The sequence below is a fragment of the Coregonus clupeaformis genome, chromosome 24 (genome assembly GCF_020615455.1).
Source record: "Coregonus clupeaformis isolate EN_2021a chromosome 24, ASM2061545v1, whole genome shotgun sequence".
Taxonomy (NCBI): domain Eukaryota; kingdom Metazoa; phylum Chordata; class Actinopteri; order Salmoniformes; family Salmonidae; genus Coregonus; species Coregonus clupeaformis.
The window spans coordinates 61,555,959-61,844,316 of NC_059215.1; the positions used below are offsets into that span (position 1 = coordinate 61,555,959).

Consider the following 288,358-nt stretch of genomic DNA (forward strand, 5'->3'; position numbering starts at 1 on the left):
CCCCTCTTCAAAGGGGGTGACACTCTAGATCCAAACTGTTACAGACCCATATCCATCCTGCCCTGCCTTTCAAAAGTTTTTGAAAGCCAAGTCAACAAACAGATCACCAACCATTTCGAATCCCACTGTACCTTCTCTGCTATGCAATCCGGTTTCGAGCTGGTCATGGGTGCACTTCAGCCACGCTCAAGGTCCTAAATGATATTATAACCGCGATCGATAATAGACAGTACTGTGCAGCCGTTTTCATTGACCTGGCCAAGGCTTTCGACTCTGTCAACCACCGCATTCTTATTGGCAGACTAAATAGCCTTGGTTTCTCTAATGACTGCCTCGCCTGGTTCACCAACTACTTCTCAGATAGAGTTCAATGTGTCAAATCGGAGGGCCTGTTGTCTGGACCTATGGCAGTCTCTATGGGGGTGCCACAGGGTTCAATTCTTGGGCCAACTCTTTTCTCTGTGTATATCAATGACGTCGCTCTTGCTGCTGGTGACTCTCAGATCCACCTCTACGCAGACGACACCATTTTGTATACATCTGGCCCTTCATTGGACACTGTGTTAACAAACCTCCCAAACGAGCTTCAATTCCATACAACACTCCTTCAGTAGCCTCCAACTGCTCTTAAACACTAGTAAAACAAAATGCATGCTCTTCAACCGAACGCTGCTTGCACCCGCCCACCCGACTAGAATCACTACTCTAGACGGGTCTGACCTAGAGTACGTGGACAACTACAAATATCTAGGTGTCTGGTTAGACTGTAAACTCTCCTTCCAGACTCACATTAAGAATCTCCAATCCAAAGTTAAATCTAGAATCGGTTTCCTATTTCGCAACAAAGCCTCCTTCACTCATGCTGCCAAACATGCCCTTGTAAAACTGACTATCCTACCGATCCTTGACTTCGGCGATGTCATTTACAAAATAGCCTCCAACACTCTACTCAGCAAATTGGATGTTGTCTATCACAGTGCCATCCGTTTTGTCTCCAAAGCCCCATATAATACCCACCACTGTGACCTGTACGCTCTTGTTGGCTGGTCCTCACTACATATTCGTCGCCAAACCCACTGGCTCCAGGCCATCTATAAATCACTGCTAGGCAAATCCCCGCCTTATCTTAGCTCATTGGTCACCATAGCAACACCCACCCGTGAGTCTGCGCTCCAGCGGGTATATCTCACTGGTCATCCCCAAAGCCAACACCTCCTTTGGCCGCAATTCCTTCCAGTTCTCTGCTGCCAATGACTGGAACAAACTGCAAAAATCTCTGAAGCTGGAGACGCTTATCTCCCTCACTAACTTTAGGCATCAGTTGTCAGAGCACCTTACCGATCACTGCACCTGTACACAGCCCATCTGAAATTAGCCCGCCCAACTACCTCATCCCTATATTGTTATTTATTTTGCTCATCTGTACCCCAGTATCTCTATTTGCACATCATCTCTTGCACATCATTCCAGTGTTAATACTAAATTGTAATTATTTTGCACTATAGCCTATTTTATTGCCTTACCTCCATAACTTGCTAAATTTGCACACTGTATATTAATTGTATTTCTGTTGTATTTTTTTTTGATTTTTGTTTTTGTTTTACCCCATATGTAACTCTGTGTTGTTGTTTTTATCGCACTGCTATGCTTTATCTTGGCCAGGTCGCAGTTGTAAATGAGAACTTGTTCTCAACTGGTTTACCTGGTTAAATAAAGGTGAAATAAAAAAAAAAAAAAAAAAGTATCAAATACTTGTTCTCCCCACTGTATATATATATGGAAAAATACACGTTTTAAAATTTCTACCAATCGATTGGTCGACGACTCTCGGTCGACCAAGATTTTGTTTAATCGGGGACAGCCCTAGATTGGATGATGGTTGTCATCTGTCTACTGTACCAGGAAGTGTTTCTGGATCAATATGATTGTTTCCCTTGTGGTTTTATAGCTCAAGTACTTTGCAAGTTATTTCAATACATCCTGTTATTTCTGTGCAAAGACAATATTCTGTATGTATCTGCAGTCACACAGCTTGCTTTAAGGACTGTGGTGAAAGCCTATTGGGCAGAAACTGGTTGAAACAACATTGTTTCCACGTAATTTCAACAAAAAAATGTAATGTGATGACATTGAATCAAAGTGGAAAACGGATTGGATTTGAAAACAGTCATCAACCTAAGGAAATGTCTTATTTTTTCCCACCCAACTTTTAACCTTAATCCAATGATATGGTGACATTTTTTTGTTGATTTCACGTTGAATTCATGTTAGTTGACAACTCAACCAAATGTAAATCAAAACTAGATGTTGAACTGAAGTCTGTGCCCACTGGGAGAGGTGTGTGTGTGTGTGTTTGGCGGGTTGTGTCGTTCTGAGTGTGTTTTCCCATGTCTCTGAAGGTTTGTTGCGGTCCAGTCTGGTTATGTATATAGCATGTGTAAGCCTACTGTTTGTGTGGATATTTAGGAAGTATTTCATTGGATGGATTTTGTGTATTCTCTTCATCAGGGGTGAAGCTGTAAAAGAGTAGCTGAAGAGAGAGAAGATGCCTCCTCCCCCGCCACCACCCCCCGCCCCTCCCCCACCCCCAACCTTCGCTGTGGTAAGCGCGCCAAAGATGTCGTAGTTAATAGTGAAACTACTAATATGAGTTAACGTGACAGTGGAAAGTTCTGACTAATAATAGTAATGCTATAGTATTATCTAACAGGATGCTTTGTTTGTGTTTTATGTTGTGAACATCCGCAGGCAAACACAAAGAAGCCGTCGCTCAATAAGAATGAAGTACAAGGAAGAAATGCCTTACTGTCTGATATCGGCAAAGGTGCACGTCTGAAGAAGGCTGTCACCAATGACAGGAGTCAACCCATCATTGACAGTGAGTAAACATGTATTTGTTGTTGGTGTGTATTCTAAAGGCTTTACTCAGAATGTACTCGTCCTCAGTTTAACAATTAGGAAATGTGGAAGCTACTGGAAACCTACAAAGGCCTTCTGCAGATAATTAGATTTCAAATGCTTATGCCTGAGGAAAAAGAGATTCAATACCTTACTTCACAGAACCCAAAGGAGGAGGAGGTGGAGGAGGAGGAGGAGGAGGAGGAGGAGGAGGAGGAGGAGGAGGTGGAGGAGGAGGAGGAGGAGGAGGAGGAGGAGGAGGTCCAGCACTAGGAGGTCTCTTCACAGGAGGCATGCCCAAGCTTCGGTCCGCAGGAGGGACCAGCAACGGTAATAATCCATCATGTGTATAATAACAACCTACAATTTACTGAAGCAGCCTCTTGAGGTTGTGTTCATATGGTTTGTAGCCGTGTTTGAGATAAGCCATGATAACTATCTTGAACAGGTGTAATATGTGTTGCTATATGTAAACTGTACTGCGCCACCTTTTTATACACGAGGGGCGGTCCTCAGGCCAAGTCAATTACAGGTCTGTCAAATGAATGACACACACAGAGTTAACCAAAGTGCCAAGGTTATTACATAAATTCATGACCCCCCCAGAAAAGGGAACTCAGTCCGGCTTTAAACTTACTCTTGAAAGTTGTAATAGTAGAATGCACAAGGTGCAATTTCAAAATTGGGTAGTGCATCATCAGTTTTCCTCTTGTCATGCCAGTCATTGCAGACCTTAGAGAGCTATTTATAACTTGTCAGAAATGTCCAGATCAACTAGCCCATGTCAGCTAACGTTTTGTTATTGAGGTTTTTTAGCCAATAGATATTGTTGTAATTTTGTAGTCATCCAAATATCACATGAATACACATTAGACATGGCAAAATGTATACAATTGCAAAAAAATAATTAAACACTCTTTGTAAGATAGCACATTGGTGATTAAACACTCTTTGTAGTATAACACACTGGAGATTAAACACTCTTTGTAGTATAACACACTGGAAATTAAACACTCTTTGTAGTATAACACACTGGAAATTAAACACTCTTTGTAAGATAACACATTGGTGATTAAACACTCTTTGTAGTATAACACTCTTTTTGTAAGATGATGACACACTGGTGATAATTAGCATGCGAAAGCACGCACGTAAATTCATACAACTTGCCTCTGCTCTCTAACCAAATAGTTCCCTCTTAAAACCAGCCCTGGAGGACTGACAAAACATACAAACAAACATATAACAAAGAAAATTCAACTAGTCCGCCCGCCAGGGCAATCCCAAATATTTTGCCCGAATACCAGCTCATTTGCCCGGGCGGACTAGACAAACCAAAAAAACCTACCTAATGTAAGGGGCACAAACAATAACAGCAGCGATAAGGCTTTACCAATTCTCTGAAAAATATAAACAATAATTATAACCCTGGCTCCTTTATAAAATAGCAATATTAAAACTTCAATACTTTATTAAATACACAACATTATGAAAAAGACACAATTCACATTACAATACCTTTCAAAGTTCCTGGGCTATACCCTGTTCCCAGCCCAAGCACTCACAACCGGCTTCCAAGCCGCTTTTCCCCCAACAGCGTTGAAGATGTTACTGCAATACAAACCATTGTTTTACATAGCTGACGTTTACTTGCGTAAACGGTAAAACATTTACAGAAAAATAAACAAAAGTTGCTTACCAAATGTACAGCCCATGGATGTCATCCATGGCAGAACACCGGCTCGCTAATCGAGAGTTCCGGCTCGCTAACTTATCCCCAATTCTCACCTGGTCTCACACCAGGCTACATATATTTCTGTAATGCATAGAGGACACTAGTTGGTTGATTGTTTTTAACCGTAGCCCCATGTAGGACAAAATGATGATAGGCAAGGTGTGTGATGTTTGAAACCCTTATTACCCAGCAGGCCCTAGGCCCCCCATGCTACCTCCAGGAGGTCGTTCCTCAGGCCCCAGACCATTTGGTGGTGGGGGCCCCTCCGCTGGCCCTCCGCGGTTCCAAGGGGCCCCAGCCTTTCCCCGGAGCAGCGCCCCCGACCTCCCCAGGGGACGGGCAGGCCCCCCGCGACCAGAGACCCCCGGCGGACCCCCTCCCCCCGTCCCCAACACCCCACGGCCCAACCAGAGCCGAGGGACCCCGCCTGTTCCAGGAGGAGCCCGGCCCCCCAGCTCAACCCCGGCCCCTCCACCACCCAACCTCGCAGGCAGACACCCAGGCCTGCCCCCTCCCCCTGGCCCTATAGGGGCCCCGCCTGGGCCCAAATCCTCCTTTGGGGCCCCTCCGGTTCCCAGTAGTGGACGTCCCCCTCTACCCCCAGTCCCCCACCCTGGCAGACCCTCGGAGGACCCCCGGCCCCCACCCCCACCCCTGGGGGGCCGCCGGCCCTCCACACTCAGAGACGGACCCTCACCATCTTTCAACTCCAAGCCCCCCAGCTCATCTTCCCCTCAGCCCCCCATCGGCGGCGGTGGAGCTCCCCCTCTCCCTCCTGGCAGACCGGGCCTTCCCATGCTGCCCCCTACGCCTGCGGGAGGAGACGAACACACCCCCAGACTACCACAGAGGAACCTGTCACTCAACTCACTGGCACCGGCGCCCCCACCTGGCCGGTCAGGGCCACTGCCACCCCCTCCAAGTGAGAGGCCGCCCCCTCTGGGTAAAAACCCCTCAGGACGGACGGGTAAGGATGCTGCGCCCTTCAGTCTCCCCTCAGGTCACATAATGATAGGTTCACTGTCTCTTTTTGGGTTAGCTTAGCAGCTACAAACATAGCTAACCTTTCTGTGGTCAGTTTGTTCAGACATCAGTACACAGTGTATGTGTTTTGAGACTGGATGGAATGCAGTTATCTTATGTAGCTATGATGTGACCTATAGAGATGATATACATGATGCTATTATATAGAACTAGTGTTGTATTGAACTCTGTGGTGTAACCTCTTCCCCCCCAGGCCCGCTCCCTCCCCCTCCCCCCTCAGGTCCACGTGGAGGCAGTATAAGGTCATCTCCAGTCCCCTCACCTCCTAACCGACCGGGAGCAGAGCCCTCCCGTGGGGGACTCCGGCCCCCGCTACCCCCAGACCGACCGGGCATAGGAGGCCCTCCTCCCCCACCTCCCCCCATGGGCAACGGCTTCCAGAACTCCCATCACCAACACGTAGGTGAGTGTAACGGAAGGAACTCGTGATGAGTAACCGTGCTTGGGCCTTATTCCCTAATGCACCCTTAGCTCCCATCGTTAATGACTTGGCTTTAGCTCAGTGGGCTAACAGTTTTGTGGTGCCCAGGAGACCCGGGTTTGAACCCAGTTGGTCACATATAGCTCTTTAACTGACCCAACTGAGAGTTGTGTTTCTCTCTCTGTCAGATGAGTGGGAGGCCCGGTTCCAGTTCCACCCTGTCTCAGACCTCCCTGTCCCAGAGCCTTACGTGTCCTGTCAGAAGACATACCCGAGCAAGTTGAACAAGACCGATGGCAGAGGTAGGAACCAAGGGCTTTCCTCCCAGACCAGGGTCAAATGTCAAATACTTGCGCTGCGCTTCAACAAACTCCAAGCTAAATCAAGTGTTTGATACATGTATTCATTTGACCCAAGTCTGTTTCCTCCTGAAAGTATTAAAAATGTGCCTTCAGAGTATCTTCCTGTCCTTTACAGCCTGCTTGACATGTCAGTGTGCCTTCAGAGTACCTTCATGTCCTTGACAGCCTGCTTGACATGTCAGACTTCCTTTTCCCTCTTTCCTGTCCAGGTTCAGATAAAAAGTCGAGGGGTGCGCCCCCGCTACCCCCTATCCCCAGGTGAAGGAGGGGGTCATGTTTGGGATATCTCCTCTCCATCCATCTCTCCATCCATCCCTCCATCTGTCCCTCCCTCAGAGTACATGGATATAAGTCTGTAACTCCCACTGCCTCTGTGTATGAGGCTTATAGCACCTCATGGATGGACCATATTTGCAGTGGGACTCACACAACCACGTATTTCTGCCTGGAGTTTACAAAATATTGTCATTAACGAACAGCACCCAAACAAACAAAGTGGCAACAGAGGCTCGTTTTATAGGCTATGCATTTGGTTTTGCTCCACTATGTAGTGTTGAAACTGTTTACTTTTCTTATCATTTTTCACTGTGCCTTTTTTAAAATACAGTTTTGTTATGAAGGATCTTCATGAGATTTAAGGGAAACAATGATGTTGAATGCTGTGCCTGTCTTTGCCAAAGGGCAACCAAACTATAGCATATAAGTTACATTTTTCTAACCATCAAAGGGTACTTCCCATACGATTATCACAGTCATGTGCAGTTCACGGCATGTCTTGAACTTTGTTTTTTACAAGGTAGAGACAAAATGGACGCTTGTGTGTTACAGTATGTGTTGATTGAACTTTAGGTGAAAATTGAATGTTTTATTTTTGCCTTGAAAGAAAACAACTGTCACTCATGAAGGAGGTTAGTTTAACTTTGTAGGATTTAAGTTGTTGGGAAGGATTATTTGTTTTTATTTTCGAAGTTATGTATTTGACTATTTCTTTGACTATACAGTTACAGTATTATCTTCTGCTTCTGTACTGCTGCTCTGGGTAGCCTCCTCTACTTGATATTAACATCAAGCTTGTCTCAGAACCACTTGCAGAGTGACAATCCAATATTTGACCTATGAAAGTAAATCATTAAAATGTATTAAAATGTTATACATGATGCTGAAGTTATGATACGAATGCGCTTGCTCATAGAATTTGCGAGTGTTTTAATGTATGCTAGGAGGATATGAAAATGGATCAAAATATGCTGGATGTATGCTGAGTAAGGGCTATGTTTGGCCTCAGTGTTTTCTTTGTTCTGTAAAGATGATAATATGTATTTCTGAAGAGAGAATGTGGAAATGGCATGAACATGTTGCGTGTTTGACCAAAGACAATCAGCTGCACTAGGACATGGTCTCTTTCCACAGACTACCAAGGACCAAACAGCCAGAAACATCCAGCAGAAATGGAACGTTTTAAAAAGAGGACCATTCAAGTTAGTTCCTCCTCAGGTGACAGGAATAATGAATGACGTTCCTCATGGGGAAATGTTTTCTTTCAGTCTTCTTTCATTATTAATTCTGTTGTCTCTGTTAACCCAGAAGTAAAATATTGCGTAGTTTGGTCAGCTACACAAACTGCCCACGGGAGATTAGTTCCCTATGACATTTACAATGGTACTACCGAGTGCTTTATGCACTTTGGATTCAAAGGAATTTGTCTTATTTTTTAGATGCATTCAACTGCTTTTGTTTCAGCCTTTCAGTGTATTTTCTTCCTGAAGCTTTTCATTGTAAAACAAAACAAACTATTTCCAAATGGATTTTCTAAATAAAGCGAATAAAGTTGAAATTGAGACTTCTTGTGGCTCATACACTATAGAGGAAGTTAGTTGCTTTGCTAACACTCTCTAATTACAATATTTAGAATCTAATAAAAATTTTAGGGGGATATGTAGCTAGTGGAGTATTCTAGATTTGTATCTATTATAAAGGTGTCCAGTCTTAGCTAATTAATTGATTAATTTACCTAAATGTATTGATTTATTGACATGTCTTAACTCACATTATAACGCACCTCGAGAGACCCTTACCAACGTCAGTGTCCGGTCGCTTTCCCACCCAATCAAACCCGAGTATAGCTCCTCAAAACAACATACTTGAGCGATAATTGGATGCCTGGCTTGTCACTCATAATTTAGGGCGTTGTTGAACAGTTGCACGAAACAGGCCACAAAGGAGAATGGTTAGCGCTAAACGGAATCATTGGGACGTCATAACCTAAACCCTAACCTTAACCCCTACCCTTACTCTAACCTTAACCCTTACCATTTTAAATTTCAACTTCAATGGGGTGACGTCAGAGTTGTGACGTCCCAGGGATACCATACACCAAATGAGAATAGCATGTGTTTGTATTACCGTTAGCTAGCTGTCAACAGCAATAGATAGGACGAATTTGACTATATAACTACATTTTAATAAAAAAAAACGACAATCGCGTGTTAAATATGCAATATCTCGTCGCAAGATGTCTAAGGTATGACGCTTTTATCTTGTATTTTCGCAATATGTTTTTGGCAAGCGAGCGAGCTAGCTAGATGTAACTGTTAGCAAAGAACAGCATGCTAGCTAGCTACAGTACCTAGCTCCAAATCCAATAATTGACATCGTTCAAGACTTCACGAGCTACACGTATAAAACGTTAATCTCTCTCCTCACATGATGAAATCCCCCATGACTATTTTTGAAAGCAGTTTCAAGGCACAGTTGGGAGTAGGCTATAACGCTATATTATCTGTGGTATGTATGTCATCAGCACTGCACTCCTTGTAAATAGTTTTGTATTGGTTCTTTTTGACAACAGATTCTCCCTCTCCTGGATAGGGTATTGGTAGGGCCAGGAGTTTTTCCTAGACTTGTCACTTGGTCAGGAAACGCGATTGGTCCTAGGTATTGCTTATGTTTTTCTGACAACCAAGAAAGTGTATGACCTATCCCACTATTCACCATATATTCTCTTTTCAACAAGGGCATTACGGATGTGTTAGCCTGAACTGGTGCCCAGCACGACTGTTCTGTACTCAGATATCGAAAGGTATTCCTATCTGTGAAGTAATTTAGTGCTCATTCAACCACAAAACAAGCATGGATACCTACGTAGCCATCCATGGCAAGAACATATCCCACAACCCCCTCTCCTCCACCCAAGCCATGTCTATCGACAAGCTCTTCCCGGCTCTCCTGGAGTGTTTTGGGATCATCCTGTGTGGATACATCGCCGGTAGGACCGACATAATCACCTCCTGTCAAGCTAAAGGACTGGGGAACTTTGTGTCTAAGTTCGCCCTTCCGGCGCTGCTCTTCAAGAACATGGTTCTGTTGGACTTTAATAATGTGATCTGGTCGTTCCTGTGGAGTATCCTGATAGCCAAGGTGTCGGTGTTCGTCCTGGTGTGTGTTCTGACGCTATCCGTGGCCAGTCCAGAGAGCAGGTACAGCAAGGCAGGACTCTACTCCATCTTCGCTACGCAGAGCAACGACTTCGCCCTGGGGTATCCTATTGGTGAGGATAGTTGTCTTTTGGAATGTGATAGTAGTACAACAGGGCTATTTTATTTTGCTTTGGAAAGTTCATCCTCTTTCTCAAAACAGTCCCAGCCGTTCCACATACAGTGCATTTGGAAAGTATTCAGATCCCTTCACTTTTTCCACATTTTGTTACATTACAGCCTTATTCAAAAATTTAATATTGTTTATTCCCATCAATCTACACAATACTCCATAATGACAAAGAGAAAACAGGTTTAGACATTTTTGCAAATTTATTACAAATAAAAAAACGGAAATATCACATTTTCATAAGTAATAATAATAATATGCCATTTAGCAGACGCTTTTATCCAAAGCGACTTACAGTCATGCGTGCATACATTTTTGTGTATGGGTGGTCCCGGGGATCGAACCCACTACCTTGGCGTTACAAGTGCCGTGCTCTACCAGCTGAGTTACATAGGACCAAGGGTATTCAGACCCTTTACTCAGTACTTTGTTGAAGCACCTTTGGCAGCGATTACAGCCTTGAGTCTTCTTGGGTATGATGCTACAAGCTTTGGCACACCTGTATTTGGGGAGTTTCTCCCATTCTTCTCTGCAGATCCTCTCAAGCTCTGTCAGGTTGGATGGGGAGCGTCGCAGCACAGCTATTTTCAGGTCTCTCCAGAGATGTTCGATCGGGTCCGGCTCTGGCTGGGCAACTCAAGGACATTCAGAAACTTGTCCCGAAGCCACTCCTGCATTGTCTTGGCTCTGTGCTTAGGGTCGTTGTGCTGTTGGAAGGGGAACCTTCGCCCTAGTCTGATAACCTGCTCCAGAGTGCTCAGGACTTCATCAAGGATCTCTCTGTACTTTGCTACGTTCATCTTTCCCTCAATCCTGACTAGTCTCCCAGTCCCTGCCGCTGAAAAACATCCCCACGGCATGATGCTGCCACCCCCATGCTTCACCGTAGGGATGGTATTGGCCAGGTATTGAGCAGTGCCTGGTTTCCTCCAGACGTGACGCTTGGCATTCAGGCCAAAGAGTTCAATCTTGGTTTCATCAGACCAGAGAATCTTGTTTCTCATGGTCTGAGAGTCCTTTAGGTGCCTTTTGGCAAACTCCAAGCGGGCTGTCATGTGCCTTTTACTGAGGAGTGGTTTCAGTCTGGCTACTCTACCATGAAGGCCTGATTGGTGGAGTGCTGCAGAGATGGTTGTCCTTCTGGAAGGTTCTCCCATCTTCACAGAGGAACTCTGGAGCTCTGTCAGAGTGACTATCGGGTTCTTGGTCACCTCCCTGACCAAGGCCCTTCTCCCCCGATTGCTCAGTTTGGCCGGGCGGCCAGCTCTAGAAAAAGTATTGGTGGTTCCAAACTTCTTTTTTAAAGAATGATGGAGGCCACCGTGTTCTTGGGGACCTTCAATGCTGCAGACATTTTTTTGTACCCTTCCCCAGATCTGTGCCTCGACACAATCCTGTCTCAGAGCTCTATGGACTATTCCTTTGACCTCATGGCTTTTGCTCTGACATGCACTGTCAACTGTGGGACCTTATATAGACAAGTCTGCCTTTCCAAATCATGTCCAATCAATTGAATTTACCACAGGTGGACTCCAATCAAGTTGTAGAAACTTCTCAAGGATGATAAATGGAAACAGGACGCACCAGAGCTCAATTTCGAGTCTCATAGCAAAGGGTCTGAATACTTATGTAAATAAGGTATTTCAGTTTTTTATTTTTAATACATTTGCAAACATTTCAAAAAATGTAATTATGGGGTATTGTGTGTAGATTGATGAGGATTATTATTATTTTTAATCCATTTTAGAATAAGGCTGTAACGTAACAAAATGTGGAAAAAGTGAAGGAGTTTAAATACTTTCCGAATACACTGTATTTGTTGGAACATCTGGGAAACATCTTGGAAACCATACACTAACATCTGCCCCGCCCCCTGCTCCCTACAGTGGAGGCCCTGTACAGGAACACTTATCCGGAGTACCTGCAGTACATCTACCTGGTGGCTCCTGTCTCCCTGATGTTGCTCAATCCCATAGGGTTTGCCTTCTGTGAGCTCCAGAAGTGGAAGGACCACCCAGAGAGACAGCAGGGGAAGTTGCAGATCATCGGAGTGGTGCTGCTGCAGGTGATTGCTTTTTTTTCTGTGATCAATAGTTTTTTGTTTGCAAATTACATTAAATGGTGCTTTATTCTTTATTGGTCAAGGAACATATTTAACATTCAATAAAAGTACAAAATATGTAGGAAATTAGAGTGAAAGGATCTGTTAGCTAGCTGTGATAAGAATGAAAAACATCCTAATATCACAGTGAGTAATGAAGGTTAAAAAACATGGTGTCAGGATGTGTGTCTTAGTGGGTTAAAACATGGTGTCCGGGTATGTCTTAGTGGGTTGGGTTAAAACATGGTGTCAGGGTGTGTCTTAGGGGGTTAAAACATGGTGTCAGGGTGTCTTAGTGGGTTAAAACATGGTGTCAGGGTGTGTCTTAGTGGGTTAAAACATGGTGTCAGGGTGTGTCTTAGGGGGTTAAAACATGGTGTCAGGGTGTGTCTTAGTGGGTTAAAACATGGTGTCAGGGTGTGTCTTAGTGGGTTAAAACATGGTGTCAGGGTGTGTCTTAGGGGGTTAAAACATGGTGTCAGGGTGTGTCTTAGTGGGTTAAAACATGGTGTCAGGGTGTGTCTTAGTGGGTTAAAACATGGTGTCAGGGTGTGTTTTAGTGGGTTAAAACGTGGTGTCAGGGTGTGTCTTAGTGGGTTAAACATGGTGTCAGGGTGTGTCTTAGGGGGTTGGGTTAAAAGCAATAAAACACATTTGTGTGGACTGTAAGGAAAATGGACAGTAAAGTATTATTCTATACGGTGGTGGCTGGTGGGCATCGTGTCTCACTTTTATTCTAATCTATTTTCTAGGTACTGAAGAACCCGATAGTGTTCATGGTGGTGGTAGGGATGGTTTCCCACTTTGCCCTGGGCCAGAGGATCCCTGCTGTGATGGAGGAGTTTGTGGACGGCCTGGCCAACTCCTTTGGAGGAGCAGCTCTCTTCTACCTGGGACTATCTATGGTGGGACAGGTGGGGAAGCTCACCAGGTCTACTGGAGTAACCCTTATCCTCCTCATCACTGCCAAACTGTGAGTTGTAGAAATGACAAGAACTGACATTCCCATTCAAGTCATTATCAACCTAGTGTTACTGTACTGTCCCTGTCCTAGTGTTACTGTCCCTGTCCTAGTGTTACTGTACTGTCCCTGTCCTAGTGTTACTGTCCCTGTCCTAGTGGTACTGTACTGTCCCTGTCCTAGTGGTACTGTATTGTCCCTGTCCTAGTGGTACTGTACTGTCCCTGTCCTAGTGGTACTGTACTGTCCCTGTCCTAGTGGTACTGTACTGTCCCTGTCCTAGTGTTACTGTACTGTCCCTGTCCTAGTGGTACTGTACTGTCCCTGTCCTAGTGTTACTGTCCCTGTCCTAGTGGTACTGTCCCTGTCCTAGTGGTACTGTATTGTCCCTGTCCTAGTGGTACTGTCCCTGTCCTAGTGGTACTGTCCCTGTCCTAGTGGTACTGTCCCTGTCCTAGTGTTACTGTACTGTCCTAGTGTTACTCTCCCTGTCCTAGTGTTACTGTCCTGTCCTAGTGGTACTGTCCCTTTCCTAGTGGTACTGTCCTGTCCTAGTGGTACTGTCCCTCTCCTAGTGTTACTGTCCCTGTCCTAGTGGTACTGTCCTGTCCTAGTGGTACTGTCCTGTCCTAGTGGTACTGTCCTGTCCTAGTGTTACTGTCCCTGTCCTAGTGGTACTGTCCTGTCCTAGTGGTACTGTCCCTGTCCTAGTGGTACTGTCCTGTCCTAGTGGTACTGTCCTGTCCTAGTGGTACTGTCCTGTCCTAGTGTTACTGTACTGTCCTAGTGGTACTGTCCTGTCCTAGTGGTACTGTCCTAGTGGTACTGTACTGTCCTAGTGTTACTGTACTGTCCTAGTGGTACTGTACTGTCCTAGTGTTACTGTACTGTCCTAGTGTTACTCTCCCTGTCCTAGTGGTACTGTCCCTGTCCTAGTGGTACTGTACTGTCCCTGTCCTAGTGTTACTGTCCCTGTCCTAGTGGTACTGTACTGTCCTAGTGTTACTGTCCCTGTCCTAGTGTTACTGTACTGTCCTAGTGGTACTGTCCCTGTCCTAGTGGTACTGTCCCTGTCCTAGTGGTACTGTCCCTGTCCTAGTGGTACTGTCCCTGTCCTAGTGGTACTGTACTGTCCTAGTGGTACTGTACTGTCCTAGTGGTACTGTCCTAGTGGTACTGTCCTGTCCTAGTGGTACTGTCCTGTCCTAGTGGTACTGTCCTGTCCTAGTGGTACTGTCCTGTCCTAGTGGTACTGTCCCTGTCCTAGTGGTACTGTCCCTGTCCTAGTGTTACTGTCCTAGTGGTACTGTACTGTCCTAGTGGTACTGTCCTCTCCTAGTGGTACTGTCCTGTCCTAGTGGTACTGTCCTGTCCTAGTGGTACTGTCCTGTCCTAGTGTTACTGCACTGTCCTAGTGGTACTGTACTGTCCTAGTGGTACTGTCCTGTCCTAGTGGTACTGTCCTAGTGGTACTGTACTGTCCTAGTGGTACTGTCCTAGTGGTACTGTCCTGTCCTAGTGGTACTGTACTGTCCTAGTGGTACTGTCCTAGTTGTACTGTCCTGTCCTAGTGTTACTGTACTGTCCTAGTGTTACTGTACTGTCCTAGTGGTACTGTCCTGTCCTAGTGGTACTGTCCTAGTGGTACTGTACTGTCCTAGTGGTACTGTACTGTCCTAGTGTTACTCTCCCTGTCCTAGTGTTACTGTCCCTGTCCTAGTGGTACTGTCCCTGTCCTAGTGTTACTGTCCCTGTCCTAGTGTTACTGTCCCTGTCCTAGTGTTACTGTCCCTGTCCTAGTGGTACTGTACTGTCCTAGTGGTACTGTCCCTGTCCTAGTGTTACTGTACTGTCCTAGTGGTACTGTACTGTCCTAGTGGTACTGTCCTAGTGGTACTGTCCTGTCCTAGTGGTACTGTCCTGTCCTAGTGGTACTGTACTGTCCTAGTGGTACTGTCCTGTCCTAGTGGTACTGTCCTGTCCTAGTGGTACTGTCCTGTCCTAGTGTTACTGTCCTAGTGTTACTGTCCTGTCCTAGTGGTACTGTCCTGTCCTAGTGTTACTGTCCTGTCCTAGTGTTACTGTCCTGTCCTAGTGGTACTGTCCTGTCCTAGTGGTACTGCACTGTCCTAGTGTTACTGTCCTAGTGGTACTGTCCTAGTGGTACTGTCCTGTCCTAGTGGTACTGTCCTGTCCTAGTATTACTGTACTGTCCTGTCCTAGTGGTACTGTCCTGTCCTAGTGTTACTGTCCTGTCCTAGTGTTACTGTCCTGTCCTAGTGGTACTGTCCTGTCCTAGTGTCCTAACACAGTGTTATCTGTTTGTGTCTCCATGTAGGCTGGTGATGCCTCTTCTCTGTAAGGACATGCTGGACCTGCTAGACTCTACAGGTTACAACAGCAGCTGTCTGAACCACTCCAGCCTGTCTAACTATGCCTTTCTCTACGGAGTGTTCCCTACTGCTCCCAGCGTAGCCATCTACGCATCACACTACAACATGGAGCTGGAAGTGGTGTGTTGATACAGTACACACACACACACACACACACACACACACACACACACACACACACACACACACACACACACACACACACACACACACACACACACACACACACACACACACACATCACACTACAACATGGAGCTGGAAGTGGTGTGTTGATACAGTGTACACACACACACACACACACACACACACACACATCACACTACAACATGGAGCTGGAAGTGGTGCGTTGATACAGTACACACACACACACACACACACACATCACACTACAACATGGAGCTGGAAGTGGTGCGTTGATACAGTATACACACACACACACACACACACACACACACACACACCACACTACAACATGGAGCTGGAAGTGGTGTGTTGATACAGTAACACACACACACACACACACACACACACACACCACACTACAACATGGAGCTGGAAGTGGTGTGTTGATACAGTACACACACACACACACACACACACACACACACACACACACACACACACACACACACACATCACACTACAACATGGAGCTGGAAGTGGTGTGTTGATACAGTACACACACACACACACACACACATCACACTACAACATGGAGCTGGAAGTGGTGCGTTGATACAGTACACACACACACACACACACACACACACACATCACACTACAACATGGAGCTGGAAGTGGTGTGTTGATACAGTGTACACACACACACACACACACACACATCACAGTATAACATGGAGCTGGAAGTGGTGCGTATAACATCATAAATTCATCATTTATTTCTTAGCTAATAGCCACCTTTTTAGACACCCAAGGTTTATAAACACACATCCACTGGCTACTGACTCTCTCTCTACCTCTGTCTGTCCTACTGTAGGTGACGTCAGGGATGGTGATCAGCACGTTCCTGTCTGCCCCCATCATGTACGTGTCAGCCTGGCTCCTGACCATCCCCCTGATGGACCCCAAGCCCCTGGTCACTGAGCTGCAGAACGTTAGCTTCAACATCAGCATCGTCAGCCTGGTCGCCCTGGTGACAGTTCTTTCTCTCACTTTTCTTATCTGGATTAATCTCTCTCTCTCTCTCTCTTTCTCTCTCTGTCTCTAGCATGCTATTTCTCCCCCTATCTCTCCCTCTCTTTCTCTCTCTCACATTACTTTCTTTCTCTCTGTCTATCTTTCCCTCTCTCTCTCTCTTTTTCTACTTTCATATAGCTACATGAAGGCCTAATGAAGAAGACTGAGACTTTGAGACTGTTTTCCATAGGCTTTTCACTTTGTGTAAAAGATCTCACTTCACAGTAGATTTTATTATCTGTGGCCTTTTGTGGTTTTCCTCCATGTGTGGTCCGGTCTGACTCCGCTGATTGAAGCAAGGGGTTGAGCAGGGCTAACTGACTCCATGGTGTTGATCAGGACTAACTGACTCCATGGTGTTGAGCAGGGCTAACTGACTCCATGGTGTTGAGCAGGGCTAACTGACTCCATGGTGTTGAGCAGGGCTAACTGACTCCATGGTGTTGATCAGGGCTAACTGACTCCATGGTGTTGATCAGGGCTTACTGACTCCATGGTGTTGATCAGGGCTTACTGACTCCATGGTGTTGATCAGGGCTAACTGACTCCATGGTGTTGAGCAGGGCTAACTGACTCCATGGTGTTGATCAGGGCTAACTGACTCCATGGTGTTGATCAGGGCTAACTGACTCCATGGTGTTGATCAGGGCTAACTGACTCCATGGTGTTGATCAGGGCTAACTGACTCCATGGGGTTGAGCAGGGCTAACTGACTCCATGGTGTTGATCAGGGCTAACTGACTCCATGGTGTTGATCAGGGCTAACTGACTCCATGGTGTTGATCAGGGCTAACTGACTCCATGGTGTTGATCAGGGCTAACTGACTCCATGGTGTTGATCAGGGCTAACTGACTCCATGGGGTTGAGCAGGGCTAACTGACTCCATGGTGTTGATCAGGGCTAACTGACTCCATGGTGTTGATCAGGGCTAACTGACTCCATGGTGTTGATCAGGGCTAACTGACTCCATGGTGTTGATCAGGGCTAACTGACTCCATGGTGTTGATCAGGGCTAACTGACTCCATGGTGTTGATCAGGGCTAACTGACTCCATGGGGTTGATCAGGGCTAACTGACTCCATGGGGTTGAGCAGGGCTAACTGACTCCATGGTGTTGATCAGGGCTAACTGACTCCATGGTGTTGATCAGGGCTAACTGACTCCATGGTGTTGATCAGGGCTAACTGACTCCATGGTGTTGATCAGGGCTAACTGACTCCATGGGGTTGAGCAGGGCTAACTGACTCCATGGTGTTGATCAGGGCTAACTGACTCCATGGTGTTGATCAGGGCTAACTGACTCCATGGTGTTGATCAGGGCTAACTGACTCCATGGTGTTGATCAGGGCTAACTGACTCCATGGTGTTGATCAGGGCTAACTGACTCCATGGTGTTGATCAGGGCTAACTGACTCCATGGTGTTGATCAGGGCTAACTGACTCCATGGGGTTGAGCAGGGCTAACTGACTCCATGGTGTTGATCAGGACTAACTGACTCCATGGTGTTGATCAGGGCTAACTGACTCCATGGTGTTGAGCAGGGCTTACTGACTCCATGGTGTTGATCAGGGCTAACTGACTCCATGGTGTTGATCAGGGCTAACTGACTCCATGGGGTTGAGCAGGGCTAACTGACTCCATGGTGTTGATCAGGACTAACTGACTCCATGGTGTTGATCAGGGCTAACTGACTCCATGGTGTTGATCAGGGCTAACTGACTCCATGGTGTTGATCAGGGCTAACTGACTCCATGGTGTTGAGCAGGGCTAACTGACTCCATGGTGTTGATCAGGGCTAACTGACTCCATGGGGTTGAGCAGGGCTAACTGACTCCATGGTGTTGAGCAGGGCTAACTGACTCCATGGTGTTGATCAGGGCTAACTGACTCCATGGTGTTGAGCAGGGCTTACTGACTCCATGGTGTTGATCAGGGCTAACTGACTCCATGGTGTTGATCAGGACTAACTGACTCCATGGTGTTGATCAGGGCTAACTGACTCCATGGTGTTGATCAGGACTAACTGACTCCATGGTGTTGATCAGGGCTTACTGACTCCATGGTGTTGATCAGGGCTAACTGACTCCATGGTGTTGAGCAGGGCTTACTGACTCCATGGTGTTGAGCAGGGCTAACTGACTCCATGGTGTTGATCAGGACTAACTGACTCCATGGTGTTGATCAGGACTAACTGACTCCATGGTGTTGATCAGGGCTTACTGACTCCATGGTGTTGATCAGGGCTAACTGACTCCATGGTGTTGATCAGGACTAACTGACTCCATGGTGTTGAGCAGGGCTAACTGACTCCATGGTGTTGATCAGGGCTAACTGACTCCATGGTGTTGATCAGGGCTAACTGACTCCATGGTGTTGATCAGGGCTAACTGACTCCATGGTGTTGATCAGGGCTAACTGACTCCATGGTGTTGATCAGGGCTTACTGACTCCATGGTGTTGATCAGGGCTAACTGACTCCATGGTGTTGATCAGGGCTAACTGACTCCATGGTGTTGATCAGGGCTAACTGACTCCATGGTGTTGATCAGGGCTAACTGACTCCATGGTGTTGATCAGGGCTTACTGACTCCATGGTGTTGATCAGGGCTAACTGACTCCATGGTGTTGATCAGGGCTTACTGACTCCATGGTGTTGATCAGGGCTTACTGACTCCATGGTGTTGATCAGGGCTTACTGACTCCATGGTGTTGATCAGGGCTAACTGACTCCATGGTGTTGATCAGGGCTTACTGACTCCATGGTGTTGATCAGGGCTAACTGACTCCATGGTGTTGATCAGGGCTTACTGACTCCATGGTGTTGATCAGGGCTTACTGACTCCATGGTGTTGATCAGGGCTTACTGACTCCATGGTGTTGATCAGGGCTAACTGACTCCATGGTGTTGATCAGGGCTAACTGACTCCATGGTGTTGATCAGGGCTAACTGACTCCATGGTGTTGATCAGGGCTTACTGACTCCATGGTGTTGATCAGGGCTAACTGACTCCATGGTGTTGATCAGGGCTTACTGACTCCATGGTGTTGATCAGGGCTTACTGACTCCATGGTGTTGATCAGGGCTAACTGACTCCATGGTGTTGATCAGGGCTAACTGACTCCATGGTGTTGATCAGGGCTTACTGACTCCATGGTGTTGAGCAGGGCTAACTGACTCCATGGTGTTGATCAGGGCTAACTGACTCCATGGTGTTGATCAGGGCTAACTGACTCCATGGTGTTGATCAGGGCTAACTGACTCCATGGTGTTGATCAGGGCTTACTGACTCCATGGTGAACAATGCAGCTTTAATTAAAGACGATTTATGTATTTTTATGGCTTTCATATTATAATCTACTCTGCAGAGACTTTTGGCATCTTTAGTGGGTTCAAGCTGTGTTTAAACACTGAATACACTGTTTGTGTTGTAGGTGTGGACCATCGCTGTTATTCTGCTCAGTAAGAAGTTCAAGAGGCTCCCACACATGTTCGCTATGAACCTCTTCCTCGCACAGGTTATTACATATATCCTTAATATACATCCTGTGTTCTATATCATATATGGAAGTGATCTATACTAATGTGCCTGTCCATGTAGTTCCTAGTTTGTGTCAGTATGATCCTGTGGAACTTCGTAGTGAAGCAGGAGGACATCTTGGGACAGGTGTTGACATTCACACTGCTCTATGGATCACTCTACAGTACATATGTCTGGACAGGTATGTACCGTGTGTCTGGACAGGTATGTACCGTGTGTCTGGACTGGTATGTACCGTGTGTGTGGACTGGTATGTACCGTGTGTGTGGACTGGTATGTACCGTGTGTCTGGACATGTATGTACCATGTGTCTGGACTGGTATGTACCGTGTGTCTGGACAGGTATGTACTGTGTGTGGACTGGTATGTACTGTGTGTGTGGACTGGTATGTACCGTGTGTGTGTGTGTGTGTGTGTGTGTGTGGACTGGTATGTACCGTGTGTGTGTGTGGACTGGTATGTACCGTGTGTGTGTGTGGACTGGTATGTACCGTGTGTGTGTGTGGACTGGTATGTACCGTGTGTGTGTGTGGACTGGTATGTACCGTGTGTGTGTGTGGACTGGTATGTACCGTGTGTGTGTGTGGACTGGTATGTACCGTGTGTGTGTGTGGACTGGTATGTACCGTGTGTGTGTGTGTGGACTGGTATGTACCGTGTGTGTGTGTGTGTGGACTGGTATGTACCGTGTGTGTGTGTGGACTGGTATGTACCGTGTGTGTGTGTGGACTGGTATGTACCGTGTGTGTGTGTGGACTGGTATGTACCGTGTGTGTGTGTGGACTGGTATGTACCGTGTGTGTGTGTGGACTGGTATGTGTGTGTCACACCTGGATACGGTGTACAGTATCTGTGGAATAACCCTGAGTTGGTTCTGTCTGTCTGTCTTACTATAGGTCTCATTCCTCTCTGTTTGGTTCTGACCAAGAAGGACGATCTGCTGAGGCTTCCACCTGGGGTCTTCATGGTCTTCGGCTGGGGGTACGTCGTGTGTGAAACAGTGTGTTGTATGTTTGTGTTCGTCAAACTTAACCTTACAGTGTTGTTCTCTTCCACAGCATCCCATTCCTCATCCTAGGAGGTCTGCTCCTGGCAGGAGAGAGGATGCCTGATACAATAGACTCTGCATTCTTCTATGGCAGGGCTCAGGTGAGAGGCCACCTGTGGTTTTAGTTTACTGGAATACAGATCCACTGTATAGTTCTCTCTGAGTTGGCGCCACTTTACAGATCACATAGATCTGGAGCCAGTCCTAATGTTTTTACACTTATATATATATATATCTCCCTCTCTCTCCCCCCTCTCTCTCTCTCTCCCCCCCCCTCTCTCAGATCATCAGTACTGCAGTTGTAGTCTCCTGCAGCATCTTGGTGGGTGGTTTCTCTCTGATGGGTCTCAGCCAGAGCACCAAGGAGAACCAGAACTACCAAGCCCTGGAGAGAGCCTCCATCACGGGTACTATAGAGGACCTGAGGTCCCCTGGACACCAGGATGACCAGACCCCCCCACTGGAGCCCTCACCACCTGAGACCAGCAACAACAGAGGTAGCTAGCTAGACACGTTGTTGTTCCTTCTAGTTCTGTAAACTTGGCTGCATTGGTTTATTGGGGATTTTGTTTACGAACTTCGTATGTAAAAACCTAAACTTGCCAACCTAACATATTGTTAAACAGTGTGAGTAGTTTGCTGTAACTCAGAGCTCTTGTCTGTGTGCTGTTGTCGTGTGTCCCCTCCCAGACTGTTGTAGTTGTACCCAGCCCATGGCAGACAGGATGGTCAGCGCCACCAGGAACCACACTCCCACCTCTCCAACAGGTACAGGAAGACACAGTGAATGACTACAGCTCTGGTTGGAGTTGTGTTCAAGGTTTATGGGCTGATACTTCGGCCCGTGCTGATCTGTTGTTGACTGTGTCCCTGTTGTGTCCACTGTGGGTTGTGTTGACTGTGTCCCTGTTGTGTCCACTGTGGGTTGTGTTGACTGTGTCCCTGTTGTGTCCACTGTGGGTTGTGTTGACTGTGTCCCTGTTGTGTCCACTGTGGGTTGTGTTGACTGTGTCCCTGTTGTGTCCACTGTGGGTTGTGTTGACTGTGTCCACTGTGGGTTGTGTTGACTGTGTCCCTGTTGTGTCCACTGTGGGTTGTGTTGACTGTGTCCCTGTTGTGTCCACTGTGGGTTGTGTTGACTGTGTCCCTGTTGTGTCCACTGTGGGTTGTGATGCTGTTGCAAAACGTTTTGTTACGGCGTGCACTAATGGAATACCACCCTGTTGACTGTTGTATGGTACCCTCCAGGCCAGGGTGGGGTGCTGTGTGAAACCCAGCAGCAGCAGTCTAGTCCACCGGTCCAGGATGACAGACAGCTGGTCAGACACGTACTGTTGTCTCTACTCCTCATAGTCTCCCTGCTGGCTGTGAGTGGTATATCTTCTGCTCTGCTCTGTTCTGTTGTTGCTTGGCCGTGTCCCCTTTCTCTACCTACCCTCTTCCCTGAAGTGTGCACTAGTTCACTCCATTCTCTACCCTCTTCCCTGAATCGGCACTCGTTTACTCTGAAGTGTGCACTTTTCCCTCCCCCCTCTCATGTCTCTCAGAACCTGTCCAGTTGTCTATGGTGGTTGTTCAACCAGGACCCTGGTAGACTGTACCTGGAGCTGCAGTTCTTCTGTGCTGTGGCCAACTATGGACAGGTACGCTCACGTGGGTATTAGATCATGAGTATAGAAAGGGACTTTCTGTTGCTTACTTTACCTCGTGTTTCTCAGGGCTTCATTTCGTTCGGTATCTTTGGCCTGGACAGGCATCTGATCATTCTGCCGTTCAAGAAGAGGTGAGCTAAGAACTACGTACTTACCTCAGGGAGAATAGGGCGTCAATGACTCCTTTCCATCACACTCTGTTCAAAGCACCACCTCCTGTATGTTGTATTGTCCCGACATTAGCATTACCTCCTGTATGTTGTATTGTCCCAACATTAGCACCACCTCCTGTATGTTGTATTGTCCCAACATTAGCACCACCTCCTGTATGTTGTATTGTCCCAACATTAGCATCATCTCCTGTATGTTGTATTGTCCCAACATTAGCATCACCTCCTGTATGTTGTATTGTCCCAACATTAGCATCATCTCCTGTATGTTGTATTGTCCCAACATTAGCATCACCTCCTGTATGTTGTATTGTCCCAACATTAGCATCATCTCCTGTATGTTGTATTGTCCCAACATTAGCACCACCTCCTGTATGTTGTATTGTCCCAACATTAGCATCATCTCCTGTATGTTGTATTGTCCCAACATTAGCATCACCTCCTGTATGTTGTATTGTCCCAACATTAGCACCACCTCCTGTATGTTGTATTGTCCCAACATTAGCATCATCTCCTGTATGTTGTATTGTCCCAACATTAGCATCATCTCCTGTATGTTGTATTGTCCCAACATTAGCATCATCTCCTGTATGTTGTATTGTCCCAACATTAGCATCATCTCCTGTATGTTGTATTGTCCCAACATTAGCATCACCTCCTGTATGTTGTATTGTCCCAACATTAGCATCATCTCCTGTATGTTGTATTGTCCCAACATTAGCATCATCTCCTGTATGTTGTATTGTCCCAACATTAGCATCACCTCCTGTATGTTGTATTGTCCCAACATTAGCACCACCTCCTGTATGTTGTATTGTCCCAACATTAGCATCACCTCCTGTATGTTGTATTGTCCCAACATTAGCACAAGGCCTGATCTAAGTCAGACTTGCCTGAGCCAGGTACGTGTGGCTGTAGAGGATCTGGTTCTTCTGTCCTCTAAGGGGCCTGTGTGTGTCCTGTCCCCAGGTTAGTGAGCCTGTGGCGGGGCAGGGAGAGTGAGGAGCCCCCCTCGGTGGTTCCAGAGGAGATCAGGCTGGCCTGCACTCAGTTTGTCCGCTATCATAAAGACCAGTGTGTTCAGGACATAGTGCCCATCAGAAGGTAGGCCACAACAGAAACATCAATTAGGATTTTTTTTGTAGCGTGATTGCACTCATAGGACATGTGTCTGATTGGTGCAGAATCAAAGCTCTAGAATCAATATGAAAACAGTTGACTCGTAAATGCTACTGATTTGAGTGTGCAGATATAATATTCCATAACTTGCATGTTACCTACTAGTTCAAAACTTTCTCTCTTAACATTTTCTCTATGCATGGCGTATGATTTTACCCCAGCTAATATCTTGCATGTTTCTACCACTAATCCTGTCTTTAGAAAATGCATTGTACACTCTGTAAATGGACTGAACTTACCACAGTCTTATTCACTAATAATGCATTCTGGTTTTGGAGTGGTACACAATCCTTGTAGCTACTTTCACCTTTTTCATTTCCTTACTGAACTCTCATCCTCACTCCCACTATCTCTTCTCTTTCTCTCTCCTCTTCCTCCATCTCTCCACCCTAGTGCTTCTGGGGAAAGCCTGAACAATGGGCCAGTAGGTGAATCCTTCCTTTAATACGCAGGTGTGAGGGAGAGAGGGTTCAGGTTCAGGAGAGCTCCAGGGAGAGACCTGGTCAGGGGACTTATCCTCCATCCCAGGCCCAGACTAAGGCCACTTTCCTGGGCAGTGATCTGGTGGACTGGCTGGTGAGGGTGGGTCTGGCCCGGGACAGAGGGGAAGCCCAGCTTTATGGGGCTCAGCTCCAGCAAGGAGGGATACTGCAACACCTCACACACCAGTTTGGCTTCAGGGACGACACCCTCCTACACTACTGCTTCACTGAGAGGAGCTGGACGCCACCGATGGAGAGGAACAGCAGTATGTCCCCCGTGGCCATGTAACGTTCCCGGGGAGGGGGAGAACGGGGGAGAACGGGGGAGGAAGGGTGTATCACTATTCAGCAGTGTTGTTGTCAAGTCACTAAACCTTGACTCCTAAGTCCTGGATTTGAATATTACAACACTGCTATTCAGTAAGATGAAACGTTCAGAAAGTTGCAGCTGGAAATGTAACGAGATAGAGCTGACACGATTTAGCGTTCCCATTTCCAAATATCATTCAGACAATCATATCTGTTCTATGTGATACATTTCTATCTGAACATTTCTGTAACGTTTGCGCCCTCCTGAATGGACCCCAGAAGAGAGAAAGATGGTGTTTCCAGGCTCTGGTCAATAGTAGTGCACTATGTAGGGAATAGGATACCATTTGGGAAGCATGAAGTGACAGCGGCCACTTGAGTCAGCCACTATCCCAGCTGAACCAATCAGATCCACACCCTTAACCAGCTCCGGGATTTCATACAGACTTCTTTGCATGACATTAAGAAGTCTGCGCTGGCTAAAATGAGACTATTCAACTATTTAATATGCAACTGAACTGCCGTGTTGTTTTGTAAGACTACTGTTGTAATGTACTTGAAAGTCATGAAGGTTTAAATGTTTTTTCCCCCACTATGTTATGTTACCAGTACTATCACTCTATCTGGCTCAACTTGAGGTACAGCAGATCTATGACACGTCATTTCAAAGCGAGAGGTGAGGCCTTGAAAACCACCTTGTAGATCATCGCTGATTCAGTTTTTAAAGGCTATGCATTGACATTGTTTCCTGGAACACATGCCCTGCCTGGTTAAGTATGTATGCCCAAATAGACAGCGTGTCCACGTTCTGTGTGGAACACAAGTGTAGAAGTGTATGTTTCTGGTGCTCATGTTATGCCAATAATGATCATTCATATGCATTGCTATTTATTGTTCCGAATATCATGTCACCATACTCTGGTATGTTGTCCTCCTGATGAGGTTTTATCAATGTGATACAAATGTCTTTGTGTATTAACAAGCAGGCTTAGTGAGTTTTTGCACTTAACACTGAATGATCTTGTTTAAATTACTCCTCACATATGAATTATGTTGTTGTTGATGTCTTACTTTAAGCAGGAAGTGACCCCGCTGTGTATGATGATGTCCCTTTGCAGAGTCTACCTTTTAACACTTTGTTTTGTCAGATAATTGATGTCAAATGACTGAGGTGCTGTGGGTTTAGCCGGACTGCCTCAGCCTTGTAGGTAATTGCTGTGGGTTTAGCCTGATTGCCTCAGCCTTGTAGGTAATTGCTGTGGGTTTAGCCGGACTGCCTCAGCCTTGTAGGTCATTGCTGTGGGTTTAGCCTGACTGCCTCAGCCTTGTAGGTCATTGCTGTGGGTTTAGCCGGACTGCCTCAGCCTTGTAGGTCATTGCTGTGGGTTTAGCCTGACTGCCTCAGCCTTGTAGGTCATTGCTGTGGGTTTAGCCTGACTGCCTCAGCCTTGTAGGTCATTGCTGTGGGTTTAGCCTGACTGCCTCAGCCTTGTAGGTCATTGCTGTGGGTTTAGCCTGACTGCCTCAGCCTTGTAGGTCATTGCTGTGGGTTTAGCCTGACTGCCTCAGCCTTGTAGGTCATTGCTGTGGGTTTAGCCTGACTGCCTCAGCCTTGTAGGTCATTGCTGTGGGTTTAGCCTGACTGCCTCAGCCTTGTAGGTCATTGCTGTGGGTTTAGCCTGACTGCCTCAGCCTTGTAGGTCATTGCTGTGGGTTTAGCCTGACTGCCTCAGCCTTGTAGGTCATTGCTGTGGGTTTAGCCTGACTGCCTCAGCCTTGTAGGTCATTGCTGTGGGTTTAGCCTGACTGCCTCAGCCTTGTAGGTCATTGCTGTGGGTTTAGCCTGACTGCCTCAGCCTTGTAGGTCATTGCTGTGGGTTTAGCCTGACTGCCTCAGCCTTGTAGGTCATTGTATGTATGAGTGGCTGTGTGTATTATTATTATTATTGGTTGAATGTCGTATTTTCACTGAAAATCACTGATGTTATGGGCTGTCTATCTACCTCAATGCTGCTGCATGACTAGCATGTGAGAAGAACACACATCTGCTTCCATGGTATGTTACTGGGTGACTGTCTGGCTTACTGGGTGACTGGCTGGCTTACTTGGTGACTGTCTGGCTTACTGGGTGACTGTCTGGCTTACTGGGTGACTGGCTGGCTTACTGGGTGACTGTCTTGTACAAGTCAAGCAGGGTTGCATAATGGCTATATCATACCATAACTACTGCCACAATAAACTGTGAATAAGAAACCCATGATGTCTGTCTGTATGTCAAAGAAACAAATCAAAAGCTTCTAATTGTTGATTTGATAAAACAAGACTAGTATTCAGCTCTAAGACACAGCTTTGTGGAAGCATAGAAAGGCCTGTGGTTTCCACGACAGTCCTGAGGTAGCAGATGTACTGTTGCCCTGTATGACCCCAGATGGTGTTCCTTTACCCTGTATCACAGGTGACATCACAAGCCCCCATGATGGTCTGCTATTATTGGTAGTGACACGTTCCACAGCTAGCAGGAAGTAAGACAACACAGTATAAAAATACTACCAGTTGGGTAAACAATAACTTCCCTCACAACACCACGCATTATGTCCTCTCCATTAAAACAAAGCGTTGGAAACCTAAATCTAGCTGCATTCCACTGTATATACACACTAGGCTACTTGTGTAAAATCTATAGTGCATTTACAAAAACATCATTAACCTTAACTTCGCACATTTTCTGGACAGGTGCGCATGGACATCAAGTGCAAAATCACCAACACAAGTCACAGACAGTTCAAGGGTACATCCATCTCTTAACGGTCCCAAACACTCATACTGATTCCCATGTAAAACAGCCTTTTGACTGACTAAAATATCACCCATAATATATTTTGGGGATTGAAATGCTCCACATTTGAAGAAAAATGACTTTTTCCTCACGGCTAACTACCAGGAAGTTTGAAAAGACAGGCGGAGTGGGCAGGGAGCTTATATTCATGAGCTCGCCTTGACTGCTCTTTGAAACCCCTATGTCAAACTTGGCTGCAGTGTTGCAGTAAAATCATCTCTAGCAAATTTGGTGATACACAAAGCAACTCAAACAACATTGAAATTGGATCACAGCAGCACTGACGGATGCGTTGAATGACCCCCCCAGCTAGCCAGTAACTAGCTAACACCAGACGCAGATGAAAGGGTTGACATAAGTGTCTTTACCATAGATGAATAGTGTGAACTTTTAATTATATTTGCTGACACCCTACAGTCAAATCTTGGCACCAGTAGTAGCTATATAAGCCACGCCCCTCCAAACACACCTTCTCCAATGTTGGTAACAAGGCGGTACTTATTTAAATTAGGTAAGAAAATATAACGTTAACATTGGTGTACTGAAATGAAAGTTAGAGTGATGTCACCCTATTCCCTTAACAATCCTGCCTCCTGATCAAACTTTATCAATGTAGGAGCAACAGTCATTTTTCATACTTTGATCTGGTTTCATCCAAATATCATCAAATTTCATGAAAAACATGCTTTTGACTGTTCATGACCTTTAAGTATCCTCGGCATAGTGGCAGTTAAGACGTTTCTCTCCTCCCCTAAAAAAATCTGAACTCCTCTGAGTAAAGCTGTAGTGATAGTGGCCAGTCCAATCAGACCCAGGTCAGGTGTGTGTTTGACTGCATGTCTGTTTTTCAGGAGGGTCATCTCCTCTTTTTGTCATCAGCTGCTTGTCCCTGGTTCGGTCTGTGTCCTCCATTCTGCTGCTTCTGCTTCAGCCCGTCCAGTTGGAGATGGTTCTGGCTGTAGCGCTTGATAAGGGCTCCGGGAAGCAGGGCCACACAGGCGATGGCCAACAGTTGTAGCAGCGTCCCCCAGGAGAAGATATCGTCCAGGGAAGAGATCTCTGACAGGATGGAGCCCGTCCGCACGCAGATGAAGTTATACGGGATCAAACCTGGGGAAGGAGAGGAGAGACTGGGTTAGACCCCTGAGATAAACCTTAGACCTGGGGAAGGAGAGGAGAGACTGGGTTAGATCCCTGAGATAAACCTTAGACCTGGGGAAGGAGAGGAGAGACTGGGTTAGACCCCTGAGATAAACCTTAGACCTGGGGAAGGAGAGGAGAGACTGGGTTAGATCCCTGAGATAAACCTTAGACCTGGGGAAGGAGAGGAGAGACTGGGTTAGATCCCTGAGATAAACCTTAGACCTGGGGAAGGAGAGGAGAGACTGGGTTAGATCCCTGAGATAAACCTTAGACCTGGGGAAGGAGAGACTGGGTTAGACCCCTGAGATAAACCTTAGACCTGGGGAAGGAGAGGAGAGACTGGGTTAGACCCCTGAGATAAACCTTAGACCTGGGGAAGGAGAGACTGGGTTAGATCCCCTGAGATAAACCTTAGACCTGGGGAAGGAGAGACTGGGTTAGACCCCTGAGATAAACCTTAGACCTGGGGAAGGAGAGGAGAGACTGGGTTAGACCTCTGAGCTGAAGCCGATATCAGAGGAGGGAGAGTCAGGAACAGTAAAGGTGGAGATGATGGGGCTTTGGTAATTAATGACATCTGTTGTTGTAGTAGTACTGTAATATGACAAGGGAGAGACTGTTAGCCTTCTGAGCTAAAGCCAAGACATTAACTCAGTGAGCAAATGAAAGTCTTAAGCAAAATGACATATCATGTGAGTGTCATTCTTAGTAGTATTATACAGTGAGGGAATTAAGTATTTGATCCCCTGCTGATTTTGTACGTGTGCCCACTGACAAAGACATGATCAGTCTATAATTTTAATGGTAGGTTTATTTGAACAGTGAGAGACAGAATAACAACAAAAAAATCCAGAAAAACGCATGTCAAAAATGTTATAAATTGATTTGCAATTTAATGAGGGAAATAAGTATTTGACCCCTCTGCAAAACATGAGTTAGTACTTGGTGGCAAAACCCTTGTTGGCAATCACAGAGGTCAGACGTTTCATGTAGTTGGCCACCAGGTTTGCACACATCTCAGGAGGGATTTTGTCCCACTCCTCTTTGCAGATCTTCTCCAAGTCATTAAGGTTTCGAAGCTGACGTTTGGCAACTCGAACCTTCAGCTCCCTCCACAGATTTTCTATGGGATTAAGGTCTGGAGACTGGCTAGGCCACTCCAGGACCTTAATGTGCTTCTTCTTGAGCCACTCCTTTGTTGCCTTGGCCGTGTGTTTTGGGTCATTGTCATGCTGGAATATCCATCCACGACCCATTTTCAATGCCCTGGCGGAGGGAAGGAGGTTCTCACCCAAGATTTGACGGGACATGGCCCTGTCCATCATCCCTTTGATGCAGTGAAGTTGTCCTGTCCCCTTAGCAGAAAAACACCCCCAAATTATAATGTTTCCACCTCCATGTTTGACGGTGGGGATGGTGTTCTTGGGGTCATAGGCAGCATTCCTCCTCCTCCAAACACAGCGAGTTGAGTTGATGCCAAAGAGCTCGATTTTGGTCTCATCTGACCACAACACTTTCACCCAGATCTCTCTGAATCGTTCAGATGTTCATTGGCAAACTTCAGACGGGCCTGTGTATGTGCTTTCTTGAGCAGGGGGACCTTGCGGGCGCTGCAGGATTTCAGTCCTTCACTGCGTAGTGTGTTACCAATTGTTTTCTTGGTGACTATGGTCCCAGCTGCCTTGAGATCATTGACAAGATCCTCCCGTGTAGTTCTGGGCTGATTCCTCACCGTTCTCATGATCATTGCAACTCCACGAGGTGAGATCTTGCATGGAGCCCCAGGCAGAGGGAGATTGACAGTTCTTTTGTTCTTCCATTTGCGAATAATCGCACCAACTGTTGTCACCTTCTCACCAAGCTGTTTGGCGATGGTCTTGTAGCCCATTCCAGCCTTGTGTAGGTCTACAATCTTGTCCCTGACATCCTTGGAGAGCTCTTTGGTCTTGGCCATGGTGGAGAGTTTTGGAATCTGATTGATTGATTGCTTCTGTGGACAGGTGTCTTTTATACAGGTAACAAACTGAGATTAGGAGCACTCCCTTTAAGAGTGTGCTCATAATCTCAGCTCGTTACCTGTATAAAAGACACCTGGGAGACAGAAATCTTTCTGATTGAGAGGGGGTCAAATACTTATTTCCCTCATTAAAATGCAAATCAATTTATAACATTTTAGACATGCGTTTTTCTGGATTTTTTTGTTGTTATTCTGTCTCTCACTGTTCAAATAAACCTACCATTAAAATTATAGACTGATCATGTCTTTGTCAGTGGGCAGACGTACAAAATCAGCAGGGGATCAAATACTTAATTCCTTCACTGTATAATAGTCCTGTGTATTGTGTTGTAATGTATTGTGTGGCAGTGCTGCTTCTGTTTCTCACCGATGAGTACGGAGAAAAAGAACATGGAGACAGGGATGTTGAGGATGGGGGACGTGACGTTCAGGAACCAGTTAGGAGTCATGGGGAACAACCGCAGGAACAGGAGGAAGAAGAACAGACTGCTACGGTTCTCCTCCACCTGACGGAGAGAGGGAAGGAGAGGGGGTGGGAGAGAGGAGGAGGTAGAGAGGGGGTGGGAGAGAGGAGGAGGTAGAGAGGGGGTGGGAGTGGGGAGGAGGTAGAGAGGGGGTGGGAGAGAGGTGGAGAGGGAAGGAGAGGGGGTGGGAGAGGGGAGGAGGTAGAGGGGATGGGAGAGAGGAGGTGGAGAGGGAAGGAGAGGGGAGGAGGTAGAGAGGGAAGGAGAGGAGGTAGAGATGGAAGGAGAGGGGGTAGAGAGGGAGAGGAGGAGGTAGAGGGAAGGAGAGGAGGAGGTGGAGAGGGGATTGGGGGAGAGGAGGAGGTGGAGAGGGGATTGGGAGAGAGGAGGAGGTGGAGAGGGGGTGGGAGAGAGGAGGAGGTGGAGAGGGGGTGGGAGAGGAGGGGTAGAGGGAAGGAGAGGAGGAGGTGGAGAGGGGATTGGGAGAGAGGAGGAGGTGGGAGAGAGGAGGAGGTGGAGAGGGGGTGGGAGAGAGGAGGTGGTGGAGAGGGGAGGAGGTAGAGAGGGTAGGAGAGAGGAGGTGGAGGAGGTAGAGAGGGTAGGAGAGAGGAGGAGGTGGTGGGAGGGAGGAGGTGGTGGGAGGGAGGAGGAGGTGGTGGGGAGGGAGGTGGGTGGGAGAGAGGAGGAGGTGGAGTGGGAGAGAGGAGGAGGGGGGTGGGAGAGAGGAGGAGAGGGGGGTGGGAGAGAGGAGGAGAGGGGGTGGGAGAGAGGAGGAGAGGGGGTGGGAGAGAGGAGGAGAGGGGGTGGGAGAGAGAGGAGAGAGGGAAGGGAGGAGAGGGGGTGGGAGAGGAGGAGGTAGAGAGGGAAGGAAAGGGGGTGGGAGAGGAGGAGGTAGAGAGGGAAGGAGAGGGGGGTGGGAGAGGAGGAGGTAGAGAGGGAAGGAAAGGGGGTGGGAGAGGAGGAGGTAGAGAGGGAAGGAGAGGGGGTGGGAGAGGAGGAGGTAGAGAGGGAAGGAAAGGGGGTGGGGGAGAGAACTGTCAGTTTAAATGTACTTACTTATAATGAATGATTGGAGGGATAGTACTAGAGTCCCACACATGGCATTCTGCATTCTTACCCTGTGTAACACGGTTAGTTATGTTTCCACTTGCCACTGTTTATGTATTCCTATTGGTTGGTTGAATTGACATATCAATAAGTTGTTATGCCATTGGTCATGCTTGCAGATAGGGGGAGGGCACATTTTGAAATGTGTGTTCTATACATTCTATACTTCTACGGCCTTTTATTGTCCCCAGCACAAGGTGCACCTGTGTAATGATCATGCAGTTTAATCAGCTTCTTGCTATGCCACAACTGTCAGGTGGATGGATTATCTTGGCAAAGGAGAAATACTTACTAAAAGCAATGTAAACAAATTTGTTCACATAATTTGAAAGAAATAAGCTTTTTGTGCGTATGGACATTTCTGGGATCTTTTATTTCAGCTCATGAAACATGGGACCAACACTTTACATGTTGCGTTTATATTTTTGTTCAGTGTATATATATATATATATATGTGTGTACGGTACCTGGTAGATATTGGGGGGTTCCTGGGATGCGCTTTTCTATGTTATTGCTGTAAGAGCGAGTTAGCCAGCATGCTCTAATTGTAATGGTCGCATTAGCTCCCTGCCAATTCACATTTATTTCCATGCCAACAGACCATTCACAAATCTACAGCCATCAACATACTGCTGTCCTGCATATCTAATGTGCTTCCTGGTGTCTATCGTCAGAATAAACACCAATCAACTGGGCTCGCTGGCTGGACAGTCCTTTCTTTAAAAACACAACGCAAGAGAGTTACGAAGTACGATTACATCTGTTACACTGTAAGAGGAGACTAACCCACACACACCTCTAGTCTATCATTAGAGAGTTGTAATCAAAGGACGTGGTAAAGGAACGTCCCTGCATACTCCCAGTCCTACACCCTCCTCAAACAACCCCATGGGACTGTGGTCTGGAACAACATACTCTCTCTCTCACACCTTGTTCTGCAGCCTGTCCACCTTGTCAGGGAAGAGGTGTATGATGTAGCTCTTCCCGAAGGCAGCAGAGAGCAGGTAACAGAAGGTAGAGCCAGTGGTGGTCAGAAGACAGGCCAGGACCAGACCCTGCCATGGACCAAACAGCGCCCCCGCCAGCATGTTCTGGGAAGAACAGGGGAGTAGCATGGTGAGGGTCAGGAGGCAAGTTGCTCTGACCATGGATCATAGGTTCATGGGACACTTGGAAACAAAGTTAGTGTGTGTGATGGGTGAGTGTCCCATGGATGGGTGTAATGTTAGTCCCTCTCACCAGGAAGGAGGAGCCTGGGATGGCGAAGGACTGTTTGTAGAGGTAGGCGCTACAGAACAGGAGCACCACATAGGCTGTGTGTTCCGTCTTATAGAACTGCAGCATCTCAGCCAGCTCCCTCAGCTCATACAGGTCCGATGGGAACTTCAGTCTGGAGGGAAACACACACCAGCAACATCGTATAAGATGGTTCCTAGTACTAGGGTCAGATTTAGACCTAAATATTGGTACTTATTTACTGTTTGCACCAGGTGGAAAGTTTTGTTGTTTTTCAAAAGGGAATTGAGGACACTGAGTTAGAAGTTATAGGAAGGGGTTATACGTTATAGGAAGGGGTTATAGGAATGGGTTATAGGTTATAGGAAGGAAGGGGTTATAGGAAGGGGTTATAGGTTATAGGAAGGGGCTATAGGTTATAGGAAGGAAGGGGTTATAGGAAGGGGTTATAGGTTATAGGAAGGGGCTATAGGTTATAGGAAGGGGTTATAGTTGATATTAGTGAGTCAGTGAAATATAATCCTCACAGAGAGAAGACAAACAGTAAAGAAGACAGAGAGCCTGGGATGCCCGACTGAGGGGAATTCAACTCTTATCTGCTCTGAGGAGAATTCAACTTATCTGCTCTGAGGGGAATTCAACTCTTATCTGCTCTGAGGGGAATTCAACTCTTATCTGCTCTGAGGGGAATTCAACTCTTATCTGCTCTGAGGGGAATTCAACTCTTATCTGCTCTGAGGGGAATTCAACTCTTATCTGCTCTGAGGGGAATTCAACTCTTATCTGCTCTGAGGGGAATTCAACTCTTATCTGCTCTGAGGGGAATTAAACTATTATCTGCTCTGAGGGGAATTCAACTCTTATCTGCTCTGAGGGGAATTAAACTATTATCTGCTCTGAGGGGAATTCAACTCTTATCTGCTCTGAGGGGAATTCAACTCTTATCTGCTCTGAGGGGAATTCAACTCTTATCTGCTCTGAGGGGAATTCAACTCTTATCTGCTCTGAGGGGAATTAAACTATTATCTGCTCTGAGGGGAATTCAACTCTTATCTGCTCTGAGGGGAATTAAACTCTTATCTGCTCTGAGGGGAATTAAACTTATCTGCTCTGAGGGGAATTCAACTCTTATCTGCTCTGAGGGGAATTAAACTATTATCTGCTCTGAGGGGAATACAACACCCTTATCTGCTCTGAGGGGAAAGCAACTCTCTTATCTGCTCTGAGGGGAATACAAGTCTCTTATCTGCTCTGAGGGGAATACAAGTCTTATCTGCTCTGAGGGGAATACAAGTCCTTATCTGCTCTGTTGGGAATACAACTCTCTTATCTGCTCTGAGGGGAATACAAGTCCTTATCTGCTCTGAGGGGAATACAACACCCTTATCTGCTCTGAGGGGAAAGCAACTCTCTTATCTGCTCTGAAGGGAATACAAGTCTCTTATCTGCTCTGAGGGGAATACAAGTCTTATCTGCTCTGAGGGGAATACAAGTCCTTATCTGCTCTGCTGGGAATACAACTCTCTTATCTGCTCTGAGGGGAATACAACTCTCTTATCTGCTCTGAGGAGAATACAAGTCTCTTATCTGCTCTGAGGGGAATACAAGTCCTTATCTGCTCTGAGGGGAATACAAGTCCTTATCTGCTCTGAGGGGAATACAACTCTCTTATCTGCTCTGAGGGGAATGCAAGTCCTTATCTGCTCTGAGGGGAATACAAGTCCTTATCTGCTCTGAGGGGAATACAACTCTCTTATCTGCTCTGAGGAGAATACAAGTCTCTTATCTGCTCTGAGGGGAATACAACGCTCTTATGTGCTCTGAGGGGAATACAAGTCCTTATCTGCTCTGAGGGGAATACAACTCTCTTATCCTGTCCATATCAATATAAAGACTGTCCATCTCACAGGCCAGGGGTCTCTGAAGGGTTAAAAGTCTAAATTCCCACAGATTCAAAGTAAACAACAGGTGGGCATTTAAAACATAGTACACACAGACATAATTGTACTCGTATAGGAAATACATAATGCTCAGTCTAGCCCCCAGTCTGCTGGTGTCTGACTAGTCTAAACTGGACTCTCAAGAGTATTGGGAATCTGGGGATACCCCAATCTGACATCACAGACGGGTCAAACACAGGCTAAAGTGGGCACTGGCTGGTGCCCGTGTGCAGGCGTGACAGAGAGAAAGAGGGAGAGGTTTCCAGATGGCGGAGAGAGAGGGACGTGTGTGTGAGAGAGTATGAAACAGGATATAGGACAGAAATAGCGGCGTTTGCTCTGGGCTTTCTGCCTCTGCTGGAAGTATCAGGCTCCTCAGCCGTGACACAGACGCACGTAAACACAATGAACCATAACATTTAAGCTGCTGGTATCACATCTAATGTTGAGCTATTTGGGATGAATGGAAGGCAAAGCCACTGTGGTTAGAATCTCATATATATCTATCCCTCAGCACATCGTGGGAACCACCCGTAACCAAGTTTCCAGTCAGTGTCCAGTGTTATGTCCTGGGCAGCACCTCATCAGAAACGTCAGGTGGTGGTTGGTGGACCTGGCTGGAGACCATAGAGACCCAGTGGTCCCCTCCTGTCCATCCACCTCCGTATGTCTGTTCTGTAATAGGAGTGTACAGGGATGATGAAAACATTACACCAGGGTCGTGAAACTCCTTTACGATTAGGTATGATGAAATATGATGGGACGATGGAATAACGCCAACCAAGACAAGTGTGTCCTGTCCAGGAGAGGGTTGGGTCAGAGCTGTATGTTCTCATACTCATCGGACTGAGGAGGCCAGTCTTTCAGGCCAAGTGAACCCAGGCCAGCCAAGAGAGGCCATGGCCAGGTCTCCACTGGGGCAGAAACCATAGACATAGGAGAGAAGGTAGGGCTGGATGAGCCATACCAGGGTTTAGAGGAGGCCTATAGGAACAGCATCTGAAAACAGGAACTACTTAAGCAATAAGCCCCGAGGAGGTGTGGTATATGGCCAATATACCACGGCTAAGGACTGTTCTAATGCACGAAGCAACGCGGAGCGCCTTAGCTGTGGTATATTGGCCATGTATCACAAACACCCGAGGTACCTTATTTCTATTATAAACTGGTTACCAACGTAATTAGAGCAGTAAAAATAAATGTTTTGTCATACATGTGGTATACAGTCTGATATACCACGGCTTTCAGCCAATCAGCATTCAGGGCGCAAACCACCCAGTTTATAATGTGATATAATCACCTAATGCTGTCAAACAACACCATCATCAGGAGAGGACAAATACTAAGGAGAGAACAGCAACCAGCTGTGACATTTCCTCTGAATTAACCTACACTGACAGTCAGGTGTTTGATGACGCCATTTTGATAACTTGTCATGCAATCATCTGAGAGAAATTAGATGCTGCCAAATGCAGTGATTATTACAGCACTTCCATGGACTATGCACTGTCTGTCAATACACTTATCAACATCATAATCGCACAACAGATAACAGCATGGGGAGTACTCTGAGAGTTTACTGTTATATTAGGCTTGTTACATAAATGGTGATGGCACTATCCTATTATTAACCTACTAGAACACTGTGAAAGTGGCTATAGTATTTGTAAAGTTCTATACATATACATTTCCTATTAAAGTGTCATTGCACAAAGCAGGCAGCTGCTGTAGAATATAATGATTATGCAAAAAGTGAGTTGAACTAACTGTATTTGCTGGATTCGATACAAGTCTTGCGACATCTACCAAATTGTAGCTATAGATATGTTGAGGCTGGCTACCTGTACTCTGCAACTTCCACGTCCCCGTCCCCCTCTGCGCTCTCGTTGGATAACTCCACCTCATGTCGCCGGTGAAGATGTTGCGGTCCGGGCGGCAGGAAAGAGGACAGGAGATAGAGGTAGAAAGTTGCCGCTCCTACCACCGATAATAAACCCGAAATGGAGCCCATTGCTCCGCGCTACACCGACCTCCTATCAGAAAGGCTTGTTCGGTGACCGACTGCCGGTGCTGGTGTTGAGAAGTGAACGTCACAGAAGAATTTCTGACAGTTGCCCTGGGGTCCTGGAATGCTTTCAACTATATCTTCACTAGAGGGCAGCCTCGTCTTCTCTCTGGTGGTGCACGGGTCAACTGCCAGAATGGAGTATTGAGGATCATTGTCTGGAACTTGATGTTATAAACTACAGTTGGCCATCTTTACACCAAATGATGTTTTTGGGGAACAAGCTTGTTTCTCTGCACTACAATATACATTGCTGGTGTATGATGAAGGTATTATTACGTTGTAAGTTATTACAACACTACTACAACACAAAGTAGTGAAACTGAGTGAAGTTACACCCAGCCACCAGTAGGTGGCATGCTCACTTCATCACTGTCAAAGACCAGGTTACACGTGGTAAAAACAGGTGCTAGAAGACCAAGCCAATACTGAGGTATAGAGAGCGTGTGTGTTTGTGTGCGTGCGGGTACGCGCATGTGTGACCAAGATCCCCACTACACCTAATCATCTCTGTTGTAAAAGCGAGAGAGGGAGAGTGAGTTGATAGAGTTGAGCAGCCTGAGGCCAGATGCAACCTCACTTGGTGCCTCATAGTGCTTCTCTGTGCTGGCCATGCCTTAGCTTACAGTGCCTTGCAAAAGTATTCACCCCCTTGGCGTTTTTCCTATTTTGTTGCATTACAACCTGCGGATTTTTATTTGGATTTCATGTAATGGACATACACAAAATAGTCCAAATTGGTGAAGTGAAATATATTTTTTTAAACCTGTTAAAAAAAAATCTAAAAAATAAATAACAGAAAAGTGGTGTGTGCATATGTATTCACCCCCTTTGCTATGAAGCCCCTAAATAAGATCTGGTGCAACCAATACCTTCAGAAGTCACATAATTAGTTAAATAAAGTCCACCTGTGTGCAATCTAAGTGTCACATGATCTGTCACATGATCTCAGTATATATACACCTGTTCTGAAAGGCCCCAGAGTCTGCAATACCACTAAGCAAGGGGCACCATGAAGACCAAAGAGCTCTCCAAACAGGGACAAAGTTGTGGAGAAGTACAGATCAGGGTTGGGTTATAAAAAAATTATCCGACACTTTGAACATCCCACGGAGCACCATTAAATCCATTATTAAAAAATGGAAAGAATATGGCACCACAACAAACCTGCCAAGAGAGGGCCGCCCACCAAAACTCACGGACCAGGCAAGGAGGGCATTAATCAGAGGCAACAAAGAGACCAAAGATAACCCTGAAGAAGCTGCAAAGCTCCACAGTGGAGATTGGAGTATCTGTCCATAGGACCACTTTAAGCCGTACACTCCACAGAGCTGGGCTTTATGGAAGAGTGGCCAGAAAAAGCCATTGCTTAAAGAAAAAAATAAGCAAACACGTTTGGTGTTCGCCAAAAGGCATGTGGGAGACCCCAAACATGTGGAAGAAGATACTCTGGTCAGATGAGACTAAAATTGAGCTTTTTGGCCATCAAGGAAAACGCTATGTCTGGCGCAAACCCAACACCTCTCATCACCCCGAGAACACCATCCCCACAGTGAAGCATGGTGGTGGCAGCATCATGCTGTGGGGATGTTTTTCATCGGCAGGGACTGGGAAACTGGTCAGAATTGAAGGATGGCGCTAAATACAGGGAAATTCTTGAGGGAAACCTGTTTCAGTCTTCCAGAGATTTGAGACTGGGACGGAGGTTCACCGTCCAGCAGGACAATGACCCTAAGCATACTGCTAAAGCAACACTTGAGTGTTTTATGGGGAAACATTTAAATGTCTTGGAATGGCCTAGTCAAAGCCCAGACCTCAATCCAATTGAGAATCTGTGGTATCACTTAAAGATTGCTGTACACCAGCGGAACCCATCCAACTTGAAGGAGCTGGAGCAGTTTTGCCTTTAAGAATGGGCAAAAATCCCAGTGGTTAGATGTGCCAAGCTTATAGAGACATACCCCAAGAGACTTGCTGCTGTAATTGCTGCAAAAGGTGGCTCTACAAAGTACTGACTTTGGGGGGGTGAATAGTTATGCACGCTCAAGTTCTGTTTTTTGGCAGCTATTTCCAGTCTCTAGCTGCAGCGAACTGAAAAGAGGAGCGACCCAGGGATGTGTGTGCTTTGGGGACCTTTAACAGAATGTGACTGGCAGAACGGGTGTTGTATATGGAGGATGAGGGCTGCAGTAAGCATCTCAGAAATGGGGGGAGTGAGGCCTAAGAGGGTTTTATAAATAAGCGTCAACCTGTAGGTGTTTTGACGGGTATACAGAGATGACCAGTTTACAGAGGAGTAGAGAGTGCAGAATAGACAAAGCGGGTAAATATATTTCTGGAAAATTAATTCTGAAATTCTAAATGAATAGCAGCCTTTACATGGTGGTTTCTTCCCTGTATTCTCTCTCTCTCTCTGGCGGTGGCGCGATTGATGAATAACTGTAGGCGTGTCCAGAGGCCCGTCGGTCAGAGGATTGACCACTTTGAGCGGGCCAAATCCGACGTTACAAGAACAGCCACAGACAGAAAACTGTACTGGGTGTTGCTAAAATGGCGGTCCTAAAAACAGTTGGTTATGGACTTGGTGCTCATGTAGAGTACAACGCACTTGAACTCACCCTACTGTCCAAGTGCTTATAGCTTACAGAAACATACCACCTCTATTGAGTATGCAGACAAACTGATCCACCACATGAACCTTATCACACCAAGATCAAGGATCTAAATTCCCCTTGTCTGCCTTGATGTTCATAAAACTCCACGGAATCCAGAATAATGTGACCACTCATCACCACGATTCGAAGGGTGCTCAAATCGCTTAAAATAACCCTCATCAAGATCTGTTGCCTATGCCTAATAGTCCAACATCACTTAATTATTACTACAAATAGATTATTCACTTCTCACAATGGTGCTTATCTAGTAAAGTTTGAACAACGCTGATTCAATGTCTCGCAAGATCATATAATGATTCATTAGTATTTTACATAACAAAACTGAATAGAATAGCATATACTGTAACATAGGCCTATAAATATTACACCAGAAACACCTCGGTCATTTCCTATCAAATTAAAATACAACCTTAGTGCCACTAGCCAGGATATATGCTTTGATTGAAACAAAACAGGCCTACAAGAAAGGCTAATAAGTTTGTTAATTCAAGTTAATGTCACGTTCACAAGTACAGTGAAATGCCTTTCTTTCAAGCTCTAAACCCAACAACGCAGTAATCAATATCAACGTAGTACTCAAAAAAGAACATTAGATAGAACAAAAACACTGAAAAATAAAAAACACAAGAAAGTACGTAAGCTATATACAGGGTCAGTTCCAATACCATATCTCCAATGTGCAGGGATCCTGGAGTAATGGTGGTAGATATGTATAGGGGCAAGGTGACTAGGCATCAGGATATATGATAAACAGAGTAGCAGCAGCGTATATGATTATTGTATGTGCGTGTGTGTGTGTGCGTAGAGTGTCAGTGTGCGTGAGTGTGTAGAGTCCTGCAAGTCTGCATAGACACTGTGCAAAAATGTAAATGTTATACAAAAGGGTAAACTCAGATAGTCCGTGTAGCCATTTTGTTTGCCATTTAGCAGTCTTATGGCTTCGGGATAGAAGCTGTTCAGGAGCCAGTTGGTGTCAGACTTGATGCACCGGTACCACTTGTTGTGCGGAAACAGAGAGAACAGTCTATGGCTTGGGTGGCTGGAGTCCAACGATTTTCCGGGCGTTCCTTATACACTGCATGATATAGAGGTCCTGGATGGCAGGGAGCTCGGCCCCAGTGATGTACTGGGCTGTCCGCACCACCCTCTGTAGCGCCATGCGATCGAGGGTGGTGCTGTTGCCATACCAAGCGGTGATGCAGCCAGTCAAGATGCTCTCAACGGTGCAGCTGTAGAACTTTGAGGATTTGAGGGCCCATTCCAAACCTTTTCAACCTCCTGAGGGGGAAGAGGTGCTCATGAAATAGTAATTCAAGAAGATCTAAATGCATATTCCCATGAAACTGATTGATATCAAATGATTGGCATGCAGTTTGGACATGTGAAGAATTATCATTCACGATTGACAACAATGGCCTGTTTTGAAAGGAGGTATGACTAACATGGTGTTTATACATTTGTCTGGAGACAATATGTGGGCATAGGCAGACGATACAATTGGAGGATGTATTTTATGCCTCTTCTACAATGATATCCAATAGGCTACTTCTGTCGGTACAAATGTTGAGAAACTACGTCATAAAAAATTTAATAAAAACATTTAGCTCCTTCCCCTAAAAATAAAAATAGCACTATGCCACTGATATGATTAATCATAGCAAAACATGCTCAAAATGAATGTCCAACAAGATATTGTAGCCTATAGCTTTTGGAACTCCAGAAGAGGACTAGCGGAAAGGTTTGCGTATATTGTCAGATGCGCTGTGTGTGTTCCCCCAGGCTAAAGCATTTCTGTGACAATAGACAAGAGCAGCTCAAGGACAGAACTACATACATTTAAATGCATTCAAAGCATTTCTGTGAAGCTTTGTGATCTCGTCCCAAAGCCTGGAAATGTTTTCACGGCTTGGTTTATTTACACAAAGGCGTACGGCGGGATCTTTGAAGAAAATACCGAAATCATCATTACCTCTGTTGGTGGGATTAAATGTACCGGCTTTGTTACCGGCTTCAGCGTTCAGATAAGGCGTTAAAAATAAGAGACTGCATGGTAAAGTTGTTGGGGTTTTGTCTTGGCATGATGGAGATATTAACGACAAGATCTCACCTCATCATGACTGAGAAGACTCCTCCTCAAGTGTTGCTCTCCTGGAACAAGCCACTGCTCCTGACATAGAGAACATCCCTCTCCACCACTAGATATGGAATTAGAGCATTTCTCAGAGTGTCTACTAAGAACTTAAACATTCAGAGGCAAGCAAGTTTTTAGAGACAATTCTGTGCATGCAGTTATTCTTCCTAGTCAGTCCGTGTTGCTAGAGGTCTACAGTGAACATGAAATATACAGCCACAATCCGCACCAGCGGATGACACCTCGCCATCATGAATGAGAAGTCGCTCTCCTGGAACACGCCACTGCTCCTGACGTACTGTAGATGGTGTCCTACTCCACCACTAGATGTGGAGTGAAAGCATTTACTGCCAATGTAAATCAAAGTGACATCCTCAGATAAGATATTTTTGTTGTTGTTGACATGTCCATTTTGTTTAAAATGTATTTTCCTGTTGTCTTGCATGTTAAAAAGGGAGTTAAGAAATCAGTCTGTCAACGTGTGTAGCGTACCTTTTCATCTAGAGGCACGCACAGGTGCCAGAGGAACACCTAAGAATGTCAGTGGAAGTGTCCTTGAAAAACAAAAATAACATTATTATTATTATTATAGTTGACGGTAGAATAACTCCATGTTCAAAATATGAAAGTATGGGTTACTGTACAGCAAGTCTTGATGCAGTGCCTTTCTTAATCTCGCCAGAAAAAAATAACAAAACAGCCCACATAATACAGACCCTACAAAAATGGCCGAAAAATATATTTGATCCATAATAGTAGGTTATTTCACCAATGGATACTCTTAATTAAAATATATAATATCCTTGTCGGCCTTCTTATTTCTAACAAAAAAAGATCAGAGGTTCTTCTATAGATTCTTCCAAAGGTAGCTGAATGCGTTGAATACAATGAATAGGTTGTATACAATGGGGGGGGAATAAGTCCAGCAATATTCATGCTGTATTCAGTCTCTACAGCAAGACCAGGAATCAAGAGTGAACCAATAGGAGGCCAAGGGAATCTGCAACAAAATAAAGACTAAACCCATTATACAAATGAGTGTAAATATATTATTGCCACCGTATTTCACTTCATCCTAAAAAGACTAGGCTACTCATTCTTATGGAACAATTTCTGAACTTGTCCAACAAACTGTAGCGTAACTCTACCTACCATTGAACGCTTTACTACAGTAGGCCTATGTCTAACGAACACGAGTTGAATCTTCGGTAGGCTTGTTGCCTCTTCTCTAATTGAGAAGGTTTTTGGGAAGAACTCACTACAATGTTTCCCAAGCAGCAAGATTATAATAAAAACAGGAAATACAACCACAACACACTTCAACATGTTTAGGCTAACTTCCCTATTTAGGAACAAGACCCAGGAATAATGATGTTAACTTGTGGTAACCCCAACAGCACACGCCTAACTATTGATTTAAGACCATGGACAGTTAGACTTCCGCGAGCTCAACGCGAAGAAAACCGTAGCGCTGCCTCCACTATTTCAGCACCAAGGATATTATCTTTCATATTTTGAACATGGAGTTATGCATGCCTGACAGAAAGGAGTCCGACACCGCATCAAATCATGTTGAGGAACAGCCTCAGCAGCCCATTGACTCTGACATAAGGCAGGAGGACCCAATCAAAATACAAACAACCATTTAGCAATTCCAACAGGAAATTAACAAAGCAGCTATTACTTGCCATTGCAAACATTTTAAATCACAATCAGCACACAAAGTAGCCTAACAGGTGGTCTAAAGTTTCAATGCAAAATGTTTCACATTCATTATTTTTTCAAAAAAGAGATAGCTAACACCAAGTGAGCTGCAAGAAATCATTAAATGATCATTTGAAAATAAAGTCCACCAACTGATCCTTCTTTATGAAATGGGCAATGGCAGAGTCATAGAGTTTGTCCATTGATTTTAAATCCAAGAGAAGTACTTTCTCGATTGAGATCAAAGCCAAGGCTGACAGTCTGGCCTGTCCAGTGGTGTTCCTGCAGTAAGTCTTGATCCGTTTCAGGGCGGAGCATGTCCTTTCATCTGAGGCAGTGGACATGGGAATGGTCAAGACCAGACAGGTAAGCAGATACAGTTGGTACATAGTCTCATTCAGCCTCTTCTGCCGGAGAAAGTGAAGGAGGTCGGCCGGACTCCTACCCTCGAAATCAGACATGGAGTACATCACCGTGAGTTCAGTTTTGAGCCGCGGCAGATCGAAGTGGGGCCCATAGCTTTCCTTGAGACTTGAGAACTCAGTGTTGGGGAAGGTTTCCCTATATCTGGGGAACTGCTGTGGGTCAAGAAGGGCAAGGAACATAAGCCTTTCGTGGTCTTTGAACCTGTTCCTTAGCTGAGTGAGAAGGTTGTCGATGATTCCACTGTGGAGCTGTTGGTACTGGGCGCGAATGTCTCCATGCGTCTGTGCCCTCCGCCCGCTCGGATCCCCGGTTTCACGCACAGTGTCCTCGTAGATAGAATCACATTTCCCCTTCTCCCTCTCCGTGGCGCTGCAGAAGTCGTCGATCCTGGACAAGCAGAACTGCATGTCAAACTCCCTGTTCTGCAAAATCCCAAACACCACGTCGGAGTACGCAAAGATGGAGTTGAACGTGGATAGCAGGAAGCAGAACTGGAAGCTTGTCAGACGCGTAATGTGTCCATCTGCACTGTGAACTGTCTCTTCATCAAAGTCATCATGATGGTCCACAATGTATTCAAAGAGCTCTAGGAGTTCTTCCCTCTTATCATGCACAGTGCAAACCAAGCGTGAGGAGAAGTTCCAACGTGTCGGAGCCGCTCCGGGTACTCTTCGCTGGCATATTTCATCCAGTAGTTTTGTGCGTTTGACTGATCTTGAGAAAAAGGCTGCTATTCCACTGAGATGAGAGAAAAAAATCTTGCACTTTTTAAATTTTGCAGCACCTTGCGACATCACCCGATTAAGAGTGTGTGCATAGCAGTGAATGAACAGAGCCTGCGGGATGGTTTCTTTGACCTTGGCTTGCACTCCGTTTAGACCAGAGGCCATGACTGCAGCCCCATCGTAACACTGTGCCACTACTTTGGCAGTGCATCCATACTCCTCCAAAAACCTGAGAACCCGGGCTGCAACCGCCTCTGCCCGCTTGTCCTCAGTGACGTCATCATACTTGAAAAACCTCTCCTTCACACCACTGTCTGTAGTGTAACGCAGCACGTATGACATCTGAGCTACATGACTAATGTCTGTTGTGTCATCAACCATAACGGTTACAAAAGGTGTTTTCCTCACCTCCTCCTTCATGGCATCTGTCATTACATCCGCGACCGCGTGGATCAGGTCATTCTGGATTTTACTGCTAGTGCCAATGAACACGGTTGCTGTAGCAAGATGACAGTTTAGGGGGCTGTCATACTCTGCCAAAAAATCAAGCATCTCCAAGTAGTTCCCTTTATTAGCAGCCTCTTTTCCCTCATGTCCTCTGAATGTCAATTCTTGCTTGCCCAACAACACAACAGTGTGAATGAGGCGCTTCAGAATCTCCCTGTTCTTCCTGACTTTCTCGTTATGAGCCAGAGTCACTCTGCGCTGCTGCTCCTTTAGCTGAAGGTCGACTCCTGTGTCCCCAAATGTTTTGGAACTCACCGTAGCTCGCAGGTGTGAAGTGGAGTTTTGGTGGCGCAGAGCTGACTTCGTTAAACTGGCTAGGTCGGTGAAACCAGCGCTGGCCCAGGTGGACGACTTGTCAGTGCTGAAGAGCAGACAATCCCAGCAGTATAGCTTCTTGGTTTGCTCGCACCCAGTCATCCACGGATAGCGCTCATAATTGTTCGCTTGAAAATGCCTTTCGAAGCCCTTTCCTCGTTGCACCAATCCTGTCAGTGCTGGTGTTGGCCTCCCCCTCTGCACAACATTTAACTTCTCGTTGAAATCTAGTCTTGAAAAGGGCAATACTAACAAATTAGCCACCACATCCTCCTCGATAACACCTGCAGCCGTCTCTGAAGACTGTTCCCCACTCAGTAATGAACAACTTGTGTTCCCATGTGTTGTGGCATATGAGTAATCTGAAGTATCAACCATATCAGAACAGATTATTCCTTGGGATATCTCCTTTTCACTCTCCTCTAGTTTTACATCCACATTCATTTTGTCTGACCAAATGATTCCTTGGGATATCTCCTTTTCATTGCCCTCTAGTTTTACATCCCCATTAAATTTTTCAGACCAAATGATTCCTTGGGATATCTCTTTTTCATTCTCCTCTAGTTTTACATCCACATTCATTTTGTCTGACCAAATGATTCCTTGGGATATCTCCTTTTCATTGCCCTCTAGTTTTACATCCACATTAAATTTTTCAGACCAAATGATTCTTTGGGATATCTCTTTTTCATTCTCCTCTAGTTTTACATCCACATTCATTTTTGCATCAATGTACTAGCTAACTGCTAAGAAGATAATCAAAATGAAATCATCTCTACACTTAGGAGATGGGGAAACATCAATCTACGTGTGTACATACCAGGTCAAGCAATACATTGTTATTGAGTATCGCTAGATAGCTTTTTTAGCTAGAAAAACGGATATTTAAAAAAATGTAACGCCACTGAAACACGACTATTCTTCACCAACAGTACTTGATCAGTGAAATGATATCAAATGTAACACTAGCTAGGACAACAGTCAGATGAATACTAGCAGAGATACTGTATATAATGACGAGATGGTCTTGTCTCCGCCCTACAATGGTGGTCGTTGTCTCAAAGGCGGAAAGGCAGGCTGTCTGCTTAAAGGCGGTATTCCGCGGACAGATTTTACCGCGAGTGGACCCTCTCGGTTCGCCTCTTCCTCTCAAGTCAATTAACGTTAGCTAATAACGACATTTCATCATTATTCTGAAATGATAGCCAACTAAAAGAAGAAAAAAACTAACCAACGTTAGCTAGCCAGAATCACACAGAGAGGAATGGAGCTATAGCCTGAGTCTATGGCTGGCTATAGACCAAAACAGTGCATCGTCACACACATCACCAGGACGCATTCTAGGTAAATAGCTAACGTTAGCTAACTGGCCAATTTATGTAATTCATCAATCGTTAACGTTAAATAACTTGTTCTGCAGGCTTGGGAATACTATGCAAGATTATACTATTTTACCAGCCACTTGTCCCTAAACACGTTAGCGAACCCTTTTTTGTTTGATAACGTTAGCTAAATTAACGTTCTGGGTTTCGTGTGCTTTCTACAGCTTCTTCTAACAGTTATTAGCTAGCACGTTAGTCGTTACCTTGACTGGTAGATAAATACAAGTCCCTTGGCCTCCATTAATATGTTTTAAATTAATTCGAGACAAAAAGGAAAGTTCTGGATGCCTAACAGATAATTACGAAGAACAGGTGCGAGAGTGGAATGTTACCGCCAAAATGTTTATATCTGTGGTACTACCGCTGTGAAGCAGGCAAGAATAAGTATTTCCGGGTCACATATTTTTGGAATCCTTCAGAATAAGAATCCCGTTCTGTATACTTTGTAAATAAATAATTAGGGTGAGAATTATGGAAAATGTGCACAATTATCGATATATTTTATACTAGTTATCATACAAATAATAATTTAAAGTATTTCCATGAGATATGTGTTCTATTTATTATTTTTACTCCTTTCATCTATTGCACCATATACATATTTTCTGTACATTGTGTTGCAGTAAAAGGGGGGGTCCATTCTACTCAGGAGCACTTCTAGTTTCCAAATCCACAGAGTTTACACCCAGAGGAGCATCACTGACCTTAATCCAGGCTCTGTCGTAGCCGGCCGCGATCGGGAGACCCATGGGGCGGCGCACAATTGGCCCAGCGTCGTCCAGGGTAGGGGAGGGAATGGCCGGCAGGGATGTAGCTCAGTTGGTAGAGCATGGTTTGCAACACCAGGGTTGTGGGTTCGATTCCCACGGGGGGCCAGTATGAAAAAGAAAAAAAAAAGAATGTATGCACTCATGTACTCAATGTAAGTCGCTCTGGATAAGAGCGTCTGCTAAATGACTAAAATGTAAATGTAAAATGTAATTAAAGAGTGGCCTATCAGCTTAAATACAATAGTTTTTTCATATTGGACATACATATTGCACAGCATACAATTTTCTGTGTGTTGTGTCGCAGTAAAAGAGGGTTCATTCTGCTCAGGAGCAACTGTAGTTTCCAAATCCACAGAGTTTACACCCCAAGGAGCGTTGCAGCTCATTCTGTGGCCCTTAAAGAGTAGGATATCATCTTAAATCCAATCTGTTTTTCATATTGGACATACATATTGCACTGTACATAATTCCCTGTGTGTTGTGTCGCAGTGAAATTGGGTCCATTCTACTCAGGAGCACTTCTAGTTTCCAAATCCACATAGTTTACATGCACAGAGTTTACTCTCATCACCAAGCTCTGAACCCCTCCCTCTGCAACTGGACTGACGAGCCGGCCCCAGGTGGTGAGGGTAGGCAACAACACCTCCACCACGCTGACCCTCAACATGGGGGCCCCTCAAGGGTGTGTGCTTAGTCTCCTCCTGTACTTCTTGTTCCCCCACGACTGCGTTGCCATGCATGACTCCAACAGCACCATCAAGTTTGCTGACGACACGACGTGGTAGGCCTGATCACCGACGGCGATGAGTCAGCCTACAGGGAGGAAGTCAGAGAATTAGCAGCGTGGTGCCAGGACAACAACCTCTCCCTCAACGTCAGTAAGACCAAGGAGCTGATCGTGGACTATATGAGAAAGAGGGGAGAGCATGCCTCCATCCACATCAACTGGGCTGTAGTGGAGCGGGTCGAGATTTTGAAGATCCTTGTCGTCCACATCCCTAAGGACTTAACATGGTCCACATACACCCACACAGTTGTGAAGAGGGAATGGCAGTGCCTCTTCCCCCTCAGGAGGCTGAAAATATTTGGCATGGGCCCTCAGATCCTTCAAAGGTTCTACAGCTGCACCGTCGAGAGCATCTTGACTGGCTGCATCACCGCTTGGTATGCAAATGCATCGCCCTTGACCGCAAAGCGCTATTTTGAAGGGAAATCGCCGAGGTCACGGAGAATGGTGCAACTGCGGCCCGCAATTTTGGGCGTTCCTGCATGTGGGCATTCCAGCATCTGCCTCTTTATACTTCTATTGGAGATGGCGGTAATGGCAGTAATGCACCATAACGTTAGATACCAACCACGATAAACCCCACAGAAAAAGAAGAGTGTGTGCTGTGTACTATAGCTAGTACACACCGGTAGTGTCCTTCGCCCCCGCATGTCAGGCACTGTTTTCCCACAGTTCTATTAACGACGGCCAGAGTAGGTGTTCGGCAGGCGCGAGTGAAGGACACTGTGTGCTACCTTAGTCAGCTAGTCCTAAGGAGGACTCTGGTACACAGCAGGCGAGAGGCGGGGGTGACACACGGTATCGCACACGATATCGCCCCTGCTTCCCACCTGCTGTGTACCGGAGGAGCTAGCGGTAGACAGTGTCCTTCGCCCCCGCCTGTCGGGCACGGTTTTCTCGGGTACACAGTAGGTGGGAGGCGAGGGCGACACCGTTTGTTAGCTAACTAGCAAGCTAGCACACGGTGCCGCTAACTAGAAAGCAAGCTAGCTAGTTAGCACATGTTGTCGCTCCAGCCTCCCGCCTGCTGTACTAGTGGGAGGCGGGGGCGACTGGTAAACAGTGTCCTTCGCCCCCCGCCTGTCGGGCACTGTTTTCCCTTAGTTCTGTTAATGACGGTGAGGGCAGGTGTTTGGCAGGCAGGAGCGAAGGACACTGTCTACCGGTGTTACTCCGATATTACTGTTATTTCCCTTTTGACCTACATTCAACAGAGTCACACAAGCATGAAGATGTAGTGTTCATGCAGGAACCAATGGGGTGTTCGAGGGGGGGTGTTCATGAAGGAACCAATGGGATGCTCGAGGGGGGGCGTTCCTGGAGATGCTGTGGCTGTGACTAGCCTGGCTACAGATATACACTACTGTGGTCTTCAAACAGAGATCAATGGATGTGAGTAGCCTGACTACAGATATACACTACTGTGGTCTTCAAACAGAGGCTACAGATATAAACTACTGTGGTCTTCAAACAGAGATCAATGGCTGTGACTAGCCTGGCTACAGATATACACTACTGTGGTCTTCAAACAGAGATCAATGGATGTGAGTAGCCTGGCTACAGATATACACTACTGTGGTCTTCAAACAGAGACCAATGGATGTGACTAGCCTGACTACAGATATACACTACTGTGGTCTTCAAACAGAGACCAATGGATATGACTATACTGGCTACAGATATACACTACTGTGGTCTTCAAACAAAGACCAATGGAGGAGAGAGAGAGAGAGAGAGAGAGAGCTACTTTGTGTTTGATCTATTATTCAGGAGGAAAGGAGATGAACATTGTTAGAATATTAATCATCTCCAAACCCTCACCACTCACACCATCTGCATCTACTTAGATAGCTACTGTACTGGGGAACCCATCTATATATACTTAGACCGAGTGGCACAGCGGTCTAATGCACTGCATCTCAGTGCTTGAGGTGTCACTACAGACCCCCTGGTTCGATTCCAGGCTGTATCACAACCGGCCGTGATTGGGAGTCCCATAAGGCGGCGCACAATTGGCCCAGCGTCGTCCGGGTTTAACTGACTTGCCTAGTTAAATAAAATATAGCTACTGTACTGGGGAACCCATCTATATATAGCTACTGTACTGGGGAACCCATCTATATACAGTACCAGTCAAAGGTTTGGACACACCTACTCATTCAAGGATTTTTCTTTATTTGTACTATTTTCTACATTGTACAATAATAGTGAAGACATCAAAACTATGAAATAACACATATGGAATCATGCAGTAACCAAAAAAGTGTTAAACAAATCAAAATATATTTTATATTTGAGATTCTTCAAAGTAGCCACCCTTTGCCTTGATGACAGCTTTGCACACGCTTGGCATTCTCTCAACCAGCTTTATGAGGTAGTCACCTGGAATGCATTTCAATTAACAGGTGTGCCTTCTTATAAGTTAATTTGTGGAATTTCTTTCCTTCTTAATGCGTTTGAGCCAATCAGTTGTGTTGTGACAAGGTAGTGGTGGTATACAGATGATAGCTCTATTTGGTAAAAGACCAAGTCCATATTATGGCAAGAACAGCTCAAATAAGCAAAGAGAAACGACAGTCCATCATTCCTTTAAGACATAAAGGTCAGTCAATACGTAAAATTCCAAGAACTTTGAAAGTTTCTTCAAGTGCAGTCGAAAAAAACATCAAGAACTATGATGAAACTGGCTCTAATGAAGACCACCACAGAAATGGAAGACCCAGAGTTACCTCTGCTGCAGAGGATAAGTTCATTAGAGTTACCAGCCTCAGAAAATGCAGCCCAAATAAATGATTCACAGAGTTCAAGTAACAGACACATCTCAACATCAACTGTTCAGAGGAGACTGTGTGAATCAGGCCTTCATGGTCGAATTGCTGCAAAGAAACCACTACTAAAGGATACCGATAAGAAGAAGAGACTTGCTTGGGCCAAGAAACACGAGGAATGGACATTAGACCGGTGGAAATCTGTCCTTTGGTCTGATGAGTCCAAATGTGAGATTTTTGGTTCCAACCGCTGTGTCTTTGTGAGACGCAGAGTAGGTGAACGGATGATCTCCGCATGTGTGGTTCCCACCGTGAAGCATGGAGGAAGAGGTGTGATGGTGACACTGTCAGTGATTTATTTAACCAGCATGGCTACCACAGCATTCCGCAGCGATACGCCATCCCATCTGGTTTGCGCTCTGGGGGACTATCATTCGTTTTTCAACAGGACAATGACCCAAAACACACCTCCAGGCTGTGTAAGGGCTATTTTACCAAGAAGGAGAGTGATGGAGTGCTGCATCAGATGACCTGGCCTCCACAATCACCCGACCTCAACCCAATTGAGATGGTTTGGGATGAGTTGGACTGCAGAGTGAAGGAAAAGCAGCCAACAAGTGCTCAGCATATGTGGGAACTCCTTCAAGACTGTTGGAAAAGCATTCCAGGTGAAGCTGGTTGAGAGAAAGCCAAGAGTGTGCAAAGCTGTCATCAAGGCAAAGAGTGGCTACTTTGAAGAATATCAAATATAAAATATATTTGGATTTGTTTAACACTTTTTTGGTTACTGCATGATTCCATATGTGTTATTTCATAGTTTTGATGTCTTCACTATTATTGTACAATGTAGAAAATAGTAAAAATAAAGAAAAACCCTTGAATGAGTAGGTGTGTCCAAACTTTTGACTGGTAATGTATATCTACTGTATGTTGGAACCCCCTAATAGCTTAATGCAGAGTACTCAAAATGCATCACCTTGATGGCTCCAATTTGACAGGGGCCTGAAGGCTTCATTTAAATTCTCTCCCCCAAATGTGCACTTTCCCTCCCTTTCATTCCCCATCAAAAAAATATGATGGAAACTCCCTCTAGCCTATCAGTGCTTACACCACCCCATGCTTTTAAATCCATGAGTGGAAGTGAACAAGTACACACTTCAAGGAGAAGGGAAGGGAATTGGAACGCAGCCATGTGATGGGAGGAGTGGGATAATAAGGTGAGGCAGGAAATTAGGGCCCATGAGTTAATAGAAAGAGAAAGCAGAATGGTGCCCTATTTCCTTGAGTGCACTACTTTTGACTATGGCCCATAGGGAGTGCACTAAAGAGCTAAGTTTGCCATGGCGACTGAGTGACAAGCCTGAGGGGGAGATAGAGGAGGGTTAGAGGGGATTAATGTCTACAGAGTCTCCTCTCCCCTCCTCTCCTCTCCTTTTCTGAGCTGCAGTCAGACATACAGAGCTGGGGCTTTATGTTGGAGGAGATATCATGGGCTATTTTAGTCCAAGGTTAAGGCTCACTTGATATAGTTGCAACTTGCAGCAGTAACAGATTTTCAAAGCTATTGCCTTTAGAAAACATTTTGCTGCAACTATATCAAATCAGTGCTGTCCGGGATGGTGCAGGAATAACATTTGTCAGAAAACAAATTCCCTTCAGGGAAATAAAGGTTTTCAATAAAATATTTTAAATCAAATCACATTTCACCTCCATCTAGTCTAAGGTTAGGGAGAGGACACCAGCTGGATCAGCCAGGGAATGTTTCCTTTTTATTGCCTTTTAATTGGGCCCTTCCCTGGCCTCCCTGGGCCCTCTCACACCTGGCCTCCCTGGGCCCTTCCCAAGCCCTCGCCTGGCCCTAACACCCATCTGGATCCCTGCTGCTGGATGACTGATTGTCTGGTTGTTATTTGACTGGTTGACTGGTTGTCATTTGACTGGTTAACTGGTTGACTGGTTGTCATTTGTCTGGTTGACTGGTTGTCTGGTTGACTGGTTAACTGGTTGTCCAGGTTGACTGGTTGTCGTTTGACTGGTAGACTGATTGTCCTGGTTGAATGGTTGACCTGGTTGTCCTGGTTCTTCTTGGAGGATCTAAGAATAGAGAGCAGCTGGACTTGTTCTTCTTTTCTCCCCAGAGAACAGAGCCTCCCTGTGGGTCTCTGTCGCCCAGTTATGTCCCTATGTGGAGACATGCCACACACACACACACACACACACACACACACACACACACACACACACACACTGGATCATGCAGTGTCTGTCTGAGTGATTTATTGTCTCACCCAGTGACTGTAACATCTGGTGTAGGCATCTGTCAGAGAGACAACCCTCCTCCCTCCCTCCCTCCCTCCCTCCCTCCCTCCCTCCCTCCCTCCCTCCCTCCCTCCCTCCCTCCCTCCCACCTCCCTCACTCCATCTTCCCTCCCTCCCTCCCTCCCTCCCTCCCTCCCTCCCTCCCTCCCTCATTCATTCACTCCCTCACTCCCTCACTGCCTCACTCCCTCACTCACTCACTCACTCACTCACTCACTTACTCCCTCCCTCCCTCCCTCCCTCCCTCCCTCCCTCCCTCCCTCCCTCCCTCCCTCCCCTCCATCCCTCCATCCCCCAGCTTTGTAAAACTATCTATAGTATGTACGCTGGCAGCATAAACACTGATGTCTGCAGGGGAAGGCTACGCATGTACACATACACACACACACACCAGACCGTACAGTCCACCTTTAGGAAGTGTGTGTAGGCCCCCTTCTCCCTCTGGCACCGTGGAGCAGATCTTTAAGGTTTTATATCGACCCCCAGATCGACCCCCAGTTATCCTATAGGACCTATACTGTTACAGTTTAGTACTGGATGTTGTTTGTCCATGAGACTTAACCCTGGGGTCAGATCCTGCCCCAGCCTGCTGCTGTCTCTAGAGTTGAATTAACATAGTGGTTGAGGAGGGAAAGGAACGCTGTCTATAAGCAGTGAAACTGTGAAATACTTCTTAGAGAACACCTGATCCTAAAAGGCGCTGTGTGGTCAATCCGCTACCCCATCGGCCGTGCAGCATTTACGGTGATACGGACTCTGCAGAAGTCAGGGCATTCATACTTCATGCGCTTCGCAGAGCAGCGCAGAGCTGTTGTGAAGGAAGTTGTCAAGGAAGTGAGTTTGTGTTTATACAGGACCTCCCGCCCACACCTACCATCAACCAATCATGTCAATGCGGAGCTATACGGCGCCCTACCGCATTGTTACAAAACTTAGGTGGTGCATGGCGATGCGGTACGGAGCTTGATTTGGCCTCCGCAAGCCTCCAGAGGCTCCGCAATTGCGTCACACCCTCTGTACGAAGCCTCCAGATCACATTGCCAGAGCAAGCATAAATTGGCTTTAACACCCTCAAGAAGCTGTGAATGTTGGAGAAAAATGAAAGCTAGAGAAACAAAGACAGGAGAGGAATGAGATAGAGAGGGAGAGAGAGAGAGGAATCAGAGAGAGAGAGAGAGAGAGAGAGAGAGAGAGAGAGAGAGAGAGAGAGAAAGAAAGAAAGAAAGAAAGAAAGAAAGAAAGAAAGAAAGAAAGAAAGAAAGAAAGAAAGAGAGGGGAATGAGTCAGCACAAACACAAACAGACACACAGCAGGTTCTTGCTGTCAGTCAGTACAGCGAAAGGGAGAGAGCGAGAGAGAGAGAGAGAGAGAGAGAGAGAGGAGGCTGAACAGACCAAAAGCTCAATTTTGTGAGTTATCTCTGCAGATTGACTTTGTCAGACACCATATGTAGGCTGGAGAGCAAACCAGCATGAGGTCATCTCCTCTCCTCAATCTCCTCTCCTCTCCTCTCCTCTCCTCTCCTCTCCTCTCCTCTCCTCTCCTCTCCTCTCCTCTCCTCTCCTCTCCTCTCCTCTCCTCTCCTCTCCTCTCCTCTCCTCTCCTCAATCTCCTCTCCGCTCCTCAATCTCCTCGCCTCTCCTCTCCTCAAATAAATATAAATGGTGTTTGTTCTTCTCTGGTTGCCCTTTTCTTGTGGCAACAGGTCACAAATCTTGCTGCTGTGATTGCACACTGTGGTATTTCACCCAAATATGGGAGTTTATCAAAATTGGATTTGTTTTCTAATTCTTTGTTGGTCTGTGTAACCTGAGGGAAATATGTGTCTCTAATATGGTCATACATTTGGCAGGAAGTTAGGAAGTGCAACTCAGTTTCCACCTCATTTTGTGGGCAGTGTGTACATAGCCTGTCTTCTCTTGACAGCCAGGTCTGCCTACGGCGGCCTCTCTCAATAGCAAGGCTATGCTCACTGAGTCTGTACATAGTCAAGCTTTCCTTAATTTTGGGTCAGTCACAGGTATTCTGCCACTGTGTACTCTCTGTTTAGGGTCAAATAGCATTCTAGTTTGCTCTGTTTTTTTGTTAAGTCTTTCCAATATGTCAAGTAATTATCTTTTTGTTTTCTTATGATTTGTTAGTCTTCGGGAACAGAGCCCCAGGACCAGCTTGTTTAGGGGAATCTTCTCCAGGTGATGGCTTTGTTATTACATTTACATTTTTGTCATTTAGCAGACACTCTTATCCAGAGCGACTTACAGGAGCAATTAGGGTTAAGTGCCTTGCTCAAGGGCACATCGACAGATTTTTCACCTAGTCGGCTCAGGGATTAGAACCAGCGACCTTTCGGTTACTGGCACAACGCTCTTAACCGCTAAGCTACCTGCCGCCCACCGCTAAGCTACCTGGAAGGTTTGGGAATCACTTCCTTTTAGGTGGTTGCAGAATTTAACGCTCTTTCTTGGATTTTGATAATTAGCGGGTATTGGCCTAATTCTGCTCTGCATGCATTATTTGGTGTTTTACGTTGTACACAGAGGATATTTTTTGCAGAATTCTGCATGCAGTCTCAATTTGGTGTTTGTCCCATTTTTTGAATTCTTGACTGGTGAACGGACCCCAGTCTCTCTCTCGCTCTCTCTCTCAAATTCAAATTATCTCTCTCTTTCTCTCTCTGTCTCTCTCTCAAATTCAAATTCTCTCTGAAATTCTCTCTCTCTCTCTCTCTCTCTAGAGACTAAAGGCCAAAGCTCTCTCTTTTCTTTTCCTCACATCTTAAGAAGGCAGAAGCTTACCCATTGCCCCTCTCCTCCCCCCTCTCCCTCTCCTCTATCTAGTCTGATCTCTCGTAAGGACATAAAGCTTGAAACAGGGACAGCTGTCAGAGTGCAACATCACTAAAGGAAATACTAAGAGAAAAAGAGACATTATCTAGTTATGTTGTAACCTTGATTTCACCACTTCCCCTGCCTGCCTGCCTGCCTGCCTGCCTGCCTGCCTGCCTGCCTGGCCTGCCTGGCCTGCCTGGCCTGCCTGCCTGCCTGCCTGCCTGCCTGGCCTGCCTGCCTGCCTGCCTGACTGACTGACTGACTGACTGACTGTATGTTCTACGACAACCTCACCCTGACGTATGAAAGTGGTTAATGTCCTTTCTCTGTAATGGTGGAGCTCATGCACACACACACACACACACACACACACACACACACACACACACACACACACACACACACACACACACACACACACACACACACACACACACACACACACAGGGCTTTCGTCACACCTTGGTAACATGCTCTGAAGGCGCACTGTCAGACTGCATTATATGATGCATCTCTGACTTTCTCCTCAGGCAAGGAGAGAGGTTATTTGGGAACACACACGCATGCGAGAGGAGAGAGAGAGAGAGAGAGAGAGAGAGAGACAGAGAGAGAGAGAGAGAGAGAGAGAGAGAGAGAGAGAGAGAGAGCGAGAGAGAGAGAGGAAAACCTAAAGCACAAAGTCATTCTACCAAACATCCCCTTATCAAAAAGCACTCTGATAGTCACATGACTGGAACACAGCCCTGTCAACTAAAGTTCCTCTTCCTGATGGACTACAGACTGTTATATGAATATGGTCAACCAAATTATTCCATCCTTTTTAGCAGAATTCTATTAATAAGCCAAAGTTCACATTTCCCTTTTGCGTGATGTCATTCTCTGCCATAAGATGAAACATCATTGTAATGCTGTAACAGACAGTGCCAGGCTATAGCCCCCCATTAGCCCCCCTCTTTTACATTAAAACCATGATGAGAAGCTTCCATGGCCATCTGTGTATCACCAGATTAACCCTTCTGTTGTACTATCAGGATACTTTAACACAATGGAGAGGGAGGGGGGGGAGCTTTGTAAATCCCTCCTATTCACATACACACCTCTCTCACACACATACACACACCAGATGTCAAAGCGCCAATGCCTGCAGTGTCTGTCCCTCCAACCCTGGATTCTGTCACTGTCATGTGTCTCAGTGCTAGACAGCTTCTCCCTGGTTCTCCTGCCCCCCCAGGGAGAAAGCAGAGTGATATGGCTGACTGACCCCTCTCATCCCTGGGGTTCCTACATCAATCTGCTCCTCTCTCCTGGATGGATCATTAACCTGTCCGCTGATCTGACACTGACATGTGTGGATCAGCAGTGTGTGTGTGTGTGTGTGTGTGTGAGGACGTGTTTAACTATTCTTTTGGGGACTAAAAGTCCCCACAAGTATAGTGAACAAACGAAGATTTGCCAAGTGTGTGCAAAGCTGTCATCAAGGCAAAGGGTGGCTATTTGAAGAATCTCAAATATGAAATATATTTTGATTTGTTTAACACTTATTTGGATACTACATGATTCCATATGTGTTATGTCATAGTTATTCTACAATGTAGAAAATAGTAAAAATAAAGAAAAACCCTTGAATGAGTAGGTGTGTCCAAACCTTTGACTGGTACTGTATGTAATATGTCTCTATATATGTAATATGTCTCTATATATGTAATGTCTATATGTAATATGTCTCTATATATGTAATGTCTATATGTAATATGTCTCTATATATGTAATGTCTATATGTAATATGTCTCTATATATGTAATGTCTATATGTAATATGTCTCTATATATGTAATGTCTATATGTAATATGTCTCTATATATGTAATATGTCTCTATGTAATATGTCTCTATATATGTAATGTCTATATGTAATATGTCTCTATATATGTAATATGTCTCTATGTAATATGTCTCTATATATGTAATATGTCTCTATATATGTAATGTCTCTATGTAATATGTCTCTATATATGTAATATGTCTCTATATATGTAATGTCTATATGTAATATGTCTCTATATATGTAATATGTCTCTATGTAATATGTCTCTATATACAGTTGAAGTCGGAAGTTTACATACACTTAGGTTGGAGTCATTAAAACTTGTTTTTCAACCACTCCACAAATTTCTTGTTAACAAACTATAGTTTTGGCAAGTCGGTTAGGACATCTACTTTGTGCATGACACAAGTAATTTTTCCAACAATTGTTTACAGTTTGGTGTCGTCACCGACTTCAGTGGGTAAATGCTCACCTTCGATGGCCACTGGCACGCTGGAGAAGTGTGCTCTTCACGGATGAATCCCGGTTTCAACTGTACCGGGCAGATGGCTGACGTGAGAGTGAGAGTATGGCGTCGTGAGAGCGAGCAGTTTGCTGATGTTGTAAACAGAGTGCACCATGGTGGCGGTGGGGTTATTGTATGGGCAGGCATAAGCTACGGACAACGAACACAATTGCATTTTATCGATGGCAATTTGAATGGACAGAGATATCATGACGAGATCCTAAGGCCCATTGTCGTACCATTCATCCGCCGCCATCACCTCATGTTTCAGCATGATAATGCACGGATGTTGCAAGGATCCGTACACAATTCCTGGAAGCTGAAAATGTCCCAGTTCTTCCATGGCCTGCATGGAACAACTGGGAACGCAGAGTTGTCACGCAGAGTTGTCATAATGCTTCAGCAAATGTACATTACACCTGGGGCGTTGGTAGACACAATGTAAGTAACCTAACTGCCCTGAATGCCTTTGCTGATCCTACAGCTATTGTATGCAGTAATCATGTGTCTATGAACCACATTTATACTGTTAGCACTGAGGCGGTGTGCCTTAGGAGGAAGTCCACTGTGTGCAGCTCACCCTGCACTAACATAAATAACATGAGCATATCTACTTCTGCTAAGCTTCCCAGTAAAGCAATGAAAACAAGTAAGCATCCCAGAAGAAAAGTGCTCAGAATAGCCCACGTTAACATATGTAGCTTGAGAAACAAGGTTCATGAAACAAATCATTTGCTAGTAACAGATGACATTCATATCTCTGAAACTCACTTAGACGATACCTTTGATGATACAGTGTTAGCAATACTAGGTTATAACATTGCCAATGGTGGAGGTGTTGCTGTTTAGATTAGAGAGGATCTTATGCTAAATACTGTTGAAGTAATATGGCTACAGGTTCATCTGCCTCACCTAAAGCCCATTCTGGTGGGAAGCTGCTATAGACCACCAAGTGCTAACAGTCAGTATCTGGATAACATGAGTGAAATGCTTGATAATGTATGTGATATTAACAGAGAGGTACATTTTCTGGGTGATTAAAATATTGACTGGCTTTCGTCAAGCTGCCCACTCAAGAAAAAGCTTCCAACTATAACCAGTACCTGCAACCTGGTTCAGGTTATCAGTCAACCTACCAGGATAGTTGCAAACAGCACATGTATTGATCACATCTTTACTAATGCTGCAGAATTTTGCTTGAAAGCAGTATCCAGATCCATCGGATGTAGTAATCACAATATAGTAGCCGTATCTAAGAAAACCAAAGTTCGAAAGGCTGGGCCTAATATAGTGTATAAGAGGTCATACAATAACTTTTGCAGTGATTCCTATGTTATTGATTTAAAGCATTTTTGTTGGTCCGTGGTGTGTAATGAGGAGCAAACATACGCTGCACTTGACACATTTATGAAATTGATTATTCCAGTTACTAATAAGCATGCACCCATTAAGAAAATGACTGTAAAACTGTTACATCCCCGTGGATTGATGAGGAATTGAAAAATTGTATGGTTGAGAGGGATGATGTCACACCCTGGCTCTGGGACTCATTATGTTGAGCCAGGGTGTGTTCATTCTATGTGGTTTATTTCTATGTTGGGGGTTCTAGGTTGTTGTTTTCTATGTTTTGCCTGAGTGACTCCCAATCAGAGGCAACGAGTGTCAGCTGTTGGCTGGTTGTCTCTGATTGGGAGCCATATTTAAACTGTATGTTTTCCCTTTGTGGTTGTGGGTTTTTGTTCCGTGTTCGGTCATTGATACCGTGGACGTCACGAGTCGTTTCTTGTTTTGTATTGAGTTTAAACTTTAACTAATTAAAGTATGTTTGTTCATCACGCTGCGCCTTGGTCTGTTCCTTACCTCGATCGTGACAGAAAAACCCACCATGCAACGACCAAGCAGCGTGTCCAGGGGCAGCTCTTGGGCTGGACATGGGAGGAAGCGCCGGGAGAAGAGACGGTGGAGGCGCGCCGTAGAGAGGAGCAACGGCGTGATCAGGGTCGTCGTCGGGCGGTCGAGAGGCAACACCAGAAAATTTTTAGGGGGGGGCACACGGCATGGACGACGGGGCTGACGGAGGCAAAAGAGGGGCGGATCCAGAAGGCCACCAGGCCAGGGGTACACCGCCCTGTACGTCCTGTGCGGATGCCTCACACAGAGTGTGTGAGGGTAGGCATTCAGCCAGGATGGGTTGTGGCCGCTCTTCACTCCAGGCCTCCTATCCGTCTCCACAGCCCGGTTCGGCCTGTCCCTGCTCCACGCACCAAGCCTACGGTGTGCGTCGCCAGCCCAGTCCGGCCTGTCCCTGCTCCACGCACCAAGTCTACGGTGCGCGTCGCCAGCCCGGCCCGGCTTGTTCCTGCCACTCGCACCAAGTATACGGTACGCGTCGCCAGCCCGGCCCGGCCTGTCCCTGCTCCACGCACCAAGCCTACGGTGTGCGTCGCCAGCCCAGTCCGGCCTGTCCCTGCTCCACGCACCAAGCCTACGGTGTGCGTCGCCAGCCCAGCCCGACCTGTCCCTGCTCCACGCACCAAGCCTACGGTGCGCGTCGCCAGCCCGGCCCAGCTTGTTCCTGCCACTCGCACCAAGTATACGGTGCGCGTCGCCAGCCCGGCCCGGCCTGTTCCTGCCACTCGCACCAAGTATACGGTGCGCGTCGCCAGCCCGGCCCGGCCTGTTCCTGCCACTCGCACTAAGCCAGGGGTGCGAGAAGTCAGCCTGGTAAGGCCCGTTCCTCCTCCACGCACCAAGCCAGGGGTGCGAGTCGTCAGCCTGGTAAGGCCCGTCCCTCCTCCACGCACCAAGCCAGGGGTGCGAGTCGTCAGCCTGGTAAGGCCCGTTCCTCCTCCACGCACCAAGCAAGGGGTGCGCGTCGTCAGCCTGGTAAGGCCCGTTCCGCCTCCACGCACCAAGCCAGGGGTGCGCGTCGTCAGTCCAGCACAACCCGTGCCTGGGTCACCGGTGCCTGGTAAGGTACCGGTCAACTGCTCCACGGTGGAGCTGAAGCTAACCGCTCCTGCTAAGTCCAGTTCGGCTCCAGCCGGCGGGGCCAGACTGGACCAGGGGCGCTATGGGGGGTGTATTGGAGGGTGGTGGTCAAGGCCGGAGCCAGAACCGCCGCCGAGGAGGTATGCCCGCCCAGCCCTCCCCTGTTTTGTTTAGTTGAGGCGCGGTCGCAGTCCGCGCCTTTAGGGGGGGGTACTGTCACACCCTGGCTCTGGGACTCATTATGTTGAGCCAGGGTGTGTTCATTCTATGTGGTTTATTTCTATGTTGGGGGTTCTAGGTTGTTGTTTTCTATGTTTTGCCTGAGTGACTCCCAATCAGAGGCAACGAGTGTCAGCTGTTGGCTGGTTGTCTCTGATTGGGAGCCATATTTAAACTGTATGTTTTCCCTTTGTGGTTGTGGGTTTTTGTTCCGTGTTCGGTCATTGATACCGTGGACGTCACGAGTCGTTTCTTGTTTTGTATTGAGTTTAAACTTTAACTAATTAAAGTATGTTTGTTCATCATGCTGCGCCTTGGTCTGTTCCTTACCTCGATCGTGACAGATGAGACAAAAGGAATTGGCTGCACAACCGATTGGCAAATGTATTGAAAATTGAGAAATCATGTGACTAAACTGAATAAAAAGAAGAATAAACTACACTATGAAACAAAGATAAATGACATAAAGAATGGTAGTAAAACGCTTTGGAGCACCTCAAATGACATTTTGGGGAAAAAGGCAAACTCAGCTCCATCATTCATTGAATCAGATGGCTCATTCATCACAAAACCAACTGATATTGCCAACTACTTTAATTATTTTTTCATTGGAAAGGTTAGCAGACTTAGGCATGACATGCCAGCAACACTACACATCCAGTATAGTTTATCTGACCAAATTATGAAAGACAAGCATTGGAATTTTGAATTCCGTGAAGTGAGTGTGGAAGAGGTGAAAAATGTGTTGTTGTCTATCAACAATGACAAGCCAGTCTGACAACTTGGATGGAAAATTACTGAGGATAATAGCGGACAATATTGCCACTCCTATTTGCCATATTTTCAATTTAAGCCTACTAGAAAGTGTGTTCCCCCAGGCTTGGAGGGAAGCAAAAGTCATTCCACTACCTAAGAATAGTAAAGCCCCCTTTACTGGCTCAAATAGCCGACCAATCAGCCTGTTACCAACCCTTAGTAAACATTTGACCAGATACAATGCTATATTACAGTAAACAAATTGACAACAAACTTTCAGAATGCTTATAGGGAAGGACATTCAACAAGCACAGCATTTACACAAATGACTGATGATTGGCTGAGATAAATTGATGATAAAAAGATTGTGGGGGCTGTTTTGTTAGACTTCAGTGTGGCTTTTGACATTATCAATCATAGTCTGCTGCTGGGAAAAAAAGTATGTGTTAAGGCTTTACACTCCCTGCTATATTGTGGATAAAGAGTTACCTGTCTAACAGAACACAGAGGGTGTTCTTTAATAGAAGCCTCTCCATCATAATCCAGGTAGAACCAGGAATTCCCCAGGGGAGCTGTCTAGGCCCCTTACTTTTTTCAATCTTTACTAATGACATGCCATTGGCTTTGAGTAAAGCCAGTGTGTCTATGTATGCAGATGACTCAACACTATACACGTCAGCTACTACAGTGGGTGGCAAGGAATAAGTTAGTCCTAAATATTTGTACAACTAAAAGCATTGTATTTGGGACAAATCATTCACTAAACCCTAAACCTCAACTAAATCTTGTAATAAATAATGTGGGAATTGAGCAAGTTGAGGTGACTAAACTGCTTGGAGTAACCCTGGATTGTAAAACTGTCATGGTCAAAACATATTAATACAACAGTAGCTAGGATGGGGAGAAGTCTGTCCATAATAAAGCGCTGCTCTACCTTCTTAACAGCACTATTGACAAGGCAGGTCCTACAGGCCCTAGCTTTGTCACACCTGGACTACTGTTCATTTACATTTTACATTTTAGTCATTTAGCAGACGCTCTTATCCAGAGCGACTTACAGTTAGTGAGTGCATAAATCATTTTCTTATTTTTCATACCGCCCGTGGGAATCGAACCCACAACCCTGGCGTTGCAAACGCCATGCTCTACCAACTGAGCTACATCCCTGCCGGCCATTCCCTCCCCTACCCTGGACGACGCTGGGCAAATTGTGTGCCCCCACATGGGTCTCCCGGTCACGGCCGGCTACGACAGAGCCTGGATGTAGCATGTTGTTCAGTCGTGTGGTCAGGTGCCACAAAAAGGGACTTAGGAAAATTGCAATTGGCTCAGAACAGGGCAGCATGGCTGGCCCTTGGACGTACACAGAGAGCTAATTTAAATAATATGCATGTCAATCTCTCCTGGCTCAAAGTGGAGGAGAGATTGACTTCATCACTACTTGTATTTATGAGAGGTATTGAAATGTTGAATGTACCGAGCTGTCTGTTTAAACTACTGGCACACAGCTCGGACACGCATGCATACCCCACAAGACATGCCACCAGAGGTCTCTTCACAATCCCCAAGTCCAGAACAGACTATGGGAGGCATACAGTACTACATAGAACCATGACTACATGGAACTCTATTCCGCATCAAGTAACTGATGCAAGCAGTAAAATTAGATTTAAAAAACAGATAAAAATACACCTAATGGAACAGCGGGGACTGTGAAGCAACACAAACATAGGCACAGACACATGCATACACACATGATAACATACGCACTATACACACACATACACATGGATTTTGTACTGTAGCTATGTGGTAGTGGTGGAGTAGGGGCCTGAGGGCACACAGTGTGTTGTGAAATCTGTGAATATATTGTAATGTTTTTACAATTGTATAAACTGCCTTAATTTTGCTGGACCCCAGGAAGAGTAGCTGCTGCCTTGGCAGGACCTGATGGGGATCCATAAAAAATACAAAATACAAATACTCACCAGTCATGTCACCCAATGAGCAGCAATATCCAGCAACTTCACGCATACATTGAAGAGCGGGACAACATTCCACAGGCCACAATCAACAGCCTGATCAACTCTATGCGAAGGAGATGTGTCACTCTGCATGAGGCAAATGGTGGTCACTAGATACTGACTGTTTTTTTTTTTTAAGGTATCTGCGACCAACAGATGCATATCTGTATTCCCAGTCATGTGAAATCCATAGATTAGGGCCTAATTTATTTATTTCAATTGACTGATTTCCTTTATATGAACTGTAACTCAGTAAAATCTTAGAAATTGTGGCATGTTGTGTTTATATTTTTGTTCAGTGTATATAATATTGATATGTTGAAGAAGTTCAGGACATAGAATGAATCAAACTGGAAAGGTGTGTGTGAGTGGACATTTGACCAACTGGGGACATTTTGTTAGTCCCCACAAGGTTAAATGCTATTTCTAAGGGGTTTGGGGTTAAGGTTAGAATTAGTGTTATGGTTAGAATTACATTTAGGGTTAAGGTTAGGTTTTGGGGTCTTGTGTGGCTCAGTTGGTAGAGCATGGCGCTTGCAACGCCAGAGTTGTGGGTTTCGATTCCCACGGGGGACCAGTTTGCTCTGAATAAGAGCGTCTGCTAAATTACGTAAATTAAAATAAGTTTGGGAATGGAACTGAATTGTGTGTCCCCACAAGGTTAGTTATGTGTGTGTGGGAGGGGGGGGGAACACTAAGCTGTGACTCTGGTTGGCTGAGGTCATAACCACAACACCTCAGACACTGCAACAACTTACTTTACTAACACTGGTAAAGTTGTGGTGAATCTCCTCTCTTCTGCAAGTTGATACAAATCTGTAACTGTTGCAACAAGGCTTCGGAAAGTTTTCAGACCCCTTGACTTTTTCCACATTTTGTTACGTTACAGCCTTATTCTAAAATGTATTAAATATATTTTTTTACTCAGCAATCTACACACAATACCCCATAATGACAAAGCAAAAACAGGTTTTTAGAAATGTTGGCAAATTTATTACAAATAAAAACAGAAATACCTTATTTACGTAAGTATTCTGAACCTTTGATATTCAGAACCTTTGAAATGAGACTCAAAATTGAGCTCAGGTGCATCCTGTTTCCATTGATCATCCTTGAGATGTTTCTACAACTTGATTGGAGTCCACCTGTGGTAAATTCAATTGACTGGACATGATTTGGAAAGGCGCACACCTGTCTATATAAGGTCCCACAGATGACAGTGCATGTCAGAACAAAAACCAAGCCATGAGGTCGAAGGAATTGTCCGTTGAGCTCCAAGACAGGATTGTGTCGAGGCACAGATCTGGGGAAGTGTACCAAAAAATGTCTGCAGCTTTGAAGGTCCCAAAGAACACAGTGGTCTCCATCATTCTTAAATGGAAGAAGTATGGAACCACCAAGACTCTTCCTAGAGCTGGCCGCCTGGCCAAACTGAGCAATCGGGGAGAAGGGCCTTGGTCAGGGGGGTGACCAAGAACCTGATGGCCACTCTGACAGAGCTCCAGAGTTCCTCTGTGGAGATGGGAGAACCTTCCAGAAGGACAACCATCTCTGCAGCACTCCACCAATCAGGCCTTTATGGTAGAGTGGCCAGACAGAAGCCACTCCTCAGTAAAAGGCACATGACAGCCCGCTTGGAGTTTGCCAAAAAGCACCTAAAGACTCTCAGACCATGAGAAACAAGATTCTCTGGTCTGATGAAACCAAGATTGAACTCTTTGGCCTGAATGCCAAGCATCACGTCTGGAGGAAACCTAGCACCATCCCTACGGTGAAGCATGGTGCTGGCAGCATCATGCTGTGGCAAAGATGAACGGAACAAAGTACAGAGAGATCCTTGATGAAAACATGCTCCAGAGCGCTCAGGACTTCAGACTGGGGCGAAGGTTCACCTTCCAACAGGACAACGACCCTAAGCACACAGCCAAGACAATGCAGGAGTAGCTTCGGGACAAGTCTCTGAATGTCCTTGAGTGGCCCAGCCAGAGCCAGGCCTTGAACCCGATCAAACATCTCTAGAGAGATCTGAAAATAGCTGTGCAGTAACACTCCCCATCCAACCTGACAGAACTGGAGAGGATCTGCAGAGAGGAATGGGAGAAATTCCCCAAATACAGGTGTGCCAAGCTTGTAGCGTCATACCCAAGAAGACTCGAGGCTGTAATCGCTGCCAAAGGTGCTTCAACAAAGTACTGAGTAAAGGGTCTGAATACTTATGTAAATGTTATTTTTCAGATAATTTTTTTTTAACACATTTGCAAAAATTTATAAAACCTGTTTTTGTTTTGTCATTATGGGGTATTGTGGTTAGATTGATGAAGGGAAAAAACAATTGAATCCATTTTAGAAAAACGCTGTAACGTAACAAAATGTGGAAAAAGTCAAAGGGTCTGAATACTTTCCGAATGCACTTTATTAGATAAAATACAATAACCTCTCTGGGAGTCTGATGTTAGTAATCATTAATCCTTTCCCACCACCTCTTCTCTTCTATCTGAATGGAAGACTAAACACTAAAGGGAGATCATTTGTTTCTGGAACAAGAAGAGAGATACAAGAGCTGAAAAAGGTTGGCCAACCAAACACTACTTTCCACTTTCAGAGACAAAATCCCAAATGGCACCCTATTCCCTATTGCACTGGATAAAATGGCACCCTATTCCCTATGGGCCCTGGACAAAATGGCACCCTATTCCCTATGGGCCCTGGACAAAATGGCACCCTATTCCCTATTGCACTGGACAAAATGGCACCCTATTCCCTATGGGCACTGGACAAAATGGCACCCTATTCCCTATGGGCACTGGGCAAAATGGCACCCTATTCCCTATGGGCACTGGACAAAATGGCACCCTATTCCCTATTGCACTGGACAAAATGGCACCCTATTCCCTATTGCACTGGACAAAATGGCACCCTATTCCCTATGGGTCCTGGACAAAATGGCACCCTATTCCCTATGGGCACTGGACAAAGTAGTGCACTACATAGTGCCCTTTGGGATGCGGATGCAACCAATATTCAAATCAGCCCTCATCACAAGTGACATGGGTCTCCATGGCTACAACCCCCCCGGGCTTTCAAAGGGAGCTAATGGTAGATGATAAGCTATCATTACTGGGTTGCAGGCAGCAATATCCCATCAAAGATGAACTTAGGCCACTCCAGGCCTCTCACAGCCCTCTCTCACACTCACACACACACACACTGTCCCTTTCCCTGACACACGCACACACACACACACACACACACACACACAGGAGCACAGAAATGCACGCACACACACAACACACCATCCTCTTCCCTGACCCTCACACCAAATTACACAGCCACTCCAACTCCAACACAATTACCTGGGAGAAGAGGAGCATCGTCACCTTGGCTACTTGCGCCATAGCTACCTACCTGGATGGCTGAGCACTTCCTCCCTCCCCCTCAGTAGTCACTGTTACTACCCATGTTACTGATGAGGTTTGATAACTACTCTCTACCTCCCCCTCAGTGACTACTGTTACTGATGAGGTTTGGTAACTACTCTCTACCTCCCCCTCAGTGACTACTGTTACTGATGAGGTTTGGTAACTACTCTCTACCTCCCCCTCAGTGACTACTGTTACTGATGAGGTTTGGTAACTACTCTCTACCTCCCCCTCAGTGACTACTGTTACTGATGAGGTTTGGTAACTACTCTCTACCGCCCCCTCAGTGACTACTGTTACTGATGAGGTTTGGTAACTACTCTCTACCTCCCCCTCAGTGACTACTGTTACTGATGAGGTTTGGTAACTACTCTCTACCTCCCCCTCAGTGACTACTGTTACTGATGAGGTTTGGTAACTACTCTCTACCGCCCCCCTCAGTGACTACTGTTACTGATGAGGTTTGGTAACTACTCTCTACCTCCCCTCAGTGACTACTGTTACTGATGAGGTTTGGTAACTACTCTCTACCGCCCCCTCAGTGACTACTGTTACTGATGAGGTTTGGTAACTACTCTCTACCGCCCCCTCAGTGACTACTGTTACTGATGAGGTTTGATAACTACTCTCTACCTTCCCCTCAGTGACTACTGTTACTGATGAGGTTTGGTAACTACTCTCTACCTCCCCCTCAGTGACTACTGTTACTGATGAGGTTTGGTAACTACTCTCTACCGCCCCCTCAGTGACTACTGTTACTGATGAGGTTTGGTAACTACTCTCTACCGCCCCCTCAGTGACTACTGTTACTGATGAGGTTTGGTAACTACTCTCTACCGCCCCCTCAGTGACTACTGTTACTGATGAGGTTTGGTAACTACTCTCTACCTCCCCCTCAGTGACTACTGTTACTGATGAGGTTTGGTAACTACTCTCTACCTCCCCCTCAGTGACTACTGTTACTGATGAGGTTTGGTAACTACTCTCTACCGCCCCCTCAGTGACTACTGTTACTGATGAGGTTTGGTAACTACTCTCTACCGCCCCCTCAGTGACTACTGTTACCGATGAGGTTTGGTAGCTACTCTCTACCGCCCCCTCAGTGACTACTGTTACTGATGAGGTTTGGTAACTACTCTCTACCGCCCCCTCAGTGACTACTGTTACTGATGAGGTTTGGTAACTACTCTCTACCGCCCCCTCAGTGACTACTGTTACTGATGAGGTTTGGTAACTACTCTCTACCGCCCCCTCAGTGACTACTGTTACTGATGAGGTTTGGTAACTACTCTCTACCGCCCCCTCAGTGACTACTGTTACTGATGAGGTTTGGTAACTACTCTCTACCGCCCCCTCAGTGACTACTGTTACTGATGAGGTTTGATAACTACTCTCTACCTTCCCCTCAGTGACTACTGTTACTGATGAGGTTTGGTAACTACTCTCTACCTCCCCCTCAGTGACTACTGTTACTGATGAGGTTTGGTAACTACCTCCCCCTCAGTGACTACTGTTACTGATGAGGTTTGGTAACTACTCTCTACCGCCCCCTCAGTGACTACTGTTACTGATGAGGTTTGGTAACTACTCTCTACCGCCCCCTCAGTGACTACTGTTACTGATGAGGTTTGGTAACTACTCTCTACCTCCCCCTCAGTGACTACTGTTACCGATGAGGTTTGGTAACTACTCTCTACCGCCCCCTCAGTGACTACTGTTACTGATGAGGTTTGGTAACTACTCTCTACCGCCCCCTCAGTGACTACTGTTACTGATGAGGTTTGGTAGCTACTCTCTACCGCCCCCTCAGTGACTACTGTTACTGATGAGGTTTGGTAACTACTCTCTACCGCCACCTCAGTGACTACTGTTACTGATGAGGTTTGGTAACTACTCTCTACCTCCCCCTCAGTGACTACTGTTACTGATGAGGTTTGGTAACTACTCTCTACCTCCCCCTCAGTGACTACTGTTACTGATGAGGTTTGGTAACTACTCTCTACCGCCCCCTCAGTGACTACTGTTACTGATGAGGTTTGGTAACTACTCTCTACCGCCCCCTCAGTGACTACTGTTACTGATGAGGTTTGTAGCTACTCTCTACCGCCCCCTCAGTGACTACTGTTACTGATGAGGTTTGGTAACTACTCTCTACCGCCCCCTCAGTGACTACTGTTACTGATGAGGTTTGGTAACTACTCTCTACCGCCCCCCTCAGTGACTACTGTTACTGATGAGGTTTGTAACTACTCTCTACCGCCCCCTCAGTGACTACTGTTACTGATGAGGTTTGGTAACTACTCTCTACCGCCCCCTCAGTGACTACTGTTACCGATGAGGTTTGGTAACTACTCTCTACCGCCCCCTCAGTGACTACTGTTACCGATGAGGTTTGGTAACTACTCTCTACCTCCCCCTCAGTGACTACTGTTACCGATGAGGTTTGGTAACTACTCTCTACCGCCCCCTCAGTGACTACTGTTACTGATGAGGTTTGGTAGCTACTCTCTACCGCCCCCTCAGTGACTACTGTTACTGATGAGGTTTGGTAACTACTCTCTACCGCCCCCTCAGTGACTACTGTTACTGATGAGGTTTGGTAACTACTCTCTACCTCCCCCTCAGTGACTACTGTTACTGATGAGGTTTGGTAACTACTCTCTACCTCCCCCTCAGTGACTACTGTTACTGATGAGGTTTGGTAACTACTCTCTACCGCCCCCTCAGTGACTACTGTTACTGATGAGGTTTGGTAACTACTCTCTACCGCCCCCTCAGTGACTACTGTTACTGATGAGGTTTGGTAGCTACTCTCTACCGCCCCCTCAGTGACTACTGTTACTGATGAGGTTTGGTAACTACTCTCTACCGCCCCCTCAGTGACTACTGTTACTGATGAGGTTTGGTAACTACTCTCTACCGCCCCCTCAGTGACTACTGTTACCGATGAGGTTTGGTAACTACTCTCTACCGCCCCCTCAGTGACTACTGTTACTGATGAGGTTTGGTAACTACTCTCTACCTCCCCCTCAGTGACTACTGTTACCGATGAGGTTTGGTAACTACTCTCTACCGCCCCCTCAGTGACTACTGTTACTGATGAGGTTTGGTAACTACTCTCTACCGCCCCCTCAGTGACTACTGTTACTGATGAGGTTTGGTAGCTACTCTCTACCGCCCCCTCAGTGACTACTGTTACTGATGAGGTTTGGTAACTACTCTCTACCGCCCCCTCAGTGACTACTGTTACTGATGAGGTTTGGTAACTACTCTCTACCTCCCCCTCAGTGACTACTGTTACTGATGAGGTTTGGTAACTACTCTCTACCTCCCCCTCAGTGACTACTGTTACTGATGAGGTTTGGTAACTACTCTCTACCGCCCCCTCAGTGACTACTGTTACTGATGAGGTTTGGTAACTACTCTCTACCGCCCCCTCAGTGACTACTGTTACTGATGAGGTTTGGTAGCTACTCTCTACCGCCCCCTCAGTGACTACTGTTACTGATGAGGTTTGGTAACTACTCTCTACCGCCCCCTCAGTGACTACTGTTACTGATGAGGTTTGGTAACTACTCTCTATCGCCCCCTCAGTGACTACTGTTACTGATGAGGTTTGGTAACTACTCTCTACCGCCCCCTCAGTGACTACTGTTACTGATGAGGTTTGGTAACTACTCTCTACCGCCCCCTCAGTGACTACTGTTACTGATGAGGTTTGGTAACTACTCTCTACCGCCCCCTCAGTGACTACTGTTACTGATGAGGTTTGGTAACTACTCTCTACCGCCCCCTCAGTAGCCACTGTTACTACCCATGTTACTGATGAGGTTTGGTAGCTACATGTTCATGTGCAGAAGCAGAAAGTGAAAACATAAACTGTGTTTTGCGCTACACTGGAAACCTATGATGTACATTTCTGCATTAACAGAGTAGCCTAGTCCAACCTCAGTCCACCTCCCTGTGACTCCTTAGATCAACACCAAACTAGATAATGTAGCCTAGTCCTCACTCACTCCACCTCCCTGTGCCTCAGATCAACACCAAACTAGATAATGTAGCCTAGTCCTCACTCAGTCCATCTCCCTGTGTCTCCTTAGATCAACACCAAACTAGATAATGTAGCCTAGTCCTCACTCAGTCCATCTCCCTGTGTCTCCTTAGATCAACACCAAACTAGATAATGTAGCCTAGTCCTCACTCAGTCCATCTCCCTGTGTCTCCTTAGATCAACACCAAACTAGGTAATGTAGCCTAGTCCTCACTCAGTCCACCTTCCTGTGACTCCTTAGATCAACACCAAACTAGATAATGTAGCCTAGTCCTCACTCAGTCCATCTCCCTGTGACTCCTTAGATCAACACCAAACTAGATTCAACACAATCCCAAACTATAGGATTCAAATAAAAACATTTGTATCAAATCAAACTGTCTCAGAGGGGACTTGACAGGAGGGCTCCACCAATGGCACGTGGGGCCTTAGGGCAGGAGGCGGAGCCTTAGTGGGTTGAATCCAGAGGTCATGACAACTGGCTAGGGGTGACAGAGATCATCAGATGTGTTGTGGGAAGGTGTGTGTGTGGGGGGGGGTGCACACGTCAGATGGGCCACAGCTGTATTGACTCTACAGGGTTGTTTGTGTGCAACCCTTCCCAGTGGTGTGTGTTGGAGGAGGGGGTTGGATGAGAGGACACCATCTCACCCTCTCTCCCAAGCCCCCAAAGCATGACACACACACACACAGGGAAATCATGTGATCTGAATATAATACAGTGTGGTACCAGAACCCTTTAGAAGTGCAGAGCAGAATCAGAACATTGGACAGCTTTTCTTTCTATTCTTCAGAGGATGTCTTCCATGTCACTGGTCTCTTTCATGTTTCCTACACAGCCTGTCTATTTCTACTTAGTCTTTTTGTTATTACAAATGGCCCTTTAATCAAATAATGGCTCACTCTACGCTATGTGTTTGTGTTTGTGCATGTGTGTAGTAGTAGTATTTTTCATTATTACTGGAAGTCAAGGCTTTCAGCATTCAAGCATTCAACTGCTCTCTATGAAATGGCATGGTAAAATATATATATATATATATATATCATTTTTTATAGGAGTTCTTATTACCTGGAATTTCAGGTTAAAATAATTACCTATATTTACCTTGAAAAAGGTTGCTTTCTGATTCAAATGATAGGCTTTGTTTACATGATTACTTTAATCTGAATCAGTTATGATTTCGGAGGACAGGCTATTACAATCCAAAATGAGTACAATAGACTAAATATCTGACTTCCTTTATGTTTGAACAGAACTGGTAGAGAGAGAGAGAGAGGAGGAGGAGGAGGAGGAGGAGGATGGGGTAGCCTACGAAGGAGGAAACGGCGAGGGCTTCATCAACAGACAGAGAAGTCTCTCGTCAGGCTGAGAGAAGGCAGGCTATAGGAAAGGAAAGCCTGACACGGTATACGCCACGGAAAGCTCTCTGGCTGTGATAACCTAGTAGACGTTTACATAAAATAATTCCAGCAGCTGGAGATCGAGATGTTTACGTAAAACGGGCTTTCAATCGTATTCTTGGAACTGGAACTTTCATCGCATTTTGACTCTCTGTGCTGCTTGGGGGTTTTCGCTACAACGGTGCCACATTTAACTCGTTTGCGTCACGCTTTGGAGTTCCCTCCCTGGTTAGACAGTTGGCGTTTTGGGAGGTTTTGGAACCAAAACCGAAATTCCAGACCATTTTTGGCTGGTGGGCTAAACCCACGTTCTCTAATGGGTTACATGGCGTGCGTTTGATCCTGGTGTTCGGGCTGCGCGATGGCCGCGTCGGGCGGGCGGAAGAGCGAGAAGTTGGACGAGGCACAGGCGTTGGCCCGGAGCTGCGCGGGGAGACCGGACTTTCTCCCTTGCGACGGACTGTCCATCTGCGCAACACACAGCCATGGGAAGTGCTTCAAGCTCCACTGGTGCTGCCACTTGGGATGGTGTCACTGTAAGTATCCTTACCTAAAGCCTTCCGATGCCTAACCATTCTCTGGAATCTCCTTGTGCTGAGCTGTGCTCTCCTCTCACTCCATGGTTGGAAGGAGAAATTCAATGTATGTCTATAAATAGCCTGTTATATGTGACTGTTTACAAGAATAGCAGCCTAGCAGCCTATTGTTTGACTTCAGACAATTATAACCCTCGTCCGTTTTTGATGGCTTGTTGGAAACCTGATATCCATCCCCTTTGCTAGATGGGAGAAGTCAACACAGACATTCTGATTTTATAGACTACATATTTAAATGCACAGACTAAATTCAGCTGATAAAACCGTTAGTAGGCTAGAATATTGTTCCTGGTTATTCAATGTGGGCGCAGTGTTTCAGTGGTTCAGACAGACAGGCAGACAGGCGGACAGACAGACAGACACACACACACAGACAGGCAGACACAGACAGACACACACACACACACACACACACACACACACACACACACACACAGAGATGCACCCGCACATACACACACAGTATGATGAACCTCCACCAGTGTGCCATTCATGGACTGTCACCCTCACAGCTGGAAGCTGATGATAGAGAGAGAATTAATGATGTTAAAGAAACTGAATTCATTCAACCTCCTATTCGTCAACAGACCATATCTGTCTTACAGCTCAGCCTCAGCTGTGGGTTGCTGAGATGACTTAATAGACTACACTGTCTTACAATTTATAAGAATCTCATGACCAAGTCTCCAAAAATTCAGACAGGACTGCCAGACTAGAGTATTGAGGGTCATTGTCTGGAACTTGATGTTATAAACTACAGTTGGCCATCTTTACACCAAATGATGTTTTTTGGGAACAAGCTTGTTTCTCTGCACTACAATAGACATTGCTGGTGTATGATGAAGGTATTATTACGTTGTTAATAATTTATTACAACACAAAGTAGTGAAACCGAGTGAAGTTACACCAAGCCACCAGTAGAGGGCAAGCTCACTTCCTCACTGTCTGAAAGAATAATATAATAATAATATGCCATTTAGCAGACGCTTTTATCCAAAGCGACTTACAGTCATGTGTGCATACATTTTTACGTATGGGTGGTCCCGGGGATCGAACCCACTACTCTGGCGTTACAAGCGCCGTGCTCTACCAATTGAGCTACAGAAAGACAAGGTTACACGTGGTAAAAACAGCTGACAGAAGACCAAGCCAACACAGAGTCACAGGTGGTGTGTGCATGTGTGTGTGTGTGTATGTGTGTGTGTGGTTGTGTGTGTGTGTGTGACCAACATCCCCACTACACCTAATCATCTCTGTTGTAAAAGCGAGAGAGGGAGAGTGAGTTGATAGAGTTGAGCAGCCTGAGGCCAGATGCAACCTCACTTGGTGCCTCATGGTGCTTCTCTGTCCTGCCTGGGCCTGTCCTGCCTGGGCTGTCCTGTCCTCCCTGGGCCTGTCTTGCCTGGGCCTGTCCTCCCTGGGCCTGTCTTGCCTGGGCCTGTCCTCCCTGGGCCTGTCCTGCCTGGGCCTGTCCTGCCTTGTCCTGTCCTGCCTGGGCGTTGTCCTCCCTGGGCCTTCTTGCCTGGGCCTGTCCTCCCTGGGCCTGTCTTGCCTGGGCCTGTCCTCCCTGGGCCTGTCTTGCCTGGGCCTGTCCTCCCTGGGCCTGTCTTGCCTGGGCCTGTCCTCCCTGGGCCTGTCTTGCCTGGGCCTGGCCATGCCTTGGCCTACATAACAGCTTCTGAACTTCAGGAGTCAGTGCAATCTTATACAGCTTAAGTGGGTGCGTTCCAGGGTTTCACTCAAACCCAGCTAAAGCAGTAAAACTCCTGATAAATCCATTGACAGCTGTGCTGCTGCCTGCCAGACACACACACTGCACTTTATCTAGCATCTACTGTACTGTCATCAGCAAAGTGTTTAAAGGAAATATTAAACTTTCAAAGGGAGTGTCTGGAACTGTATCTGTCTAGACTATCACCCATTCGAGTAGCATGGAGACTGAGTCCCAGAGAGAGTTTAGTTTTCCTCAGTCAACTAAACATCAGTGTCAGTGACATGGCCGCCGTTGGGGCCTTGAAGGAGCAAGTTCATTTGACCTCATTCCTAGGATTCCACACAGAGCCCAGAGGCAATAAATATTGACGTCCACATGTTCCCAGAGAGAGATGGAGGGAGAGAGAGGGAGAGAGAAATGGGGGGGACAGGGATAGAGAGAGGGAAGATGGGGGAGGGGAGGGGAGAGAGGGAAAGAGGAGAAATGAGGGCGAGAGAGGAAGAGAGAGTTGAAAAGAGACTGGGGAGTGGTGGATTGGAGAGAGAGGGGAAATGGAAGAGAGAGAGGGAGGGAGGGAGGGGGGGAGGGGGGAGGGGAGGGAAAGGACCACAAAGCACTGTGTTTAACCAAGGACCACAAAGCACTGTGTTTAACCAGGAACCACAAAGCACTGTGTTTAACCAGGGACCAAGGGTTTGACGGTGTGTGTGTGTGTGTGTGTGTGTGTGTGTGTGTGTGTGTGTGTGTGTGTGTGTGCGTATGTCTGCGTCCGTGCGTCCTTGCGCATATGTGTGTACGATTTGGAGTAGTGAGAGCCTAGAAAAGCCTGTGAAATGTGTCGTCAGTCAGTTTCCTTTACTGTATCAGCAACACGGCCATCTGGCCTGGCTCATGGCTTCATGGTTCTGCTCAGTAATTGGCATGGCTGCTGCGTGGCTGTCAGCCTACATCCTCTGGAATACTACTCCATTCTACCTTTTGCTGCATTGTTATTTTGATGGGTACAGTCAAGCAGTCCTATATTGCCGGGCCGGCCGCGAAAACAACATCGAATTTGTGTCAAGCTGAAGTGGGATTGGATGGCATTTAAAAAAGTATCTCACAGTCAAAGTGTATTCTATAGCCTGAACACACTAATCTCATCCGCAGAACACCAACACACAGCTCTCTGTGGGCCGACTGTCTCTGGGCTGAGTGATCACTGAGAGGACAGGCAGAGAGGGGTCAGACTCAGAGGTTATAGGTCAGCTGCCACTTGACCTCTCTGGTCTGTCAAGCCCTATCAAACCATCCGCCCTTTGCCATTTGTGACCTTTCCCCCCCACACCCAACCTCCCGCTCATCCCATCCTGCTGATTCAGACCCTGCTGTCAGCATTAAGAGGTATCCCATGGTAACAATATCCAGTTTTGCAGTGGGAGAAAATGAAGGTATGGCAACAGCTCTGTTTCTCTCTCTCTCCTCCCATCGAAACAGACAGTGCTGAGGTTGTTACAGCCATGCTGTGCATATTATATGAAGAGTGTCTATATTTCTCCCAGCGACGACGCCGTTATTATAAATAATATTATATGAAGAGTATGAAGTGTAAATTAGACAGGGTTATAGTTAATATAGGTCATGAATAATAAATAGTGAATAAACAGTCTGAGAACTATTGTGATAATAAACAGGAAGAGACATGCTGTCCTCTGGGGGAGCAGGAAATGACACGTGTGTAGTTGTGTACTACTTCCTGCTTGTGTCTACAGGCTTAAAGCCACCGTCTGTATGTCTCCATCCCAAATGACACCCTATTGCCTATGTAGTGCACTACTTTTGCCCAGGGCACATAGGGGCTATGGTCAAAAGTAGTGCACTACATAGGGAATAAGGTTCCATTTGGGACGCAGCCTGATAGTCTCTCATGATATGTCTTAATGTTGTGGATGATGTGTGTATTGTTATTGTATTGCTGCTCTGTTGGAGCTAGAAACATGAGCCTTTCACTGCACCTGCAATAACAACTGCTGGTCAACTAGTCTTTCATCACATCATTGTTTGGCAAGGGGGGTGGGAGTGTATGTGTGTGTGTGTATGTGTGTGTGTGGGGGGGGTGTTTGTGTGGCGGGTGTATGTGTCTGGGGGGGTCTGTGGGTGGTGGTGGTAATGAGGTTAGGGTAGAGGCTTTGAGGAGGGAGAGCTGAAGAGAGGGAGGGAGGGAGGGAGGGAGGGAGGGAGGATGAGGGAGGAGGGAGGGAGGAGGAGGATGAGGAGGGAGGGAGGGAGGGAGGATGAGAGGGTGAGGGAGGGAGGGAGGGAGGGAGGGAGGGAGTAGTCTAGTCCTAGTAGATACTGGATGTAGTCTAGTCCTAGTAGATACTGTATATAGTCTAGTCCTAGTAGATACTGGATGTAGTCTAGTCCTAGTAGATACTGGATGTAGTCTAGTCCTAGTAGATACTGGATGTAGTCTAGTCCTAGTAGATACTGTATGTAGTCTAGTCCTAGTAGATACTGGATGTAGTCTAGTCCTAGTAGATACTGGATGTAGTCTAGTCCTAGTAGATACTGGATGTAGTCTAGTCCTAGTAGATACTGGATGTAGTCTAGTCCTAGTAGATACTGGATGTAGTCTAGTCCTAGTAGATACTGTATATAGTCTAGTCCTAGTAGATACTGGATGTAGTCTAGTCCTAGTAGATACTGGATGTAGTCTAGTCCTAGTAGATACTGTATATAGTCTAGTCCTAGTAGATACTGGATGTAGTCTAGTCCTAGTAGATACTGGATGTAGTCTAGTCCTAGTAGATACTGGATGTAGTCTAGTCCTAGTAGATACTGGATGTAGTCTAGTCCTAGTAGATACTGGATGTAGTCTAGTCCTAGTAGATACTGGATGTAGTCTAGTCCTAGTAGATACTGGATGTAGTCTAGTCCTAGTAGATACTGGATGTAGTCTAGTCCTAGTAGATACTGGATGTAGTCTAGTCCTAGTAGATACTGGATGTAGTCTAGTCCTAGTAGATACTGGATGTAGTCTAGTCCTAGTAGATACTGTATTAACATTCATTCTAGATGCTCTGTCTTGAGAGGAGAGGAGCTAGCTACCTGACTGCTAGTGTAGGAAGTATGAATTATTGAACAGACAGAGAGACTGCACTGTCCACACTGACCCAGAACCAAGGGATTACCCAGGGAATTACCCAGAGGAGAACCTAGGACAGGGATGGGCAACTCCAATCCTCGGGGGCCTGAGCCATCACAACTGACTCCAATAATCAACTAATCATGATCTTCAGTTCGGAATGCAATTAGTTTAATCAGCTGTGTTTGCTAGGGATGCGGAAAATGTGTGACACCACTTCAGATGAGGATTTGAACCCAACCTGACAGCTACTACCTGAGAGCTGCTACTGTAGGATCAAATATAAATATATTCATACAGTGTGTGTGTCTGTCTCCTTATCAGTCCCTGGAGGCTGGGTTGGAGTGGTACTCTACATGTCCTCCTCTGTGATTACTCAGAGGGAAGTGAAACTAGGGCTGAAAATAGGAATGGATTTGGCGCTCATAGTTTTTGTGAATATTTTTTTATTTTAAAAACAGTGGCCTCATTTTACATTAGAGTGGCTGAAATGTTTCCTTCTGAAAACGGGTTTTCTACCCCTCTTCAGGACCAGTCACCACACAACTGGAGTTTTATGAACCCTGTAAGACACAAGAATTTTGACAGTATTGTCAGTTTACACTATACACTACGACATACAATATGTGTTGTTTCTACATGCACTCCACAGTGTGACCTCCACAGCTTATACAGTATGTTGTGATATGTCCGTGACTGTTGCTGAGATGGAAAGGGAGCATTAATGAAGAAGAATCAGTCACAGCTAGTGATGTTAGTGATGTCGCCAGATCTGCCTATTACAGGGACTTGTGTTTTTTAATGTCACTACCAGAGACATTAATGTCATCTCTCATTAGAGAGGGAGAGAGTGCGTACGTACGTGTCAAATCAAATCAAATGGCGCGCATGTGTGATTAGCAGAGGTAGATTCCCACCTGTGCTGGAGAGCTCAGCCTAATCATCTGTAAATGTCTCTAAATACCACCAGTCCCCATGATGCATCTCTTAACAGCATCTCTGTGAATACATTATTCATGTCATAACATCCAATCAGGTGGGAGGGTGGTTGACGACCAGGAAACTCCCTGTTTAGTGGAACTCTCTGTATATAGTGTCTATAGTATGACATTAGCATGTTATAGCATATATTGCATCGCTAGCCCTGTACCCCTTTATGTGGGTTGAAACCCCTTTTGAAGGCTGAAGTGTAGCTAAGCTAACAACACTGAAACAGACCAAAGAAGTCTTCAGTAAACCATCTGAAATGCTTCTTTAGTAGGCTATGAGTCTTCATTCAGTGCTGAAACCCAAACTTCATATCCAACCTTTACATCCGATCCGAGCTTATATGAACTGAGAGGCCTGGAATGTAGCCAGCCTACCAGCCAGCCTGCCAGCCAGCCAGCCAGCCAGCCAGCCAGCCAGCCAGCCTGCCATCTCTCCTTCCTTCCTGCCTTCCTTCCGTGTCTCTGTGTGTGTGATTGACTCTGATGATGATCCTGATAAACTAGAGTGTTTTCCCAGTCTGTCATCCATCTTACAGCTCCTCTGTAGCCCTGAATACACACACATACACACACACACACACACATACCACACACACCACACACACACAGACACACACAGACACACAGAGACAGAGTAGCCCTGAACCGTAGCAGCACATTCAGCCCAGAACAGGACATTAGCAAGTGGAGCGAAAGGCCAAAGCTTTCAACCTTCCACACGCATACAAACATCCACAATATACAGTACATTAGTACGCAAACATCTCCATGCATTGGCCTTCAACACAATAAAACAGTGGTGGTCAGGAAACAGTCCTAGACTTGGAACTTCCTCTCAGAGGAAAACAAACCCATTGTGCATCCCAAGTAGCACCCTATTCCCTATATAGAGGCCTATGGGCCCTGGTCAAAAGTAGTGCACTAAATAGGGAATAGAGTGCCATTTGAGACAACCACTCTACTCTGGCTGATTCAGAGCAGGATATCTCTGAGAGGGCCATCCTCACATCGACTGCATGAATGGGGAAAGACATTCTTGTGGGGATTCAGTCCTTGAAATACTTTTTATTTCATATAATTTTAATCTATTTTGGACAATAGATCAGGCTAGAGAAGGGTGGGTGTGATTGTATCACTGTGCTGTCAGCCAGTCAGCCAGTCAGCCAGCCAGGCAGCCAGGCAGCCAGTCAGCCAGCCAGGCAGCCAGTCAGCCAGCCAGCCAGCCAGCCAGCCAGCCAGCTAGCCAGCTAGCCAGCTAGCCAGCTAGCCAGCCAGTCAGCCAGTCAGCCAGTCAGCCAGTCAGCCAGTCAGCCAGTCAGCCAGCCAGTCAGCCAGTCAGCCAGTCAGCCAGGCAGCCAGTCAGCCAGCCAGCCAGTCAGCCAGCCAGCCAGTCAGCCAGTCAGCCAGTCAGCCAGTCAGCCAGCCAGTCAGCCAGTCAGCCAGCCAGTCAGCCAGTCAGCCAGCCAGTCAGCCAGTCAGCCAGTCAGCCAGCCAGCCAGCCAGCCAGTCAGCCAGTCAGTCAACTAGCCAGCCAGTCAGCCAGTCAGCTAGCCAGCCAGTCAGCCAGTCAGCCAGCCAGTCAGCTAGCCAGCCAGTCAGCCAGTCAGCCAGTCAGCCAGTCAGCCAGCCAGCCAGCCAGCTAGCCAGCCAGTCAGCCAGTCAGCCAGTCAGTCAGCCTGAGGAGGTGTGCTGCTCTCACACATAATGTTAACATTTGGGCAGTGAGTGTGACTGTACATGAGAGACTGGTACAGTATGTAACATGGTGGACAGTCGTGCTGACAGACATGAGCTCTCTCTCTCAATTTTATTTTCAATTCAAATTGGTTTATTGGCAACGTAACAATGTACATATTGCCAAAGTGTACTTTGGAAATTAAGTGATTCATTTACAATATTGATATAAATATAAACTATGCACTTTTGATACACAGTGCGTCAATCGACTTTAGGGGGTTTAACATAATTACAATAATAATAATTGAGTGCTCTGCCAACCCACAGCTCTCTGCGTCCTCCCCCAACAGGACGGGTATCCTATTCTCATCAGAGAGGTCTTTGAAACCTTGAATAAGGGTGTCTTGTTTTGTACGCTTTGTACAAAATAATAAAATGCAGGACGACAGGATATTTATAAACGTAGCTCTTTATTAACTAGCTATAACGTGCATGTCCATGTGTCTCTGGCCATGATCATCTTAGAATGACCTCACCACCTGGGTGGTCTCAACCAATCATTGCACAGCATGATGCATCCAATTACAATTCAGCATGGTGACACATATGAATATTACATCCCCCTTCTTTTAAAAAAAAGAAAAAATATGTGGAACAATAAAGCGTTTCTTTTGAATATATGCTCTGTAGTTTGAACTCGAGGTAAGTAACCATTTAAACTGCACCAACTGCATCAACATAACAGACAAACAATGATTCAGCATATTGTTATTTTTAGAACAAATATTTCTCAGCAACTCAGCTTTTCACTGTAGCAATGACATCTCAACATATCAAACAAATACAATACCAAAGCATTTCAAGTTAACTTTCAATAACAAGTTTACAGTCTGGAAACTCTTTTAGGGCAGCGATCCGCCTACACCCTTTGACATTTCACAGGTCTAGGACAGCTCTAGGCTTGACCTCTCTTCCTGACCTTGTGTGATATGAAGCTGAGCATGCTTCTGTGTCAGTCAACAGTTCTTGTGGTGTTGCAGGTAAGTATGGTGTATGTTGTGTTGTGTCTGTGTTTAGTCCATCCCGTTCTCTTTCAGGGGAACAGTTCATCTCGTCAGTGTGTTGTTCTTTTGTGTTCAGTAGGTGACGACGATTGCGGCGGTACACCGCTCCTTCTGCGGTGCGAACGTGATATGAACGTTCAGTGTCAGCTGGTTGGATGACGACTGCTGGCTTCCAGTAGCCATGCTCCTGGATTCTAACTGACTCTCCGTCGTTCAGTGGTGGCAGTGGTCTGGCTGACCTGTCGTAGTATCGCTTTTGCTGTTGCTGTCTCTGTGCACGTTTTGCATGCACTTCCTTGTAGCTGACGACCTCAGGTTGCAGCTGCTGGTTGGTGCTGGGGAGGATTGAGCGAAGTCTGCGGCTCATCAACAGCTGGGCTGGTGATTTGAAGTTGTCAACTGGAGTGTTGCGGTATTCAAGGAGACTGAGGTAGGGGTCTCTCTTGTCTGCTTTTGCTTTGTCCATGAGTGATTTAGCGATCTGCACAGATTTTTCAGCAAGGCCATTACTTTGAGGGTAATGTGGGCTTGTGGTGACGTGTGTGAACTCCCATGCTTTTGTGAAGGATTCAAACTCATTTGATTTGTAACAGGGCCCATTGTCAGATATTAAAGTCTCTACAATGCCATGCCTGGCAAAGGCTGCTTTCAGCTTGTGTATCACAGCTGCAGATGTGGTGCTGTGAAGCTTGTCGAGTTCAAAGTATCTGCTGTAGTAGTCCACTGTTATAATGTAGTCCTCGTTGTTCCACGTGAACAGATCGGTTGCCACGACCTGCCAGGGTCGGTCTGGGATACGGTGAGGTAACATTGGCTCTTTGGTGTTCGAGGGGCGTCGTTCAAGACACGTGGGGCATTTACCAACCATGTCCTCTATTTGTTTGCACATTCCGGGCCAAAACAAAATGTCCCGTGCTCTCTGTTTGCACTTTTCCATGCCCATGTGTCCAGCATGGATCTTTGTCAAAATCTCTTCTCTGAGACTGGTAGGAATGATGATTTTCTCTCCTTTGAAAATGATTCCGTTGATCTGTGATAGTTCGTCACGATGGTTCCAGAACTCTGAGACGCTCTGAGGGCATTTTCTCCTCTCCTCAGGCCATCCTGACTGTATGACTTTCCTCAGCTGTGTGAGTTGTGTGTCTTTTTCTGTTTCTGCTCGGATCTCCTTCAGTTTTGTGTCACTAACTGGTAAGTTGCTGTACACAGTGTGCACCTGCATGTCCATGCCTTCACTGAGGCTGCTGTCCTTGTAGGTAAGAAACTTCCTGGAGAGTGTGTCTGCGACAGGGATGTCTTTGCCTGGACGGTGAGTGATTGTGAAGTCGTATTTTTGTAGTTGAAGGATCATTCTCTGTAGCCTTGGCGGGGCTGCGGCTAACGGTTTCCTCATGATTGACTCGAGGGGCTTGTGGTCTGATTCCACAATGACTTGTCGTCCATAGACATACTGATGGAAACGCTTACATCCGAACAGAATGGCGTACAGCTCCTTTTCGATTTGAGCGTAGTTGATTTCACAGTCTGTGAGAGATTTGGAAGCGTAGCCGATGGGTTTTCCTTCTTGCAGTAGCACTGCCCCTAGTCCATACTTTGACGCGTCCACCTGGAGTCTGAGCTCTTTGTTGGGGTCGTAGTAGGCAAGGATTGGTCCTGGTTCTCTCGTGATCAAGTCTTTCACTTTCTGGAAAGCGATGTCGTGTTGGTTGTCCCAGAGGAACTCACTGGACTGCTTTAGCAGCTGACGCAGGGGTGCATTAGCATTGGAGAGGCTGGGTGCGAACTTGGCTAAGTAGTTGACCATGCCAAGCACTGTTTCCAGCTCTGCGCGGTTCTTTGGTGGCTCCATTTCCTTTATGGCTGAGATCTTCTGCGGATCTGGCTTGATTCCATTCGCTGTGAGAAGATGCCCGAAGTAGCTGACCTCTGTAGCGCCGACTGTGCTCTTCTCGGGGTTGAGCCGGACTCCTCTCTCGCGGGACCTTTGCAGCATCGCGCTGAGGTTTCTGTCGTGTTCCTCTTTGGTTCGACCATAGACAAGGATGTCGTCCACAATTGCCACGACTCCGTCGAGGCCTTCGTACACCTCGTCGATCTTTCGCTGAAACTCGTCTTGGGCTGAGATAATCCCAAAAGGCAGGCGACGGAACCTGTAGCGTCCAAACGGTGTGTTGAACGTTGTGAGCTTAGATGACTCTTCTGTGAGCTTGATAGCCCAGTAGCCTGATCTGGCGTCCATGACACTGAAGTAGCGTGCGCCCGCTAGCTTGTGTGTGATGCCATCTAGCGTCGGTAAGGGGTAATGGGGGCGTTTGATAGCCTTGTTCAAGTCTCTTGGGTCGAGACATACTCTGAGCTTGCCTGTCCGTGGTTTCTCCACCACCACTAACGCGTTGACCCAATCCGTCGGTTCTGTAACCTTGGTGACGATGTCAGATTGCTCCATGCTCTCCAACTCTTTCTTCAGACAGGCGCGGAGAGCAAGTGGAATCTTTCTCGGTGGGTAGATCACAGGGGTTGCGTCTGGGTTAAGGTGAATGGTACATTCTCCTGGGAATAGTCCTATTCCTGTAAAAACATCAGCAAACTCCTCCATGACATTCTCTATCTCTACTGGTGCTGTCACTGATAAAACTAGCTTGATAAGGTCCATGTCTAAACATGCTTTAAGACCTAGCACTGCAGGTGCTCGAGTGTCAACAACGTAAAAGTCCAACATCATGTCCCTTTCCTTGTATTTGCATTTGAGAGTGCATGTGCCTTTTACTGGGAGCTGTTCACCACCATAACCAGTCAGTCTGCGCGTGGTGGGCTGTAGCTCACACTCAGATGTCAAGCTTCTGTACTTACTCAGAGGAATAATGTTTACTTGTGCACCAGTGTCTAGTTTGAATTTTAGCTCTGTGCCTTGTCTTCCTATCTCAATGTCAGCAAAGGCTTGCTCTGTCTCTGATATCTGACTTTTCTGTGTCACTGAATCAATAAACAGTTCATCAGCATTTGACTCTTTGATTGACATTTCATCTTCACTCACTGTATGTACTGTTTTTCCACGGTAAACTCTGCACACTTTTGCAAAGTGATTCCATTTTCCACATTTAGTACACTGTTTGCCTTTAGCTGGGCAATTCCCCTGTTCGCCATGCACTTTGTATCCACAATATCCACATGTTTTGGGGCGTTTGGAGTCTGTGTCGCTCTGTTTTGGAGTTCTGTCTGTCTCCGTTCTGAAACATGCTCTCTGGGCACTGGAGGTGTGCTTTGATGTCTGCCTGACTGCGTGCACTGCTTGTTCACGTGATGCGCTCATGCTGCCGCCTGAAATGGTTTTCATCTGAACCTGTGCTAGCTCGTGAGATCTGGCTATGTCGATAGCTTTGTCCAGCGTTAACTCTGATCCAACATTCAAAAGTTTCTCTCTCACTCGCGGTGATTGTATTCCAAATACAATACGGTCCCTGACCATCTCATCCTTGTTTGCATAATCACAGTCTTTCACAAGCAGACGCAGCTCAGTGACAAACTGTTCAAACGATTCACTAGCGCCTTGTACTTTCTCATGGAATTTGTACCTAGCGAAAATTGTATTGGTCTTTGGCAAAACATATGCTTCAAAACGATCGTAGTATGTTTTCAGTACCTTTGATTCAGCCTCGGTAAGTGTCCATGTGTTGTAAATGTCTCTCCCTTTTTCACCGATCCAGAGGAGCAGGTAGCTGCACTTTTTCTCCTCTTTCCTTCAGAGGACCCGTGAACATCAGCTCCACATGCTGTTTGAACTTACGCCATGCATCGGGTAGATTTGTAGACCCCCAATCCATTCGAGGTGAAGGAACTCCAGCAAAATCCATCTTTTAGTCCTTTTACTCTGACACCATGTCTTGTTTTGTACGCTTTGTACAAAATAATAAAATGCAGGACGACAGGATATTTATAAACGTAGCTCTTTATTAACTAGCTATAACGTGCATGTCCATGTGTCTCTGGCCATGATCATCTTAGAATGACCTCACCACCTGGGTGGTCTCAACCAATCATTGCACAGCATGATGCATCCAATTACAATTCAGCATGGTGACACATATGAATATTACAAAGGGTTTCAGATTTGTGGAAATTACTGTGGTGCAGTGGTTGCACAGCCTTTCCTCTACAGGGAGCCAGGTTTTACCTGTGTCTACCCTTCTCAATGGCAAGGCTGTGCTCACTGAGCCTGTACTTTGTCAAGGTTTTTGTAAGGTATTGATCAGTAACCATGGTCAAATAGTTTGCCATGGTTACTGTCCATGTAGGGCCAGATGGCACTACATGTTGCTCTGTGTCTGTGTTTCCCAATAGGTCATGTTGTTTTGTTTTGACTGTGTTGTAATTTGGTTTATTCTGATTGGATGTTCTGGTCCTGAGGCTTCAGTGTGTTAGTAGAACAGGTTTGTGAACTCAGCCCCAGGACCAGCTGGATGAGGGGACTCTTTTCTTTGCTCAGCTCTTGGCATTGCAGGGCTTGGTAATGATATGAGAGGGGGTCTCTGTATTTTAGATGTTTCTAAAACTTAATTGCTATTTTTTGAGTTTGTAGTATTAGTGGATATTGGCCTAATTCTGCCCTGCATGCATTGTTTGTAGTTTTCTTCTGGACATGTAGGAGAATCTAGCAGAACTCTGCATGCAGTGTTTGGTGTTTGTCCCATTGTGTGAAATCTTGTTTTGCAAGTGGACCCCACACCTCACTGCCATAAAGTGCAATTGGTTCAATGACACATTCAATTAGTTTTAGCCACATTTGTATAGGTATTTTAATTTGTATTTATTTTTTAATGGCGTAGAATACCCTGCATGCTTTCTCTCTCAGTTAATTTACTGACTCATTTAGGTTTCCAGTTTAACTTCTTTTTAAACCTAAGTTATTGTAGTGTGTGCAGTACTCTATATATTTAAACCTAAGTTATTGTAGTGTGTGCAGTACTCTATATATTTAAACCTAAGTTATTGTAGTGTGTGCAGGACTCTATATATTTAAACCTAAGTTATTGTAGTGTGTGCAGTACTCTATATATTTAAACCTAAGTTATTGTAGTGTGTGCAGTACTCTATATATTTAAACCTAAGTTATTGTAGTGTGTGCAGTACTCTATATATTTAAACCTAAGTTATTGTAGTGTGTGCAGTACTCTATATATTTAAACCTAAGTTATTGTAGTGTGTGCAGTACTCTATATATTTAAACCTAAGTTATTGTAGTGTGTGCAGTACTCTATATATTTAAACCTAAGTTATTGTAGTGTGTGCAGTACTCTATATATGTAAACCTAAGTTGTTGTAGTGTGTGCAGTACTCTATATATTTAAACCTAAGTTATTGTAGTGTGTGCAGTACTCTATATATTGTGTACCAATTGAGAACTTTGGTCTAAGATCTGGATCTTCTCTGGAAAATCATTGTTTTAGTATTTTGGGGTTTACTGCCAGGTCCAGGCTCTGCTGTAGGCAATGTGCTGTGGGTGACAGCAGGCACGGGTCATCTGTGAAGAGCAGGCATTTATTCTCTGAATTGCGAAGACTAACACCAGGGGCTGAGGATTTTTCTAGAATAGTGGCCAATTCGTTGATGTAAATATTGAAGAGCGCAGGGCTAAGAATGCAACCTGTTCTTTTCTTGCCAATTTTGATGCTGCACGTATTGTGAGTATTCAGTGCATTCAGTATTCGGTGCATTCAGAAAGTATTCAGACCCCTTGACTTTTTCCACATTTTGCTACGTTACAGCTTTATTCTACAATTGATTAAATAGGTTTTTTCCATCATCAATGACAAAGCAAAACATTTTTTCAATTTGTTGTGCAAATGTATATATATTTATTGTTGAAGCAACTTTGACAGCGATTACAGCATCGAGTCTTCTTGGGTATGACGCTACAAGCTTGGCACACCTGTATTTGGGGAGTTTCTCCTATTCTTCTCTGCAGATCCTCTCAAGCTCCGTCATGTTGGATGGGGAGCGTTGCTGCACAGCTATTTTCAGTTCTCTCCAGAGATGTTCGATCGGGCTGGGCCACTCAAGGACATTCAGAGACGTGTCCCGAATCCACTCCTGTGTTGTCTTGGCTTTGTGGTTAGGGTCGTTGTCCTGTTGGAAGGTGAACCTTCGCCCCAGTCTGATGTCCTGAGCGCTCTGGAGCAGGTTTTCATCAAGGATCTCTCTGTACTTTGCTCCGTTCAGGAGCCACTCCTCAGTAAAAGGCAAATGACAGCCCGCTTGGAGTTTGCCAAAAAGGCACCTAAAGGACTCTCAGACCATGAGAAACAAGATTCTCTGGTCTGATGAAACCAAGATTGAACTCTTTGGCCTGAATGCCAAGTGTCACGTCTGGAGGAAACCTGGCACCGTCCCTACGGTGAAGCATGGTTGTGGCAGCATCATGCTGTGGGGATGTTTTTCAGCATCAGGGACTGGGAGACTAGTCAGGATTGAGGGAAAGATGACCGGAGCAAAGTACAGAGAGATCCTTGATGAAAACATGCTCCAGAGCGCTCAGGACCTCAGACTGGGGCGAAGGTTCATCTTCCAACAGGACAATGACCCTAAGCACACAGCCAAGACAACACAGGAGTGGCTTCAGGGCAAGTCTCTGAACGTCCTTGAGTGGCCCAGCCAGAGCCTGGACTTGAACCCGATCTAACATCTCTGGAGAGACCTGAAAATAGCTGTGCAGCAACGCTCCCCATCCAACCTGACAGAGTTTGGGAGGATCTGCAGAGAAGAATGGGAGAAACTCCCCAAATACAGGTGTGCCAAGCTTGTAGCGTCATACCCAAGAAGACTCGAGGCTGTAATCGCTGCCAAAGGTGCTTCAACAAAGTACTGAGTAAAGGGTCTGAATACTTATGTAAATGTGATATTTGCAAAACATTCTAAAAACCTGTTTTTGCTTTGTCGTTATGGGGTATTGTGTGTAGATTGATGAAAAAAAAAAAATAACTTAATCCATTTTAGAATAAGGCTGTAACGTAACAAAATGTGGAAAAAGTCAAGGGGTCTGAATACATTCCGAATGCACTGTATATAGAGAGAGATAGAGCAAAGGACCTTGTGAAGATGCTGGATTGCATTCTCTCTACTATTATTCTGAAATGTCACATTCTTTAAATAAAGTGGTGATCCTAACTGACCTAAAACAGGGAATTTTTACTAGGATTAAATGTCAGGAATTGTGAAAAACTGAGTTTAAATGTATTTGGCTAAGGTGTATGTAAACTTCCGACATCAACTGTATATATATATATATATATATATATATATATAGAGAGAGAGGGTGATAGAGACATATATATATATATATATATATATATGAGAGAGAGATAGAGATATATATGGGCTCCCGAGTGGCACAGTGGTCTAAGGCACTGCATCTCAGTGCTTGAGGCGTCACTACAGACCCCCTGGTTCGATTCCAGGCTGTATCACAACCGGCCTTGATTGGGAGTCCCATAGGGCAGCGCACAATTGGCCCAGCGTCGTCCGGGTTTGGCCGGTGTAGGCCGTCATTGTAAGTAAGAATTTGTTCTTAACTGACTTGCCTGTTTAAATAAAATAAATATATAGAGAGAGCGATAGAGTCTTTCTGCACTATCAGCTCATGAAACATGGGACCAACACTTCACATGTTGCGTTTATATTTTTTTATGAAAGCTTTCCACTAGAACATTGCTGCGGGGACTTGCTTCCATTCAGCCACAAGAGCATTAGTGAGGTCGGGCACTGATGTTGGGCGATTAGGCCTGGCTCGCAGTCGGCGTTCCAATTCATCCCAAAGGTGTTTGATGGGGTTGAGGTCAGGGCTCTGTGCAGGCCAGTCAAGTTCTTCCACACCAATCTTGATAAACCATTTCTGTATGGACCTCACATGGGCATTGTCATGCTGAAACAGGAAAAGACCTTCCCCAAACTGTTGCAGCAAAGTTGGAAGCACAGAATCGTCTAGAATGTCATTGTATGCTGTAGCGTTAAGATTTCCCTTCACTGGAACTAAGGGGCCTAGCCCGAACCATGAAAAACAGCCCCAGACCTTCACCAAACTTTACAGTTGGCACTATGCATTCGGGCAGGTAGCGTTCTCCTGGCATCCGCCAAACCCAGATTTGTCCGTCGGACTGCCAGATGGTGAAGCGTGATGCATCACTCCAGAGAACGCGTTTCCACTGCTCCAGAGTCCAGTGGCAGTGAGCTTTACACCACTCCAGCCAACGCTTGGCATTGCACATGGTGATCTTAGGCTTGTGTGCGGCTGCTCGCCATGGAAACCCATTTCATGAAGCTCCCGACGAACAGTTATTGTGCTGACGTTGCTTCCAGAGGCAGTTTGGAACTTGATAGTGAGCGTTGCAACTGAGAACAGAAATGTTTTATGCGCTACACGCTTCAGTGGTCCCATTCTGTGAACACACACTGTTCTGTGAGCTTGTGTGGCCTACCACTTCGCGGCTGAGCCGTTGATGCTCCTAGACGTTTCCACTTCACAATAACAGCACTTACAGTTGACCTCTAGCAGGGCAGAAAGTTGACAAAATGACTTGTTGGAAAAGTGGCATCCTATGACGGTGCCACGTTGAAAGTCACTGAGCTCTTCAGTAAGGCCATTCTACTACCAATGTTTGTCTATGGAGATTGCATGGCTGTGTGGTCGATTTTATACACCTGTCAGCAACAGGTGTTGCTGAAATAGCTGAATCCATTAATTTGAAGGGGTGTCCAGATACTGCTGGATATATAGTGTATCTAGCTTGTTATTCTAACTGTTTCTCTTGTAATGCCTTCTATCTTTGTGATTTAAATCAGTAATGTATTTGTTGGGTTAAATAAAGTAACCCTGTCTCTGTACCTGTCTCTCTCCCCTTCTCTCTCTCTCTCCCCCTCTCTAGGTAAATATGTGTACCAGCCGATGACCAACGTGTGCCGCCTCCCCAGCACCCCAGTGCCTGCCACGCCCACAGACCACCCCCACACCATGGACCTGACAGTCTTATTGGCCGAACGCTTCCTCATGACCGCCCCCGCCTTCCAAGCCCCGCCCTACCTGGAGTCGCCCAAGTTCTGCATCATCTCGGACCTCTTCATGGACGACTACATGGTCAAACGCATCAACGGGAAGATGTGCTATGTCCAGAGACCTCAACCTTCGACCATGCCCAGCCCGCCTCAATCACACCCCCCTCACCCTCGTAACCCCCGGTCCAAACCCCATCCCCACCCCCAACGGACCCCCAGACACCACCCACACCCCCAGCCCAGACCACACCCCCACGGCACCAAGCCCAGCGCCCTGGCGGACAAGGTCACCACCCCCAAAATAGACCACTGCTCCTCCCCGTCCAGCTCTGAGGATTCTGGGATAAATGCGCTGGGCGGCCATTACATGGAGTCATGTGACGAGGGTTCCGAGGAAGAGGAGGAAGAGGAGGAGGAAGAGGAGGAGGATGAAGAGTTAAGTAGTGATGGAGAGTCTAGTCCAGGAAGTATGTGGAATCAAGATGAGTGTTCTCTGCTCTCTCCGTCCAAGTCTATGGTGGAGATTATCGAGAAGATTGAGACAACTGTGTGAGACAACTTGCCCTGTCACGATGAGACAGTGATCTTGCCGGTTCAGTTTAGAGCCACACACTCAGACAACACACACTAGCCTGCCAACGTTCCTCTAACCCCAGTACACTAGTCTTACAACCCCAAAATAGTGACCTGTTACCTTTCACCCTGTTATAGCATGGTTACCTATGACCTTTCACCCTTTATAGCATGGTGTACCTACCCCATTCTACTCTACTCTACACTGGAGGGATTTCACTTATCTTTCCAAACCAGTAGTCAGCTGAAAGAACCCACAAATGAACAAGTGCACAAATGTATGAATAACTGAATATAATCTAATCTAATCCAATCCAATCCATGACCCAACACACAGGCAGAAGAGCACGATGTGACCAAACAGATTCTAAGGATTCTAAATCACGGGGCTACTACTTTTTATAGAATGATCCAAATGGCACCCTATTCCCTATATAGTGCACTACTTTTGACTATGTCCCACAGGAAATAGTAGGGAATGTGTAGAAAAAAGGGTGCCATTTGGGACACAATCCACGTGTTACATCACTAGCGCACTAAGAAGTATCTTCACAAGCATACAGCACAAACACAGGAGAGGAGAGGCGAGGCGAGGAGAGGAAATGGGGGTTAAGAGTGGAAGGGGATGTGTGATGATGAATCTGTGACATCACAAGCATCGAAACATCTGAAGTCTTTCGCAACATTGCACATGTTTACAGGCCACACCCACAAACAACACAGACAACATGGATTATCTGTAACAGGATTTATCTGCACAGGTGGATGGAGGGGTTACAATGTACAAACAGACACAGTGTCTTGCCAAGGCTTTCTGACAATCATCTGACTAGAATCATCCACCTGAAATCTGAACAATAGACCCTGTACATGTCACTTCAGAGCTTGAGGAGTCACAGCACAGGACACAGTGATCTCAGTATATTACAGACACAGTGATCTCAGTATATTACAGACACAGTGATCTCAGTATATTACAGACACAGTGATCTCAGTATATTACAGACACAGTGATCTCTGTATATTACAGACACAGTGATCTCAGTATATTACAGACACAGTGATCTCAGTATATTACAGACACAGTGATCTCAGTATATTACAGACACAGTGATCTCAGTATATTACAGACACAGTGATCTCAGTATATTACAGACACAGTGCAAAGCAGTAGCAGTGAGTCTAGGAGATTGTTGTCACGACGACAAAGAAGAAGAAGAATACCTGTTGTGTGTCTGTCTGTCTCTAAATGATCGCTCCAATCACATGTTGAGGGTCTTGAACAAAGCACACCTTTCAGATCTATTAACACAGAAGCTGTAGAGACACACATACGCACACACGCACACGCACACGCACGCATACACACACGCTTTGTGGGTGAATTTCTATTCCTCTCTGATTGAAAGAGAACCGTAACATCAGGGATAAAAAAAGATACGCTTTAAAACAGCACACTGTACATACAGATGTAGGATCTTAATTTGATCACCCTGTTGCAGGACAACTTTCCTGCAATGCAGGAAATGTACAACTTGTAGTGTATTTGAGGTTTAAAAAGGCTTCTGAAGTTTGTAATTTCCATTTTGAAATTTCAGACTTGATTTTCCCTTACAAAAAATCTATCAACCCCTACAAAAATGTCCATTCATTATAATCCACATAATAATTCACATTTCCTGTTGCTGCAGGATTATTTTCCTACTGTAGCAAACTGGCACAAATGAAGATCCTACATCTGTACACATCCAGTCAAATGATCACATATTATAGAGGGTATATAAAGCAAACCGTTGTTTTCCTATGATGTATACAGTATATTGTTGCTATTCTGATTTTTCTTATAAATGATTTCACTACAAAGAGGCTGCCTTGTGTGTTTTGTGTGGTGATTCAGTCCCAAGAAGTGAGTTTGTCATATTAACATTTCTACCAGTATTATAAACAGTATATATCTCTAAAACAGTATTGCAACACATCCATCAGCTACAGTAGAGACATAGGATTAATACAGTACAATATTACCTCATTGTCTACAGTATACAGTCGTATGAAAAAGTTTGGGCACCCCTCTGAGGCTGCATAATAATTTACTCTGTCCGTCACAGAAAATGATCACAGTGGCATGCCATTCATTTTCTAATAAAAGCTGAGTAATGGGGTATTGTCCAGACAAAGATTTTTAGTGTAGCAATATTAAGTTGTATGAAATTAAATCAGATGTGAAAAATAGGCTGTGCAAAAATTTGGGCACCCTTGTCATTCTGTTGATTTGAATACCTGTAACTACTTAGCACTGATTAATTGGAACACACAATTGGTTTGGTGAGCTCATTAAGCCTTGAACTTCATAGACAAGTGCATCCAATCATGAGAAAAGGTATTTAAGGTGGCCAATTGCAAGTTGTTGTTCTCTTTGACTCTCCTCTGAAGAGTGGCAACGTGGGGGCCTCAAAACAACTCTCAAATGACCTGAAAACAAAGATTGTTCAACATTATGGTTTAGGGGAAGGCTACAAAAAGCTATCGCAGAGATGTAAGCTGTCAGTGTCCACTGTGAGGAACATAGTGAGGAAATGGAAGACCACAGGCACAGTTCTTGTTGAGGCCAGAAGTGGCAGGCCAAGTAAAATATCGGAGAGGCAAAGGCGAAGGATGGTGAGAATGGTCAAAAACAGCCCACAGACCACCTCCAAAGACCTACAACATAATCTTGCTGCAGATGGTGTCACTGTGCATCGTTCAACAATTCAGCACACTTTGCACAAGAAGAAGCTGTACGGGAGAGTGATGCGGAAGAAGCCTTTTCTGTACACACGCCACAAACAGAGTCGCTTGAGGTATGCAAACGCACATTTGGACAAGCCAGCTTCATTTTGGAATAAGGTGCTGTGGACTGATGAAACAAATATTGAGTTATTTGGCCATAACAAAGGGTGTTATGCATGGCGGCAAAAGAACACAGCGTTCCAAGAAAAACACTTGCTACCCACAGTAAAATTTGGTGGGGGTTCCATCATGCTGTGGGGCTGTATGGCCAGTGCCGGTACTGGGAATATTGTTAAAGTTGAGGGTCGCATGGATTCCACTCAATATCAGCAGATTCTTGGGAATAATGTTGAAGAATCAGTCACAAAGTTGAAGTTACGCCGGGGCTGAATATTTCATCAAGACAGCGACAGCGATGAAGGAGATAGCAGCCAGAACCACCATGAAGGAGATAGCAGCCAGAATCACCAGGAGATAGCACATAGAGACATCTGCTCTACAAAGACACATCTCTCTCTCTCTCTCCCCATCTCTCTCTCTCTCTCTCTCTCTCTCTCTCTCTCTCTCTCTCTCTCTCTCTCTCTCTCTCTCTCTCTCTCTCTCTCTCTCTCTCTCTCTCTCTCTCTCTCTCTCTCTCTCTCTCTCTCTCTCTCTCTCTCTCTCTCTCTCTCTCTCTCTCTCTCTCTCTCTCTCTCTCTCTCTCTCTCTCTCTCTCTCTCTCTCTCTCTCTCTCTCTCTCTCTCTCTCTCTCTCTCTCTCTCTCTCTCTCTCTCTCTCTCTCTCAAAAGACACCTTTCTCTTTTTATCTTCTGGAAAGAGAGAATGAGAGGGATAAATAGAATGAGAGAGAGAGATAGTGTGAGTGCCTGGGAGACAGGAGAGAGACAGTGTGAGTACCTGGGAGACAGGAGAGAGACAGTGTGAGTGCCTGGGAGACAGGAGAGAGATAGTGTGAGTGCCTGGGAGACAGGAGAGAGATAGTGTGAGTGCCTGGGAGACAGGAGAGAGATAGTGTGAGTGCCTGGGAGACAGGAGAGAGATAGTGTGAGTACCTGGGAGACAGGAGAGAGACAGTGTGAGTGCCTGGGAGACAGGAGAGAGATAGTGTGAGTGCCTGGGAGACAGGAGAGAGATAGTGTGAGTGCCTGGGAGACAGGAGAGAGATAGTGTGAGTGCCTGGGAGACAGGAGAGAGATAGTTTCTCCCTAGAGGGGAGAAAGCCATTCACATCATTTGTCAATCATAATAGGTGTCCAAATCCTCTCAGTACAGAAGGCTTGGCTAGCCACTCAGAAAAACACCCTCTTATCAGACTCCAGTTTCACAACTCAAACCCACAACAATTAATTGAACGAATTTGCATTTAATTCGTCCGCCGACACGCTTCGCACCCAGGAGAATGAAAGACAACACTATTTCCCCGGTTTTCTCAACCTATCAAAATCTACCTCAGGCGGGGGAAAAGAAGTGAGAGAAAAAGAAATAAATACACATTGGCTTGCTAATGTACTCATGAATATTCTCCCTAATGGTTGGGAAATTAAGTGGTTCTCTCTCTCTCTCTCTCTGTGTGTGGTGGATTGGCTGGAGGTTAGAGGGAAAGAGGAAGGAGGGATTTCAAGATGCTGACAACGGAGAGAAGGGTAGATGGAGGGAGGAGGAGAGGGGGAAGGAATATAAAGATGCACAGATACCCACCCATGGCGGCTGCATCCATGTTACAGTAGCAGCCTCCTCTGTAGTCAGCTCTGCATGGAAAGCCTCAAGGAGTGTATCTCTCTATTTATATCTCTCTGTTTTCTCTCTATTTCTCTCTCTCTGTCCCCCTCTCTCTCTGTCCCCCTCTCTCTTTAGTGTATCTCTCTATCTCTCTCCCCCTTCTCGCTCTCTCTCTCTCCCTCCCTCATCCTCTCTCTCCCTTAGGCTAGAATAACACATTTTGAAAAACAAACCAGATGCACTTCTAAAAAACTGTGGCAGCTTTGCCTCTTTACTTTGGACCTTGTTCTTTTCTGGATATAATACACACACACACAGGCACGCACAAGCGTGCGCACACTGCATCCAGGACTTGCGTCAAGTTATGTGTAAATACTTTACAGTAATAAACACCCTTTTGAGATGAGGAAATGTTCTATGATTCAGAGCGAGCCAATAAGACAGAGATCTATCCAGGTCGATACAGCTTAGTGTTTAGTTCCATACACTCAGACAGTAAGGTCCACCAGGCTTCACACCACTCTGCCACCATCAGTCACCTATCAGCACTTCAAGCCTGTTTCTAACCACTGAGCATAACATTCTCTCTCCGGCCTTTAGAGGGATATGGTATTGTTCCATATAATGCATATTATAGCATTATTCCATTGGAAAATGTTTTTTAAGCAATCGATCCACAAACCACTCAGACTACACCAGACAGACAAGTATCATTCACCTGACACCACTCCACTCAACCAGCCACCTCATACCACTTCAAGCCTGTTTCTAACCACTGAGCAGTCTCCTGTTGAGAGATGCATTCTTCCATTGTTTCATGGTAGACATTCACCTGACACCACCACCACTCAACCAGACTCACCTCATACACCTCTTTCGGCCCATTTTCAAACACTTAAAGTCCTACTCCAGCAGTTTATTTACTTTTCTTGTTGAAAAACAATATCTCAAGTATAATTACAGTAATGTACACACACTTAATGGTAAAATAATACGTTATGAGCCAAATATATTGTTTTTAAACGCAACTACAAACTTCAAAAAGCAGGTGTGATGGTAATCTGGGATGTCATCCCCCCTTGTTTGAGGAACAATATAGATGAAAAGGAGACTGGGGTGCCACTCTAACAGAGCTATGAGAGATAAACAGGGATATATAGTGAGATATTAGAGCATTGTTTCATTGTTCAAATAGGAAAATACCCTTTTTGTCAGTTAGATTTAAATCATGATGACTCATTATGACTGAGCTCGTGAAAAGCAGGTTTCCAATAGAGACAATATCCAATTGTGTTATTAACCATTCCAACCATGTTACTTTGAGGCTATTAAAGAGATTATTCAAATGTATGCTGTGAAAGACTGTCATACCAGCCCTACTGGACAGAACAACATGATGTTCAGACTGTCATACCAGCCCTACTGGACAGAACAACATGATGTTCAGACTGTCATACCAGCCCTACTGGACAGAACAACATGATGTTCAGACTGTCATACCAGCCCTAATGGACAGAACAACATGGTGTTCAGACTGTCATACCAGCCCTACTGGACAGAACAACATGATGTTCAGACTGTCATACCAGCCCTAATGGACAGAACAACATGGTGTTCAGACTGTCATACCAGCCCTAATGGACAGAACAACATGATGTTCAGACTGTCATACCAGCCCTACTGGACAGAACAACATGATGTTCAGACTGTCATACCAGCCCTAATAGACAGAACAACATGATGTTCAGACTGTCATACCAGCCCTAATGGACAGAACAACATGATGTTCAGACTGTCATACCAGCCCTACTGGACAGAACAACATGATGTTCAGACTGTCATACCAGCCCTACTGGACAGAACAACATGATGTTCAGACTGTCATACCAGCCCTACTGGACAGAACAACATGATGTTCAGACTGTCATACCAGCCCTAATGGACAGAACAACATGATGTTCAGACTGTCATACCAGCCCTACTGGACAGAACAACATGATGTTCAGACTGTCATACCAGCCCTACTGGACAGAACAACATGATGTTCAGACTGTCATACCAGCCCTACTGGACAGAACAACATGATGTTCAGACTGTCATACCAGCCCTAATAGACAGAACAACATGATGTTCAGACTGTCATACCAGCCCTACTGGACAGAACAACATGATGTTCAGACTGTCATACCAGCCCTACTGGACAGAACATGTCATCTCCATCCCAGAGATCACTATCTCCACAGCCAGAGGAGAGGACATGGAGTGGATAGGGTTATAGAGGGATGGATAGGGTTACAGAGGGTAGAAAGAGGGATGGATAGGGTTACAGAGGGTAGAAAGGGGGATGGATAGGGTTACAGAGGGTAGAAAGGGGGATGGATAGGGTTACAGAGGGTAAAAAGAGGGATGGATAGGGTTACAGAGAGTAGAAAGAGGGATGGATAGGGTTACAGAGGGTAGAAAGCGGGATGGATAGGGTTACAGAGGGTAGAAAGAGGGATGGATAGGGTTACAGAGGGTGGAAAGAGGGATGGATAGGGTTACAGAGGGTGGAAAGAGGGATGGATAGGGTTACAGAGGGTAGAAAGAGGGATGGATAGGGTTACAGAGGGTGGGAAGAGGGATGGATAGGGTTACAGAGGGATGGATGGGTTAAGAGGGTGAAAGAGGGATGGATAGGGTTACAGAGGGTAGAAAGAGGGATGGATAGGGTTACAGAGGGGAAGAGGGATGGATAGGGTTACAGAGGGTAGAAAGAGGGATGGATAGGGTTACAGAGGGTAGAAAGGGGGGATGGATAGGGTTACAGAGGGTAGAAAGAGGGATGGATAGGGTTACAGAGGGTAGAAAGAGGGATGGATAGGGTTAGAGGGATGGATAGGGTTACAGAGGGTAGAAAGAGGGATGGGTAGGGTTACAGAGGGTGGAAGAGGGATGGATAGGGTTACAGAGGGATGGATGGGTCAGAGGGTAGAAAGAGGGATGGATAGGGTTACAGAGGGTAGAAAGGGGGGATGGATAGGGTTACAGAGGGTGGAAAGAGGGATGGATAGGGTTACAGAGGGTAGAAAGAGGGATGGATAGGGTTACAGAGGGTAGAAAGAGGGATGGATAGGGTTACAGAGGGTAGAAAGAGGGATGGATAGGGTTACAGAGGGATGGATAGGGTTACAGAGGGTAGAAAGAGGGATGGATAGGGTTACAGAGGGTGGAAAGAGGGATGGATAGGGTTACAGAGGGTAGAAAGAGGGATGGATAGGGTTACAGAGGGTAGAAAGAGGGATGGATAGGGTTACAGAGGGTGGAAAGAGGGATGGATAGGGTTACAGAGGGATGGATAGGGTTACAGAGGGTAGAAAGCGGGATGGATAGGGTTACAGAGAGTAGAAAGAGGGATGGATAGGGTTACAGAGGGTAGAAAGAGGGATGGATAGGGTTACAGAGGGTGGAAAGAGGGATGGATGGGGTTACAGAGGGTAGAAAGGGGGATGGATAGGGTTACAGAGGGTGGAAAGAGGGATGGATAGGGTTACAGAGGGTAGAAAGGGGGATGGATAGGGTTACAGAGGGTAGAAAGAGGGATGGATAGGGTTACAGAGGGTGGAAAGAGGGATGGATAGGGTTACAGAGGGATGGATAGGGTTACAGAGGGTAGAAAGAGGGATGGATAGGGTTACAGAGGGTGGAAAGAGGGATGGATAGGGTTACAGAGGGTGGAAAGAGGGATGGATAGGGTTACAGAGGGTGGAAAGAGGGATGGATAGGGTTACAGAGGGTAGAAAGAGGGATGGATAGGGTTACAGAGGGTGGAAAGAGGGATGGATAGGGTTACAGAGGGATGGATAGGGTTACAGAGGGTAGAAAGAGGGATGGATAGGGTTACAGAGGGTAGAAAGAGGGATGGATAGGGTTACAGAGGGTAGAAAGAGGGATGGATAGGGTTACAGAGGGATGGATAGGGTTACAGAGGGTGGAAAGAGGGATGGATAGGGTTACAGAGGGATGGATAGGGTTACAGAGGGTAGAAAGAGGGGTGGATAGGGTTACAGAGGGTAGAAAGAGGGATGGATAGGGTTACAGAGGGTAGAAAGAGGGATGGATAGGGTTACAGAGGGTGGAAAGAGGGGTGGATAGGGTTACAGAGGGTAGAAAGAGGGATGGATAGGGTTACAGAGGGTGGAAAGAGGGGTGGATAGGGTTACAGAGGGTAGAAAGAGGGATGGATAGGGTTACAGAGGGTGGAAAGAGGGGTGGATGGGGTAACAGAGGGTAGAAAGAGGGGTGGATAGGGTTACAGAGGGTAGACAGAGGGAGAGAAGATAACATGAAAGTAGTATTAAAGAAAAGGTTGTGTAACTCCAGTATTCCAGATTAGGCCCAGGGTCTGGTAGAAGAGTGCTGTGACATTTCAAGCAATGTGGAGTTAAACCCTTCTACCCTTCTCTCTGCTTTAACGTCCTTTCTGCCAGCAATCAGTGGCCTGCCTCCCTCCCTCTCTCTCTCTCTACCTGCCAGTGCCTCCCTCCCTCCCTACCAATTAAATGTCCCTGCCTCCCTTCTCCCTCTCTCCCCACCTCCATGCCTGCCTCCCTTCTCCCTCTCTCCCCACCTCCATGCCTGCCTCCCTTCTCCCTCTCTCCCCACCTCCATGCCTGCCTCCCTTCTCCCTCTCTCCCCCACCTCCATGCCTGCCTCCCTTCTCCCTCTCTCCCCCACCTCCATGCCTGCCTCCCCTTCTCCCTCTCTCCCCACCTCCATGCCTGCCTCCCTTCTCCCTCTCTCCCCCACCTCCATGCCTGCCTCCCTTCTCTCTCCCCACCTCCCCTCCTCCCTCTCTCCCCACCTCCATGCCTGCCTCCCTTCTCCCTCTCTCCCCACCTCCATGCCTGCCTCCCTTCTCCCTCTCTCCCCACCTCCATGCCTGCCTCCCTTCTCCCTCTCTCCCCACCTCCATGCCTGCCTCCCTTCTCCCTCTCTCCCCACCTCCATGCCTGCCTCCCTTCTCCCTCTCTCCCCACCTCCATGCCTGCCTCCCTTCTCCCTCTCTCCCCACCTCCATGCCTGCCTCCCTTCTCCCTCTCTCCCCCACCTCCATGCCTGCCTCCCTTCTCCCTCTCTCCCCACCTCCATGCCTGCCTCCCTTCTCCCTCTCTCCCCCCACCTCCATGCCTGCCTCCCTTCTCCCTCTCTCCCCCACCTCCATGCCTGCCTCCCTTCTCCCTCTCTCCCCACCTCCATGCCTGCCTCCCTTCTCCCTCTCTCCCCACCTCCATGCCTGCCTCCCTTCTCCCTCTCTCCCCACCTCCATGCCTGCCTCCCTTCTCCCTCTCTCCCCACCTCCATGCCTGCCTCCCTTCTCCCTCTCTCCCCCACCTCCATGCCTGCCTCCCTTCTCCCTCTCTCCCCACCTCCATGCCTGCCTCCCTTCTCCCTCTCTCCCCACCTCCATGCCTGCCTCCCTTCTCCCTCTCTCCCCACCTCCATGCCTGCCTCCCTTCTCCCTCTCTCCCCACCTCCATGCCTGCCTCCCTTCTCCCTCTCTCCCTACCAGTGCCTGGCAACTAGCCATTCATCACTCCTTTTGTCTCTAGAACAAAGGCAGTGGCTGATTAATGGCAGGCGTTCAAGCTGCCTCTGAGGGAAATGACCAGAGTATTTATCATAATTATCACCACATAGAGAAAAGCCTGATGATGTCTACACCCACTTTCTGCCACGCTGCCGCCCACCCGGGGGTAACCATGCTGGCTGGGGGTCATGTTTGACATCTTTGGGGGCGGATTCGCTCTGTCTCTCTCTGCTCATAGATGGGTGAAAGCAAGAGAGTGGGAGAAAGAGTGAGAGAGCGATAGATAGGAAGAGCCAGAGAGAGAGCGAGAGAGGATGGGGGAGAAAGAGTGAGAGAACGATAGATAGGAAGAGCCAGAGAGAGAGTGAGAGAGGATGGGGGAGAAAGAGAGTGAGAGAACGATAGATAGGAAGAGCCAGAGAGAGAGCGAGAGGATGGGGGAGAAAGAGAGTGAGAGAACGATAGATAGGAAGAGCCAGAGAGAGAGAACAGGCCAATTTGGATGGTAGCTGTCAGGCAGGCAGGGACAGTAAAGTGTATCTGTGCGTGACGCGGACGACCGCTCTGACTTCCTTGATGAATAAATAACAGTTTGAGAGAGAACGGAGTGTGCCACCCTATTCCCATATATAGTGCACTACTTTTGACCAGAGCGCTATGGGTTAGAGTAGGGAATAGGGTGCCATTTGGGATGCATCCTGAGAATGACTCATCAGATGAAGTGAACCAAAAGGGGACAAGCTACAACAACCTCTGGAATTTGACTTAAACTAAACCCAAAACACCACAGACTGACCCATTCCTCTGCCGATTTCAAAGAGAAACAATTGATTTGACAGCCCGTGGGTAGGATTCATAGAGAACAAAACAGAGGATAATATAACTGCACACTGTTTACATGTATTAGAATATAGAGGCTTTTCTCTCAGTTCTCAGAACCAGGAATGCTGAGAACTGTCAGGTGTGTGTGTGTCCTCCTCTGACCCGACCCAGCTCTGGTGTGTGAATGGGTCCTCTGAAGACCAGAACAATCCTGTCTCTCAGCTCAGAGGACACGCCCCACACACACATACTCCTCCGGCTTCAACCCATTCAGGGTCTCAGTGAGTCAGTCTTTGTTCACCATGTTACAGACCCACAGAAAGCTGTTTCCTCTGACAACAATGCAACAATAAAGAGTATTCACAGCTTATAAAGGTAATCCATCGGTCTATTTGAAGAATGCCACAAGCCATACACAAATAAAATGTTACAAATTGGTTTATTTATGGACATTTTGCAGACAGAAACATAACATTTGATGGATACCTTTTCAAATATCTGTGGACAACGTAGTTTTGATCAACCAGAGTAGAATACATGGTAGTGTTTAATCAACAACAGAAACAACAGGGGTGTCTTCAGTCAGATGAAACATTCAGATAGAAATATAACAAATAGAGGGAACACCCTATTCTACCTGACCAGGATATCGTGTCTGTTCTACACAAAATATTTATATCTGAACGTTCCACAAGGCTGCAGGCTACCTACTCTTCAACCGATGGCGGTGGGGAGAGTTTGAGCTGGAAGTTCTCGTTGTGGAATATACTTGCTGTTCCTGGTTGGGATGGGTTTAGGAGGCCCGCCTTCTCATTGCCATGGCAGTGGGTGATTTCCGACAGGATGGCCAACTGGAGGACAAGACCAGACACAACGACAATGATCAGAGAGATGATGCATGGAATTAGTGTCAGAGAGATAGGAAAATAAAGAGAGAAAAAGAGAAAGCGAGAGAGAGAGATAGAGAGAGAGGGCTTTAATTTCTGTTCGTCTGCCATCATGACAACTTCCTCTCATCTCCTCTCACACGCTCCCCCTTCCAACACTACAGTGATTCTCCATCTCCATTACTTCCCCATCTCCACCCCCCTCTCCTTCTGTTCTCCATCTAATCTCCACCCCTCTCTCCTTCTGTTCTCCATCTAATCTCCACCCCTCTCTCCTTCTGTTCCCCATCTAATCTCCACCCCTCTCTCCTTCTGTTCCCCATCTAATCTCCACCCCTCTCTCCTTCTGTTCCCCATCTAATCTCCACCCCTCTCTCCTTCTGTTCTCCATCTAATCTCCACCCCTCTCTCCTTCTGTTCCCCATCTAATCTCCACCCCTCTCTCCTTCTGTTCCCCATCTAATCTCCACCCCTCTCTCCTTCTGTTCTCCATCTAATCTCCACCCCCTCTCTCCTTCTGTTCCCCATCTAATCTCCACCCCTCTCTCCTTCTGTTCCCCATCTAATCTCCACCCCTCTCTCCTTCTGTTCCCCATCTAATCTCCAACCCTCTCTCTTTCTGTTCCCCATCTAATCTCCACCCCTCTCTCCTTCTGTTCTCCATCTCATTTCCACCCCTCTCTCCATCACTTCTCCATCTCCATCACTTCTCCATCTCAATCTATAGGAGGGAGAGGAGACTGACTGATATCTATAGGAGGGAGAGGAGACTGACTGATATCTATAGGAGGGAGAGGAGGCTGACTGATATCTATAGGAGCGAGAGGAGACTGACTGATATACAGTGGGGAAAAAAAGTATTTAGTCAGCCACCAATTGTTCAAGTTCTCCCACTTAAAAAGATGAGAGAGGCCTGTAATTTTCATCATAGGTACACGTCAACTATGACAGACAAATTTAGAAAAAAAAATCCAGAAAATCACATTGTAGGATTTTTAATGAATTTATTTGCAAATTATGGTGGAAAATAAGTATTTGGTCACCTACAAACAAGCAAGATTTCTGGCTCTCACAGACCTGTAACTTCTTCTTTAAGAGGCTCCTCTGTCCTCCACTCGTTACCTGTATTAATGGCACCTGTTTGAACTTGTTATCAGTATAAAAGACACCTGTCCACAACCTCAAACAGTCACACTCTGAACTCCACTATGGCCAAGACCAAAGAGCTGTCAAAGGACACCAGAAACAAAATTGTAGACCTGCACCAGGCTGGGAAGACTGAATCTGCAATAGGTAAGCAGCTTGGTTTGAAGAAATCAACTGTGGGAGCAATTATTAGGAAATGGAAGACATACAAGACCACTGATAATCTCCCTCGATCTGGGGCTCCACGCAAGATCTCACCCCGTGGGGTCAAAATGATCACAAGAACGGTGAGCAAAAATCCCAGAAACACACGGGGGGACCTAGTGAATGACCTGCAGAGAGCTGGAACCAAAGAAACAAAGCCTACCATCAGTAACAGACTACGCCGCCAGGGACTCAAATCCTGCAGTGCCAGACGTGTCCCCCTGCTTAAGCCAGTACATGTCCAGGCCCGTCTGAAGTTTGCTAAAGTGCATTTGGATGATCCAGAAGAGGATTGGGAGAATGTCATATGGTCAGATGAAACCAAAATATAACTTTTTGGTAAAAACTCAACTCTTCGTGTTTGGAGGTCAAAGAATGCTGAGTTGCATCCAAAGAACACCATACCTACTGTGAAGCATGGGGGTGGAAACATCATGCTTTGGGGCTGTTTTTCTGCAAAGGGACCAGGACGACTGATCCGTGTAAAGGAAAGAATGAATGGGGCCATGTATCGTGACATTTTGAGTGAAAACCTCCTTCCATCAGCAAGGGCATTGAAGATGAAACATGGCTGGGTCTTTCAGCATGACAATGATCCCAAACACACCGCCCGGGCAACGAAGGAGTGGCTTCGTAAGAAGCATTTCAAGGTCCTGGAGTGGCCTAGCCAGTCTCCAGATCTCAACCCCATAGAAAATCTTTGGAGGGAGTTGAAAGTCCGTGTTGCCCAGCGACAGCCCCAAAACATCACTGCTCTAGAGGATATCTGCATGGAGGAATGGGCCAAAATACCAGCAACAGTGTGTAAAAACCTTGTGAAGACTTACAGAAAACGTTTGACCTGTGTCATTGCCAACAAAGGGTATGTAACAAAGTATTGAGAAACTTTTGTTATTGACCAAATACTTATTTTCCACCATAATTTGCAAATAAATTCATTTAAAATCCTACAATGTGATTTTCTGGATTTTTTTCTTCTCATTTTGTCTGTCATAGTTGACGTGTACCTATGATGAAAATTACAGGCCTCTCTCATCTTTTTAAGTGGGAGAACTTGCACAATTGGTGGCTGACTAAATACTTTTTCCCCCTTCTGTATATAGGAGGGAGAGGAGGCTGATTGATATCTATAGGAGGGAAAGGAGCCTGACTGATATCTATAGGAGGGAGAGGAGACTGACTGATATCTATAGGAGGGAGAGGAGACTGACTGATATCTATAGGAGGGAGAGGAGGCTGACTGATATCTATATGAGGGAGAGGAGACTGACTGATGTCTATAGGAGGGAGAGGAGTATGACTGATGTCTATAGGAGGGAGAGGAGGCTGACTGATATATATAGGAGGGAGAGGAGACTGACTGATATCTATAGGAGGGAGAGGAGACTGACTGATGTCTATAGGAGGGAGAGGAGGCTGATTGATATCTATAGGAGGGAGAGGAGACTGACTGATATCTATAGGAGGGAGAGGAGACTGACTGATATCTATAGGAGGGAGAGGAGACTGACTGATATCTATAGGAGGGAGAGGAGGCTGACTGATATCTATAGGAGGGAGAGAAGACTGACTGATGTCTATAGGAGGGAGAGGAGGCTGATTGATATCTATAGGAGGGAGAGGAGGCTGACTGATATCTATAGGAGCGAGAGGAGACTGACTGATATCTATAGGAGGGAGAGGTGCCTGACTGATATCTATAGGAGGGAAAGGAGACTGACTGATATCTATAGGAGGGAGAGGAGACTGACTGATATCTATAGGAGGGAGAGGAGGCTGACTGATATCTATAGGAGCGAGAGGAGACTGACTGATATCTATAGGAGGGAGAGGTGCCTGACTGATATCTATAGGAGGGAGAGGAGACTGACTGATATCTATAGGAGGGAGAGGAGCCTGCCTGATATCTATAGGAGGGAGAGGAGACTGACTGCTACAGAATGAGAAGAGATTGCATATGAATGGTACAGAATATAGAACATTGTACAGTAGAATATAGGAACCATATGCCGGATGTATATCCTATGTATAGGAGGGAGAGGAAGGGGAGTGGGGAAGAGGGGGGAGAGAGGGAGGAGTGTAGCTAAGTCTCTTTGAATAGGCTGATCAGACAGTGGAGAGGGAACATTGGAGTTGTGCAATCAGCAGAAGCAGCCTACTTGAAAGCCAGGCAGGGGAAATGACAGAAGGAGATGATGCCATGTTTTAATTAAATCTACTGGACACTTACGGAGGTATGAGGTAGAATGGAGTGAGAGAGAGAGATAATTAGAGATGAGAGGGGGAGGGACCACCAGAGAGAGAGGAAAGGAAGGAATGAGAGAGAGAGAACTAGAGAGATATGGTGGAGGGGAAGAGAGAACTAGAGAGATGGTGGAGGGGAGAGAGAATTAGAGAGATAAGGTGGAGGGGAGAGAGAGAATTAGAGAGATATGGTGGAGGGGAGAGAGAATTAGAGATATAAGGTGGAGGGGAGAGAGAATTAGAGAGATAAGGTGGAGGGGAGAGAGAGAATTAGCGAGATAAGGTGGAGGGGAGAGAGAGAATTAGAGAGATAAGGTGGAGGGGAAAGAGGGAATTAGAGAGATGGTGGGGAGAGAGAATTCGAGAGATAAGGTGGAGGGGAGAGAGAGAATTCGAGAGATAAGGTGGAGGGGAGAGAGAGAATTAGAGAGATAAGGTGGAGGGGAGAGAGAGAATTAGAGAGATATGGTGGAGGGGAGAGATATGTGGTCCCTCTGTAGCTCAGCTGGTAGAGCACGGCGCTTGTAACGCCAAGGTAGTGGGTTCGATCCCCGGGACCACCCATACACAAAAAATGTGTGCACGCATGACTGTAAGTCGCTTTGGATAAAAGCGTCTGCTAAATGGCATATTATTATTATTATTAGATATAATTAGAGAGATATGGTGGAGGGGAGAGAGAGAATTAGAGAGATATGGTGGAGGGGAGAGAGATAATTATAGAGATATGGTGGAGGGGAGAGAGAGAATTAGAGAGATATGGTGGAGGGGAGAGAGAGAATTAGAGAGATATGGTGGAGGGGAGAGAGAGAATTAGAGAGATATGGTGGAGGGGAGAGAGAGAATTAGAGAGATAAGGTGGAGGGGAGAGAGAGAATTAGAGAGATAAGGTGGAGGGGAGAGAGATAATTAGAGAGATAAGGTGGAGGGGAAAGAGGGAATTAGAGAGATATGGTGGAGGGGAGAGAGAGAATTAGAGAGATAAGGTGGAGGGGAGAGAGATAATTAGAGAGATATGGTGGAGGGGAGAGAGAGAATTAGAGAGATAAGGTGGAGGGGAGAGAGAGAATTAAAGAGATATGGTGGAGGGGAGAGAGAGAATTAGAGAGATATGGTGGAGGGGAGAGAGAATTAGAGAGATATGGTGGAGGGGAGAGAGAGAATTAGAGAGATATGGTGGAGGGGAGAGAGAATTAGAGATATATGGTGGAGGGGAGAGAGAATTAGAGAGATATGGTGGAGGGGAGAGAGATAATTAGAGAGATAAGGTGGAGGGGAGAGAGATAATTAGAGAGATAAGGTGGAGGGGAGAGAGATAATTAGAGAGATAAGGTGGAGGGGAGAGAGATAATTAGAGAGATATGGTGGAGGGGATAGATAATTAGAGAGATATGGTGGAGGGGAGAGAGAATTAGAGAGATATGGTGGAGGGGAGAGAGAGAATTAGAGAGATAAGGTGGAGGGGAGAGAGATAATTAGAGAGATAAAGTGGAGGGGAGAGAGAATTAGAGAGATATGGTGGAGGGGAGAGAGAGAATTAGAGAGATAAGGTGGAGGGGAGAGAGATAATTAGAGAGATACGGTGGAGGGGAGAGAGATAATTAGAGAGATATGGTGGAGGGGAGAGATAATTGTATGAGTGTAACTTGTGTGAGTGTAATATTTACTGTTCACTTTTTGTTTATTTCACTTTTGTTGATCTATTTAACTTGTTTTGGCAATGTAAACATATGTTTCCCGTGCCAATAAAGCCCCTTGAATTGAATTAGAGTTAAGGTGGAGGGGACAGAGAATTATATAGCGAGAACTAGAGAGATAAGGTGGAAGGGAGAGAGAATGTGAAATGTCAGAATAATAGTAGAGAGAATTATTTATTTCAGCTTTTATTTCTTTCATCACATTCCCAGTGGGTCAGAAGTTTACATACACTCAATTAGTATTTGGTAGCATTGCCTTTAAATTGTTTAACTTGGGTCAAACGTTTCGGGTAGCCTTCCACAAGCTTCCCACAATAAGTTGGGTGAATGTTGGCCCATTCCTCCTGACAGAGCTGGTGTAACTGAGGCAGGTTTGTAGGCCTCCTTGCTCGCACACGCTTTTTCAGTTCTGCCCACACATTTTCTATAGGATTGAGGTCAGGGCTTTGTGATGGCCACTCCAATACCTTGACTTTGTTGTCCTTACGCCATTTTGCCACAACTTTGGAAGTATGCTTGGAGTCATTGTGCATTTGGAAGACCCATTTGCGACCAAGCTTTAACTTCCTGACTGATGTCTTGAGATGTTGCTTCAATATATCCACATAATTTCCCTTCCTCATGATGCCATCTATCTTGTGCACCAGACCCTCCTGCAGCAAAGCACCCCCACAGCATGATGCTGCCACCCCTGTGCTTCACGGTTGGGATGGTGTTCTTCGGCTTGCAAGCGCCCCCCTTTTTCCTCCAAACATAACGATGGTCATTATGGCCAAACAGTTCTATTTTTGTTTCATCAGACCAGAGGACATTTCTCCAAAAAGTACAATCTTTGTCCCCATGTGCAGCTGTAAACCATAGTCTGGCTTTTTTATGGCGGTTTTGGAGAAGTGGCTTCTTCCTTGCTGAGCGGCCTTTCAGGTTATGTCGATATAGGACTCATTTTACTGTGGATATAGATACTTTTGTACCTGTTTCCTCTAGCATCTTCACAAGATCCTTTGCTGTTGTTCTGGGATTGATTTGCACTTTTCGGACCAAAGTACTTTCATCTCTAGGAGACAGAACGCGTCTCCTTCCTGAGCGGTATGACAGTTGCGTGGTCCCATGGTGTTTATACTTGCGTACTATTGTTTGTACAGATGAACGTGGTACCTTCAGGCGTTTGGAAATTGCTCCCAAGGATGAACCAGACTTGTGGAGGTCTACAATTCTTTTTCTGAGGTCTTAGCTGATTTCTTTTGATTTTCCCATGATGTCAAGCAAGGAGGCACTGAGTTTGAAGGTAGGCCTTGAAATACATCCACAGGTACACCTCCAATTGACTCAAATGATGTCAATTAGCCTATCAGAAGCTTCTAAAGCCATGACATAATTTTCTGGAATTTTCCAAGCTGTTTAAAGGCACAGTGTATGTAAACTTCTGACCCACTGGAATTGTGATACAGTGAATTATAAGTGAAATAATCTGTCTGTAAAAAATTGTTGGAAAAATTACTTGTGTCATGCAGAAAGTAGATGTCCTAACCGACTTGCCAAAACTATAGTTTGTTAACAAGAAATGTATGGAGTGGTTGAAAAACGAGTTTAATTGTCTCCAACCTAAGTGTATGTAAACTTCCGACTTCAACTGTATATAGAGAGAATTAGAGAGATAAGGTGGAGGGGAGAGAGAGAGGGAATTAGAGAGCAGACTATTCATAGCAGACTTCGAAAAGGCATTTGATAAAGTACGACTGGGGTTTATATATAAATGCCTGGAGCATTTCAATTTTTGACAATCTCTTTTAAATTGGGTTAAAATCATGTATAGTAACCCTAGGTGTAGAATTGTAAATAATGGCTATTTCTCAGAAAGTTTTAAACTGTCAAGAGGAGTGAAACAAGGTTGTACACTATCGGCATATCTATTTATTATTGCCATCGAGATGTTAGCTATTAAAATCAGATCCAACAATAATATCAAGGGATTAGAAATCCAGGGCTTAAAAACAAAGGTGTCATTGTACGCTGATGATTCATGTTTTCTTTTAAATCCACAACTTGAATCCCTCCACAGCCTCACAGAGGATCTAGATACATTTTCTAACCTCTCTGGATAACAACCAAATTATGCTAAATGTACTATATTACGTATTGGATCACTAAAAAATAAAAAATTTACATTACCATGTAGTTTACCAATAAAATGGTCTGATGGTGATGTGGATATACTCGGAATACATATCCCAAATGAAATAAATGATCTCACTCCAATACATTTTAATAGAAAGTTAGCAAAAATAGATAAGATCTTGCTACCATGGAAAGGTAAATACCTGTCAATTTGTGGAAAAATCACCCTGATTAACTCTTTAGTATTATCCCAGTTTACCTATTTGCTTATGGCCTTGCCTACGCCTAGCGAACAGTTTTTTAAATTATATGAGAAAAAAAAAATCACTTTTATTTGCAACGGCAAGCCAGACAAAATTAAACGGGCCTATTTATATAATGAATATGAATTTGGAGGACAGAAATTATTAAATATTAAAGCATTAGACCTATCACTAAAAGCTTCAGTTCAAGAATGGCCTTTTTCCCTTTATTCAGATTACAACCTCTCACTTTAAATTATTTGAAAAGGAAATAATCTCCCAAATATTACTATTTCTAAAACAAGCCATAGAAAGTTGGTTGCAATTTCAATTTAATCCTCCAGAAACGACAGAACAAATAATGCAACAAATAATGTGGTTAAACTCAAATATACTAATTGATAAAAAACCTTTTTTTTACTAAATGTTTAAAAAAGGTATAATCTTCGTAAATGATATTATCGGTAGGACTGGTGGAGTTGTGTCACACATGCAGCTAACAAAAACATATGGAAATGTCTGCTCTACCCAAAATTACAACCAAATAATTGCAGCATTACCGCAAAAATGGAAAAGGAAAGTGGAAGGGGGAAAAAGTAAGGAACTTGTCTGTCGGCCCTGCATTAAAGAACATAATTGGTTAAAGAAAATTGTGATAAATAAAAAAGTATACCAGTTTCATTTAAGGACCAAAGGATTGACAGCCGTCCCATATAGATTGCAAAATAGTTGGGAAGAGATTGTTGACGTACCGATTCCATAGCATAGTGTTTATGAATTGATACGCAAAATGACGCCGGATTCTAAACTTAGAATTTTTCAGTTTAAATTATTATATAAAATACTTGCTACCAATAGAATGTTATTTACAGTGAGGGAAAAAAGTATTTGATCCCCTGCTGATTTTGTACGTTTGCCCACTGACAAAGACATGATCAGTCTATAATTTTAATGGTAGGTTTATTTGAACAGTGGGGACAGAATGACAACAAAAAAATCCAGAAAAACGCATGTCAAAAATGTTATAAATTGATTTGCATTTTAAATGAGGGAAATAAGTATTTGACCCCCTCTCAATCAGAAAGATTTCCCCTCTCTCACCATCTTTCTCTCCCACCATCCCTCTCTCTCTCCATCCCTCTCTCTCCCTCTCTCTCTCTCTCCCTCCCTCTCTCTCTCCCTCCCTCCCTCTCTCTCTCCCTCCCTCTCTCTCTCTCTCCCTCCCTCTCTCTCTCTCTCCCTCCCTCTCTCTCTCTCCATCCCTCTCTCTCTCCCTCCATCCCTCTCTCTCTCTCCCTCCATCCCTCTCTCGCTCCCTCCATCCCTCTCTCTCTCCCTCCCTCTCTCTCTCCCTCCCTCTCTCTCTCTCTCCCTCCCTCTCTCTCTCTCTCTCCATCCCTCTCTCTCTCCCTCCATCCCTCTCTCTCTCCCTCCATCCCTCTCTCTCTCCCTCCATCCCTCTCTCTCTCCCTCCATCCCTCTTTCTCTCCACCCCTCTCTCTCTCTCTCTCCACCCATCTCTCTTTCTCTCTCTCTCTCCACCCATCTCTCTCTCTCTCTGAGGGTTGATGGACTATCCTCTGTATTGATGTGATATATTCTTACAGTTTGATAGTCTTCATCATGCCATTATCTCTAAGGGAAGCCACATTGCACTCAGCCACCCATCGTGTGTGTGTGTGTGTGCGTGTGCGTGTGTGTGTGTGTGTGTGTGTGCGTGTGTCTATCTTTCTCGTATCATTCACTTGTTTAGACCTCAGACAGATGTTGGTTGGAGTGTTATATTCTCGTGTGTGTGTGTGTGTGTGTGTGTGTGTGTGTGTGTGTGTGTGTGTGTGTGTGTGTGTGTGTGTGTGCAACCTTCAAATCTGGCAGAAGGGCTCTTCTAACTCCGAAAGGATTAGGGTCAAAGATGGGAACATGTCGCCATGGTAACACAATATCTCCACGACGACAGTGTCACAACGCTACCAGTTGTTGCCATTGTCCCAAGAGAATAATATTTTTCAATTCATTAATTGAATTTCAATTCAATTTCCTGAATCGATTGATGAATATAATTGATTTAATTGAAAACTACTGAATTGAACCCAACCCTGGCAAACATGGGTGAGGTTAGGACCATATTGACAACAGTCTCATGGCTCCTTACATATAGAATTCATTCTCCACTCAAAGCCATTAAGCTTTTCACCTTCAAAAGGTCACTCACTCTGTTACTGTTAGTTCAGCTCTCAACACACTTTATATCAGGATGGTAATGAGCAGAGGCTGAGGTACATCAATTCATGAAGAATGAATGAGAGCGTGTGTGTGTGTGGGCGTGAGCGTGTGTGAGCGTGTGTGTGTGAGCGTGTGCGTGTGTGTTTTTACGCCCCGATAAACCAAATTGAATGAATAAGGGGACGGGATAGAGTAGTCTCTCTCTCTCTCTCTCTCTCTGTGTTCATTATATACTACTGTGGGAGGATACGAGACACATAGCTATTAAGACCATGGAGGGAAAATAGGGGGAGGGTAAAGGAGAGGGAGAGAATGGAAGAGAGGAGTGGAGGAGATGAGTGGAGGGTAAAGGAGAGGGAGAGAAGGGATGAGAGGAGTGGAGGGAAAAGGAGATGGAGAGAAGGGAGGAGAGGAGTGGAGGGAAAAGGAGATGGAGAGAAGGGAGGAGAGGAGTGGAGGGAAAAGGAGAAAGAGAGAAGGGAGGAGAGGAGTGGAGGGAAAAGGAGATGGAGAGAAGGGAGGAGAGGAGTGGAGGGAAAAGGAGATGGAGAGAAGGGAGGAGAGGAGTGGAGGGAAAAGGAGATGGAGAGAAGGGAGGAGAGGAGTGGAGGAGAGGAGTGGAGGGAAAAGGAGATGGAGAGAAGGGAAGGGAGGAGAGGAGTGGAGGGAAAAGGAGATGGAGAGAAGGGAGGAGAGAAGGGAGGAGAGGAGTGGAGGGAGGAGAGGAGTGGAGGAGGAGTGGAGGAGAGGAGTGGAGGGTAAAGGAGAGGGAGAGAAGGGAGGAGAGGAGTGGAGGGGAGGAGTCTATCCACTTACTGACAGAGATATCTTACATGTTTCAATGCAGACAGAAAAATAAAATGAGAGAAGAGAGACACAGAGATAGAGCGAGAGTGTGAGACAGACAGACAGACAGACAGAGAGACAGATTGAGAGAGAGAGTGTGAGACAGACAGAGGCAGATTGAGAGAGAGAGCGTGAGACAGACAGAGACAGATTGAGAGAGAGAGAGCGTGAGACAGACAGAGAGAGAGACAGATTGAGAGAGAGAGAGAGAGACAGACAGAGAGAGAGACAGATTGAAAGAGAGAGAGAGAGCGCGTGAGACAGACATATTGAGAGAGAGAGCGTGAGACAGAGAGAGAGACAGAGACAGAGAGAGAGACAGAGAGAGAGAGAGAGAGAGAGAGAGAGAGAGAGAGAGAGAGAGAGAGAGAGAGAGAGAGATTGAGACAGAGACACACAGAAAGAAGTTGCAGACCTACCCTGGAAGGTCCTCTGTAGAGACATCGTAGCTGGTCCCAGGACTGACTCTGCTGGGGGTCCAATGTGGTCTCAGCAAACACCTACATCACAGCAACATGGATCAGCAACAGATCGTGGTTGATTGATTTACTGATTGGTTATATGATTGATTTAAGGGTTGTAAAATTCATAGCAACAGAGTACAGTTCATCTCAGAGAATAACACATGAAGTAACCCTCACAGAACAGTAATCTATTAAAAGTCTTATGGCAACTCTGGTATCTCTCATCTATAGGACACTATCCACATCTCTTATCTATAGGACACTATCCACATCTCTTATCTCCAGGACACTATCCACATCTCTTATCTATAGGACACTATCCACATCTCTCATCTACAGGACACTATCCACATCTCTCATCTATAGGACACTATCCACATCTCTCATCTATAGGACACTATCCACATCTCTCATCTACAGGACACTATCCACATCTCTCATCTACAGGACACTATCCACATCTCTCATCTACAGGATACTATCCACATCTCTTATCTATAGGACACTATCCACATCTCTCATCTACAGGACACTATCCACATCTCTTATCTATAGGACACTATCCACATCTCTTATCTATAGGACACTATCCACATCTCTTATCTATAGGACACTATCCACATCTCTCATCTATAGGACACTATCCACATCTCTCATCTACAGGACACTATCCACATCTCTTATCTATAGGACACTATCCACATCTCTTATCTATAGGACACTATCCACATCTCTTATCTATAGGACACTATCCACATCTCTTATCTCCAGGACACTATCCACATCTCTTATCTATAGGACACTATCCACATCTCTCATCTACAGGACACTATCCACATCTCTCATCTATAGGACACTATCCACATCTCTCATCTATAGGACACTATCCACATCTCTCATCTACAGGACACTATCCACATCTCTCATCTACAGGACACTATCCACATCTCTCATCTACAGGATACTATCCACATCTCTTATCTATAGGACACTATCCACATCTCTCATCTACAGGACACTATCCACATCTCTTATCTATAGGACACTATCCACATCTCTTATCTATAGGACACTATCCACATCTCTTATCTATAGGACACTATCCACATCTCTCATCTATAGGACACTATCCACATCTCTCATCTACAGGACACTATCCACATCTCTTATCTATAGGACACTATCCACATCTCTTATCTATAGGACACTATCCACATCTCTTATCTATAGGACACTATCCACATCTCTTATCTATAGGACACTATCCACATCTCTTATCTACAGGACACTATCCACATCTCTCATCTACAGGACACTATCCACATCTCTCATCTACAGGATACTATCCACATCTCTCATCTACAGGATACTATCCACATCTCTCAACTATAGGACACTATCCACATCTCTTATCTACAGGATACTATCCACATCTCTTATCTACAGGACACTATCCACATCTCTTATCTACAGGACACTATCCACATCTCTCATCTACAGGATACTATCCACATCTCTCAACTATAGGACACTATCCACATCTCTTATCTCCAGGATACTATCCACATCTCTTATCTCCAGGACACTATCCACATCTCTTATCTCCAGGACACTATCCACATCTCTTATCTCCAGGACACTATCCACATCTTATCTATAGGACACTATCCACATCTCTTATCTATAGGACACTATCCACATCTCTTATCTATAGGACACTATCCACATCTCTTATCTCCAGGACACTATCCACATCTCTCATCTCCAGGACACTATCCACATCTCTTATCTCCAGGATACTATCCACATCTCTTATCTATAGGACACTATCCACATCTCTCATCTCCAGGACACTATCCACATCTCTTATCTACAGGACACTATCCACATCTCTCATCTACAGGATACTATCCACATCTCTTATCTATAGGACACTATCCACATCTCTCATCTCCAGGACACTATCCACATCTCTTATCTACAGGACACTATCCACATCTCTCATCTACAGGATACTATCCACATCTTTCAACTATAGGACACTATCCACATCTCTCATCTACAGGATACTATCCACATCTCTCAACTATAGGACACTATCCACATCTCTTATCTACAGGATACTATCCACATCTCTCAACTATAGGACACTATCCACATCTCTTATCTACAGGATACTATCCTCATCTCTCATCTACAGGATACTATCCACATCTCTCAACTATAGGACACTATCCACATCTCTTATCTACAGGATACTATCCACATCTCTCAACTATAGGACACTACCCACATCTCTTATCTCCAGGATACTATCCACATCTCTTATCTCCAGGACACTATCCACATCTCTTATCTATAGGACACTATCCACATCTCTTATCTATAGGACACTATCCACATCTCTTATCTATAGGACACTATCCACATCTCTTATCTCCAGGACACTATCCACATCTCTTATCTCCAGGACACTATCCACATCTCTCATCTACAGGATACTATCCACATCTTTCAACTATAGGACACTATCCACATCTCTCAACTATAGGACACTATCCACATCTCTTATCTACAGGATACTATCCACACCTCTCAACTATAGGACACTATCCACATCTCTTATCTCCAGGATACTATCCACATCTCTTATCTCCAGGACACTATCCACATCTCTTATCTCCAGGACACTATCCACATCTCTTATCTCCAGGACACTATCCACATCTTATCTATAGGACACTATCCACATCTCTTATCTATAGGACACTATCCACATCTCTTATCTATAGGACACTATCCACATCTCTTATCTCCAGGACACTATCCACATCTCTTATCTCCAGGACACTATCCACATCTCTCATCTACAGGATACTATCCACATCTCTTATCTATAGGACACTATCCACATCTCTCATCTCCAGGACACTATCCACATCTCTTATCTACAGGACACTATCCACATCTCTCATCTACAGGATACTATCCACATCTTTCAACTATAGGACACTATCCACATCTCTCAACTATAGGACACTATCCACATCTCTTATCTACAGGATACTATCCACACCTCTCAACTATAGGACACTATCCACATCTCTTATCTCCAGGATACTATCCACATCTCTTATCTCCAGGACACTATCCACATCTCTTATCTACAGGACACTATCCACATCTCTTATCTCCAGGACACTATCCACATCTTATCTATAGGACACTATCCACATCTCTTATCTATAGGACACTATCCACATCTCTTATCTATAGGACACTATCCACATCTCTCATCTCCAGGACACTATCCACATCTCTTATCTCCAGGATACTATCCACATCTCTTATCTATAGGACACTATCCACATCTCTCATCTCCAGGACACTATCCACATCTCTTATCTACAGGACACTATCCACATCTCTCATCTACAGGATACTATCCACATCTCTTATCTATAGGACACTATCCACATCTCTCATCTCCAGGACACTATCCACATCTCTTATCTACAGGACACTATCCACATCTCTCATCTACAGGATACTATCCACATCTTTCAACTATAGGACACTATCCACATCTCTCATCTACAGGATACTATCCACATCTCTCAACTATAGGACACTACCCACATATCTTATCTACAGGATACTATCCACATCTCTCAACTATAGGACACTATCCACATCTCTTATCTACAGGATACTATCCTCATCTCTCATCTACAGGATACTATCCACATCTCTCAACTATAGGACACTATCCACATCTCTTATCTACAGGATACTATCCACATCTCTCAACTATAGGACACTACCCACATCTCTTATCTCCAGGATACTATCCACATCTCTTATCTACAGGACACTATCCACATCTCTTATCTCCAGGACACTATCCACATCTTATCTATAGGACACTATCCACATCTCTTATCTATAGGACACTATCCACATCTCTTATCTATAGGACACTATCCACATCTCTTATCTCCAGGACACTATCCACATCTCTTATCTCCAGGACACTATCCACATCTCTCATCTACAGGATACTATCCACATCTCTTATCTATAGGACACTATCCACATCTCTCATCTCCAGGACACTATCCACATCTCTTATCTACAGGACACTATCCACATCTCTCATCTACAGGATACTATCCACATCTTTCAACTATAGGACACTATCCACATCTCTCAACTATAGGACACTATCCACATCTCTTATCTACAGGATACTATCCACACCTCTCAACTATAGGACACTATCCACATCTCTTATCTCCAGGACACTATCCACATCTCTTATCTCCAGGACACTATCCACATCTCTTATCTACAGGACACTATCCACATCTCTTATCTCCAGGACACTATCCACATCTTATCTATAGGACACTATCCACATCTCTTATCTATAGGACACTATCCACATCTCTTATCTATAGGACACTATCCACATCTCTTATCTCCAGGACACTATCCACATCTCTTATCTCCAGGACACTATCCACATCTTATCTATAGGACACTATCCACATCTCTTATCTATAGGACACTATCCACATCTCTTATCTATAGGACACTATCCACATCTCTTATCTATAGGACACTATCCACATCTCTTATCTCCAGGACACTATCCACATCTCTCATCTACAGGATATTATCCACATCTCTTATCTATAGGACACTATCCACATCTCTTATCTATAGGACACTATCCACATCTCTCATCTCCAGGACACTATCCACATCTCTTATCTACAGGACACTATCCACATCTCTCATCTACAGGATACTATCCACATCTTTCAACTATAGGACACTATCCACATCTCTCATCTACAGGATACTATCCTCATCTCTCATCTACAGGATACTATCCACATCTCTCAACTATAGGACACTATCCACATCTCTTATCTACAGGATACTATCCACATCTCTCAACTATAGGACACTACCCACATCTCTTATCTCCAGGATACTATCCACATCTCTTATCTCCAGGACACTATCCACATCTCTTATCTACAGGACACTATCCACATCTCTTATCTCCAGGACACTATCCACATCTTATCTATAGGACACTATCCACATCTCTTATCTATAGGACACTATCCACATCTCTTATCTATAGGACACTATCCACATCTCTTATCTCCAGGACACTATCCACATCTCTTATCTCCAGGACACTATCCACATCTCTCATCTACAGGACACTATCCACATCTCTTATCTACAGGACACTATCCACATCTCTCATCTACAGGACACTATCCACATCTCTCATCTACAGGATACTATCCACATCTCTCATCTACAGGATACTATCCACATCTCTCAACTATAGGACACTATCCACATCTCTTATCTACAGGATACTATCCACATCTCTTATCTACAGGACACTATCCACATCTCTTATCTACAGGACACTATCCACATCTCTCATCTACAGGATACTATCCACATCTCTCAACTATAGGACACTATCCACATCTCTCATCTACAGGATACTATCCACACCTCTCAACTATAGGACACTATCCACATCTCTTATCTCCAGGATACTATCCACATCTCTTATCTCCAGGACACTATCCACATCTCTTATCTCCAGGACACTATCCACATCTCTTATCTCCAGGACACTATCCACATCTCTTATCTCCAGGACACTATCCACATCTCTCATCTACAGGATACTATCCACATCTCTTATCTATAGGACACTATCCACATCTCTTATCTATAGGACACTATCCACATCTCTCATCTCCAGGACACTATCCACATCTCTTATCTACAGGACACTATCCACATCTCTCATCTACAGGATACTATCCACATCTTTCAACTATAGGACACTATCCACATCTCTCATCTACAGGATACTATCCACATCTCTCAACTATAGGACACTATCCACATCTCTTATCTACAGGATACTATCTACATCTCTCAACTATAGGACACTATCCACATCTCTTATCTACAGGATACTATCCTCATCTCTCATCTACAGGATACTATCCACATCTCTCAACTATAGGACACTATCCACATCTCTTATCTACAGGATACTATCCACATCTCTCAACTATAGGACACTACCCACATCTCTTATCTCCAGGATACTATCCACATCTCTTATCTCCAGGACACTATCCACATCTCTTATCTACAGGACACTATCCACATCTCTTATCTCCAGGACACTATCCACATCTTATCTATAGGACACTATCCACATCTCTTATCTCCAGGACACTATCCACATCTCTTATCTCCAGGACACTATCCACATCTCTCATCTACAGGATACTATCCACATCTCTTATCTATAGGACACTATCCACATCTCTCATTTCCAGGACACTATCCACATCTCTTATCTACAGGACACTATCCACATCTCTCATCTACAGGATACTATCCACATCTTTCAACTATAGGACACTATCCACATCTCTCGGGTATCTGTTATCTATAGGACACTATCCACATCTCTTATCTATAGGACACTATCCACATCTCTCGGGTATCTGTTATCTATAGGACACGCTCCAAATACTTCCACTGTTGACAGACTTCAATTAACTACAGAAAAAGAACAGAATAACACAATAATTATTTCCAGAGCCCTCTGGTTATTTGGATCCTTTTTAATAACTGTAAAATGCCAGCGCCTGAGGAAAAACCCATCAAATGTGACCTGCCTGAAGATTGGCTGAACGGCGACGAGGAACAGAACGGAACAAGAGAAAAGATAATCTGTTTTGAAAAGTCAGTGTTATTTAAGATAAATGCAGGCTAGAAGTGACATTTACAACATTGACTGGAGGCTAAACGTGTAGGTGTGTGTGTGTGTGTGTGTGTGTGTGTGTGTTGTCTGATTGGTGAGATGCCATTTGAAACGCTGACAGAGATAGAGTGATGTGAAGGATTCTGGGACTGTGAACAGCAAAGCACTGATAGTGTGATGGATCAGAACAAGTATAAACCACACTTACAGTGCCTGGAGGAAGTATTTATTCCACTTGACTTATTCTACATTTTGTGTTACAGCCTGAATTCAAAATGGATTAAATTGATTTTTTTTCTCTCTCACCCATCTACACACAATACCCCATAATGACAAAAGTGCAAACATGTTTTTTTTAAGTACAGAAATCTCATTTTTATAAGTATTCACCCGGGTCAATACTTTGTAGAAGCACCTTTGGCGTTGATTACAGCTTTGAGTCGTCTTGGGTATGTCTGTATCAGCTTTGCACATCTGGATTTGGGGATTTTCTCAAGCTCTGTTAAGTTAGATGGAGAGCCTTTCCACAGATGTTCAATGGGATCCAAGTCTGGGCTTTGGCTGGGCCACTCAAGGACTTTCACATTCTAGTGAAAATTTGAGCATTGCTTTGGCTGTATGCTTAGGGTCATTGTCCTGTTGGAAAAGTAAATCTTCACCACAGTCTAAGGTTGTTTGCACTCTGTAGCAGGTTCTCAAGGATTTGCCTGTATTTGGCTCCATTCATTGTTCCCTCTATCCTTACCAGTCTCCCAGTCCCTGCCGCTGAAAAGCATCCCCATAGCATGATGCTGCCACCACCATGCTTCACCGTAGGGATGGTGTTAGACGGGTGATGAGCTGTGCCTGGTTTTCTCCAGACATAGCGCTTTGCATTCAGGCCAAAGAGTTACATTTTTGTCTCATCAGACCACAGGATCTTTTGCCTTATGATCTCAGTCTTTCATTTGCCTTTTTGCAAACTCCAGGTGTGCTGTCATCTGCCTTTTTCTCAGGAGTGGCTTCCGTCTGGACACCTGCTCATCGAACATCTCATTCCAAAATCATGGGCATTAATATGGAGTTGGTCCCCCTTGAGCTGCTATAACAGCCTCCACTCTTCTGGAAAGGCTTTCCACTAGATGTTGGAACATTGCTACGGGGACTTGCTTCCATTCAGCCACAAGAGCATTAGTGAGGTCGGGCACTGATGTTGGGCGATTAGGCCTGACTCGCAATCGGCGTTCCAATTCATCCCAAAGGTGTTCGATGGGGTTGAGGTCAGGGCTCTGTGAAGGCCAGTCAAATTCTTCCACACCGATCTCGACAATCGAACACCTTTGGGATGAATTGGAACGCCGATTGCGAGTCAGGCCTAATCGCCCAACATCAGTGCCCGACCTCACTAATGCTCTTGTGGCTGAGGTCTGTATGGACCTTGCTTTGTGCACAGGGGCATTGTCATGTTGAAACAGGAAAGGGCCTTCCCCAAACTGTTGCCACAAAGTTGGAAGCACAGAATCGTCTAGAATGTCACTGTATGCATCACTCCAGAGAACATGTTTCCACTAATCCAGAGTCCAATGGCGGCAAGCTTTACGCCACTCCAGCTGACGCTTGGCATTGCGCATGGTGATCTTAGGCTTGTGTGCGGCTGCTCGGTCACAGAAATCCATTTAATTAAGCTCCCGACAAACAGTTATTGTGCTGACGTTGCTTCCAGAGGCAGTTTGTAACTCGGTAGTGAGTGTTGCAACAGAGGACACTTCCTTCGCGGCTGAACCGTTGTTGCTCCTAGACGTTTTCACTTCACAATTACAGCACTTACAGTTGACCGGGGCAGCTCTAGCAGGGCAGAAATTTGACGAACTGTCTTGTTGGAAAGGTGGCATCCTATGACGGTGCCACATTGAAAGTCACTGAGCTCTTCAGTAAGGCCATTCTACGGCTAATGTTTGTCTATGGAGATTGCATGGCGGTGGTCGATTTTTTTACACCTGTCAGCAACGGGTGTGGCTGAAACAGCCGAATCCACTAATTTGAAGGGGTGTCCACATACTGCTGTATATATAGTGTATCTACTATATAGGGAATAGTGTGGCATTTGTGACTGGTAGTGTATGCTTCATCACAATTTTATCACAGAGATCTACGGACAGTTCCTTGGACTTCATGGTATAGTTTCTGCTCTGACGTGCCCTGTCAACTGTGGGATCTTATATACAGTTGAAGTCGGAAGTTTACATACACTTAGGTTGGAGTCATTAAAACTCGTTTTTCAACCACTTTCTTGTTACAAATTATAGTTTTGGCAAGTCGGTTAGGACATCTACTTTGTGCATGACACAAGTCATTTTTCCAACAATTGTTTACAGACAGATTATTTCACTTATAATTCACTGTATCACAATTCCAGTGGGTCAGATGTTTACATACACTAAGTTGACTGTGCCTTTAAACAGCCAGAAAATCATGTCATGGCTTTAGAAGCTTCTGATAGGCTAATTGACATAATTTGAGTCAATTGGAGGTGTACCTGTGGATTTATTTCAAGGTCTACCTTCAAACTCAGTGCCTCTTTGCTTGATATCATGGGAAAACGAAAAGAAATCAGCCAAGACCTCAGAAAATTAATTGTAGACCTCCACAAGTTTGGTTCATCCTTGGGAGCAATTTCCAAATGCCTGAAGGTACCACGTTCATCTGTACAAACAATTGTACGCAAGTATAAACACCATGGGACCACGCAGCCGTCATACTGCTCATGAATGAGACGCGTTCTGTCTCCTAGAGATGAACGTACAGTGAGGTAAAAAAGTATTTGATCCCCTGCTGATTTTGTACGTTTGCCCACTGACAAAGACATGATCAGTCTATAATTTTAATGGTAGGTATATTTGAACAGTGAGAGACAGAATAACACAAAAAAAATCCAGAAAAACTACAAGAAACGTCTGACCTCTGTGATTGCCAACAAGGGTTTTGCGACCAAGTACTAAGTCATGTTTTGCAGAGGGGTCAAATACTTATTTCCCTCATTAAAATGCTAATCAATTTATAACATTTTTGACATGCGTTTTTCTGGATTTTTTTGTTGTTATTCTGTCTCTCACTGTTCAAATAAACCTACCATTAAAATTATAGACTGATCATTTCTTTGTCAGTGGGCAAACATACAAAATCAGCAGGGGATCAAATACTTTTTTCCCTCACTGTATACAGTGTTGTAACAATGTGCAAATAGTTAAAGTACAAATGGGAAAAGAAATAAACATAAATATGGGTTGTATTTACAATGGTGTTTGTTCTTCACTGGTTGCCCTTTACTTGTGGCAACAGGTCACAAATATTGTGGCTGTGATGGCACACTGTGGTATTTCACCCAGTAGATAAGGGAGTTTATCAAAATTGGGTTTGTTTTTGAATTCTTTGTGGATCTCTGTAATCTGAGGGAAATATGTGTCTCTAATATGGTCATACATTTGGCAGGAGGTTAGGAAGTGCAGCTCAGTTTCCATCTCATTTTGTGGGCAGTGTGCACATAGCCTGTCTTCTCTTGAGAGCCAGGTCAGTGGGCAAACATACAAAATCAGCAGGGGATCAAATACTTTTTTCCCTCACTGTACTTTGGTGCGAAAAGTGCAAATCAATCCCAGAACAACAGCAAAGGACCTTGTGAAGATTCTGGAGGAAACAGGTACAAAAGTATCTATATCCACAGTAAAACGAGTCCTATATCGACATAACCTGAAAGGCCGCTCAGCAAGGAAGAAGCCACTGCTCCAAAACCGCCATAAAAAAGCCAGACTACGGTTTGTAACTGCACATGGGGACAAAGATCTTACTTTTTGGAGAAATGTCATCTTGTCTGATGAAACAAAAATAGAACTGTTTGGCCATAATGACCATTGTTATGTTTGGAGGAAAAATGGGGTGCTAGCAAGCCGAAGAACACCATCCCAACCGTGAAGCACGGGGTTGGCAGCATCATGCGAAAAACTGAGTTTAAATGTATTTGGCTAAGGTGTATGTAAACTTCCGACTTCAACTGTAGACAGGTGTGTTTTTTTTCTAAATCATTTCCAAACAATTGAATTGGTCACAGGTGGACTCCAATCAAGGATGATCAAAGGAAATTGGAAGCACCTGAGCTCAATTTGGAGTGTCATAACAAAGGGTTTGAATACTTACGTAAATGAGATATTTCTGTATTGCATTTTCAATAAATTTGCTAAAATGTCAATTTAATCAATGTTGAATTCAGGCTGCAACACAACAAAATGTGGAATAAGTCAAGGGGTGTGAATACTTCCTGAATGCACTGTATTGCTCTGTGGTGGTGTTAATATTCTATTTTCAATGTTTTATTTTTTGTTTGTGTGTCATAGTTACAGCGAATAAGTGTGTGTAGGCTTGTGTGTGTCAAGGTGTGTGATTGGTGTGTGTATGGTGTGTGATTGGTGTGTGTATGGTGTGTGATTGTTGTGTGATTGGTGTGTGTCAGGGTGTGTGTATGGTGTGTGATTGGTGTGTGTATGGTGTGTGATTGGTGTGTGTATGGTGTGTGATTGGTGTGTGTATGGTGTGTGTATGGTGTGTGTATGGTGTGTGTATGGTGTGTGTATGGTGTGTGTATGGTGTGTGTCAGGGTGGGGTCTTGCTGTGGTGGTAGCTTGATTAAAATGATTCATGGTGGATTAATACGTTATGACAGAGAGCCAGCTGGACGTCACAGTCATAATTACAACCCTGCACCACAAATAGTCTGCGTCCCAAATGGCTGCACCCTATCACCTTTATACTGCATAATTTTTTGTAGTGCACTATATAGGGAACATGGTGCCATTTGGGACGCAGACAAAGTCAATAACATCCAGCTATCTAGAGTCACATAACAGTCATCTTCAACCTCCTCTCAAAAAACACAAGCCCGCTACAGTCACTGCTGGACAACAGAGAGAAAAAAAACTAACAGAGAAACGGTGAGAGAATGAAATTGAGAGAGACGAGCGATGAAGAAAGAGAGAGCGAGAGCAAAGGAGAGAGAGAGACAGGTGATGGAGAGAGAGAGAGAGAGAGAGAGAGACAGGCGATGGAGAGAGAGAGAGAGAGACAGGCGATGGAGAGAGAGAGAGACAGGCGATGGAGAGAGAGAGAGAGACAGGCGATGGAGAGAGAGAGAGAGACAGGCGATGGAGAGAGAGAGAGAGACAGGCGATGGAGAGAGCGAGAGAGACAGGCGATGGAGAGAGAGAGAGAGACAGGCGATGGAGAGAGAGAGAGAGAGAGAGACAGGCGATGGAGAGAGAGAGAGAGAGAGACAGGCGATGGAGAGAGAGAGAGAGAGACAGGCGATGGAGAGAGAGAGAGACAGGCGATGGAGAGAGAGAGAGACAGGCGATGGAGAGAGAGAGAGAGACAGGCGATGGAGAGAGAGAGAGACAGGCGATGGAGAGAGAGAGAGAGACAGGCGATGGAGAGAGAAAGAGAGACAGGCGATGGAGAGAGAGAGAGACAGGCGATGGAAAGAGAGACAGGCGATGGAGAGAGAGAGAGAGACAGGCGATGGAGAGAGAGACAGGCGATGGAGAGAGAGAGACAGGCGATGGAGAGAGAGAGACAGGCGATGGAGAGAGAGAGAGAGACAGGCGATGGAGAGAGAGAGAGACAGGCGATGGAGAGAGAGAGAGAGACAGGCGATGGAGAGAGAGAGAGAGACAGGCGATGGAGAGAGAGACAGGCGATGGAGAGAGAGAGAGAGACAGGCGATGGAGAGAGAGACAGGCGATGGAGAGAGAGAGAGACAGGCGATGGAGAGAGAGAGAGACAGGCGATGGAGAGAGAGAGAGACAGGCGATGGAGAGAGAGAGAGACAGGCGATGGAGAGAGAGAGAGACAGGCGATGGAAGAGAGAGAGAGAGACAGGCGATGGAGAGAGAGAGAGACAGGCGATGGAAGAGAGAGAGAGAGACAGGCGATGGAGAGAGAGAGAGAGACAGGCGATGGAGGAGAGAGAGAGACAGGCGATGGAGAGAGAGAGAGACAGGCGATGGAGAGAGAGAGAGACAGGCGATGGAGAGAGAGAGAGAGACAGGCGATGGAGAGAGAGAGAGACAGGCGATGGAGAGAGAGAGAGACAGGCGATGGAGGAGAGAGAGAGAGACAGGCGATGGAGAGAGAGAGAGACAGGCGATGGAGAGAGAGAGAGAGACAGGCGATGGAGAGAGAGAGAGACAGGCGATGGAGAGAGAGAGAGACAGGCGATGGAGAGAGAGAGAGACAGGCGATGGAGAGAGAGAGAGAGACAGGCGATGGAGAGAGAGAGAGAGACAGGCGATGGAGAGAGAGAGAGAGAGACAGGCGATGGAGAGAGAGAGAGAGACAGGCGATGGAGAGAGAGAGAGAGAGACAGGCGATGGAGAGAGAGAGAGACAGGCGATGGAGAGAGAGAGAGAGACAGGCGATGGAGAGAGAGAGAGAGACAGGCGATGGAGAGAGAGAGAGAGACAGGCGAGAGAGAGAGAGAGAGACAGGCGATGGAGAGAGAGAGAGACAGGCGATGGAGAGAGAGAGAGACAGGCGATGGAGAGAGAGATAGACAGGCGATGGAGAGAGAGAGAGAGACAGGCGATGGAGAGAGAGAGAGACAGGCGATGGAGAGAGAGAGAGAGACAGTTGATGGAGAGAGAGAGAGAGACAGGCGATGGAGAGAGAGAGAGAGACAGGCGATGGAGAGAGAGAGAGAGACAGGCGATGGAGAGAGAGAGAGAGACAGGCGATGGAGAGAGAGAGAGAGAGACAGGCGATGGAGAGAGAGAGAGAGACAGGCGATGGAGAGAAGAGAGAGAGACAGGCGATGGAGAGAGAGAGAGACAGGCGATGGAGAGAGAGAGAGAGACAGGCGATGGAGAGAGAGAGAGACAGGCGATGGAGAGAGAGAGAGACAGGCGATGGAGAGAGAGAGAGAGAGACAGGCGATGGAGAGAAAGAGAGAGACAGGAGATGGAGAGAGAGAGAGAGAGACAGGCGATGGAGAGAGAGAGAGAGAGACAGGCGATGGAGAGAGAGAGAGACAGGCGATGGAGAGAGAGAGAGACAGGCGATGGAGAGAGAGAGAGACAGGCGATGGAGAGAGAGAGAGATGGAGGCTATGTGCACACTGTCCACCTCACACTGCCCACAAAATGAGGTGGAAACTGAGCTGCACTTCCTAACCTCCTGCCAAATGTATGACCATATTAGAGACACATATTTCCCTCAGATTACAGCGATCCACAAAGAATTCGAAAACAAACCCAATTTTGATAAACTCCCTTATCTACTGGGTGAAAAACCACAGTGTGCCATCACAGCTGCAAGATTTGTGACCTGTTGCCAAAAGAAAAGGGCAACCAGTGAAGAACAAACACCATTGTAAATACAACCCATATTTATGTTTATTTATTTTCCCATTTGTACTTTAACTATTTGCTCATTGTTACAACACTGTATATATATATATAATATGACATCTGAAATGTCCTTATTCTTTTGAAACTTCTGAGTGTAATGTTTACTGTTAATATTTATTGTTTATTTCACTTTTGTTTACTATCTACTTCACTTGCTTTGGCAATGTTAACACACGTTTCCCATGCCAATAAAGCCCTTAAATTGAAATTGAATTGAATTGAGAGAGACAGGCGATGGAGAGAGAGAGAGACAGGCGATGGAGAGAGAGAGAGAGAGACAGGCGATGGAGAGAGAGAGAGACAGGCGATGGAGAGAGAGAGAGACAGGCGATGGAGAGAGACAGGCGATGGAGAGAGACAGGCGATGGAGAGAGAGAGAGACAGGCGATGGAGAGAGAGAGAGACAGGCGATGGAGAGAGAGAGAGACAGGCGATGGAGAGAGAGAGAGACAGGCGATGGAGAGAGAGAGAGAGAGGCGATGGAGAGAGAGAGAGAGAGACAGGTGATGGAGAGAGAGAGAGAGACAGGCGATGGAGAGAGAGAGAGAGACAGGCGATGGAGAGAGAGAGAGACAGGCGATGGAGAGAGAGAGAGACAGGCGATGGAGAGAGAGAGAGACAGGCGATGGCGAGAGAGAGAGACAGGCGATGGAGAGAGAGAGAGACAGGCGATGGAGAGAGTGGAGCCAGAACCTTCATTAAAGCCGCTCAGTGTTTGGTTATTTATTTACTAGACCGCTAATTTGAATAAACCAATTACATGCCATTCAGACGGCAGAATGGGCCGCTACTCCCAGAGAGATAGCTAGCTGGAGAAAAACACCAACAACACAAATCACTTTCTTTTATTTTCTCCTGGGGGGAGGGGCTGTAGATGTAGACTAAGTAGGTGGAAGACAAAGAGAGACAGAGAGCGAGAGGGGAAGCGAGAGAGAGGAAGAGAGAGGAGAGAGAGCGTGAGAGAGAGAGAGAGTGAGAGTGTAAGAGAGAGAGTGTGAGAAACAGAGAGAGAGAGAGCGAGAGAGAGAGAGAGAGAGAGCGAGAGAGAGAGAGCGAGGAGAGAGAGAGAGAGAGAGAGAGAGAGAGAGAGAGAGAGACAGAGACAGAGAGACAGAGAGAGAGAGAGAGAGACAGAGACAGAGACAGAGAGAGAGAGAGAGAGAGAGAGAGAGAGAGACGGATGGCTGGATGCTACCTATGAGAGGCTACCCCCAACATTCCTTACCTTTTTCCCATCTTCCCCTGCTTCCCTGGACATCACTTTGGTCTGAAACAAGAAGAGAGGTGACCATCAGAACACAGAATGGAAGTGACAGACAGATGGAGAGAGGAAAATAGAGCTGTGTGCTGCTTCTCTAAAGGTTCTCTCTAGCAGGGCAGTTGTCTAGTTGTCTCAGCTTGATGATTTATCAGTCCACTAATAAACACCAATTATTCATTTATCAGCCAGCCCTCTCCCCCACTCTCCTCCTCCCCTCCCTCTCCCACTCTACTCCCTCACCCCCACTCACCCCTCCCTCTCCCTCACTCTCCCCCACTCTCCCCTCCCCCACCCCCACATCCACTCTCCCACCCTCCCCCACTCTTCCCTCCCCCCACCCCCCACTCTCCCCTCCCCCACCCCCCACTCTCCCTCCCTCACCCCCCACTCTCCCTCCCTCTCCCCTCCACCACTCTCCCTCTCCTCCACTCTCCCCCCACTCTCCCTCTCCTCCACTCTCCCCTCCCCCACCCCCACTCTCCCTCTCCTCCACTCTCCCTCCCCCACCCCCCACTCTCCCTCTCCTCCACTCTCCCCTCCCCCCACTCTCCCTCTCCTCCACTCTCCCCTCCCCCACCCCCACTCTCCTCCCTCTCCCCTCCCACCCCCACTCTCCCTCTCCTCCACTCTCCCTCCCCCACTCACGAGCAGCAACTATAAAATAACACACACACGACCAACCAACCAATCCACCCCATTAACAGGTCAGAGGTCATACTCTGTGTGATGTCACTGACTGACCTGTGCGAGGGAGGTGCTCCGCCCCCTCCCGGTCTCCGTGGTGACCCTGTCCCCGCCCCTCCCTCCCTGGGAGGAGGTACACTTGTAGCAGCTCCAGGCCTGCAGTAGCCTGTGCCCCACATGGCCACTCCCCTTCCGCTGCAGACACTGGCAGTGGTACAGGTGGCCACAGCTACAATACACACACACACACACACACACACACACACAGAGAGACACACACACACACACACACACACAGAGACAGAGACACACACACACACACACAGAGACACACACACACATACACACACACACACACACACACACACAGAGACAGAGACACACACAGAGACAGACACACACACACACACACAGAGAGACAGAGGCACACACAGAGACACACACACACAGAGACATAGACACACACACACACACAAACAGACACACACACACACAGATATCCAAAAGGTGTTAACAGCATTACCGTGTGTAGATCCTCCACTACAGCACCACCCTGGGAAATGTTCAGTGAGGTGATAGGTTCAGAACATTGTCCTGTAAATATATCTGACTCCATTCATACTTATCAGAACATGACAGTCAGTATCTAGATAACACATTTCTATCTGAATGTTGTTACGTTGCAACCCTGGTGATTACCTGAATATGATGATTTCCTCTGGGCTGTCGTGGCGTCTCTTGTACTGCTGGAGACAGATGTTACAGTGGTCCTGACGGGGGTGGAGCCCCCTGCTGACCGCCGCTCGCAGATGAGACAGGGACCAGTGGAGGTCATGGTTCAACAGACTGGTGGTGGTCTCCAGTAATGTCTGGGGGGAGGGAATATATTTTTTTGATTACATTTATTGTAGCCTGGTTCCAGATCAGTTTGTGCTCTTGACAAATGTTTGAAAGAGACTGGCTAGATGTATTGTTTTCTTCCCCATGAAATTATTTTTCACAGAATCATACATTTCCACAAAATGTCAGTCATCCTGTCCTCTCTCAGCATGTTAAATAGTACTGTACAACCCACCAGTCACCCTGTCCTCTCTCAGCATGTTAAATAGTACTGTACAACCCACCAGTCACCCTGTCCTCCCTCAGCATGTTAAATAGTACTGTACAACCCACCAGTCACCCTGTCCTCTCTCAGCATGTTAAATAGTACTGTACAACCCACCAGTCACCCTGTCCTCTCTCAGCATGTTAAATAGTACTGTACAACCCACCAGTCACCCTGTCCTCTCTCAGCATGTTAAATAGTACTGTACAACCCACCAGTCACCCTGTCCTCTCTCAGCATGTTAAATAGTACTGTACAACCCACCAGTCACCCTGTCCTCTCTCAGCATGTTAAATAGTACTGTACAACCCACCAGTCACCCTGTCCTCTCTCAGCATGTTAAATAGTACTGTACAACCCACCAGTCACCCTGTCCTCTCTCAGCATGTTAAATAGTACTGTACAACCCACCAGTCACCCTGTCCTCTCTCAGCATGTTAAATAGTACTGTACAACCCACCAGTCACCCTGTCCTCTCTCAGCATGTTAAATAGTACTGTACAACCCACCAGTCACCCTGTCCTCTCTCAGCATGTTAAATAGTACTGCTACAACCCACCAGTCACCCTGTCCTCTCTCAGCATGTTAAATAGTACTGTACAACCCACCAGTCACCCTGTCCTCTCTCAGCATGTTAAATAGTACTGTACAACCCACCAGTCACCCTGTCCTCTCTCAGCATGTTAAATAGTACTGTACAACCCACCAGTCACCCTGTCCTCTCTCAGCATGTTAAATAGCACTGGAGGCCTCAGGGAGGGAGAGAAGAGGCCTGCCATGGACACAGTACCACGCGCTAGTTCACACACACACCACTCTATTTCACTGCAATTTGGGAGAGGCAAAGCTGAGAGCTCTTCACTTCTCCTCCTATTGACAGTCCTGCCATTTCTCAAGGTCAGAGCAGACTGGAGTAAAGGAGAGGAGAGGAGAGGAGAGGAGAGGAGAGGAGAGGAGAGGAGAGGAGAGGAGAGGAGAGGAGAGGAGAGGAGAGGAGAGGAGAGGAGAGGAGAGGAGAGGAGAGGAGAGGAGAGGAGAGGAGAGGAGAGGAGAGGAGAGGAGAGGAGAGGAGAGGGGAGGGAGGGGCAAGGAGGGAGGAGAGGGAGGAGGGAGGAGAGGAGGGAGGAAGAAAAAGAGTGAGGAGAGGTCTGTGTCCCAAATGGCACCCTAGTCCCTATGTACTATAATGTACTACTTTTGACTAGTGCACTTTAAAGGGAATAGGGTGCCATTTGGGACACAAGGAGAGGAGAGATATCTGTGAAAGTAGCTTTAGCTTCAAAGGAAAAGTCTAGCATTTCATCCCTCAGTGAATTCAACCAGTTCTGCCTGAGTGAGCTGGAGAGAAACAGGTGTGTGTGCTACTTGTTTCACAACGTTTCATCAGCTCTCTGGCAGACTGGGTTTCATCAGCTCTCTGGCAGACTGGGTTTCATCAGCTCTCTGGCAGACTGGGTTTCATCAGCTCTCTGGCAGACTGGGTTTCATCAGCTCTCTGGCAGACAGGGTTTCATCAGCTCTCTGGCAGACTGGGTTTCATCAGCTCTCTGGCAGACTGGGTTTCATCAGCTCTCTGGTAGACTGGGTATCATCAGCTCTCTGGCAGACTGGGTATCATCAGCTCTCTGGCAGACTGGGTTTCATCAGCTCTCTGGCAGACTGGGTATCATCAGCTCTCTGGCAGACTGGGTTTCATCAGCTCTCTGGCAGACTGGGTTTCATCAGCTCTCTGGCAGACTGGGTTTCATCAGCTCTCTGGCAGACTGGGTTTCATCAGCTCTCTGGCAGACTGGGTTTCATCAGCTCTCTGGCAGACTGGGTTTCATCAGCTCTCTGGCAGACTGGGTTTCATCAGCTCTCTGGCAGACTGGGTTTCATCAGCTCTCTGGTAGACTGGGTTTCATCAGCTCTCTGGCAGACTGTGTGGTCGTGGGTGTGGTGCATGGAGTGTGTGAGTGTGTGTGAGTGTGTATATCTGAACAACCGTTATATATGTGTATGTTCAAGGAGTGTCTCTGGTACAGTATGTAAGTGTATGGTAGATGGTGTTCTCTGGAAGCCACCTGTATCCCAGTGTCAACAGGAGTATCTCTGGTATAGTATGTAAGTGTATGGTAGATGGTGTTCTCTGGAAGCCACCTGTATCCCAGTGTCAACAGGAGTGTGTGTGTGTGCTTGTGCGTTTGATATGTGTGTGAGAGATCATGTATAATGTAGGCTGTGTGATTAGCAGATAATAATGAACAGTGGGAGAGTTACAGTACAGCCAGCTAAATAATGCATGCTGCTGATATACACCAGGGAGGGGAGGGGAGGGAGGGGAGGAGGGAGGGGGAGTGGGGGGAGGGGAGGGAGGGGAGAGGAGGGGAGGGGAGGGGAGTGGGGGGAGGGGAGGGGAGGGGAGGGAGGGGAGGGGGAGGGGAGGGGTGGGGGGAGGGAGTGGGGGAGGGAGGGGGAGGGAGGGGAGGGAGGGGAGTGGGGGGAGGGAGGAGGGGAGAGGAGGGAGGGAGGAGGGGAGGGGGGGGAGGGGAGGGAGGGAGGGAGTGGGGGGGAGGGGAGGGAGGGAGGGAGGGGAGGGAGGGAGGGAGGGAGGGGAGGGGAGGGGAGGGGAGAGGAGGGAGGGAGGGGAGGGAGGGAGGGAGGGAGGGGGGGAGGGAGTGGGGGGGAGGGGAGGGAGGGAGGGAGGGAGGGGGGAGGGGAGTGGGGGGCACGCGTAAGTGTGTGTGTGTACGTGAGTGAGTGAGAGTGGGGTGTGTGTATGTGTGTGTGTGTGTGTGTATACAGTGCCATCGGAAAGTATTCAGACCCCTTGACTTTTTCCACATTTTGTTACGTTACAGCCTTGTTCTAAAATGGATTAAATAAATAAAAATCCTCATAAATCTACAAACAATACCACATAATGACAAAGCGAAAATAGGTTTTTAGAAAACTGAAATACCTTATTTACATAAGTATTCAGAACCTTTGCTATGAGACTCGAAATTGAGCTCAGATGCATCCTGTTTCCATTGATCATCCTTGAGATGTTTCTACAACTTGGAGTCCACCTGTGGTAAATTCAATTGATTGGACATGATTTGGAAAAGCACACACCTGTCTATATAAAGGTCCCACAGTTGACAGTGCATGTCAGAGCAAAAACCAAGCCATGAGGTCGAAGGAATAGTCCGTAGAGCTCCGAGACAGGATTGTGTCGAGGTACAGATCTGGGGAAGGGTACCAACAAATGTCTGCAGCATTGAAGGTCCCCAAGAACACAGTGGCCTCCATCATTCTTAAATGGAAGAAGTTTGAAACCACCAAGACTCTTCCTAGAGCTGGCCGCAGGTCAAACTGAGCAATCGAGGGAGAAGGGCCTTGGTCAGGGAGGTGACCAAGAACCCGATGGTCACTCTAACAGAGCTCCAGAGTTCCTCTGTGGAGATGGGAGAACCTTCCAGAAGGACAACCATCTCTGCAGCACTCCACCAATCAGGCCTTTATGGTAGAGTGGCCAGACGGAAGCCACTCCTCAGTAAAAGGCACATGACAGCCCACATGGAGTTTGCCAAAAGGCACCTAAAGGACTCTCAGACCATTTAAAAAAAAAATATTTGACCTTTATTTAACTAGGCAAGTCAGTTAAGAACAAATTGTTATTTACAATGACGGCCTACCCCGGCATACCCTGGACGATGCTAAGCCAATTGTGCGCCGCCCTATGGGACTCCCAATCACGGCCGGTTGTGATACAGCCTGGAATTGAACCAAGGTCTGTAGTGACGCCTCTAGCACTGAGATGCAGTGCCTTAGACCGCTGCGCCACTCGGGAGCCAAAAGAAAAAGAGACAAGATTCTCTGGTGTGATGAAACCAAGATTTAACTCTCTGGCCTGAATGCCGAGCGTCACGTCTGGAGGAAACCTGGCACTATCCCTACGGTGAAGCATGGTGGTGGCAGCATCATACTGTGGGGATGTTTTTCAGTGGCAGGGACTGGGAGACTAGCCAGGATCAAGGCAAAGATGAACAGAGCAAAGTACAGAGAGATCCTTGATGAAAACCTGCTCCAGAGCACTAAGGACCTCAGACTGGTAAGGTTCACCTTACAACAGGACAAGAAGACTTAATGCTGTAATCGCTGCCAAAGGTGCTTCAACAAAGTACTGAGTAAAGGGTCTGAATACATTTCTAAAAACCTGTTTTTGCTTTATCATTATGGGGAATTGTGTGTAGATTGATGACGGAAAAAAAACTATTTAATACATTTTAGAATAAGACTAACGTAACAAAATGTGGAAAAAGTCAAGTGGTCTGAATACTTTCCGAATGTACTGTATGTGTGTGTATATGTATGTGTGTGGGTGGGTGTGTTAAGATTTAGCTACAGTAACACTTGCTTGGCTAGCTCCTGGAGAGACTGCACTGCACCAGACAGGAATGTGTTACATTGATAAGAGTGCACACACACACACAAAAAAATCTCAGACATATACAATTATATCATATAGCACAACATACACATTATTCAAACACACATAAAGGAAAACACTCTAGACTTGATCGGAAGAAAGGTGGAGCGCCCAGGTCAGTTTGATAGGAAGGGAGGGAGGGAGGGAGGGAGGGAGGGAGGGAGGGAGGGAGGGATGAAATGATGGAGGGAGGGAGGAGAGAGAGGCCTTAACAAGTGTTAATTAATCCAGCTTCGTCTGGGCAGGACACACGCTAATCAACTGTGAGTCTGACGCACGCACACACACACACACACACACACCTTGTATGAGCAGGACACACACTAATCAACGGTGAGTGTGAGTGGAGGCGTCTGTAAAAACACTGAAATGAACACCCAGCCCCACTAGGGTTGAGCTTCAGTAGTTACTCTCTCTCACACATACACCCTTCTGTCAGTCAACAACAGGGACACACACACACAGTTACCTGTTCATAGTTGAAGGTCTCCAGCATACCCAGAATAAGGCCTTGTATCTCAGCTAGCTTCCCTTTACCATACACAGGATCCTGAGACACACAGAGAGAGAGAGAGAGAGTCCATAAAGATTCTATAACCACTTAAAAAGGAAGCGATTCCCAAACCTTCCATAACAAAGCCATCACCTACAGAGAGATGAACTTGGAGAAGAGTCCCCTAAGTAAGCTTGTCCTGGGGCTCTGTTCACAAACACAAACAGACCCCACACAGCCCCAGGACAACAACAACAACAACAACAACAACCCAATTAGACCCAACCAAATCATGAGAAAACAAAAAGAGAATTACTTGACACATTGGAAAGAACAAACAAAAAAACAGAGCAAACTAGAATGCTATTTGGCCCTAAACAGAGAGTACACAGTGGCAGAATACCTGACCACTGTGACTGACCCAAACTTAAGGAAAGCTTTGACTATGTACAGACTCAATGAGCATAGCCTTGCTATTGAGAAAGGACCTGGCTCTCAAGAGAAGACAGGCTATGTGCACACTGCCCACAAAATGAGGTGGAAACTGAGCTGCACTTCCTAACCTCCTGCCAAATGTATGACCATATTAGAGACACATATTTCCCTCAGATTACAGCGATCCACAAAGAATTCAAAAACAAAACCAATTTTGATAAACTCCCTTATCTACTGGGTGAAAAACCACAGTGTGCCATCACAGCTGCAAGATTTGTGACCTGTTGCCACAAGAAAAGGGCAACCAGTGAAGAACAAACACCATTGTAAATACAACCCATATTTATGTTTATTTATTTTCCCATTTGTACTTTAACTATTTGCACATTGTTACAACACTGTATATATACATAATATGACATTTGAAATGTCTTTATTCTTTTGAAACTTCTGAGTGTAATGTTTACTGTTAATATTTATTGTTTATTTCACTTTTGTTTACTATCTACTTCACTTGCTTTGGCAATGTTAACACATGTTTCCCATGCCAATAAAGCCCTTAAATTGAAATTGAATTGAGAGAGAGAGAGAGAGCTCTTTACCATACACAGGATCCTGAGACACAGGATCCTGAGACACAGAGAGAGAGAGAGAGAGAGAGAGAGAGAGAGAGAGAGAGAGAGAGAGAGAGAGAGAGAGAGAGAGAGAGAGAGAGAGAGAGAGAGAGAGAGAGAGAGAGAGAGAGAGAGAGAGAGAGAAAGAGAGAAAGAGAGAAAGAGAGAAAGAGAGAAAGAGAGAAAGAGAGAGAGAGAGAGAGAGAGAGAGAGAGAGAGAGAGAGAGTTAGGTACACACACACTCTTTGCACGACTAACACACAACATAAGGAAAGAGAACAGGTACACACACACACAGCGGGCTGCTTGTGGAGGTGCAGAGTGGTCCCCTGTGGGGAGGTTAGTGAGGTGTTAGTAATCATGGTTCAGCCTGCTGAGAAGCTGCTGACGCACATACAGTGGGGAAAGAAAGTATTTAGTCAGCCACCAATTGTGCAAGTTCTCCCACTTAAAAAGATGAGAGAGGCCTGTAATTTTCATCATAGGTACACGTCAACTATGACAGACAAATTGAGAAAAAAAAATCCAGAAAATCACATTGTAGGATTTTTAATGAATTTATTTGCAAATTATGGTGGAAAATAAGTATTTGGTCACCTACAAACAAGCAAGATTTCTGGCTCTCACAGACCTGTAACTTCTTCTTTAAGAGGCTCCTCTGTCCTCCACTCGTTACCTGTATTAATGGCACCTGTTTGAACTTGTTATCAGTATAAAAGACACCTGTTCACAACCTCAAACAGTCACACTCCAAACTCCACTATGGCGAAGACCAAAGAGCTGTCAAAGGACACCAGAAACAAAATTGTAGACCTGCACCAGGCTGGGAAGACTGAATCTGCAATAGGTAAGCAGCTTGGTTTGAAGAAATCAACTGTGGGAGCAATTATTAGGAAATGGAAGACATACAAGACCACTGATAATCTCCCTCGATCTGGGGCTCCACGCAAGATCTCACCCCGTGGGGTCAAAATGATCACAAGAACGGTGAGCAGAAATCCCAGAACCACACGGGGGGACCTAGTGAATGACCTGCAGAGAGCTGGGACCAAAGTAACAAAGCCTACCATCAGTAACACACTACGCCGCCAGGGACTCAAATCCTGCAGTGCAAGATGTGTCCCCCTGCTTAAGCCAGTACATGTCCAGGCCCGTCTGAAGTTTGCTAGAGTGCATTTGGATGATCCAGAAGAGGATTGGGAGAATGTCATATGAAACCAAAATAGAACTTTTTGGTAAAAACTCAACTCGTCGTGTTTGGAGGACAAAGAATGCTGAGTTGCATCCAAAGAACACCATACCTACTGTGAAGCATGGGGGTGGAAACATCATGCTTTGGGGCTGTTTTTCTGCAAAGGGACCAGGACGACTGATCCGTGTAAAGGAAAGAATGAATGGGGCCATGTATCGAGAGATTTTGAGTGAAAACCTCCTTCCGTCAGCAAGGGCATTGAAGATGAAACATGGCTGGGTCTTTCAGCATGACAATGATCCCAAACACACCGCCCGGGCAACGAAGGAGTGGCTTGCAGATCGAAGCATTTCAAGGTCCTGGAGTGGCCTAGCCAGTCTCCAGATCTCAACCCCATAGAAAATCTTTGGAGGGAGTTGAAAGTCTGTGTTGCCCAGCGACAGCCCCAAAACATCACTGCTCTAGAGGAGATCTGCATGGAGGAATGGGCCAAAAATACCAGCAACAGTGTGTGACAACCTTGTGAAGACTTACAGAAAACGTTTGACCTGTGTCATTGCCAACAAAGGGTATATAACAAAGTATTGAGAAACTTTTGTTATTGACCAAATACTTATTTTCCACCATCATTTGCAAATAAATTCATAAAAAATCCTACAATGTGATTTTCTGTTTTTTTTTTCCTCATTTTGTCTGTCCTAGTTGACTTGTACCTATGATGAAAATTACAGGCCTCTCTCATCTTTTTAAGTGGGAGAACTTGCACAATTGGTGGCTGACTAAATACTTTTTTTCCCCACTGTACACTCATCTAGACAATAATAATAATAATAATAATAATAATAATAATAATAATATGCCATTTAGCAGACGCTTTTATCCAAAGCGACTTACAGTTATGTGTGCATACATTTTTACGTATGGGTGGTCCCGGGGATCGAACCCACTACCCTGGCGTTACAAGCGCCATGCTCTACCAATTGAGCTACAGAGGACCACATTTAATAAATGACAAGTATACTGAAGTATACTTAAATATACTACAAATTCATATAATATACGTCAAATACGAGATGTACTTGTGTAGTATATCTGAAATATACTATACATATACTACTATTACACTGAAAAGTGTTTTTTAAATTCATTGTTTTTCAGTCTTTTAGTAGACTATAGTTCACTATCATTACACTGAAACACACTTATTAAAAGGTGTAATCAATTTCATACACTTTAAATGTAATTCAGTATATTCATTTAAAATGCACTGAAAAGGAGCCTCCAGCTCATTTAACACCTGATTTACTTAACAAAAGGTACATCTCAATAGGTGGTCCAGGTATGTCATTACGTGGCTCAAGTTCTCTATTGCTCCTCAAGCAAGGGGGAGAGACCGATGACATCACAGATTCCTATCAGACCAACTCCTTGAAGTTTGCAGTTGTCTAAAAAAACACTGTTTTGCTCAAAACATATGTTTTTACGCTTTAGTGTGTGTACTTTACTGTATTTATACTTGGGATATTGCTATTCAACAGGAAAAGTTCAAACATCGCTGGTGGACATATTTAACTTGAATGTCGACAAAATATATTTAAGTATACTTTCAACAAAGTATGTATGTGAATTTTATTTGCGCATATTACCCAGCATCCTTTTGTGCAGCTGAAGTTTTTATTTATAATATGTTGTTCCTCATATTTAGCTTTTGCAAATGTTGATGTTCATTTTCCAACTGAATAATGTTATACTTTTAATTACACGTTACACATATATTTTTTTTAATGTTTAATTTATCACCTTAATGTGAACAACTAATGTGCAAAATGACACTGGTGCACAGTTATAAAAAATGTTACTTGTAAAGAATGAAACCCACTGAGAATATCCCTGCCGATAGACTGCCGATAAATGCATACCGTTCCTTCTCTTGCTAGAACAAAAGCGGAACCTGGTAGCGACAAACCTACCGATTCTACTTGTAAAATACCAATGCTCGTCAGCGGCCAAAAACGTAACTTTGAGCCAATCAGAGAGCACGAACCCCCACGTGGGGAGACAAAAAAAAGAACCAAAAAAGAGTGCATTTTCTCTGTACGGACGAGCTAATCACACTTGATATGCAATGTAGGCTATGGGATGGTAGCTAGCTAAGTGCACAGACACAATGCACACAACACTCAATACTTCCTCCAAGCTAGCTAACCACTAGTATTGACATTATAATTAAATCACAATAGATTAGCTGGTTTCCATGAAACAGCTGCCTGTGTTAGCTGCCGAGTTAGTGCAGTGTCCTTAGCTAGCTATGTTGTGCTAGCTAGCGAATATGCTAACGTTAGTTAGCTAGCTAAACATTTGGATATGGGCTGGCACTGGCAGTCAGGGACTATGGAGAGTGAATTAAAATGTTTCTTCGTCACCTTGCTAAGTAAGCTTATAAGAAATCCCGCTATGCCCTCCGACGAACCATCAAACAGGCTAAGAGTCAATACAGGACTAAGATTGAATCGTACTAAACCGGCTCTGACGCTCGTCGGATGTGGCAGGGCTTGAAAACTATTACAGACTTCAAAAGGGAAGCATAGCCGCAAACTGCACAGTGACACAAGCCTATCAGACGAGCTAAATCACTTCTATGCTTGCTTCGAGGCAAGCAACACTGAAGCATGCATGAGAGCATCAGCTGTTCCGGATGACTATGCGACCACGCTCTCCGTAGCCGATGTGAGTAAGACTTTTAAGCAGGTCAACATTCACAAGGTTGCAGGGCCAGACGGATTACCAGGACGTGTACTCCGAGCATGTGCTGACCAACTGGCAAGTGTCTTCACTGACATTTTCAACATGTCCCTGACTGAGTCTGTAATACCAACATGTTTCAAGCAGACCACCATAGTCCCCGTGCCCAAGGACACTAAGATAACCTGCCTAAATGACTACCGACCCGTAGCACTCACGTCTGTAGCCATGAAGTGCTTTGAAAGGCTGGTCATGGCTCACATCAACACCATTATCTCAGAAACCCTAGACCCACACCAATTTGCATACTGCCCAAACAGATCCAAAGATGATGCAATCTCTATTAAACTCCACACTGCCCTTTCCCACCTGGACAAGAGGAACACCTACGTGAGAATGCTATTCATTGACTACAGCTCAGCGTTCAACACCATAGTGCCCTCAAAGCTCATTACTAAGCTAAGGATCCTGGGACTAAACACCTCCCTCTGCAACTGGATCCTGGACTTCCTGACGGGCCGCCCCCAGGTGGTAAGGGTAGGTAACAACACATCTGCCATGCAGATCCTCAACACGGGGGCCCCTCAGGGGTGCGTGCTCAGTCCCCTCCTGTACTCCCTGTTCACCCATGACTGCATGGCCAGGCACGGCTTCAACACCATCATTAAGTTTGCAGACGACACAACAGTGGTAGGCCTGATCACCGACAACGATGAGACAGCCTATAGGGAGGAGGTCAGAGACCTGGCCATGTGGTGCCAGGATAACAACCTCTCCCTCAACGTGATCAAAACAAAGGAGATGATTGTGGACTACAGGAAAAAAAAGAGGACTGAGCACGCCCCCATTCTCATCGACGGGGCTGTAGTGGAACAGGTTGAGAGCTTCAAGTTCCTTGGTGTCCACATCACCAACGAACTATCATGGTCCAAACACACAAAGACAGTTGTGAAGAGGGCACGACAAAACCTATTCCCCCTCAGGAGACTGAAAAGATTTGGCATGGGTCCTCAGATCCTCAAAAAGTTCTACAGCTGCACCAACAGAGCATCCTGACTGGTTGCATCACCGCCTGGTATGGCAACTGCTCGGCCTCCGACCGCAAGGCACTACAGAGGGTAGTGTCTACGGCCCAGTACATCCCTGGGGCCAAGCTTCCTGCCATCCAGGACCTCTATACAAGGCGGTGTCAGAGGAAGGCCCTACAAATTGTCAAAGACTCAAGCCACCCTAATCATAGACTGTTCTCTCTGCTACCACACGGCAAGCGGTACCGGAGCGCCAAGTCTAGGTCCAAAAGGCTTCTCAAAAGCTTCTACCCCCAAGCCATAAGACTCCTGAACAGCTAATCATGGCTACCCTGACTATTTGCACTGCCCCCCCAACCCACCCCTCTTTTACACTGCTGCTACTCTGTTTACTATTTATGCATAGTCACTTTTACTCTACCCACATGTACATATGACCTCAATTACCTCGACTAGCCGGTGCCCCCTACTTGGCTACCTAACAAACTTTTCACGTTTTACTTTTAATAAACGTTTAATCAATCTCTGTGTTCAACAAATTTACCAACTTTTTAGTTTTGTCCTCACTCATCTTTTTTCGTTAAACTTTTTCACCCCGGACGTTTATCCCGAGACAGAAGAGTCAGAAGAGTCTTTTTCCTGTGCGTTTTAGCTGCCAACTTTACGTTATTTTCCTTTTTTCCATCGCAACTTTTTTCCCTTATTCAACTTTTTCACTCCGGACGCTTTATCTGGACATGGTTCATCAACATCTTCAACAGCCGAAGCTAAGTAGTAACATTAACATGATGTCTTCTAATTGCAGTCGCTGTACTCATAATATACAGGAGAATTCTCGCCTTACGGCGAGAATAGCTGTGCTACAAGCCCAGCTTCAGACGCAATCGTTAGGCAAGGGTAATATCAGTGTAGGAAAGGAAGAAACAGCGTCTGTGCCACCAGTAAGTACAGACAGTAATGTTAGTATAAATCCCCCGCACAGTCCCCGCAGCCGGACAACTTTCTCATGGCTTCTGGAGGGAAATACTGTTGGAATGCTCAACCGGTGTCGCTCATTCAGCCGACAGAAACCTTCAACCGGTTTTCCCCATTATGTAGCGAGTCGGAGTCTGAGTCTGAGTCTTCTCTAGTCTCTACTCCTCCCGTTACGGGGTCTGAGACTCCGAAGGCTCCCACCATTAGCTCTGACAAATTGAAAACCCTAGTCATTGGCGACTCCATTACCCGCAGTATTAGACTTAAACGAATCACCCAGCGATCATACACTGTTTACCAGGGGCAGGGCTACCGACGTTAAGGCTAATCTAAAGATGGTGCTGGCTAAAGCTAAAACTGGCGAGTGTAGAGAGTATAGAGATATTGTTATCCACGTCGGCACCAACGATGTTAGGATGAAACAGTCAGAGATCACCAAGTGCAACATAGCTTCAGCGTGTAAATCAGCTAGAAAGATGTGTCGGCATCGAGTAATTGTCTCTGGCCCCCTCCCAGTTAGGGGAAGTGACGAGCTCTACAGCAGAGTCTCAGCACTCAATCGCTGGTTGAAAACTGTTTTCTGCCCCTCCCAAAAGATAACATTTGTGGATAATTGGCCCTCTTTCTGGGACTCACCCACAAACAGGATCAAGCCTGACCTGCTGAGGAGTGACGGACTCCATCCTAACTGGAGGGGTGCTCTCCTCTTATCTACCAACATAGATAGGGCTCTAACTCCTCTAGCCCCACAGTGAAATAGGGTGCAGGCCAGGCAGCAGGCTGTTAGCCAACCTGCCAGCTTAGTGGAGTCTGCCAATAGCATAGTCAGTGTAGTCAGCTCAGCCATACCCATTGAGACTGTGTCTGTGCCTCGACCTAGGTTGGGCAAAACTAAACATGGTGGTGTTCACCCCTAGCAATCTTATTAGGATAAAGACCTCCTCCATTCCTGCCATTATTGAAAGAGATCGTGATACCTCACATCTCAAAATAGGGTTACTTAATGTTAGATCCCTCACTTCAAAGGCAGTCATAGTCAATGAACTAATCACTGATCATAATCTTGATGTGATTGGCCTGACTGAAACATGGCTTAAGCCTGATGAATTTGCTGTGTTAAATGAGGCCTCACCTCCTGGTTACACTAGTGACCATATTCCCGTGCATCCCGCAAAGGCGGAGGTGTTGCTAACATTTACGATAGCAAATTTCAATTTACAAAAAAAAATGACGTTTTCATCTTTCGAGCTTCTAGTCATGAAATCTATGCAGCCTACTCAATCACTTTTTATAGCTACTGTTTACAGGCCTCCTGGGCCATATACAGCGTTCCTCTCTGAGTTTCCTGAATTCCTATCAGACCTTGTAGTCATAGCAGATCATATTCTAATTTTTGGTGATTTTAATATTCACATGGAGAAGTCCACAGACCCACTCCAAAAGTCTTTCGGAGCCATTATCGACTCAGTGGGTTTTGTCCAACATGTCTCTGGACCTACTCACTGCCACAGTCATACTCTGGACCTAGTTTTGTCCCATGGAATAAATGTTGTAGATCTTAATGTTTTTCCACAAAATCCTGGACTATCGGACCACCATTTTATTACGTTTGCAATCGCAACAAATAATCTGCTCAGACCCCAACCAAGGAGCATCAAAAGTCGTGCTATAAATTCTCAGACAACACAAAAATTCATTGATGCCCTTCCAGACTCCTTCTGCCTACCCAAGGACGTCAGAGGACAAAAATCAGTTAACCACTTAACTGAGGAACTCAATTTAACCTTGCGCAATACCCTAGATGCAGTTGCACCCCTAAAAACGAAAAACATTTGTCATAAGAAACTAGCTCCCTGGTATACAGAAAATACCCGAGCTTTGAAGCAAGCTTCCAGGAAATTGGAACGGAAATGGCGCCACACCAAACTGGAAGTCTTCCGACTAGCTTGGAAAGACAGTACCGTGCAGTACCGAAGAGCCCTCACTGCTGCTCGATCATCCTACTTTTCCAAATTAATCGAGGAAAATAAGAACAATCCAAAATTTCTTTTTGATACTGTTGCAAAGCTAACTAAAAAGCAGCATTCCCCAAGAGAGGATGGTTTTCACTTCAGCAGTGATAAATTCATGAACTTCTTTGAGGAAAGATCATGACCATTAGAAAGCAAATTACGGACTCCTCTTTGAATCTGCGTATTCCTCCAGGGCTTAGCTGTCCTGGATCTGCACAGACTCTGCGAGGGCCTGGGATCGGGAGAGACACTTAAGTGTTTTAGTACTATATCTCTTGACACAATGATGAAAATAATCATGGCCTCTAAACCTTCAAGCTGCATACTGGATCCTATTCCTACTAAACTGCTGAAGGAGCTGCTTCCTGTGCTTGGCCCTCCTATGTTGAACATAATAAACAGCTCTCTATCCACCGGATGTGTACCAAACTCACTAAAAGTGGCAGTGATAAAGCCTCTCTTGAAAAAGCCAAACCTTGACCCGGAAAATATAAAAAACTATCGGCCTATATCGAATCTTCCATTCCTCTCAAAAATTTTAGAAAAAGCTGTTGCGCAGCAACTCACTGCCTTTCTGAAGACAAACAATGTATACGAAATGCTTCAGTCTGGTTTTAGACCCCATCATAGCACTGAGACTGCACTTGTGAAGGTGGTAAATGACCTTTTAATGGCGTCAGACCGAGGCTCTGCATCTGTCCTCGTGCTACTAGACCTTAGTGCTGCCTTTGACACCATCGATCACCACATTCTTTTGGAGAGACTGGAAACCCAAATTGGTCTACACGGACAAGTTCTGGCCTGGTTTAGATCCTACCTGTCGGAAAGATATCAGTTTGTCTCTGTGAATGGTCTGTCCTCCGACAAATCAACTGTACATTTCGGTGTTCCTCAAGGTTCCGTTTTAGGACCACTATTGTTTTCACTATATATTTTACCTCTTGGGGATGTTATTCGAAAACATAATGTTAACTTTCACTGCTATGCGGATGACACACAGCTGTACATTTCAATGAAGCATGGTGAAGCCCCAAAATTGCCCTCGCTAGAAGCCTGTGTTTCAGACATAAGGAAGTGGATGGCTGAAAACTTTTTACTTTTAAACTCGGACAAAACAGAGATGCTTGTACTAGGTCCCAAGAAACAAAGAGATCTTCTGTTAAATCTGACAATTCATCTTGATGGTTGTAAAGTCGTCTCAAATAAAACTGTGAAGGACCTAGGCGTTACTCTTGACCCTGATCTCTCTTTGGCGAACATATCAAGACTGTTTCAAGGACAGCTTTTTTCCATCTACGTAACATTGCAAAAATCAGAAATTTTCTGTCCAAAAATGATGCAGAAAAAATTAATCCATGCATTTGTTACTTCTAGATTAGACTACTGCAATGCTCTATTTTCCGGCTACCCGGATAAAGCACTAAATAAACTTCAGTTAGTGCTAAATACGGCTGCATAGAATCCTGACTAGAACCAAGAAATTTGATCATATTACTCCAGTGCTAGCTTCCCCTACACTGGCTTCCTGTTAAGGCAAGGGCTGATTTCAAGGTTTTACTGTTAACCTATAAAGCGTTACATGGGCTTGCTCCTACCTATCTTTCCGAGTTGGTCCTGCCGTACATACCAATACGTACGCTACGGTCACAAGACGCAGGCCTCCTAATTGTCCCTAGAATTTCTAAGCAAACAGCGGGAGGCAGGGCTTTCTCCTATAGATCTCCATTTTTATGGAACAGTCTGCCTACCCATGTGAGAGACGCAGACTCGGTCTCAACCTTTAAGTCTTTACTGAAGACTTATCTCTTCAGTAGGTCATATGATTGAGTGTAGTCTGGCCCAGGAGTGTGAAGGTGAACGGAAAGGCTGGAGCAACGAACAGCCCTTGCTGTCTCTGCCGGGCCGGTTCCCCTCTCCACTGGGGTTCTCTGCCTCTAACCCTGTTGCAGGGGCTGAGTCACTGGCTTGCTGGTGCTCTTTCATGCCGTCCCTGGGAGGGGTGCGTCACTTGAGTGGGTTGAGTTACTGACGTGATCTTCCTGTCTGGGTTGGCGCCCCCCCTTGGTTTGTGCTGTGGTGGAGACCTCTGTGGGCTATACTCGGCCTTGTCTCAGGATTGTAAGTTGGTGGTTGGGGATATCCCTCTAGTGGTGCGGGGGCTGTGCTTTGGCGGAGTGGGTGGGGTTATATCCTTCCTGTTTGGCCCTGTCCGGGGGTTTCTTCGGATGGGGCCACAGTGTCTCCGGACCGCTCCTGTCTCAGCCTCCAGTATTTATGCTGCAGTAGTTTATGTGTCGGGGGCTGGGGTTAGTTGGTTATACCTGGAGTACTTCTCCTGTCTTATCCAGTGTCCTGTGTGAATTTAAGTATGCTCTCTCTAATTCTCTCGTTCTCTCTTTCTCTCTGAGAACCTGAGCCCCTAGGACCATACGTCAGGACTACCGGGCATGATGACACCTTGCTGTCCCCAGTCCGCCTGGCCTTGCTGCTATTCCAGTTTCAACTGTTCTGCCTGCGGCTACGAAACCCCTACCTGTCCCAGACCTGCTGTTTTCAACTCTAAATGATCGGCTATGAAAAGCCAACTGAGAGACCTGAGCCCTAGGACCATACGCCGGGACTACCGGCCGTGGTGACTCCTTGCTGTCCCCAGTCCGCCTGGCCTTGCTGCTATTCCAGTTTAAACTGTTCTGCCTGCGGTTATGGAACCCCTACCTGTCCCAGACCTGCTGTTTTAAACTCTAATGATCGGCTATGAAAAAGCCAACTGAGATTTATTCCTGATTATTATTTGACCATGCTTGTCACTTATGAACATTTTTGAACATCTTGGCATGGTTCTGTTATAATCTCCACCCGGCACAGCCAGAAGAGGACTGGCCACCCCTCATAGCCTGGTTCCTCTCTAGGTTTCTTCCTAGGTTTTGCCTTTCTAGGGAGTTTTTCCTAGCCACCGTGCTTCTACACCTGCATTACTAGCTGTTTGGGGTTTTAGGCTGGGTTTCTGTACAGCACTTCGAGATATTAGCTGATGTAAGAAGGGCTATATAAAATAAAATTGATTGATTGATTGATTGACTCTGTACCGGTACCCCCCTGTATATAGCCTCCCTACTGTTATTTTATTTTACTGCTGCTCTTTAGCAATTTTCTTTTTCTTTTTCTTTAATTAACACTTTTTTCTTTTACATTTTTTCTTTAAAAAACTGCATTGTTGGTTAAGCAATACGCACAGATATGCATTGCCAAACAACGCTACTGCCACCTTCTGGTTTGGAGAATTATAACAAGGCTGAGTGGCTGACGACTTCAAGGTCATTGCTGTGTGACAACCCTGTTCAGAGGTGCTAAGTACTGTCGGCAGGCAAGCATTTGACAATCATACCGTTATACAGTATCTCACAAAAGTGAGTACACCCCTCACATTTTTGTAAATATTTGAGTATATCTTTTCATGTGACAACACTGAAGAAATGCCACTTTGCTACAATGTAAAGTAGTGAGGTACAGCTTGTATAACAGTGTAAATTTGCTGTCCCCTCAAAATAACTCAACACACAGCCATTAATGTCTAAACCGCTGGCAACAAAAGTGAGTACACCCCTAAGTGAAACTGTCCAAATTGGGCCCAATTAGCCATTTTCCCTCCCCGGTGTCATGTGACTCATTAGTGTTACAAGGTCTCAGGTGTGAATGGGGAGTAGGTGTGTTACATTTGGTGTCATCCCCTCACACTCCCTCATACTGGTCACTGGAAGTTCAACATGGCAACTCATGGCAAAGAACTCTGAGGATCTGAAAAAAAGAATTGTTGCTCTACATAAAGATGGCCTGGGCTATGAGAAGATTGCCAAGACTCTGAAACTGAGCTGCAGCACGGTGGCCAAGACCATACAGCGGTTTAACAGGACAAGTTCCACTCAGAACAGGCCTCGCCATGGTCGACCAAAGAAGTTGAGTGCACGTGCTCAGCGTCATATCCAGAGGTTGTCTTTGGGAAATAGACGTACGAGTGCTGCCAGCATTGCTGCAGAGGTTGAAGGGGTGGGGGTCAGCCTGTCAGTGCTCAGACCATACGCCGCACACTGCATCAAATTGGTCTGCATGGCTGTCGTCCCAGAAGGAAGCCTCTTCTAAAGATGATGCACAAGAAAGCCCGCAAACAGTTTGCTGAAGACAAGCAGACTAAGGACATGGATTACGTGAACCATGTCCTGTGGTCTGATGAGACCAAGATAAACTTATTTGGTTCAGATGGTGTCAAGCGTGTGTGGCGGCAACCAGGTGAGGAGTACAAAGACAAGTGTGTCTTACCTACAGTCAAGCATGGTGGTGGGAGTGTCATGGTCTGGGGCTGCATGAGTGCTGCCGGCACTGGGGAGCTACAATTCATTGAGGGAACCATGAATGCCAACATGTACTGTGACATACTGAAGCAGAGCATGATCCCCTCCCTTCGGAGACTGGGCCGCAGGGCAGTATTCCAACATGATAACGACCCCAAACACACCTCCAAGACGACCACTGCCTTGCTAAAGAAGCTGAGGGTAAAGGTGATGGACTGGCCAAGCATGTCTCAAGACCTAAACCCTATTGAATATCTGTGGGGCATCCTCAAACGGAAGGTGGAGGAGTGCAAGGTCTCTAACATCCACCAGCTCCGTGATGTCGTCATGGAGGAGTGGAAGAGGACTCCAGTGGCAACCTGTGAAGCTCTGGTGAACTCCATGCCCAAGAGGGTTAAGGCAGTGCTGGAAAATGATGGTGGCCACACAAAATATTGACACTTTGGGCCCAATTTGGACATTTTCACTTAGGGGTGTACTCACTTTTGTTGCCAGCGGTTTAGACATTAATGGCTGTGTTGAGTTATTTTGAGGGGACAGCAAATTTACACTGTTATACAGGCTGTACACTCACTACTTTACATTGTAACAAAGTGTCATTTCTTCAGAAAAGATATACTCAAATATTTACAAAAATGTGAGGGGTGTACTCACTTTTGTGAGATACTGTATGAGGGAAAAAGGTATTTGATCCCCTGCTGATTTTGTAAATTTTCCCACTGACAAAGAAATGATCAGTCTATAATTTTAATGGTAGGTTTATTTGAACAGTGAGAGACAGAATAACAACAAAAAGATCCAGAAAACGCATGTCAAAAATGTTATAAATTGATTTGCATTTTAATGAGGGAAATAAGCATTTGACCCCCTCTCAATCAGAAAGATTTCTGGCTCCCAGGTGTCTTTTATACAGGTAACGAGCTGAGATTAGGAGCACACTCATAAAGGGAGTGCTCCTAATCTCAGCTTGTTACCTGTATAAAAGACACCTGTCCACAGAAGCAATCAATCAATCAGATTCCAAACTCTCCACCATGGCCAAGACCAAAGAGCTCTCCAAGGATGTCAGGGACAAGATTGTAGACCTACACAAGGCTGGAATGGGCTACAAGACCATCGCCAAGCAGCTTGGTGAGAAGGTGACAACAGTTGGTGCGATTATTCGCAAATGGAGGAAACACAAAATAACTGTCAATCTCCCTCGGCCTGGGGCTCCATGCAAGATCTCACCTCGTGGAGTTGCAATGATCATGAGAACGGTGAGGAATCAGCCCAGAACTACAAGGGAGGATCTTGTCAATGATCAAGGCAGCTGGGACCATAGTCACCAAGAAAACAATTGGTAACACACTACGCCGTGAAGGACTGAAATCCTGCAGCGCCCACAAAGTCCCCCTGCTCAAGAAAGCACATATACATGCCCGTCTGAAGTTTGCCAATGAACATCTGAATGATTCAGAGGAGAACTGGGTGAAAGTGTTGTGGTCAGATGAGACCAAAATCGAGCTCTTTGGCATCAACTCAACTCGCCGTGTTTGGAGGAAGAGGAATGCTGCCTATGACCCCAAGAACACCAACCCCACCGTCAAACATGGAGGTGGAAACATTATGCTTTGGGGGTGTTTTTCTGCTAAGGGGACAGGACAACTTCACCGCATCAAAGGGACGATGGACAGCGCCATGTACCGTCAAATCTTGGGTGAGAACCTCCTTCCCTCAGCCAGGGCATTGAAAATGGGTCGTGGATGGGTATTCCAGCATGACAATGACCCAAAACACACGGCCAAGGCAACAAAGGAGTGGCTCAAGAAGAAGCACATTAATGTCCTGGAGTGGCCTAGCCAGTCTCCAGACCTTAATCCCATAGAAAATCTGTGGAGGGAGCTGAAGGTTCGAGTTGCCAAACATCAGCCTCAAAACCTTAATGACTTGGAGAAGATCTGCAAAGAGGAGTGGGACAAAATCCCTCCTGAGATGTGTGCAAACCTGGTGGCCAACTTCAAGAAACATCTGACCTCTGTGATTGCCAACAAGGGTTTTGCCACCAAGTACTAAGTCATGTTTTGCAGAGGGGTCAAATACGTATTTCCCTCATTAAAATGCAAATCAATTTATAAAATTTTTGACATGCGTTTTTCTGGATTTTGTTGTTGTTATTCTATCTCTCACTGTTCAAATTAACCTATCATTAAAATTATAGACTGCTCATTTCTTTGTCAGTGGGCAAATGTACAAAATCAGCAGGGGATCAAATACTTTTTTCCCTCACTGTATATACACATATCATACCGTTATACACTACTGTTCAAAAGTTTGGGGGTCACTTAGAAATGTCCTTGTTTTCCATGAAAACATACATGAAATTAGTTTGAATAGGAAATATAGCAAAATGCATAGGAAATGTAGTCACTGACAAGGTTAATGATTTTTTATATAAATAATAGTGTCCTTCAAACTTTGCTTTCGTCAAAGAATCCTCCATTTGCAGCAGTTACAGCCTTGCAGACCTTTGGCATTCTAGTCAATTTGTTGAGGTAATCTGAAGAGATTTCACCCCATGCTTCCTGAAGCACCTCCCACAAGTTGGATTGGCTTGATGGGCACTTCTTACGTACCATACGGTCAAGCTGCTCCCACAACAGCTCAATAGGGTTGAGATCCGGTGACTGTGCTGGCCACTCCATTATAGACAGAATACCAGCTGACTGCTTTATCCCTGAATAGTTATTGCATAGTTTGGAGCTGTGCTTTGGGTCATTGTCCTGTTGTATGAGGAAATTGACTCAAATCAAGAGCCGTCCACAGGGTATGGCATGGCGTTGCAAAATGGAGTGATAGCCTTCCTTCTTCAAGATCCCTTTTACCCTGTACAAATCTCCCACTTTACCACCACCAAAGCACCCCCAGACCATCACATTGCCTCCACCATGCTTGGCAGATGGCATCAAGCACTCCTCCAGCATCTTTTAATTTGGTCTGCGTCTCACAAATGTTCTTCTTTGTGATCCGAACACCTCAAACTTCGATTTGTCTGTCCATAACACTTTTTTCCAATCTTCCTCTGTCCAGTGTCTGTGTTCTTTTGCCCATCTTAATATTTTATTTTTATTGGCCAGTCTGAGATATGGCTTTTTCTTTGCAACTCTGCCTACAAGGTCAGCATCCCGGAGTCGCCTCTTCACTGTTGACGTTGAGACTGGTGTTTTGCGGGTACCATTTAATGAAGCTGCCAGTTGAGGACCTGTGAGGCGTCTGTTTCTCAAACTAGATACTCTAATGTATTTGTCATCTTGCTCAGTTGTGTACCAGGGCCTCCCACTCCTCTTTCTATTCTGGTTAGAGCCAGTTTGTGCTGTTCTGTGAAGAGAGTAGTACACAGCGTTGTACGGGATCTTCAGTTTCTTGGCAATTTCTCGCATGGAATAGCCTTCATTTCTCAGAACAAGAATAGACTGACGAGTTTCAGAAGAAGTTCTTTGTTTCTGGCCATTTTGATCCTGTAATCGAACCCACAATTGCTGATGCTCCAGATACTCAACTAGTCTCAAGAAGGCCAGTTTTATTGCTTCTTTAATCAGCACAACAGTTTTCAGCTGTGCTAACATAATTGCAAATTATTATGTGCCAGAGCATGTGAGCGGAGTGGAGCGGGAGCGAGCGGGGAGCGCGAGCGGACGGATTTTGGACAGAGCGCAGAGCGGCATTTTTAAAAGGACAGAGCGTCGCCCTATGTCCCGCTCCAATTTCGCTCTGCTCACACCACGAGTCTGAAGCATGCTCAAGCCTGACCCAGAATCCATCTGTGTCTTGCACAGTCATCAACAGTAGACTATTTTCAGTCAAAACTCGGCTCAATAATGGAGTTCACCAAGTACTTCAAAAAGGAAAATGAGAAGTCATACAGGTGTACTATTAATATAAAACTAACAAACAATGATAATGTGGTTCAAGAAAAAGAATGTGGTGACATCGTTTCAGTCAGTAAAGATTCATTTTGGAATCTAAAAAGACACATCTCTCGAAAACACGAAAGTGTGCTACGTGAACACGCTGGGAAGAAAGCAAAAGGTTAGCAAGTTGAATAGGGTAACTTGTAACAAAAGTGTAAAGTAAATATAGCCTAATATTCAAACAAATTTGTTTTGTCATTCAAAGTAGGCCTAATATATGGTTTGTTTAATTTAATTTGTGTCGTCCATGAATTTGTATTTTATAGAGCAAGAGGAGCAGCAGCAGCAACAAGAGAAAAGGGTTGAGGAATTCAAAAGTTTCTTCACTGCACGCAAAGGCCCAACCATAACAAGGGAGAGAAAAAGAGAGCTGGATGTAGCATTTTTTAAAATGATTTACATGGACTATGAACCGCTGAGTAAAGGAGAACGCGATGGGATGCAACACTTCGCCAGCGCAGCTCAACCAGGCTACACCCCCCCATGCTACAACACCGTACGGGACACACTCATGCCACATGCCCTGGAAGAGATGGAAGCCAAACTGCAAGACCTACTGCAAAATGGTGATGGGCTCGTTCTGTCTGCGGACATTTGGACCAGTAGAAGAGGGCACAGCTTCCTTGGCATCGTGGCCAGTTTCATTGATGGGACGTTCCGGGGGCACACGGTTTTGTTGGGCTGTGAGCACATACAGGGGCACCATACCGCAGATCGTATTTACCAAAAGTATGAAAGTGTACTGAAATATTGGAACGTGCAACGACGTGTGATTCGGGTCGTCACTGACAGTGCCAGCAACATGATCAAGGCATTTAACCTCCTCCCTGGCACTGAAGAGGAGGCGGAGGGTGAAGTGACCGCGGATGCCAGCAGCAGTGCAGAACATGAAGAGGAGGATGAGGGACCACCTGCGCCCTCGCAAGTCCATGTGGAAGTGATAACCTCTAATGTAGAAACTATGATAAATCAGTACTTTACTGTGTCAAATTTACATCTGAGATGCCCCATTCACATGCTTCAGCTGGCGATCAAAGACGCCATTAACGAGCACGACAACATTAATAGGCTGTTAGTGAAAGTCGGGCACCTGGTGAAAAGTGTACGCAAGAGCACCCTGAACACAGAGGAAACCGACCAATTAGGTGTCCGCCCCACAAATGCCTGCGCCACTCGATGGAGCAGCCAGCTGCGGATGATTCAGTCGTTAATCCGGTTGTTCCAAAAAGACCCGTTATGGCAAAACAAACTCAAGTCTAATGTTGCTAACATCACCCTGAATCAAGTACAGCAGCTGACGCACCTTGTCGGTGTGCTGACACCACTGGCAGACCTCACAGACAAAATGCAGAAGGAGCTGGGGAACCTGGGGATGATCCTCCCTGCTGTCACAGAAATCAAATCCCTGCTCACCGATGACACTCACGCTGCACTTTCAATGGGCATCGCTGCTTTTGCAGAAACATTGGCAAAAAACGTGTCAATTCGCTATGGAATATACTATACTGATAAACATCTCATTTTAGCATCAGTGTTAGATCCCCGTTTCAAGACAGAATGGATAATCCGAGATGAGTCTGTATGCAACAAACTCGGGGAGATCCGCGACCTCCTCATAAAAGAAGTTGAGGAAATGAATGCTCCCAGCGGGACACACGAGACAGACACCCCACCCGCCGCTGACCTGAATCCCGAGCCTGAACCAAAAAGAGCTCGCCTGTTCGGGTCATACTTCAGCGAGCAGCTACGCATAACCGGAGACGCCAAAGGTGAAGTCGAAAATTACCTCTCATCCCCGAGACAGAACCCAGACGCAGATGTTATTCGATTTTGGAAAGAAAACTCCACGTCTTTTCCCCGCCTGGCTAAAGTAGCTCGCATTGTGTTCAGCATCCCAAGCGGGTCTGCGAGCGCAGAGAGGGTTTTCTCCGCTGCTGGCCAGCTGTCAAGAAACCACCGCATGAGTCTGAAGCCTCAGACATTGGCCAAACTTGTGTTCTTGAAGGTGAACTCAAAAGAACTGTAGATAAGGAAAGCAATTCATTTTTTTAAATTTTATTTTAAAGTTTGACAATGGATATAAGACTATTTTAATTTTAATCCACGTGCAAGCTGCGTAAAAAGTTCAGTTATCAGAATTTTGGCCTAATAGTTAATTTACTTTTAAAACTTTGATGTATAGCCTGTATATTTTTATTTATATAATTAGGCCCATTGATTCGTTTAATTTTACAGGACTTTTTGTGTATATTCCTTCTTACATAGGCTAGGCCTAATTTGTAATTTGAAATAAAACATTTCTATTTGGAAAATGTTGTCGTTGCTCTTTAGTTCTTTGGGAGGTAAGGCTGTGGTTTAAGCTAAAAGTGAAATACATGCAGATTTTTTTCCTTTTTGGAGCGAGCGAGAGGGCGATTTGAGTGGAGCGCGATGCAAACTTCGTTGAGCGCTGAGCGATAATGAGCGGACTGGCCTGATGTGGCTTTGAGCGGGGAGCGGAGGGGTGAACAGCTCCGTGAGCGAGGAGCTGAGATTCTCACCGCTCCACTCCGCTCATATGCTCTGTTATGTGCTAATGTGCAATTAGCCTTTTAAAATGATAAACTTGGATTAGCAAACACAACGTGCCATTGGAACACAGGACTCATGGTTGCTGATAATGGGCCTCTGTACGCCTATGTAGATATTCCATTAAAAATCAGCCGTTTCCAGCTACAATAGCCATTTACAACTTTAACAATGTCTACACTGTATTTCTGATCAATTTGATGTTATTTTAATGGACCCAAAAATGGCGTTTCTTTCGAAAACAAGGACATTTCTAAGTGACCCCAAACTTTGGAATGGGAGTGTATATACATACACATATCATATCATATCGTTGTGTCTGAACTTTGGGAGAAAGAGAAAGAGAGATGGATAGAGAGAGAGATGGATAGAGAGAGAGATGGATAGAGAGATGGATAGAGAGAGAGATGAGAGAGATGGATAGAGAGAGTGATAGAGAGAGAGAGATGGATAGAGAGAGAGAGATGGATAGAGAGAGAGAGATGGATTGAGAGAAAGAGAGAGATGGAGAGAGAGAGACAGAGAGAGAGAGAGAAAGACAGACATAGAGACAGAGACAGAGACAGAGACAGAGACAGAGACAGAGACAGAGACAGAGAGAGAGAGAGAGAGAGAGAGAGAGAGAGAGAGAGAGAGAGAGAGAGAGAGAGAGAGAGAGAGAGAGAGAAAGTCATTACCTGTAGAATGCGCTGGATGATAGCAGGCAGGGGGATGAAACTACTCATACTGTTCAGTACCTTCATGGTGAGCTCCTTCAATGCTGGGGACAGAAACACACACACTTTAATATAGAGGTCTGTGTCTGTTTGTGTCTGTGTGTGTGTGTGTGTGTGTGTGTGCATTCACCCTCTGATGTATGGCGTGCGTCCGGTCCCTTGAGCAGCTTCTGTGGTGACATCATAGCTTCTAGCAGAGGAAACCACAGCACCTGATAGAGAGGAGAGCTTATTATACCCACACACAAACAGACAGACAGACAGACCGACACAGACAGACACACACACACACACACACACACACACAGGCACACACACCCCTCTCTGTTCTTGGTTGAGACTCTGGGAGCTCCTGTGACAGAGAGCGATGATGTCACCCAAGGACTCCTCCACTCTCTGCAGAGGACTCTCTTCCTCCCTCTCTCTCTCACCCTCCTCTTCACTCCTTTTCTCTGCTCCCTCTTTCTCTGAGGTGAGAGCGCTGAGTTTGTCCTTCAGCGTCTGAGAGAGAGAGAGAGAGAGAGAGAGAGAGAGAGAGAGAGAGAGAGAGAGAGAGAGAGAGAGAGAGAGAGAGAGAGAGAGAGAGGTACAAACAGAATTGCTTAAAGCCAGTCTGTAAGGGTTCCTGCAATATCAATTAATGTGATATATCCCTTGATTTCAAAGAACATGACTAATAAATACATTTTTTCTTGTTATAACCTTAGAAACTAAATGACGTATAGCTTAAAATAATGTTTTGAAGGTGTTATACCTTAAGCAGGACCTGGAAGGCTCCATGAGAATCACCTTTCTTCTCCAACAGATAGGCTGTAGCTTCATGGAGCTGGTACTGTTCTGTTATCTAGTAGAGGGAGGGAGGGAGGGAGGGAGGGAGGGAGGGAGGGAGGGAGGGAGGGAGGGAGGGGCATTGAGAGACACTCCCTGTATGTTTCGGTCTGTGGCTAAATATTTAGGACCTGCTACAGTCTATGAAATGGTATTGATTTGACTCCCCTATGAGAATTAGGGTTAAAGGTATGCAGAGTCAACAGTCTAAAGTAGAGACACACAGGTAGGTACATACACACAGACACACTGCTAGTAGAGACACACACAGAAAGGTACACACACACACACTGCTATACATACATACATAGTGTAGGGATGTTACCTGGATGGCCTCCTCTAGTCTGTAGTCCTGAGAGACCTTGAGGAAGTCAGTGAGCTGCCGGGGAGTAAAGCGGCACAGCAAGCCCATGTGGAGCTCATGCAGGTCGGGGCTCACTCTTAGGAGAGCCTGGGGATGAGGGCCTTCCCTGGAGGTAGCACTATATAATAACATATATTATTATGTCTCTAATAATATAATACTAATGATAATAATACGGATGTTGTGTTTATTAAACAGACCAGAGAGCACAACAACTAGTATATTGATGTCTTCCACCACCCACACCCTCAGTCAGCCCTCTATGGATTAGCCTCTTTTCTCCCATGTCTTCTTAGCCATGTCTTGTGACATCATCAGAGAACAATACAACAACAGAACTGAACACTACTTCTGCTTCCATTTAACCAGGAAATGAAACATGTCCCATTCTGCCATGCTCCAACACAGTAACCAAGGATCTTACCTCGGGTCCAAAAGACACCTCAGGAACTGGAACACTAAGTGATCATCCTAAAGAGAGAGAGAGAGAGGGAGGGAGAGAGAGAGATAGCAGGATAGAGAGAGAGAGAGCGAGAGAGAGAGAGAGAGATAGAGAGGGAGAGATAGCAGGATAGGGAGAGAGAGAGGGAGAGATAGCAGGAGAGAGAGAGAGAGAGAGATAGAGAGGGAGGGAGAGATAGCAGGATAGAGAGATAGAGAGAGGGAGAGAGATAGGGAGAGATAGCAGGAGAGAGAGAGAGAGAGAGAGAGAGAGAGAGAGAGAGAGAGAGAGAGAGAGAGAGAGAGAGAGAGAGAGAGAGAGAGAGAGAGAGAGAGAGAGAGAGAGAGAGAGAGAGAGAGAGAGAGGGACAGAGGGAGAGATAGCAGGATAGAGAGAGAGAGAGAGTTAATTTTGTATAGTTTATTTCACTTTTGCTTATTATCTATTTCACTTGCTTTGGCAATGTAAACATGTGTTTCCCATGCCAATAAAGCCCTTTGAATTGAATTGAGAGAGTAGAGAGACACAACTATGACAAAACAACCAACTCCTGCAACTCTGTCGCACACTGGGTATGTACATAGTCAATGGCAGGCTTCGAGGGGACTCTTACGGTAGGTACACCTATAGCTCATCCCTTGGCAGTATTACTGTAGATTACTTTATCACTGACCTCAACCCAGAGTCTCTCAGAGCCTTCACAGTCAGCTCACTGACACCCCTATCAGATCATAGCCTACTTGAACAGAGCAATACACAATCATGACGCCTCAAAGCCAAAGGAACTGAATAATATTAAGAAATGCTATAGATGGAAGGAAAGTAATGTGGAAACCTACCAAAAAACAATTAGGCAACAACAAATTCAATCCCTTTTAGACAACTTCCTGGACAAAACGTTTCACTGTAATAGTGAAGGTGTAAACTTGGCAGTAGAAAACCTAAACAGTATATTTGACCTCTCAGCTTCCCTGTCAAATCTAAACATTTCAAGCAGACAACCTAAGAAAATGAACAACAATGACAAAATGGTTTGATGAAGAATGCAAAAACCTAAGAAGAATCCATAGACTCTAACCACTAATGGGAAAATTGGAAAACACTAAACAAACAACACAAAGAGTTATCTATCCAAAACGGAGATGTATGGGTAAACCACTTCTCCAATCCTTTTGGCCCTATAACAAAGAACAAACAGCAAAAACATATACATGATCAAATACAAACCTTAGAATCACTATTAAAGACTACCAGAACCCACTGGATTCTCCAATTAAATTGAATGAACTACAGGACAAAATACAAACCCTACAACCCAAAAAGGCCTGTGGTGTTGATTAATTAAATTATAAAATATACAGACCACAAATTCAAATTGGCTATACTTCATCATCCTCAACTCTGGCATATTCCCCAATATTTGGAACCAAGGACTGACCACCCCAATCCCCAATCCACAAAAGCGGAGACTAATTTGACCCCAATAACTACCGTGGGATATGCGTCAACAGCAACCTTGGGAAAATCCTCTGCATCATTATTAACAGCAGACTCGTACATTTCCTTAAATGAAAACAACGTACTGAGCAAATGTCAAATTGGCTTTTTATCAAATGACCGTACGACAGACCACGTATTCACCCTGCACACCCTAATTGACAAACAAACCAAATCAAAGGCAAATTCTTCTCATGCTTTGTTGATTTCAAGAAAGCTTTTCCTCAACTTGATGGAAAGCGGAGTTGGGGGGAAAAACATGTACGACGTGTACACAACTAACAAGTGTGGTTAGGGAAGGGGTGGTGGGGTTTAAAGGTATTAAAGGAAAATATATTTAAATAAAGGATATGTATATATGTGTGTATGTATATATATATATATATATATATATATATATATATATATTTGCGAGAAAAAAATATATATGGGGGATTGGAAGTGATGCAGACAATTACATTGATGGAAGTCACACTCTATCTGCATTATTAAAGCTGATCTACCCCCTAAAAAAAATGAAATAGAAAAAAAGAAGAAACAAATGTGCGGTTAAAATTGGCAAAAGAAACACACATTTCTTTCCACAGGGCTGTGAGTGGGGTGAGGCAGGGATGCAGCTTGAGCCCCACCCTCTTCAACATATACAGTGGCAAGAAAAAGGATGTGAACCCTTTGGAATTACCTGGATTTCTGCATAAATTGGTCATAAAATTTGATCTGATCTTCATCTAAGTCACAACAATAGACAAACACAGTCTGCTTAAACTAATAACACACAAACAATTATACGTTTTCATGTCTTTATTGAACACACCGTGTAAACATTCACAGTGCAGGGTGGAAAGAGTATTTTAACCCTTGGATTTAATAACTGGTTGACCCTCATCCAAAAGTTTTCTGTAGTTGCGGACAGACCTGCACAACGGTCAGGAGCAATTTTGGACCATTCCTTCTGTTTCAGTTCAGCAATATTCTTGGGATGTCTGGTGTGAACCGCTCTTTTGAGGTCATGCCACAGCATCTCAATCGGGTTGACTGGGCCACTCCAGAAGGCGTATTTTCTTCAGTTAAAGCCATTCTGTTGTTAATTTACTTCTGTGTTTTGGGTCGTTGTCCTGTTGCATCACCCAACTTCCGTTGAGCTTCAATTGGCGGACAGATAGCTTTACATTCTCCTGCAGAATGTCTGGATAAACTTGGGAATTCATTTTTCCGTCGATGATAGCAAGCTGTCCAGGCCCTGAGGCAGGAAAGCAGCTGCAAAGCATGATGCTCCCTCCACCATACTTTACAGTTGGGATGAGGTTTTGATGTTGGTGTGCTGGGCCTTTTTTTCTCCACACATAGTGTTGTGTGTTCCTTCCAAACAACTCCACTTTAGTTTCATCTGTCCACAGAATGTTTTGGCACTAGCGCTGTGGAACATCCAGGTGTTCTTTTGCGAACTTCAGACGTGCAGCAATGTTTTTTTGGACAGCAGTGGCTTCTTCCGTGGTGTCCTCCCATGAACACCATTCTCGTTTAGTGTTTTACGTATCGTAGACTCGCCAACAGAGATGTTATGTGTTCCAGAGATTTCTGTAAGTCTTTAGCTGACACTCTAGGACTCTTCTAAACCTCATTGAGCATTCTGCGCTGTGCTCTTGCAGTCATCTTTGCAGGACGGCCACTCCTAGGGAGAGTAGCAACAGTGCTGAACTTTCTCCATTTATAGACAATTTGTCTTACCGTGGACTGATGAACATCAAGGCGTTTAGAGATACTTTTGTAACCCTTTCAAGCTTTATGCAAGTCATCAATTCTTAATCTTAGGTCTTCTGAGATCTCTTTTGTTCGAAGCATGGTTCACATCAGGCAATGCTTCTTGTGAATAGCAAACTCACATTTTGTGAGTGTTTTTAATAGGACAGGGCAGCTCTCCAATCTTGTCTCAATGATTGAACTCCAGGTTAGCTGACTCCTGACTCCAATTAGCTTTTGGAGAAGTAATTAGCTTTAGGGTACACATACTTTTTCCAACCTACACTGTGAATGTTTAAATGATGTATTCAATATAGACAAGACAAATACAATAATGTGTGTGTTATTAGTTTAAGCACACTGTGTTTGCCTATTGTTGTGACTTAGATGAAGATCAGATCAAATTTTATGACCAATTTATGCAGAAATCCAGGTAATTCCAAAGGGTTCACATCCTTTTTCTTGCCACTGTATATCAACGTCAAGTCTGCAGCACCCGGCCTCACCCTACTAAAATCAGAAGTCAAATGTCTATTGTTTGCTGATGACCTGGTGCTTCTGTCCCCAACTACAGCAGCACCTAGATCTTCTACACTGATTCTGTCAGACCTGGGCCCTGACAGTAAATCTCAGTAAGACAAATATAATGGTGTTCCAAAAAAGGTCCAGTTGACAGGACCACAAATACAAATTCCATCTCGTTGCCCTAGAAAACACAAAAAACTATACATACATCAGCGCCACAGGTAACTTCCACAAAACTGTAAACGATATGAGAGACAAGGCAAGAAGGGCCTTCCACGCCATCAAAAGGAACATAAAATGCGACATACATATTAGGATCTGGCTAAAAATACTTGAATCAGTTATAACCCATTGCCCTTTATGGTTGTGAGGTCTGGGGTCTGCTCACCAACCAATAATTCACAAAATGGGACAAACACCAAATTGAGACTCTGTATGCAGAATTCTGCAAAAATATCCTCTGTGTATAACGTAAAACACCAAATAATGCATGCAGAGCAGAATTAGGCCGATACCCACTAATAATCAAAATCCAGAAAAGAGCCATTAAATTGTACAGCCACCTAAAAGGAAGCGATTCCCAAACCTTCCATAACAAAGCCATCACCTACAGAGAGATTAACCTGGAGAAGAGTCCCCAAAGCAAGCTGGTTCACAAACACAAGCAGACCCCACAGAGCCCCAGGACAGCAACACAATTACACCCAACCCAATCATGAGAAAACAAAAAGATAATTACTTGACACATTGGAAAGAATTAACAAAAAAACAGAGCAGAATACCTGACCACTGTGACTGACCCAACATTTAGGAAAGGTTTGACTATGTACAGACTAACTGAGCATTGCTATTGAGAGAGGCCGCCGTAGGCAGACCTGGCTCTCAAGAGAAGACAGGCTATGTGCCCACTGCCCACAAAATGAGGTGGAAACTGAGCTGCACTTCCTAACCTAATGCCAAATGTATGACCATATTAGAGACACATATTTCCCTCAGATTACACAGACCCACAAAGAATTCAAAAACAAATCCAATTTTGATAAACTCCCTTATCTATTGGGTGAAATACCACAGAAGCAGGATTTGTGACCTTTTGCCACAAAAAAGGGCAACCAGTGAAGAACAAACACCATTGTAAATACAACCCATATTTATGTTTATTTATTTTCCCATTTGTACTTGTTTCCTATTTGCACATTGTTACAACACTGTATATAGACATAATATGACATTTGAAATGTCTTTATTCTTTTGGAACTTCTGAGTGTAATGTTTACTGTTAATATTTATTGTTTATTTCACTTTTGTTTACAATCTACTTCACTTGCTTTGGCAATGTTAACATACTTTTCCCATGCCAATAAAGCCCTTTGAATTGAAATTGAATTGAATTTAGAGAAATGGAGAGAGCGACAGAGAGAACAAGAGTTTATGCCTGTAAGTCGCTTTGGATAAAATGCTAAATGGCATATACAATTGTTATTCTTATTAAGTGGAAAGGTTGGCAGCCCTACATGGTCAATAATAACATATTTTAGAGCAACCCATTAGCTACACCTATGTGTGCAATTTGGAACAATCACAAAGTTGTTTATTTTCTTTCATTGTCAGATTTTCCTGGAAACACCCTTCACTCTCTACACAACAGAATCAGAGAGATGAAATGAACACACACACACACAGCAGCGTTCTCTCGGAAAGTAAACGACTCATCGCTAATCCAGGTTTTCAATTAGCACCTATCTCCCGTTCCTACGGCGATAACAGCCAGCCAATTACACGCTGCAGATAAGGCTGATTCAGACAGTGGCGGGACTCCGTGTGTGTTTGTCGAAAGAGAGAGAGAGAGAGAGAGAGAGAGAGAGAGAGAGAGAGAGAGAGAGAGAGAGAGAGAGAGAGAGAGAGAGAGAGAGAGAGAGAGAGAGAGAGAGAGAGAGAGAGAGAGAGAGAGAGAGAGAGAGAGAGAGAGAGAGACAGACAGAGAGGGGGAGAGAGACAGACAGAGAGACCCAACCAAATCATGAGAAAACAAAAAGATAATTACTTGACACATTGGAAAGAATTAACAAAAAAACAGAGTGAACTGGAATGCTATTTGGCCCTAAACAGAGAGTACACAGTGGCAGAATACCTGACCACTGTGACTGACCCACATTTAAGGAAAGCTTTGACTATGCAGTGAGAAGAGCCTTGCAATTGAGAAAGGCCACCATAGGCAGACTTGACTCTCAAGAGAAGACAGGCTATGTGCACACTGCCCACAAAATGAGGTGGAAACTGAGCTGCACTTCCTGACCTCCTGCCAAATGTATGACCATATTAGAGACACACATTTCCCTCAGATTACAGAGATCCACAAAGAATTCAAAAACAAACCCAATTTTGATAAACTCCCTTATCTACTGGGTGAAATACCACAGTGTGCAATCACAGCAGCAAGATTTGTGACCTGTTGCCACAAGAAAAGGGCAACCAGTGAAGAACAAACACCATTGTAAATACAACCCATATGTCTGTTTATTTTCCCATTTGTACTTTAACTATTTGCGCAGCATTACAACACTGTGTATATATACATAATATGACATTTGAAATGTCTTTATTCTTTTGGAACGTGTGTGAGTGTAATACTTAATGTTAATTTTTTATTGTTTATTTCACTTTAGTTTATTATCTATTTCACTTGCTTTGGCACTGTAAACATATGTTTCCCATGCCAATAAAGCCCTTTGAATTTAAATTGAATTGTGAGAGAGAGGGGCAGAGAGAGAGAGGCATATTGATAGAGATAGAGAGAGAGAGAGAGAGAGAGAGAGAGAGAGAGAGGGAGAGAGAGAGAGAGAGAGAGAGAGAGAGCGAGAGAGAGAGAGAGAGAATGATCCCCGTGTCGGCCCTCTAGTCAGCTTACATGTAGTTTGGTGATGATGGGTCGCACTTCCTCAGGGAAATGCATGGCCACCAGGTCAGCTGACTTGGCAGGGTCAAGGGTCACCAGCTCCGCAATATGCAGCAGGGCCTTGTCCCAGACACACTGTTTCTCCTCTGAGCTGTAGCCAGGCATGGACAGCAGGTTGTGGATGTAGTTAAAGATCTCCTCCTGTTGAGATGTCAATAAGCACACTGTGAACTTCATCCACTCAATGGTCAGCTTCAGAAGTACAGGGAGTTTCTCTACTGGGTTGGTTGCTGCACACTACCTTTCTCAGTGGGTCTCTGAGGTAGCAGTCCATGATCTTATCATACAGGTGCTTCTGCTCATACAGAAACTCACAGATCTGGTAGCTGAGAGAAGGAGAGAGGAGGAGGGAGAGGGAGGGATAAATAGGGACCAGCAGTTGATAGTGGTTGAATATAAAAAAGTATATTCATAGAGAGAGAGAGGAACTCAGAGTGAAAGAGAGAGAGGGAGGGAGGAACAGAGAGTGAAAGAGAGAGAGGGAGGGAGGAACAGAGAGTGAAAGAGAGAGATGGAGGAACAGAGTGAAAGAGAGAGATGGAGGAACAGAGTGAAAGAGAGAGATGGAGGAACAGAGAGTGAAAGAGAGAGATGGAGGAACAGAGAGTGAAAGAGAGAGATGGAGGAACAGAGAGTGAAAGAGAGAGATGGAGGAACAGAGCGTGAAAGAGAGAGATGGAGGAACAGAGAGTGAAAGAGAGAGATGGAGGAACAGAGAGTGAAAGAGAGAGAGAGGGGAACAGAGAGTGAAACAGAGAGATGGAGGAACAGAGAGTGAAAGAGAGAGAGAGGGGAACAGAGAGTGAAACAGAGAGAGAGGGGAACAGAGAGTGAAAGAGAGAGAGGGGAACAGAGAGTGAAAGAGAGAGAGGGAGGAACAGAGAGTGAAAGAGAGAGAGAGGGGAACAGAGAGTGAAAGAGAGAGAGAGGGGAACAGAGAGTGAAAGAGGGAGAGAGGAACAGAGAGTGAAAGAGAGAGAGAGGAACAGAGAGTGAAAGAGAGCGAGGGAGGAACAGAGAGTGAAAGAGAGAGAGAGGGGAACAGAGAGTGAAAGAGAGAGAGAGAGGGGAACAGAGAGTGAAAGAGAGAGAGAGAGGGGAACAGAGAGTGAAAGAGAGAGAGAGGGGAACAGAGAGTGAAAGAGAGAGAGAGGAACAGAGAGTGAAAGAGAGAGAGAGGAACAGAGAGTGAAAGAGAGGGAGGAACAGAGAGTGAAAGAGGGAGAGAGGAACAGAGAGTGAAAGAGAGAGAGAGGAACAGAGAGTGAAAGAGAGAGAGGGAGGAACAGAGAGTGAAAGAGAGAGAGGGAGGAGCAGAGAGTGAAAGAGAGAGAGGGAGGAACAGAGAGTGAAAGAGAGAGAGGGAGGAACAGAGAGTGAGAGAGGGAGAGAGAGAGAGAGATAATAGAGGATATACTCACAACTCCGCCTTCTCAGCCAGTCCCAGTAGTCGTCCCTCATCAAACTGGACCACTCCCCCCACCTGCAACAGCTCCAACAGCACCTGGGAACCAATCACAGCCTCTACTGGATCACATGACCTGACCAGACCAATTCACAGGCTACGCTCAGAAAAAGGGCCCTAGGGTAAATCTGAAATAGCACCCTAATTCCTAAATAGTGCACTGCTTTTGTCCTGAGCCTTATATAGTGACAGAGTAGTCTACCTGTTGTCTCTCTGTGTGTCTGGAGTCGTCGTCTGGACTACACAGGAACTCCAGAACCTGTGGAACAGCACAACCACAACACTGCTCCAGGTTCTCCTACTGCCCAGTTTCAATAGAAAGTTGTAGTGGAAGACACAACCTCAACACAACACACAACACTGCTCCAGTCAGTAACACACTACAGTAAGGCTTTATACTGAGAATATTGAATGACTAAGTGCAAAAACACATCTACTCTCTTCCTGTGTGAAGCAGCTGTTTTGAGCTAAGTGCTAAGTGCCAACTCCTCGCTTGAGACCAATTAACATTCACAGAGAAGAATCCTGATAAAGGGAATAACTCCGTTAACATAGAAAATAACAGATCTTATGATGAAAAACAATGGTTGCGTTCCAGTTCGTCTTTGTTGCACTGCGCCTCTCAGATGATTACTGTATCATATTTATGCAGGTTGCTAAGATGTTTAGTAACAGGCGTTGTGAGTAACTGCAATGAAGATGACCTGGAAAACGCCCATATCACAATACCTCTTCCTAATACATCTCCTCCAGTCCAAACTGGCTGGAGGTTCCCCAAGGACCTGTCTGAGAGACTTCCTGCTCTAAGTGGTCACCTGATCGAAGAGCTTCCTGTTGACGAAGAGTGTGTTGTCAGGTTTGGCCAGCTGGCGAGCCAGGAAGGTAAACAGACAGCCCACCTGAGAGGGAGTGAAGTCACTGTTCTCCACCATCACCTGGAGACAGAGACAGAGAGGTCAGAACAGAGCAGAGCAGAACTGAACAGAGCAGAGCAGAACAGAACAGAGCAGAACATAACAGAACATAGCAGAGCAGAACATAACAGAGCAGAACAGAACAGAGCAGAACAGAACAGAACAGAACAGAGCAGAACATAACAGAGCAGAACAGAGCAGAACAGAACAGAGCAGAACAGAACAGAGCAGAACATAACAGAACATAACAGAGCAGAACAGAGCAGAGCAGAGCAGAGCAGAGCAGAACATAACAGAACAGAGCAGAGCAGAGCAGAACTGAGCAGAGCAGAACAGAGCAGAACAGAGCAGAGCAGAACAGAGCAGAACAGTTAGAGACGGGGGAGAAGGGAGACAAAGGTCAGAACAGAACAGATAGAAATAGGAAGAGAGGGAGGGAGAGAGAGAGAGAGAGAGAGAGAGAGAGAGAGAGAGAGAGAGAGAGAGAGAGAGGGGGAGAGAGAGAGACAGAGGTCAGAAGTTCAGTGAGAAAAAGATTTACAAGACATGAGAGGACAGACAGTTAAGACATTAAAAGGAAGAGGAGAGAGAGAGAGAGCGAGAGAGAGAGAAAGAGAGAGAGGGAGAGAGGGAGAGAGAGGGAGAGATGAAGTACTCTACCTTTAGTAAAATGTCTACAATCCTCTGCTGGTACTCCAGAGCCTGCTTGTCATTCTTAAAGTCCTGGAACGTCTGAGGAGGAGGGAGAACAGACAGAATGTGGAAATAAAAGAAGAAACCATGAGGGCAGCTCCATGAGGACAACTAGACAGCATATGCTGGGACTGTTACCCCCCGCCGGACCCACATATGCACACAAACACAAAGCGCTTGACTTTAAAAAAAGAGGCTGTCAAATTGCGTGATCAGAACGTGAAATGAAGATATTTTGACAGTCTGTGAGGTGTGAGTGATTTGACACAACTACTGGATGTGCAGTGTGGAAAGAGAAACCAAGTGTCATATTGACTCCTACTTACATGTTGACTGACCAGGTGTGTCTGTAGACTTGTAGATACCTGAACGATTGGTACAACTGATTAACTGATTAACTGACTGACTGATCGAGTCAGTGGGTGATCATTGATTGAATGACAGATTGATTGTATTGACCCACCGATTGACTGTTGACTGGTGGATTGATGGCGTGATTGATAGATTGAAATAATAGACTCAGTGCTCAGTGCTCCCTCAAAAACAATTCTTAAAAAATGGTTGTGTGCTGGATCCTCATAGGTCATATCAATAAATTGATTAATTGATTGATTGGTTGATTGATTGGCTGCCTCGTAGGCTAAGTAAGACCTCTGCTAGGCTTCTACCTCTCCCTGTGTTGGTGGAGTTCTACTTGTAGTTCTCTGAGGTGTGGTTGTAGTTTTCTGTGGTATTTCCTGTTGTGTTTCCCAGACTTGGCTCACCAGGGCGAGGACGTTGAGGAACTCTCGGGTGTCAAAGTGTAGCAGTGTTCTGATGTAGGGGTATAACTCCTCCTTCTGGCCCGCCTCCGCAGAGTGGAGCCTGGTAAGGAACTCAAACACCTGGAACACACACACACACACACACACACACACACACACACACACACACACACACACACACACACACACACACACACACACACACACACAACACACACACACACCACAACACACAGGAAAACACACACACACACACACAACACAGAAAAAAAACACACACACACACACACACACAGAGACAAACACAAACAGACACACAGACACCAGAGGTTAGTGCTATGTTAAAGTTCATCACATCATCAAAAACAACATCACGTAACATTGATCTGACATCTGTGTGAAAAACCACCACATCGTCACATGGGACCTGGTTTCCATGGATACCACACACACACACACTACCCTCTCATCCTAACCTGTGTGGTTGCCATGGCATCCCAGATATAAACATGCAGAGAGAGAGAGAACATAAAAGAATATGGCCCATTATCCTCCCATTCAGACAGAACACAATACAACTCCCTCTCTGCAATCACTACATTATTGAGAGGCCATTTAGAGAGAGAGAGAGAGAGAGAGAGAGAGAGAGAGAGAGAGAGAGAGAGAGAGAGAGAGAGAGAGAGAGAGAGAGAGAGAGAGAGAGAGAGAGAGAGAGAGAGAGAGAGAGAGAGAGCGAGAGAGAGAGAGAGAGAAACAGAGAGAGAGAGAAACAGAGAGAGAAACAGGGAGAGATAGAGAAACAGAGAGAGAAACAGATAGAGAGAGAAACAGATAGAGAGAGAAACAGAGAGAGAGAGAAACAGATAGAGAGAGAAACAGATAGAGAGAGAAACAGAGAGAGATAGAGAAACAGAGAGCAAGAAACAGAGAAACAGAGAAAGAAACAGAGAGAAACAGAGAGAGAGAGAGAAACAGATAGAGAGACAGAGAGAGAAACAGAGAGAGAGAAACAGAGAGATAGAGAAACAGAGAGAGAGAAACAGAGAGAAACAGATAGAGAGAGAAACAGAGAGAGATAGAGAAACAGAGAGAGATAGAGAAACAGAGAGCGAGAAACAGAGAGCGAGAAACAGAGAGAGAGAAACAGAGAGAGAAACAGAGAGAGAAACAGAGAGAGAGAGAAACAGATAGAGAGACAGAGAGAGAAACAGAGAGAGAAACAGAGAGAGAGAAACAGAGAGAGAGAAACAGAGAGAGAGAAACAGAGAGAGAAACAGAGAGAAACAGAGAGAGAGAAACAGAGAGAGAGAGAAACAGAGAGAGAGAAACAGAGAGAGATAGAGAAACAGAGAGAGAAACAGAGAGAGATAGAGAAACAGAGAGAGAAACAGAGAGAGAGAAACAGAGAGAGAAACAGAGAGAGAAACAGAGAGAAACAGAGAGAGAGAAACAGAGAGAGATAGAGAAACAGAGAGAGAAACAGAGAGAGATAGAGAAACAGAGAGAGAAACAGAGAGAGAGAAACAGAGAGAGAGAAACAGAGAGAGAGAAACAGAGAGAGAGAAACAGAGAGAAACAGAGAGAGATAGAGAAACAGAGAGAGAAACAGAGAGAGAAGAGAGAGAAACAGAGAGAGAAACAGAGAGAAGATATTAACAGAAGAGAGGGAGAGAGAGAGAGAGAGAGAGAGAGAGAAACAGAGAGAGAGAAACAGAGAGAGAGAAACAGAGAGAGAGAAACAGAGAGAGAGAAACAGAGAGAGAGAGAAACAGAGAGATAGATAAACAGATAGAGAGAAACAGATAGAGAGAAACAGATAGAGAGAGAAACAGAGAGAGAGAAACAGAGAGAGAGAGAGAAACAGAGAGAGAGAGAGAAACAGAGAGAGAGAAACATATAGAGAAACAGAGAGAGAGAAACAGATAGAGAAACAGAAAGAGAGAGAGAGAACATAAAATAATATGGCCCATTATCCTCCCATTCAGACAGAACATAATACACCTCCCTCTCTGCAATCACTACATTATTGAGAGGCCATTTAGAGAGAGAGAGAGCCCAACAATGGCAGGAGAGTCGTACAGTCTACCCCAACTAGAGGCCTTAGAAGAGGCCTTAGAAGCACCCCCCCACTGTTCAGAGGTCATTAAAATACAGTACCCTCTGAATGTAAAAAACGACAAGACACGAAAAGAGTACAAATTGAAACTTCTTTTGGGGAAGCACGAGACACTTTTTGCTGATTTGTATAAAAATGGGAACATAAGCAACCTTATCTTCCACACAGACCATCCCCTGGCATGGCACAGTGCTATACTAGCACACTACCCCCTCTGTTAAGAGGGGGTGTTAAGCGACGGGTGGAAACTCAGGATACTGGACAACGAGGACTCTGAGTCGTCTAATATTAATCTCTATAAATCTGGAACCGTTTTGGTTCAAGGCAACACCAAACAGTTCCAGCTGGACTTTCACCTAATCAAAGAAATAGCTCAGCAGGAGAAGCTGTCCCTTGAGAAAGATACCCCTACCCCGAGCGGGTCAGACCAGACCTCTTCATTAAATAACCCCACAGAGCAACCCCAAGCAGAAACTCAACTTCCCAGCACAGAGTACTACTCCCTCATTGAAATGAAGGATAAATTCACCCAGCTGGAGGTAAGGCAGGTGGAGCTGGAACAGCAGGTGAACACACTCCAGTCAGCACAGACCCAGACAACAGTCCAGCACAACAACACCCCCTTAACTAGACCTGGAGAGCTGCAGGTGGAGAGAGACATGTCTGCACTCTGGACTGTGGTGAGACAACATCAACAGGAGAAAGAGCAGGAGCAGGAGAAGAACAGAGCACTAGAGGAGAGGATCAGAGTGCTGGAGGAGAAGGTGAGAACGATGACGGGTGACATTGAACAACCCATTAGAGAACAGCCCACCTCAGATCCTGGCCAAAGTCTCGACACCGCAGCAGAACAGTACACCCTAGACCCTGACCATAGCCTCGACATCACACCCAGACAAACAAATGAAGAACCCCAAGCCCTGGGGACCCCAACCCCTCTGAGCAACCCCCCAGTCAGACACCCTGATAGCCCTCATGACGACCCCACTGAGGACATACACAAGCCACAGATTGTACTCCTTATGGACTCAAACGGGAAATACATACAAGAAAATAAACTTTTTCCAAAACACACAGTGTCTAAACTCTGGTGTCCAAATACCCAGCGCGCCCTAGACCTTCTGTCTAAGGACCGACTAGGATCACCCAGCCACATAATAATACACACAGGCACAAACGACCTGAGAACACAGCAGGAAAGGGTGGCCACATCACTCAAGGGCGTGATAGAAAAGCTTCTTCTACTTTCCCCAACGCACAAGTGGTTATCTCAACCCTGTTACCACGAAAAGACTTCCACCCTGCTACCATACAGCGGGTAAACGCAAGTATTTCCCGTGACTGTGCATCAAAACCAAATGTCTTCCTGGCCCACCACTCCACCCTGGACGTGAACAGCCTTTACGACCAGGTCCACCTATACAAGGCAGCAGTGCCCACCTTCGCCCGGACCCTAAAGGATATCGCCCTCAACCGCAGACCCAACACCTCACACAGGAGCAACAGATCAACAGACACCCCGCCCAGACCAGCGAGACACTCTCCCAGACCTGGGGACCCCCAGGGGGTCCCCAGACCTGCGGGACCCCAGGACCTACAGCAGTAGCTAGAGAGACAACCGAGCGACTAGGTGAAATCTGTCGATGTGCCTTGAGAAGGATTAACCCAAGTCTGTAGGATGCTAAGAATTTATTTTTATTTTTACATAGAGGACCCCCGCAGAGAGGACCTACATCCAGACCACAGCACCATCAACCACATCTACACCCCCCACCCCCAACCAATTAACTCCCCCCAAGTCAACCATGCCCACACCCCATTTAGGCCCCCTCAGATCAGACCCATGCCCCTCCTACCCACCCCAAGCCCCCCACTCCCACAAAGAGGGCCTCAACATGAAAGTCACACATACGCCCAGGCCGTGAGCAGGCAAACAGGCCCAACACCCACTCTTACACTAGCCCAAGCCAATGGCATGTACCAGATGCTCAGCAGGCTCTGCTCACAATTACTGGCCTGAGGCCAAACCACACAACCAACAACATTAGACACTTTATGGAACACAAAGCCTTCACTATTTCATCCTGGAATATCCAAGGCCTGAGGTCATCTGCCTTTGGCCTAAAGAGCAGGAATCTGGACTTCACCAAAGAAATCGGAAATACAGACATTGTCATCCTACAAGAAACATGGTATAGAGGAGACGGACCCACTGGTTGCCCTCTAGGTTACAGAGAGCTGGTAGTCCCATCCACCAAACTACCAGGTGTGAAACAGGGAAGGGACTCAGGGGGTATGCTAATTTGGTATAGAGCAGACCTAACTCACTCTATTAAATTAATCAAAACAGGAACATTTTACATTTGGTTAGAAATTCAAAAGGAAATTATCTCAACTGAGAAAAATGTCCTCCTGTGTGCTACCTATATCCCCCACTAGAATCCCCATACTTTAATGAAGACAGTTTCTCCATCCTGGAGGGGGAAATCAATAATTTCCAGACCCAGGGACATGTACTAGTCTGTGGCGACCTAAATGCCAGAACTGGACAAGAACCTGACACCCTCAGCACACAGGGGGACAAACACCTACCTGGAGGTGGCAGCATTCCCTCCCCATATGCCCCCTAGGCACAACTACGACAACATAACCAACAAAAATGGGTCACGACTCCTGCAGCTCTGTCGCACACTGGGTATGTACATAGTCAATGGTAGGCTTCGAGGGGACTCCTATGGTAGGTACACCTATAGCTCATCTCTTGGCAGTAGTACTGTAGACTACTTTATCACTGACCTCAACCCAGAGTCTCTCAGAGCGTTCACAGTCAGCCCACTGACACCCCTATCAGACCACAGCAAAATCACAGTCTACTTGAACAGAGCAATACTCAATCATGAGGCATCAAAGCCAAAAGAACTGAATAATATTAAGAAATGCTATAGATGGAAGGAAAGTAGTGTTGAAACCTACCAAAAACAATTAGGAAACAACAAATTCAATCCATTCTAGACAACTTCCTGGACAAAACGTTCCACTGTAATAGTGAAGGTGTAAACTTGGCAGTAGAAAACCTAAACAGTATATTTGACCTCTCAGCTTCCCTATCAAATCTAAAAATCTCTAACAGAAAACCAAAGAAAAGTAATAACAGTGATAAATGGTTTGATGAAGAATGCAAAAACCTAAGAAAGAAATTGAGAAACCTATCCAACCAAAAACATAGAGACCCAGAAAACCTGAGCCTACGCCTTCACTATGGTGAATCACTAAAACAATACAGAAATACACTACGGAAAAAGAAGGAACAGCATGTCAGAAATCAGCTCAATGTAATTGAAGAATCCATAGACTCTAACCACTTCTGGGAAAATTGGAAAACACTAAACAAACAACAACACGAAGAGCTATCTATCCAAAACGGAGATGTATGGGTAAACCACTTCTCCAATCTTTTTGGCCCTATAACAGAGAACAAACAGCAAAAAAAATATACATGATCAAATGCAAATCTTAGAATCAACTATTAAAGACTACCAGAACCCACTGGATTCTCCAATTACATTGAATGAACTACAGGACAAAATACAAAACCCTCCAACCCAAAAAGTCCTGTGGTGTTGATGGTATCCTCAATGAAATGATAAAATATACAGACCACAAATTTCAATTAGCTATACTTAAACTCTTTAACATCATCCTTAGCTCTGGCATCTTCCCCAACATCTGGAACCAAGGACTGATCACCCCAATCCACAAAAGTGGAGACAAATTTGACCCCAATAACTACCGTGGGATATGCGTCAACAGCAACCTTGGGAAAATCCTCTGCATTATCATTAACAGCAGACTAGTTCATTTCCTCAGTGAAAACAATGTACTGAGCAAATGTCAAATTGGCTTTTACCAAATTACCGCACGACAGACCACGTATTCACCCTGCACACCCTAATTGACAAACAAACAAACCAAAACAAAGGCAAAGTCTTCTCATGCTTTGTTGATTTCAAAAAGCTTTTGACTCAATTTGGCATGAGGGTCTGCTATACAAATTGATGGAAAGTGGGGTTGGGGGAAAAACATACGACATTATAAAATCCATGTACACAAACAACAAGTGTGCGGTTAAAATTGGCAAAAAACACACACATTTCTTTCCACAGGGCCGTGGGGTGAGACAGGGATGCAGTTTAAGCCCCACCCTCTTCAACATATATATCAACGAATTGGCGAGGGCACTAGAACAGTCTGCAGCACCCGGCCTCACCCTACTAGAATCTGAAGTCAAATGTCTTCTGTTTGCTGACGATCTGGTGCTTCTGTCACCAACCAAGGAGGGCCTACAGCAGCACCTAGATCTTCTGCACAGATTCTGTCAGACCTGGGCCCTGACAGTAAATCTCAGTAAGACAAAAATAATGGTGTTCCAAAAAAGGTCCAGTTGCCAGGACCACAAATACAAATTCCATCTAGACACTGTTGCCCTAGAGCACACAAAAAACTATACATACCTCGGCCTAAACATCAGCGCCACAGGTAACTTCCACAAAGCTGTGAACGATCTGAGAGACAAGGCAAGAAGGGCCTTCTATGCCATCAAAAGGAACATAAAATTTGACATACCAATTAGGATCTGGCTAAAAATACTTGAATCAGTTATAGAACCCATTGCCCTTTATGGTTCTGAGGTCTGGGGGTCCGCTCACCAACCAAGAATTCACAAAATGGGACAAACACCAAATTGAGACTCTGCATGCAGAATTCTGCAAAAACATCCTCCGTGTACAACGTAAAACACCAAATAATGCATGCAGAGCAGAATTAGGCCAATACCCGCTAATTATCAAAATCCAGAAAAGAGCCGTTAAATTCTATAACCACTTAAAAGGAAGCGATTCCCAAACCTTCCATAACAAAGCCATCACCTACAGAGAGATGAACTTGGAGTAGAGTCCCCTAAGTAAGCTTGTCCTGGGGCTCTGTTCACAAACACAAACAGACCCAACACAGCCCCAGGACAACAACAACAACACAACTAGACCCAACCAAATCATGAGAAAACAAAAAGAGAATTACTTGACACATTGGAAAGAACAAACAAAAAAACAGAGCAAACTAGAATGCTATTTGGCCCTAAACAGAGAGTACACAGTGGCAGAATACTTGACCACTGTGACTGACCCAAACTTAAGGAAAGCTTTGACTATGTACAGACTCAGTGAGCATAGCCTTGCTATTGAGAAAGGCCGCCGTAGGCAGACCTGGCTCTCAAGAGAAGACAGGCTATGTGCACACTGCCCACAAAATGAGGTGGAAACTGAGCTGCACTTCCTAACGTCCTGCCAAATGTATGACCATATTAGAGACACATATTTCCCTCAGATTACAGCGATCCACAAAGAATTCGAAAACAAACCCAATTTTGATAAACTCCCTTATCTACTGGGTGAAAAACCAGTGTGCCATCACAGCTGCAAGATTTGTGACCTGTTGCCACAAGAAAAAGGGCAACCAGTGAAGAACAAACACCATTGTAAATACAACCCATATTTATGTTTATTTATTTTCCCATTTGTACTTTAACTATTTGCACATTGTTACAACACTGTATATATACATAATATGACATTTGAAATGTCTTTATTCTTTTGAAACTTCTGAGTGTAATGTTTACTGTTAATATTTATTGTTTATTTCACTTTTGTTTACTATCTACTTCACTTGCTTTGGCAATGTTAACACACGTTTCCCATGCCAATAAAGCCCTTAAATTGAAATTGAAATTTGAGAGAGAGAGAGAGAGAGAGAGAGAGACAGAGAGAGAGAGAGAGAGAGAGAGAGAGAGAGAGAGAGAGAGAGAGAGAGAGAGAGAGAGAGAGAGAGAGAGAGAGAGAGAGAGAGAGAGAGAGAGAGAGAGAGAGAGAGAGAGAGAGAGAGAGAGAGAGAGAGAGAGAGAGAGAGAGAGAGAGAGAGAACATAAAAGAATATGGCCCATTATCCTCCCATTCAAACAGAACACTATACAACTCCCTCTCTGCAATCACTACATTATTGAGAGGCCATTTAGAGTGTGTGTGTGTGTGTGAGAGAGAGAGATTTGGGACATAGATGAGGGAGAGAGGGGGGCTTCAAAGCTAAAGAGGAGAGGAGAGGGGAGGTGATGAGGGGGTGAGGAGGGGGAGAGTTGAACAGGTGCACAGCCTCCTCCTCCCTCCCTCATCCAGACCTCTGCCTCATCATTCTGGATGATGACTGTTCCTATCAAAGACAAAGAGGGAGGAGGGAGAGGAGAGAGGGAGGAGAGGAGAGGAAAGGAGAGGGGGAAGAGAGGAGAGGAGGAGGGGAAGAGAGCAGAGGATTGAAGAGAGTGATGAAGGGAAGGAGAGGAGAGAGGGGTGAGATAGAGGGGGAGGAGGACAGAGTCTCAGAGATCAAACCTCTGTCTCCCTTTGAACATGTTCTCCAATTCACCCTGACCAGACTTCATTATACAATACAGCACATCAAACACCACACACACATCAAATACATGCATATGATCACACACACAGACAATACATAGGCTATTACACTCACTCAGCATCACAGTAACAATAACCCCCCCCACACACACACACACACACACACACAGCTGTACTGGTTCACTCTGCAGACTTGGCCAAAGCAACCGGCCACGGTTTCTCACACACTCTCACACAAACCCACTCATACAAAGTAAAAATAAAACAACAACAAAAAAAGTGTTGAGAAAAAAAGAGCAGAAGTAAAATAAAATAACAGTAGGGAGGCTATATGTACCCCCTGTATATATCGCCTCCCTACTGTTATTTTATTTTACTTCTGCTCTTTTTTTCTCAACACTTTTTTTGTTGTTGTTTTATTTTTACTTTTTTGTTAAAAATAAATGCACTGCTGGTTAAGGGCTGTAAGTAAGCATTTCACTGTAATGTCTGCACCTGTTGTATTCGGCGCATGTGGCCAATAAAATTTGATTTGATTTGATTTTGATACACCCACACCATCACAACAGCATTCCCAAAGCCTGAGCATGAGCATAATTCCCACAGCAGCAACATGTCTCCCACTAAATGCTTCTCTGATAGGGACAAACAGGCTAGTCAGTTCTGCCTCTCTCTAAAACCATTTAACTGGCTTTACTGAATAGGAATCGTGAAGCACTGTGAGTGTCCAATGTCCTTCCAATGTCCCCCCCCAGGTCCCCCCAGGCCCCCCCAGGCCCCCAAGGTCCCTCCACCACCCTAATCAGTCCTTTGAAGTACAGAGAGAGGAAATACCCTGCTGGGAGAGGAGTGAGGAGTTATTAATACACTCCTTACAGCAACATGGGGGATGTAGAGGTTATGTCACAGAGGGGGGAACAATTCCAGGAATCTGTCCCTGATACACACACACACGTACCTGGTTCTTGACTTGAGACACCAGGTCCTCTGGGATGTCTCCTAGTGGATAGGCCCGGCCTGCCAGAGAGCAGCTGAGGGGAGGAAGGAAATAGATTACTGTGTGTGTGTGTCGGATATATATGTATATATATATATATATATATATATATATATATATATATATATATATATATATATATATATATATATATATATATAGTATATATATATATATATATATATATATATATATATATATATATATATATATATATATAGAGAGAGAGAGAGAGAGAGAGAGAGAGAGAGAGAGAGAGAGAGAGAGAGAGAGAGAGAGAGAGAGAGAGAGAGAGAGAGAGACAGAGAGAGAGACAGAGAGAGACAGAGAGAGAGAGAGAGAGACTTTAACTATTTGCACATTGTTACAACACTGTATATATACATAATATGACATTTGATATGTCTTTATTCTTTTGAAACTTCTGAGTGTAATGTTTACTGTTAATATTTATTGTTTATTTCACTTTTGTTTACTATCTACTTCACTTGCTTTGGCAATGTTAACACACGTTTCCCATGCCAATAAAGCCCTTAAATTGAATTGAATTGAGAGAGAGAGAGAGAGAGAGAGAGAGAGAGAGAGAGAGAGAGAGAGAGAGAGAGAGAGAGAGAGAGAGAGAGAGAGAGAGAGAGAGAGAGAGAGACAGAGAGAGAGAGAGAGAGAGAGAGAGAGAGAGAGAGAGAGAGAGACAGAGAGAGAGAGACAGAGACAGAGAGAGAGAGACAGAGAGAGAACAAGAGAGAGAACAAGAGAGATATAGAGACAGAGAGATATAGAGACAGAGAGAGAGAGAGAGAGACAGACAGAGAGAGAGAGAGAGAACAAGAGAGATATAGAGACAGAGAGATATAGAGACAGAGACAGAGACAGAGACAGAGACAGAGACAGAGAGAGAGAGAGAGAGAGAGAGAGAGAGAGAGAGAGAGAGAGAGAGACCGGATGTATAGGTGTGACAGTACCTGATATAAACGAGCAGCTTGTTACCCATCACCACCTGTTCATCTGTCAGGCAGAAATAGACATGTTGAGTTATTTATTTACTGAGTTATTTACTCCCACTGACAACTCTAGGAGATGTAGGCTGGTTTTCAATTAATAATGGAACCAGTTCCTACCTGTGAGGGCCTTGCCTTCTCTCAGCGGGGGGCTGATGACCTGGAAGAGTTTCTGAAACACAGGAAGAGAAACTTCAGGGGTCAGGGGTCATTCAAGTACATACATCTCCTTTGATTTAAAACTCTACTCTCCCTGACAGACAGTTTGTCCCTATGCTGTAGCCATAGCATTACAGCATTTCTTTCTCAGGATTCTTTGTGACACATCGTCTCATCATATTTCAAAATGATTTTTCCAGCAGCCTTAGGGCTTCTTTCATTTCATTTTTGTTAGATTCCTTTTAGTTTTAGTTGGTCCATCGAACAAATCAAAGCCTGGGTCACTCCCCACGGGGCTGGTAGATAATGGTGCTGAGAGAACAAGAGAGGCAGAGAGAACCAAAGGGAGAGGCAGAGAGAGGCAGAGAAAACCAGAGAGAGAGTGAACCAGAGAGAGGCAGAGAGAACCAGAGAGAGGCAGAGAGAGGCAGAGAGAACCAGAGAGAGGCAGAGAGAGGCAGAGAGAACCAGAGAGAGGCAGAGAGAACCAGAGAGAGGCAGAGAGAACCAGAGAGAGGCAGAGAGAACCAGAGAGAGGCAGAGAGAACCAGAGAGAACCAGAGAGATCCAGAGAGAACCAGAGAGAACCAGAGAGAACCAGAGAGAGGCAGAGAGAACCAGAGAGAGGCAGAGAGAACCAGGGAGAATCAGAGAGAGGCAGAGAGAACCAGGGAGAATCAGAGAGAGGCAGAGAGAGTAGGAGAGAACCAGAGAGATCCAGAGAGAGGCAGAGAGAACCAGAGAGAGGCAGAGAGAGGCAGAGAGAGGCAGAGAGAGGCAGAGAGAACCAGAGAGAACCAGAGAGAGGCAGAGAGAACCAGAGAGAGGCAGAGAGAACCAGAGAGATCCAGAGAGAGGCAGAGAGAACCAGAGAGAGGCAGAGAGAGGCAGAGAGAGGCAGAGAGAACCAGAGAGAACCAGAGAGAGGCAGAGAGAACCAGAGAGATCCAGAGAGAGGCAGAGAGAACCAGAGAGAGGCAGAGAGAGGCAGAGAGAGGCAGAGAGAACCAGAGAGAACCAGAGAGAGGCAGAGAGAACCAGAGAGAGGCAGAGAGAACCAGAGAGAACCAGAGAGAGGCAGAGAGAACCAGAGAGGACACCTGTAATACATGTACCTCGGCCCTCCTCCTCCCCCATCAGTTTGCTTTCATCTGTGGGTTCAGAGGAGTAGCTGAACAACACACACTCAGCTTTCATCTACCTCCAGACTAATAGAGGATCAGCCCCACAAGGGAAGGAGAAAGAGAAAAGGAGAATGAAAGAGAAAGAGAGAGAAAGAAACCCATAACCCGAGGCTGAGAGAGAGAGAGAGAGAGAGAGAGAGAGAGAGAGAGAGAGAGAGAGAGAGAGAGAGAGAGAGAGAGAGAGAGAGAGAGAGAGACAGGATGTCTATGCCATCAAAACATTTACATTTTAGTCATTTAGCAGACGCTCTTATCCAGAGCGACTTACAGTTAGTGAGTGTATACATATATATATATTTTTTTCATACCTCCCGTGGGAATCGAACCCACAACCCTGGCGTTGCAAACGCCATGCTCTACCAACTGAGCTACATCCCTGCCGGCCATTCCCTCCCCTACCCTGGACGACGCTGGGCCAATTTTGCGCCGCCCCATGGGTCTCCCGGTCGCGGCCGGCTACAACAGAGCCTGGATTCGAACCAGGATCTCTAGTGGCACAGCTAGCACTGCGATGCAGTGCCTTAGACCACTGTGCCAAAAGGAACATAAAATTTGACATACCAATTAGGATCTTGCTAAAAATACTTGCATCAGTTATAGAACCCATTGTCCTTTATGGTTGTGAGGTCTGGGGTCCGCTCACCAACCAAGAATTCACAAAATGGGACAAACACCAAATTCAGACTCTGCATGAAGAATTCTTCAAAAATATCCTCAGTGTACAACGAAAAACACCAAATAATGCATGCAGAGCAGAATTAGACCGATACCCGCTAATTATCAAAATCCAGAAAAGAGCAGTTCAATTCTATAACCACTTAAAAGGAAGCGATTCCCAAACCTTCCATAACAAAGCCATTACCTACAGAGAGATGAACTTGGAGAAGAGTAAGTAAGCTGGTCCTGGGGCTCTGTTCACAAACACAAACAGACCCCACAGAGCCCCAGGACAACAACAACAACAACAACACAATTAGACCCAACCAAATCATGAGAAAACAAAAAGAGAATTACTTGACACATTGGAAAGAATTAACAAAAAAACTGAGCAAACTAGAATGCTATTTGGCTCTAAACAGAGAGTATACAGTGGCAGAATACCTGACCACTGTGACTGACCCAAACTTAAGGAAAGCTTTGACTATGTACAGACTCGGTGAGCATAGCCTTGCTATTGAGAAAGGCCGCCGTAGGCAGACCTGGCTCTCAAGAGAAGACAGGCTATGTGCACACTGCCCACAAAATGAGGTGGAAACTGAGCTGCACTTCCTAACCTCCTGCCAAATGTATGACCATATTAGAGACACATATTTCCCTCAGATTACAGAGATCCACAAAGAATTCGAAAACAAACCCAATTTTGATAAACTCCCTTATCTACTGGGTGAAAAACCACAGTGTTCCATTACAGCAGCAAGATTTGTGACCTGTTGCCACAAGAAAAGGGCAACCAGTGAAGAACAAACACCATTGTAAATACAACCCATATTTATGTTTATTTATTTTCCCATTTGTACTTTAACTATTTGCACATTGTTACAACACTGTATACAGTGAGGGAAAAAAGTATTTGATCCCCTGCTGATTTTGTATGTTTGCCCACTGACAAAGAAATGATCAGTCTATAATTTTAATGGTAGGTTTATTTGAACAGTGAGAGACAGAATAACAACAAAAACATCCAGAAAAACGCATGTCAGAAATGTTATAAATTGATTTGCATTTTAATGAGGGAAATAAGTATTTGATCCCTCTGCAAAACATTACTTAGTACTTGGTGGCAAAACCCTTGTTGGCAATCACAGAGGTCAGACGTTTCTTGCAGTTGGCCACCAGGTTTGCATACATCTCAGGAGGGATTTTGTTCCACTCCTCTTTGCAGATCTTCTCCAAGTCATTAAGGTTTCGAGCCTGACGTTTGGCAACTCGAACCTTCAGCTCCCTCCACAGATTTTCTATGGGATTAAGGTCTGGAGACTGGCTAGGCCACTCCAGGACCTTAATGTGCTTCTTCTTGAGCCACTCCTTTGTTGCCTTGGCCGTGTGTTTGGGGTCATTGTCATGCTGGAATACCCATCCATGACCCATTTTCAATGCCCTGGCTGAGGGAAGGAGGTTCTCACCCAAGATTTGACGGTACATGGCCCTGTCTATCGTCCCTTTGATGCGGTGAAGTTGTCCTGTCCCCTTAGCAGAAAAACACCCCCAAAGCATAATGTTTCCACCTCCATGTTTGACGGTGGGGATGGTGTTCTTGGGGTCATAGGCAGCATTCCTCCTCCTCCAAACACGGCGAGTTGAGCTGATGCCAAAGAGCTCGATTTTGGTCTCATCTGACCACAACACTTCCACCCAGTTCTCCTCTGAATCATTTAGATGTTCATTGGCAAACTTCAGATGGGCATGTATATGTGCTTTCTTGAGCAGGGGGACCTTGCGGGCGCTGCAGGATTTCAGTCCTTCATGGCGTAGTGTGTTACCAATTGTTTTCTTGGTGACTATGGTCCCAGCTGCCTTGAGATCATTGACAAGATCCTCCCGTGTAGTTCTGGGCTGATTCCTCACCATTCTCATGATCATTGCAACTCCACGAGGTGTGATCTTGCATGGAGCCCCAGGCCGAGGGAGATTGACAGTTATTTTGTGTTTCTTTCATTTGCGAATAATCTGTTGTCACCTTCTCACCAAGCTGCTTGGCGATGGTCTTGTAGCCCATTCCAGCCTTGTGTAGGTCTACAATCTTGTCCCTGACATCCTTGGAGAGCTCTTTGGTCTTGGCCATGGTGGAGAGTTTGGAATCTGATTGATTGATTGCTTCTGTGGACAGGTGTCTTTTATACAGTGGGGAAAAAAAGTATTTAGTCAGCCACCAATTGTGCAAGTTCTCCCACTTAAAAAGTTGAGAGAAGCCTGTCATTTTCATCATAGGTACACGCCAACTATGACAGACAAATTGAGAAGAAAAAAAATCCAGAAAATTACATTGTAGGATTTTTAATGAATTTATTTGCAAATTATGGTGGAAAATAAGTATTTGGTCACCTACAAATAAGCAAGATTTCTGGCTCTCACAGACCTGTAACTTCTTCTTTAAGAGGCTCCTCTGTCCTCCACTCATTACCTGTATTAATGGCACCTGTTTGAACTTGTTATCAGTATAAAAGACACCTGTCCACAACCTCAAACAGTCACACTCCAAACTCCACTATGGCCAAGACCAAAGAGCTGTCAAAGGACACCAGAAACAAAATTGTAGACCTGCACCAGGCTGGGAAGACTGAATCTGCAGTAGGTAAGCAGCTTGGTTTGAAGAAATCAACTGTGGGAGCAATTATTAGGAAATGGAAGACATACAAGACCACTGATAATCTCCCTCGATCTAGGGCTCCACGCAAGATCTCACCCCGTGGGGTCAAAATGATCACAAGAACGGTGAGCAAAAATCCCAGAACCACACGGGGGGACCTAGTGAATGACCTGCAGAGAGCTGGGACCAAAGTAACAAAGCCTACCATCAGTAACACACTACGCCGCCAGGGACTCAAATCCTGCAGTGCCAGACGTGTCCCCCTGCTTAAGCCAGTACATGTCCAGGCCCGTCTGAAGTTTGCTAGAGTGCATTTGGATGATCCAGAAGAGGATTGGGAGAATGTCATATGGTCAGATGAAACTTTTGTTTACTATCTACTTGCTTTGGCAATGTTAACATACGTTTCCCATGCCAATAAAGCCCTTAAACTGAATTGAAATTGAATTGAGAGAGAGCGAGAGAGAGAGAGAGAGAGAGAGAGAGAGAGAGAGAAAGAATGTGTGTATAAGGTAGTGTTGTTTTATCTGTATGTCCTTTTTATATCCAGGAAATAAGAAAACAATATGAAATAGAACAGGGTGTGAAACCGATAAGTCACTCTGGATAAGAGCATCTGCTAAATGACTATCATGTCAATACCTCCATAGTGTTAAAGTAGTCATTAAACAGTGTATTACAGTACCTCCATAGGGTTGATGTAGTCATTAAACAGTGTATTACAGTACCTCCATAGGGTTGATGTAGTCATTAAACAGTGTATTACAGTACCTCCATAGGGTTGATGTAGTCATTAAACAGTGTATTACAGTACCTCCATAGGGTTGATGTAGTCATTCATGCCACTGTTGAAGACGTATATCATGGCATCATACAGCTGGTTGTCCCAACACATCTGGACCACCTGGATACACAGGAAGAGAACAGGTTACTACTGGAGTCTATACCACCTGGATACACAGGAAGAGAACAGGTTACTACTGGAGTCTATACCACCTGGATACACAGGAAGAGAACAGGTTACTACTGGAGTCTATACCACCTGGATACACAGGAAGAGAACAGGTTACTACTGGAGTCTATACCACCTGGATACACAGGAAGAGAACAGGTTACTACTGGAGTCTATACCACCTGGATACACAGGAAGAGAACAGGTTACTACTGGAGTCTATACCACCTGGATACACAGGAAGAGAACAGGTTACTACTGGAGTCTATACCACCTGGATACACAGGAAGAGAACAGGTTACTACTGGAGTCTATACCACCTGGATACACAGGAAGAGAACAGGTTACTACTGGAGTCTATACCACCTGGATACACAGGAAGAGAACAGGTTACTACTGGAGTCTATACCACCTGGATACACAGGAAGAGAACAGGTTACTACTGGAGTCTATACCACCTGGATACACAGGAAGAGAACAGGTTACTACTGGAGTCTATACCACCTGGATACACAGGAAGAGAACAGGTTACTACTGGAGTCTATACCACCTGGATACACAGGAAGAGAACAGGTTACTACTGGAGTCTATACCACCTGGATACACAGGAAGAGAACAGGTTACTACTGGAGTCTATACCACCTGGATACACAGGAAGAGAACAGGTTACTACTGGAGTCTATACCACCTGGATACACAGGAAGAGAACAGGTTACTACTGGAGTCTATACCACCTGGATACACAGGAAGAGAACAGGTTACTACTGGAGTCTATACCACCTGGATACACAGGAAGAGAACAGGTTACTACTGGAGTCTATACCACCTGGATACACAGGAAGAGAACAGGTTACTACTGGAGTCTATACCACCTGGATACACAGGAAGAGAACAGGTTACTACTGGAGTCTATACCACCTGGATACACAGGAAGAGAACAGGTTACTACTGGAGTCTATACCACCTGGATACACAGGAAGAGAACAGGTTACTACTGGAGTCTATACCACCTGGATACACAGGAAGAGAACAGGTTACTACTGGAGTCTATACCACCTGGATACACAGGAAGAGAACAGGTTACTACTGGAGTCTACAGCACCTGGATACACAGGAAGAGAACAGGTTACTACTGGAGTCTATACCACCTGGATACACAGGAAGAGAACAGGTTACTACTGGAGTCTATACCACCTGGATACACAGGAAGAGAACAGGTTACTACTAGAGTCTACACCACCTGGATACACAGGAAGAGAACAGGTTACTGCTGGAGTCTACAGACTTGATCTGCTGGTGATTGTAACAAATGACACTAGTAAATATTAATGACAGTAGTAAATATCTACAGCCAAAAGAGGATCCACAGACACACAAAGATGCTGACACGGATAGACGGACAGACATCATGTTACCTCCCTCCCTCCCTCCCTCCCTCCCTCCCTCCCTCACTACCTGTTGTATGTCGAGGCTGGTGATGTCCAGATGTATCAGGCAGTTCTCTACACTGTCCATCATGTTGTTATCCTGTAGATGGGTCAGCAGGTCCCTCATGACGGGGGCTGTCACACACCCCAGACGCTCCGACACGATGTAGGGTTCCAAACTCTCCAGGAAGACCCCCCGAGCCACACAGTTCTCCACCAGGCGGGTATATAGCTGGTTAAACAGCAGGTCCCTATAGGACCATAGAGAGAAGAGCACGGTCTTGGTAACAGTTCTCCACCAGGCGGGTATATAGCTGGTTAAACAGCAGGTCCCTATAGGACCACAGAGAGAAGAGCACGGTCTTGGTAACAGTTCTCCACCAGGCGGGTACAGTGGCTTGCGAAAGTATTCACCCCCCTTGGCATTTTTCCTATTTTGTTGCCTTACAACCTGGAATTAAAATGGATTTTTTGGGGGGGTTTGTATCATTTGATTTACACAACATGCCTACCACTTTGAAGATGCAAATATGTTTTGGGGTGAAACAAACAAGAAATAAGACAAAAAAACAGAAAACTTGAGCGTGCATAACTATTCACCCCCCCAAAGTCAATACTTTGTAGAGCCACCTTTTGCAGCAATTACAGCTGCAAGTCTCTTGGGATGTCTCTATAAGCTTGGCACATCTAGCCACTGGGATTTTTGCCCATTCTTCAAGGCAAAACTGCTCCAGCTCCTTCAGGTTGGATGGGTTCTGCTGGTGTACAGCAATCTTCAAGTCATACCACATATTCTCATTTGGATTGAGGTCTGGGCTTTGACTAGGCCATTCCAAAACATTTAAATGTTTCCCCTTAAACCACTCGAGTGTTGCTTTAGCAGTATGCTTAGGGTCATTGTCCTGCTGGAAGGTGAACCTCCGTCCCAGTCTCAAATCTCTGGAAGACTGAAACAGGTTTCCCTCAAGAATTTCCCTGTATTTAGCACCATCCATCATTCCTTCAATTCTGACCAGTTTCCAAGTCCCTGCCGATGGTGTTCTCGGGGTGATGAGAGGTGTTGGGTTTGCGCCAGACATAGCGTTTTCCTTGATCGCCAAAAAGCTCAATTTTAGTCTCATCTGACCAGAGTACCTTCTTCCATATGTTTGGGGAGTCTCCCACATGCCTTTTGGCTAACACCAAACGTGTTTGCTTATTTTTTTCTTTAAGCAATGGCTTTTTTCTGACCACTCTTCCGTAAAGCTCAGCTCTGTGGAGTGTACAGCTTATGGACAGATATTCCAATCTCCGCTGTGGAGCTTTGCAGCTCCTTCAGGGTTATCTTTGGTCTCTTTGTTGTGTCTCTGATTAATGCCCTCCTTGCCTGGTCCGTGAGTTTTGGTGGGTGGCCCTCTCTTGGCAGGTTTGTTGTGGTGCCATATTCTTTCCATTTTTTAATAATGGATTTAATGGTGCTCCGTGGGATGATCAAAGTTTTGGATATTTTTTTTATAACCCAACCCTGATCTGTACTTCTCCACAACTTTGTCCCTGACCTGTTTGGAGAGCTCCTTGGTCTTCATGGTGCCGTTTGCTTGGTGGTGCCCCTTGCTTAGTGGTGTTGCAGACTCTGGGGCCTTTCAGAACAGGTGTATATATACTGAGATCGTGTGACAGATCATGTGACACTTAGATTGCACACAGGTGGACTTTATTTAACTAATTATGTGACTTCTGAAGGTAATTGGTTGCACCAGATCTTATTTAGGGGCTTCATTGCAAAGGGGGTGAATACATATGCACGCACCACTTTTCCGTTATTTATTTTGTAGAATTTTTTGCATTTCACTTCACCAATTTGGACTATTTTGTGTATGTCCATTACATGAAATCCAAATAAAAATCAATTTAAATTACAGGTTGTAATGCAACAAAATAGGAAAAACGCCAAGGGGGATGAATACTTTTGCAAGGCACTGTATATAGCTGGTTAAACAGCAGGTCCCTATAGGACCATAGAGAGAAGAGCATGGTCTTGGTAACAGTTCTCCACCAGGCGGGTATATAGCTGGTTAAACAGCAGGTCCCTGAAAACAACCACACAGACAGAATGTGTGGTCACAGCATGGTCACATATCTGGACCACACACAGCATGGTTATGTTCACAGATCTAGATGGCAACACAAATTATAATTACATCAGGGCTATAATTTAATTTGATAAGAATTAACCCTAAAAATATCAACATAATATTCATCTCCTGTTAATCATAGGAGACAGGAGTCAGACTGGGATGAGACAGGAGTCAGACTGGGATGAGATTGGAGTCAGACTGGGATGAGACAGGAGTCAGACTGGGATGAGACAGGAGTCCGACTGGAATGAGACAGGAGTCAGACTGGAATGAGACAGGAGTCAGACTGGGATGAGACTGGAGTCAGACTGGGATGAGATTGGAGTCAGACTGGGATGAGATTGGAGTCAGACTGGGATGGGATAGGAGTCAGACTATAGGAGTCAGACTGGGATGAGATAGGAGTCAGACTGGGATGAGACAGGAGTCAGACTGGGATGAGATAGGAGTCAGACTATAGGAGTCAGACTGGGATGAGATAGGAGTCAGACTGGGATGATATAGGAGTCAGACTGGGATGAGACAGGAGTCAGACTGGGATGAGATTGGAGTCAGACTGGGATGAGATAGGAGTCAGACTGGGATGAGATAGGAGTCAGACTGGGATGAGATAGGAGTCAGACTATAGGAGTCAGACTGGGATGAGATAGGAGTCAGACTGGAGTCAGACTGGGATGAGATAGGAGTCAGACTATAGGAGTCAGACTGGGATGAGATAGGAGTCAGACTGGAGTCAGACTGGGATGAGATAGGAGTCAGACTATAGGAGTCCGACTGGAATGAGACAGGAGTCAGACTGGAATGAGACAGGAGTCAGACTGGGATGAGACTGGAGTCAGACTGGGATGAGATTGGAGTCAGACTGGGATGAGATTGGAGTCAGACTGGGATGGGATAGGAGTCAGACTATAGGAGTCAGACTGGGATGAGACAGGAGTCAGACTGGGATGAGACAGGAGTCCGACTGGAATGAGACAGGAGTCAGACTGGAATGAGACAGGAGTCAGACTGGAATGAGACAGGAGTCAGACTGGAATGAGACAGGAGTCAGACTGGAATGAGACAGGAGTCAGACTGGGATGAGACTGGAGTCAGACTGGGATGAGATTGGAGTCAGACTGGGATGAGATTGGAGTCAGACTGGGATGGGATAGGAGTCAGACTATAGGAGTCAGACTGGGATGAGATAGGAGTCAGACTGGGATGAGACAGGAGTCAGACTGGGATGAGATAGGAGTCAGACTATAGGAGTCAGACTGGGATGAGATAGGAGTCAGACTGGGATGATATAGGAGTCAGACTGGGATGAGACAGGAGTCAGACTGGGATGAGATTGGAGTCAGACTGGGATGAGATAGGAGTCAGACTGGGATGAGATAGGAGTCAGACTGGGATGAGATAGGAGTCAGACTATAGGAGTCAGACTGGGATGAGATAGGAGTCAGACTGGAGTCAGACTGGGATGAGATAGGAGTCAGACTATAGGAGTCAGACTGGGATGAGATAGGAGTCAGACTGGGATGAGATAGGAGTCAGACTGGGATGAGATAGGAGTCAGACTGGGATGAGATTGAGTCAGACTGGGATGAGATTGAGTCAGACTGGGATGAGATTGAGTCAGACTGGGATGAGATTGGAGTCAGACTGGGATGAGATTGGAGTCAGACTGGGATGAGATAGGAGTCAGACTGGGATGAGATAGGAGTCAGACTGGGATGAGATAGGAGTCAGACTATAGGAGTCAGACTGGGATGAGATAGGAGTCAGACTGGGATGATATAGGAGTCAGACTGGGATGAGATAGGAGTCAGACTGGGATGATATAGGAGTCAGACTATAGGAGTCAGACTGGGATGAGATAGGAGTTAGACTATAGGAGTCAGACTTGGATGAGACAGGAGTCAGACTGGGATGAGACAGGAGTCAGACTGGAGTCAGACTGGGATGAGATAGGAGTCAGACTATAGGAGTCAGACTGGGATGAGATTGGAGTCAGACTGGGATGATATAGGAGTCAGACTATAGGAGTCAGACTGGGATGAGATAGGAGTCAGACTGGGATGATATAGGAGTCAGACTGGGATGAGATAGGAGTCAGACTGGGATGATATAGGAGTCAGACTGGGATGAGATAGGAGTCAGACTATAGGAGTCAGACTGGGATGAGATAGGAGTCAGACTGGGATGAGATAGGAGTCAGACTGGGATGAGATAGGAGTCAGACTGGGGTGAGAGAGGTGAGACTGGATGAGATAGGAGTCAGACTGGGATGAGATAGGAGTCAGACTGGGATGAGATAGGAGTCAGACTGGGATGAGATTGGAGTCAGACTGGGTGAGAGAGGTGAGACTGGATGAGATAGGAGTCAGACTGGGTGAGAGAGGTGAGACTGGATGAGATAGGAGTCAGACTGGGTGAGCAGAGTTCATGGTGAGACTGAGGCAGAAAGGGTATGTAGCTACAGTTATTGGGAATGATATACAAGTTACTGTCCAGCTATGGGGCTTATGGGCCGCAGGTAGCCTAGCGGTTAGCGCGTTGGGCCAGTAACTGAAAAGTTACCAGTTCGAATCCCCGAGCTGACAAGGTGAAACATCTGTCATTCTGGCCTCTAGCAAGGCAGTTAACCACCCACAACAACAGTTTCCCGGGCACACAATGTGGAGACTCTGGGGCAGGGTTAGGACTATAATAGACTGATGCTGGGAGACTGGGGCAGGGTTAGGACTATAATAGACTGGTGCTGGGAGACTCTGGGGCAGGGTTAGGACTATAATAGACTGGTGCTGGGAGGCTCTGGGGCAGGGTTAGGACTATAATAGACTGGTGCTGGGAGACTCTGGGGCAGGGTTAGGACTATAATAGACTGATGCTAGGAGACTCTGGGGCAGGGTTAGGACTATAATAGACTGGTGCTGGGAGACTCTGGGGCAGGGTTAGGACTATAATAGACTGGTGCTGGGAGACTCTGGGGCAGGGTTAGGACTATAATAGACTGGTGCTGGGAGGCTCTGGGGGCAGGGTTAGGACTATAATAGACTGGTGCTGGGAGACTCTGGGGCAGGGGTTAGGACTATAATAGACTGGTGCTGGGAGACTCTGGGGCAGGGTTAGGACTATAATAGACTGGTGCTGGGAGACTCTGGGGCAGGGTTAGGACTATAATAGACTGGTGCTGGGAGGCTCTGGGGCAGGGTTAGGACTATAATAGACTGGTGCTGGGGAGACTCTGGGGCAGGGTTAGGACTATAATAGACTGGTGCTAGGAGACTCTGGGGCAGGGTTAGGACTATAATAGACTGGTGCTGGGAGACTCTGGGGCAGGGTTAGGACTATAATAGACTGGTGCTGGGAGACTCTGGGGCAGGGTTAGGACTATAATAGACTGGTGCTGGGAGACTCTGGGGCAGGGTTAGGACTATAATAGACTGGTGCTGGGAGGCTCTGGGGCAGGGGTTAGGACTATAATAGACTGGTGCTGGGAGACTCTGGGGCAGGGTTAGGACTATAATAGACTGATGCTGGGAGACTCTGGGGCAGGGTTAGGACTATAATAGACTGGTGCTGGGAGGCTCTGGGGCAGGGTTAGGACTATAATAGACGGGTGCTGGGAGACTCTGGGGCAGGGTTAGGACTATAATAGACTGGTGCTGGGAGACTCTGGGGCAGGGTTAGGACTATAATAGACTGGTGCTGGGAGACTCTGGGGCAGGGTTAGGACTATAATAGACTGATGCTAGGAGACTCTGGGGCAGGGTTAGGACTATAATAGACTGGTGCTGGGGGACTCTGGGGGCAGGGTTAGGACTATAATAGACTGGTGCTGGGAGACTCTGGGGCAGGGTTAGGACTATAATAGACTGGTGCTGGGAGACTCTGGGGCAGGGTTAGGACTATAATAGACTGGTGCTGGGAGGCTCTGGGGCAGGGTTAGGACTATAATAGACTGGTGCTGGGAGACTCTGGGGCAGGGTTAGGACTATAATAGACTGATGCTGGGAGACTCTGGGGCAGGGTTAGGACTATAATAGACTGGTGCTGGGAGGCTCTGGGGCAGGGATGGGATGGCTGTTGTTAAGTGAAGGAAGGAGCCTTTTAGTCCTGTCAGAGTTCAGCAGAGAGTAGAGAGCAGCCCCTTCGGCACAGAGGTGGACAGAGAAAGGAACATCTTTCTTTGTCTCTCTCTCAAAACTAAGGCTGACCTCCACAAAGGGTTATGAAAGAACAAACTCAAAGCATGTTCGCACACGAACAAACAAACAGATATCTTCTGGCAGCAGATTGACTCCATCATTTGTTTATCTTTGGTTTTTCATTTCCGATGCAGTTGGTTTCATATGAGCTGAATGATCTTTATTTTGTTTGACTGGGGTTCTCTTCAAGGGACAAAGCGTGCATTAAAAGCGAAATGTAAAAACATTTCAGCTTGATATTCATCATCTCCAGCACCACCCCAACATCAACAAATGTGAAAATTGAGTTTCTATGTTTTGTAGTAAAAAAAGAAGGCGAAAGATAACGGTTTGAAATGACATCATCAACCAATCAGTAGACAATTAAATAGGCAATTAGTAGGAAACGCCTACTCATAATTGGTTAAAATCACATGATGCACACTGATGATGTCATTGGAAAAACGTATCTTCCACAATCTTTTTTACTCCAAAACATAGAAAAGCGTCATTTTCACATATGTTGATGTTGGGGTGGTGCTGGAGATTATGAACATGAAGTTGAAAAATTATGAAATTTCCCTTTAATGAACGCTTTGTCCCTTGAAGAGAACCCCAGTCAAACAAAATAAAGATCACTCAGCTCATCTGAAACTAACTGCATCGGAAATGAAAAACCAACGACAAACAAATGATGGAGTCAATCTGCTGCCAGAAGATATCTCAGTTTGTTCTTTCATAACCCTTTGTGGAGGTCAGCCTTAGTTTTGAGAGAGAGACAAAGAAAGATCCTCCTTTCTCTGTCCATCTCTGTGCCGAAGGGCTGCTCTCTGCTGCATTCTGACTGCACTAAAAGGCTCCTTCCTTCACTTAAGAACAACAGATGATGAACATGAAGTTGAACATTTTTGAAATGTCCCATTAATGAATAACCTAACAGAGTGCTGGGAATAGGCAAGGCAAGGGCCATCAGACGCTCTGTCTGTCAGTGTGTGTGTGTGTCTTACGTCCTCTGCAGCAGCAGACAGTAATCCACCACGACAGGCACCATGTCCTACGGACAGAGAAAAAGAGAGGGATAAAGGAGGAGGGAGAGAGAGAGAGAGAGAGATTAGCTACTCAACCCAGGCAGTCTAAACACAAGGACAAGCCTTAAAGGAGAAAGAAAGATCGGTTTCAAGGTCCCGAGCGTTGTCAAACTGAACCGTGGGACTGATTGACGTGTGTATCGTGGGGAGTGTGCGGTGTGTGTGTGTGTGTGTGTGCGTACCTGGAAATGTTGTTCCATGACCTGTATCTTGCCGTGTTCTGGACATTTCTTCACTGAGCGCTCCACATACTGGAACAGAATCTCTAGCATCTAGAGATGCAGTACAATCAATCAACCGACCAATCAAATTAGATGTATTTCTTCCTGGAAGGGGGGTGGGTAGGAAGTGAAGGGTGAAGGAGGGAAGGTAGGAAGTGAAGGGTGGAGGAGGGAAGGTAGGAAGTGAAGGGTGGAGGAGGGAAGGTAGGAAGTGAAGGGTGGAGGAGGGAAGGTAGGAAGTGAAGGGTGGAGGAGGGAAGGTAGGAAGTGATGGGTGGAGGAGGGAAGGTAGGAAGTGATGGGTGGAGGAGGGAAGGTAGGAAGTGATGGGTGGAGGAGGGAAGGTAGGAAGTGATGGGTGGAGGAGGGAAGGTAGGAAGTGATGGGTGGAGGAGGGAAGGTAGGAAGTGATGGGTGGAGGAGGGAAGGTAGGAAGTGATGGGTGGAGGAGGAAGGTAGGAAGTGATGGGTGGAGGAGGGAAGGTAGGAAGTGATGGGTGGAGGAGGGAAGGTAGGAAGTGATTGGTGGAGGAGGGAAGGTAGGAAGTGATTGGTGGAGGAGGGAAGGTAGGAAGTGATTGGTGGAGGAGGGAAGGTAGGAAGTGATTGGTGGAGGATGGAAGGTAGGAAGTGATGGGTGGAGGAGGGAAGATAGGAAGTGATGGGTGGAGGAGGGAAGGTAGGAAGTGATGGGTGGAGGAGGGAAGGTAGGAAGTGATGGGTGGAGGAGGGAAGGTAGGAAGTGATTGGTGGAGGATGGAAGGTAGGAAGTGATTGGTGGAGGAGGGAAGGTAGGAAGTGATGGGTGGAGGAGGGAAGGTAGGAAGTGATGGGTGGAGGAGGGAAGGTAGGAAGTGATGGGTGGAGGAGGGAAGGTAGGAAGTGATGGGTGGAGGAGGGAAGGTAGGAAGTGATTGGTGGAGGATGGAAGGTAGGAAGTGATTGGTGGAGGAGGGAAGGTAGGAAGTGATGTGGGTGGAGGAGGGAAGGTAGGAAGTGATGGGTGGAGGAGGGAATCACCTTGTCTGCCACCACACCTTTCCTCTTTGCTGGGTCCCCAAACAGTCCTGGAAAAACAACAGACATTCACTATACATGAACACAATGATTCATATAGGGTTATGGGTTTTCACTTGAGAATGAGAAAAGAAAACTATGTAAAAAAAAAAAAACTCTGGTATTAAATGTATAATGGCCTCTGTGGCATCAGTGAAAAAGCCTCCAACAGAAAGCCCTCAGAATGTAAAGTACTGTAGTAGAGGAATGATTCAAGGACAAACAGTGAAAACACCTGTCCTTTGTAGTACAGAAGAGACCAGGCTTTCCATACAGTGGACCTTGTGCCTTCTGGAAGTGGTTTTCTAAAAGCTGGTTTACAGCTGGTCTATCCACACGTCTGTCGACCGTTGTCGTAGCGACATCCTCAACATTCTATTGTCGTCCGACATCAAACTTGTCGTTATGAAAAATGATAAACACAAAAACGACAGGCTGCATGACATCAGCAGCCTGGTGGTCCAAAATAGCATAGCTGGTGTATTTTAACACCAATAAACCCTCAGTTTAGAAAAGAAAAGGCTTCCACCAAATGCTGGGAGGCTCTGGGGCAGGGTTAGGACTATAATAGACTGATGCTGGGAGACTCTGGGGCAGGGTTAGGACTATAATAGACTGATGCTGGGAGGCTCTGGGGCAGGGTTAGGACTATAATAGACTGATGCTGGGAGACTCTGGGGCAGGGTTAGGACTATAATAGACTGATGCTGGGAGACTCTGGGGCAGGGTTAGGACTATAATAGACTGATGCTGGGAGACTCTGGGGCAGGGTTAGGACTATAATAGACTGATGCTGGGAGACTCTGGGGCAGGGTTAGGACTATAATAGACTGATGCTGGGAGACTCTGGGGCAGGGTTAGGACTATAATAGACTGATGCTGGGAGACTCTGGGGCAGGGTTAGGACTATAATAGACTGGTGCTGGGAGACTGGGGCAGGGTTAGGACTATAATAGACTGGTGCTGGGAGACTCTGGGGCAGGGTTAGGACTATAATAGACTGATGCTGGGAGACTGGGGCAGGGTTAGGACTATAATAGACTGGTGCTGGGAGACTCTGGGGCAGGGTTAGGACTATAATAGACTGGTGCTGGGAGACTCTGGGGCAGGGTTAGGACTATAATAGACTGATGCTGGGAGACTGGGGCAGGGTTAGGACTATAATAGACTGATGCTGGGAGACTCTGGGGCAGGGTTAGGACTATAATAGACTGGTGCTGGGAGACTCTGGGGCAGGGTTAGGACTATAATAGACTGGTGCTGGGAGACTCTGGGGCAGGGTTAGGACTATAATAGACTGTGCTGGGAGACTCTGGGGCAGGGTTAGGACTATAATAGACTGGTGCTGGGAGACTCTGGGGCAGGGTTAGGACTATAATAGACTGGTGCTGGGAGACTCTGGGGCAGGGTTAGGACTATAATAGACTGGTGCTGGGAGACTCTGGGGCAGGGTTAGGACTATAATAGACTGGTGCTGGGAGACTCTGGGGCAGGGTTAGGACTATAATAGACTGGTGCTGGGAGACTCTGGGGCAGGGTTAGGACTATAATAGACTGGTGCTGGGAGGCTCTGGGGCAGGGTTAGGACTATAATAGACTGGTGCTGGGAGACTCTGGGGCAGGGTTAGGACTATAATAGACTGGTGCTGGGAGACTCTGGGGCAGGTTTAGGACTATAATAGACTGGTGCTGGGAGACTCTGGGGCAGGGTTAGGACTATAATAGGCTGGGAGACTCTGGGGCAGGGTTAGGACTATAATAGACTGGTGCTGGGAGGCTCTTGGGGCAGGGTTAGGACTATAATAGACTGATGCTGGGAGACTCTGGGGCAGGGTTAGGACTATAATAGACTGGTGCTGGGAGACTCTGGGGCAGGGTTAGGACTATAATAGACTGGTGCTGGGAGACTCTGGGGCAGGGTTAGGACTATAATAGACGGGTGCTGGGAGACTCTGGGGCAGGGTTAGGACTATAATAGACTGGTGCTGGGAGACTCTGGGGCAGGGTTAGGACTATAATAGACTGGTGCTGGGAGACTCTGGAGGAGGGTTAGGACTATAATAGACTGATGCTAGGAGACTCTGGGGCAGGGTTAGGACTATAATAGACTGGTGCTGGGAGACTCTGGGGCAGGGTTAGGACTATAATAGACTGGTGCTGGGAGACTCTGGGGCAGGGTTAGGACTATAATAGACTGGTGCTGGGAGACTCTGGGGCAGGGTTAGGACTATAATAGACTGATGCTGGGAGACTCTGGGGCAGGGTTAGGACTATAATAGACTGGTGCTGGGAGACTCTGGGGCAGGGTTAGGACTATAATAGACTGGTGCTGGGAGACTCTGGGGCAGGGTTAGGACTATAATAGACTGATGCTGGGAGACTCTGGGGCAGGGTTAGGACTATAATAGACTGGTGCTGGGAGACTCTGGGGCAGGGTTAGGACTATAATAGACTGATGCTAGGAGACTCTGGGGCAGGGTTAGGACTATAATAGACTGGTGCTGGGAGACTCTGGGGCAGGGTTAGGACTATAATAGACTGATGCTGGGAGGCTCTGGGGCAGGGTTAGGACTATAATAGACTGGTGCTGGGAGGCTCTGGGGCAGGGTTAGGACTATAATAGACTGGTGCTGGGAGACTCTGGGGCAGGGTTAGGACTATAATAGACTGGTGCTGGGAGACTCTGGGGCAGGGTTAGGACTATAATAGACTGGTGCTGGGAGGCTCTTGGGCAGGGTTAGGACTATAATAGACTGATGCTAGGAGGCTCTTGGGCAGAGCCAACTAGCATCAATCCAGCAAACCAGGTAACTAAAAGCTTTCTAAACAATGTTTTGGTTAGTTCCTAGATTGTTCGCTAGCTTAGCTGGCTAGCCTGTTCAAATATTGACCATATCATAGCTGACAACGTCTTAACTTTAGCTAATTTGTATTCATTATTACAGGAAAATAAACTCACAACAAGATCATCATTTACAAGTTAATGGCGAGCTAATTACAGAAAATTGCTTATGGTTGTGAGTGTGACGAAATAAAAGCAGTGCATTCTACCGGAGAATTTTAGAACTCTCATTGCGGTCTCAGTCAAGTAACCATGGCAATGAACGCAGAGACGGTCTACAGACGTTCCACCGGAGTATAAATTAAATGTCGTTTTGACCAGCAAATCTTGTTGAATTCTAATTGTCTACAGCCATGTCAATAGACAAAGTATAAACCAGTGTTGAGAGGAGAGGAGAGGAGAGGAGAGGAGAGGAGAGGAGAGGAGAGGAGAGGAGAGGAGAGGAGAGGAGAGGAGAGGAGAGGAGAGGAGAGGAGAGGAGAGGAGTGGAGACTATTCACCCAGTACAGCCTTGGCGGTGCCCTCATGGAAGGACCAGGCCAAGGACAGAGCCTCGACAAAACGTTCCTGTTTCAACAGACAGTCCACCCGCTGTGTGTGAGAGAGAGAGAAAGAGAGAGAAAGGGTTTGAGCAGTAAATGTCTCCAGCAGCACAGGTCCATTAAATCCCCTTCTGAGAGACACAGGTCCACTAAATCCCCCTCTGAGACACACAGGTCCATTAAATCCCCCTCTGAGAGACACAGGTCCATTTAATCCCCCTCTGAGACACACAGGTCCATTAAATCCCCCTCTGAGACACACAAGTCCATTAAATCCCCCTGTGAGACACACAGGTCCATTAAATCCCCCTGTGAGACACACAGGTCCATTAAATCCCCCAGTGAGACACACAGGTCCATTAAATCCCCCTGTGAGACACACAGGTCCATTAAATCCCCCTGTGAGACACACAGGTCCATTAAATCCCCCAGTGAGACACACAGGTCCATTAAATGCCCCTGTGAGACACACAGGTCCATTAAATCCCCCTGTGAGACACACAGGTCCATTAAATCCCCCTGTGAGACACACAGGTCCATTAAATCCCCCAGTGAGACACACAGGTCCATTAAATCCCCCTGTGAGACACACAGGTCCATTAAATCCCCATGTGAGACACACAGGTCCATTAAATCCCCCAGTGAGACACACAGGTCCATTAAATCCCCATGTGAGACACACAGGTCCATTCAATCCCCCAGTGAGACACACAGGTCCATTAAATCCCCCTGTGAGACACACAGGTCCATTAAATCCCCTTCTGAGATACAGATCACAGGTAGAATGATATAATAGATCCCCCTTTAGTTTTAGACATCATCTCCTGGTGTGGTGGCAAGTCGGAGAGAAACTTACCTCCCTCCAGTTTCTCAGAGTCATGATGTGGGCTGACTGGTAGAGAGGATGGAAGGGCTCAATTAGACAACGCTTGTGTTTCTATTTCAACTGCAAACACACACACACACACACACACACACACACACACAGACACAGACACAGACACAGACACAGACACAGACACAGACACAGACACACACACAGACACAGACACACACAGACACACACAGACACACACACACAGACACACACACACAGACACACACACACACAGACACACACACACACAGACACACACACACAGACAGACAATGACACTGACGTATACACACACTTACCTTGGTCCCCAGTAACACCATCTGTCCTGCGTAGCTGCAGACGGACTGATAGCAGGCCTTCTCTCCTACTAGGGCCTAGAACACACACTGTTAGTCTGAAGAGCAGAGGTCAAAGTCCAGGACAGAATGGTGTTATTCAGAGTGAGAATGAACCTAAATGAACCATGACCGCCATTTCCTTTTAGATACAAATGCCAAGACCTTTCTATGGATTAAATTATTATTTCAGGAAGATCCAAAACATCATGGTCATTATTGGTTATGTTGACTCTGAATGACTCCATGTAGAGACGAAGGAGACAGGTGGGAGGGAATCACTGGTGACCCCCTGCTCCTTGATTTAACAGGTTCAGTCCCCCTGAAGAGACGGTCTCCTCTCAGGCAGGCTGGTTCTGATCCAGTGACTAGGACATTGGTACTGTATGGCTGGACAGAGCCACCTGCTCTACAACAGGTTAGAACTGATGTTTGAAGTGTTTCATTCCAGGTAACAGTTTCAAATCAACCTTACTATTTGGTTTGTACAGTTTGGTGTTTAGTAGTTAAGGTAGAGGAGACTTTTTCTTCAGGGGGAAAAATTATCTTGTGCAACCTTTTCCCACTAGTCAGCCTAGTCCTGTCCTGTCTGACCCTGCTCCATAACCCTTAAACCTTACCTGAAACCCTCTACTACCCGAGTGACCCCTGACCTCTAACACTGTGACCTTCGCCAGTGCCAGGTGATGCCTTCCACTCTACAGCCACCTTCTATGACCTATTTTCTATGCCCTTTCACCCCTACCATTTCCCTACCATTACTTCTCAACCCTCACTATCTTTCTACCCACCGCAACCTCTCTACCGTCACCTCTGATATCTGACCCTGACCCCTCACCCCTGACCCTCACCAGTGCCTGGCTGACGTTTCCCCCCGTGGCCAGCGATTTAAAATGGCTGCTGTTGTAGACCAGCTGCACCTCAGCCATGTCCAAGGTCTCCAACTCCTCCTGGCTGGGCCGGTCCACCACACGCAGCTTCTCCCCACTGTCCATCACCACCAGGGTACGACTGTTGATCCACTGTGGAGGGGGAGGGGAGACACAATTATTGAGTGGGTGTGAAAGAGCGAGAGAGAGAGAGAGCAAAAGAGAGAGACACAGAGAGAGAGGGAGAGAGAAAGGGTGTGAAGGAGAGAGATAACAACAGAGAGAAAGGGTGTGGAGAGAGATAACAACAGAGAGAAAGGGTGTGGAGAGAGATAACAACAGAGAGAAAGGAGGTGAAGGAGAGAAATAATAACAGAGAGACAGAGCCAGAGACAAGCTAAATGCCTTTTATGCTCGCTTCGAGGCAAGCAACACTGAAGCATGCATGAGAGCACCAGCTGTTCCGGACGACTGTGTGATCACGCTCTCCGTAGCTGATGTGCGCAAGACCTTTAAACAGGTCAACATTCACAAAATCGCGGGGCCAGACGGATTACCAGGACGAGTACTCCGAGCATGCGCGGACCAACTGACACGTGTCTTCACTGACATTTTCAACCTCTCCATGACCGAGTCTGTAATACCTACATATTTCAAGCAGACCACCATAGTCCCTGTGCCCAAGAAAGTGAAGGTAACCTGCCTAAATGACTACCGCCCCGTAGCACTCACGTCGGTTGCCATGAAATGCTTTGAAAGGCTGGTCATGGCTCACATCAACACCCTCATCTCGGAAACCCTAGACCAACTCCAATTCGCATACCGCCCCAACAGATCCACAGATGATGCAATCTCAATCGCACTCCACACTGCTCTTTCCTACCTGGACAAAAGGAACACCTACGTGAGAATGCTGTTCACTGACTACAGCTCAGTGTTCAACACCATAGTGCCCACAAAGTTCATCACTAAGCTAAGGATCCTGGGACTAAACACCTCCCTCTGCAACTGGATCCTGGACTTCCTGACGGGCCGCCCCCAGGTGGTAAGGGTAGGTAACAACACATCTGCCAAGCTGATCCTCAACACGGGGGCCCCTCATTGGTACCTGCTTAGTCCCCTCCTGTACTCCCTGTTCACCCATGACTGCGTGGCCAAGCATGACTCCAACACCAAGTCCTACAGCTGCACCATCGAGAGCATCCTCACCGGTTGCATCACCGCCTGGTATGGCAACTGCTCGGCATCCGACCGTAAGGCACTACAGAGGGTAGTGCGTACGGCCCAGTACAATACTGGGGCCAAGCTTCCTGCCATACAGGACCTACAGTGAGGGAAAAAAGTATTTGATCCCCTGCTGATTTTGTACGTTTGCCCACTGACAAAGAAATGATCAGTATATAATTTTAATGGTAGGTTCATTTGAACAGTGAGAGACAGAATAACAACAAAAAAATCCAGAAAAACGCATGTCAAAAAAGTTATAAATTGATTTGCATTTTAATGAGGGAAATAAGTATTTGACCCCCTCTCGATCAGAAAGATTTCTGGCTCCCAGGTGTCTTTTATACAGGTAACGAGCTGAGATTAGGAGCACACTCTTAAAGGGAGTGCTCCTAGTCTCAGCTTGTTACCTGTATAAAAGACACCTGTCCACAGAAGCAATCAATCAATCAGATTCCAAACTCTCCACCATGGCCAAGACCAAAGAGCTCTCCAAGGATGTCAGGGACAAGATTGTAGACCTACACAAGGCTGGAATGGGCTACAAGACCATCGCCAAGCAGCTTGGTGAGAAGGTGACAACAGTTGGTGCGATTATTCGCAAATGAAAGAAACACAAAATACCTGTCAATCTCCCTCGGCCTGGGGCTCCATGCAAGATCTCACCTCGTGGAGTTGCAATGATCATGAGAACGGTGAGGAATCAGCCCAGAACTACACGGGAGGATCTTGTCAATGATCTCAAGGCAGCTGGGACCATAGTCACCAAGAAAACAATTGGTAACACACTACGCCGTGAAGGACTGAAATCCTGCAGCGCCCGCAAGGTCCCCCTGCTCAAGAAAACACATATACAGGCCCGTCTGAAGTTTGCCAATGAACATCTGAATGATTCAGAGGAGAACTGGGTGAAAGTGTTGTGGTCAGCTGAGACCAAAATCGAGCTCTTTGGCATCAACTCAACTCGCCGTGTTTGGAGGAGGAGGAATGCTGCCTATGACCCCAAGAACACCATCCCCACCGTCAAACATGGAGGTGGAAACATTATGCTTTGGGGGTGTTTTTCTGCTAAGGGGACAGGACAACTTCACCGCATCAAAGGGACGATGGACGGGGCCATGTACCGTCAAATCTTGGGTGAGAACCTCCTTCCCTCAGCCAGGGCATTGAAAATGGGTCGTGGATGGGTATTCCAGCATGACAATGACCCAAAACACATGGCCAAGGCAACAAAGGAGTGGCTCAAGAAGAAGCACATTAAGGTCCTGGAGTGGCCTAGCCAGTCTCCAGACCTTAATCCCATAGAAAATCTGTGGAGGGAGCTGAAGGTTCGATTTGCCAAGCGTCAGCCTCGAAACCTTAATGACTTGGAGAAGATCTGCAAAGAGGAGTGGGACAAAATCACTCCTGAGATGTTTGCAAACCTGGTGGCCAACTACAAGAAACGTCTGACCTCTGTGATTGCCAACAAGGGTTTTGCCACCAAGTACTAAGTCATGTTTTGCAGAGGGGTCAAATACTTATTTCCCTCATTAAAATGCAAATCAATTTATAAAATTTTTGACATGCGTTTCTCTGGATTTTTTTGTTGTTATTCTGTCTCTCACTGTTCAAATAAACCTACCATTAAAATTATAGACTGATCATGTCTTTGTCAGTGTGCAAACGTACAAAATCAGCAGGGGATCAAATACTTTTTTCCCTCACTGTATATACTAGGCGGTGTCAGAGGAAGGCCCAAAAAATTGTCAAAGACTCCAGCCACCCTAGTCATAGACTGTTCTCTCTGCTACCGCACGGCAAGCGGTACCGGAGCACCAAGTCTAGGTCCAAAAGGCTCCTTAACAGCTTCTACAGAATGAGGCGACAGAGGAGAGAGACTTTGGCCGTGTTCAAAACCGTGACGTATCATGGGTAAATTGTGACTGGCTGACTGATCTACAAATAATATTGAGTAGTTATTTATGATGCAAGGTTCTTTGTAGAGCTGTCAGTCTTGACAAATGGTTTAAGTCAGCTGCAATGTCAAACACGCCCATTTAGTAAGGATAAGAGGAGAGAAAATAATGGAGAAGCGGAGAGGTTAAAAAAAGAGGAGAAGTAGCCTATAAAGTAAGACAGATCCTGAAGTAGCCTATAAAGTAAGACAGATCCTGAGGTATCCTATAAAGTAAGACAGATCCTGAAGTAGCCTATAAAGTAAGACAGATCCTGAAGTAGCCTATAAAGTAAGACAGATCCTGAAGTAGCCTATCAAGTAAGACAGATCCTGAAGTAGCCTATAAAGTAAGACAGATCCTGAAGTAGCCTATAAAGTCAGACAGATCCTGAAGTAGCCTATAAAGTAAGACAGATCCTGAAGTAGCATATAAAGTAAGACAGATCCTGAAGTAGCCTATAAAGTAAGACAGATCCTGAAGTGACATCATGTGACACTTACGCTCAGACTGATGATGTCACAGTTCAGCTGCAGCTGTCTTTGCTTGATGACATGGATGGTTCCGGTCTCATCCTTCTTCACCTGGACACAAACAAACAGTCAGTCAACAGGACAGTAGGTTTACAAAAAATATATTGTTATTGTTTATTAAACAAGGAATAATGGTAACCAGGAAGTAAACAGGAAGTGAGGTGTTACCAGCAGGAAGTGTATGGTGTCTCCTCTGCAGAATGCCAGGATGGGGTTGACCACCTTCTGAACAGGGACAAACTGCCAGGCCAGCTGGGGAACACTGGTCGGGTCCGTCTGGAACATCAACAACAATAGATAGGTCTTATTCATCTCTCATAGTGTGTCCCAAATGGCACCATAATCCCTTCATAGTGCACTACTTTTGACTAGGGTGCCATTTCTAGGTGGTGCAAAATGGTTGCCATGGTGTAGTGTGCATCACCAAGGTGGGCGCTACACATTGGTTGTGGATGAGGTAAATAACCCTCACAAAAAGATCCTTTCAGATCTACACAGGGCTGAGGCTGAGGACCTAGGGTTTCTCAGATCTACACAGGGCTGAGGCTGAGGACCTAGGGTTTCTCAGATCTACACAGGGCTGAGGCTGAGGACCTAGGGTTTCTCAGATCTACACAGGGCTGAGGCTTAGGACCTAGGGGTTCTCAGATCTACACAGGGCTGAGGCTGAGGACCTAGGGGTTCTCAGATCTACACAGGGCTGAGGCTTAGGACCTAGGGGTTCTCAGATCTACACAGGGCTGAGGCTTAGGACCTAGGGGTTCTCAGATCTACACAGGGCTGAGGCTGAGGACCTAGGGGTTCTCAGATCTACACAGGGCTGAGGCTGAGGACCTAGGGGTTCTCAGATCTACACAGGGCTGAGGCTTAGGACCTAGGGTTTCTTTTGAACAAAAGGGTTTGCGAAAAGGGTTCTCCAACAATGTCCTCCAGCCTTTACAAAATCCTTGTCCTTTATATTCTCTCTGCCTGCTGTATGTGTGAACAAAACCTTATTACTGCACAACCGCAGCGCATGATGAAGACGCATGAACTTTCATCATTTCAGCAATAGCTGAATCTTCATACAATGAATAGAAATTACAGGGCCTTTCTCCTGTTCTGTTCCTAGCCAGGCAGCGTCTATTGTGTTCCCCCCAGTCCCCAATCTCCTGTTCTGTTCCTAGCCAGGCAGCGTCTATTGTGTTCCCCCCAGCCCCCAATCTCCTGTTCTGTTCCTAGCCAGGCAGCGTCTATTGTGTTCCCCCCAGCCCCCAATCTCCTGTTCTGTTCCTAGCCAGGCAGCGTCTACTGTGTTCCCCCCAGCCCCCAATCTCCTGTTCTGTTCCTAGCAGCAGCAAGGCTGAAAAACTAACATGTAGCTAGGCATGTTATGATTGTGACATTCAATAAAGGGTTTAGGGCTGCGTTCATAAAAACTTTATGGGCCTTTAGCTAGCGCTGTTCTACCGCTGTTCTACCGCTGTTCTACCGCTGTTCTACAGTGAGGCAGAATCCCATTAAAATAAGGAACAGGGAAGAGGTCGCAGAGAGGGTGGGAAGGAGAGAAGGAGAGGGGAAGAGAGGTCAGAGAGGGTGGGAAGGAGAGAAGGAGAGGGGGAAGAGAGGTCAGAGAGGGTGGGAAGGAGAGAAGGAGAAGGGGAAGAGAGGTCAGAGAGGAGGGAAGGAGAGAAGGAGAAGGGGAAGAGAGGTCAGAGAGGAGGGAAGGAGAGAAGGAGAAGGGGAAGAGAGGTCAGAGAGGGTGGGAAGGAGAGAAGGAGAGGGGGAAGAGAGGTCAGAGAGGGTGGGAAGGAGAGAAGGAGAGGGGGAAGAGAGGTCAGAGAGGGTGGGAAGGAGAGAAGGAGAGGGGGAAGAGAGGTCAGAGAGGGTGGGAAGGAGAGAAGGAGAGGGGGAAGAGAGGTCAGAGAGGAGGGAAGGAGAGAAGGAGAAGGGGAAGAGAGGTCAGAGAGGAGGGAAGGAGAGAAGGAGAGGGGGAAGAGAGGTCAGAGAGGGTGGGAAGGAGAGAAGGAGAGGGGGAAGAGAGGTCAGAGAGGAGGGAAGGAGAGAAGGAGAAGGGGAAGAGAGGTCAGAGAGGGTGGGAAGGAGAGAAGGAGAGGGGAAGGGAGGTCAGAGAGGGTGGGAAGGAGAGAAGGAGAGGGGGAAGAGAGGTCAGAGAGGGTGGGAAGGAGAGAAGGAGAGGGGGAAGAGAGGTCAGAGAGGAGGGAAGGAGAGAAGGAGAAGGGGAAGAGAGGTCAGAGAGGGTGGGAAGGAGAAAAGGAGAGGGGGAAGAGAGGTCAGAGAGGGTGGGAAGGAGAAAAGGAGAGGGGGAAGAGAGGTCAGAGAGGAGGGAAGGAGAGAAGGAGAGGGGAAGGGAGGTCAGAGAGGGTGGGAAGGAGAGAAGGAGAAGGGGAAGAGAGGTCAGAGAGGGTGGGAAGGAGAGAAGGAGAGGGGGAAGAGAGGTCAGAGAGGAGGGAAGGAGAGAAGGAGAGGGGGAAGAGAGGTCAGAGAGGGTGGGAAGGAGAGAAGGAGAGGGGGAAGAGAGGTCAGAGAGGGTGGGAAGGAGAGAAGGAGAGGGGGAAGAGAGGTCAGAGAGGGTGGGAAGGAGAGAAGGAGAGGGGGAAGAGAGGTCAGAGAGGGAGGGAAGGAGAGAAGGAGAGGGGGAAGAGAGGTCAGAGAAGGATAACGAGAGAGAAAGGGTTGTGAGGGAGAGAGTGAAAGGCATAGATGAGAGAACAGGTACCTTGCCATAGGGAAATGTCATCCACACTTTGAGAGAAGGCTTCAGTCCGATCACTAGAATCTGAAAGGAACAAACACGTGTTGGATTGAAACAGACAAAACATTCTCGGTGGAACTGAAGAGGAAGATGAAGTGAAACGCAAGACAAATACAACAATGACATAGTTTACTGTCATCTCTCTACTGTGTCATGTCATGTGTCATCCAGTATAGAACAGACTGCAGGGTGAAATATAGGGTGTCAATGTCATGTGTCATCCAGTATAGAACAGACTGCAGGGTGAAATATAGGGTGTCAATGTCATGTGTCATCCAGTATAGAACAGACTGCAGGGTGAAATATAGGGTGTCAATGTCATGTGTCATCCAGTATAGAACAGACTGCAGGGGTGAATTATAGGGTGTCAATGTCATGTGTCATCCAGTATAGAACAGACTGCAGGGTGAAATATAGGGTGTCAATGTCATGTGTCATCCAGTATAGAACAGACTGCAGGGTGAAATATAGGGTGTCAATGTCATGTGTCATCCAGTATAGAACAGAATGCAGGGTGAAATATAGGGTGTCAATGTCATGTGTCATCCAGTATAGAACAGACTGCAGGGTGAAATATAGGGTGTCAATGTCATGTGTCATCCAGTATAGAACAGACTGCAGGGTGAAATATAGGCCGTTATTTGCTTGTTTGTGGCCCGCCTGTTAGCTTGCATTATTCTTGCCATTCTCCTTCGACCTCTCATCAACGAGCGGTTTTCGCCCACAGGACTGCCGCTGACTGGATGTTTTGTTTGTCGCACCATTCTCTGTAAACCCTAAACACTGTCGTGCGTCAAAGCCCAGGAGGCTGTCCGTTTCTGAGATACTGGAACCGGCGCGCCTGGCACCGAAGATCACTCCACGCTCAAAGTCGCGTAGGTCACTTGTTTTGCCCATTCTAACATTCAGTAGAACAGTAACTGAATGCCTTGATGCCTGTCTGCCTGCTTTATATAGCAAGCCATGGCCATGTGACTCACTGTCTGTAGGAGCAAACCATTTTCGTGAACAGGGTGGTGTACCTAATAAACTGGCCACTGAGTGTATCTCTCTCTATTATGCGTGGGAATACTTCGAAACAGATTTCCAAAATGTAAATCAATTGGAGCTGATTTGCTGGTGTTTTCACCATTTTTTAATGTCCAACAATAAAACATTTAAATAAAAATAAGTTGTATTTTGTTTTTACTCAGAAAACTTGGGGGGCCAAATAATTGGCGCCAGTTGGGGAAACCTGGTATAGGGTGTAGGGTTTACCTTAGTAAGAGAGGCCATGGCCAGCAGAGAGTACTGTGTGATGGGGTGATCCTTCAGGTCCGGGGCAGTAAGAAGAGGCTCCACATTACACACCTCTCCCTTAGAGCCACTGAACAGACAACGAGACTCACATGTACGCATCCCCATCAACCTCCTACACACACAGAGAGAGAGAGGAGGGAGGAGGGGGGAGAGAGAGAGCCAGAGACAGAGAGAGAGGAGGGAGGAGGGGGGAGAGAGAGAGAGCCAGAGACAGAGAGAGAGAGGAGGGAGGAGGGGGGAGAGAGAGAGAGCCAGAGACAGAGAGAGAGAGAAAGAGAGGGAGGAGGGGGGAGAGAGAGAGACAGAGACAGAGAGAGAGGAGGGAGGAGGGAGGAGGGGGGAGAGAGGAGAGAGGACAAAACTGAAACTGACAGGTCAAAACAGCAGAATGGATGAGTCCCAAATGGCACCCTATGGGCCCTGACCAGAAGTAGTGCACTTTATATGGAATAGGGTGCCATTTGGCACACACTCTTAGAGAAGCTAGAAAACCAAAACAGTACCTCTCCCACTTTTTCCATTAATCTGACCTGAGTAAGAGAGACAGTTTCATCTAATAATGCCTCTATAACAGAGCAGCGGTCATTCTGTCTCACTGTAGTACCTCATTACAGACACAAACACATTCCCTGGGTGCGTTCCTAAATTCACTCTGGAGTGCCAGAGAGTGCTCAGAGTGTGCTCTGGGCGTTCGTATATTCACAGCATTGTCAGATAGTCAGTTCGTACATTCAGAGTGTTTCGCTCTCGGAGCGTTCAGAGAGCACACTGGACGCTCTGGCCGAGGAGTTGGGTTGATCCGAGCGTTCTGAGCTCACAACGGCAGTCAAGCACCCAAGCTAACTGGCTAAAGTTAGCTAGCTTGCTAGCTACTTCCAGACATAAATTAGAGAACACCTCACTCTGACCGTTTTACTCACCCTAGCAGAGCTGGTTTGGCTGTTTTCATGTTATCCAGAGCGTTGGTGACTGTAACTGTGCTGCTGGCAACAATTTAATTACGCTTTTTTGCCGACGTTTACTGACACAGGTCATATTCAACGGGCAGCTATTCTGCACACTGGCACACTCAGACGAGAGTGCTCTGAAGTCGGAGTAGATAGCCAGAGTGAATTTACGAACGCACCCCCCGTCTCACTGTAATAACTCATTAAAATAATGTCCCGTTAGACTGTTGTTCCAGATAGTGACGGGTGCTTGAATGTGTAAATAACAGGGAGATAATGTGAGGGTCAGAAATAAACCAACTACAGTCTAACGTATCTATGTGATATACATATGACTTCATATACGCCTTCACAAAGTATTCACACCCCTTGACTTTCTCCACATTTTGTTGTGTTACAGCCTGAATTTAAAATGGATTCAATTGAGATTTGTTTTGCCACTGGCCTACACACAATACCCCATAATTAAATTTTTACAAATTCATTTAAAATGAAAAGCTGAAATGTCTTGAGTCAATAAGTATTCAACCTATATCTGCAATATTAAGCTGATCTACCCCCAAAGTAGAATATATATATATATATACAGTGCCCTCCACAATTATTGGCGCCCCTGTTTAAGATGTGGTCGAGGACTTCCAAAAATTCTCTTTTTTTTTTAAACAACATAGAACCCAAATGCAAAAAAAGAGAAAAATCCAACCTTTTATTTAAGTACATTACTTTGGTGTAAAAAAAAATTCACACACATTTAGAAAAAAAAAAACTTGAAATCATGTGTCCCACAATTATTGGCACCCCTGATGTTAATACTTTGTACAACCCCCTTTTGCCAACAAGACAGCACTTAATCTCCTCCTATAACATTTCACAAGATTGGAGAACACAGAGAGAGGGATCTTTGACCATTCTTCTTTGCACAATCTTTCTAGATCATCCAGTGTCCTGGGTCCTCTCTTATGCACTCTCCTCTTTAGCTCGCCCCACAGGTTTTCGATTGGGTTGAGGTCTGGGGACTGAGATGGCCATGGGAGGACCTTGAGTTTGTGACTGCTGAACCATTTTTGTGTAGATTTTGCCACCTGTTTTGGATCATTATCCTGCTGAAAGACCCAATGACGACCCATCTTCAGCTTTCTGGCAGAGGCTATCAGGTTTTTATTTAAAATGTCCTGGTAGTTCAAAGCGTTCATAATGCCATGCACCCTAACAAGGTTCCCAGGGCCTTTGGAAGAGAAACAGGCCCACAGCATCACAGATCCTCCACCATACTTCACGGTGGGCATGAGGTGCTTTTCGGCATACTCATCTTTTGTTTTACGCCAGACCCACTTAGAGTGTTTGTTGCCAAAAGCTCAATCTTAGTCTCATCTGACCAAAGCACACGATCCCAGTTGAAGTCCCAGTGCCGCTTAGCAAACTCCAGACGTTTACGTTTGTGAGTGTTAGTGAGAAAAGGCTTTTTCCTTGCATGCCTCCCAAACAGCTTGTTGGCATGTAGAGAGCGTCTGATGGTTGTTTTGGAGACTTTGTGACCCCAAGATGCCACTCTTTGATGCAATTCTGTGACAGTGAGCTTAGGACTTTTTTTTACTTCTCTTACCATCCTCCTCACTGTGCGTTGTGGCAAGATAAAATTGGGACCTCTTCCAGCCTTGTTTGTCACTGTTCCAGTTGTTTTAAACTTCTTAATGATTCCTCTGACTGTAGATACGGGCAAGTTAAGGCGAGTGGCTATTTTCTTGTAGCCATTGCCTGACTTATGAAGGTCGACACAAATCTGCCTTACTTGAATGGTGTGTTCTCTTGTCTTTGCCATGTTGACAAATGGGTAAGAGAATTAGGCCTCTGTGTCACGTCATATTTATACCCCAGGTAAACAGGAAGTCATGAATTACTAATTAAAAGTTCCTAGATACCCTGACCAACTTTAGCAACTACAGAAAAATATATTTTTTTAAAAATCAATTAAAATTTTCAGCGGAATTGTCAGGGGTGCCAATAATTGTGGGACACATGATTTCAAGTTTTTTTTTTTCTAAATGTGTGATTTTTTTTTTTACCACCAAAGTAATGTACTTAAATAAAAGGTTGGATTTTTCTATTTTTTTGCATTTGGGTTCTATGTTGTTTAAAAAAAAAAGAGAATTTTTGGAAGTCCTCGACCACATCTTAAACAGGGGTGCCAATAATAGTGGAGGGCACTGTATATATATATATATATATATATATATATATAAAAAAAGTTAAGTAAAGTAAAATGTCTTAACAAGTCACATAATAAGTTGCATGGACTCTGTGTGCAATAGTGTTTACCATGATTTTTGAATGACTACCTCATCTCTGTAACCCACACATACAATTATCTGTAAGAGCCCTCAGTCAAGCAGTGAATTTCAAACACAGATTCAACCACAAAGACTAGGGAGGCTTTCCAATGCCTCGCAAAGAAGGGCACCTATTGGTAGATGGGTCAAAATAAAAAAAGCAGACATTAAATATCCCGTTGAGCATGGTGAAGTTATTAATTACACTTTGGATGGTGTCACTACAAAGATAAAGGCATCCTTCCTAACTCAGTTGCCGGAGAGGAAGGAAACCGCTCACGGACTTCACCATGAGGCCAATGGTGACTTTAAAACAGTTAAGAGTTTAATGGCTGTGATAGGAGAAAACTGAGGATGGATCGACAACATCGTAGTTACTCCACAATATTAACCTAATTGAGTGAAAAGAAGGAAGCCTGTACAGAATAAAATTATTACAAAACATGCATCCTGTTTGCAACAAGGCACTAAAGTAATACTGCAAAAAAAAAATACAACACATTACTGAGTACAACTCTCTATATTTTCAAGCATAGTGGTGGCTGCATCATGTTATGGGTATGCTTGTAATCGTTAAGGACTGGGGAGGTTTTCAGGATAAAAAGTAAACAGAATGGAGCTAAGCACAGGCAAAATCCTAGAAGAAAACCTGGTTCAGTCTGCTTTCCACCAGACACTGGGAGATTAATTCCATCCGCAACCGTCTGACTATATGTGATAAAGTGAACATCTAAGGCCCACACCCGACCCTAACCTGCTGTACTGTTCCCTTTTTTTTCTCTTGAACATTTATTGAACAATTACGTTTTCTTTAACATTTAGGCTATTCATTTATTTACTGAATCTTTAGGCCTATTGAACAGTAGACTATGTGATAATGCAAGCTCTCTACTGCTCTTTCATCACGTCGAACCACCATTCTCCATTCCGCCAAGTAGCCTAGAAACATTTCCATTTCTATAAACTGCATTACTGCTGTTGCATTAAACTTATGAGTGCACCATTCGTTTATGCTATTAGAGGTAACACAAAATCCAGGACTATTTCATTTGTTTATAAAATAAAGTGCTTTATTTTATGAGTTTCATCACAGTAGGCTGATAGCTACCTGAGTTTCGTCATAGTAGGCTGATAGCTACCTGAGTTTCATCATAGTAGGCTGATAGCTACCTGAGTTTCATCATAGTAGGCTGATAGCTACCTGAGTTTCATCATAGTAGGCTGATAGCTACCTGAGTTTCATCATAGTAGGCTGATAGCTACCTGAGTTTCATCATAGTAGGCTGATAGCTACCCGAGTTTCATCATAGTAGGCTGATAGCTACCTGAGTTTCATCATAGTAGGCTGATAGCTACCTGAGTTTCATCATAGTAGGCTGATAGCTACCTGAGTTTCATCACAGTAGGCTGATAGCTACCTGAGTTTCATCACAGTAGGCTGATAGCTACCTGAGTTTCATCATAGTAGGCTGATAGCTACCTGAGTTTCATCATAGTAGGCTGATAGCTACCTGAGTTTCATCATAGTAGGCTGATAGCTACCTGAGTTTCATCATAGTAGGCTGATAGCTACCTGAGTTTCATCATAGTAGGCTGATAGCTACCTGAGTTTCATCATAGTAGGCTGATAGCTACCTGTGTTTCATCACAGTAGGCTGATAGCTACCTGAGTTTCATCATAGTAGGCTGATAGCTACCTGAGTTTCATCATAGTAGGCTGATAGCTACCTGAGTTTCATCATAGTAGGCTGATAGCTACCTGTTGATTTGAGAGCTTTGTTGGTGTCGGGCGTGCAGTGTTGCCACACCTCTCTGTAGGCTATTTCAATCATTGCATTGGTCAGTACCTTTTGGGATTCATACTAGATTGCATTGGTCAGTACCGTTTGGGATTCATACTAGATTGCATTGGTCAGTACCGTTTGGGATTCATACTAGATTGACAATTATCCATTGTTTTGCTTAACCAGTACAACTGTAGCAATTATGGTTTAAGTTTATTGTGGCGACGTCTGTCTTTTTGATTTACTTTTAGTGTCTATAACGATGATCTATTCATATATCCGCTTAAAGTGTGCATTGGTATGGTTTCTCTCCAATTGGGTGTGCCGGGGTATTTTGGGTATATAAGCCCGTTCTTTACCTTTATCAAGAGAACTGCTGTGAAGGTAACATGTGTTGCTAAATTCTCTAAACAAATTCTCAGTTGAGTTTTCTTGGCCTGTTATAGTCTGGGCCTGTTATAGTCTGTTATAGTCTGGGCCTGTTATAGTCTGGGCCTGTTATAGTCTGTTATAGTCTGGGCCTGTGACAGTCTGTTATAGTCTGGGCCTGTTATAGTCTGGGCCTGTTATAGTCTGTTATAGTCTGGGCCTGTTATAGTCTGTTATAGTCTGGGCCTGTTATAGTCTGGGCCTATTATAATCTGTTATAGTCTGGGCCTGTTATAATCTGTTATAGTCTGGGCCTGTTATAGTCTGGGCCTATTATAATCTGTTATAGTCTGGGCCTGTTATAATCTGGGCCTGTTATAATCTGTTATAGTCTGGGCCTGTTATAATCTGTTATAGTCTGGGCCTGTTATAGTCTGGGCCTGTTATAATCTGTTATAGTCTGGGCCTGTTATAATCTGTTATAGTCTGGGCCTGTTATAATCTGGGCCTGTTATAGTCTGTTATAGTCTGGGCCTGTTATAATCTGTTATAGTCTGGGCCTGTTATAGTCTGGGCCTGTTATAATCTGTTATAGTCTGGGCCTGTTATAATCTGTTATAGTCTTGGCCTGTTATAATCTGGGCCTGTTATAGTCTGGGCCTGTTATAGTCTGTTATAGTCTGGGCCTGTTATAATCTGTTATAGTCTGGGCCTGTTATAATCTGTTATAGTCTGGGCCTGTTATAATCTGGGCCTGTTATAGTCTGTTATAGTCTGGGCCTGTTATAGTCTGGGCCTGTTATAGTCTGGGCCTGTTATAGTCTGGGCCTGTTATAGTCTGGGCCTGTTATAATCTGTTATAGTCTGGGCCTGTTCTAATCTGTTATAGTCTGGGCCTGTTATAATCTGTTATAATCTGTTATAGTCTGGGCCTGTTATAATCTGTTCTAATCTGTTATAGTCTGAGTCTGTTATAGTCTGGGCCTGTTATAATCTGTTCTAATCTGTTATAGTCTGAGTCTGTTATAGTCTTGATGTGTTTTGCATTATGTAGCCGTTTGGTTTCTACTGCGTGTTATTATTATTGTTTTAACATTTTGTCCTTTTTGTCGACTGCAACAGGCTTTCAGAACGTCAGGTTGGCATCAATTTCAACCCATTGGTTTAAATATCCACCTGCACTATGTTCACCAGAGTGCAGTTGTAAATAAAACCTTTATTTAGTTTTATTGTATTTGGTGCGTGTACAGTTAGGCCCTAAAGCTTAGGCTTATGCACTAATGCCAGATAAACGTCATGAAAGAAAACACTCAATGTAGCCTATAGATACGCTAAATAATTATACATTAATGGATGTTTTTAGGCATTGTTTTTCCCTTTATTCAACCCACACGGTATCCACGGGGACCGCAGGTTATGGGGTCAACCTGCCCATCACTACTACTGACTGCTGTGGCAACGTCTGCAGAGCAACACTGCCCCCTGTCAGTCACTGCAGGTAGCTTCACACACAATCTCTGAGGAGACAGATGGGTATTACCTGAAAGCCAGCTCAAACACTGAGCCACCACTGTCGTTGCACACTGCCAGCGTAGGGTCATCAGTGAACTGAGAGAGAGGGGGGGGACAATAAAGGAGTTAAATAGAGACAGTCTGGGCAGAAGACACATTTCAATTCAAGTACAAATTTACTGACTGACTACCTTGACATGCAAGATAGCGGTGCCAGGTGGGTGGGCGTCGGTAATGGTTCGCAGAAGCTTCCCATTGGCCAGATCCCACATGGTGATCTGTCCCTTGGCGAAGCCACAGAGAAGGCGGGTGCAGTCGTGGTTGATGCTGAGGGCGGAGACTGCTCCATACTCCGCCCCTGTCGCCGTGCTGCCCAAGCACAGACGGAGAGCCTGGTTCAGATCTGAAATAAACCGCATTACCCATCAGGCAATGCACTGTGGAGCAAAGCACTATGGGAGAGACCACTCTTAACTCTTGTACCCTTATAAAACAACAGCAGTGACACTGGGACAGTCAGTCTTTATAAAAGATGGAGATTAGTCCAAACACATGTTCTGCTCAAAAGCATAAATCAAACCAAAAACATGCTCCACACAGTAATGAATGACAATCACACTAAATACGAGAACACATGTCTGAACCAGCCGGATGAATGACACATAGACAAACAACCTTATTCAAAAACCATTTGGAGAAATGAAATAGCAAGTGCAGAGAATATGATAACATGCCGATGCTGAGCAAGTCCGAGGTCTACAATATGGCTGGAGAGAGAGAGAGAGAGAGAGAGAGAGAGAGAGAGAGAGAGAGAGAGAGAGAGAGAGAGAGAGAGAGAGAGAGAGAGAGACAGAAACAGAGAGACAGAAACAGAGAGAGAAGAGAGAGAGAGAGAGAGAGAGAGAGAGAGAGAGAGAAACAGAAACAGAGAGACAGAAACAGAGAGAGAGAGAGAGAGCGCTATTGGCGGAATGTACCTTTTCCTTTCCATTCAGAGTAGCCCAGACAGACAGAGAGACAACAACCAACTAAGTATCTAACAGTCTTCAGTTGAATTCATAGTTCACACAGCCTCAAATTAGTTACTTAGTTACTACCTTGTCCTTAACCATGCATTGCACTGGCTCATGTCAATGATTATATGACTGTAGTCCTAATCAATGATATGTTAAGGACTTACCAAACACTAGAGCCAGGCCATGAGACGTTCCCACTACGATCACACCGGACACAGTCTAGAAACAGAGAGAAGACATTTAACTAGAGAAGAGAACCAGTCTAGAAACAGAGAGAAGACATTTAACTAGAGAAGAGAACCAGTCTAGAAACAGAGAGAAGACATTTAACTAGAGAAGAGAACCAGTCTAGAAACAGAGAGAAGACATTTAACTAGAGAAGAAGACCAGTCTAGAAACAGAGAGAAGACATTTAACTAGAGAAGAGAACCAGTCTAGAAACAGAGAGAAGACATTTAACTAGAGAAGAGAACCAGTCTAGAAACAGAGAGAAGACATTTAACTAGAGAAGAGAACCAGTCTAGAAACAGAGAGAAGACATTTAACTAGAGAAGAGAACCAGTCTAGAAACAGAGAAGACATTTAACTAGTGAAGAGAACCAGTCTAGAAACAGAGAGAAGACATTTAACTAGAGAAGAGAACCAGTCTAGAAACAGAGAGAAGACATTTAACTAGAGAAGAGAACCAGTCTAGAAACAGAGAGAAGACATTTAACTAGAGAAGAGAACCAGTCTAGAAACAGAGAGAAGACATTTAACTAGAGAAGAGGACCAGTCTAGAAACAGAGAGAAGACATTTAACTAGAGAAGAGAACCAGTCTAGAAACAGAGAGAAGACATTTAACTAGTGAAGAGAACCAGTCTAGAAACAGAGAGAAGACATTTAACTAGAGAAGAGAACCAGTCTAGAAACAGAGAGAAGACATTTAACTAGAGAAGAGAACCAGTCTAGAAACAGAGAGAAGACATTTAACTAGAGAAGAGAACCAGTCTAGAAACAGAGAGAAGACAATTAACTAGAGAAGAGGACCAGTCTAGAAACAGAGAAGACATTTAACTAGAGAAGAGAACCAGTCTAAAAACAGAGAGAAGACATTTAACTAGTGAAGAGAACCAGTCTAGAAACAGAGAGAAGACATTTAACTAGAGAAGAGAACCAGTCTAGAAACAGAGAGAAGACATTTAACTAGAGAAGAGAACCAGTCTAGAAACAGAGAGAATACATTTAACTAGAGAAGAGAACCAGTCTAGAAACAGAGAGAAGACATTTAACTAGAGAAGAGAACCAGTCTAGAAACAGAGAGAAGACATTTAACTAGAGAAGAGAACCAGTCTAGAAACGAGAGAAGACATTTAACTAGAGAAGAGAACCAGTCTAGAAACAGAGAGAAGACATTTAACTAGAGAAGAGAACCAGTCTAGAAACAGAGAGAAGACATTTAACTAGAGAAAGGGACCAGTCTAGAAACAGAGAGAAGACATTTAACTAGAGAAGAGAACCAGTCTAGAAACAGAGAGAAGACATTTAACTAGAGAAGAGAACCAGTCTAGAAACAGAGAGAAGACATTTAACTAGTGAAGAGAACCAGTCTAGAAACAGAGAGAAGACATTTAACTAGAGAAGAGAACCAGTCTAGAAACAGAGAGAAGACATTTAACTAGAGAAGAGAACCAGTCTAGAAACAGAGAGAAGACATTTAACTAGAGAAGAGAACCAGTCTAGAAACAGAGAGAAGACATTTAACTAGTGAAGAGAACCAGTCTAGAAACAGAGAGAAGACATTTAACTAGAGAAGAGAACCAGTCTAGAAACAGAGAGAAGACATTTAACTAGAGAAGAGAACCAGTCTAGAAACAGAGAGAAGACATTTAACTAGAGAAGAGAACCAGTCTAGAAACAGAGAGAAGACATTTAACTAGAGAAGAGAACAAGTCTAGAAACAGAGAGAAGACATTTAACTAGAGAAGAGAACCAGTCTAGAAACAGAGAGAAGACATTTAACTAGAGAAGAGAACCAGTCTAGAAACAGAGAGAAGACATTTAACTAGAGAAGAGAACCAGTCTAGAAACGGAGAGAAGACATTTAACTAGAGAAGAGAACCAGTCTAGAAACAGAGAGAAGACATTTAACTAGAGAAGAGAACCAGTCTAGAAACAGAGAGAAGACATTTAACTAGAGAAAAGGACCAGTCTAGAAACAGAGAAGACATTTAACTAGAGAAGAGAACCAGTCTAGAAACAGAGAGAAGACATTTAACTAGAGAAGAGAACCAGTCTAGAAACAGAGAGAAGACATTTAACTAGTGAAGAGAACCAGTCTAGAAACAGAGCGAAGACATTTAACTAGAGAAGAGAACCAGTCTAGAAACAGAGAGAAGACATTTAACTAGAGAAGAGAACCAGTCTAGAAACAGTGAGAAGACATTTAACTAGTGAAGAGAACCAGTCTAGAAACAGAGAGAAGACATTTAACTAGAGAAGAGAACCAGTCTAGAAACAGAGAGAAGACATTTAACTAGATAAGAGGACCAGTCTAGAAACAGAGAGAAGACATTTAACTAGAGAAGAGAACCAGTCTAGAAACAGAGAGAAGACATTTAACTAGAGAAGAGAACCAGTCTAGAAACAGAGAGAAGACATTTAACTAGAGAAGAGAACCAGTCTAGAAACAGAGAGAAGACATTTAACTAGAGAAGAGGACCAGTCTAGAAACAGAGAGAAGACATTTAACTAGAGAAGAGAACCAGTCTAGAAACAGAGAGAAGACATTTAACTAGAGAAGAGGACCAGTCTAGAAACAGAGAGAAGACATTTAACTAGAGAAGAGAACCAGTCTAGAAACAGAGAGAAGACATTTAACTAGAGAAGAGAACCAGTCTAGAAACAGAGAGAAGACATTTAACTAGAGAAGAGAACCAGTCTAGAAACAGAGAGAAGACATTTAACTAGAGAAGAGGACCAGTCTAGAAACAGAGAGAAGACATTTAACTAGAGAAGAGAACCAGTCTAGAAACAGAGAGAAGACATTTAACTAGAGAAGAGAACCAGTCTAGAAACAGAGAGAAGACATTTAACTAGAGAAGAGAACCAGTCTAGAAACAGAGAGAAGACATTTAACTAGAGAAGAGAACCAGTCTAGAAACAGAGAGAAGACATTTAACTTGAGAAGAGAACCAGTCTAGAAACAGATAGAAGACATTTAACTAGAGAAGAGAACCAGTCTAGAAACAGAGAGAAGACATTTAACTAGAGAAGAGAACCAGTCTAGAAACAGAGAGAAGAAATTTAACTAGTGAAGAGAACCAGTCTAGAAACAGAGAGAAGACATTTAACTAGAGAAGAGAACCAGTCTAGAAACAAAGAGAATACATTTAACTAGAGAAGAGAACCAGTCTAGAAACAGAGAGAAGACATTTAACTAGAGAAGAGAACCAGTCTAGAAACAGATAGAAGACATTTAACTAGAGAAGAGGACCAGTCTAGAAACAGAGAGAAGACATTTAACTAGAGAAGAGAACCAGTCTAGAAACAGAGAGAAGACATTTAACTAGAGAAGAGAACCAGTCTAGAAACAGAGAGAAGACATTTAACTAGTGAAGAGAACCAGTCTAGAAACAGAGAAGACATTTAACTAGAGAAGAGAACCAGTCTAGAAACAGAGAGAAGACATTTAACTAGAGAAGAGAACCAGTCTAGAAACAGAGAGAAGACATTTAACTAGAGAAGAGGACCAGTCTAGAAACAGAGATAAGACATTTAACTAGAGAAGAGAACCAGTCTAGAAACAGAGAGAAGACATTTAACTAGAGAAGAGGACCAGTCTAGAAACAGAGAGAAGACATTTAACTAGAGAAGAGAACCAGTCTAGAAACAGAGAGAAGACATTTAACTAGAGAAGAGAACCAGTCTAGAAACAGAGAGAAGACATTTAACTAGAGAAGAGGACCAGTCTAGAAACAGAGAGAAGACATTTAACTAGAGAAGAGAACCAGTCTAGAAACAGAGAGAAGACATTTAACTAGAGAAGAGAACCAGTCTAGAAACAGAGAGAAGACATTTAACTAGAGAAGAGAACCAGTCTAGAAACAGAGAGAAGACATTTAACTAGAGAAGAGAACCAGTCTAGAAACAGAGAGAAGACATTTAACTAGAGAAGAGAACCAGTCTAGAAACAGTGAGAAGACATTTAACTAGTGAAGAGAACCAGTCTAGAAACAGAGAGAAGACATTTAACTAGAGAAGAGAACCAGTCTAGAAACAGAGAGAAGACATTTAACTAGATAAGAGGACCAGTCTAGAAACAGAGAGAAGACATTTAACTAGAGAAGAGAACCAGTCTAGAAACAGAGAGAAGACATTTAACTAGAGAAGAGAACCAGTCTAGAAACAGAGAGAAGACATTTAACTAGAGAAGAGAACCAGTCTAGAAACAGAGAGAAGACATTTAACTAGAGAAGAGGACCAGTCTAGAAACAGAGAGAAGACATTTAACTAGAGAAGAGAACCAGTCTAGAAACAGAGAGAAGACATTTAACTAGAGAAGAGGACCAGTCCAGAAACAGAGAGAAGACATTTAACTAGAGAAGAGAACCAGTCTAGAAACAGAGAGAAGACATTTAACTAGAGAAGAGAACCAGTCTAGAAACAGAGAGAAGACATTTAACTAGAGAAGAGAACCAGTCTAGAAACAGAGAGAAGACATTTAACTAGAGAAGAGGACCAGTCTAGAAACAGAGAGAAGACATTTAACTAGAGAAGAGAACCAGTCTAGAAACAGAGAGAAGACATTTAACTAGAGAAGAGAACCAGTCTAGAAACAGAGAGAAGACATTTAACTAGAGAAGAGAACCAGTCTAGAAACAGAGAGAAGACATTTAACTAGAGAAGAGAACCAGTCTAGAAACAGAGAGAAGACATTTAACTTGAGAAGAGAACCAGTCTAGAAACAGATAGAAGACATTTAACTAGAGAAGAGAACCAGTCTAGAAACAGAGAGAAGACATTTAACTAGAGAAGAGAACCAGTCTAGAAACAGAGAGAAGACATTTAACTAGTGAAGAGAACCAGTCTAGAAACAGAGAGAAGACATTTAACTAGAGAAGAGAACCAGTCTAGAAACAGAGAGAAGACATTTAACTAGAGAAGAGAACCAGTCTAGAAACAGAGAGAAGACATTTAACTTGAGAAGAGAACCAGTCTAGAAACAGAGAGAAGACATTTAACTAGAGAAGAGGACCAGTCTAGAAACAGAGAGAATACATTTAACTAGAGAAGAGAACCAGTCTAGAAACAGAGAGAAGACATTTAACTAGAGAAGAGAACCAGTCTAGAAACAGAGAGAAGACATTTAACTAGTGAAGAGAACCAGTCTAGAAACAGAGAGAAGACATTTAACTAGAGAAGAGAACCAGTCTAGAAACAGAGAGAAGACATTTAACTAGAGAAGAGAACCAGTCTAGAAACAGAGAGAAGACATTTAACTAGAGAAGAGGACCAGTCTAGAAACAGAGAGAAGACATTTAACTAGAGAAGAGAACCAGTCTAGAAACAGAGAGAAGACATTTAACTAGAGAAGAGAACCAGTCTAGAAACAGAGAGAAGACATTTAACTAGAGAAGAGGACCAGTCTAGAAACAGAGAGAAGACATTTAACTAGAGAAGAGAACCAGTCTAGAAACAGAGAGAAGACATTTAACTAGAGAAGAGAACCAGTCTAGAAACAGAGAGAAGACATTTAACTAGTGAAGAGAACCAGTCTAGAAACAGAGAGAAGACATTTAACTAGAGAAGAGAACCAGTCTAGAAACAGAGAGAAGACATTTAACTAGAGAAGAGAACCAGTATAGAAACAGAGAGAAGACATTTAACTAGAGAAGAGAACCAGTCTAGAAACAGAGAGAAGACATTTAACTAGAGAAGAGAACCAGTCTAGAAACAGAGAGAAGACATTTAACTAGAGAAGAGAACCAGTCTAGAAACAGAGAGAAGACATTTAACTAGAGAAGAGGACCAGTCTAGAAACAGAGAGAAGACATTTAACTAGAGAAGAGAACCAGTCTAGAAACAGAGAGAAGACATTTAACTAGAGAAGAGGACCAGTCTAGAAACAGAGAGAAGACATTTAACTAGAGAAGAGAACCAGTCTAGAAACAGAGAGAATACATTTAACTAGAGAAGAGAACCAGTCTAGAAACAGAGAGAAGACATTTAACTAGAGAAGAGAACCAGTCTAGAAACAGAGAGAAGACATTTAACTAGAGAAGAGGACCAGTCTAGAAACAGAGAGAAGACATTTAACTAGAGAAGAGAACCAGTCTAGAAACAGAGAGAAGACATTTAACTAGAGAAGAGAACCAGTCTAGAAACAGAGAGAAGACATTTAACTAGAGAAGAGAACCAGTCTAGAAACAGAGAGAAGACATTTAACTTGAGAAGAGAACCAGTCTAGAAACAGATAGAAGACATTTAACTAGAGAAGAGAACCAGTCTAGAAACAGAGAGAAGACATTTAACTAGAGAAGAGAACCAGTCTAGAAACAGAGAGAAGACATTTAACTAGAGAAGAGAACCAGTCTAGAAACAGAGAGAAGACATTTAACTAGAGAAGAGGACCAGTCTAGAAACAGAGAGAAGACATTTAACTAGAGAAGAGAACCAGTCTAGAAACAGAGAGAAGACATTTAACTAGTGAAGAGAACCAGTCTAGAAACAGAGAGAAGACATTTAACTAGAGAAGAGAACCAGTCTAGAAACAGAGAGAAGACATTTAACTAGAGAAGAGAACCAGTCTAGAAACAGAGAGAAGACATTTAACTAGAGAAGAGAACCAGTCTAGAAACAGAGAGAAGACATTTAACTAGAGAAGAGAACCAGTCTAGAAACAGAGAGAAGACATTTAACTAGAGAAGAGAACCAGTCTAGAAACAGAGAGAAGACATTTAACTAGAGAAGAGGACCAGTCTAGAAACATTTTTTACATTTACATTTTTAGTCATTTAGCAGACGCTCTTATCCAGAGCGACTTACAGTTAGCGCATACATTATTTTATCAAACCCACAACCCTGGCGTTGCAAACGCCATGCTCTACCAACTGAGCTACATCCCCTGCCGGCCATTCCCTCCCCTACCCTGGACGACGCTGGGCCAATTGTGCGCCGCCCCAGAAACAGAGAGAAGACATTTAACTAGAGAAGAGAACCAGTCTAGAAACAGAGAGAAGACATTTAACTAGTGAAGAGAACCAGTCTAGAAACAGAGAGAAGACATTTAACTAGAGAAGAGAACCAGTCTAGAAACAGAGAGAAGACATTTAACTAGAGAAGAGAACCAGTCTAGAAACAGAGAGAATACATTTAACTAGAGAAGAGAACCAGTCTAGAAACAGAGAGAAGACATTTAACTAGAGAAGAGAACCAGTCTAGAAACAGAGAGAAGACATTTAACTAGAGAAGAGAACCAGTCTAGAAACAGAGAGAAGACATTTAACTAGAGAAGAGAACCAGTCTAGAAACAGAGAGAAGACATTTAACTAGAGAAGAGAACCAGTCTAGAAACAGAGAGAAGACATTTAACTAGAGAAAAGGACCAGTCTAGAAACAGAGATAATACATTTAACTAGAGAAGAGAACCAGTCTAGAAACAGAGAGAATACATTTAACTAGAGAAGAGAACCAGTCTAGAAACAGAGAGAAGACATTTAACTAGTGAAGAGAACCAGTCTAGAAACAGAGAGAAGACATTTAACTAGAGAAGAGAACCAGTCTAGAAACAGAGAGAAGACATTTAACTAGAGAAGAGAACCAGTCTAGAAACAGAGAGAAGACATTTAACTAGAGAAGAGAACCAGTCTAGAAACAGATAGAAGACATTTAACTAGAGAAGAGGACCAGTCTAGAAACAGAGAGAAGACATTTAACTAGAGAAGAGAACCAGTCTAGAAACAGAGAGAAGACATTTAACTAGAGAAGAGAACCAGTCTAGAAACAGAGAGAAGACATTTAACTAGTGAAGAGATCCAGTCTAGAAACAGAGAGAAGACATTTAACTAGAGAAGAGGACCAGTCTAGAAACAGAGAGAAGACATTTAACTAGAGAAGAGAACCAGTCTAGAAACAGAGAGAAGACATTTAACTAGAGAAGAGAACCAGTCTAGAAACAGAGAGAAGACATTTAACTAGAGAAGAGAACCAGTCTAGAAACAGAGAGAAGACATTTAACTAGAGAAGAGGACCAGTCTAGAAACAGAGAGAAGACATTTAACTAGAGAAGAGAACCAGTCTAGAAACAGAGAGAAGACATTTAACTAGAGAAGAGAACCAGTCTAGAAACAGAGAGAAGACATTTAACTAGAGAAGAGAACCAGTCTAGAAACAGAGAGAAGACATTTAACTAGAGAAGAGAACCAGTCTAGAAACAGAGAGAAGACATTTAACTTGAGAAGAGAACCAGTCTAGAAACAGAGAGAAGACATTTAACTAGAGAAGAGAACCAGTCTAGAAACAGAGAGAATACATTTAACTAGAGAAGAGAACCAGTCTAGAAACAGAGAGAAGACATTTAACTAGAGAAGAGAACCAGTCTAGAAACAGAGAGAAGACATTTAACTAGAGAAGAGAACCAGTCTAGAAACAGAGAGAAGACATTTAACTAGAGAAGAGAACCAGTCTAGAAACAGAGAGAAGACATTTAACTAGAGAAGAGAACCAGTCTAGAAACAGAGAGAAGACATTTAACTAGTGAAGAGAACCAGTCTAGAAACAGAGAGAAGACATTTAACTAGAGAAGAGAACCAGTCTAGAAACAGAGAGAAGACATTTAACTAGAGAAGAGAACCAGTCTAGAAACAGAGAGAAGACATTTAACTAGAGAAGAGAACCAGTCTAGAAACAGAGAGAAGACATTTAACTAGTGAAGAGAACCAGTCTAGAAACAGAGAGAAGACATTTAACTAGAGAAGAGAACCAGTCTAGAAACAGAGAGAAGACATTTAACTAGAGAAGAGAACCAGTCTAGAAACAGAGAGAAGACATTTAACTAGAGAAGAGAACCAGTCTAGAAACAGAGAGAAGACATTTAACTAGAGAAGAGAACCAGTCTAGAAACAGAGAGAAGACATTTAACTAGAGAAGAGAACCAGTCTAGAAACAGAGAGAAGACATTTAACTAGAGAAGAGAACCAGTCTAGAAACAGAGAGAAGACATTTAACTAGAGAAGAGAACCAGTCTAGAAACAGAGAGAAGACATTTAACTAGAGAAGAGAACCAGTCTAGAAACAGAGAGAAGACATTTAACTAGAGAAAAGGACCAGTCTAGAAAGGGTCAAAGGAGCACCACTACAGCATAGTATGTGATGCTTATACTTACTACTGCAGTTGGTAATCCAGCATCTACTTTGTCCTGAAGAACAACGAAGGAAAAAGTACATTTCAGTGAGGCATGACAAAACGTTAAAATTGAAAGCTGTGTGTGTGTGTGGTGGGTGTTACTCACGGCGGCTGAGACTATCTGAGCAGAGATGCCTTTCAGGATGCTGTGTCGGAGCACAGAGCCATGGACTGTAGCGTTGAGCTCCACTGTCTTCCTCTTCCTACACACACACACACACACACACACACACACACACACACACACACACACACACACAGACACCCGAGGGGAGACTGTTAAGTTTGAATCTCAAGTGTGACCACAAATGTCAGAGTTAACTGTACCCATAATGCATAACGCATAATGTAACCTGCTCAATACAGCACATCAAAGAAGGGTCTCAAAACATGACCTAGGTATGAACAATATACCGCAGTGGACAGACCTAACAGAGAAGGTTGAAAAGGAAATGATAAGCTGCCTGCATCAAACCTGTGAGTGAAAGTCTGTATCCTCTCACCGTCCGAGGGGGTGTGTGTGTGTGTGTATTTCTGTTTAACTATCCTTGTGGGTACCATAAGTCCTCACAAGGATAGTAAAACAAGGAAAATTCTGACAAGTGAGGACATTTTGCCGGTCCCCACAAGGAAAAACGCTATTTTAGGCTTAGGGGTTAGGTTTAGGGTTAGAATTAGGGGTTAGGTTTAGGGTTAGGAGTTAGGGTTACGTTTAGGAAAATATAATTTTCAATGGGAATCAATTGTTGGTCCCAAAAAAGTCCTTCCAAGTATAGTAAGACATAGCTGAGTTTGTGTGTGTGTGTATAGGCTACCGTTTGAGATGTGTGCGGTCTCCGCTGTCGGAGCTGGCCAGTGAGGAGGTCTCACAGGAGTGGGCATCGATGTTCTCTGTGTTCAGAAGACACGTGTCCTCCAGGATGAAGGGCTCATCCTCATCCTCAGGCTGAAACAGGAGACAGAAGAATCACAACTGTTAGCCCAGGTATGGATGTAGGGCTACCCCACTGTTTTGACTTCTTACAGAACATTGTATTGTTCTGTAAGAAGTCAAGGACCAAGAAGCTGTCCGATTCCTGCAGTCTTTGGAATGGAATAGGTATAGTTATTGAAAGATGAGAGCCAGTTACCTCATTCAGGATGCTCTCCAGGGTAGGAGGGGTGTCCACTTGGGGAATGTCAAACTCTTTATCATCGATCTGAGAAGAATAGATAAGGAAGGAATATGTGTTCGGCACAATGAAGTCTATAGAGCTCAGTGGTCGTTCTAGCCATAGATGTGTTATTCAATTACTATTAGTATTCTACCAAATGCTATGGTTCTATCGATCTTTGATCCGACATTAAACGTATAACTTAGCAGAGACATGGCAGTGTTAGGCTAAAGAAAGGACAACGAAGTAGCCCACTAGCACGCTACACATTTGACAACCAGCAAAATAAGACTAATGCTAGCTAAAGCTTAAATTGCACAAATAAACTATCACCTTGAGTGCATCTATTGAAAAAAAAATAGCTAGGTTTAGCCAGCTGGCTAATCGCTTCCACCTCCACCAAGGCTATCAAGGAAACAACAAAGACAGTTGAGAAACGGCCATGCGCGCGACAGTCGCACTCACCGTATCTATTTCCATTAAATTGAGCTGGGATGACGCAGAAACCAAACTGCGTGTATCTGGTGATTCTGACATTGTAAGAGTTCAAATATATTAATCTACATACACAACGAAATAATATCTAGCGGTATCACATCTCTCAGATTCTGCTCTTCCTTGTTGTACCGGAAGAATGGTGTCTCACGTGCTACGTCACGACTCTATGGGTGTATTCAGTGTTCCGAACGTTTGGCAAGGTTGGGAAACATTTCGTCTTGAGCGAAGAATACCAACAAAAAGTGTGCATTTTTTGTAATAGTTCACATTTTTTTAGAGTGAAATCAATGAGTTCAGTATTGCCAGCTACCCTCCCTATCTCTATTTTCCAGATATGTTTCGCTCTCTCTGGTATTGCAGGAGTCCTCGACCCGTATTCATCATCTCAGAGTAGGAGTGCTGATTTAGGATCAGGTCCCCCCTGTCCATACAATCTGTTCATTATGATCTAAAAGGCAAAACTGATCCTCGATCAGCACTCCGAATCTGATCAGTCAAGGATAGGCAGAGCACACTTCCTTCTACTCCACAGGGAGATACGGGGTCTATTTTAGGAATAAAATGTATGCACGTTATATTCACCTTGTTATATATTCACCTTGCTTCAGATGCTTGGAACAGGTTTATGTGTGCGGTGGAGGGATGAAGATTCTGATAAATGTAATTGCAACTTCTAACCAGCAGGGGGAGTCCAAAACACAGCCTACTTAGGCCTACTAACTACAACATGGTGTTGAAATGATCAAAAGTAGCTAAATGCTGCCTCCTTGTGTCCTATTTCAGAAATACAGGCGAAAGTGATGAGTGTGACCAATCTTTTGAGCCCGGTCCCAAATTTAAAAAAGTATTGTGGTGTGAACAAGATTTTCTTGGATAAAATAAATATTCTCATCTTGAAAGGTTTAGAAGTATACAGTAAAATAATGACATAGTCATTGTTGTTGACAGGGTCGGGGAGTAACTGATTCCAAAACACTGTAATCCGTTATGTTACCAGCTAAAACATTGTGATGATATTACAGATACTTTTGAAAAACTAGATGATTACTTCTTGGATTACTTTTAAATTCAGAAAAGTATTTTTGCGAAAAAAATACTTTGACAGCTTTCTGTTTTCTCAAGGACATTAAATTCAGCATTGAAAAAAGGAGCAAGTTTAAGTTTGTTCCACCGGAGCGAGTCTGACCACAAGTCAGAGACCACTATGATGACACACCAAATGCGTTTTCCCCAATTTCTAATGGGGAAATTATTCCAAAAGTATCTGAAAGTAATCAGATTACATTACTGAGTTTGGGTAATCCAAAAATGACGTTACTAATTACGGTGTTGGACAGGTGACTAGTAACTGTATCGGATTACATTTAGAAAGTAACCTACCCAACCCTGATGAAGGTCTGATGACTGAATGCTCAGCCTAAATAGATAGAAAATGGTGCATTGATCCTGAGTGTGAGGAGACTCCTTTTCATTTCTGTGTCTTGTGCACAAAACAATGTCAGGCCCCTGCTAATAATGTTGTGTTGTGACTCTAAATATCTAGAACAACTACATATAAACCTAATCTTACGTATTTCCAAAACACTGATTTCAGAAAATATATTTTTGGTAGGGAAAGCAAAAATGCAAGTAAGCGTTTCGTTGGACGGTGTATACCATGTGTATCCTGTACATACGACTAATAAAACTTGAAATTGAAAGGCTTTACTTGAAACATCTAATGAGGCTGTCACAGAGGTCAGTCAGGCACAGATACAAAAACTGATTTGGTCTGGTAGCCCGAAGCTATACTGGTACATCTCTGTTCCTCACAATCCTGGATGCAGGCCGGCTTTTGTGCTTTACTTTCACAGATCCAGCTTTAAGCTTCTTGTTCTTGCTGCTTTTCTCAGTATTTTGCACATCGGGCACAGACTCAGGATTCCGAACTGACTCTATGGGATGCTTTGCATCCATCACAGACCTCGAGGGATATATCTGTCTGGACAGGCTCTGTTTCGATAGAATGTGTGTCTGTGTCTGCATAGACTTCTGTCTGGACAGTTCTGGTGGTGAGAGCAGCACGCTGATCTTGTTGGACCCCAGGGTCGGCAGGTCGAAGCACCATCCACAGCACCAGCTGAATATGACAGCCAGAGTCAGGGTGATGACGATGGTGCAGAAGATGAAGACTACGAGAAAGCCACCAATGCTCCACATGTCGTGGAAGCCCTCATCGGACAGCTTGGAAAAGAGCCTCTCATAGAGGTAGGACCAGTCCTTGGAGATGTTTCTTGCCATAGCTGCCATCTTGGCTCTGGCTCCAGTGTCTTCATTCACCTGTACGGTCATTGAGGTCAATGTCAATTCTCTAATAACCATATCATTCTGTAAAACATAAATTACACTTACCTCTTGATCAGCAGCTATTAGTCTGATAGAGAAGAACACAGTTCTTCTATGCTATGTGAAGATTCTGCACTGCTACATCATTGATGTCCATTTCAGATCCACTTTATCTGTACTCAATCACAAATAATAAGAAGATATAGTTGCATCTGTACTCATTCACATATAATAAGAAGATATAGTTGCATAGACATGTAATCTTTGAATGAACAGTGTTTCTTTATCATTTCCATCCAGAAAACGAATAACAGATTCCATCATAACGCAGTCAAGTGACACTGTCAGTGCTAATGAACAAACTGGACAAGGAGGACCCCAGCTACTAGCCAGCTAGCTTTAGCTAGCTCGTTACCTACTACTGTCAAGTTGAAATAATTGAGCCATGACGAAGTGTGTTAACTTAGTGAACTTTCATTATCATAAAATTCCTTAATGAGAGCGTTACTTCAACTTACCAAAAATGTTAGTAGGACGTTGGCAAACTATTTGGCTTTTATTTGAATGGGAGGATCAGTGGTCACGTCGGAAATTCTTGGTAACCATGGTAACATCATCATCAACGTTTGCCATGTGTTACATTACATTGTTGCAAGCCAAGTGCCTATGAATTCTATGTAGAGAGCATGTATCTTTTTCCTGTAGGCTAATGTTAGCTAGCCTACTTTATAACTATTCTTTGAGTTACTTTTAAATATGCATGAGGAAATTAGAGATGGTAGGCCTACAGGCTTGTGGTAGATATGTAGGGGAGAGCTAGTTAAATTGTTTTTCAAAAAGACTATCTGAAAAGTTATCCAATATTTTATTGCTTTAGCCTAAGCTCATATTCAGTTGCCTCAAGGTAAAGGAATACAGGAAAACTTGGTACTGTAATTATGGTTGCTGCTTAAACAATTATAATGCTTTTCACAAGTAAAGAGGCCTGATCACTGTATCATTCATGTGCTCTTCTTCAACCAACCCTGGTCATTAGGCCCTGGCTGCAAGCTAGTGTTTCATGCTAGACGCTGTGATACCAGCAACACTAATTGGCAGAGATGGAATTCCTCAGGGGCCTGATTCATCTCCTAGTTCCCAGCACGGAGAGAGGCTTATGTAGGGGACATACAGACGGGTGCTGTGTGCACACACGCACAGATGCAGGCACACACACACACACACACACACACACACACACACACACACACACACACACACACACACACACACACACACACACACACAGACACAGTCAAAATGCTACGGTACTACTGTTGTATTGTACTGCATCAATTTCCTTCACATAGGCCTCTAAGTACAGTACAGTACAGTATGGTCTGGGTCATCCAGGATCTTGTGCCTGCCAGCCTGTCACTTTTCTAGGCTTAAGCCCCACTGTAAAACAAGACATCAGCCGGAAAACAGCAGTCCCTCTAACAGTGTAAGCTTTATTGAGAGGATGTACAGTGTGTGTGTGTGTGTGTGTGTGTGTGTGTGTGTGTGTGTGTGTGTGTGTGTGTGTGTGTGTGTGTGTGTGTGTGTGTGTGTGTGATTTAGCAGGGGATATGTAGGAAATATGGGATAATCCCCCTTTTTAAGAGAACTTTCCTGGAGAATGTGATGTGATGTGTTTCTTTCTCTAAAGCCCCAATTGTACCACAGCATCCTCAGAAATATACACATCAACCACGCATCAGTGGGGAGAGAGAGAGATTCAGCATTCAGCACCACAGACAGCTCAGAGAGAGAAAGTGAGATGACACGTTAGTCTGACATTCATTACAATTACATTGTTTATAAACAATGGAGTAAAACAAGCTTATATTTTGGCTTCCGATGGGGTACGGCAGTTGAACTAAGCTCAATTCAAAGTTATATTCTTCAAGAATCACGGGGGGGGGGGCAGTATGAAAGATGTATGCACTAACTGTAAGTCACTCTGGATAAGAGCGTCTGCTATATGACTCAAATGTAAAATGTATGTACCAATCACAGATTTCCCCTTTAAAAGTCCTTGTTTTTATCATCAGAGAGAGAGAGAGAGAGAGAGAGAGAGAGAGAGAGAGAGAGAGAGAGAGAGAGAGAGAGATACTGATAGGCTACATATCAGTAGGTGATGGACACTCATATTCCATCACAGAGCAGGACATCACACTGACAGTAGCCTACACCCTGAGGTCAAGTGGTGTGATGTAAGAATGACTATATGTCACATGACAGATAGCATTAACGATGAAGGCCTTGACCCTCACACCTCACTGGCCATTGCAAGCAGTGTCAAACATACAGTATTGATAGAGAATCATAATCGCTCTGCATAGTCGAGAGCGAGAGAGAGAGGGGGAGAGAGAGAGAGAGAGAGAGAGAGAGAGAGAGAGAGAGAGAGAGAGAGAGAGAGAGAGAGAGAGAAAAGAGAGAGAGAGAGAGAGAAATAGAAAGAGAGAGAGAGAGAGAGAGAGAGAGAGAGAGAGAGAGAGAGAGAGAGAGAGAGAGAGAGAGAGAGAGAGAGAGAGAGAGAGAGAGAGAGAGAGAGAGATGAGAGACCACGGGCGATTAAGAGAAGTTTCTTGAATATTTTAAATTGTTTGGGGGTTAGTTATCAAAATGTCATAATGTTAGTGGTGGTGGGAAGTCCTATAACAGTGTGACAGATTTCCCTGGGCCCGGGGGAAACTGCAGCAGCGAGTGGGCCACTCCTCCGATTGCATCCCAAATGGCACCCTTTTCCTTATATAGCTCATATGGCTCTGGTCAAAAGTAGTGCACTATGTAGGGAATAGGGTGCCATTTGGGCTGCGCTCGGTCAGACTGGCTCACTTGTCTCTTCAGACACATGTTAAAGAGAGAGGAGATGGAGAGAATTCAGCATACTCTATTTGTATCTGGATGTGGTGTGTATGGGTGTGTGTGTGTATGGGTGTGTGTGTGTAGCTTACTGCCAGGGTTCAGCGGGTTCAGGGAAGGCTGTAGTGTGGCACTAAGCACACTAGGCAGACCAGAATATATAAATACCTAGTGTATATAGGGGATAGTCCACTATGCATTATTCAACAGCCACAGCCCATATGGTATCATAACGCACATCCAATTTAGACCTATATGTAAAGAAATGTTTTGAATTGAAGCAAATTGTTTGCCAAATGTGAACAGCTTACGTTCCCTAATAGACTATATATATATATATACATATATATATATATATATATATATATATATCGTTTTCGTTGTTTGACATGAAAGACTGTAAATCACCAGGAAATCAGCTCAAAGTTATTTATTTTTTAATTGAGGAAATCTGTTCCCATGTATTCCCACGCGTAAATAGAGGCATGTGTTATCGTATCCCAATGTAATCCAGGTTTGAAATGATTTTGCCAAATACTATATCTGTTTAAGAGTCTTGCATAATCAATTGTTTCATCTCATTCATCCCAAATGTTATCTTGTTGCTATCCGAGATGAGACGAGCTAGCCCATGCTCGCTCCCTTTCTTGCATCACGCTGGTGTTCCAGACGGGCCCGCGCCTGGGAGCTGTCCCATCCATAATGGTGCTAAACCTACGGCGAGAAGAGAACCATCGAGTCGAACGGATTTCAAAAGCCCAGAGACAACGGACACATCAACCACCACTCTCCGGCTTCGCTGCTCCTGTCGACCAAAGGCATGACAACAACCGTTTTGGGGTGAATTCAAGCACTCTTATGTTGTTAAAATATGAGGGTTACCCGCTTGTAAAGAGGATGCTCCGTGTGAGAAAAAATGACGGTAGGAGCCTAGGCTCTGTGGAAGCGAAGCCCAGGGCATGTTCGTGACATCCCTAAATGATCTTGTAGGCTTTTGTTGTGGGAATAGCCTCACCTTCTCAGACAGACCGTGGAATTGACAGGCGACGAACGTAAACTACCGTGGGAACTGTATTAGACATCAGCCGAGGACATAGCCTTTAAAGCCTCCATCGGATAGAGCATAGAGAAAGGATGATTTAAACAGGGCTCGACTGGTCAACGGGGTGGGGGGGACGGTTATATCAAGGACCACTGTCCACATAGTGACTGTTATTACAACATGTAATGGGACATTGTTGGTAGAAGGCCCGCAAGAAACAAAGCTGTTGGATTAATGGAACATGATAGGCTACAACACAGGATCGATAATAGGCAACGGGAGAGTGGGCTAGACAAGAATGAAAAGATCTCAATAGTATAGTCTTGTTCGCATGATTCGGTTTGTGATGCCATTGCCCCTGGTGTGCTGCCATTGGAATGCAACGGGAGGATGCTCAGCTAGGTTCCTGCCCATTTTCTCTGAGGTATATGAGACATGTGAGTCTATTTGTTTGGTATATAGTCAGGGTTTTCCTTTAGCCTGAGCAATGACTTATTTACAGGCATAAGCAAGCTCCAAGGCTAGTGCACGATAGGGTATCTGACAAGGGTGAGAAAGGATGTGTGGTGGTGCGCGTACACCAACTCATTCGATTTATTCAGGCTGATTCGATTTTAGAATTTGGAACTAAATTGAAAATAGCTGTTGAGGGAATAGCTGTTGGAGAAAGAATGCCATTCAACCAAACTGGAAAAGACACAACAGAGGAGACTCCTCTTTCGGATCATCCTCAACGAAATAACAGTAAGCTTTTCCTTTTCTCTTCATGTGCTCTGCACATTTATGAATACAAATGTACACCTGTATCCTCCTATAGAAACAGACGGGCACATGTTGTTGTCTCTCGGGGTGGTTGTATGGTGCTGGGGATTGTTGAGCCGGAGACCGATGCTGCTCCGCCGCCAGGGCATGCCCAAAGGCCGCTGTTGCGTTTTGTTCAGTGACCTGAAGGTTTTCTTACTCAGACCGCCGGTCCCGGCTCCGCCACCGGCGATCATCCCCATGAACGGACAATACACGGACAGCAATGGGTCCGGCATCGGCAATGATGTTGCCGCCGACAACAGCAACTCTGCAGCGAGTGCACCTCCACCAGAGGCGGATGGTTCTGCTGCCCCTGCCCCGCCGACAGGAGAGCCTCATTCTGCCGGGACAAACGAGCCTAAAGCAACAGAGGAATGGCTGCATGCTACGGGACAGACTGGACCCCTGGACTATGGCAGCTCTGAGGAGGACTGCTCCAAAGAGAAGTGTGAGGAGAGATTCTCCCTGAACAGTCGCACAGACAGTGGTGTTAGGACTCCCCAGTGCAGGATATGTTTCCAAGGTCCAGAACAGGTGAGTGGCCTTACAGGTAGACAATAGACATATAGGTAGACCTATAGTCAGACATTTACATTTATGTCATTTAGCAGACGCTCTTATCCAAAGCGACTTACAGTTAGTGAGTACATAAAAATTTTTCATACTGGCCCCCCATGGGAATCGAACCCACAACCCTGGCATTGCAAGCGCCATGCTCTACCAACTGAGCTACACGAGGCCTTGACTGTATATGACTAATTGTTGCTAACAAGGATGTCTTTCAAAGTGTTTCAAAACACTGGAGCTGTCCATGGAGCTGAAGTGCTGAAAAGCTCTCTCTCTCTCTCTCTCTCTCTCTCTCTCTCCGCTGTGCATGTTGTGGATCCCAAGCACGCAGGAGCAATTATATGCTTGAGAACATAAATAATGATTTTCTCACTTACTCACTTCCGATGGCCATGTAAACGTAGGAGTACTATAATTCACAGAGCAAGCCCTGTCTTAGACAGAGGAGATAGGAACAGAACATGACAGAGAGGAGAACTCTACAGAAAGACCAGGAGAAGTAGTGGACTCAGGTAACACAGGGTGCATCTCAATAGTCTAAAGTGACTTCCTCTCCTAAAATCTGCTTTCCACCTGTCCTGGTCTTTCACATCATCAGATGGAGAATGGGAGACAAGGAGAGGAGAAGGAAGGGGACACCACTTTAGACTGTTGAGATTCAGCCAGGGAGTGTAGCTACGGCCACATGGTCTTGGATTACCTGACTCAGAAGAACTCCCATTTACAAAGTCACCGGCCCACGTAGACAGCTCAGTGTGAAGGTGGATTGATGTTTGAATAGGTGCTGGTGCATCAGGGCCAACATAGGCTTCATCCTTGGGCTGTGGTGAATGGGCGCTGCACATACCTTTTCCCATCCTGATCCACTCACCTCTAAGGGAAGTCAATGAGGTTGCGGTCAATGCTATTTCAATGCAGTCAATTCAGGAAGTAATGCAGTCAATTTGTACATGTGTCCTACTGTACATGGCATGCACTGTGTGTGTGTGTTTAATTTGTGACCTAGTCCTGTGCGTCAACTAGCCCAGGGGTATTCAACCCAGGGTCTGTGGTACTGCAAGGGGTCCGCCAAAATAGATATGTATAAAAAATAAAACATAGTTTTTTTCTTTTTTTCTATTGAATAGTTTTTATGAATATCACTAACAACAACAGAATAAACACATTTTAAATTACATACATTCAGTAGAAAATAGGATAATATCTTCTTTCTAATGATGTCAACTTTATTCTTCAACTCCTAATATTGAGCAAATTAAACTCACTGGAGTATATGACAATGGGCGCGTTCCCCTGCTCAGACTTTGCATGCATCATCTAATTGTTGCGTGCCACGTCATCGACTGTGCTGTAGGGCACCAGATTGCTATAACATATGATGTGATTAGCTGATAAGTAAAATACCTATCCAGGCGTTGTAAGATCTGGCAGGCGTCAGCCACGCCTGGGCAGAGGAACACGGCCATAAGCTTTGAAAAAGCACCCGTGAGTGCTGCTGGCTGCTGGTAAGCTTTCTTGACTTAATTAATTTCCGCCAACACATGGCTAACCTTGTTTAAACAGCTAAACAGCTGCTATTAGCGAACATGTGTTTGGAGTTACCTTTCTTTCTAATAGGCTACGTTAGAGTTTACACTTCTTCTTCTAATTATAATGTGGGGAGGTCAAAATAAAATAAAACAATCTACTAAATCTATTTATTTAGAAATGTTGATGACTTATCCTTGTCATTCACCTGATGATAAGACAAGACGTGAAACAAACATTTTTTTTGCTAACATATGATGGGGATCCTGGGTTTGCCTTTTGCCTGGGCAGGGGTCCCTGGGTCACCGGTTTGCCTGGGCGGGGGTCCCTGGGTCACCAGTTTGCCTGGGCGGGGGCCCCTGGGTCACCGGTTTGCCTGGGCGGGGGTCCCTGGGTCACCAGTTTGCCTGGGCGGGGGCCCCTGGGTCACCGGTTTGCCTGGGCGGGGGTCCCTGGGTCACCAGTTTGCCTGGGTGGGGGTCCCTGGGTAAGAAAAAGTGGAAGACCCCTGAATTTGCCCCATCTTCACCCCCCGTCTCTTTAAGTTGTGAAGACAAACGCCTCATGGCCTGTCCCTGTGTTGACATTTAGGGAGACACTAGTCTAGTGTCTGATGATGCCCCTTGGAGAACACTAAAGAGCATCTCTCTCTCTCCTCCAAATGACATCACATTATATAATACCACTGCCTGGAGTGGTAGTCACAGTCAGCCAGTCTCTGGCTGGCAGGCTGCTGAAAGCTTTTTGGTTCTGTAGATAAATTAGGTTGTGTCACAAATGGCACCCTATTCCCTATCTAGTGCACTACTTTTGACCAGGGCCCATAAGGTGGCCCATAGGGAATAGGGTGCCATTTGAGGTGCATCCTCAGTATAAAGAGAGTCTGCATTAAAGCTTTGGCTCAGTCTGGGAGCAGAGGGAGACAATAAAATACATTCAGGAGAACCAGTGTTGTTAATGCTACCTGATGCTGTCTGTCAATCTGAAAGGACCGCTATTCTCTCTCTCTCTCTCTCTCTCTCTCTCTCTCTCTCTCTCTGCCCAGTGTAATATGTTATTGAATGTAAACCTTGTTTCAGACACTTGTTGAACCTACTCTGCTAGTCTGACTAATGTCACAGACAGTACAGGACAGTTGGATCCCCGGGTGGTATAGCTTGAATTAGGTTGGATAACCAACGTGCCAGTTCGGACTTCTTTTAAACTCATGTTGTTGTAGCCTAACTACCAGACAGCAGGCTGCACTGGGTACACATGCATTTATCTGCCAGCCTATATACACCTGTTTGTATTACATAGATAGTGTGGTCATTTAGTCTAGATAATTGCCTGTCTTTCTCTGAAGAAAGGAACAGGAGAGATGTCATTATAGATGTTTGGGTTTAGAATAGTTGGGTTTAGAATAGTGCTCTCTGTGAAAAATAATGTCCATCTCTGAGGACAATAAATCAATTGGATTCTATTCTGGATGTTTGTGTTAACAACCGAAGAATTAAAACAAGAGAATAAAGACATTTCAAATGTCATATTATATTAGGCTTGGTGGGGACTCAGGTGCAGAGACGGACACACGGACAACAGAGGGTGAATTAGGATGTCGTTTATTCAGCGTGAATTGGCAGAGAGAAACAGTTCAGGGTGGAATAGCTTCAGACCGGGGTAGGAGCTGAGTGGGGGGGAGAGCCAGTAGTCCGGAGAGCTGGATGACGAGGATATCAGACAACAGATGAGCAGGTTGCGGCGTGGGAATGGCAGGTAGGCAGGCAGCAGGAACAGACGGGATCTGGTCGAAGGAGAGACAGGTTACAAAACGTGGCAGAAACAACTATAATGCTGAGATAGTAACAACTAGACTGAGATTGCTGTACGGGGCCAAGTTACCACAGGTAGTGTAGGAACGAACTGGCGCTGGAGAGGTGTCCAGCCCGGGTAGATAACTGCTGGTTGATTGGTGACAATGAGCCGCAGCTGGAGGTAACTGAGCATGAGAGAGAATGGCCACGCCCCTGACCTAGATCCTCTGCCTGGGCTGCACAGCAGGGGGAGACAGACACAGACAACACACACAGGGGAAAAAAAGGAAAAGGGAAACAAGCGGGGCAGGACCAACAGTGCCGGATCGTAACAGTACCCCCCTCAACGGGCGCCACCCGGCGACCCACCCGGCTTGTCAGGGTGGTCCCTATGGAAATCAGCCACCAGCTGAGGATCCAGTATAAATCGTCGGGGAATCCAGGACCTCTCCTCGGGACCGTATCCCTCCCAGTCCACCAGGTACTGAAGCCCTCTACCACGCCTCCGGACGTCCAGCAGTCTCCGCACCGTGTAGGCTGGATGGTCGATCAATAATCGCGGTGGCGGAGGGGATCCACAGGCGGACACAAAGGGCTGGAGGAGACCAGCTTCAGCTGGGACACGTGAAATGTAGGATGGACTCTCATGGCCTGGGGAAGCTTCAACCGAACAGCCGAAGGGTTGATGATGGAATCGATCTCGAAAGGACCCAAATACCGGGGCGACAGCTTACGGGAGTCAGTGCGCAGGGGGATGTTGCTGGAGGAGAGCCAGACTCGCTGACCAGGCTGGAACTGGGGGAGCGACTACCCTGTGCCTGTCCGCCACTCTCTTGTTACGCTCTGCTGTCCGTAGAAGGGCCTCACGGGTGTCCACCCACACCTTGCGGCAGCGACGAAGGTTATCCTGAACTGACGGGATGGCTAACTCCCTTTCCTGAGACGGGAACAATGGCGGTTGGTACCCCAAAGCCGCCTCAAATGGTGAGAGGCCGGTGGCAGAGGAGGTGAGGGAATTGTGGGCATATTCGACCCACGGGAGATGTTTGGCCCAGGTGGACGGGTTCTGGGATGTCACACAGCGTAGAGCAGCCTCCAGGTCCTGATTGGTCCTCTCAGTCTGGCCATTGGACTGGGGATGAAAACCTGATGAGAGACTGACAGAGGCACCCAGAGCAGAACAAAACTCCTTCCATACCCGAGAAATGAACTGTGGGCCTCTATCGGACACTATGTCCACAGGTATTCCATGGGGACGGAATACATGTAGGACAAAAAAGGTCGGCTGTCTCACTGGCAGATGGTAATTTTGGTAATGCAACAAAATGGGCAGATTTAGAGAATCTGTCCACGATGGTGAGTATGGTGTCATTACCCTCAGACATAGGAAGTCCAGTGACGAAGTCCAAGCCCACGTGAGACCAAGGACGACTCGGGACTGGGAGAGGCCGCAGCAGGCCCGAAGGAGCCCTGTGGGACGCCTTGTTTTGGGCACAGATGGAACAGGCCGCCACGTACTCCCGGACGTCTGCCTCGGCGGATGGCCACCAAAAGTGCCTCTTAAGTAGCGACAGTGTACGGTTCATACCAGGGTGGCAGGAGAATCGTGAGGTGTGGATCCAGTTGAGCACTTGCGGCCGCACGGCTGCGGGAACATAGAGAAGGGTCGGGGGCCATCGGCCGGTCCAGGTTCCAACTCTTGTGCCGATCGGACGAGGGACTCGATTTCCCAGTGAACAGCCGCCACCAAACAGGAAGCGGGCAGAACAGGTTCAGGATTGCTGAAGTCTTCATTGTCTGTAAACTGGCGAGAGAGAGCATCAGGCTTGACATTACGTGTGCCAGGACGATATGTTAAAATAAACTTGAACCTGCTGAAGAACAGAGCCCATCTGGCCTGACGGGGAGTTCAGCCTCTTGGATGACTGGATGTAAGCCAGGTTCTTGTGGTCTGTCCAGACTATGAAGGGTTGCTCTGCTCCGTCTAGCCAGTGCCTCCACTCCTCCAACGCCAACTTGACAGCAAGCAACTCCCGGTTACCCACGTCGTAGTTCTTCTCAGCAGGGGTCAATCTCCTGGAGAAAAAGGCCACAGGATGGAGCTTCTGGTCCGTGGGGGAACGTTGTGACAGGACTGCCCCCACCCCCGAATCAGAGGCGTCCACTTCCACAATAAACTGCAAACTAGTGTCTGGATGAATAAGAACAGGTGAGGTGGTGAACAGTTCCTTCAATGTACTCACAGCTGACTCGGCCTCAGGCGTCCACAGGAATGGCACCTTAGGGGAGGTGAGCTTGGTCAGGGGGCAACCACTCGGCTGAAACCCCTGATGAAGGGCGGTAGAAGTTGGCGAAGCCCAGGAAGCGTTGTAGCTGCTTCCGAGACGTGGGTGTGGGCCACTCCACAACCGCTCTGATCTTGTCAGGGTCTGGTGACACTTGTCCCCGCTCGATAATAAAGCCCAAAAAAGGGGACGGACTGCCGGTGGAACTCACATTTTTCTGCTTTCACATACAGTTTATTTTCCATGAGGCGTTGGAGAACCAGACGGACGTGGGAGACGTGTTCATCCTGTGACTTAGAGAATATTAGAATGTCATCCAAATAGACAAACACAAAACGGTGTAGAAAATCCCTCAACACATCGTTAATCATGGCCTGAAACACTGCTGGGGCGTTAGTGAGACCGAATGGCATGACTAGGTATTCAAAGTGTCCGAGAGGGGTATTGAACCCAGTCTTCCATTCGTCTCCCGGCCTGATCCTAACGAGGTGGTAAGCGTTACGTAGGTCGAGTTTGGTAAACACGGTGGCACCATGAAGGGGTTCAAATGCTGAGTTGATGAGAGGCAGGGGGTACGTATTTCTGACTGTGATGTTATTAAGTCCTCTGTAGTCAATGCAGGGGCGTAATGTTTTGTCCTTCTTCTCTACAAAAAAGAACCCAGCACCAACAGCGGAAGATGAGGGACGAATGATGCCAGAGGCTAGGGAGTCGCCTATGTAGGTTTCCATAGCTTCTCTCTCAGGACGGGACAGATTGAAAAGCCGACTGGACGGCAAAGGGGCTCCAGGCAGTAACTCAATAGCGCAATCGTATGGCCTATGAGGTGGTAATGAAAGTGCCTTGGACTTACTGAATACCTCGGCCAGGTCCAGGTACTCCTCAGGGACTGAAGAGAGGTCTGGGGTTTTGACAGGGGAAGCAGGGGAACCTACCGAGGGCGGAATAGCCGACCCAAGGCAAACAGAATGGCAGTGAGTGCTCCAACTGTGTATTTTGTGGTTTTGCCAGTCAATATGGGGGGTTGTGAATGCTAAGCCAAGGGAAACCGAGGATAAGGGGGGAGGCCGAGGAGGAGACTACTTTAAACTGGATGGTTTCCTTGTGATTGCCGGACAGCATGAGAGAAACGGGGACAGTTTGATGGGTGATGTTGGCAAACTGATGGCCGTCAATAGCGGTTACTGTTATAGGCTTAGGCAGGGGCTTAACAGGGATCTCAGCCTGAGTGACCAGATTAACGTCAAGGAAACTATCCTCAGCACCAGAGTCGATGAGAGCAGCTAGTGGGAGAGATAGATTCCTGAACTGGACTGTAGCTGGGATAACTAGACGGGGTGCTGTGGGCATTGAGTCAGGTGTAGCACTCGCAAGTATGCCCACTTTTACCTGCGAGCTTGGTCTTTTGGGCGAACCGGACAGTTAACCAGGAAATGAGTGCGGTCCCCACAGTACATGCACTCACCAGCCCGCATGCGCCCGTTCCTTTTCGGCAGGGGACAGACGAGCACGGCCCAGCTGCATGGGCTCGTCTAGTTCCGTGGAGGGATCCGCTGCGGTGTGGACCCGACCGCCCCTCTCCTGTCTCCTCTCCCGTAGCCTGTTGTCTATTCGTGTAGCAAGGGAAACGAGAACATGAAGGTTAGCAGGCTCATCACGAACAGCTAGTTCATTCTTAATCGTGTCACTTAGACCGTTAACAAACGCTCCCTGAAGAGCTTCGTCATTCCACTTGGAATCGGCTGCCAAGGTCCAAAAATCAATGGCGTATTCAGCCACGCTACCCGTGCCCTGTCGTAGCTTCAATAGTCTCTTTGTGGCGGTCCCGGCATGGTCCGGGTGATCAAACACAACTTTCAATTGAGAGGAAAAATCGTCAAACGACAGGCTGGCAATCTGCTGAGTAGAACAAGCCGCTTCTGCCCAAATCAAAGCTTTGCCCCTCATTAACCCCAGTGCGTAATGTACCCTTGAGGATTCCGTGGAGAAAGACAGGGGCTTCTGTTGGAACACCAAGCGGCACTGAAGCAGGAAACCACGGCATTTGTTCAGGTCCCCGGTGAAAGGTTCGGGTGAGGTTGTAGGGGGTTCCCGAAGGGCAGGAGCGGAAGCCGAGCCTGGAGCCACTGTAGGAGGAACAGGCGGAGGAGAAGCAGAGGGAGGAAGGGTAGTGAGTGTTACCAGGTTAGCTACCTGAGAGGTGAGATGAGATACTTGATCCAACAACTGCTGGTTGTTATCCACAAGAGTCCGGATGAGTTGGTCGTGTTGTCCCAATAACATTCCCTGTGAATGGAGGGCGCGTTGTACGCCATCACCCGTTGTTTCATGTGGCATCTCTGCTGAGTCCATGTTTGGCCAGTTCGTTCTATTAGGCTTGGTGGGGACTCAGGTGCAGAGACGGACACACGGACAACAGAGGGTGAATTAGGATGTCGTTTATTCAGCGTGAATTGGCAGAGAGAAACAGTTCAGGGTGGAATAGCTTCAGACCGGGGTAGGAGCTGAGTGGGGGGAGAGCCAGTAGTCCGGAGAGCTGGATGACGAGGATATCAGACAACAGATGAGCAGGTTGCGGCGTGGGAATGGCAGGTAGGCAGGCAGCAGGAACAGACGGGATCTGGTCGAAGGAGAGACAGGTTACAAAACGTGGCAGAAACAACTATAATGCTGAGATAGTAACAACTAGACTGAGATTGCTGTACGGGGCCAAGTTACCACAGGTAGTGTAGGAACGAACTGGCGCTGGAGAGGTGTCCAGCCCGGGTAGATAACTGCTGGTTGATTGGTGACAATGAGCCGCAGCTGGAGGTAACTGAGCATGAGAGAGAATGGCCACGCCCCCTGACCTAGATCCTCTGCCTGGGCTGCACAGCAGGGGGAGACAGACACAGACAACACACACAGGGGAAAAAAAGGAAAAGGGAAACAAGCGGGGCAGGACCAACAGTGCCGGATCGTAACATATTATGTATATATACAGTGTTGTAACAATGTGCAAATAGGAAACAAGTACAAATGGGAAAATAAATAAAAATAAATATGGGTTGTATTTACAATGGTGTTTGTTCTTCACTGGTTGCCCTTTTCTTGTGGCAACAGGTCACAAATCTTGCAGCTGTGATGGCACACTGTGGTTTTTCACCCAGTAGATAAGGTAGTTTATCATTATTGGGTTTGTTTTCGAATTCTTTGTGGATCGCTGTAATCTGAGGGAAATACGTGTCTCTAATATGGTCATACATTTGGCAGGAGGTTAGTAAGTGCTGCTCAGTTTCCACCTCATTTTGTGGGCAGTGTGCACATAGCCTGTCTTCTCTTGAGAGCCAGGTCTGCCTACGGCGGCCTTTCTCAATAGCAAGGCTATGCTCACTGAGTCTGTACATAGTCAAAGCTTTCCTTAAGTTTGGGTCAGTCACAGTGGTCAGGTATTCTGCCACTGTGTACTCTCTGTTTAGGGCCAAATAGCATTCTAGTTTGCTCTGTTTTTTTGTTTGTTCTTTCCAAAGTGTCAAGTAATTCTTTTTTTGTTTTCTCATGATTTGGTTGGGTCTAATTGTGTTGTTGTTGTTGTTGTCCTGGGGCTCTGTGGGGTCTGTTTGTGTTTGTGAACAGAGCCCCAGGACCAGCTTACTTAGGGGACTCTTCTCCAAGTTCATCTCTCTGTAGGTGATGGCTTTGTTATGGAAGGTTTGGGAATCACTTCCTTTTAAGTGGTTATAGAATTTAACGTCTCTTTTCTGGATTTGGATAATTAGCGGGTATTGGCCTAATTCTGCTCTGCATGCATTATTTGGTGTTTTACGTTGTACACGGAGGATGTTTTTGCAGAATTCTGCATGCAGAGTCTCAATTTGGTGTTTGTCCCATTTTGTGAATTCTTGGTTGGTGAGCGGACCCCAGACCTCACAACCATAAAGGGCAATGGGTTCTATAACTGATTCAAGTATTTTTAGCCAGATCCTAATTGGTATGTCAAATTGTATGTTCCTTTTGATGGCATAGAAGGCCCTTCTTGCCTTGTCTCTCAGATCGTTCACAGCTTTGTGGAAGTTACCTGTGGCGCTGATGTTTAGGCCGAGGTATGTATCGTTTTTTGTGTGCTCCAGGGCAACGGTGTCTAGATGGAATTTGTATTTGTGGTCCTGGCAACTGGACCTTTTTGGAACACCATTATTTTTGTCTTACTGAGATTTACTGTCAGGGCCCAGGTCTGACAGAATCTGTGCAGAAGATCTAGGTGATGCTGTAGGCCCTCCTTGGTTGGTGACAGAAGCACCAGATCATCAGCAAACAGTAGACATTTGACTTCAGATTCTAGTAGGGTGAGGCCGGGTGCTGCAGACTGTTCTAGTGCCCTCGCCAATTCGTTGATATATATGTTGAAGAGGGTGGGGCTTAAACTGCATCCCTGTCTCACCCCACGGCCCTGTGGAAAGAAATGTGTGTGTTTTTTGCCAATTTTAACCGCACACTTGTTGTTTGTGTACATGGATTTTATAATGTCCTATGTTTTTCCCCCAACCCCACTTTCCATCAATTTGTATAGCAGACCCTCATGTCAAATTGAGTCAAAAGCTTTTTTGAAATCAACAAAGCATGAGAAGACTCTGCCTTTGTTTTGGTTTGTTTGTTTGTCAATTAGGGTGTGCAGGGTGAATACGTGGTCTGTCGTACGGTAATTTGGTTAAAAGCCAATTTGACATTTGCTCAGTACATTGTTTTCACTGAGGAAATGAACTAGTCTGCTGTTAATGATAATGCAGAGGATTTTCCCAAGGTTGCTGTTGACGCATATCCCACGGTAGTTATTGGGGTCAAATTTGTCTCCACTTTTGTGGATTGGGGTGATCAGTCCTTGGTTCCAAATATTGGGGAAGATGCCAGAGCTAAGGATGATGTTAAAGAGTTTAAGTATAGCTAATTGAAATTTGTGGTCTGTATATTTTATCATTTCATTGAGGATACCATCAACACCACAGGCCTTTTTGGGTTGGAGGGTTTGTATTTTGTCCTGTAGTTCATTCAATGTAATTGGAGAATCCAGTGGGTTCTGGTAGTCTTTAATAGTTGATTCTAAGATTTGCATTTGATCATGTATATTTTTTTGCTGTTTGTTCTCTGTTATAGGGCCAAAAAGATTGGAGAAATGGTTTACCCATACATCTCCGTTTTGGATAGATAGCTCTTCGTGTTGTTGTTTGTTTAGTGTTTTCCAATTTTCCCAGAAGTGGTTAGAGTCTATGGATTCTTCAATTACATTGAGCTGATTTCTGACATGCTGTTCCTTCTTTTTCCGTAGTGTATTTCTGTAGTGTTTTAGTGATTCACCATAGTGAAGGCGTAGGCTCAGGTTATCTGGGTCTCTATGTTTTTGGTTGGATAGGTTTCTCAATTTCTTTCTTAGGTTTTTGCATTCTTCATCAAACCATTTATCACTGTTGTTACTTTTCTTTGGTTTTCTGTTAGAGATTTTTAGATTTGATAGGGAAGCTGAGAGGTCAAATATACTGTTTAGGTTTTCTACTGCCAAGTTTACACCTTCACTATTACAGTGGAACGTTTTGTCCAGGAAGTTGTCTAGAATGGATTGAATTTGTTGTTGCCTAATTGTTTTTTGGTAGGTTTCAACACTACTTTCCTTCCATCTATAGCATTTCCTAATATTATTCAGTTCCTTTGGCTTTGATGCCTCATGATTGAGTATTGCTCTGTTCAAGTAGACTGTGATTTTGCTGTGGTCTGATAGGGGTGTCAGTGGGCTGACTGTGAACGCTCTGAGAGGCTCTGGGTTGAGGTCAGTGATAAAGTAGTCTACAGTACTACTGCCAAGAGATGAGCTATAGGTGTACCTACCATAGGAGTCCCCTCGAAGCCTACCATTGACTATGTACATACCCTACCCAGTGTGCGACAGAGCTGCAGGAGTCGTGACCCGTTTTTGTTGGTTATGTTGTAGTAGTTGTGCCTAGGGGGGCATATGGGGGAGGGAATGCTGCCACCTCCAGGTAGGTGTTTGTCCCCCTGTGTGCTGAGGGTGTCAGGTTCTTGTCCAGTTCTGGCATTTAGGTCGCCACAGACTAGTACATGTCCCTGGGTCTGGAAATGATTGATTTCCTCCTCCAGGATGGAGAAGCTGTCTTCATTAAAGTATGGGGATTCTAGTGGGGGGATATAGGTAGCACATAGGTCTGATCTGAGGGGGCCTAAATGGGGTGTGGGCATGGTTGACTTGGGGGGGAGTTAATTGGTGGGGGTCGGGGTGTAGATGTGTCTGATGGTGCTGTGGTCTGGATGTAGGTCCTCTCTGCGGGGGTCCTCTATGTGTAGGTCCTGGGGGGGGTCCCGCAGGTCTGGGAGAGTGTCTCGCTGGTCTGGGCGGGGTGTCTGTTGATCTGTTGCTCCTGTGTGAGGTGTTGGGTCTGCGGTTGAGGGCGATATCCTTTAGGGTCCGGGCGAAGGTGGGCACTGCTGCCTTGTATAGGTGGACCTGGTCGTAAAGGCTGTTCACGTCCAGGGTGGAGTGGTGGGCCAGGTAGACATTTGGTTTTGATGCACAGTCACGGGAAATACTTCCATTTACCCACTGTATGGTAGCAGGGTGGAAATCTTTTCGTGGTAACAGGGTTGAGATAACCACTTGTGCCTTAGGGAAAGTAGAATAAGCTTTTTCTATCACTCCCTTGAGTGCTGTGGTCCTCTCTCTCTCTCTCTCTCTCTCTCTCTCTCTCTCTGTCTCTGTCTCTGTCTCTGTCTCTGTCTCTGTCTCTGTCTCTGTCTCTGTCTCTGTCTCTGTCTCTCTGTCTCTCTGTCTCTCTGTCTCTCTGTCTCTCTGTCTCTCTGTCTCTCTGTCTCTCTGTCTCTCTGTCTCTCTCTCTCTGTCTCTCTCTCTCTCTCTCTCTCTCTCTCTCTCTCTCTCTCTCTCTCTCTCTCTCTCTCTCTCTCTCTCTCTCTCTCTCTCTCTCTCTCTCTCTCTCTCTCTCTCTCTCTCTCTCTCTCTCTCCAATTCAATTTAAGGGCTTTATTGGCATGGGAAACGTGTGTTAACATTGCCTAAGCAAGTGAAGTAGATAGTAAACAAAAGTGAAATAAACAATAAATATTAACAGTAAACATTACACTCAGAAGTTTCAAACGAATAAAGACATTTCAAATATCATATTATGTATATATACAGTGTTGTAACAATGTGCAAATAGTTAAAGTACAAATGGGAAAATAAATAAACATAAATATGGGTTGTATTTACAATGGTGTTTGTTCTTCACTGGTTGCCCTTTTCTTGTGGCAACAGGTCACAAATATTGCAGCTGTGATGGCACACTGTGGTTTTTCACCCAGTAGATAAGGGAGTTTATCAAAATTGGGTTTGTTTTCGAATTCTTTGTGGATCGCTGTAATCTGAGGGAAATATGTGTCTCTAATATGGTCATACATTTGGCAGGAGGTTAGGAAGTGCAGCTCAGTTTCCACCTCATTTTGTGGGCAGTGTGCACATAGCCTGTCTTCTCTTGAGAGCCAGGTCTGCCTACGGCGGCCTTTCTCAATAGCAAGGCTATGCTCACTGAGTCTGTACATAGTCAAAGCTTTCCTTAAGTTTGGGTCAGTCACAGTGGTCAGGTATTCTGCCACTGTGTACTCTCTGTTTAGGGCCAAATAGCATTCTAGTTTGCTCTGTTTTTTTGTTTGTTCTTTCCAATGTGTCAAGTAATTCTCTTTTTGTTTTCTCATGATTTGGTTGGGTCTAGTTGTGTTGTTGGTTGTTGTTGTCCTGGGGCTGTGTGGGGTCTGTTTGTGTTTGTGAACAGAGCCCCAGGACAAGCTTACTTAGGGGACTCTTCTCCAAGTTCATCTCTCTGTAGGTGATGGCTTTGTTATGGAAGGTTTGGGAATCGCTTCCTTTTAAGTGGTTATAGAATTTAACGGCTCTTTTCTGGATTTTGATAATTAGCGGGTATTGGCCTAATTCTGCTCTGCATGCATTATTTGGTGTTTTACGTTGTACACGGAGGATGATTTTGCAGAATTCTGCATGCAGAGTCTCAATTTGGTGTTTGTCCCATTTTGTGAATTCTTGGTTGGTGAGCGGACCCCAGACCTCAGAACCATAAAGGGCAATGGGTTCTATAACTGATTCAAGTATTTTTAGCCAGATTCTAATTGGTATGTCAAATTTTATGTTCCTTTTGATGGCATAGAAGGCCCTTCTTGCCTTGTCTCTCAGATCGTTCACAGCTTTGTGGAAGTTACCTGTGGCGCTGATGTTTAGGCCGAGGTATGTATCGCTTTTTTGTGTGCTCTAGGGCAACGGTGTCTAGATGGAATTTGTATTTGTGGTCCTGGCAACTGGACCTTTTTGGAACACCATTATTTTTGTCTTACTGAGATTTACTGTCAGGGCCCAGGTCTGACAGAATCTGTGCAGAAGATCTAGGTGCTGCTGTAGGCCCTCCTTGGTTGGTGACAGAAGCACCAGATCGTCAGCAAACAGAAGACATTTGACTTCAGATTCTAGTAGGGTGAGGCCGGGTGCTGCAGACTGTTCTAGTGCCCTCGCCAATTCGTTGATATATATGTTGAAGAGGGTGGGGCTTAAACTGCATCCCTGTCTCACCCCACGGCCCTGTGGAAAGAAATGTGTATGTTTTTCGCCAATTTTAACCGCACACTTGTTGTTTGTGTACATGGATTTTATAATGTCATATGTTTTTCCCCCAACCCCACTTTCCATCAATTTGTATAGCAGACCCTCATGCCAAATTGAGTCAAAAGCTTTTTTGAAATCAACAAAGCATGAGAAGACTTTGCCTTTGTTTTGGTTTGTTTGTTTGTCAATTAGGGTGTGCAGGGTGAATACGTGGTCTGTCGTACGGTAATTTGGTAAAAAGCCAATTTGACATTTGCTCAGTACATTGTTTTCACTGAGGAAATGAACTAGTCTGCTGTTAATGATAATGCAGAGGATTTTCCCAAGGTTGCTGTTGACGCATATCCCACGGTAGTTATTGGGGTCAAATTTGTCTCCACTTTTGTGGATTGGGGTGATCAGTCCTTGGTTCCAGATATTGGGGAAGATGCCAGAGCTAAGGATGATGTTAAAGAGTTTAAGTATAGCTAATTGAAATTTGTGGTCTGTATATTTTATCATTTCATTGAGGATACCATCAACACCACAGGACTTTTTGGGTTGAAGGGTTTGTATTTTGTCCTGTAGTTCATTCAATGTAATTGGAGAATCCAGTGGGTTCTGGTAGTCTTTAATAGTTGATTCTAAGATTTGCATTTGATCATGTATATTTTTTTGCTGTTTGTTCTCTGTTATAGGGCCAAAAAGATTGGAGAAGTGGTTTACCCATACATCTCCGTTTTGGATAGATAGCTCTTCGTGTTGTTGTTTGTTTAGTGTTTTCCAATTTTCCCAGAAGTGGTTAGAGTCTATGGATTCTTCAATTACATTGAGCTGATTTCTGACATGCTGTTTCTCTCTCTCTCTCTCTCTCTCTCTCTCTCTCTCTCTCTCTCTCTCTCTTCTCTCTCTCTCTCTCTCTCTCTCTCTCTCTCTCTCTCTCTCTCTCTCTCTCTCTCTCTCTCTCTCTCTCTCTCTCTCTCTCTCTCTCTCACTCTCACACACACACACACACACACACACACACACACACACACACACACACACACACACACACACACACACACACACACACACACACATCATGGTTCTTATTAGAGAAGATCCTGGCAAAGGACTCATCTGACCAGAGAACTAACCAGAGAGGATGTGGCATGCTCATGGATAACCATGGTAGCTGTGAGATGTCTGGAACCAGAATGAATAAATTATATTGGTAATATTGGTAGCTTTTTAATGAGTGTCACACACTAACGTGTCACCTCACTTTCTCTCTCTGAGCTGTCCTTGGTGATAAATCTCTCTCTCTCTCGCTATCACTCTCTCTGAGAGGATTATAAATGACAGGTTCACGGTAGAACGCACTGATGTGAGAATCACACACACTCACACACACACGCACACACGCACTACACACACGCACTACACACACACACACACACACACAAACTTTCACACATAACAGGATAAGAGCGGTAAGGATTAATCTCTGAGGAGGTCTCTGTTCAAACAGATTACATGAGCTTTGGGAGGTAAGAAACCAGAAACCACAGCCCTGTCTGTCTGTCTGGAGGATCCACACTCTGACAGATAGAGTTCCAGAGTCAGTGAGGATATGTAGGTGCAGAACTGAAGGGCCCGTTTACTGGTAACTCTAGAGACAAGGCTTTACATCTACCGTTCTCCAAAGCTGTGGGTCCATAGGAAATGGAGACAGAACGTGGCTTTGTCCAAAATGGCTCCCTATTAACTGCACTACTACTGCTCTGGCTAAAGGTGATGCACTATATAGGGAATAGGGTGCCAGATTAGCCCTGTGTCACCAATGTATATGAACCCTGGATTGCAACCCTGGATTACTGATGCTATGTATTGGCCAATGAGAGGCTTTGAAGCCACTGGTCGGCCATATTGACACTCCCCAGTAGGAGCAGTCCTCCAAAGGAATAAATTGAATTGTACAGTTTTTCAATTAAATGTTTGAAGGACAAAATTGCATGTATTTAAGTATTTTTTGTTATATTGGGGACAGTAACATTAGTAATACAAAAAAATTATTTTATTTTTATGTTTAGCTCACATAATATCAGTTAAAAGTATGCATTAAGGTATCTGTAATAGGATAAACGTGGCAAAAACGAATGTAGACATTAATAAATACATTTCTATAGCTTCCAAAATATTTTTTACAATGGTGTAGGAGTGCCAAGATGGAGGCGTGGTGGCGTCAACACAGCGCCCCCTATCAGTCATCCAGTGTATATATAAATAATTGTTCAGCACCATGGCCAAAACTCAGCTGGCTCACTGTAATACAAACCGATAGCAGCGTTTTCCTTTGTATCCCAAAGGGGGAGCTGCTGAGCCCGTGTCGCTGCAGTGGGTCGGTCCGCTGTACCCATGAGCCCTGCCTCATCAAGTGGATCAGTGAGAGAGGCTCCTGGAGCTGTGAGCTCTGCTACTACAAGTACCACGTCATCGCCATCAGCACCAACAACCCACTACAGGTACGGTGTGTGTGTGTGTGTGTGACTCACCGTCTCTTAGACTTGAGTCGGGGCAGGGTTTTAGGGGATGAAGAGGAGAGCTCTAATTGGGTGCATGTCACACAGCACTGCAGAGAGATAGGGTTAATACTAGTGTATAGTGTGTATGAATAGTATGTGATGATGATGATGTAGTCTCTCTTCCTCCTTTTCACTCTCTCTCTTTCTCTCCCCCTCTCTCTCTTTCTCTCCCCTTCTCTTGCTCTCTCTCCCCCCTCTCTCTACCCCCTCTCTATCTCTCTCCCTCCCCCTCCCTCTCGCTCTCCCCCTCCCCCCCTGTCTCTCTCCATCCCAGTGGCAGGCCATCTCTCTGACAGTGATAGAGAAGGTCCAGATAGCTGCGGCCGTGTTGGGCACCCTGTTCCTCATGGCCTCTATCTCCTGGCTGGTGTGGTCCTCCCTCAGTCCCTCGGCCAAGTGGCAGCGCCAGGACCTGCTCTTCCAGATCTGCTACGCCATGTACGGATTCATGGACCTCGTCTGCATCGGTGAGGCCGGCACACAGAGGAACGTCTCTTCTTCTTCTTCTTCCCTGTCCTCCTTCCTTCCTTCCTTGATTGATTTATTGGGGGAAAAGATGCACAACCCAGGGGATAACGCGTTAAAGCAACGTAGTCCCCTATGGAATACACCGCCCTCCTCCTCTCTTCCTCGCCTCTTTCTCTTCTCCTCCTCTCCCTCATTCATTCCCTCCTCCTCCTCCTCCTCTCCCTCATTCATTCCTTCTCCAATCAGGACACTTGAGGAGGGACATATATGACTCCACAGACAGAGCTCTGGAGGACTCCCTCTGTGAATTATGAATGCTACCAACTCATGTTGGATTTGGGATGTATTCATGTGTAACTGACAACCTCCCCCTCTTCTCTCTGTCTCTCTCTCTCTAGCGCTGATCGTCCATGAAGGACCCTCAGTGTTCAGGATCTTTAACCGCTGGCAGGCTGTGAACCAGCAGTGGAAGGTGCTCAACTACGACAAGATCAAAGACACTGAGGACCACCAGAAATCCAGGCTCACGCCCAGACACCTGGCCCTGCCCAACCCCAGGACGAGTGCTCCTCCCGGGTCAGGGCCGGGGGATGACATGGCTTCCCCCTCCACCTCCTCCCTCATGGCCGCAGTGGCTGCCTCCGCGCCGGGCTATACCGCGACCACAACCGCCAGCCTGACGACGGTGACGACGCAGGACTCAATGTCGGAGCAGAGCCACGGGGGGCCACCATCCCTGCCGGACCACCACTGTGCGTACAACATCCTCCACCTGCTCACCCAGCACCTCTGGACGACGCAGCAGGAGCCCCGCGCCACTCAGGTCCAGCCCCAGCCTCCGCAGCCCAGCAACAGCAGCCGGGAGCTGGTCATGAGAGTCACTACGGTCTGAGGCTTCAACTGAGGCCTAACTTTTTGTTACATTACAACAACGAGAGAGAGAGAGGTGTGTGGCCTCGTTTGGGAGTTTGAATGGAGGACTTGGAGACGTTGCTGCTGCTTCACAGAGAAATGTACATGAAGGGACTCAATGCTGCCTGGGACAGAAAGATGAGGGAGCGAGGGGGAGAGGATGGGTGAGGGGTAGGGTGTGGGTGAGAGGATGGGTGAGGGGGAGAGTGTGGGTGAGAGGATGGGTGAGGGGTAGAGTGTGGGTGAGGGGTAGAGTGTGGGTGAGGGGTAGAGGGGGTGGGGATGGAGCGGTGGATGGCAGAGAGAGAGATTTGCTTTCCTGTGTTTTGACAACCTTGATGTAATAAAAAGAGATTTATAGATGTGTGTGTGGTGGTCTGATGTAGCAGGAAGGATGTGTGAGGCAGAGCCATTTCTATATATATATATGACTCTGATAGATGCCACTGATCTGATGTGATTTACTATCTAGCCTGGAGCAACACTCATGAGGAAGATGCAGTCCTCACAGTCAGGATAAATAGACCTTTCTAATTACTATGATGACGGACAGGAGCACAGTTCAGTACAGTGACAGTCCATAACTCTAATACCTTCTTACATTAGCTGTTCACAATGATTATTCAGGTTGCGTCACAAATGGCACCATATTCCCTACATAGTGCACTACTTTTGACCAGAACCCAATGGGCCCAGGTCAAAACTAGTGTACTATACAGGGAATAGGTTGCTATTTGGGATGCAACCTTAGATGAAGTTTCATTCATATAGAGCTCAGAGCTCTACATCTTCCCAGCATAAGAAACAAAGATTAAATTAGGATTTATCTCTAGTAGAACACAGTGAGCAGGTTGAAATGGATTTGACTCAAAGCCTCTCTCTTCTGTACAAACATACACTACCGTTCAAAAGTTTGGGGTCACTTAGAAATGTCCTTGTTTTCGAAAGAAAAAGTACTTTTTTTGTCCATTAAAATAACATCAAATTGATCAGAAATACAGTGTAGACATTGTTAATGTTGTAAATGGCTATTAACATTCCTTAAAGCCTTGAGTCTCATTCAGAGCTCTGTTGTACTGTGAGTCCTGACCTTTGAACTTTGACACCAAGGGGCCAATCTACTCCCTGTATAGTGCACTACTTTGGGCCAGGGCTATCTCAAACTCTTCTCCCTTCAACAGTAGGTAATCAGTAGCCTGAGTCCCAGATTTGTTTGTACTGTTTTGCCAACTCCAAATGACATGATGTCAATAGGAGTTGGCTTTACAGCACAAACAGATCTGGGACTCAGGCTAGGTAATCAGATAAAATACACATTTTAAACTCTAAAGCAAACAAGTCTCTAAAGGCGAAAATGCACACTATAATAGGATAGGCTTTCCTCTCGGGTCCTTTGTGGAAATAAAGTAACCCCTGGGTAATGATAATCGCACAGAATCATAGGTCCTGTTCTGGTCGGGGGTTTCACCATTAGAGTACATTCAGCATCCTCAATATGGGATCGAAGCACCACACACTGTGACAACCTGCATCCCAAATGACACCCTATTCCCTATGAAGTGCCCAAATGACACCCTATTCCCTATGAAGTGCACTACTTTTGACCAGGACCCATAGAGTGCCATTTGGGACACAGCCACAGGCAATATACAACCAAAACCAATCTATAATGTCCAATGGGGTGTATGAGGGAGAGTGTGTGTGGGGAGAGAGATTGATTATACAGTCACTTCATTTGGGAAAATCGAGGCGAACGTTGTGAGTTCTTAGTGGTATAGATCAGACGAGGGGATCTGAGTAACATTGTAAAATGAATGAACAAATAACATATTTTCACTCTGACTCCTTTCCCTACAGTATGTCCAACCCCTCTACCAGTCCCTACAGTATGTCCAACCCCTCTACCAGTCCCTACAGTATGTCCAACCCCTCTACCAGTCCCTACAGTATGTCCAACCCCTCTACCAGTCCCTACAGTATGTCCAACCCCTCTACCAGTCCCTACAGTATGTCCAACCCTCTACCAGTCCCTACAGTATGTCCAACCCCTCTACCAGTCCCTACAGTATGTCCAACCCCTCTACCAGTCCCTACAGTATGTCCAACCCCTCTACCAGTCCCTACAGTATGTCCAACCCTTCTACCAGTCCCTACAGTATGTCCAACCCCTCTACCAGTCCCTACAGTATGTCCAACCCCTCTACCAGTCCCTACAGTATGTCCAACCCCTCTACCAGTCCCTACAGTATGTCCAACCCCTCTACCAGTCCCTACAGTATTTAAAGATTAACTTTCAAGACAAAAAACAGATGTTTTAGGTTTAGTTATAGTGAAACCCGTCAATCTTGGTCTTCATTTTGACAGTTTGTTGCAAAAGTGATATATTTTGGTATTTTAATAGTACATTTAGCTCTTTGTCCCTAGCGGTTCAACTCTACCATTGAAATCGTGATGAAGAGGCGCCCCTACGTCATCAAAGGGAGGGTTTCCGGTATGAAATACACTCCCTTCTAGATGTGCTGCGTGGTACCACCTTAAGGTTTACTATAAAAGCAGGTGACGGTGCGCCTTATTTGGCAATGGTCTTGGTAAGTGGAGTGTGCCAATATATTTTGCATGATGCTTCCTTGACTAGACTGCTGATGTTGCAAAATCCGACAGGGCAGTAAAGGCACATCAACGCATGACCAAATTCAACATTTCTGCTTACCGTTTCATACACACCAACGAGGTTTACGAAGAAGAAAAAGGAATATACGTGTATATTCGTAGCTACATCCATCGTAACAAGAAATAGATAACAATGGTGGTCATGTTAACTCATTTTCCCCCAACCGCTATTACTGATTGGTGGGCTCAGTCCGCTACAGTTGGCTCATAGTGCAATGGTTGTGAGTTCAAATCCCAACTGGGGCAGATAACTTTTTTTTATTTTTTTTTCATTGTTTATTTCCAATATTCATCCCGTGCCTACACACTTCTAATTCTGAAAAGTGAAAGCATACCCGTGAGAGGGGTCGCCCTGGTAGTAGTTATAGGTTTTTATACAGCACCCAAGACCAACCTGTGAGTTCATTTGACCTCGAAAAAAGAGCTACTGTGTAAAATACTGCAATGCGGGTTGGATTGAATTGAGCCCCTAATCTTCATTTACAAGGTGATGATTGCACTTTCTTCCCAACACAATAAACCCCCCCCCCCCCCCATAAGGGATTCGAACTTACACTGCAAGTGGCAATAGATGTCAGGAACTCGGCCCATACCAATGTGAGCTACCTTTCCAGAGCCGTATCTGCTAGTGGAATTCTGGTAAGTATACTTTAGTGAGAAAGTGTTGGGATCAGGTACAACTACGATTACCCACCCCCAAAATTAATATTTATGAGCAATTCCTCCCACCCACAATTTCTCACCTGATTGCATTTTGTTTTATTTCAAGGGGTTGGGCAAAGGCTGAAAATGGGGTTGAGAGTTACCCTTTAAAGGCTAAAGCAACCCCACCCAAGGGAGTAGCGTTTTTTTACGATAAGCAGGTTTCTAAACTCTGATACACAAGTGTTTCATACAGTGAAATGTGAGGAGCTAGCCTGGTCCCAGACCTCCTGGCAAGATGGCACAAACAGATCTGGGACCAGGCTAGCGAGGAGCTACATTACACATGATTAGTGCCATGTAAGCTAAGTGACATCTAAAGTATTCATCATCTTTAACAGGTCAATCCTCCTTTCAGAGGCTAAAGGCACAAAAGAAGGTCCACAGCGTCCATCTTGTATTTTTGTGTTTTTGTGTGGAAAATCCCCTGAATCTCAAATCTGTCAACGAGCGAATCCCAGAAGCCAATACTGGAGTGTGGAGCCTACTAGCACCAAAGGAAGATGAAAACACCGTAACAAAACAACAAGGACAGACTGGGGAACCGTCCATCTAGTCTACTAGTGTCCTGTCCTTTCCTTTGTCCCAGAATTCCTTCAGCCGGACTTCCGAGCCAATCCCTGGCGAGCGAGGTCAGCGGTGGGAGGCCAGAGGTTAGAGGTCGTAGGTCAGATCCTACTCCATTTGGACCAGAAGGTCTCCCTCTCCAACAGTCTCTCCTGCTTTACAGTGGACACTCTTCACCTGGGAGGGAACAACACACAGAAAGGTCTGATGTCAATCACCTCACACTGTACACACTAGCTGTCTTACTGTGGTGATGTGTAGAGGGGAGTGTAATTCAATGTGTGTGTGTGTGGTAATGTAGGGTGTGGGGTAATGTAGTAGTAGTGTGCGATAATGTAGTAGAACTGTATGGTAATGTAGTAGTAGTGTGCAGTAATGTAGTAGTAGTGTGCGGTAATGTAGTAGTAGTGTATGGTAATGTAGCAGTAGTGTGCGGTAATGTTGTAGTAGTGTGTGGTAATGTAGTAGTAGTGTGCGGTAATGTTGTAGTAGTGTGCGGTAATGTTGTAGTAGTGTGCGGTAATGTAGTAGTGTGTGTGGTAATGTTGTAGTAGTGTGTGGTAATGTTGTAGTAGTGTGTGGTAATGTTGTAGTAGTGTGCGGTAATGTGTGTGTTTTATTGATTTTCTTTAACCCTTATTTTACCAGGTAAGTTGACTGAGAACACATTGTCATTTACAGCAACAACCTGGGGAATCGTTACAGGGGAGAGAAGGGGGGATGTGTAATGTAGTGTGTGTGTGGTAATACGTGTGTGTGTCTGTGCGTGCGTGCATTGTGTTGTCGTGAAGGTTAGTGTAATGGTGTGTGTGTGTGTGTGTGTGCGTGCGTGCATTGTGTTGTCGTGTAGGTTAGTGTAATGGGTGTGTGTGTGTGTGTGTGTGCGTGCGTGCATTGTGTTGTCGTGTAGGTTAGTGTAATGGGTGTGTGTGCATTGTGTTGTCGTGTAGGTTAGTGTAATGGGTGTGTGTTCATTGGCCTTACCTTGGCAGCTTTAGCAGCAATCAAGCTGTTCTGCATCTTCATGGCCTCGATCACACAAATCTCCTGACCTTCAGCCACCTGGGGAACAACACAACAATATATCATTACTGCATACAATGATGTAGCATCTAGTGGGCATGACTCACTCCAGACAGACAGACAGACAGACGTAGGCATGACTCACTCCAGACAGACAGACAGACGTATGCATTAGCTGGCGCCAGACGCCACATGCAATATTGATAAACCAGCATTCCCTTTCCATCACTGAGTGCTGATTTACAAGGTTAAATCATTGATGGATGAGGTGACGAAACTAATGTCCAGCAACAACATGTATGTAACAACTAATGTCCAGCAACAACATGTATGTAACAACTAATGTCCAGCAACAACATGTACAGTGGGGAAAAAAGTATTTAGTCAGCCACCAATTGTGCAAGTTCTCCCACTTAAAAAGATGAGAGAGGCCTGTAATTTTTATCATAGGTACACGTCAACTATGACAGACAAATTGAGAATTATTTTTCCAGAAAATCACATTGTAGGATTTTTAATGAATTTATTTGCAAATTATGGTGGAAAATAAGTATTTGGTCACCTACAAACAAGCAAGATTTCTGGCTCTCACAGACCTGTAACTTCTTCTTTAAGAGGCTCCTCTGTCCTCCACTGTTACCTGTATTAATGGCACCTGTTTGAACTTGTTATCAGTATAAAAGACACCTGTCCACAACCTCAAACAGTCACACTCCAAACTCCACTATGGCCAAGACCAAAGAGCTGTCAAAGGACACCAGAAACAAAATTGTAGACCTGCACCAGGCTGGGAAGACTGAATCTGCAATAGGTAAGCAGCTTGGTTTGAAGAAATCAACTGTGGGAGCAATTATTAGGAAATGGAAGACATACAAGACCACTGATAATCTCCCTCGATCTGGGGCTCCACGCAAGATCTCACCCCGTGGGGTCAAAATGATCACAAGAACGGTGAGCAAAAATCCCAGAACCACACGGGGGGACCTAGTGAAAGACCTGCAGAGAGCTGGGACCAAAGTAACAAAGCCTACCATCAGTAACACACTACGCCGCCAGGGACTCAAATCATGCAGTGCCAGACGTGTCCCCCTGCTTAAGCCAGTACATGTCCAGGCCCGTCTGAAGTTTGCTAGAGTGCATTTGGATGATCCAGAAGAGGATTGGGAGAATGTGATATGGTCAGATGACTTTTTGGTAAAAACTCAACTCGTCGTGTTTGGAGGACAAAGAATGCTGAGTTGCATCCAAAGAACACCATACCTACTGTGAAGCATGGGAGTGGAAACATCATGCTTTGGGGCTGTTTTTCTGCAAAGGGACCAGGACGACTGATCCGTGTAAAGGAAAGAATGAATGGGGCCATGTATCGTGAGATTTTGAGTGAAAACCTCCTTCCATCAGCAAGGGCATTGAAGATGAAACGTGGCTGGGTCTTTCAGCATGACAATGATCCCAAACACACCGCCCGGGCAACGAAGGAGTGGCTTCGTAAGAAGCATTTCAAGGTCCTGGAGTGGCCTAGCCAGTCTCCAGATCTCAACCCCATAGAAAATCTTTGGAGGGAGTTGAAAGTCCGTGTTGCCCAGCGACAGCCCCAAAACATCACTGCTCTAGAGGAGATCTGTATGGAGGAATGGGCCAAAATACCAGCAACAGTGTGTGAAAACCTTGAAGACTTACAGAAAACGTTTGACCTGTGTCATTGCCAACAAAGTGTATATAACAAAGTATTGAGAAACTTTTGTTATTGACCAAATACTTATTTTCCACCATAATTTGCAAATAAATTCATTAAAAATCCTACAATGTGATTTTCTGGGAATTTTTTTCTCATTTTGTCTGTCATAGTTGACGTGTACCTATGATGAAAATTACAGGCCTCTCATCTTTTTAAGTGGGATAACTTGCACAATTGGTGGCTGACTAAATACTTTTTTTCCCCACTGTATGTAACAACTAATGTCCAGCAACAACATGTATATAACAACTACTGTCCAGCAACAACATGTATGTAACAACTAATGTCCAGCAACAACATGTATGTAATAACTAAATGTCCAGCAACAACATGTATGTAATAACTAAATGTCCAGCAACAACATGTATGTAACATGTAACAACTCTGCAGTCCGACTCATCCCAAACCATCTCAATTGGGTTGAGTTCGGGGGATTGTGGAGGCCAGGTCATCTGATGCAGCACTCCATCACTCCCCTTCTTGGTAAAATAGCCCTTACACAGCCTGGAGGTGTGTTGGGTCATTGTACTGTTGAAAAACAAATGATAGTCCCACTAAGCCCAAACCAGATGGGATGGCGTATCGCTGCAGAATGCTGTGGTAGACATGCTGGTTAAGTGTGCCTTGAATTCTAAATAAATCACAGACAGTGTCAGCAGTAAAGCACCCCCACACCATAACACCTCCTCCTCCATGCTTTACGGTGGGAACTACACATGCGGAGATCATCCCTTCACCCACACTGCGTCTCACAAAGACACGGCGGTTGGAACCAGAAATCTCAAATTTGGACTCCAGACCAAAAGGACACATTTCCACCGGTCTAATGTCCATTGCTCGTGTTTCTTGGCCCAAGCAGGTCTCTTCTTCTTATTGGTGTCCTTTAGTAGTGGTGTCTTTGAAGCAATTCGACCATGTAAGGCCTGATTCACACAGTCCACTCTGAACAGTTGATGTTGAGATGTGTCTGTTACTTGAACTCGGTGAAGCATTTATTTGGGCTGCAATTTCTGAGGCTGGTAACTCTAATGAACTTATCCTCTGCAGCAGAGGTAACTCTGGGTCTTCCATTCCTGTGGCGGTCCTCATGAGAGCCAGTTTCATCATAGCGCTTGATGGTTTTTGCGACTGCACTTTTTGGGTTACTACATGATTCCATATGTGTTATTTCATAGTTTTGATGTCTTCACTATTATTGTACAATGTAGAAAATAGTAAAAAATAAAGAAAAACCCTTGAATGAGTAGGTGTGTCCAAACTTTTGACTGGTACTGTAAGTAACAACTAATGTCCAGCAACAACATGCATGTAACAACTATGAAAATGTATGCACTCACTAACTGTAAGTCGCTCTGGATAAGAGCGTCTGCTAAATGACTAAAATGTAAATGTAAAACTAATGTCCAGCAACAACATGTATGTAACATTTCACATGTCCTTACCGCATTATCTCCAGGCTCGACAGACACATCCACCACAGTTCCTGGCATGATGCTAATGCTCTGTTCAGGATTTATTTTAATTTTTAACTAGGCAAGTCAGTTAAGAACAAATTCTTATTTACAATGACGGCCTACCAAAAGGCAAAAGGCCTCCTGCGGGGACGGGGGATGCTATATAATAATAATAAATAATATGCCATTTAGCAGACGCTTTTATCCAAAGCGACTTACAGTCATGTGTACATAAATTTTTACGTATGGATGGTCCCGGGGATCGAACCCACTACCCTGGCGTTACAAACGCCATGCTCTACCAATTGAGCTACAGAGGTAACGTGTCTCGGATCTATGTGGATTCTATGTAACATGTACGTTCTTACCACGTCTCCAGGTTTGACGGACACGGAGACCACGGAGCCAGGCATGGGAGAACGCAGGATGCTGCTGGTGTCTTCTGGAACCTTCTCAGGCATGTGACTGCTCAGCGTGGACACCAGCTTACTGAGAACACGCACCTTAAACTGAACACACAGAGACAGAGGTTGGGGTCAATTCATTACATATATAATGCCACAAGTAGGACCATGTTGTAAAAATGACTAAAGAAAAAGACAGTAATATCAACAATCCTCTACTCCACATTCTTTATTCTGAAACTCCTATTCTGAGTTGATGCCATTATCTTTGGATCCACTGGGTGGCAGCACTCATTCGTTTCGGTCTGTATCCCTGTCCCTGGCTTAGTGAATCATTCCTACTGCTACTACTGCATTACAGTCAGCGGGTTCATTCATCAGGCTCTTTCATGCCAATCCTTTAATTAGCTCATTAGGCTAATTTATGTCTTACACACAGCTAGCACTGAGTGGATGGTTTCTCCCTCGTTAAGAGTTGAAACTTCATGAAGCAGCAGACATAATAAATATAACACCCAACGGTTGCTTGGCGCTGGGCAACGAGGTGAGACCGGAGAGTGAGATGAGGGAGGAAGAGGTAGAATACGTATTTGCTGGTAGATATGTTGTGTGGTGCAATTCAATGAGCAGCTGGATACTGAAGTTTTGATAACAGCTTGATAACAAGACACCTTCCTAACTCAGTCCTTTTATACTGAACAAAAATATAAATGCAACATGTAAAGTGTTGGTCCCATAAGCTTAAATAAAAGATCCCAGAACTGTTGCCAGAGAAGTGAGTGTTCATTTCTCTAGCATAAGCCGCCTCCAACGTTGTTTTAGAGAATTTGGCAGTACATTCTACATTTTTAAATGTTTTGTAATTTAGCAGACGCTCTTATCCAGAGCGACTTCCAGTGAGTGCATACATTTCCATACGTTTGTTTTCTCCGTACTGATTCCCAGTGGGAATTGAACCCACAACCAGGGCGTTGCAAGAGTCATGCTCTACCAAATGAGCCACACGGGACACAGCAGTATGTCCAACCAGCCTCACAAACACAGACCATGTGTAACCAGGCCAGCCCAGGACCTCCACATCCGGCTTCTTTACCTGAAGGATCGTCTGAGACCAGCCACCTGGACAGCTGATTAAACTGTGGGTTTACACAACCAAAGAATTTCTGCACAAACTGTCAGAAACCGTCTCAGGGAAGCTCATCTGCATGCTTGTCGTCCTAACCAGGGTCTTGACCTGACTGCAGTTCGGCGTCGTAACCGACTTCAGTGGGCAAATGCTCACCTTCGATGGCCACTGGCACACTGGATGAATCCTTGCTTCAACTGTACCGGGAAGATGGCAGACAGTGTGTATGGCGTCGTGTGGGTGAGAGGTTGTAAACAGAGTGCCCCATGGTGGCGTGGGGTTATGGTATAGACAGTCATAGGCTACGGACAACGAAAACAATTTCATTTTATCGATGGCAATTTGAATGTACAGAGATACCGTGATGAGATCCTGAGGCCCACTGTCGTGCCATTCATCCGTCGCCATAACCTCATGTTTCAGCATGATAATGCACGGCCCCATATTGCAAGGATCTGTACACAATTCCTGGAATCTGAAAATGTCCCAGTTCTTCCATGGCCTTCATACTCACCAGACATGTCACCCATTGAGCATGTTTGGGATGCTCTGGATCGACGTGTACGACAGTGTGTTCCAGGTCCCGCCAATATCCAGCAATTTCGCACAGCCATTGAAGAGGAGTGGGACAACATTCCACAGGCCACAATCAACAGCCTGATCAACTCTATGCGAAGGAGATGTGTTGCGCTGCATGAGGCAAATGGTGGTCACACCAGATACTGACTGGTTTTCTGATCCCTTGCCACTAAGTTTTTTTTAAGGTATCTGTGACCAACAGATGCATATCTGTATTCCCAGTCATGTGAAATCCATAGATTAGGGCCTACTGAATTTATTCCAATTGACTGATTTCCTTATATGAATTGTAACTCAGTAAAATCTTTGAAATTGTTGCATGTTGCGTTTATATTTCTGTTCAGTGTAAATTGTGAATAGAAACACACTGGTGGGGCTGATTACTGTTGGTCCTGGCTGAACACTGGTCTAGGCTAGGGGGAGCATTGTCCTGGCTGAACACTGGTCTAGGATAGAGGGAGCATTGTCCTGGCTGAACACTGATCTAGGCTAGGGAGAGCATTGTCCTGGCTTAACACTGGTCTAGGCTAGAGGGAGCATTGTCCTGGCTTAAAACTGGCCTAGGCTAGGGGGAGCATTGTCCTGGCTTTACACTGATCTAGGCTAGGGAGAGCATTGTCCTGGCTTAACACTGGTCTAGGTTAGAGAGAGCATTGTCCTGGCTTAACACTGGTCTAGGCTAGGGGGAGCATTGTCCTGGCTTAACACTGGTCTAGGCTAGGGAGAGCATTGTCCTGGCTGAACACTGGTCTAGGCTAGGGGGAGCATTGTCCTGGCTTAACACTGGTCTAGGCTAGAGGGAGCATTGTCCTGGCTTAACACTGGTCTAGGCTAGGGGGAGCATTGTCCTGGCTTAACACTGGTCTAGACTAGAGGGAGCATTGTCCTGGCTTAACACTGGTCTTGGCTAGAGGGAGCATTGTCCTAGCTTAACACTGGTCTAGGCTAGAGGGAGCATTGTCCTGGCTTAACACTGGTCTGGGCTAGAGGGAGCATTGTCCTGGCTTAACACTGGTCTTGGCTAGAGGGAGCATTGTCCTGGCTTAACACTGGTCTAGGCTAGAGGGAGCATTGTCCTGGCTTAACACTGGTCTAGGCTAGAGGGAGCATTGTCCTGGCTTAACACTGGTCTAGGCTAGAGGGAGCATTGTCCTGGCTTAACACTGGTCTGGGCTAGAGGGAGCATTGTCCTGGCTTAACACTGGTCTAGGCTAGAGGGAGCATTGTCCTGGTTGACTTGGTAGGTCCCAGTAACACTACTAGTAGCTGGTCCCAGTCACTGACCTGTATATGAAGGTCACAGTACAACAACATCAGGAAGCCCCCCACCATGTTAATGACCTCATGCATCCTTGTTTGTTCGTTAACCTTCCTCACCCCTGGTGCCCTCCCCTGCCATGAACTAATAAGACTGTATTTAGCACTCTTTCCAAACCACACACACACAACAGGTCATCCTCTTTACAACACCATCATAGTGACTAAAATAACCACTGGCCGGGATACCCCCAAAGGATACCCCAAACAAACAGTCATGGTTTCCCAAGGCCGACACTCCCTTGTTGGAAAACCAGGAGCGGGGAGGGAAAACCCAGCTGGACTCGTAAATCAGGGCTGTAACCCGGAGAGTCAGGAGTGTGGGGAATGGGAGCGTTGGGACGGCCTGGGGAAACGCAGGCTTTGACAGGATTCCTTCCCAGGAAACAACAGTAACTAACTGACTGTGTCACCCCAGTTCAGATACAGGTCAACATGGGTCAACCAACCAGGTTAACTAGGTGTTGTTCTGTGACCAGCTCTACCAAAAGTCTGTTCAACGCCAGGCCTGGAGCGCATCAGTAGAACTACTGCTGCTTTCTTTTCTAGCTGGTTATTGATGTTCCTGAACCCTGTACTACTGAGTGACTCCATGTCCCCAGCTAGACAAGAACATACCCAGGATGAGTGAGAGCTAAGGGATACAGGGGGATACAGAGGTCTTCCATGTCCCAGGAGAGGAAGCCTGGAAGCAGCTCAGCTTTGCAGGGGTGCCTCCTACTCTCCTCCACCTGATGCAGCAGGGGACAGGACACAGGTACTTACTGAGCCACTCCCCAACCTCCTCCCAACCCCCCCAGGACCTATCAGAACCCCCCCTTGCTCAGCCCCAGGTCCCTAAAGGAGGAAAGGGAAGTGATGTCGCCCCCTGTGACAAGTTCCTGTGCAGCCTGTGTTCAAAGCCCCCCCCCCCCCCAGGGTGTGAGCAGCACAGAGCCGTTTATAGCTGGCTCCTTTCAAAGCCTCTGTAACGTAACGGATGATCTTCTCTTCCTGACATTCTCTGTAGTCTGGGGGTCTGGGGGGATCTGTGGGGATCTGGGGATAGGCTGGATGGGGACGTGTAGGCTGGGAAATGACACCGACTTGGCCCGACAGATAAGAGGAACGTTACTAATGTGTGTACACACACACGAAAACACACACACGACCACTTGTACACACACACAAGTCATCCATTCACCAGAATGAGAGAGAGGTGACTCACCTGTGTCCCCAGGTACTGTAGGGTGATCTCTCCTCCTGCGTCTCTAGACAGACACTGTAGAACCCTGGGGATTCTGTTGATGGTGACAGGCAGCAGGGCTGAGGCCAGGTTCCACTCTCCACTAACCTCCACCTTAACTCCATCCACCTCCACCTGCCAGGGGGTCAGAGGAAAAGTATTGTAATTACTACACTCTACTGATTATTCTGATACAAGACATTTGCTTCCTAAGTGGAGAGACTGCAGTTTGATATGCTTGGAGAGACTGCAGTTTGATATGCTTGGAGAGACTGCAGTTTGATATGCTTGGAGAGACTGCAGTTTGATATGCTTGGAGAGACTGCAGTTTGATATGTATCCACTACTAGAGAGGACCAGGGAAAGACCCAGTATCCACAACTAGAGAGGACCAGAGAAAGACCCAGTATCCACAACTAGAGAGGACCAGAGAAAGGCCCAGTATCCACTACTAGAGGAGAGGACCAGAGAAAGGCCCAGTATCCACTACTAGAGGAGAGGACCAGGGAAAGACCCAGTATCCACTACTAGAGGAGAGGACCAGGGAAAGACCCAGTATCCACTACTAGAGGAGAGGACCAGGGAAAGACCCAGTATCCACTACTAGAGGAGAGGACCAGGGAAAGACCCAGTATCCACTACTAGAGGAGAGGACCAGGGAAAGACCCAGTATCCACTACTAGAGGAGAGGACCAGGGAAAGACCCAGTATCCACTACTAGAGGAGAGGACCAGGGAAAGACCCAGTATACACTACTAGAGGAGAGGACCAGGGAAAGACCCAGTATCCACTACTAGAGGACCAGGGAAAGACCCAGTATCCACTACTAGAGGACCAGGGAAAGACCCAGTATCCACTACTAGAGGAGAGGACCAGGGAAAGACCCAGTATCCACTACTAGAGGAGAGGACCAGGGAAAGACCCAGTATCCACTACTAGAGGAGAGGACCAGGGAAAGACCCAGTATCCACTACTAGAGGAGAGGACCAGGGAAAGACCCAGTATCCACTACTAGAGGAGAGGACCAGGGAAAGACCCAGCATCCACTACTAGAGGAGAGGACCAGGGAAAGACCCAGCATCCACTACTAGAGGAGAGGACCAGGGAAAGACCCAGTATCCACTACTAGAGGAGAGGACCAGGAAAAGACCCAGTATCCACTACTAGAGGACCAGGGAAAGACCCAGTATCCACTACTAGAGGACCAGGGAAAGACCCAGTATCCACTACTAGAGGACCATGGAAAGACCCAGTATCCACTACTAGAGGACCAGGGAAAGACCCAGTATCCACTACTAGAGGACCAGGGAAAGACCCAGTATCCACTACTAGAGGACCAGGGAAAGACCCAGTATCCACTACTAGAGGACCAGGGAAAGACCCAGTATCCACTACTAGAGGAGAGGACCAGGGAAAGACCCAGTATCCACTACTAGAGGACCAGGGAAAGACCCAGCATCCACTACTAGAGGAGAGGACCAGGGAAAGACCCAGTATCCACTACTAGAGGAGAGGACCAGGGAAAGACCCAGTATCCACTACTAGAGGAGAGGACCAGGGAAAGACCCAGTATCCACTACTAGAGGAGAGGACCAGGGAAAGACCCAGTATCCACTACTAGAGAGGACCAGGGAAAGACCCAGTATCCACTACTAGAGGAGAGGACCAGGGAAAGACCCAGTATCCACTACTAGAGGAGAGGACCAGGGAAAGACCCAGTATCCACTACTAGAGGAGAGGACCAGGGAAAGACCCAGTATCCACTACTAGAGGAGAGGACCAGGGAAAGACCCAGTATCCACTACTAGAGGAGAGGACCAGGGAAAGACCCAGTATCCACTACTAGAGGAGAGGACCAGGGAAAGACCCAGTATCCACTACTAGAGGAGAGGACCAGGGAAAGACCCAGTATACACTACTAGAGGAGAGGACCAGGGAAAGACCCAGTATCCACTACTAGAGGACCAGGGAAAGACCCAGTATCCACTACTAGAGGACCAGGGAAAGACCCAGTATCCACTACTAGAGGAGAGGACCAGGGAAAGACCCAGAATCCACTACTAGAGGAGAGGACCAGGGAAAGACCCAGTATCCACTACTAGAGGAGAGGACCAGGGAAAGACCCAGTATCCACTACTAGAGGAGAGGACCAGGGAAAGACCCAGTATCCACTACTAGAGGAGAGGACCAGGGAAAGACCCAGCATCCACTACTAGAGGAGAGGACCAGGGAAAGACCCAGCATCCACTACTAGAGGAGAGGACCAGGGAAAGACCCAGTATCCACTACTAGAGGAGAGGACCAGGAAAAGACCCAGTATCCACTACTAGAGGACCAGGGAAAGACCCAGTATCCACTACTAGAGGACCAGGGAAAGACCCAGTATCCACTACTAGAGGACCATGGAAAGACCCAGTATCCACTACTAGAGGACCAGGGAAAGACCCAGTATCCACTACTAGAGGACCAGGGAAAGACCCAGTATCCACTACTAGAGGACCAGGGAAAGACCCAGTATCCACTACTAGAGGACCAGGGAAAGACCCAGTATCCACTACTAGAGGAGAGGACCAGGGAAAGACCCAGTATCCACTACTAGAGGACCAGGGAAAGACCCAGCATCCACTACTAGAGGAGAGGACCAGGGAAAGACCCAGTATCCACTACTAGAGGAGAGGACCAGGGAAAGACCCAGTATCCACTACTAGAGGAGAGGACCAGGGAAAGACCCAGTATCCACTACTAGAGGAGAGGACCAGGGAAAGACCCAGTATCCACTACTAGAGAGGACCAGGGAAAGACCCAGTATCCACTACTAGAGGAGAGGACCAGGGAAAGACCCAGTATCCACTACTAGAGGAGAGGACCAGGGAAAGACCCAGTATCCACTACTAGAGGAGAGGACCAGGGAAAGACCCAGTATCCACTACTAGAGGAGAGGACCAGGGAAAGACCCAGTATCCACTACTAGAGGACCAGGGAAAGACCCAGTATCCAGCACCAGCCTTTCCTGGGGGGTACTGGCCCCTAGTTTGATGTGTGGTTCAGTGGTTCTAGGTGACCAGGAGAGGCTGATTAGGAGCATATGTTATCATGGTTCAGGGAAAACCACCCAGCACCAATATCCAGACCAACCACCCACCCACATGACCAGGGACTGCAGGTGTCTAAACACCCGGGCACCGAGTGATGTCTGTCGGCGGCGACAACCCCTCCTCCCCACCACCTGGACCTAAGGTCCATTCAAGCCCCCTCACAGAGAGAAGGGCCTACTGCTTTCATTCACTTCACCACAAACCACAGGGATGTACAGTGGGGTGCGAAATGATTGACACCATTGATAAAGATGAGCAAAAATGACTGTATAAAATAACTAACTCAAATAGTGAGCTATATTGTATACGCAAAGAAATGGGAGAAGTATATTATTTTATACTAATACAATTGTTTTTTTATTAACAAGTAATTTTAAAAATATATTTATAAAAAAAAGGTAGGAGTCAAGATTAATGACACCACCTGTGGTTTGAATTGAAGAGGTCAGTCAATAAGCGCAGATGAAGGATATTACATTTACATTTTAGTCATTTAGCAGACGCTCTTATCCAGAGCGACTTACAGGAGCAATTAGGGTTAAGTGCCTTGCTTAAGGGCACATCGACAGATTTTTCACCTAGTCGGCTTGGGGATTAGAACCAGCGACTTTTCGGTTACTGGCACAACGCTCTTACCCACTAAGCTACCTGCCGCCCCATATATCAAGGATCTGGAAGGATTCTGTATGGAGGAATGGTCTAAAATTCCTCCCAATGTGTTCTCCAACTTATAAAACGTTTTAGAAAAAGGCTCTGTACCCTTATCCTCACAAGGTGAAGTATTTAAAGGTATTAAAAACGGGGGTGTCAATAATTTTGACCCCTACCTTTTTGAGAGAAAAATACATTTTAAACAAAATGTCTTTCTCTGAGCAATTGTATTAGTATAAAATAATATCATTTCCACATTTTTATTTTCTCCATAAAATAGATCTCAGTATTTGAATTATTTACTTTACAGTTATTTTTGCTCATCTTTATCAAGGGTGTCAATTTCAGACCCCACTGTGTGTGTGTGTGTGTGTGTGTGTGCGCGTGCGTGCGTGCGTGCGTGTGTGTGTGTGTGTGTGTGTGCGTGCGTGCGCGTCACTCACAGTGAACGTGGATCCAGAGCGTGACACAGCGACCGTGTGCATTCCCTTCTCCAGCTCCACACAGAGCTCCCACTGCCTCCGCTCCTGGGGGGCGGTGGACACCCTGAAACACACCACTTTCCCATTAGGATCAGTCTCAGAGAGCTATTCCCTGGGGGTCAGAGGGAGCTGAATAAACAGTTAGAGTCAGCTCCTCCACTGACTGACAGCTGCCTCCTCTCTCTCCCTACACCAGAGACCAGTCTGCTGGTCTGTTACAACGCTGAACCAAGGAGATCATAGCCAGCTAACCTTTTAGCCAACATTCCTAAATATTCTGATATAACGTTTATAAAGAAAGATAGACTTGAAATGAGCATGGTATAAACTAACATAATCAACAGTTCCAACACATACAAGTTTAGATTTGAACCAGAAATTCAAGAGATATGTTTATAAAAAATGAGATGGTTAACAATAGTGTTGATGCTTTAATGATCCTGCTCCCTGGAATACTCCACTGTAGAAGGATCTGTCTGGTTTATCCCTGCTCTGAGAGAGAGGAGGGAGGAGGAGGGAGGAGAGGGGGAGGGGTGAGGGAGGAGGGAGGAGAGAGGGGGGTGGAGGGGAGGGGTGAGGGAGGAGAGAGAGGAGGGGTGAGAGAGGTGGAGGAGAGAGGGAGGAGGGGTGAGGGAGGTGGGGTGAGGTAGGAGGGAGGAGAGAGGGGGTGGAGGGGTGAGAGAGGAGGGAGGAGGAGGGGTGAGAGGGGAGCGGAGGGGTGAGAGAGGAGGGGTGAGAGAGGAGGGAGGAGAGAGGGGGAAGGTAGGAGTGAGGGAGGAGGGGTGAGGGGGGAGGGAGGAGAGAGGAGGAGGGAGGAGGGGTGAGGGGGGCCTCTGCCACTACAAAGACCGACCCCCGGCGGTTCATGAATAACGAAAGGAAATGATCCGAAAAGGAAAGAGAAGAAAATGTGGGCAGATGTTTAGACAGATGGCAGCGCTGAGAGAGAGGTCTAACAGTTTGACCAACAGACTGCTACACTATGCTAGTATACAGCTCTGTTAACTGCTGACATATTGCAGAACTGAGCCGGTGTAAAACACTGCTTTAAACACACAACACAATAATAACCTCTGTAAAACAGACAATGGACATTCAGATACAGTCCAACAGCACAATAAAGGAGTATACTAACACATGAGGAACAATGAGAGCTCTAGCTCTTTCTGAAGTCAACTAGAACCTCTTGGTGTTTTTTACCTCCTCTCTGTTTGAATTAACCTTTATTTAACCAGGTAAGTCATTGAGAACACATTCTCTTTCACAATAACAACCTGACCAAGATGGTGCTTTATCTAAGCGTTAATCCACTACCAGTTCATACAAGAAGTTCCCTCTCAGTTATTTGAATTGGTTTAATTTACCTGAGATTACCCAGGAACCTCTGGGAGCGGAGCTGTGCGGAGACGTAGAGAGCGGCTGCGGTGGCGAGGAGCTCCCTACGACCCTCGGAGGTCAGCTGGTGACCTTTGAACCCCTCTGGGTATTCCTCTGGCAGGAAGTTAGTGGTGATGTCACCGGAGATGAAGCGAGGGTGGGTGATGATCTCTCTGAGTAGGGGGATGTTGTGGGTCACACCTGGACAGTCACACAGGAACAACAGTCACGAGACAGGCAGAGATCCAGCACCCTCTACATGTGTGTAGCTCTACAGAACATAGCAGAGTCTTGCTGTACTGAAGAACCTTCCAGAAAGCACTAACACGCAACAGTCTGTGTGTGTGTGTGTGTGTGTGTGAGACTTACCTCTGATGACGTAGTTATCCAGAGCGTCCTCCATCCTCTGTAGGGCTTCAGCGCGCGTGGCGCCATAGGTCACCAGCTACGGCGAGCACAGAGGGACATTCACATTCTAGATAAGTAAAACATATTGGATAGGACAATGTGATTGTGTTGGGCAGTTTGAGTGAGAATACAGTGGCTGACCTTGGAGATCATTGGGTCATAGTAGATACTGATGTCACTTCCTTCTTGGATGCCACTGTCCACGCGCACCTGACAGAGAAGACTACATGTCAGTATGAATACCCCTGACAGAGAAGACTACATGTCAGTATGAATACCCCTGACAGAGAAGACTACATGTCAGTATGAATACCCCTGACAGAGAAGACTACATGTCAGTATGAATACCCCTGACAGAGAAGACTACATGTCAGTATGAATACCCCTGACAGAGAAGACTACATGTCAGTATGAATACACCTGACAGAGAAGACTACATGTCAGTATGAATACCCCTGACAGAGAAGACTACATGTCAGTATGAATACACCCAATAACATGTTTGTGGCTCAGGTCTTCCAGGAGGACAGAAACAGAACATGTCGTATGTATTTCCATTTTGTTTAATGTTTACATATGATGAAAAAATACCCTAACAATAACAATAAAAAAACATTTCAAAAGCTAATTGTTTTGACATCAGGGGAGGACAGGAAGGGTATAACTATGACATTATTATTAGTATTAAGAATAACAACAAGCAGTCTTTCTAATCCTCTAGATCTGAGGCCTGATTGGAAGAGCAGCAGTGTTCCATGTAAATATCCGTAGAGGTGTTTGCTTTGTCAGGTTCAGAGGTCAACACACATCACGTCTCCAGCAGAAATAACAGAGAGGTCAACTCAGAACATATCCACACAGCAAGTGTGCATGCATGTGACTCACTTTTGGGAGGTTGATTGGTTCCTGGTACTGTGACAGGCGTCCAATGGAGGGCAGACCAAAGGACTTGTAGGGGTCCTGGAGAAGGAGAAATGTGACCTGTTCTTTATAACTGCTTAATAAACTCTCAATAACCTCTAACACACAGGAAGTGTCCAACAGAAAAAGCTTTATAGAGAGAACTGACACATTCACTACCCAGCAGAAGGGCCATGGTTGACCTGCTTCACTTCAAGGTACAATGCAGAACAAGTGTTCAGAGTGCCCACCTCAGCGTAGACTCTGCTCTCTATAGCCCAGCCGTTGATGGGGATGTCTTCCTGTTTGTGTAGCAGAGGGAAACCCTTGGCCACCCGGATCATCTGCTGCACCAGGTCCAGACCAGTGATACACTCTGTGATTGGGTGCTCCACCTGAAGGGGTCAAAGGTCAGAGGTCAGTCAACCAATCAGAGGAGAGGACTGGGTTGGTTACAGGAAGTCACTTGGCAAGTGTCTGACTGTCATGTACAGACACACACAGAGAGACACACACAGAGAGAGAGACACACACACACACACACAGAGAGAGACACACAGAGCGAGAGAGAGACACACAGAGCGAGAGAGACACACACACACAGAGACACACACAGAGAGAGAGAGAAAGAGACACACACACAGAGACACACACACAGACAGAGAGAGAGACGCACAGAGAGAGAGAGAGAGAGAGAGACACAGAGAGACACACAAACACAGAGAGAGAGAGAGAGAGAGAGACACACAGGGAGAGAGAGAGAGAGAGACACAGGGAGAGAGAGAGAGAGACACAGGGAGCGAGAGAGAGAGAGAGAGAGAGAGAGAGAGAGACACACACAGAGAGAGAGAGAGACACACACACAAAAAGAAACCCACAGACTAAACTACAGCTATCTTCCCATCGCCTCACCTGAAGGCGAGTGTTCATCTCCAGGAAGTAGAAGTTCTTGTTGGAGTCCACCAAGAACTCTACGGTCCCAGCAGAGGAGTACTTGACTGCTTTAGCCAGCTGTACCGCCTGCTCCCCCATCGCACGACGCGTCTCTGGGTCCAGGAACGTACTGCAGAGAGGAAGAGAGAGAACACACACACACACACACACACACACACACCACACACCACACACACACAATTAGAGTGAACTTAGAGCCCAACACATACACAAATGAATAACCTAAAAGGTGAAAGTATTGACCCCTGACCTTGGTGCCTCCTCCACCACCTTCTGGTTCCTCCTCTGGATAGAACACTCCCTCTCATTCAGCCACAGAGCATTACCATGCTTATCAGCCAGGACCTGGATCTCAATGTGTCTGGGGTGGTCTACAAACTTCTCCATCAGCAGACGGTCGTCTCCGAAACTAGAGGCAGCCTCCTGTGAGGACAACCGAAAACCTTCCCTGGGAAAGACAGAAGGGAAACCTTTATTCAAGGCTCATTAACGTCTTAATAAAGTCTAGAAATATCTTATTGCCATTTACTACAAAGCAAGAGACTTATAGATCATTGTATAATTAAAATGCTTTTATTATATTTGATTAGCATTTCTTACAGTAATAACGAATCTCACCTGGTCTCGTCATCATTCCAGGCAATTCTCATGCCTTTTCCACCTCCTCCTGCTGAGGCCTTGATCATCACAGGGTAGCCTGATCAACAACACAATGTGACAGGGTAGCCTGATCAACAACACAATGTGACAGGGTAGCCTGATCAACAACACAATGTGACAGGGTAGCCTGATCAACAACACAATGTGACAGGGTAGCCTGATCTACAACACAATGTGACAGGGTAGCCTGATCAAGAACACAATATGACAGGGTAGCCTGATCAAGAACACAATGACAGGCTAGCCTGATCAATGACACAATATGAAAATTCTGCATAGAGAACAGGCAAATCTTATTTAATTAATGACTGGAATTTTGATTCACTTACCGATCTCTCCTGCAATCTTCACAGCGTCCTCCACATTCTGAGACAGGAGACAGAATTGTAAGTTCCACCAGCCACCAGCAGAGGGAGTGCTTTCCCTCTCCCTCTTTATTTACTTATCCATCCACCATCTCTCTCTCTGCCTCCCCGTCCGTCCGTCTGCCTCCCTCCCCGTCCGTCCGTCTGCCTCCCTCCCCGTCCGTCCGTCTGTCTGTCTCCCTGCCCGCCTTTCTGCCCGTCTCCCCGCCTGTCTGTCTGCCTGTCTCCCCGCCTGTCTGTCTGTCTGCCTGTCTCCCCGCCTGTCTGTCTGTCTGCCTGTCTCCCCGCCTGTCTGTCTGTCTGCCTGTCTCCCCGCCTGTCTGTCTGTCTCCCCACCTGTCTGTGTCTCCCCGTCTGCCTCCCCACCTGTCTGTCTGTGTCTCCCTGCCTGTCTGTCTGTGTCTCCCTGCCTGCCTGTCTGTGTCTCCCTGCCTGCCTGTCTGTCTGCCTGTCTGCGTCTCGCTGTGTCTCCCTGCCTGTCTGCCTGTCTGTGTCTCGCTGTGTCTCCCTGCCTGTCTGCCTGTCTGTGTCTCGCTGTGTCTCCCTGCCTGTCTGTCTGTCTGCCTGTCTGTGTCTCGCTGTGTCTCCCTGCCTGTCTGCCTGTCTGCGTCTCCCTATCTCCCTGCCTGTCTGTCTCCCGGTCTACCCCATCAATCATGCCCTGGGGACAGCAGAGGAAGAAGAGACCACCCCATCAGATCTGTTGTTGCCCCCCCGGCCTGTGACAGCTACGTGACAACAACCATCTTCATCTATTTATCTACTAGCCATCAGCAAGCCAAGTGTTACACACGGCCCACACAGCTCTAATAGGACCAGCACTGTATACAGAGGAGTGAGGGAGATCAGGAGGAGAGGGGGGAAAGAAGGGAAGATTGAGAGAGAAGAGGGAGAGGAGAGAGAGGAGAGAGAGGGGGAGAGAGGAGCGAGAGAGAGAGGAGAGGGGGGAGAGAGAGAGGGGAGAGAGGAGAGGGGAGAGAAGAGAGGGAGGGGGGAGAGAGAGGGGAGAGAGGAGCGAGAGAGGAGCGAGAGAGAGAGGGGAGAGAGGAGAGGGGAGAGAGGAGAGGGAGGGGGGAGAGAGAGGGGAGAGAGAGAGGGGAGAGGACTGATCACCCCAATCCACAATAGTGGACAAATTTGACCCCAATAACTACCGTGGGATATGCGTCAACAGCAACCTTGGGAAAATCCTCTGCATTATCATTAACAGCAGACTAGTTCATTTCCTCAGTGAAAACAACGTACTGAGCAAATGTCAAATTAGCTTTTTAACAAATTACCGTACGACAGACCACGTATTCACCCTGCACACCCTAATTGACAAACAAACAAACAAAACAAAACAAAGGCAGAGTCTTCTCATGCTTTGTTGATTTCAAAAAAGCTTTTGACTCAATTTGGCATGAGGGCCTGCTATACAAATTGATGGAAAGTGGAGTTGGGGGAAAAACATACATTTATTTCCACAGTTTAAGCCCCACACTCTTCTACATACTGTATATATCAACGAATTGGCGAGGGCACTAGAACAGTCTGCAGCACCCGGCCTCACCCTACTAGAATCTGAAGTCAAACTTTCGACTGTTTGCTGATGATCTGGTGCTTCTGTCCCCAACCAAGGAGGGCCTACAGCAGCACCTAGATCTTCTGCACAGATTCTGTCAGACCTGGGCCCTGACAGTAAATTTCAGTAAGACAAAAATAATGGTGTTCCAAAAAAGGTCCAGTTGCCAGGACCACGAATACAAATTCCATCTAGACACCGTTGCCCTAGAGCACACAAAAAACGATAAATACCTTGGCCTAAACATCAGCTCCACAGGTAACTTCCACAACACTGTGAACGATCTGAGAGACAAGGCAAGAAGGGCCTTCTATGCCATCAAAAGGAACATAAAATTCAACATACCAATTAGGATCTGGCTAAAAATACTTGAATCAGTTATAGAACCCATTGCCCTTTATGGTTGTGAGGTCTGGGGTCCGCTCACCAACCAAGAATTCACAAAATGGGACAAACACCAAATTGAGACTCTGCATGAAGAATTCATGCAGAGGGGAGAGAGAGAGAGGAGAAAGAGGGGAGAGGGGGGAGAGAGGAGAGAGAGGGGGAGTGGAGAGGAGAGGGTGTCCTGGCAACAACTTTCAGCAAGCGTATGAGCATCCTGGCAACAAATGAAACTTGATCTAAAGTGCATTTCACATTTCAAATAACAGTCAGATCTCTTCTTCTTCCTCATCCCCTCATTCTACACACACACACACACCTTTCTTTTCCTCTCTCCTCTCTTCCCTCGCTCTATATCTCCTTCTCTCTCCATCTCCCCCCTCTCCTCTCCCCCCTCTCTCTCCTCTCCACCTACAGTACCAGTCAAAAGTTTGGACACACCTACTCATTCAAGGGTTCTTCTTCATTTGTACTATTTTTTACATTGTAGAATAATAGTGAAGACATCAAAACTATGAAATAACACATATGGAATCATGTAGTAACCAAAAAAGTGTGAAACAAATCAAAACATATTTTATATTTGAGATTCTTCAAATAGCCACCCTTTGCCTTGATGACAGCGTTGCACACTCTTGGCATTCTCTCAACCAGCTTCATGAGGTAATCACTTGGAATGCATTTCAATTAACAGGTGTGCCTTCTTAAAAGTTGATTTGTGGAATTTATATCCTTCTTAATGTGTTTGAGCCAATCAGTTGTGTTGTGACAAGGTAGGGGTGGTATACAGAAGATAGCTCTATTTGGTAAAAGACCAAGTCCATATTATGGCAAGAACAGCTCAAATAAGCAAAGAGAAACAGTCCATCATTACTTTAAGACATGAAGGTCAGTCAATCCGGAACATTTCAAGAACTTTGAAAGTTTCTTCAAGTGCAGTCGCAAAAACCATCAAGCACTATGATGAAACTGGCTCTCATGAGGACCGCCACTGGAAAGGAAGACCCAGAGTTACCTCTGCTGCAGAGGATAAGTTAATTAGAGTTACCAACCTCAGAAATCGGCAATTAACTGCACCTCAGATTGCAGCCCAAATAAATGCTTCACAGAGTTCAAGTAACAGATACATCTCAACATCAACTGTTAAGAGGAGACTGCGTGAAATCAGGCCTTCATGGTCAAATTGCTACAAAGAAACCACTACTAAAGGACACCAATAAGAAGAGACTTGCTTGGGCCAAGATACACGAGCAATGGACATTAGACCGGTGGAAATGTGTCCTTTGGTCTGATGAGTCCAAATTTGAGATTTCTGGTTCCAACCGCTAGGGCGGCAGGTAGCTTAGTGGGTAAGAGCGTTGTGCCAGTAACCGAAAGGTCGCTGGTTCTAATCCCCGAGCCGACTAGGTGAAAAATCTGTCGATGTGCCCTTGAGCAAGGCACTTAACCCTAATTGCTCCTGTAAGTCGCTCTGGATAAGAGCGTCTGCTAAATGACCAAAAATAAAAAAAAATAAAAATAAAAATAAAACCGCTGTGTCTTTGTGAGACGCAGAGTAGGTGAACGGATGATCTCCGCATGTGTGATTCCCACCGTGAAGCATGGAGGTGGTGGTGTGAGGGTGCTTTGGTGGTGACACTGTCTGTGATTTATTTAGAATTCAAGGCACACTTAACCAGCATGGCTGCCACAGCATTCTGCAGCGATACGCCATCCCATCTGGTTTGGGCTTAGTGGGACTATCATTTGTTTTTCAACAGGACATAACCCAACACACCTCCAGGCTGTGTAAGGGCTATTTTACCAAGAAGGGGAGTGATGGAGTGCTGCATCAGATGACCTGGCCTCCACAATCACCCGACCTCAACCCAACTTGAGATGGTTTGGGATGAATTGGACCGCAGAGTGAAGGAACAGCAGCCAACAAGTGTTCAGCATATGTGGGAACTCCTTCAAGCATTCTAGGTGACTACCTCATGAAGCTGATTGAGAGAACGCCAAGAGTGTGCAAAGCTGTCATCAAGGCAAAGGGTGGCTACGTTGGAGAATCTAAAATATATTTTGATTTGTTTAACACTTTTTTGGTTACTACATGATTCCATGTGTTATTTCACAGTTTTGATGTCTTCACTATTATTCTACAATGTAAAAAATAGTACAAATGAAGAAGAACCCTTGAATGAGTAGGTGTGTCCAAACTTTTGACTGGTACTGTAGGTGGAGAGGAGAGAGAGGGGGGAGAGGAGAGGGGGGAGATGGAGAGAGAAGGAGATATAGAGCGAGGGAAGAGAGGAGAGGAAAATAAAGATGTGTGTGTGTAGAATGAGGGGATGAGGAAGAAGAAGAGATATGAGTGTTATTTGAAGTGTGAAATGCACTTTAGATCAAGTTTGATTTGATGCCAGGATGCTCATACGCTTGCTGAAAGTTGTTGCCAGGCCAACCATGTTGACGGTGTAGCTCACCTCGACGACCCCGTCGTACCCGGGGATGACGTTGACATTGGCTGCCTTGGCAAGAAGCTTGCTCTCGATCTTGTCGCCCATGGCATGGATGGCGTGGGTGTCAGGTCCTATGAACACCACGTCTTCTGCAGCCTGCAGGACACCAACAATAACATTACCACCATCATCATCATCACATCAGAGAATAACCATACACTGGAACCATTGAGACAGACAATCACACCTGGGTCAGTATAGAGCTGCTACCTATACCAACCTTCATGATTAACAGACCTGGGTCAGTATAGAGCTGCTGCCTATACCAACCTACATGATTAACAGACCTGGGTCAGTATAGAGCTGCTGCCTATACCAACCTACATGATTAACAGACCAGGGTCAGTATAGAGCTGCTACCTATACCAACCTACATGATTAACAGACCTGGGTCAGTATAGAGCTGCTACCTATACCAACCTACATGATTAACAGACCTGGGTCAGTATAGAGCTGCTACCTATACCAACCTACATGATTAACAGACCTGGGTCAGTATAGAGCTGGTGCCTATACCAACCTACATGATTAACAGACCTGGGTCAGTATAGAGCTGCTACCTATACCAACCTACATGATTAACAGACCTGGGTCAGTATAGAGCTGCTACCTATACCAACCTACATGATTAACAGACCAGGGTCAGTATAGAGCTGCTACCTATACCAACCTACATGATTAACAGACCTGGGTCAGTATAGAGCTGCTACCTATACCAACCTACATGATTAACATACCTGGGTCAGTATAGAGCTGCTACCTATACCAACCTACATGATTAACAGACCTGGGTCAGTATAGAGCTGCTGCCTATACCAACCTACATGATTAACAGACCTGGGTCAGTATAGAGCTGCTACCTATACCAACCTACATGATTAACAGACCAGGGTCAGTATAGAGCTGCTACCTATACCAACCTACATGATTAACAGACCAGGGTCAGTATAGAACTGCTACCTATACCAACCTACATGATTAACAGACCAGGGTCAGTATAGAGCTGCTGCCTATACCAACCTACATGATTAACAGACCTGGGTCAGTATAGAGCTGCTACCTATACCAACCAAACAGCGGGAGGCAGGGCTTTCTCCTATAGATCTCCATTTTTATGGAACAGTCTGCCTACCCATGTGAGAGACGCAGACTCGGTCTCAACCTTTAAGTCTTTACTGAAGACTTATCTCTTCAGTAGGTCATATGATTGAGTGTAGTCTGGCCCAGGAGTGTGAAGGTGAACGGAAAGGCTGGAGCAACGAACAGCCCTTGCTGTCTCTGCCGGGCCGGTTCCCCTCTCCACTGGGGTTCTCTGCCTCTAACCCTGTTGCAGGGGCTGAGTCACTGGCTTGCTGGTGCTCTTTCATGCCGTCCCTGGGAGGGGTGCGTCACTTGAGTGGGTTGAGTTACTGACGTGATCTTCCTGTCTGGGTTGGCGCCCCCCCTTGGTTTGTGCTGTGGTGGAGACCTCTGTGGGCTATACTCGGCCTTGTCTCAGGATTGTAAGTTGGTGGTTGGGGATATCCCTCTAGTGGTGCGGGGGCTGTGCTTTGGCGGAGTGGGTGGGGTTATATCCTTCCTGTTTGGCCCTGTCCGGGGTTTCTTCGGATGGGGCCACAGTGTCTCCGGACCGCTCCTGTCTCAGCCTCCAGTATTTATGCTGCAGTAGTTTATGTGTCGGGGGGCTGGGGTTAGTTGGTTATACCTGGAGTACTTCTCCTGTCTTATCCAGTGTCCTGTGTGAATTTAAGTATGCTCTCTCTAATTCTCTCGTTCTCTCTTTCTCTCTGAGAACCTGAGCCCTAGGACCATACGTCAGGACTACCGGGCATGATGACACCTTGCTGTCCCCAGTCCGCCTGGCCTTGCTGCTATTCCAGTTTCAACTGTTCTGCCTGCGGCTACGAAACCCCCTACCTGTCCCAGACCTGCTGTTTTCAACTCTTTAATGATCGGCTATGAAAAGCCAACTGAGAGACCTGAGCCCTAGGACCATACGTCGGGACTACCGGCCGTGGTGACTCCTTGCTGTCCCCAGTCCGCCTGGCCTTGCTGCTATTCCAGTTTCAACTGTTCTGCCTGCGGTTATGGAACCCCTACCTGTCCCAGACCTGCTGTTTTCAACTCTTAATGATCGGCTATGAAAAGCCAACTGAGATTTATTCCTGATTATTATTTGACCATGCTTGTCACTTATGAACATTTTTGAACATCTTGGCATGGTTCTGTTATAATCTCCACCCGGCACAGCCAGAAGAGGACTGGCCACCCCTCATAGCCTGGTTCCTCTCTAGGTTTCTTCCTAGGCTTTCGCCTTTCTAGGGAGTTTTTCCTAGCCACCGTGCTTCTACACCTGCATTACTAGCTGTTTGGGGTTTTAGGCTGGGTTTCTGTACAGCACTTCGAGATATTAGCTGATGTAAGAAGGGCTATATAAAATAAAATTGATTGATTGATTGATTAACAGACCAGGGTCAGTATAGAGCTGCTACCTATACCAACCTACATGATTAACAGACCAGGGTCAGTATAGAGCTGCTACCTATACCAACCTACATGATTAACAGACCTGGGTCAGTATAGAACTGCTACCTATACCAACCTACATGATTAACAGACCAGGGTCAGTATAGAGCTGCTACCTATACCAACCTACATGATTAACAGACCTGGGTCAGTATAGAGCTGCTACCTATACCAACCTACATGATTAACAGACCAGGGTCAGTATAGAGCTGCTACCTATACCAACCTACATGATTAACAGACCAGGGTCAGTATAGAGCTGCTACCTATACCAACCTACATGATTAACAGACCAGGGTCAGTATAGAGCTGCTGCCTATACCAACCTACATGATTAACAGACCTGGGTCAGTATAGAGCTGCTACCTATACCAACCTACATGATTAACAGACCAGGGTCAGTATAGAGCTGCTACCTATACCAACCTACATGATTAACAGACCAGGGTCAGTATAGAGCTGCTACCTATACCAACCTACATGATTAACAGACCTGGGTCAGTATAGAACTGCTACCTATACCAACCTACATGATTAACAGACCAGGGTCAGTATAGAGCTGCTACCTATACCAACCTACATGATTAACAGACCTGGGTCAGTATAGAGCTGCTACCTATACCAACCTACATGATTAACAGACCTGGGTCAGTATAGAGCTGCTACCTATACCAACCTACATGATTAACAGACCAGGGTCAGTATATAACTTTTTGAACTATTGTGGTTGCATTGGTTCCATTGTACCAGGCATAGCTCAAGAATTTAAACGATTTTGACATAATAGTTCACAAATTTCAGTATATTCACAAATGTACATTTACATTTTAGTCATTTAGCAGACGCTCTTATCCAGAGCGACTTACAGTTAGTGCATTCCTCTTAATATAGCCAGGTGGCACAACCTCATCTCAGGTCACAGTCAGTACATTATTCCTCAATAAAGTAGCTATCAGCCAAGTCAAAGCTAGTAAGTGCAAAAATAAGTAAAAAGTGTGAAATATGTCAATTATACAGGAACAACATACACAACTCCATCACAACCATTTATTTTCAGTGCTGTCTTGGGAACTCAACACAAACCCCTTGAGGCTGTAATAGCTGAGTCCTAGTCTCCCGAGGTCCAATCTGCCCCTTATACATTACGCACCAGCCCCTGGAAACGTGGCGCTGTTTAAGGCCTATAAACAGAGAAAGAAAGGGGGGCGGGAAGAGGGGAGCTTGTTCTCTCTTTCTCTACCGTTGTCTTTGTGTTGTATAGAGCCAGTTGGATATTGCTTCCTGCCTGATACACTGTGGCAGAGCCTCAGGGCCTATCGTCATGCCTACAGCAGGGCAGTAAGCCTGTGTCTCAAATGGCACCCTATTCCCTATATAGTACACTACTTTGACTGGGCTCTGGTCAAAAGTAGTGAATTATATAGGGAATAATAGGGTGCCATTTGGGCCGTAGCCTAAGGGCCTGTTATTAGTATGGAGATTCACCCTCAACGACTCCCAATTCAGCACCGTTAAAGTGAATGGTCCCTGGTTCCCATAGCACGGCCCACGGGACAAAGGCAGAGAACAGAGTGACTCGACCCAGAGATAATTCTGCTGTCAAGGGGTATGAATACTTTCTGAAGGCACTGGTACAACTCCATCTTTCTAACCTATTTTAACCATATCTAGACAAACACACCGCCCTTATGAAAACTACTCTAGATGAGGACCTACAATGACAAACACACAACCTATCATCCTTTAGACGAGGACAAACACACAACCTATCATCCTTTAGACGAGGACAAACACACAACCTATCGTCCTTTAGATGAGGACAAACACACAACCTATCGTCCTTTAGATGAGGACAAACACACAACCTATCGTCCTTTAGATGAGGACAAACACACAACCTATCATCCTTTAGATGAGGACAAACACACAACCTATCGTCCTTTAGATGAGGACAAACACACAACCTATCGTCCTTTAGATGAGGACAAACACACAACCTATCATCCTTTAGATGAGGACACAATGACAAACACACAACCTATCGTCCTTTAGACGAGGACACACAATGACAAACACACAACCTATCGTCCTTTAGATGAGGACAAACACACAACCTATCATCCTTTAGATGAGGACACAATGACAAACACACAACCTATCGTCCTTTAGACGAGGACACACAATGACAAACACACAACCTATCATCCTCTAAATCAGGGTTTCCTAAACTCGGTTATTTGAATCAGCGCAAAAAACAAAATGTGCACCCGGGGGAGGGGCCCCAGGATCAACTCATCATCAAGCTTTGATTATATGAAAAAACAAAACATACACCCGGGGGGGAAGGGGGGGGCAGGACCGAGTTTGGGAAACCCTGATCTAAATGAGGACACACAATGACAAACATTTATCCTCCCTCCTCTGGTGCCATGTTGTGAAATCTCACTATTTAATGACAATAAACCTGCCTGAGCCTTTTCAGACCTCACTCATCCTCTCACGTCCAAACGGCTGTTCTTAACACACTAGTGAGTGGAGCCCCACACACCATTCTACCAGGCGCAAACAAATGAAGAGCCTCCAACAATAAGAGAGGGCCTAAGTGGCCGCCTAAGTTAAGTGGGTGCATGTGTCCTAGCGTGCTCAACGGAAGTGTGAAATGCTTGTGTTTGTCTGCAGAGTCCCAAAATAATTAAAATGTATTTTAAATGGAGGGGATCCACCGACGCATTGAGGGACGGACAATACATTGTTCTATACTCCATCCATCCATCCCTTCCTCCCTCCATCCCTCCATCCATCCCCCGTATTCCTTCACTCTATTCAGCCTGAGGTTCTTTCTCATGCTAACAGAACCCTAATCTCCCCCTCCCCTCCAGCTTCACCCCCTATCACCCAGCCCAGAGCCATACGGACCCACCCCCACCCACCCCCCCAACCCCCTCAGAGCGCTTTGCAATGCGTAAACCTTGCACTAACTATTCACCCGCTGTTACAGGAGGGGGAGGCCCATTGAGCTGCTAATGTAATGACATCTCCATTTCCACAGCAGGCTCCCAGAAGGCAGTGGACGGCCTAGTGGACGGCCCACTCACATACAGAGCCTCGTTCCAGGACAGCACAATAGGAATGGGGGACGGGAGATATTGGGCATTGGGCTTGATTCAAAACATGGGAGCGGGTAGGAGATTTTTAGTTGACAATTAAGTAAAATATGCCATTTACCTGTGGGATTAGCTTCAATGTACAATGGCCCACCTTCGGGTGCCTTGCATGATATGCCACAATGGGAGTGGGGAATGGGAGGGAGAGATGTCGGGGTTGATTTAGGACATTGAATGATGGTGGGAGAGGTACTTAGTTAACCATGAGGTAAATATGTATGCCATTTACCTGTGGAACTAGGTGAGGTTTAGCTTCGACATAGTAACACAGCCTTGCATAATGGCATGGTTCCATGGCCTTGCATGATATGCCATGTAAGCAGCTTTATAGTGAGTTAAAGTGTGGGGGGAAACTAGTGCATCATCAGCCAAATGTCTGAGGGCTCTTGTGTCTGTCTGCAGGCCATCGGGTATGTAATGTGGGGGTATACAGTGGGGGAAAAAAGTATTTAGTCAGCCACCAATTGTGCAAGTTCTCCCACTTAAAAAGATGAGAGAGGCCTGTAACTTTCATCATAGGTACACGTCAACTATGACAGACAAAATGAGGGAAAAAAATCCAGAAAATCACATTGTAGGATTTTTAATGAATTTATTTGCAAATTATGGTGGAAAATAAGTATTTGGTCAATAACAAAAGTTTCTCAATACTTTGTTATATACCCTTTGTTGGCAATGACACAGGTCAAACGTTTTCTGTAAGTCTTCACAAGGTTTTCACACACTGTTGCTGGTATTTTGGCCCATTCCTCCATGCAGATCTCCTCTAGAGCAGTGATGTTTTGGGGCTGTTGCTGGGCAACACAGACTTTCAACTCCCTCCAAAGATTTTCTATGGGGTTGAGATCTGGAGACTGGCTAGGCCACTCCAGGACCTTGAAATGCTTCTTACGAAGCCACTCCTTCGTTGCCCGGGCGGTGTGTTTGGGATCATTGTCATGCTGAAAGACCCAGCCATGTTTCATCTTCAATGCCCTTGCTGATGGAAGGAGGTTTTCACTCAAAATCTCACGATACATGGCCCCATTCATTCTTTCCTTTACACGGATCAGTCGTCCTGGTCCCTTTGCAGAAA

The 288,358-nt window shown here is 45.6% G+C and overlaps 7 protein-coding genes across 28 annotated transcripts in view; 4 read left to right on the plus strand and 3 right to left on the minus strand.

Annotated features, from left to right (window-relative positions):
• Positions 1–8,298, plus strand: part of wipf1b (WAS/WASL interacting protein family, member 1b) — a 35,870-nt gene extending 27,572 nt beyond the window's left edge. For 3 of the 4 annotated variants that reach the window (XM_045207391.1, XM_045207390.1, XM_045207392.1), the window contains exons 2-8: positions 2,509–2,602; positions 2,749–2,878; positions 3,061–3,228; positions 4,824–5,600; positions 5,871–6,080; positions 6,287–6,400; positions 6,670–8,298. In XM_045207391.1, coding sequence (XP_045063326.1) covers positions 2,546–2,602; positions 2,749–2,878; positions 3,061–3,228; positions 4,824–5,600; positions 5,871–6,080; positions 6,287–6,400; positions 6,670–6,722 — 1,509 coding nt within the window. In that variant the 5' untranslated portion in view covers positions 2,509–2,545 and the 3' untranslated portion in view covers positions 6,723–8,298. The remainder of the gene's footprint in view (positions 1–2,508; positions 2,603–2,748; positions 2,879–3,060; positions 3,229–4,823; positions 5,601–5,870; positions 6,081–6,286; positions 6,401–6,669) is intronic. The other variant, XM_045207393.1, reaches the window with a different exon arrangement.
• Positions 8,299–8,657: 359 nt separating this feature from the next.
• Positions 8,658–26,142, plus strand: LOC121538657 (integral membrane protein GPR155). Of its 3 annotated transcripts, none has more exons than XM_041846862.2 (17): positions 8,658–9,244; positions 9,474–10,007; positions 11,950–12,128; positions 12,917–13,137; positions 15,464–15,638; positions 16,519–16,674; positions 20,153–20,236; positions 20,320–20,440; positions 21,156–21,240; positions 21,318–21,408; positions 21,591–21,804; positions 21,998–22,075; positions 22,556–22,674; positions 22,855–22,950; positions 23,026–23,090; positions 24,099–24,233; positions 24,761–26,142. In XM_041846862.2, exons 2-17 carry the CDS (start codon positions 9,590–9,592, stop codon positions 25,077–25,079), a joined length of 2,556 nt encoding a protein of 851 aa, XP_041702796.2. In that variant the 5' UTR covers positions 8,658–9,244; positions 9,474–9,589; the 3' UTR covers positions 25,080–26,142. The 3 variants fall into 3 exon arrangements, with proteins under 3 accessions (XP_041702796.2, XP_041702797.2, XP_041702798.2); XM_041846863.2 differs by having other exon boundaries at positions 8,658–8,981; XM_041846864.2 differs by having other exon boundaries at positions 8,658–10,007; positions 24,702–24,853.
• A 2,169-nt stretch (positions 26,143–28,311) lies between these two features.
• tmem41ab (transmembrane protein 41ab) lies at positions 28,312–48,117 on the minus strand. 8 transcript variants are annotated; one of them, XM_041846860.2, is made up of 6 exons: positions 47,976–48,078; positions 43,206–43,267; positions 33,906–34,056; positions 33,596–33,757; positions 31,463–31,601; positions 28,312–29,045 (listed from the first exon to the last, which is right to left on the minus strand). In XM_041846860.2, the coding sequence occupies exons 2-6, from the start codon at positions 43,211–43,213 to the stop codon at positions 28,792–28,794; spliced, it is 714 nt and encodes a 237-aa protein (XP_041702794.1). In that variant the 5' UTR covers positions 43,214–43,267; positions 47,976–48,078; the 3' UTR covers positions 28,312–28,791. The 8 variants fall into 8 exon arrangements, 3 of the variants coding, with proteins under 3 accessions (XP_041702794.1, XP_041702793.1, XP_041702792.1); XM_041846859.2 differs by lacking the exon at positions 43,206–43,267 and having other exon boundaries at positions 47,976–48,117; XM_041846858.2 differs by lacking the exons at positions 43,206–43,267; positions 47,976–48,078 and adding an exon at positions 37,684–38,140.
• A 26,210-nt stretch (positions 48,118–74,327) lies between these two features.
• On the plus strand, positions 74,328–94,424 carry c24h3orf70 (chromosome 24 C3orf70 homolog). Its single transcript, XM_041870681.2, has 2 exons — positions 74,328–74,969; positions 92,516–94,424. Exons 1-2 carry the CDS (start codon positions 74,795–74,797, stop codon positions 93,193–93,195), a joined length of 855 nt encoding a protein of 284 aa, XP_041726615.2. The 5' UTR covers positions 74,328–74,794; the 3' UTR covers positions 93,196–94,424.
• A 10,090-nt stretch (positions 94,425–104,514) lies between these two features.
• On the minus strand, positions 104,515–229,772 carry vps8 (VPS8 subunit of CORVET complex). 9 transcript variants are annotated; one of them, XM_045207398.1, is made up of 45 exons: positions 229,613–229,772; positions 229,124–229,192; positions 228,809–228,939; positions 228,100–228,196; positions 227,974–228,006; positions 218,772–218,826; positions 218,569–218,574; positions 217,783–217,994; positions 217,620–217,687; positions 210,611–210,764; positions 209,318–209,377; positions 206,767–206,874; positions 206,569–206,649; positions 202,956–203,057; positions 202,000–202,074; positions 201,680–201,715; positions 200,782–200,872; positions 197,404–197,450; positions 196,345–196,434; positions 196,082–196,128; positions 188,814–189,036; positions 187,221–187,310; positions 181,877–181,928; positions 181,721–181,763; positions 180,720–180,792; positions 171,089–171,304; positions 170,747–170,785; positions 170,388–170,459; positions 169,629–169,748; positions 169,016–169,096; positions 168,770–168,852; positions 167,590–167,674; positions 167,301–167,489; positions 160,613–160,659; positions 160,150–160,306; positions 159,751–159,840; positions 159,315–159,497; positions 159,127–159,208; positions 158,958–159,040; positions 138,394–138,474; positions 133,066–133,235; positions 132,424–132,595; positions 131,647–131,688; positions 116,118–116,198; positions 104,515–104,945 (listed from the first exon to the last, which is right to left on the minus strand). In XM_045207398.1, exons 1-45 carry the CDS (start codon positions 229,682–229,684, stop codon positions 104,802–104,804), a joined length of 4,332 nt encoding a protein of 1,443 aa, XP_045063333.1. In that variant the 5' UTR covers positions 229,685–229,772; the 3' UTR covers positions 104,515–104,801. The 9 variants fall into 9 exon arrangements, with proteins under 9 accessions (XP_045063333.1, XP_045063334.1, XP_045063329.1 ...); XM_045207399.1 differs by having other exon boundaries at positions 171,185–171,304; positions 202,887–203,057; XM_045207394.1 differs by having other exon boundaries at positions 202,887–203,057.
• Positions 229,773–235,517: 5,745 nt separating this feature from the next.
• Positions 235,518–255,600, plus strand: LOC121556785 (E3 ubiquitin-protein ligase MARCHF4). 2 transcript variants are annotated; one of them, XM_041870697.2, is made up of 5 exons: positions 235,518–236,642; positions 236,864–237,236; positions 253,852–254,007; positions 254,342–254,534; positions 254,934–255,600. In XM_041870697.2, the coding sequence occupies exons 2-5, from the start codon at positions 236,901–236,903 to the stop codon at positions 255,425–255,427; spliced, it is 1,179 nt and encodes a 392-aa protein (XP_041726631.2). In that variant the 5' UTR covers positions 235,518–236,642; positions 236,864–236,900; the 3' UTR covers positions 255,428–255,600. The 2 variants fall into 2 exon arrangements, with proteins under 2 accessions (XP_041726631.2, XP_041726630.2); XM_041870696.2 differs by having other exon boundaries at positions 235,518–237,236.
• Positions 255,601–257,802: 2,202 nt separating this feature from the next.
• pcca (propionyl-CoA carboxylase subunit alpha) overlaps positions 257,803–288,358 on the minus strand; it is a 38,854-nt gene continuing 8,298 nt past the window's right edge. Inside the window, exons 7-21 of the mRNA XM_045207403.1 lie at positions 281,558–281,689; positions 277,109–277,145; positions 276,738–276,816; positions 276,370–276,567; positions 276,078–276,228; positions 275,417–275,560; positions 275,151–275,225; positions 274,407–274,475; positions 274,227–274,302; positions 273,845–274,058; positions 272,442–272,544; positions 268,235–268,387; positions 263,970–264,110; positions 260,371–260,448; positions 257,803–259,563 (exon numbers count right to left, since the gene is read on the minus strand). Coding sequence (XP_045063338.1) covers positions 259,495–259,563; positions 260,371–260,448; positions 263,970–264,110; positions 268,235–268,387; positions 272,442–272,544; positions 273,845–274,058; positions 274,227–274,302; positions 274,407–274,475; positions 275,151–275,225; positions 275,417–275,560; positions 276,078–276,228; positions 276,370–276,567; positions 276,738–276,816; positions 277,109–277,145; positions 281,558–281,689 — 1,719 coding nt within the window. The 3' untranslated portion in view covers positions 257,803–259,494. The remainder of the gene's footprint in view (positions 259,564–260,370; positions 260,449–263,969; positions 264,111–268,234; positions 268,388–272,441; positions 272,545–273,844; positions 274,059–274,226; positions 274,303–274,406; positions 274,476–275,150; positions 275,226–275,416; positions 275,561–276,077; positions 276,229–276,369; positions 276,568–276,737; positions 276,817–277,108; positions 277,146–281,557; positions 281,690–288,358) is intronic.

What these genes read in the sequence shown, in the direction of transcription:
- LOC121556785 (XM_041870696.2), top strand. Translation starts at nt 236,682, where the DNA reads ATGAATACAAATGTACACCTGTATCCTCCTATAGAAACAGACGGGCAC. An exon ending in GCACCAACAACCCACTACAG is followed by an intron (nt 254,008 to 254,341) that starts GTACGGTGTGTG and finishes TCTCCATCCCAG; the next exon opens with TGGCAGGCCATCTCTCTGAC. An exon ending in CATGGACCTCGTCTGCATCG is followed by an intron (nt 254,535 to 254,933) that starts GTGAGGCCGGCA and finishes CTCTCTCTCTAG; the next exon opens with CGCTGATCGTCCATGAAGGA.
- c24h3orf70 (XM_041870681.2), top strand. Translation starts at nt 74,795, where the DNA reads ATGGCCGCGTCGGGCGGGCGGAAGAGCGAGAAGTTGGACGAGGCACAG. An exon ending in CCACTTGGGATGGTGTCACT is followed by an intron (nt 74,970 to 92,515) that starts GTAAGTATCCTT and finishes CCCCCTCTCTAG; the next exon opens with GTAAATATGTGTACCAGCCG.
- LOC121538657 (XM_041846862.2), top strand. Translation starts at nt 9,590, where the DNA reads ATGGATACCTACGTAGCCATCCATGGCAAGAACATATCCCACAACCCC. An exon ending in TGAACCTCTTCCTCGCACAG is followed by an intron (nt 20,237 to 20,319) that starts GTTATTACATAT and finishes CTGTCCATGTAG; the next exon opens with TTCCTAGTTTGTGTCAGTAT. An exon ending in TGAGACCAGCAACAACAGAG is followed by an intron (nt 21,805 to 21,997) that starts GTAGCTAGCTAG and finishes GTCCCCTCCCAG; the next exon opens with ACTGTTGTAGTTGTACCCAG.
- vps8 (XM_045207394.1), bottom strand. Translation starts at nt 229,684, where the DNA reads ATGTCAGAATCACCAGATACACGCAGTTTGGTTTCTGCGTCATCCCAG. An exon ending in CCGCTATCTTGCATGTCAAG is followed by an intron (nt 217,688 to 217,782) that starts GTAGTCAGTCAG and finishes CCTCTCTCTCAG; the next exon opens with TTCACTGATGACCCTACGCT. An exon ending in AAGCTGCTCGTTTATATCAG is followed by an intron (nt 180,793 to 181,720) that starts GTACTGTCACAC and finishes TCCTCCCCTCAG; the next exon opens with CTGCTCTCTGGCAGGCCGGG.
- tmem41ab (XM_041846858.2), bottom strand. Translation starts at nt 37,853, where the DNA reads ATGGGCTCCATTTCGGGTTTATTATCGGTGGTAGGAGCGGCAACTTTC. An exon ending in TGGACAGGCTGCAGAACAAG is followed by an intron (nt 31,602 to 33,595) that starts GTGTGAGAGAGA and finishes TCTCTCCGTCAG; the next exon opens with GTGGAGGAGAACCGTAGCAG. An exon ending in CTTTTTCTCCGTACTCATCG is followed by an intron (nt 29,046 to 31,462) that starts GTGAGAAACAGA and finishes CTCCTTCCCCAG; the next exon opens with GTTTGATCCCGTATAACTTC.